Source organism: Mesocricetus auratus, unplaced genomic scaffold (genome assembly GCF_017639785.1).
Source record: "Mesocricetus auratus isolate SY011 unplaced genomic scaffold, BCM_Maur_2.0 Super-Scaffold_6723, whole genome shotgun sequence".
Classification (NCBI taxonomy): Eukaryota; Metazoa; Chordata; class Mammalia; order Rodentia; family Cricetidae; genus Mesocricetus; species Mesocricetus auratus.
The window spans coordinates 1132417-1334808 of NW_024429183.1; the positions used below are offsets into that span (position 1 = coordinate 1132417).

Below are 202392 nucleotides of genomic sequence, written 5' to 3' on the forward strand. Positions count from 1 at the left end.
ACACGGAGGTCCCCAGGAGAACAGTCTGATCCATAGAGACAGGTGGGACTGGGGTTCTGAATGCTCATGGTGTGCTTAATTTGAGATGGCAAGAAGGTTCTTAGAGGTGATGGATACACTGAGTGTGAATGGCTTAATATCACACTGAAGATTTATAATCCATTAAGACAGTATATTTTACATAATGTATGTTGTACCACAATTCTGTATTTTGGATCTAGAGTGTCCCACAAGTCCCATGTGTTAAAGGCTTGGTCCCCAATGTGGTACCATTGGCAGGTATGAAAGCTTTATGAGATGGAGTCTAGAGGGAGATCTTTGGGTCTTTGGTGATGTACCTGTGAAAGGGATAGTGGGGCCCATCCCTTCTTCTCTCTTGCTCCCTTCATAGTGATTCTGCCTCACTGCAGGCAAACCCATCACAATCAGGAACCTCCAAAAAGGCGACCCAAAATAAATCACTTATCCTTATCAGCGGGCTCTCCAACATTTGTTACGGTAACAAAAACCCACACGTAAGAAAACAATTAATGAATTCATGTCTATTTCTTTAATACTCATAATGAATTCTAATAATGGGATTGGCAGAGTTGCTACGCAGGTGGAAAGTTATAAAATAGCAGAGTTAGAGTGGCTGGTGTGCAGACGGAGGGAGACCTTCAGATAAACATAACAGAGGAAATGCTGGAAAAGAGGTCAAGCTCTTGTTCTACAGCAAAGAAAGAAGAAGATTCTGTCAGGAGGAAACATCAAACAGGTGATTCTGGACCATTCCTGCCTGGGTCAGGGGCCACTGCGATTAGAAACATTTGCAATGCAGACAAAAGTGAAACTGCCCTTGAGCCTGGGGATAACATGGGTGGGCCCTGCATTAGCTGAGACTGCAGCAGCTAAGGACAGTGACCGAGGACAGCACTGAAGCAAAGGCGCTGGTCTCCACCTGAGGCAACATAGTGGAGAAAATGAAAGAAATGGTTGCTTGTGTGATGGTGTTAATGCCTTAATGCCCAAGGAGTCCTCATAATCCAACAGCCTGACCTGATGCCTGGACATTAAGAAGCACCGAACTTACTAGAACTAGAAGTTAGCATTGCTAAACTCACACCTGTCTATTTTGCCTGTTGGGCAGGCACATGACAAATAAGTGACTGAGACAGGTAGACAGGGGAAAGGACGGCTGTTTGCATAAAGGAGCACTGTAGAAGGCATGCAGGCCACACGTATGGGTCACACATAGCTCATACATGTATATCACATGCATTAGTCACATGTGTGAGTTGCCAGGGCTGACCCACCATTTTAGAAAGATATCTTCAGGAAGTGTGGAGGACTTACCTCAAGACCTACCTAGGAGGTAGACCTGCCTTAAAGACCTACTTAAATAAACACAAATAAATGAACAAGGCCTTGGTCCCAGCCCAGACCATGTCAGACCTAAGGCTATTTGGTTATCCTGCAGTGTCCTAGTTAGCTTTAATTGTCAACTTGACGTGGTCTAGAGTCAGCTGAAAGTTGAAGCCTCAATTGAGAAATGGCCTGATCAAGCTGGCCTGTGGACACATCTTGCAGGGACTGAGGTAGGAAGGCCCACCCCATAGTAGGCAGGGCCAGCCCTGAGTAGGTGGTCCTGGGCTGTGTAAAAAGCTAGTCAAGCATGAGCCAGGGAAGAAGCCAGGAAGTGAGCCAATAAGCAGCATTTCTCTGTTTTCTGCCCTGATGTTCCTCAGTGACAGACCATAACCTGGGGTTGTAAAATAAAACAAGCCTTTCATAAGTTAGTTTCGGTCACAGTGTTTATAGCAGCAGCAGAAACTAGAATACCCACCAAGGTCATGGACAGGTCTGCTCTCCTCCTCTGTTCTGCACCAATGTCATCACCTGGGTCGCTTTCCGGAGAGCCATGCCGGTCCAGGCTTAGGTGCAACAATCCCCTTGAATGATCAGGATCACAGTACGGACACAGCCAGGACCCTTCATTCTCCTGGCCAAAAGAACATCCATCTACGGCAGGAAGCACCTTCAGAAGATGCTGAATGCAAACTCAAGATGCCGCGGGCTCTGCAGGCCATTGAGGCACCATATCAGTGATGGCAGGTCAGTCCGGGAATCTTGAACATGGGACCTCCAAAGGCAGAGAGATGGCCCCTGGAACCACAACCTGAGGTCTGGACCCTTATTCCTAAGACAGGAAGCCAGCCTTCCTTCTGTTTTCTGAGTTCCAGGCTCAGTGCTGCCACCTGTGATATAGTATCCTGGAGTTGGCTCTGAAGCATGGCGTACCCCAGTTTGTGTCCCATCCTCTCACAGTTAGGCTTTCTTGGGGTGATACCTGCCTGACCAGATCACCACCTCAAAAAGCTCAGCCTACGTCTGCTTACGTGTCTGCTGTTTCACTCTGACAGTGGGGTCCCCGACCCATGCCCAGGATATGCATATGCTCAGTCACAGGTTCAACTACAGTGGCTGCTTAGCCTTCTTCATGTTATTTGAAGGAATAGGGACTGTCAGCACACCACCACGAGGAGATCATGGGAAGCTTTTGCCATTTAGTTCTGAATGTGCACACCCATTCGTGCTGGTGGACAGACAAATAAGGGAGATGTACATGCTCTCTAGACTGCCCAGCTGGCTGTGGGCTCTTACTGCCCCACTGTCACAGGATAGGGAGAGCTCGAGAAGCTGGGGCTCTTGGGGAGTATTGGAGCACATACTGGAAGACCGAAGATTTCTATTTGGAACAGGGACCCCATTGCTAGACTTAGACTTGGGAGTATGGATATGAACCGTGCGGGGATGGTTCCCAGTCCTCATTTTGGGGATGATCCAAGGGTGTTCGAAGCTAAGGTTAGGTCAATTACTCCTGAATATAGTGAATGAAGGAAAAACTTAACCCACCTCCCCCAAAAAAGCTCAAAACAAAAAATCTACAATGCCTGAAAATGCAGTAGGCCAGACAATGGACTGGCCTCAAACAGCCTGGGACGACCTTTGACCCAGAGCCAGCCTGGTCAAACAGGCAAGCCTAGGATGGCCTAGGCTTGGGGGAAACAAGGGTAAGTGGAGTAGATCATGGGAAGTGGGTGCTCGTCAGCTAGCCTCGCACCGGGCACCTGGGCTGGTGCTCTGTGCGTTTCTTCCTGCCTTTGGTGTCCTTACTGCACAGGAGATCTGGCGAGCAGCAGTAAAGGGGAGAGGTGGTGGTCAAGCCTGGGTGGTCACTCGAGAGGGACAGAGCCCACTTCTTCACTCGGGAGGGACAGAGCCCACTTCTTCCCTCTCAGAGGGAGCAACTCTCATGACTGACCCCAATTGTGGGCTCAGATCAGTTCTAAGAAGGGGAAGGAGCAGGGAAGCAGTGACTCCCATGTGGCAGCAGTCTGCCTTTCATCATAGATGCCACACCTCTTCGGGGCCCCGCAGAGTCCCTGCCTCTTCTCTGAGGAGCGTGTTCTAGTGTGTGGGCAAAACTGAAGTCCTTTCCAACAACAGAGACAACAAACGCCATCAAGAAGGTGGATGGCACTGATGGCCTCACTGCTCTGGGGTAACCAGCAGGAGGTCCGACCACTCTTCTTCCCTCTTCTGTCCCCAGGCTGGGGTTGGCCTTGGCTCTCACTTCCCATAGGGACCTCTTCTGGCCTCAGACTTAGGTCAGGACCTGACAGTGTACCCAAAGCACCCAGGAATCACTGTCCTGTAGCTACTTGATTCTTGGCCAGCGAGCAGGTCACATCGGAGTTCCCAGCAAGTGTTCAGAATTGGCTTCAAAAGTCAATATCCTTCCAGGAATGGATGTGGTCACTACAGCACAGGCTGGTTGGGGGTGTCCAGCTGTATGGGACAATGATGAGGGATTCGAGTATTGAGGCAGGATTCAGGATGGCTGGAGCCAGAGCATGCTTGGAAAGATCAAACCAGTTTAAAGGTGTGCCCAATCAGGAGGCTCCAAAATGTGACATGGATTTGCATTTCCTTTTGATTCCTTCCTGGTGGTTTACGTAAGAGGCAGTGCATTGGGGCCAGGAAGGGAAGGAACCATGGAGCTGGGTTTACACCAGCTATGCGAAGCCCCTCCGCTCTGCCCCCGCCTGTGAGGGGCTTTCTTGGCTGGGTCTGTTCCTGACAGAAGGGATGCGTGTTGTTGGGGGTGGGGGGCTTGGCATGTGTGTGTGTGTGAGAGAGAGAGAGAGAGAGAGAGATGTGTGTGTGTGTGTGTGTGTGTGTGTGTGTGTGTGTGTGTGTGTAAAATACAGAAAAAAGCATGGCTTTCCTCAGCTGCAGAGGCGGGCCGGGCTCTGTCCGTGCCAAGTCCCTCAGAGCGGGCACCATGGGGACACAGGAGGCACAGGAAGACTGCAGAGGTGAGGGACGGGTGTAGAGAAAGATGGACGCTTGCCATCTCGAGTGCCAGCGGCTGCATGAGGCCAAACCCCATGAACAAAACCCACAGCAGATCGCTGGCAGCCCACGTTAGGAGGCAGAAGACAGTTGGCAGCGCTGCCGCAGAGGACAGCCTGGGAGCAGGCGGATGTAGGCAAGGCCAGCATGGAACAGGTAAGGACAGAGTGGGGCTCACTAAAGTATAGGCACCTGGTATCTGTGGTGGGGTGCAGGTGGGGGCTAAGTCTCACCTGGGTGTGGGTCCCATGGCATGGCAACTTTCAGAGAGGGCCGGATCAGAGGGAGTCTGACTGCCTCATATCCAGATCATCCGTGTAACCTCTGGACACTTTAAAATGCATGGTACCCACTGCTTGCCCATGTGTGCTTGACTGGTGTTCTGAAGATGCGGGGTGGGTTGGCCTGGGCGGGCCATCTGGAACTGTGACTACAGCAGCCGCGCCCCATGGTGGTCTCAACACTGCATCATCGCCACCATTGTCCGTACTCCCAGGGATGGTCCTCTCCCCTGGTTATGCAAGGCCCCTGACCATGAAGGGATAGATCTGTTTCTTTTGGCAGGTGGGTCAGGGTGGGCTGGGGCTATGCTAGAAGGTCCCGGAGCATCCAGAGACATGCACCCCACTCGCTCAGTCTTCCCAGAGCCCCCATCCTTGCCCACAGCCAGACTTGGCACCTCGGCGCCTGTGTGCAGATCGATGGGACTGAAGCCAAATATGCCGTCAAAGGGATCCGGGTGCCAGTGCCAAGGAGCCAGCTGCTGAGGGCACGGGTGGGGTGGGCTCCAGAGGGGAGGAGCATGTGGCTGAGCTTTCCTCGCGGCTCCAAGGACAAAGCCCATCCCCTTGCTTAGTGGTCACAGGCTGGTCAGAGAGGGTGGGGACAAGGAGGGAACATTCCATCTGGTATGGCATGGGTGGTCCCAAGCGGCCAGTGAGGATCAGGCAAGGATGTGGGTGCTGCCTTTGTGCCCAGGTACCTTTCCTTGAGTGGGGTTCCAGGCAAACACGGAAGCCAGCTTCCCTCCTTTCCCCGCCCATTCTTCCTTTCCCTTCTTTTACTTCCCCAGGAGAGGCTGGCTTGGGTTCTGGGATTCATATCTCAGACTGGTGGGATAGCAGAGGGACAGTGGGGCCACATTGGGACTTGGGCCACTCTGTTCCAGTATAATGCCCTAGGAAGTCACGCTAATCTCAGAAAGGTGTCATTCAAGGTCTGGGGCACTCAGGTAAGCGGAGACATTAGTTTTGGTGCGGGCTCTGTGGTGCTCAGCTTCCTCTGTTGGTCTAGGCTTTGGGACTGTGGAGAGTGGAGTCTAGAGCCCAGCTGAGCAGAGGAGACTCCCCAGAAGGATCAGGGAGGGGCCTGAAGATCAGGAGACTGAGAAGCATGGCTCAGAGACTGAGAGCACATTGTCTGGGGCAGGCAGTTGGGAAAAGGGGAGATTCCAGGGGAGGCTCAGAGTCCAGCAAAGGCTGAGCTATAGATGTCCCAGTTGGACAGGGCCACCCTACCTGACATCAGCACTGCTTAGCCAATCAGGGATCTCTTCTTACAGCCTGGGGAAGGCACCCCCACTGTGGGCTACAGCCTTTAGACACATGCTGGCTAAAACCTTGTAAGGAGAGAGTTCCTTTTGAAAATCCTGGCATGAGCCAGTTCCCTGGCTCTGCACAGGGTTGGGAATGAGTAGGCATGTGCCCACTAGGAATTTGAAAAAATTAAGGTGAGAATACACAAACCTGCTGTGGTCACTGCTGTATACAGGGCCAAAGGGTTGGTTCTCAGCTAGAAGGAAACGAGGTGACCAACTCAAGGGAAGGATTCAAGGGGGATCCCAGTCAGGTTTCCTGGCTCTGAAGCCCAGGCTCAGCATCGTCCATCCCCTTGAAGCCTGGGATTTTCAGAAGCAAACTTTGGGGCATTGGTGCTAGCCCAGTCTGACCTAGATCTGGGCTCAGTGGATGACTGAAGACTTATAGTCTCCAGGCCTGTTTGACTGGCCACAGTCTAAGTGGGCCCTCTGGCTGTCTGGATCTGAGGATCAGGTGTATACAGTGGGAAGGGTAGGAGTCAGAAAGAGCTAGAAATGGCTGTGTGGACTTTAGTCACTGTGCACACTTGTCCCTGTAGGGTCTGGGTTCACTCAGCCAGGCAAGCTGCCATTGGTCTGATGCTTCTCCTCCCCTCCCCCCACCCCCACCCCTGTCCTCAGCAAGGGAACATGCTGGCCTGATTCAAAGCCCTGGTCTGAGTGCCCAGGAGTCTTCAAGTGGTCCTAGATGAGTACTGTGACCCCATGGCCCTTGGCACAGCCTCAGTCTACAACACAAACATACCTATGAGGGGAGAGACTTTAGACACCCATTGGGCCTTCCACCTAGCTGCAGGCCAGAGTAAGTACTACACCTGTCTGTCACCACTGTCTGTGCGAGTATTAACTTGTCTCCAGTATGGAACTCCCTGGAGACCCTCCCATCCAGAGTTGCTGTGGCTGAGCCTGGGGGGTAGGTACTGGGGGTTGATTGCCCCATGCTGGGCAGGCCTTTGTTGATGTTGATAGAAGTAAAAGACAGCAGGGCTGGGGCCCCTGTGGATGTGGAAGAGCTGTGTACCCACCTGCCCTTTTGTCCTGGGCTCTACAGTGCCTGAGGATCAGGAGGCAGGCAGGGAGGTTGGCATCCCACCTGCCTCCCAGCTCCTTCCTCCCCCTCTGCCTCCCGAATTTCACAGTGCCTGCTTTCTGCACTGGCCCAGCTCCCTGGAGACTCCGCCAGATGTTCCTGGGCCGCACGTTGCTCCCTAATGAAATATTCATGCAGTTGCTCTGCCTCTTGACACGAAAACCTTCTGCAGCTTCCCCGCTACCAGGAGCTTGGCAGCTAGCTCCCCCAATGTTGAGTGCAAGCCAGCACCTACCAGGAACACCCCCAGGGACTCTGGACCGGATCTACCCCTTGTCCTGAGAAGGGTCAGGGTCCCCTGGAGCTTTATCATTCTCCCTGCCCTGGGACCACTGTGACACCTTTCTGGACTCCCAAGGTCAGTGTCTGAGCATACGGACATGGTCACTCTGAAGGGCTGGAGAGGCCACTCTGGATGGGACAAGCTACTCCACGGGGGACAGACACCCACAAAGAGCATCCCACTCTACCCAGCAAGTCCAGGGAGGGTGGGCTGCCCATGCTCTCCATTGTCCCACAGTAACACGCCACCCCTATGGTCCACCCATATTCATCTTGCTGGGAGTGGCTGACCAGTTTGATTACTGACTTCCATCCACTGGCTCCTCTGAGATAAAAAAAATCCCCAGATACCGGCTCTATAGCTGGAGGCTGAGTTTGCTAATGTGGAACAAAGGGCCTGGCTGTGCCTTCTGTATGTCACGCTCCCCAACAGCCCTCAAAAGCCCCCAGGAAAACCTAGCTACTGCATTCAACACAGGGTGAACTACCAGGCCTAGAAATACGGTGGACAGAAAGCAGCTCAAGGCCACTCCCAGCTACACAGGAGACCTAAGGCTCACATGCAAACTATTGGCATAGGTGGGCAAGACAGCCATACCAGCCTTAGATTGGGGCAGGTGCCTGTGGCCAGTGAGTGGCCCTTCTTTCAAAGTCAATGACAGGGCAGATGGCACAGCCTCTTGTCCCTCCACCTTTGTGTTGTGCTGCTCTGTCAGGACCTGGACCGGACACCTCCTGACTGCAAAGCCTCATCTTGCAGGGTTGGCCACATAGGAACTCTGCCTGGTGGAACTCTGGGTTGTCACTCTCCTGGTGGATTGGATTCTTAGTCTATCCCATGTTCTGGGTACATCTAAACAGCTCTGAGTGTGGCCTGCCTGGATCTCATGTCTCCCTCTCTCCTCCCATTGACCTTATCTCCACATTCCTGGGCCTGACCCTGGTACCTTTGCTGGGATATTGTGACACCCGAGTGCCATCCACTTACTCCAGCCTTGCTAATAGCATAAGACAGCTCATCAGTTACAGGGCTCCTGAGTCTATGTGGAGCATCCTTTCACAGGATGGTTCTCACCCAAGTGCTGTCAGGATGACCCTCAAGAAGCTCCAGGAGCCACTTTATCAAACATCACACTTAGGGGCTTCTCCCCTTTACCAAACATCACGTTTAGGGTCCAAACACCTTTACAAAACCAAACATTATGTTTAAGGTCCCACACTAAGTCAAGGTTCTGCCAGTTCCTACTCCTGGACTATTAAATGAGGGTGGGGCAGTGTGCCAATGTCCACTCATCATAGAGGTGAATGACTTGCTGAGTGTCTGTGAGCAGAGTCATGGAAGTGTTTCCATGCCTCCTGGCTCCAACATCATCACTAGTTCTCTCTGGTCATGTTCCTTGATGCCCTGTTCATAAGATGCTCTGATCATGGTTCTGGGTGGGAAGGCATGGTGGGACTGAGAGAGGCCACAGGGACGGTACGTGCTGAGAGCATGGCTGAGGATCAATATCCCTGGGTCAAGAGCTCCTATGTGTGTATTGATGATCCCAATCACAAACTTGGGAGGGAGCACTTGGCTCACTGCCTGCCCAAGTCTCACCCACCAGAATGGCAGCTGGTGGTGACCAGGCTCACTTTTCCATTGACATTGGCTTCTTGGGGTTTAGACATCCTCCATTCTTTCACCTCTTCCTTGGGGCCACCCTCATGAAGGGCCAGGAGATACTTGGGGCTGCAGGAGTTTCTGGTTCAGCTACTTTCACAGGGACCCAAGGGGCTGGTGTGCCATAGTAAGTAGACCTGGAGTCCCCGAGAGCGTGATTCCTGACTTTCAGTGTGTGGATCTTGGTCCCATGGTCCTTCTCTTGACAAGCTGTGAGGCTGTCTGCCTGTCCTGTGTGCTGAGTGCTGCCCTTAGACCCTCAGGACACTGCTGCACTTGGGGGCCTGCAATGTGTGTCAGAGGAGAAGGAAAGGGCTTCGGTGGACCTATGACAAAGACCTCCATACCATCCCGGTGAAATTGCCAAATCTCTGGTCAGCAGAGAGGCAAAGCCAAACCTAAATCTTTTACCAAGGAATAACAAATGCTATGAGTCACAACTGTAGGGGCTGTGAGACCCTGGAGCTCCTGTCTATGATTGGCAGCCACAACAGGTTGAATGAAAAGTCCTATCTTCTTCCTACCTGCCTGGGACCAAGGAGCCCTCTGCTCTGCCCAGACTTGGGGATTGCTCCCCAGGGGCGAGCCCAACAGGCTCTCTGAGGCACCAGGGTCATCCACTTCCAGTTGCCCTTGGGCCAGGTTTTGTCTCTGTCAGTTGCCTGACTAGGATGACTGTCACTGAGCACAGCTAAGAAGAAACTCAGCAGACTGTGGACCATAGAGCTGGGAGCTGTGCTGGTGAGCCTCCTAGTTCATCATCTCCACAGCTAAGGAAGGAAACAGCTCAGAGAAGTCACAATGCTCCCCTGAGACCACAGAGCTGCCTGTGGCCAGGGCCAGGGTTGAAGAGGCTAGCCCTGGCCCCCTTTTAGGGGCCAGCCACCAGAAAATGGGGTGACAACCTTCCTCACCCAGGAACTCCCCACAGGGATTCCCAGCTCTTCCAAGTTCACTGAATCCAGGCCTAGTGCCCTTCCCCCACACAGGCAGTGGGTTTGGAAAGAATAGGTTGGAATCAGGAAGGGTCTGGGCTATGTCTTCCCTCCCTTCCCTGGCCCCCGCTGCCTCTCCCCACGCTGCCAGCGAGGTAATAAGCTATGCGTGTCGTGTAGAAATGAAACATGTTCTGCAGAACAAATGGTGTTAATTTGCAGCAAGCTCCACAGCCCAGCATTACAGAGCGCCTGGAGGGCGGCTGCAGCAGCTGCACCAGAATTAACAGCCTCGTGCAGCGAGTTAGTGGAGCCATGCATCACCATCAGAGGGACAAAGCGCCCCGAACCCCAAGACTCCCACAGTTCTGTGCTCCAGGGAGGAAGCTGGTTCCTAGTGGTGAGAAAGGAAGTTGTGGGTCTCTTGCCTTCTGGAAGTTCTAGCCCACAGGAGCCAGTGGCTCCACCTAGGCTGCATGTAGTTGGCCTTCCAGAACTGAGGTCACTGCATGGTCGACTGCGGTCAAAATATACTTGGGGCCAGTCCAAGTTGGGAGCCTGAGCTCTTGGTGCCCAACTGTAGTGGCCTCACCACACAATACCTCCTCCTTTTACTTGCCCATAGATTGTGCTCCAGGCCTTTCTCTCACCCCTCCCCACAAGAGACCTAATTAATCTGCCTGTCTATTTACTTCTACTTATTGCTTGCCTATCGGGCTGCTGGGAGCTGCCGGTCTGTATTGATCGCTCTGAGATGCACCATCTCCCTGGCGATTCATCTTCCTCTGTGGCCTGCCATCCATCCCACTGACGAGTGTCTGCCCTGGGTGTTAGGAGAAAGCTGCAAATTGCACGTTACATCTTAATGGGCAATTCCAGTAACTTCATTGCATCTGATGAATATTTAACATCACCCATCCATCCCCATGTCGCTACCCAACACAGGGGGGAAGGGGGCCAGGACTTCCACTTGCTGCCTTCTGCCTCCTGAATTTGGAAATCTTGGCTGTTCTCCCTGGACAGGTGGGAAGATGGCAGGTGGGGGAGGGAGGGCATGTTCATTTGTCTGTGCTATGTAGAGCTTAGGGCACTGTCTCTTATTTTCCAGCATTGGTCTTGCTGTAGGTCCCTGCCTCCCTTCTCCTCTGTGAATTAGAGGGCCATTCTGGAATGCATGGGGACCCAAGGTATGATTCTGCTTTTGAGACCTGTGCTGAGCACTGGAGGCTTCCCATGAACGCTTCTAGAGTGATGGACCAAGGGGTAAACGAGCCAACACAGACCTTCAGGCAAGTCTCTAGAAAGTATCTTATCTAACACTTAGTATGATCGGGATACTGTGGGCAGCAAAGGGGAGATTTATTAGCTCAGTCATAGCCCTGGGTCTGAGACTGTGGCTTGTGGCAGTCCCCTAGCCACTAATGCCTCCTCACAGCTCTCAGGCAGGGGTGTTGATGGTAGGCCTACATTCCTCTCCAAGGTCTGGGGTAACTTGCAGATCCTGGGAGGTCCTGAGACCACAGCCTGCCTGCTGGAAAGGGTACTTGTGCCAGGTTGTATCATACTCTGTAGCTGGGTCTGACTCACTCCCCAGCCCAGCTGCCTCTGGCCCGCCACACACACTGACAGAGGTAAAGGCATCTGCAAAACTTATTCTTAGTTATCTCCATAACTAAGAAGACACACTGTTTCAAATCCCACAGACTGAATTTGGCCACCGCTGACTCTGCTGCTTTCACGTTTGGGATGCATGCTGCTTTCTTCCTCATCCCTAAATTGGAAGGCATGGCGCTGAGTGATGAGAAGAATCAAAATATGGAAACTTTAACCTGGGATGCAGGTGTGGGGAGATCTGGGTCAAACTCAGTCTCAGCCTTCAGCAATGCCAACTTCTTTATCTGTAGACAGAGATTTACCATTATTGTTATTCAGTGTGTATGTGTGAGGATTCAGTGTAAGAACGTAATTTGTACTTCTGGTACGAAGCCGGTACTGCGAAGATAATGGTGGTGATAATGGTGATGGTGTTGACAGTCATGTTGGTAGTGATAATAAAGGTGGTGATAATGGTGTTAGTGATGATGATAGAGATGGTGGTGATAATGATAGTAACTGGTGGTGATGCGGTGACAGCAGTGATGATGGTGATGGCAATGGCATCGATGGCGGTGGTGCCGCCTGGTAGTGATGGCGCTGACTAACATCACAGTGGCCACTATGGTTGTGACACTGAATCCTTTCAGAACTTCCCACACTGCTTCCTTTCTGCAGTCATACTGCGTTCCGTGTGTCCAGCCTCGTTAATCCTCCTACCAGCTTCCTGACTGGCAGATCTTATGTTGAGGTACAGGGCTGGGACCATGGTTGCTGCTAAGATTACAGGACAACACAGTTCTGTAGAAACTTAGAGGGGGAGAGAGACATCACACTCAGACTCTTGGAACAGCAAACATCTAGGTTCCATGTGAATCAAAGGGCTATCGTGAAGGCAGCTGGGAAACACAGGGAGGAGCCCACGCCCTAGGCTCATGTGGTCAGTCTTGCTGAGATCAGCAGTCAGCGCACTGAGATGGAGCTAGCGGAGAGGCCGTGCCGAGACAGGGCCCATGTTCATACAACCAGGGCAAGAAGGGACAGTTAGCCTCTATACAGCAGAAACACAGGTTGCGAGGCTGTGACTGACAGGCAAGGAGGGTAGGCTTCATCAGTAGATGTAAGTAATAGAGTTTCAGTTCTGGACCCACCTTCAGCCTTCAGAGGGCCGGAGCTCCTGAGCCCAGCTCTCCTAGCCTCCCTGTCCATCGCTGGCACCAGGCATCCTCTAGCTTATGTGTCTGCATGTTACCCAAACTTCCATTTTTCTGAGGAACTCCACTTCAGATGAATATTTACCTACAGTGGCAACGCAGAGCATCTGGATGGTGGATGCTATCTATGACTGAGCTGTGTTGGAGTGAGACCTTCGGGTTCTACCTGAAAGGGTTTGAGAGACACTTCACCCTTCCCTCTACAGTTATGGGCACTGCTGACAATGCTCTACACAGCATCACTGCTGTAGTGCTGGCTGTGGGTACCAGCAGTGTGGCAGGCCTGCGGGAGAGGATCTTGTATGTCAGGGCAGTAATAAAGGTGCTTAGCTGGGGAATTGGAGAGTAGATGGCTATTCATGGTCTCTGCTCTCCCCCTAGAGTAACAGCACAGAGCAGCCCCTGGCCTCTGAACCCACACCCAGACCAGCGGTGGCTGGCGGCCACTGCCTGGTTACATCTGCTGTGCACGCGAGAGCACTTCCAGATGTCCCAGAAGGACCCGCTCGAATGTCAATTCCATCTTCTCACAATCATTTTCCGCATCCTCTTAGCGCCGCAAGAACGCAGCCTGCTCGTTTGAATGCATAATTAGCCCAAGCATTCTACCTCGCTAATTTCAAGGCAGGGGACGCCAGTGGAGGGGGCTTAGGAATTTGCATATTAATTTAGCCGAGGGAGAGAAAAATTGTTTACCACTTTCTTTCTCGCAGTTGCTCACAGAGGACTTAACTCTTTGTACTCTCCATCTGGAGCCTCCAGGAGGGAGTGCATGGGGGTGCAGCTAACTCTCCCTGGAGACCCTGATTACCCAATTCAACCCACCTAGGCTCTACTGGACCACTCAGGGGTGCTCCTAAACACACGGTTGGGCTCAGTTAGCTGTCTCTGGCTTTGCAGAGACACATTTCTAGCCATTTCAGTGTTAGACAGTGTGGGGACCCTCAGATGACCCCAAGTACCTCTCCTTGGCTAATCTTTAGGAGTCAGGTGTCTGGGTCCTTTTGGCCACTCCATTGTCTTTATCTATTTGTTCGCTGGTTTATTCCATAATTTTTCACTGTGTTCCATGTCTTGGGCCAGTATAGTACTCGGTACATAACAAGAGGCCAGTTACTGATTGCAGTGGCCGATGATGAGAGAGATGTTGAGCATAGCTCCCAGCATTCTCTTGAGTGAGCATTCACTGGAGAGTCCAGTACCTGGAGGAGGCACCACCTGCCTTGGCTCTTACAGAATGTGATGCTTCTCAATTAATGGAGCCGGTGTGATGAGGGAGGCAAAGGGAACACTGAACATACTGAAATGGGCCAGTTGTCCCCATCATATTTAGGGGCTTGTGACATGTCAGGCCAGGACATGAGTGTATGTCTTAAAAACAGCCAGACCTCCCTGAGCCTCTATGCTGCCTGGTGTAGGGAGTTGTAGTGACTGCAGGTAACTCATCAGGACTGTGTGTTTCCACAGTGCAAAAATGATGGTGTATGCTGTGCCTGATGACTTCACGGAGGACTAAGCTGTGACAGCTCTAAGTACTGGAAGAATTTCATTCTACTTAGTTCTTTACCACAGACAAGCTGGCAGGTTTAGACCAGAAGGGCCAGGCAGAGGGCTGTTAGGGTCCTGAGCACGCAAGGGGGGGTGGGTAGTGGAAGGCTAAGAATCCAGGGTCCTGAGAAGCCATAGTTGAAGTCTTTTGACCCATGGAATGGATGAATATCAATATGTCCTCCAGCTGAGGCCCTCTCTAGACAAACACGGTCCCCATGCAAGTTCCCACAGAGCCCACATGGCCTTGGCATTGAGGGCCACTTCAAGCAAGGAGCCAAGTCAAGTCCTCTTTGCAATATCAGTGGGCCAGAGACCCAGAGGCAAGCTGCTCACCATCTGTGGCCTTCATGGGATTTTTCTCACTGCCCTCAGTCCACACATTTGCAAAGGCGCCCAGGATGAACGCCAGAGGGCCCTGTAGTGACTCTGACTCTTGGCACATGCCCAGTGAGACCAGTGCCCAGAAGTACTGATGCACATGGACAGCAGATGGGACTGATGACTAAAGTCCGCTCTCATTCAACTGCAGAGTCAGCATCTTGGTGACCAGACTGGAGGCCTAGCAATGCGAGGGACATGGCTAAGGTCCGAGAAACAAGGGTGACAGGAACACTCTGCAGTAGGACTGTGCCAGCTGTCCCAGAAGCCTATTTTGAGCAGGCCAGAATAGAGGCAGTAGAACTGAAGAGCAAAATGAGACCTAGAACCAGGGAATTGCTGGTCATGATGGAGAGGCTGTGGGTGACAGGCTGCTGGGAACCACACACTGACCATGCAGAAGGCAGGAACAGGTGCTGAAGACACACTTGGTCTCCATATAAGGAAGCAGAGCCCCCAACCCAGCTGGACTTCTGGGCCAACAGACTTAGAGGGCTAGAGAAAGGGTTGAGCCTTTTTGTGGCGTAGCCAATCTCAGCTAGGATGTGTACCTGTGACACAGGAAGAAGAGACACACAGAGTTCAGTGACCCATCCAAAGCTCCACAGCCACCAGCAGAACACTCTTCCAGTTCCTTAGGGGAACCATCAGGTGCAGGTTTAAAGGGGGAAGTTTCATAGGATGAGCATTTGATAGTGCTGGGAGACCCTGGGGACACATCCCAGAGCCCAGAGGGCACAGAGGGAAACTCCTGTTTCCTGGAGAGGAAGGCACAGCGGGGAATAGGTGTGAGGCTAGTTCCATCTGGGATGTCACAATTGCTATTCTGTTTGACAGACAGAAAGGATGGACACATACACACAATCCTGTATCTACCTTGCCTGTTCCCAGGGCCACATCTCTTCTCCCCTGTCTCCCTGGGGCCTCCTGCATAGGAAGAGGCAAGGCCCACGAATTAAAATGTCAGGCCTTGTTTGGGAGTGGAGAGCAGAGACTCAGGGATCCCAGACATGTGGACAATACAGGTTCCAGGGCCAATGTAGGCCCAGAATCCAGACTCCCTTTATGGGCCTCTCTACCAAAGTTCTCCCCCACATAGGGTCTCAGAGCTCCAGGAGAGGTAAAAGAGCTCTGCTCTTCACACCTAATCAAGCCCAGCTCCAAGAAACTTGGTACTGGCTATCCTCCCTGAGTTTCCTTCCCTCTATGGTCTCCCTCCCTCCTGAAGATCCCCTTCCTTGGCTTCCCTCCCCTCTGGAACTCCTTCTTTTTCTGAACCTCAACTCCCTGGGGGTTTATAGTGGCACAAGCCTTTCTTTCTCCTGCTCCAGCAGGTGTTTTCCGGGGACTTATGAGATGGATGGCTGATGGTGGGAAGCTGATCTTCGGGGAGGAGACATGGCTGTGGCTAGGAGAGGGTCGTGTGCATGTGAGCTCTGAAGGCCATCTCAGGAAAGCTGTAGTCAGGCATAGGAGGGCAGGCACTGCCCTGTAGCAGGGCAGGAGCCCTGGGGAAGCAGGAACAGCTTGCTCAGGCCCCCTGCTGTTCCTGCTCATCCAAGTGAGGCAGGCTGGCTTCCTTTGTGTGGATGTGTGGGCGTTGTGGGCTGGGTCTGGAGGTAATTTGTCTGCCTCCTGCAGCTGGCTGTCATCTCACATCTGTGAAGCAGCTTCATTTCACTGTCATTAAAAATCCCAGGTCTGACAGGTAGCAAAAATCCAATGTGAAAACAACATCCCTGGGACCAGTCTTGGCTCCAGTGGGAGTCCTACTCCTGACCAGTCTACTCCCTCAGAGAGTCCAGATGGGAGTTGGCCTTCTGCTCTGTCCTGGAGAGGGCTGGCTGGGTTGAACAGGTGTTCCCTGCTGCCCAATGCAGAAGGATCAGAGAGCGAAGGGGCAGAGGGGAAGCTGTGGGAAGGCAGAGACCCATCCCAGCCACCTGCTGCCTGGGCCATGCCACACAGAAATCTCGAGGGGCCAAGTCCACAGATAAAGCAAGGAGGTCCTGGAGATCCAGGCACACACCCAGATCCTACTACCTGAGCTTCAGTCTCTGCAGGAGCCTCCTGGGAGGGGACCCTGGCAGGGGTCAGGCTGGCTGTTCCTGACGGGTCCTTTTTTGCCTACTTGACACCTTTATTTTTCTGGGTAAGGGCGAGAACTGGGAAGGTCCGGCAGGGTCAAGGAAGTCCTAGCATTTCTCTGTCTTTCCTGGTGTCCCCAAGCCCTTCAGCATAGGGTCTGGACTCCAGGAGCTGGACTCCAGTCCCACCTCTAGAAACCTCTCCAGGAAGTGTCGCAGCTGCTGACTTCTCTGAACCTCCAGGGCTTGAGCTCTGAAGAGCACGAGTGGATGGATGCATTCATCCCTGGAACATGGAGTATATTGGACTTTAACCTCAAGGAGGACAGCAGCCTGCAGTGGGACCCCCACCCACAGCTCTGCCGTGGACTGTTGGAAAACCCCTGGACCCTGGGGGAATAGTAGTTGTTACAGTCCCTCCTCTTACAGGAGACCAAGCCCACAGTAGATACCAGGCCCTGCCATAGATCTGGCAACTTATCTATCCCCCAGGAGGCAGGCTCAGAGTTAGCTTGCACACTGCTACTGGGCCTGCCCCGGGCCACTGTAGACCTGTATGCACTTGTCCCCACCAGAACCCAGGGCCTGGTTTTGAGGTTTTGAGCTGGATACGGATTGGGCTGAGCCTGAAGTCTTGCCCCCAGGCCCAGTGCATAGGCAGTGTTACTGTCTAGAGATTTCCTAGGACTCTGAGCCTTGCGGTTCCTCCTGCTTGGGGGTAGGGAGGCTCTTCCAAGGCCTAGAGCCCCTCCCAGAGCTGAGAAGCCCAGCACGTGGAGGGTTAAGCGCTGATGATGGCTTTGTCTCTGCATCAGTGTACATAATGTGCTCTGCATTTGCATACTGCAGTGTGCGCTCAATTAAAATGAACTTTTAATTTCTTCTAAGTAAATTACTTCTTGCCGGTACGTGATGTGCACAAATGTCAGAATAATGGGAAAGCCTTAATGAGCTGGGGAGTGGATCTGGTGGGGGCTGCTTGGAACAAGCCCTGAAACACACATGTCTACATGCCACACCAACATGGGGCACACATTGTCCCTCAGGCAGGCCACATACTGACCTGAGACTGCTGGCTGTATCTTTTCTATACTCACCATGCACACCCTAGCTGGGCCATTACTAGTGTGAGACTTACACCGTCTCTCACTCAGTAGTGGTCTTCTCCCTGCGTGCCTCAGATGCTTGCACACTTACATATAGAGGGTTCCCCTGAGGAAGATGTGGGTCCATGCAGCCTCAGTGCCCCCATCTACTCCTTATTCCGGTTGTAAATGGCAATGTGTGTTACAAGGCCTTGAGGCAATAGGAACTGAAAGCAACCAGAAGGCAGCAGCAAATATGGCTCCCTCCACCTTCGTGGGGCCAGCGCCTGAGCACAGATCTGAAGCATGCAGGAGGCCAGGTGACACTGCATCTGGTTAGAGGAGGAATGGAAAATCAGGCCAAGACACAGCAAGCGCAGGGGTGAAGGCTATCACCCCAAGGCCTGACCTCACCCATTGGATCTCAAGTATCAGAAACTATGAGGAGCATCATCAGTTGGCGTGAACTGGGTGAAGGGAAGTCCAGCAGAGCTTCCAGGCCCCGGTCTCTGACACGAGGCATTAGCCTCACCCAGCACTCGTTTCAGCACCTTGGAGAGGTCCAGGAACAAGTGTGGCTGTGGACCTCCGACTCAGTCCCGTTACCTAGGCCCTACCCTTGTACACAGAGGCCACCACTGTGGTACCGGCTCCAACACCCACAGGACTCATGTCCCTGAACATGATTGCTTGGAACCTCTTAGCACCTTTTGTGTGTCTAGGCCTGAGGGTGCCCCAGGCCACTTTTAAATATCTGCCGTAGGGACCAGCAAGATGGGTCTGACAACATGAGTTTGGTCCCTGGGATCCACATAGGAGTAGAGAACTGACTCATACAAGTTTCCCCCTCACCTCTTAGTGTGTGTGTGTGTGTGTGTGTGTGTGTGTGCGCGCGCGCGTGTAAGAAGAATAAATAAGATAGCCGGGCGTTGGTAGCCCACGCCTTTAATCCCAGCACTCGGGAGGCAGAGGCAGGCAGATCTCTGTGAATTCGAGGCCAGCCTGGTCTACAGAGTGAGTTCCAGGACAGCCTCCAAAACAATACAGAGAAACCCTGCCTCGAAAAACAAACAAACAAACAAAAAGAATAAATAAGATATATAACTCTCCATTCCAAGGTATAGTGAAGCTACTCCTAAGTATCTCTGGGGCCCTAGACCACCTGCAGAATACAAATTGGTCTCACTGGGTCTGAGGCCACTGCCTGGTGCAGCAGAGGTGACAGTGCCTGCCACTACTCTCCTTAGGTGTGCAGCTGCTATGAGCCAGGCTTCTGGCAGTCCCAACTTGGCTGCTCATATCTCCCCGAGCCCCTTGGGTTTAGACTTGTCAACAGAACCTTCTGTGCCAGCAGCAACTGTGCCAGGAGGGGCTGATCCACAGACTGTGGCCTTTGTGGAGGAAGGTGGCGCCAGCTGCACAAACCTTGATGGGAAGGCATCACCGAGCAGTGTGGTTTTGTGCATCCTGCTCTGCAGAGGGAAATCAAGGAGGGGTTCCTGGAGGAGGGAGGCAGCAAGCTGATTATGGAGGGTGCACAAGGATGGATGGCCTTAGGGGGACACAGGGACAGAAACCACAGACCTGACTGGGCTGGAGGAGCGTGTCTGTTTTGAGCCTGCATCTGGGATACTAGAAGATTCAGTTAACTTGGAGGGGAGTCAGGGGCACACCCACGAAAGGTGCAGGCCCCATAGCCAACAAGGCTGAAGAGACAGCCATGTGGGGTTAGTCCTCATAGTTAGGACTTCTAAAGGACATAGGAGACGAACGGATGGGAAATGATGGGCATATTGGACAGATGAGTGAGGGAAGGGTTTTAGGAGAAGACTCATGGTGGAGCGGGAGGGGTAGGGAATGTGACTCAAGTCCAGCCCCAGGCTGACACACTGAGGTTTGAAAGATAACGCTGAGAGTGCGTAAGTGTAGGGTGAGCCGACATTGTCCCATCCAAGGAAGGTGACCCTGTGTGGAGGCCAATATTGAGAAGAAACCTTCAGAGATAGCTGCTGTGTCCAGCCCAGGGTGACAGATGGGGAGGCCAGCCACAGTCTGCACATGGGAAGGTAGAATGATTAAGCACCAGCAGGTCACTGAAACAGAAGAAAGGAGCCAGTCCCGGCCGGGCAGGGTTGCCTGTGTGTGGTCTCCATGAAGTAGGGAGTGGTGCCTCTGCATGTCCACCTGCCCAGGGACCCCTGCAGACTCACTGGACGTCCCTGGGACAACTGCTAGCAGCGCTGAGCAGGCAGTGCTGGGCAGGAGGCTGGCTACACGGGATGCCCCTCTCTGCTGCACCCACCTCGGATGGGCACCCACCCTCTAGGACTTCTGAGCAGCCAAGCTGTACATGTTGATCCTGGCACCACGGACTTACCAATTCCCTCACCCCACCTTTGCCACAAGGTCCTGCTGTTTCCCAGAATGCTCTCTTCATTCTTATCTGCCCATGAGCCGAAGACAGGCCCAGCACACCGTGAGGAAGAGTGTGTGGTGAGGCCTCAGCTCCCACTTTATTTGCATTGGATGTAGATAACTGTCACACTCCAGCTCTTGTGATACCTAAGGGCCCATCCAGCTCCACTAGCTGTGCTGTTCCCACCAGTCCCCACTCCCACAGCGGGGGAGGAACCATCTTCAGCAATCCCAGTGGCTGAACTTCTGACAGGGCAATCCACTCTCAGATCCCTTCCTTCCTATTTTTCATGCCCACCTTTCCCCTGAAGAGGCCTGACAATTGCCACTCCCCTAGAATTTGGGATCTACATGTTCAGGTGTGTGCATATGTGTATATGTGCTCATGTATGCGTGCGGGCATGTCAGGCATGTGTGCATGCCTGTGTGTGCACATGAGGTGACTAGAGCTCAGCTTTCCCCCCATTGGTGAAATTTACATTGAACCACAAATTAATTTCATAATTTTTTCCTCTCTAATTATGCCAACATCTGTTGCAAGGCAAGCTGTGCGTGTGCATTTTAATGTCCCTCCCCTGCTCGCCTGCTCGCAGCATCACTGCCTGTCTCTGACTGAACTTTTCAATAATTATCGCCAAGAGAAGATCTCGACTTCCATTTCTCTTGCCGCTCAAGAGGGGGAGAGGTGATGGAGGAGGGGAAGGAATAGCAGGGGGCAGGGAAAGGGAACGCAACGAAGGGTTAAAGGGAGTCACAGCACGTGGGCGGGCTGTGGGGACCTCTTTATTCCTTCAGGAAGACATGGCTGTGAGGAGAGTGTAGGGGCACAACAGGGAGGGAGAGCAGCTGGGAGCACATGTGTCATGGCCAGAGACACGGCTGCTTTCTCAAGGCCTGGAGGTGGAGGTGAGGCCTTTGATCTTCTGTGACAAAGCCACACTTACAGAGTTGCCGAGGGATCTTGGCTTTGTGCCATCTGGATTGGGAACCCTGGTGTCTCCTCTGTGGAGGGTTCCGCATAGGTCACTGAGACAGCCTCTGGTCCTGACAGGAGGCCTAGTCTGGCACCTGTATGTGGTACCCACACTTAAAAAGGTGCTTCTGAGTGTGCTGAGAAAGGGTTTTGGCATCCCTTCCCAACCTTTCCAGCAACACCCACCTGCTGGCCCAAGGAAGAGGGTGACCCCAGAAGCATCTTAGATGAAGGGCGCTCCAGAAACAATCCTCCATCCTACACTTTGACTGAGTGTACCCAGTCAGTGCCTGAATGTGTGAGAGTGTGTGTGAGCATGTTATGTGTGTACACTTGAGGGCCATGCACATGTATGTGCATTTGTGCTCAGGGACACACAGGTTAAGCATGAGTCGTTTGTGTGTTTATGTACATGTATGTGCCTGTGTAGGTCTGCACATACTAACTTCTGCTTAGGCCTGCTCTGCAAATGGACCCCAGAGCGATGGCCTGTATCAGGGCACGCACTTGCTGTCAAGCCTGACATCTGTCTCTGTATCTTGTGCATCTTGTGAGACGAGGCAGGCACAGGCTCTCTCCTACAAGCTTCAGTCTTCTCAGCATTTAACAAGAGCCAAACGTGCAGCACCCACAGAGAGGTCACTTGCACACAGCTGCTGTTCCCTGTAGCAGGTGAAGGTGTGTGCTCTCAGGTCTGGTCCTTTGGTGGAAACGAAGACTAGCACGTCCAGAGTGGGTCTGCACGCTCTGAGCCTGTCACTTTCTCCCTTCTCATCACTGGAAGAGTCCCCATTGGTCCCCTTGCTGCTCAGGTGCTCTTCTCAGCAGCCCATCCACCCAACAGTGGCCTCAGTGGCACTTTTAAGCATAATGGCTGACTTAAAGCTGCGTGCTACTCCTGGCTGACCTTGGATCACACCCACCATCCTGACAGCACTATGCGCCTGATCCCTCATCCTTAGTAGTTGTGAAGTGCACCTGAGCTCTGGTCTCTGGAGACTCCCAACCCTTCCACATGGCCTCCTTCCCAGCCCTCCTCCTGGTGACACACAATCTTGCTTGGTGTCTCCTAGGAGGACTTCCAAGCTTGTTCCCGGTGGGCTGAGGCTGCCCAAGCTCATGCCACACAGGCCTTCTGGTATACATCACTTGCCTGTTTCTCTGCCCCCCCTTATTCCAGGCTCTTAGCCTTTCCAGGGCAGAGTATTTTATCTCATCCCCAGAGCCTGAACCATGGTTGATGTTAAATACCAAACAAACTCCAAAGCAGAAGCACACTTCCCAGTTCCCCTGGACCCTTTTCTAGGATTGTGGCATCCAAAGATCCCCATCTTTGCATTCCAGACATCCACTCTGCCCAGTAGAAAGTAAGCAGGGGTGAGGAAGAGTGGCCACCACTCAAACCCATGTCTGTTGACACCGTGCTGACACCAAGGTACCTGTGGAGCTCCATGAAAGCCTGGGAACTTTCTTCAGGTGAGATGCCAGCCTTGGGCACCTGTGGAGCATCAGCAGGTTCAGAGTGAGACTCATCCCCTTGCAGAAACCTCCAAGTCTACCCAATAACATAGCATCTGAATGGCCCCGGGGGTGGAAAATGCTCTAGTGGGACTCGGGTATTGAAGGAATCCCATCACAGATGGAAGGACAGGAAGTTATGGAAGGAAGTGGATGGAGAGACTGCTTCTGGCCATGATTACAACCACAGACGTTGGATTTACACGTCTGCCAAAGACAGCTGCTTAGCTGCACAAACCGGTGCCTGGTGGTTTGGATGCAGAATGTCTTCTGAACGGCTCCTATGTGGAATGTTTGGTTCCCAGCAGTGGATCCAGTCCTTGAGAGTTGATGGAATCCTGAGGGTTCTGATGACTCAGAGGACAGATCATATTATGATGGCTCTACCAGGAGGTGGGGCCTCATGGGAGGAGGTGTGCACGGGGGACATCCCCTTCTTGAGCTGAGTTCTTCCTTTCTATTCTCTCCCCTTTCTCTTTCTTCTTTTCCTCCCCATGCCCTCCTTTACTTCTCTTCCCTCTCCTGCCCTCCCTCCTCCTCCGCTCTCCTCCTTTTCTCCCACCCTCATCTTCCGGCTGTGGTGAGGTGAGAAGTCTCTAGCACACTCTACTGCAGTGTGATGCTCTACCTGCCTCAGGCCCAAAGCAGTGGAGCCAGTTGACCTTGTGCTGAAGCTCATGAAACTGTGGGACAACATGACTCTGCCTCTGCCCTCCTTTTAAGTTGTCGGGTCTGACACAGCAACGAAATTGTGACCAACTGAATGGAACAAGCATTTTCAGGTGCTGCACAGACAGCTACAAACCACCCCCAGCTTTCCGCCTGGAGAAGGTCCTCGGGCCTCTGCTGAGTGATGTGGAGACCGGGACAGGGCACTGGTCATAATAGATAGCGGAAGCAGAGGTCGGTGTTCAAGGGTGCTGAGGTGTCTGCAATTAGTGGAGTGTAGAGAGAGGAAGCTATGCAAATAAGAGTCCCCAGAGCTGCACACAGGAGTTCCCTGGAGCCACATGTGACAAGAGTAGAAATGCAGAGGCCCTTCCAGACCTGCCACCAGGGGTAGAGAGGTGATGTGGCAACCGTGACCACGCAGACGGGTGGAGTGCAGATCCTGGCTGATGGCCCCTGGAGTGCAAATCCTGGCTGATGGCCCCGGAAGGCAGATCCTGGCTGATGGCCCCGGAAGGCAGATCCTGGCTGGTGGCCCCGGAAGGCAAGTCTTGAGAGCAGAATGGTTATGGCTCTAGCACAGGAAGTGCCAAGTAACCTCTTTTGTTAACAGGTTCAAAAACAGTTTTGCCAGGTCAGGCTTCATGGCTGGAACAAATATCACCCTCTCTATAGAAAAGATCTCAGAGGACAGACCCAGAGAGAGGTGACCCAGATGTTGAAATTAAAAGAGGAAGATTTGAAAGACAGGTGAGCAGTGGTTTGGAAAAAAAATGATGAGTAGACATGAAGATAGATCCATTTTTAAAAACACAAGTTTAAGCACAAATTTAAAAACTCAACAGAGCTTTAAGAAAAACTCAACAGGGCTATAGATATGTTTCAGCCTTTGTCTAACAGTCATGAAGCCCTGGATTCGATCCCCAGCACTATATAAACCAGACATGAACTCAGGATGTTTACAGGAGGATCAGATGTTCAAGGTCACCCTCAGCAACTGACTAAATTTGAGGTCATCCTGGGTTACATGAGACCCTGTCTTAAAAGCAGAGCAACAAAATCCTGTCACCTGTGGAAGAAGTCCAAGCAGTGTCCAATGCCTGTGATCAGGACCTGGGAGGACAGGACAGAGATTCTGAGCAAATGAAAAATATCAATCCACAAATAAATAAAGGTCATGTGACATAAAACTAAAAGGCAGGCACATCACGGACAAACTGCTAACACCCCAGAAGCAGGTAGAGAAAAACAGGTGTGTCACAGACAGGGGAGTGTGGAAAGGAATACCAACGACTTCTAATCAGAAGCCATGCAAACTAGAAGGCAGCAGGAGAATGTCTTTAAAATGTTGAAACAAACCTATGAACAAAGAAAAATGAAACACCCTTCAAGAGTTAAGCTGAAATAAAGCATTTTGGGGCAAATAAAATCCAAGGAAGCCCATCAGAGCAGACATGTGTGTAGGAACCACAGAGAAGTACTTCAAGACAGAGAGAAGATGGTGTATAGAGCCTCAGACCAACCCAGGAAGGAAATCATGGGAAATCTGGAATGTGACAACACAAAGTCCTCTTCAGATGACATCAAAATGGAAATAATGGCATCTGGTGGGTGGAGAACGGGGTATCGGCAGAAGGAATGTGTGTGATTCCAACACAAGACAGGAGAGTAGAGGCACTGTGGTAGCATTTCCTTTCATAGCATCAGATCAGTTCAGTAAGATGGGATATGAACCCAAAGCAAAGACATCATGAGCCTTAGAGCAGCTGTCAAAAGTAAGAGAAGCTAAGAGGTACAGCTCCTAAATAAAAGCAGTGTTACAGAATAACTAAATAATTCAAACAAATAGCAAGGTAGTTTAAACTCAATCATGCTAATAATTAAATTAAATATAAAATTAAAAAGCAGAGGTTGAAAGACTGGAGTGTATGGTTCAACCAGATTATCATGTTAGAAGCCCTGAGTTGGTTGGATACCCAAAACAAAAAAGAAAAGGAGAGCCAGTGAAATTGCTCAATGGGAAAACGGTGCTTGCCACTAAGCCTGATAACCTGAGTTCCATCCCTCAAACTCTCACAGTGGAGGGAGAGGACTGACCCATGAAAGTTGTCCACTGACTTCCACACACACGCTGTGACATTGTGGTGTGCATGCACCTGAGTGGCCACCTGCACACGAACACGCACGCACCTTTTTTCATATTTTTATTTAACTTTTTACACATGTCACTCTCAGTTCCCTCCCCTCCTCCCCCACCCCCCAATCCTCCCAACCCCTCATCCCCACTCCATCCCCCCTCCGATTCCCAGGGAGGGTAAGGGCTTCCATGAGGGATTTTCAGAGTCTGTCACATCATCCCGGAAAGGGCCTAGGTTCTTCCCCATGTGTCCAGGTTGAGAGAGCATCCCTCCACATGGTATGGGTTCCCAGAGTTCATCTGTATGCCAGGAATAAATACTGCTCTACTCTCCAAGGTCCCACAGATTGCCAAGACCTCCTCTCTATCACCCAGGTCAGTGGGAGGGATGTCTGGATCAGTCTAATGCTGGCCCCTCAGTCATCAGTATGGGGTCCATGTGTTCCCTCTTGTTTAGGTCAGCTGCCACTGTGGGTTTGCCAGCCTGATCTTGATTCCTTTGGTCATCACTCCTCTTTGCAACTGGGTTCCAGGAGTTCAATTCGGTTCACAGCTGTGGGTGTCTGCCTCTGCCTCCATCAGCCACTGGGTGAGAGTTCTAGGATGGCATATAAGGTAGTCATCATTTTCATTATCATGGGAGGGCATTTAAGGTAGCCTTAATGCCAGTTGGTGTCATTCTTATAGATCTGTGAAGATCTCACTAGTGTCAGATCTCTCCTCCAACTTATACTGGCTTCCTCTTTTATGGTATCTCCCATCCTTTTTCTATTCTTACCCTGGCTCAACCTTCCTGCTCTCCCATGTCCTCCTCTCTCCTCTTTTCTCCCTCTCTTTCTCCCATCTCCTTCTACCCTCCCATTCTCCCCACAATCCAATTAGGAGAGCTCATCCTGTAACCCTTCTCTGGGTTACCATGTATATCTCTCTTAGGGTCTTCCCTGCACCCCAGACTCTCTGGCAGTGGAATTGTGGGCTGGCAGTGCCCTGATCCATGTCTAAAATCCATGTATGAGTGAGTACATACCATACTTGTCTTTTTGTGACTGGGTTACCTCACTCAGGATGGTTTCTTCTAGTGCTATCTATTTGCCTGCAAATTTCAAGATTCCATTTTTTCTGCTGAGTAGTACTCCATTGTGTAAATGTACCACATTTTCTCTATCCACTCTTCAGTTGAGTGGCATCTAGGTTCTTTCTAGGTTCTAGCTATTACAAATAATGCTGCTATGAACATAGTTGAGCAGATGTCCTTATTGTATGAGGGTACATCTTTTGGGTATATGCCTAAGAGTGGAATTGCTGGATCTTGTGGTAGACTGATTTCCATTTTCCCGATTTTCCTGAGGAATCTCCATACCAATCTCCAAAGTGGCTGCACAAGTAGGCATTCCCACCAGCAGTGGAGGAGTGTACCCCTTTCTCCACATCCTCTCCAGCATAAACTGTCACTAGTGTTTTTGATTTTAGCAATTTTGATGGGAGTGAGATGGTATCTCAGAGTTGTTTTGATTTGCATTTTCCTAATGGCTAAGGATGTTGAGCACTTTCTCAGGTGTCTCTTGGCCATTTTGGACTCCTCTATTGAGAATTCTCTATTTAGTTCTGTACCCCACTTTTTAATTGGATCCTTTGGTGTTCTGGAGACTTGCTTCTTGAGTTCTTTGTAAATTTTGGAAATCAGCCCTCTGTCAGATGTGGGGTTTGTGAATATCTTTTCCCATTCTGTGGGCTGTCATTTTGTCTTGCTGACTGTGTCCTTTGCCCTACAGAAGCTCCTCAGTTTCAGAAGGTCCCATTTATTAATTGTCGATCTCAGTGTCTGTGCTACTGGTGTTATGTTCAGGAAGTGGTCTCCTGTATCAATTTGTTCAAGGATACTTCCCACTTTCACCTCTAAGAGATTCAGTGTGGGTGGATTGATATTGAGGTCTTTGTTCCTTTTGGACTTAAGTTGTTTTTTTTTTTTTTTTGGTTTTTTGTTTTTTTGGTTTTTACGAGACAGGGTTTCTCTGTATTGTTTTGGAGGCTATCGGTCCAGCCCGGCCTTGAACTCCCAGAGATCCGCCTGCCTCTGCCTCCCGAGTGCTGGGATTAAAGGCGTGCACCACCACCACCTGGCCAAAGATTTATTTATTTATTACATATACAGTGTTCTGTCTACACGCCAGAAGAGGGCACCAGATTGAATTGCAGATGGTTGTGAGCCATCATGTGGTTTCTGGGAATTGAACTCAGGACCTCTGGAAGAGCAGCCAGTGCTCTTAACCTCTGAGCCATCTCTCCAGCCCCCTGGACTTAAGTTTTGTGCATGGTGATAGATATGGTGTGCACACCTTTTAAACATTGTAAAGGAAAGGAAATCGGGAATGGTTATGCTAATAGTGGACAGAGCAGAGTCCAGACAAACACTGTTGGAGATGAAGAGGAACGCATCAGGTATGAATTCATAAGGAAGAAACACAGTTATAAATGAGTTTGCTCAGATTTCCAAAGCTGGGCAGTGGCGGCCCATGCCATTAATCCTAGCACTTGGGAGGCAGAGGCAGGCAGGTCTCTATGAGTTCAAAGTTAACCTGGACTATAAAGAGAATTCCAGGACAGCCAGGAATACACAGAGAAACCTTTCTTAAAAAACAAAACAAGAAAAAAAAAAACAAAACAAGAGGAGAGAGAGATTCAAAATACATGAAGCAAAACTAGGCAGATCTAAAGGGAAACAGACAAACTCAGAGTCACAGTTGGAGATTTCAGCATCCCCATCATATATATAGATGGAAAATCAGGAGGAGGGGGAGGATGAGGAGAAGAAAGAGCTAAAGACAATGTTTCAACCACCACGACTTACTTGATATTAATAGGGCCCTTCACCCAGCAGGAACAGAACACACAGGAATTTCCCCTAAATGCAAACAAAAGGAAAATGGCAATATCTTGAACAACTTTATTCCAATACATTTGACACTGAAGGCAGTTGGGTAATTCTGACACAGAGAGTAAGTCCTCATTTGAGGTTTTCACAGGTTACTTAATCTTTGTCTACCAAACTCCCACATCTCTAACCAAAGGAAAAAACAAAACCCTGAAAATCTGAACATACAACTCACAAGCCCCTCTTCCTTCCCTTGTTGCTTTAGGTGCCAGGATGTTCAGAGCAGGACCCTGGACTCAACACAGTACAGTAATCTATGATGTAGACAATCTGCTGTTTCTACAACTGCTATTTTGTTTCCTGACATTTCTCAAACTTGTGTTGGAAGCAGATGTACACACCTTATAAATAAAACTTCCAGAAGAACCAGTCTTTGTGCACAAGGAGCCTTGGCACCTGCTGGCCTGTCTGAGTTTGGCATTCTGCAGGCCATCTAACTGGAGTGCCCCCAGCTGTGGCTTCTTCTCTGGACACCTCTGGAATCTGCACCTGCAGAAGCCCCACCCTTGCTTGGCCTCTTAACCTGGTTCAGGTAGCCCATCCCCTATGGCTATAGTCATAACTGTGGCCAGCCTTCCTAAGCTCCAGCCCTGTAGCGTGGATGCTCTGGACCCTCCTGGAGCCACCGCTGCCAAGCCCAGAGTTAAGAGCAGTGGGGTCCACGGGACACCAGGCATGCTCTGCTTTGTCCTGCAGCCAGCACCACCTTTGCTTACAGCCCTGACAGGACACTGGAACATTGAGGGGGAAAGTCTATCAGCTTCTTCTACAACCAATCCATGGCTCACCTCTGCAGAGTCGCTGTGTGGGATCCTCGGTCTCTGCTCATGTGTCGCCCGACTGGACCCTGGGAACCACATACATGCTTATGATCTGGCTGGCTACATGGACACACATGTGGCAATTCTCAGCAGACACACATGGAAGGCTAAGTCGTGGCCTTCTGTAGCCTGAGTCCTCTCACCTTGAAGGGGGAAACTGGCTGCCTGCCCTGCACAGAGAAAGATATAGACACTAGGCTAAGGCCCACCATCCCCAGACCAGTGATGCCTTCCCTGGACTCAGAGGTGACAGTATGCATCTGAGGGCTGTCACAGAGGAAAAGGCAGAGGCTAGGATTCCCAGCCCCGTTCCCACCTCTAGAAGAAGCAGGAGGCCCCAACCTACCCCCTCCTCTGATGTTTGCTGTTTTGTTGTTGTTAATTCCTCACCAGGTGGAACCAGCACTGTGGGGCTTAATTAAGCTCAGCCAGCTGTTGCTGAACACGGGAATGCAGTGCGTGGCAGAGTCAGCCTGGAGCAGCCGAGTGGGGAGGGCTGGGGCCACAGATCCCAGGAATAGATGGAGTGTGGTCTGAGTTCCGTGCATAGGAAGCAGGGGCTGCCGGAGGGTGGGGGGAGAACTCTGTGGGGAGGTCCAAGGATGTTCAACTGCTGCTTTCTCTCCCCTCCCCTCCCCTCCCCCAAGCATTGAAAGAGCTTAGGTCCTTCAACAGACACCCACCCGCCCTCACAAAGGACAGAGGGAAACTTCAGAGATGAGAGTCCAGGGGAAGTCTTCAGGATATACTGCTCAACACTGGGGCAGGAGTTCTGGAACGAGGAGAGAGCGGGGGGGGGGAGTGAGAGACAGAGAGAGAGACGGAGGGAGGGAGGGGAGAGGTCGAGAGAAGAAAAGAGGGAATTAAGTGTAGTGGAGGGAGGGGTGCACGTGGTATTGGGGTGTGTAGGAGAGTGTATACATGTGTGTTGGAGGGGAAGTATGGACGTGGAGGGGATGTGTATGTGTATGCATTCATGCAGGGGTGGGTCAGGGTGTCTGCATAGAGGTTCTCTGCTCACACTAGTGTGGTTAGACGGGTTCTGCTTTCCCCTCTGGTGTTTCACAGAACTTTACTCACAGTTTCCATGAGACAGGAACAGACATTTTAATAAAGTGGGAGTATACAGCACTGGGTCAAACAAAGAGGAGCTGACTGCTGCTGTAGGGCCTCTCTGCCCCTCGCTGCCCATCCTTGCAAGGGATGGGCACCCGCGTCACCTTCTCTCAGGTGTCAGTAAGTTGAACACACACTAGCAAATGTCTGGATAGGGGAGTCATGTAGAAAGTGGATGGAGCTGGGAACTAACATGAGGGTCCATTCCTTTATCTCCAGAGCAAGCAAAGGTACCCAACCCTGAGTGGAACACAGCCGCACATCTATCTGCTCACATAACAATAGCAACAACAGCAAAACCATATAGCCAGGACCAGTGAGGACTAAGAGCGACAGGGACACTTGCTCGCAGGTCACAGAAGCTAAACTGTGTCCCTCCATTTGTCAGCTAGCAGCGTGACAACAACCCATGACAACTGCACTCTGCTTGTCATTCCTGCCTGACCAAGGACCTCTAAGAAAGCACGGACGAAGTGAGCTTACTTCTGTGGCTGGGCAGGGAGTAGAAGGGTAAACATAATACCATTCTGGGGGTATATTCCAGTTTTTAAGTCCCTCAACAAAACCGCACCCTGTGGGGACAGAGGCAGGCAGCATGACCCGAGGAATGAGAGGTCGGAAGGAGAGGAACAAGGCTTCAGACCCTGTGTGTTTGGATGTATGAAACTCCACACAGCATCTCTGGAAAGCGGAGGCATGCGCCTCGGGCATGGTTAGCTACATTTTCCCATGGTTGTGTACAGCAGTCAGCTGACTCCACTTTTGCTCATTGTGTTTTTCTGGTTGTCTTCCTCGGGACCAGATGAAGAGCAGGTGTCTCCAGAGCCCACACAGATGTCTTTGTTATAGCTAAGAACAGGACTCAGCCTGGGTTCCCAGGCCCATCTGAAGACCATGTGAACCCACTATTTCCCAGCTGCCTGTGGGGAAGAGAATGAAGGGCAGTGTGAGACCAGCCCCACAGTCCTCCTGGCTCTCACAGCTTGACTTCACCTGCTCTGGGCCTCACCTGAAACCACACTTGAGCAGGTGGCTCAGGCCCTTCCCACCAATATTGCTTGTCCCCCACCCCATATTGCTTGTCCACTATCTCACTCCCAGTGGATGTACAAGCTCCTTAGATGATTGACACACACCTCATCCAATGAGCCAGCAGGTCCATTTTGACTCCTGCCAAGGAAGTGCACCTGAGACTGAGGTGGTTTAGGGATGTGCTGCATGAAGCTGGGGTTCATGGCTACCTAGATTGGTCTGAGGGTGGATTTTTCTAGCCCTGGGAGCTTCGTGCTGGCCAGATGGGAAACAGGAGGGGTCTCAGATGCCTTCCATTTGCTCTCCTTTGTGTCTTCGTATTTTTTTATGGGTCTGTTCTTCTGGGATTGAATCCAGGGTTTTGTGCGTGCTAGACAAGCAATCCAGCACTGAGCTATGGCCAGCCCATCCAGACTTGCTCTGATTGAGTCTCCACCTTTAGGAAGATGCCCAAATTGTGGTCATTTTTGTGGGGTGACCCTGCAAGGAATAGCATCTTTGGTGAGGTCAGAGGGCAGAAAGCTAGTGTTCTGCCAAAATGCTGTGACACAGCCTCTGGGAGTTTAAGACACGAAGTTGACACCAGTTAAGAAAGAGGAGCCAGGAGGCCAGGATGCCTGGAGTAAACACAGCCCCCATTACCAGTCCCAAAGCTGGGGCCTCAGATTCCCCAGCTCCTGCCCAGCACCTGTGGGGCTGAAGTTCACTTAAAGCGGCAGGCCACGAGTTCAGAGCATCCCAGGCAGGCCTCATGTCAGCGTGTATGCTTCTGATAAATTGTCATTTGGGGAGAGCAGAACTTATTCTACAGGGATTGGGGATTCCCCTGGTGGGCGGGAAAGGGCAGCCAGAGGCACTTGGAGGGTGGATCCCACAGTACTGGCCCTGCCCAAGCTCCAGGAAGGGACTTCTACGCAGAAACAGTCAAGGCTATGCAAAACTCCCCACCACAACTTGATTCAACTATTTTTCATCTAACTCTATTTCCAAAGCTTTCCCTTTGGGTTTCTCGATCTGAGCTCTTCTCCTTTGGGACAGAAGGCCTGGCCACAGTGGCCACCAGATGGATCTGTCAAGGTCTGTGGTGACACCAGAATCTCCAGGAACCCTCAAAGGTAGTGGGTTTCTGCAGTGGGGGCCTGGAGCCTGGTGATGCTCCACCAGCCCAGCCACACCTGTAGCTGTTCCACCCACTCATCCCCCTGCCCTGTGCCTGCTATTCCCCCGGCCCCCGCAATAACATCTGACCACATCACTCTTCCAAGAGGTCATCCAGATCCTCACCTCTACCTGGCCCTTGTTCTGACTCAAGAAGAGCTGATCTCTGACTAAAGGAGCTAGGGATGGCTTTGCCCATTACCTGCTCAGCTGGCCTGGGTTACATTCCCCAGTCCCCTTCTCCATCAGTTTTGGGGTCAGCTGCCTGGGAAGTGCTATGGAGCTGGAGGGAGGTGGTCTCCTACGGCCCCTGCCGACTGTGCCGTTACTGCACCTCTGCCTTTTTGGCGTCTCAGAGTCGGGTTATCACCCTCATGAGGTCACAGGCACAACTATGAGGTGCCTTCCACCTGTGCTTTGGTGACAGCCCTCACTTCACAGATGTCTCTTTCATGCCCTTGGAGCATCTCCAGCATGGACCACAGAGCAGGACCTGGATACCCAAGAGCGAGTGTGAACAGTGCCTGTCACGAGCCCCGGAGCAGAGTTACAGTCTGGACATGAAGTGTCCCCCGAAAGACCCCTGTGTGGTAGGCGTGCCTTCTAACCCGGCAGCAATCAGAGCTGGAGCCTCTGGGAGGAGACTGGGCCACCCAGGCTGATGGTATAGCAGGAAGCAGGGGAAGGTAGGAGATAGGACCCGGCTGGAAGAAGCAGGGACCTGGAGGCAGGGAGGCCTTTGGAGGATGTATCTTCCTCCACTGCTTCCTGTCTGCCTGACTTCCTCTACTCTTGTGAGCCATGACGTGAGCAGCTTTGCTCTGCCACATGGTCCTACCAGGGTGCTGTCTCACCTCCAGCCCATGGGAGTATAGCTGGCTGACCACGCTGACCACAGCTGGAGCCTCAGAAATAAACCTTTGCAATTTGAAAACTCTTAGCACATTATTTGTTGTGTACGTGCATACCCACGCATACCGTGTCGTGAATGTGGGGCTCAAAGAGCAAGTTGTGGGAGTCATTTCTCTCCTTCTGCCTTGTAGGTCCTGGGGACTGAACTCACGTCATTGGACTTGGCAGCAAGCATCTTTAACTGCTGAGCCATCCGCCCCCAAATAGTTTTGTTGTTGTTGTTGTTCTGGCTTTGGTTTTTTGGTTTTTTTGAGACAGTGTTTCTCTGTGGCTTTGGAGGCTGTTCTGGAACTCGCTCTTATAGACTAGGCTGGTCTCGAACTCACAGAGATCCACCTGCCTCTACCTCCTGAGTGCTGGGATTAAAGGGGTGTGCCACAAACGCCCCACCAAATAGTTTTTTATAGCTTTTTTCGGATATTTGTCCTAGTGAAGAAAAGCAAACTAAATAAATAGTACACATATCCATTTGTATATTCATATATCCCCAATAACGTGAGTTGAATATTCTCAATTGTTTAAGTTGATACACCATAGTTATATGCCCCTATATCCTGATAATATGTCATATATATATGTAATATACATATATACACCACCAGGTATATCCTCAGATAGCCCAATTATATGCCCACATATCTCCAATCACATGTCACATACCCATGTATTTAAATGTGGTTCCACTTCTCTGAGTTTTAATGGGTATTCATGTCATGCTCCCTGCCAGTGACCTGAAAGGAGTCCTGGGAAACAGATAGTGGGAAATAATCAAAGGAAAAGTGCACTCCCTAGAAACATGACTGTTGGGAAATGATGTCAAAACAAAAGTCCCCCTCCCTCTTCCTTCCTCCTTCTTTTCCTTCCCCCCTGTCTCTCCCTGTCTCCCTCCCTCTCTGAGCCCTCTGTAGTGACTCCCATTCCCCTCCTGCATACCCAGGCCTCAGGTCTGCCATGGTTGTCATAGTGAAAACTGTAGGGTGGATGCCATGTTTCCCAGCTAATCTAAGGCCAGTGCCATGAGTAGAGCAGCCTCAGACTTCTTACACCTATATGGGGAGCCCTTGACACACCTTGCAGGACCCCTTGACATTTTCATTTATCGAAGGTGTGGATAAGCCTAGGAAGTCGGGTTTTGTCCCGGTGTCTAGAAGCAGAGCCTAGACACTCCTCTTTGTCCACCACGTATGTTGCCTCTTTTAGTTCCCATGTTGGCCTGCAGGTCTCACAGCCACAGTGAAAACCCCAACTTGGTCACCAGACCCCCATTTCCTGTGTCTTATTGCAAAGCTGAGGTAGCAGTGCTGGTGGCCAGCTCTGGAGGCCAGTGTGCTGGTCACCCAGTTTGCTGATCCCTGAGGTCACCTGTCATGGGAACCACACCTTTTGAGGACTATCCAGCCTCCAGAGGCAGCAGCCCAGCCAGGGTACAGTCTTTGGTTTAGTTTTGTTTCTTGTTGCTGTGCTAAAATATCCTATTAAAAGCCACTTAGGGAAGAAATGGTCTATTTTAGCTCGTAATTTCTGGTTATAGTCCATCATAGCAGGGAAGACACAGAGGCAGGCACTTGAGAGAGTGGCCACTTTACACTTGCAGTCAAGAGCTGAGAACAATGGATTAATGGGTACGTGCTAGTGCTCAGCTTGCTTTCTGCATGCCCTGGAGTACACCCGCAATGGACAATCTCCCCGTCTCAGTTAATGTAATCAAAACAATCCCCACGGGCCGCCTAATCTAGACAGGGCCTCGTTGAGAATCTTCACAGATGACTTGAGATCGTGTCACGTTGACAACTAAAACGGACCATCACAGCATCAGAGACTTTGCTGTGGACACGTAGGCAGGTCCCTGAGCCTCTGACCTCTCCATACTCCAATCTCAAGAGAGACCCTTCTGTTTCTATTCCCAGGCGTCTGTTAATTATTCTAATAAATGACAGCATGGCTGATATTTACCTGAGTCTTCTGGCCCTTGCTGTTCTGTCATTCAGTCAGCATGGAGTCAATCCTAGAATAGACCCACCCTGAGGGAGATAGGTGGTGGACTAGGAGTGGAGTTAAGATTGGGTCCAGCCACTAGAATGTGGCTGCATTCAGAGGCAGGACTGTATCCCTCCAAAAACTGGGAGGATCCTGTCAATCAAAGTGACACCTCAAAGATGAGGACCTCAGCATGTTCTTGCCCCTGATTGATAAGTCATTTCTCATTGTACTCAATATATTTTCCTGAGGCACAAAAAGGCCTAAACCCTGGTGCCATCTGCTCTCTGGGACTAAGAGGCAGCAAGGATAGCAGAGTGCGGAGCAAGGGGAGAGAGCGGTGCTGCGTCCTATTTGCACCCTCAATGTCCTTGTTGGGAGTTCCTGAGTCAAGCTCACTTACAGGTGTCAAGACAGGCTCAGAGGTGGAACCAGATGCCTGAAGCTACTCAAGCAGGGATAGCAGAGCCAGTGTGTGACCAAACTTTGTCCATTCCAAGGTCCAACGAAGTTCAGACAAAGTAGCCCTCCGTGCCTCAGTTTCCCCAGCTATGATAGGGTTGTGGGAAAAAGGCATGCAACTGTGCTCAGTGAGTTTGCCCATGCTCTACACACTGATGAAGTCTGGGGCTCATCTTCCACACTTCTTAAAAGACGTTTATGACTGTTGTGATGGTTTGAAAGAAAATGACCCCCAAAGGGAGTGGATCTAATAGGAGGTGTGGCCTTGTTGGAGTAGGTCTGGCCTTGTTAAAGGAAGTGTGTCACTGTGGAGATGGGCTTTGAGGTCTCATATATGCTCAAGCCATGCCCAGTGAGACAGACAACTTCCTGTTGCCTGTTGGTCAAGATGTAGAACCCTCAGCTACCTCTCCAGCACCACGTCCACCCGCACGCCACTGTGTCCCATCATAATGATAATGCACTAACCTAAACTGTGAGCCACCACAATGAAATGGTTTCCTCTATAAGAGCTGCCATGGTCGTGGTGTTTCTTCACAGCAATGGAAACCCTAACTAAGACAGTGAGTAATGGTAGCACCCTTCCTGGAGGGGAGGGAGGGGTCTGGGGCCTGGAAGGTGGCAAAGGTTTCTCTTCCCTGGAGCAACACCCTTGGTGGGCCTGCCTACTCAGCCTGGAAATACTTAAATGTAGCTAGAAAATGTTTGCAGCAGGAGGGTGAGACAGGGGCAGCAGGAGACTGACAGGGTCATGGCTTCCAAGGCAATGGTGAGGACAGGTCTTTCGCAGAAGCCTTATGGGCTCTGGGAGCTAAGCACCATGCCAGCTACTTGCTCTGCTGGGGACTGAACTCAGCCTGTGGATGTGACGCTGCTGCAGCTCTGCCTTGCTCAGCGGAAGACCTTGTCTCTGGTCATCCTCGCATCTCTTCTTCTGGCCCTTAAAGCCCCCTCATGAGTTTGCAGCAAACCGGGGAGAATACAACATCTGCCAGCCCAAGAAAAGCAGAGATGGGGGCCCTGGAGAAATGGTTCAGCCAATGGTTAAGAGCTCTGGCTGCTTTTCCAGAGGACCCTGGCTCGATTCCCAGCACTTAAATGCCGGCTCACAGCCATCTGTAGCTCCCGTCCCAGGGGATCCTATGCACTCTTCTGGCCTCCAAGCGCCTTGCTCAATGTGGTACAAAAAATACGTGCAGGCAAAACACTCACACATATAAAATAAAAATAAAACAAATCCTGAGGTGGGGATAGGGATCACTCGGACAAGGATGGGGACGTTGGAATCCTTGTTTCCCAAGTAGATGGTGTGTGTATGGCTTCTATACCTTGTGGCTTCCAACATCTCACCTGGAGTGCGCTCCAGTCTAAGCTCCCATTGGGTCTGCTCCCTTAGCTCTCCACCTTCCTGTCACCCCCCAAAGGGCTACTTGACACCAGATCCTGCCTCCAGCTAAGTAGCCCAACCAAGATATCCAAGCATGGGCTGTGGCCAGGATGGTACGTTAGGGTGCTGTGCCCAGAGGCAGGGGGCCTGCTGACCACATCTCTCTCCCTTTCAGCCATGGCACCAGCCAGTGCCTCTGTCTGAAGCATCTTTCCTTCCACCTGACACCTGACTGGCCGTAGGCTCCTCTGCCCGTCCATCCTGTATCCCAAACCCCTCCCAGAATCTAAGCCTTCCTCCTTTCTCTGCCAATGTGCCTAGGAGCACCCACAGCTCTGGGGCAGAGACACAGATGAGACGGTGTTTCCTGGTGTGCAGGGTGAGGGCTTCAGAATGAACAGTGACAAGCTGAAGAAGGCCTCTCTGGGGGGGGGGAGTGTCCAAACAGATGAGATGATGAGCTGCAGCTGCCTGGATATCTGGATCCTGCAAAGGCTACATGCAAAGAGAGGCTGGACCAAAGTCAAACAGACCACAGAAGACCAAGTCAGGAGGCCTACTGTACACCATGGCAGCCAGGAGCCTTGGGGTCTGAGCGGGAGAGCAGCCTCAGCTGGCTCAGTTTCAGCAGTAACCCCGCTGCTCGGGGCATGTCCCTGTTCTCCCTCCCTGTGATAAATGTACTTGTGTCATCCAGCATCCAGCCAGGCTCTGATGGCTGACAGCTTAAGGGAAGAGATGAGTGGGATGCCAACACATGCTTCTCAAGGCCTTGAGGATACATTCAGAGCGCTGGAGGACTCCAGGGACAGCTGTAACCCCCTGGCATCCCCTCCACCAGGTGTTTGGATTCTCCCCACCTGGTCCCTCCATCTGCATGCAAAAACCTCATCTCCAAGAGAAAGTTGAGACCCAAAGACAATGCAGAGGAGAGGAGAGCCGTAAGGAAAGCATTTGATGATGAGTCAAGCTATTGATGGTTGCACTCAAAGCCCCCATATTTTCCACGGCCTTTAAATGCCTGCAAGCGGATTAATAAGGTCTTGGTAATAGCTGGCAGTCTATATTTATTCTATCTGTGATGCCAGTTGGTCAGGCCGTGTGAATATTGATGATGGCCGGGATTGAGGGCAGCGGCGCCTGGCTTTATCTTGCCCATGCAGGCTGCCAGAGCTCTTATCAGCCAGGCCGGCTGCTGCAGCTGCGTCTCCCGCAGGCCCGCCCCGCCCCGCCCCCACTGCTCGCTTTATAATCAGAAGAGAAGTTGCTGCCTTGATATTTCCATTTTTATCTCTCCTATTTACTTCATTTAATGTCTTTCAGGGAATATTTTCTCTGCAAGAAGGCAAGTCTGTGGGTCGCCTACATCTTGCTGCCCCCCCCAGCCCCTTGCCTAAGCTGGAGAAAAGGGGGGGAGGTGGAGCCCCACTCTAGCCCTTTGGTTCCTGTCCTGCCTGAGGTGGAGGCTATGTTCCTCTCTGGCTCCACACTCAAGGCCTCTTCTCCATGCTTTCTGCTCCCTGCAGGCCTGTCTTTGCTCCTCACCCAGCTTCGGTTTCCACCCCGTCTGTTCCCCCTGGGTGACACATGGCTCTCCATCCCCTTGGCAGTTAAGGCTCTGACCCACAATCCCCTGAGGCTGCATCCCATGCTGGTTTACCATGCAGGCAGGGCTCAGAGGCTCCTCTAAGGGGTCCATACTGCCTGCCTGTGGTTCAGAGCTCCCCGCCTCTCTCCCCACACAGCCCCTGATTTCAGGAGACGTGGTTATCTTCCTTTCACAGATGAGGAAACCAAGGTTCTGGGAGGTTATCAGCTGTGGCCACTTGCTTTGGCTGGAAACTTGTGACAGAGAGGGAGGGCCAGCAGGCAGGCTGGGACAGGCCATGTGTGCAGCAGGCTTGGGAAGGAGTGGGTGCTGAGTCCAAGCCCTACCCACCTTTGGATTTTCTCTCCTTTGCAGAAGGACAGTGCTGCCCTTAGTGCCCCCTTCAGGCAGAACATAGGAGGTACACCCAGAGGCCCCACTTGAGGAAGGTTTCCTTGCCTGGCTGCCAACCCCATAGATCCCTGGCCCAAGACCTTCAGCTCCCCTATCACAGGCCAGTATCTTAAACTTTGTAATGGCAAACATTGACCTTATTATTATTTTTTTGCAAATGTCTTTGCTGGTGACATTAGGTTAAGAATCTTTGTAATGAGGAAACTTGAGTTGGGGCAGTCCTAAATCCACTGATAGTGTTCTTAGAAGAGAAAGATTCACACACACACATGGGCACCATATGAGGCAGTCACTTTAGGAGGGAGCCAGCCTGGCATGGCAGGGGGGCGTGCTGTGTGTGTGTGTGTGTGTGTGTGTAGATGTTGGGTGTCGACCTTGACCACTCTCCACCTTACTTTTTGAGAAAGGGTCTCTCACTGAACTTGAAACTCCCCATTTTGAGCCTCTTTCCCCACCTACCATACACTGTTCTGCCTGGCATTTCCATAAGTTCTGGGCTACAATTGCCGGCATACACTATCATACCTGGCACTTCCATGGGTGCTGGACTACTGTTACAGGCATACATTGTCATGCCTGGAGTTTTCATGGGTGCTGGGGATTTAAACTGAGATCTTTTTTTCTTTTACAGCAAATGCTCTTATGCACTGAGCTAGCTGCCCAAACCTGATTGCCATTTTAAGTCCCTAGTATGGAATCTTCTGTCCCAGAAATTCCAGGAAGTTCCCACCAGACGGGTCAATATCTGTGAGCCCCTCTCAGCTCCAGTGGAAGACCCCGCCAAGTGCCTCCTGCCCAAAGATGCCCAAGGGATGTTTGTTGAATGGATGGTTAACTTTGCAGAGAGGAGTTGGCCCATTGGCAGGAGCTTCCAGCACACCTGGAGCCAGCTAACAGGTTCAGTGGTGCCAAGCTCCTGAAACCTAGAACCATGGGGCAGTCACAGTTGTGGTTCTTCAAGCATGCACCCCCCCTCCTGGGCGCCAGAGTTAGATGCCCCTGCTTCTTCCTGGAAGTTCTGGGCCCCTGTTCAGAAATCTGAGCTGTGGCAATTCCCAGGTCACTCTTGGAGGAGCAAAGCTGCCCAGTTCATCCAGATGCTCCTACAAGGATCTGGTGAGTTCCATTGAGACCTGCCCTGAAATCTCCTGCCCTAGAATTGGAAAAGAAAGTTCTGAAGCCTAGCAGAACTCCATGTGATTTTTGTCACTATGAAGAAAAAAATCAGGAATTGGGGGAGAAAAGTCCCCCTCATCCTCTTTCTTTGGAGATGGTGAAACTTTGGTCACCCCTAACAGTAAGACACCTGGGGATCAGATCCCCCTTGAATGGTGGGTCATCTGCCCTATGGTCCCCCAATACACACATACTGATGATTGCATGTAGGGGTCTGGCCATTCCCCAATAGCTTAGAGAACACCCAGCTGCTCAGGCCAGAAGAAGCAGAGAAAAGGAGATTGGAGGAGGGAGAGGACACCAAGATAGCAAGGGGTAGGTATTGGAGGGGCCATACTAGATGCTGGGAAGGGACTCTGATGGTGGGGACTTTGGAGATAGTGGGTCTGGTAAAGTGGAGACATGATATGGTCAGAGAGGAGGGCTTCTTCCTGTGGCCCTATTAAGGAGAAGATGCTGGGAGATCCGCAATGTGGCCCCAGTCATAGGTCCAGGGAAGAAACCAGAGGAAGCAGAGAAACCAGGTTTCTGTCCCATATGCAGGTGGCCTGGCACAGATGGGACCTGGGTGTTGAGAGGAACAGATGTCAGAGTCAAGTTGAGCTAGGAGACCTGTAATGAAAGAGTCACAGTACTCTGGAGTGGGAGGACCTGAAAGAAACCAGAGACAGTGGTGAAGGTCAGCCAAGGTCACATAGATGATGTTGTCAAGGGCCCATTCTTTCTAGCAATAAAAAGAATAAACTATACACCCAAGAGGAATATACCTGGAACTGAGCAAGGAGGGCTGAAGAGCCAAATGGAAAAGCCCATGTTAAGACTCTATTTTCATGGGGTCCCCAGCTGGCAAGTGAGGTGGGACAATGATGAACCACATCTGAATGACTTGGGTAGTGGGTTCTGAGGAGGCCGTGTAAAGGGACGGTGCACACAACAGGACCCCGGTTTGCCCAAAGGGATTTAACTGTCAGCTTGTGATATGTTCACTTTGCTACATGTAAATTCTATTGGGTGACACTGATTACAGTAAGTGACTGTGTGGGGGAGGGGTGATGCAGCATAGACACTGACTGCTGGCTTGCTCAGTGTGTCTGTCAGCTGTGCCTCAGGGGCAAACGTCCTGCCGTGACGGCTCCCTGAACTTCCTGCACAGTTATTGGGACAGCCTTGGACTGGCCGAGTCTGTTCTTCTCATGAGGGATACAGGATCAACCCCTAGGGGCCGTTCAGGAGCTGGTGGTGGGACCTCACCATCCATAGCTGCTGCTCCTACATGTAGAGTGTAGACCCCACATTCCGCAGGCCCGAGGCTTAGGAGGCAGATCGCAGGTCTTTCCCAGAGAGATGTGGGTGGGGAGAGACCTCCTCAGGCAAGGCAAGGAAAGCTCGGAGTCCTGGTCAAGATGGCCCTGCCTAACACCTGGGAGGTACCACAGAGCTCCAGGCGAGGAAAGAGGATGGAGGCAGTGGGACAGAGGGACCCACCACAGAGCTCAGGGGAACAGACCCCCAGGGGGGCTGCAGTCATGGCAGGCACCGGCTACCCTGGGCCCTGGATGTGTTTTGGTTCCCTTGATCCCTACCTGCCACAGTGGATGGGACCATGAGGAAGAAAAAGAAGCACACACAGGTCCATAGCTCCCACAGGCATGTGGGAAGAGACAGGTCTGAAAAAACGCAGTTCTGCCCCCTCTGGTATCAGGGACATGGACAGTGGAGGGCAATCCAGGGCTGCCTGGGACCTAGGGCCTCTGCTGCGAGACCAGCCTCATCTTCAGCTTGCAGCCTCCTTTGCAGAACATGCTCCGTTTGCTCGTCATGCCAGCCGGGCGATCTGCCAGGCCGCGCAGCTGTGTGCCAGATGCAGAAGGCCAGGGGGCAGCTGTCCATCTGCCTGTTCTCTCAAGCAATGCTTATTTTTAGAGGCAAAGCCTTAAAGCTGGGATTCGGGCAAGGCTGCCAGCTGTGGGTGGGCTAGAGAGGGCTCGGCCAGGACCACTGAAGAGAGAGGCAAGCAGCTGTGGCAGTGTGTGGTCAAGATCTCAGCCTGGGGCCTTGAGGCCCGGGCGTCGGGGCCTTTTCAGTCTTCCTTCCTCCCTCCTCTCTGGGAACACCTATGCCCGCCTGGCCACTGGGTCCCAGCTTTCCCCATCTCTTGTCTATCATCTTCCAAAAGCTAGGTTCCACTTTGGCCTCTTCATTCTCCATTTCTATCACCCTCTGTCCTTCACAGTTCTGACGTCACATTGTGAGGTAGGGAACAACCATTGACCTCTGCCCCACCGAGCTCATATCCCCTAAGGGGCCACTCCAATTGCTCCTCCCTCCCAGGATCATCTGGATCCTGCTCCCACCTATCAGCAGATGCCTTGAGTTGTTCCCTCTGCACCACCCACCCTGGAAACATCGGTTCTCCATCTCTTCTACCTTGGTCTCCTCTGATGATGTCTACAACGCCAGCCACTTCTGATGGCAACTCCAGTCCAGCCACACTGGCACTGAACACCAAGACCTCACTACCTGGTACCTTTTTGTCTCCCATGACCCAGCTGGCTCCCTCCCTTCCAAGTCCTTGCTCCAGTTTCCACAGCTGGGGAATCCCTGACTAGCATTCACCTACCCCAGCCACCCCTGGGTGTGGTGTATTTTCTGTGTGGTCAGAGGTGTTTAGCTGTGTCCTTCAGATTGCACATGGCCGTCACCATCTTGAAGTGAAGCAGCTATTACACCCACACGAGACCCTCGCAAGAGTTGGCCTGTTGACAGTCTCTGGTGGAGGGAGGAGCTCATGAGGCTCATGGGACTCACCAGGCCCCTCCCCCAGGTTATATCAGAGATGGAAGGCTGACTGGGGCTGGGATCTTGCCCACAAATTGCCTGGAGAATTCCATAGATGTTCCATTCTGCATGTGTGTGTAAGTAACCCCAATAAACTAATTGATTCCCCATGCTGGACTCAGGTGAAATTCTTTAGTCTGTGGGTGTCCTCTCTATTTGTGGTGAATAACATTTCTTTACCTCTCGGGGGGGGGGTAGGGGGTCACTTAGCAATAAGATAAATGTCAGACAGTACTACCACCTCCCAAAGACTGGGAGAGATTGGTGCTGCCCTCAAAGGCAGAGAGGTAGGGCAGGTGACTTTGTCACATCCTCATTTAATTCATCCACTGGCCTGGGCCTTCTGAAAGTCAGATCATCGCTAGCAGATGAGAATGACTGGCACCAACATAACCAAATGCCCAAGCTGTAGGTGCTGTGCCATTCATGGGCTCCATGGTATAGCTCCAACATGGGGCCCATATCTGCCACCTTCTTTATCCAGTTCTCTATCTAGAAGTGTCTCAGAGGGCCCTCATGCATGGTCTGTATAGCAATGACACCAATTCAGTACATAAAGCCTGTATGTTAACAGAGTGTCACACATTCACATGTGATACCAGGTAAGCAGGCGGGGAGGTATGCTGGAGGGGTAGAGGGGCATGCCACCATGGTGCTGCAGCTATCAGAGAGTCAGTAGTCCACTGGAGTGTGGTTTCTGCCCTTCCTAGGCCCCTGGGACTCAGTCAGACTTTGAACACAGCTGTGCCCGTGTTCAAGGAAATTACAGGGGTGCAGAGCAAGGGTGGACCTATGGCTCTTGGTTAAGAGTTAGTAGGCACTGGCACAAAGAGATATACAAGGGTGGAGTAAAAGCCCACAGGGGCCTGGATGCCTTGTACCCATGACTGACCATGTACAAGCTTCCTGGACGTTAAGGTAGGTTGGGGATGATCTGGTGATATCCTGCTGAGCCCTGACATGTCCCAAGCAGGCCCATCCAGGCCCCATGAGAGCTCAGACATCATCCCAGTATAGAAAGTGGCCTTCTGCATTGTAGCCTTGGCCAGTCCAGCTCCTGGTCCCCCATGGTATCAGTTGAGGCAGAGGAAACTTGTCTCCAAGTGACCACATTGTCACAAAGCCCAGAACCTACAGTGTCAGCTTGTGCTGGGGGATCTCTACAGGCCACTGCTGGCTCTGAGGGGTTTTGTTTTAGGTTTTGTATGTCAGCTCAGCAGTGGTCCCAAGCCACAGATGTATTTTGAGTCAGTCTCAAGGCTCAGTTGAGAGTAACTCGGGAGTCTAGAGTCTAAGCCATTTAAGTGAGCAAATGTGTGTTCCTTTTTAGATCATGGAGAAAGGCTCAAACCAGGATAGGATGAGAAAGCTAAACAGGTTGGTTCCTTACAGAAGAGGCAGAACTGTGTCTGGTCCTGGACATGGGGAGAGTAAGGCTTGTATTAAGGGATACAGTCACCTGTCCATGTGTAAGGATAAGTTCACTCTGTGCCATGGTCAAGTGTAGACAAACTCTTTGTGGATGCATGTGCCAATCACACACATGCTATCTCCAAAACACACATGCCTGAGTGTCAGGCAAAAATATGGTTAATGACTCGACAGGGAGCTGAAGAACCCTCTGTAAAACACCCTGAAAATCACTTTTCTCCTGGCATGCATTTCACATATGAGCAAACAGGCTTGGCTTGGAGACAGCTAGAGTGCTGTTGGAAAAGGGAGTCAGGCCCAGCTAGAGTCCTGTAGTCCTTGCCATAGTCCTTTGTGGGGTGACAGGGAGTCCAGCATGGCTTGGAGACTGCTGGTTTAGGGGCCATGACTGTTTCTAGAATACCACAGCTACAGGACCACACGATCAGGACTGGCTGAGTCCACAGTTCAGCCATCTGGGAACTAGAGGACATTAGTGTCTGGTACTTGGTCTGGTGCTGTGTTGGAACACTAGCCCCACCTTGTCCTGAGGAGGCTCTGGGCCTTAGTATATACTCATATAACTTGGGGAACTGTAGAAGAAAATTTCTCAAAAGGAGACTGACCTACTCTACCCACCCACAGTCCCCATAGCCACCCACAGTCCCCAAGCCACAGTGCAAACCCAAGAGCTGAGGGAAGGAGGAAAATGTTGGCAGGTCTCCTTTGGTGTCTACACTGTTCTAGGTGCAATGTCCCCATCCCTGACCAAACCCACATGTCTCTAGTAATCTTGTTCCCCAGCCTCAGGGATCTGGTTCCCTCTAGGAAGTCTCTGGTTCTCATCCAGACATCAAGACTTCAGCTACCCCTAGAACTGAATCACAATAACTACAGAGACACCATGCACAAATGGGGCACCTGGCAAAGTAAGGCAGCAGCCCTGGCAAAGCCCAGAGGGTCCTAGGAAACTCTATGACCTCTGGGACATTGATCTCACAGCCAGGAAAATGCTGTCTTGATTCCTTCTACCATGTCTGGCATCATCTTCAAAGCACATCATCGTCTCCTGGTTGCTCTCCCTGCTTCTGCTATTGCCATCACTGGGGAATAATGCATCTACTTTGTTTCCTTTCTCTTCTTGAGAAGATGCTCTGTATGTGTGGACCTCTCTCAACATGAAACCCAAAGCAAAACACAGACCATCAGATTGGCTAAGCCCCAGCTATGCATCTGAGCGAAGGGCTAAAGGCAGCGGGGCAGGGGAGTGGGCCCCCGGGAAGGTGTTTCAGGCAGTATAAAGGCCCTGGGGTGGCCATGCCAGCGGGGCAGGGGAGTGGGCCCCCGGGAAGGTGTTTCAGGCAGTATAAAGGCCCTGGGGTGGCCATGCCCCACATGCCCACCTGCTGTCTGTCTCAATTCAGAACTACAGTCTCCATGCCAGGCTCAATGTAGGAGCTGAGGTCAAAGGGCCCCAGCTGGACCCCTGATCCCCTACCCTCCCAGATGGTAGGTGAAGCTTTTTGTAGGTTAGCCTCAGGATGCTCCCTTGGCCTCTCCCGGAAGCTCCTGGGGCTGGGGGTAGAGCAGAATGGGTAGCTGGGGCACAGGCAGCAGGTGCTGTTTCTAACAGCCTTGACTGTCTGCCAGTCGCCTCTGAAATCCACAGCACATCTGTGCTCATCAGTTGGCGGACAGATGGGCCCCAGCTTAGTATTTTTGGATTCGGTTAGACTTGGGGGCTGACGTAAGTAACACACAGCACAGGTGCCCTTGGCGGTCAGGCAGGGGAGAAGGGACAGGATGAGATGCCTATCTTGCTTGGGGTTGAGGACTGTACCCAGACCAGAGACATTGCTGGGTCTCAGGGGAGGACACTGCTTGTGCACCTTGGCTATGGATTTTGGTAGATATGCCTTGTAGAGAGGACAGTGCTGTGACCCCCACCCTCAGTTCATTCCTGTTGTGACAACTGCAGGATGAGCCCTGGGAGATAAACTCAGAGAAAGGCAACGCTGAGGCAGAGGGCGGGTGCCTTGGCTGATCTGCCATCAGTAACTGCTGTGTTCTTTAATCAAGTCGCAGCAGGAAAGCCCTGACCCACACCCAGTACCCCCCCCCACTGCCACCTTTGGGACTGGCCTGGGGAAGTTCTCAGGAAGGAGATAAGGCTACGGATGTGGGTGTGCCCAAGCTTCAGAGTTCCAACCAGATCATGTGAGACAATGACCCCGGGTGACCACGCAGGGTGGGAAGTGGGGAAGAGGATGCTTGGCTGTGAACCCTGGCACAAGAGAGTCGCCTGCTCCAGTGGCTAAAGCCTCCTGGCTGCCACACCAACCCCGGGGAGCTTTTGCACTCACATTTCCTCTCGAAACACCCTCCCGGGTTCACCTGACAGTGGGGAAACTGAGGCCTTTTACAGTAGGGAGCCTGGTCCAACTTACAGACACGGCTATGGAATACCAAGCTATTTGTTTTTCCCGTACACAGTGGCACTTCTGCCTCTTCCGGGGGGTACCTAGGAGACCTGCTGGCTGTATGCCTTTCCATAATCTGTGAGGAGCATAGAGTCTGCTGGCCCAGCCTATATCTTGAGCCCCATAAGTCACCAGCCATAGACTATCTCCCAGAGGGTACCACACTCCTTCCCTGGAGGTTTCCAGGAAGCTGGGGCTGTGTGGAAGACACTCCAGTAGTACAAAACCCCAAGCCATCAAGCAGGCTGGGCCCTGCATCTTGGAGCCCTTGCCCTGTGTGGTTGAATGTGCAGCATCGAGCTGGTCACACCTGGTCCTGGACTCAGATACAGAGCATCAGCTCTTTTCTTCATTACATGGAGATGAGATGAACACCAGCTACACGTCAGGCATGACCCAGGATCCTGTACACACAACAGCAAATAGAACACAATTGTGTTGTGCTTAAAGTGAGGATTGAGACGCAGGTTCAATGGCAAGAACAGCCTTCACCTGGCTCCTTGTATATTCAGAGAGAGACTTACAGTAAAGCCACATAGAAGACCTCGAGATTTTCAGAAGGGACAGTGGGGCTCTGGAAATGCTACCCGGCCCTGGTCCGTGGCCATAACATGCACACAGCCGGCAGCAGTGCGGTGTTTGATTGGTGGCCCAGATGGAGTGTGTATGAAGAGCACCCCAGGGATCCATGTGTTTGCAATTCTAGGCTTTTCCCAGGAGGGAAGCCCATAGTTCTATAGGCCTAAACTGTCCTCATCATCCAGACTTGGCAGGGCTGCCAAGGCAGCTGGAGCTAAAGTGTGGTTCACGTCCAGGTGAAACACTAGATGTCCCATGTTGACCCCAGTGAACAGTAAGACCTGGTAGAGGGTGTCACTGTGGCATGCTAGAGACTCCTAGATCACTTTGCTCACCCCACAGCACCCCACTATTGGGGATGGACAGTCAACACAGCTTAGGCTCTTTCCCAACCTCAATCTCTTCTTCCCTTTCTCAGACCAGCTTCCCACCCTCCTCCAAGTCTTGCTTTTATCCCTTCTCTCTTAGATTGCACATGGCACCTCTATGCACTGCCCAAAGCAAGGGCACTCAGGCCCAACCAACCTCCCTGGAAAGCAATGTACAGCCATGATAGAGCTGCCTGGGGGGGCTGGGAAGATCTGGGAATGACTTTTCTTCCTGAAAGTAGTGTAAGAAGTTGTGAACATTGAAGGCTTTAGTGGCCATCCTGAACCATGGGTTGGCGGGCAGGTTGACCAGGCACATTCAGAGTATGTGAATGGAAAGAGCTAGTATCCCTAAAGACACCATGGCCTCCACATACCTCATCCAAACTGTGGGCCAGCTACAGACATATGGGTCTGCTCCTGTTCTTTGTTTGTCCTGCTCAACATTAGAGAAGGCATCAGATCCCTTGACTGAGCTCCCACAGGAACCATTGCTGCCAGCCATTTCTGGGGGTTCTCCATCTCAAATCCCAGGACTCCATGTCTGTCTGGATAGACTTCAGACAGACCATGAGGAAAGGGGAGAGCCAGTATGTGTTATGGGCATTGAGGGGCCACTCTGCCTTCCACGCAGAGCTTGGGACTTGGCCTTGGTTAGAAGGGAGAAGGAGCAGGTGTGCTTTATTTTATTACTGTATTTCCTGCAGTTCTAGGCAGGAACTTAGGGTTCTGTGATGAGAGAGGAGTGCTCACCACTGGGCAGCACAACCCAGAGCACATTCTGAGTGAGGATGTGATAGGTACCATCTGTCCAAGTTTGGCCCTCAGCAGTGCTCCAGGTCTTCTGGAGGACACTCAATCCTCAGGGGGAACAAAAGGCAGTTCTGAGATGCCTCACATGGTCAGAAAGAACCCTGAGGGGATGGTCCTGCAAGAGTCATCTGGCCACTACACCAGGACACCAGTGGGCACCTATTTCTTCCTAACTGTTCCCACCAGGGTTGGAGAAAAAGTTAAGAAAAGAATGAGGTGGTGTCAAGGGATGTATACAGCACCCTAGCCAGGTTGCTGAGGCCCCTCCTTGATGCATGCTCACTTAGTCCTCACATCCAGGGCAGCAGGTGCAGCCTGTAATAGGTGAGGGAGGTGTGTGCATCCAACCACAGGCAGGCTGGAACCCAGGCCTGTTTACCAGGCTCTCAGCAGCCTGTGCACAGGGAGCTAACTCCACAGGCACAGCCTGGCCTCGCCACCCTGCCTCACAGCCTCCTGAGGATGGTGGTGCAGTTGGGAGGAAGCCATCTGGCCCTGACTCCAGGCTTCCACAGAGACGCTCCCGATGAGGCCCCATCTCCCAGCTGCTCTCTCTGCTGAAAATATTTACATCCAAATATGTCCCAGTGTGCCATGCTTCTGCCTCAAGCCAGCCTGGGCGTCTGTCCTCACCACCTGGGAGGCACAGTGCGACTTTAGCAGCAGCAGCAAATCCACAAAGCCCAGAATGAACAAGAACCCAGGGCTGGCTGGCTGCCACCTACCCTGCAAGGCACTCTGCCCCGGGGCCTTTGCACCTGCTCCTGGCATTGCTCCAAGCTGATTTCTACAGAGTATGTGTAGTTCACATGGGTCACATGGGGCTGCAGGTTCATGTCATCTCCCAAGAAGCCTTTCCTGCCTAATGCCATATCGAATCTCTCAGGCCATAGCCCAAGACATTTTCTCTGCAGCCATCCCGGGCCATGCTATTTCATCAATTGCTTCTTCTCTGTCTCTCTTGTGGTGATATCTGACCCCTGGGGCAAAGGTTATGCCCTCAGCTCCTTCCATTTTCCAGCTTCCAGACAGGACTTGAGAAATGCTGGTCTGAAGGGTGGAGTGGGCTGAGGGCACAGGGTGTAGAACCCTGGGTTCAGACACTTGCTAACCTCCAATGGTCAGTCATGCCTCTAGTGAACCCTGGGTTCAGACACTTGCTAACCTCCAATGGTCAGTCATGCCTCTAGTGAACCCTGGGTTCAGACACTTGCTAACCTCCAATGGTCAGTCATACCTCTAGTTTCCTTTTCAAAACAGGGACAAACAGTAACCACCACAGGGCCCAGTTGTGAAAATGTCCTGTGGCCACCGTCATGGAGGACCACAGCTTTGGGGGTGTGGGTAGACAGCCCAATCTGAAGTCATGTCTGAGATGAGGATGAGGGCCGTGTACTCACCGTCGATGGTTTAGAGAAGAGTAACACCTCAGTTGACCTGGGCTCCAAATTCATCTGCTGAAGTTGTCCCCAGGATCTTACAGGACCTCCTGTATATAGAAGAAGTGAGTGTGTGTGTGTGTGTGTGTGTGTGTGTGTGTGTGTGTGTGTGTGTAGGACCTCTAAATATACAGACAGAGCTTCTAAGTAATGAAGTTAAAATGAGGCCCACAGGGCTGGAAGGATTGTCCAATGGTTAAGACCTCATACTGCTCTTGCAGAGAACCTGAATTTGGTTCCCAGCACCTGCACTGGGTGACAAACAACCTCTTGGAACTCCAGCTTCAGAGGGATCCATTGCCTCTGGCTTCAGGCACTGCAATCATGTGTATACACATATCCACACACTTACACACAGTTTAAAATAGTAAAACAAAATGAGGCCCACAAGGCAGCGACTGGGTGCAGAGACAACATCTGCCTGTGAGAACACAGAGGAAGAACCTGGAGGAGAGCACAGAAGGTGGCCAGCAGCAAAGCTGAGAGACACCTCACAAGTAACCCAACCTGGCCACATCTTGATTTGAAACTCCAGCCTCCAGAATTGAGGAGCATGACTGTGGTTTTGTTACACAACCGAGCTGAATGATACACCTTCCTGCCCCTTCCAGGTCCCAGGAACTCCCGGCTGCCCTATCTTTGTCTCTGTCTTCTGAAACCCAGAATGCCTTGTTTCCTCCACTACGGGCTCCCTCCACTGCCAGGGTAGCCCAGGTGCCACCAGCAGCCCAGCAGGTGGTGTGCACACCATGCTGGGAGACACTCATGACACAGGTCATGTTCTGACCTGGGTTCTGCCCAGTGGGTGACAGGAGACCCACCCTACCTTCCTCCCAGCAAAGCACCTGTGTGTGGCCAGGACAGCCCTAGATGCTTACTGGCTTGTTTCCTTATTTCTTAAATGAGACGTGGGATAATCTCCATGAAGTTTGTAAAGCCTTTCCTTGAGGTTTGAAACCTCTGTCACCCTGTCTGTTGAGTAGTGGGATCAGTGTGCCCCAGCTTCTAAGACAGACCACAGCAAGGGTACAATGGGATTTCCTAGGCCAGAAAGCGCAATACAGGTCTAGAGAGACAGCTCGGTGGTTAAGAGTGCTTGCTGCTCCTCCAGAGGACATAAGTTCCGTTCCCAACACCCATGCTGGACAGCTCACAACCGTCCGTAACTCCAGCTTCAGTGAACCCAACGCCTTCTTCCATCTTCCTCAAACACTTGCATGCACATTTGCATACACATTTAGAAACACACACACACACACACAGATGGGAGGAATAAAAATAAATCTAGAAAGAATAGTACAGCATCTGGGACAATACAGCACCTGTTTTGTCACTTAAACACTCAGCCTCCCTGAGCTGCCAGGTGGAGTCCTGATGCTTTGGTCACATCAGAATGCCAGCTAGACTACAGAGACAGTGGAGGAAGGGCACAGTGAGGGTTGGCCATGAGGAGATGGTTGAGAACACTGACAGAAGGAATACTCAAGAGGAAAACCCTGACAAACCAGGGGGAATGCCCCAGCCCAGGGCCCTGTGTGTACAAAGGGCCTGAGGCATAGTATACCTGCCTGAGTCCTTAATAGCAGACAGTAAGTGAGATCAGGGTGAGACCAAGGGAGGTCTCAGACCCTCAGTTAGAAAGATCCCCAAGTCCTGCCCGCCCACACACCTGCAAGCTTCTAAAAACCCCACTGGAGTTGGTGCCCTGGGGACCTTACATGAGTGCCTGCTAGCACAGGCATACTAGACTAGGCACACACAGGGATAAGAGTGCTACAGAGGCCAGGGGAGGGTCCTTGGACAATGGGATTCCTGAGAAGAGTTGACTGACTGCCCTGCAAAACTAACATCCTGGTGGATGCCTGTCAGACAGGGAGTGGAAGTCTGTGGGATGAGAGGGGTCGTCTCCCTTCTCTTTCCTCTCTTCTGTCCCTTCCCCCATCCTTCCTCCCTTTAGCCAGTCATCAGGGGCCAAGCCTTGCTTCCCCCAAGCTCAGTACTCTAGCCCAGTGCTCTGAGTAGGTGGCCTCAGAAAAGTTCCTACCCACCATGAACAAAGACCCAGTACAATGGGCACACCTGCATCCCTCCATGGTGTGGCCAGTAGCCCTGAGGTGTGTCCGAGCTTGCCATAGGACAGATATAGGCTCCACTGCTTCAGGCTGGCCTGCCTGAGGGAGGCCAGGAGCAGGTGACAAGGTCAAGCCAAAGTCAGCCTGTCCACAAAGGCTGTGATACAAACAGTGGTTTCTAACCGCAGCACCTGTCCATCCACACTGTCCTGGCTGCAAGTGTTCACAGCATATACACACTGGTAACCCATGGGTGATCGTTCAGTGCTAGCACACTAACACCCAGGGGTGTTTCAGACACGATTATTTCCAGGGATTCAGCATTGGCTCTGGTCTCCATTGTTCCATAACAGCCTCCCCTGGAGCAGCGGCCAACTCACACCACTGCACTCCCTGAGGGAGGAAAAATAAACCTTCTCCAGACCAGACGGAAGGGCCACCCTGTGTCACTTGGGTGGAAAGGGTGGACAGAGCAATGAGCCACTCTGAATGGAGTTCTCAGAGGACAAAGGAGCTGGTGGGTCAGAGGCAGTCACTCAATACTGTGAGGAAGCAGGGGGAGGCCAAGAATGCAGGGGGAAGCCAAAGAGGAAGAGAAGCAGAGGAGGCAGGGGAAGCTTGGGGAGGAGTCACCCTGCCACCTGTTGCCACCCCCAGGTCAGGACTAGGAACTGCATGTATGGAACTGGCCCTACTCCCAAAAAACCTAGCCAGGAATGCCGAGGCCTCATTTCTCTGTCAAGCCGGAAGCTTAAACTACAATGGCGTCTGGCCTTCACAGTGACTTCACACTGGCAGGGACAGCAGGACAAGTCTCTCTCTCAGCCTCTGCTGTCCTCCTCTCTCAGAGTCCCAGCAACCCAGGACAGGGTCACAGGCCAGAACACTTTGCATCACACAGGGTGGACATCAACTTGCCATAGGCAGCCTGGCCAGCAGCCCAGGGAAGCTGGGGAATGCCCCTAGAAGAAATGAACAGTTACTTAGGAGGCTAAGGATGTGACTGCCAGCGTGGCCACCCGGGCTACAGGGAACATCACCTTCAGGGCAGGTTTGTGATGACTGATACAGTGGAGCTTAGGTTCCCAAGAGGGAAGAGGTGAATGCAGGTATGCTCGGTCCCTCTGGCACAGACATCCTCTCTTTCAAGATGACAAAATCCCGAATCACCAATATCTACAGGTGTGGCATGAGACACAGAGTGGTCATTTATAGGACACCACTTGACACAGAAGAATACAGACAAAAAGGGGTGTTCAGGGTAGGGCAACCCATTGGGCAGAGTGCTTGCACAAAGTCTGACTTATCCCCACAACTGCATAAGCCCGGCAAGATGGCACACAGCTATCATCTCAGCAGAAGGACCAAGAGTTCAAGGCCAGTCTAGGATATATGAGACTGCAAAGACAAGGAAGGGAGGGAGGGAAGGAGGAAAGGAGGGAGGGAGGGAGGGAGAGAGAGAGAGAGAGACAGAGAGAGACAGAGAGACAGAGAGAGAGAGAGACAGAGAGACTTGGTATTGATTCTGATCACAGAAAATTCTAGAAAATGCAAACAACACCACAGTAGCAGAGTCGGACCTCCCCGTCCCCCTATAGGGGGAGGAGAGACAATGGGGTTGTTGGGGATTATCCTAGCATAGTGTGATCTGTCACAACATCACCTGGTCTTTCCCCTCCAGATGGAGAGGAGTGCTGTGGTGGTTTGAGTAAGAATGTCCCCTATAGACATATTCAGTCGAATGCTTAGTCACCAGGGAGGTTAAACTCTTTGAAAGGACTAGAAGGATATTAGGAAGTGTGGTCTTGTTGGAGAAGTGTGTCACTGGGGGTGGACTTTGAGGCCCTTTAGCTCTGCCTAGGGATCAGGATGTAGCCACCATGATGAGACCAAACAAACCTGAAACTATAAACAAACCTCCAATAAAATGTTTTCATTGATAAGTTGCCTTGGCCATGGTGTCTCTTCACAGCAATAGAACACTGATTAAGACAGGTGCAAAATCTGGCTGCCTTCCACCCTCGTGATCTCCTAAGGAGAAGGACTAGGGCAGGAGAGACAAGAAACCCAGCAGTCAAGAGGAGCATCAAGCGTGACGTAGGATCAGAGAGCATGCGTCCTAAAAGACCCATGCCAAAGAGTCCTGAGGTCCCTCTCTGACACCTCCCTGTGTAGCCCTGCAGATCCATCCCTTGGCCCTCAGCCTCTGAGGGCTCATGGGAACAGATTCAAGTGCCCCTGCATGTCTGCCTCAGCAGAATTTCATGACAAATGCCCACGGTCAGGCACACCTTAGGGTGCCTGAACTTCCCCTTCTGGACCTCTGCCTTCATCCCCCTGAAGTGTCTGAACACGATGGAGTAAGACGGGGTGTGGGAACCCTCAGAATCTGAGACTCCAAGGTAGTATGAACCCAGGTGTGCCCCAGGCCCTGTGCAGGTGCGTGAACAGTAAATGAGCAAAACCTGGCTTGGCTGAGCCCCAAGAGGTTCAGAGAGTCACTTCTCTGGAGAACTCTGCAGCTGGAATCTGTGTGCTGACGAGAAAGCTTAAGCTGAAGAGAAAAAGGAAAGTAGCTTATTTGCAGCTTTGGGAAAGCAACCCTCCACAGCCACCCTAGGATGAACCCCAAGAGAAACCAGCAGCAGGCAGGGTACACAGTGCACTACCTTCATGAAACCAGATAATCAACAAGGAGGCCAGAGAGCAGCCAGCAGCCGGCTTGTGAACAGTGCATACTGGGCTTGGGGGCACAGACACAGGACACAGGTCACGATGGGTGAAGGGGAGACAGCGACACTGATCCTACATTTTTTATTATATTTTACTCTCTCTCCCTCTCTCCTCCCCGCCCCCCAGGTCAGAGGATGAAAAAGTACAGAACTGGTTCTCTCCTTCCACTGTGTGGGTCCTCGGTATTAAACACAAGTTGTCAAGTTTGGTGGCAAGTGTCTTTACCCACTGAGCAATTTCACCAGCCCCACCTGATATTTTAAGATGTTAAGTTAAAGGCCAGGCATGGTAGTGCATGCCTATAATTCCAATATTCAGGAGGCAGAGGCAAGAAAATCAGGAGTTTAAGGCCAGTCTCAGTTACGTAACAAGTTGGAGGTCAGCCTAGGCTACTTGTGGCCTTATCTAAAAATGGGTTTACAGGTTTGGTGAAAGTGAGGGCTGGCACACGCACATCACATCCTGTAACCTCGTATGTGTAGCACAGAAAAATGTTACTAGAAACCTCGTTTTTAAAAAAGCAATGCAAATTTGTTTTCTTGGCAGATACAGGTTAAGTTCCCTTCCATTTAATTCTGAGGTCATGTCAATGGTGGTGTCGTAGTCGGTAGTAGTGCTGATTGGCACCAAGGGGGCAGCTTCCAGAGAAAACCTGGCTAGCCATATCAGTGACTAATCAGATTGTAGGGGTAACTCTAAGAGTCCCTCCAGATCCTTCCAGGTGCCTAGAACACCAATCATCCCCTTGGCCAGGCCTGCTGGGCCCACTATGATCACAGCACACCTGCAAACAGCCCACCCACAGGAGGAAGGGCGGCACCCTTAGTGTGGCTGCGAAGGCAGAATTGGAGGCCCCAAGGGAAGTTGACCAGCAAACACCAGGTTCCACGGCTACTATTTCACTCCACATATCGGGCTATAGGCAACAGAGTATTCAGAACGTTCTAGAACATGAATACATTGTCCAGAACCAATCCACCCTTTTTTAAGCTGCTCCCAACACCAAAGAATGATAGAAGGAGTGAAAAAATGAAGAGGAAACAGTGTCCACACTTAAGGGAGGTTCTCAAGTTTCTGCCCCTGTGGTTCAGGCACCTGCTGCCCAGGCCAGCTGCACTTCTGGCTTCCTAGACTCAAAGGAAGTGAAATTAGAGCAGATTGCTGAGGAGAACAGCTACACAATAAGGGTGAGCCTCCAGCCCCGACCTCACAGTCATACAGAAACCAGGGGCCGCCCTACACACTGGCCCCTTAAAGGGAAAGTGGCTTCTGGAGGGGCTCCCCCACCGATGGGCAGGCAGCACCCGGCCTCTCAGGATGCCTGCCTCTTGAGGGTCACTGCGAGGTATGCTGGGTTGTAGAGAGCCTGACCTCTCCCCTGGGGAGCCCTGGTTTCCTGTTCTGTGGAGGGGCTGAGAGACCCAGACTTGAAATAGCAGTAGCGGAGGTAGACAGGACCTTGTCCTGGAAGCGAGGGTCACAGACACATCCAGACTCGAATCTCAGCCCTCTTACAGCAGCTGGGCAACCTCATGTGATGCCATGGTGACAGCAGTGCTGACAGTTGTGTCTCACCAGACGCTGAGTGGGTTCTACGAGGTCACAGGCAGGCCCAGCACATCCAGGTGCTCAGCAGATGTACTTCCTGTGTGGTTTGGTGGATTTATTTATGGTCTCTGAAACACCTTAAGAAGCGGCTGTGGAGTTTACCAGATAGCAAAGGTGTAAGCAAACCATTAAAAGATGAGGACCCAAATACTAGTCCAGTCCTCACTTGGGATTAATTCCAGACTACACTTAAGCCTAGAGACCAAGAAACAGGCTTGTCTTCTCCCGATGTCCATCTGATAAGCACAGTCCCTGTCCCGGATTTCCACGTGTCACCCAGCCATGTGCTGCATCACCTGCTCTGTGGTTCTGAGTTTGCTCAGCCACACCCTGTGCTGGGCATGGCTTGTGGCTAGCAATGGCCAGGCTCACCTGGCACCCAGGTAAATGGTTCCTGCTACGTACCCCAACCAGACACACCTCATTTGAGACCTTGAAGCAGAGGTTGATGGCCTGTTACTCCGTTCACATGAAGCTGCACATGTCACTGTCCTACTCTGGGGTGGCTGGGACTCTCAGCCCTCTTTCTAGGATTTAGTGACTGGAGACATCAACCTGCTGACCCTGTCCTTTCTGTGTAAAGGGAGTTGTTATGAGACTTGAATAGCCCCATGTGTTCATCCATCTGTCTGTCCACCCATCCATCTGCTATCTACCTACCTACCTACCGTCTGTCTGTCTGTCTGTCTGTCTACCCAGCAGTCATGGATTCTCATAAACTAGGAGAAGACAGTAAGTGGGGTGTCTCCTTACCCCCATCTCCACAGCCTCTGTACCCCTACTCCCAGCTCTCTGTCCAGACTGCAGATTCCTAAAGACCTGGAAGGAAGCCCACCTGCATTCCAACCTGGAATTACTCAGTCACATTATCTGGGGGCTTTGATGGTCAGCTGTCTCCCGAAGTGCAGAAGTGAAGCCATCTTAACATCTTGCTACCCTGGCATGGGAAGCATGTGAGGGTGCGGGAGGGAGCCCCCAAGCACTGGCAGAAGGCTAGGTGCAGACTACAGACAGCCATGGTTTCTGCAGGGAGCCACCACCCCCTCAAGCCCTCTGCAGCCACTTCCTTCCCCCTCCTTATCTATTGGACCACCCAGCTCAGAAAGCCACAGTCAACGTCTACTTCCCCACAAACATCAACTGCCCTCCTCGGGGCATAGTGAGCGGATGATCACCCCCAGGTGCTGGGGCAGCCCCCCACTTGTGGGCAACTTTCTTCTCTTTCAAACCCCACCTCTGTTAGACCTGCTGATTGGAAAAGCATGAGGACAGGGCAATAAGCAATTCAGAGCCTCCTCTTGAAAGCGGAAGTGTCCCATCTGTGGGCCCCACAGGTGCAAGCCAGGAACATCTGCCTTAGAGCTGAGGTGGAGCCACCGCTCCCACCAGCCGCACCCAGGGTCCAGCCCTGCTGCCTCTGGGGTGTGGGGCTGTCTACTCAAGCCCCTCACTGCTCCTAATCCAAAACCTCCCTTGGCACACTCATTTGAATATACTGGGGACAGTTGGCTCAAGTGTACTGGTGCTGTGGGCCATGGGCATACACACCTCTCTGCCTCCAAAAAGGTCCAGTAGCCTGGCCCAGCAGCACTGTTGGCACTGCAAATAAACAGACAAAATCCAATACCCTCTGTTGATCCCATACTCTACCCTCATCAGTATACAGCAAGCATGGTGACACTGGTGGACAATCCTCACTCACAGCAAGGTCCTCTCTCCCCAAACCCTGAAGAGAGCAGCCAGCTAGCACGGCAGAAAGGGCAAACAGATCCCATGTTCCAGAAGTCTCCAACTCAAGGCTTAAGCACGTAGCTTGTCTACCTTTATCTTCAAGATACCCAAATGCTAAGACAGTAACATCCAGGGAATCATAATGTTTAGGTTGTTTTAGCAACCAACTATGTACAGGAACAACCTAAACATTAAATCAAGACAAAGCATAGATATCCTAGTGGCATCCTAAGACCATATCTGAGAACCTCCACCAGGCTTAAGAGAACACTAGTCCTTTCTGTGAAGCCACCTGACAGTTGTCATCACCCTTTAGTAAGTGACTTTCTCTGGAACCTAAACCTATGATGGCTTTATTTCTGCTAGTAGTCAAGTGGGGAAGGGCCTGGGTTACTTGCAAGTAAACAGGTTTCCCAGCAAGTTCTGGGCTGCCAGGCAGAAGGGTCCACTGCCTACATGTGACTTATTTGGCTCAAGTTCCCCATGGGGAAGCTGGTATAGGATTGTGTTTCCACCAGTTGGGAGACTGTGACCCTAATCTTGCTCAAGGTCAGGCATAAGATGACAATGGAGATTCCTGGAGGGTACAGGTGGCCAGAGAACTCCTGACGGTGCAGAGAGCACATCTGAGCTCTGCGTGGGCAAGAGGCTGGTCACTCCTGACTCTGTCCCACAGCCTTTCATTGGGTGACAAATAGAAGGGGATTCTTGGGCAAAGTCTGGCTGAAGGCAGGCAAAGTGGGTGGAGTCTCTGGACCTCCCAGGCTACAGGAAGGGAAGACAGGAAGATGAGCCAGGGTCTCTCTCTGGCCAGGACGGACACTACCCCAGGGTGGAGGAAACACACTTCTAGAGCCACACCGCACTGGATCCAGTGAGAGGCTGCTGGGCTGCAGGCTGGATAGAAGGAAGTTGTTGGAAAGTCAACCCAGAATGGCATGGTGGAGGGAGAACCGGTAGCCGGGCAGATGGTTCCTGCAGAGGAAGCACGGGGCACAGCTGCAGTCCCCCGACCCCCACCGCATTATCACTGTGACACAGCTGGCTGCCTCACCCCTGAAGGCTGCAGGAGGACCTCCCCCACTCTGTCCCCAAGCCCGCCCCATGTCACATGAGGCCCTGCAACCTCCCACCCTCTGTCCAGGGCTTACAACCCAGCTCTGCCCGCGGGAGTGACTAGAAAGGCCCGGGGCCTCCGAGGAACAGAGGCAAGGGTGCCAAGACACCAGATCCGTCCCACCCCTCCAGTTCTTCCCAGACCCCAAGAAGTCAGAGGAGGCATTTCAGGGTGAGTTCTGGAAGCTGGCCATCTCACCCCAGCTCCAGGCACCCACCAGTCTCCTGCTCCATCTGCAGCTCCATGTCCCAGGCATCTACCACACCGGAGAGCGGGGCAGTACTCTCAGGACCCCGGGGTCTCCGACATGGCAGCCCAGGTAAGAGGCTGGGGTCAGGAACCGGGAGGATTGGAGAGACAGCAGCTGGGACAGGTGGGGCAGGTGACAGGAAGGCAGCATCTCCAAGCTGCCGTTCGTGTGCCCAACTTTGTTGACAACGTGGCTGTGTTGACCTACCTCAAATATCAACACACAGTCCCCCCACCAACAGGGAAGCGTCCCTCACATCTGGGGCAGGTGGCCCCAGAGGAGCATGGCAGGTGCCAAGCCTGAGTCCTGGCCCCACCCAGAGGCAGGTGTCTGGCTCTGTGTTAGAAGGAACGGGCTGTGTCTTCTACGGTGGGGGCTGAGGCTAGAAGCCAGGGGCTCAAAGATGTTTCCAGGCACGAAGCCTCAATGCAGGTTGGATGAGGAGGTCAAGGGCAGGGCTAGTGCAGGTCCAGCTACATGAGCATTTACTTCCAGCAGGACAGTGGGGGAAATGAGGACCTTTCTCATGCTCAGGAGTTGCTGGCTCTAGGCAGGGGACCCAGCAAGCTTCCAGGTTCCTCTACATCTCTGACCCACTCCAAGAACTCCAGGGACTCAGAGATACAAGCAGGTGGCTCCATCCCCAGATCCCATCCAGCCACGTGGTTACACTCCAGGCAACTTTGGAACTTTCCTGAACCCACAGTTCTGAGTCCCACAGTACACTTGCTGGGGCAGACTCTGGGCCTGGGGCACCCTTTTCTGTGGAGGGAATCACAGGGAGGCTAGTCCAAACCTGTAGTTGGCTCCAGGCTCCAACATCCAAGCCCCCATGTATCCAGAGACATACAGGACTCAAATGATGGTGCCCAGGTATACATGGCCCAACTTCCCAAGCAACATGTGTTAGTCTTGGCTTCTGCCGGGTGAGGAGATTCAGAGACACCTGTGAAGATGTGCTTATTCACAGGCCCACATATGAGTACCCTGCAGGGGGGTCCAAGGGAGCTGCCCGCCTCAGAGATGTCCTCACAGACCCACCACCCTGAGAACTGCAGTCAAATCTGTCCCTTTTGCTGCCTGCCCTGGGCCAGGTCCTTCCTCCCCATCAACCCCAGTTTCCCTCACGGCTCCTCTGGGATTGGAAAGGAGGCAAGAGGTGAGCTGTAGGTGGAAGAAAGATCGCTGTTGATTTGGATGAAGCAGTAGCCTAGGAGCTCGGGACCACAGGTGTATGTGAACGGCTGTGCCAGCAATGTGGATGTGGTGTTGGTGGGATGGCGATACCCAGAGCAGACAGTCTGTGTATGTCTCTGACAGAATGTCCATCCTCCAGCATACTGTCCCCAAGGCCACTTTGTGTATGCCACACTCCCTAAAAGCAACCTCCACCCAAGGGGACAAATGTGGGCCTCTGCAGTGCCAGGAAGCACCACCAGAGGCAGCGTGGAGCTGGGCCCCTTTGGCAGGTATAGGTGACTAAGAAGGTTTTGGGTCCTCTGGAAACCCCCAGGAATCTGTGAAAATCTTGGAGACAGAACATAGGTTAATTGGCTTTGCTCAAATCATTGCAAGAGTAGAGAGGTTTGAAACTAAGTGCCAAGAATCTGTTTCTCTACAAAGCCAGTGCATACAGAACACCCTAGGCTGTGGTCATGGTTTAATGGCAACCGGGGAGGTGTCTGCTGTGAGCTGGGACATGGAGGGCTGTGGGTGAAGTGTATGGCAAGGACAAGGACTGCCATTGTTCCTGTGACAGGAATGAGGAGTCAGCATTGCACAGGCAACCCCACCCCTCGGGATGATGGTGTGGCATCCCAGTCTGTCACTGACTTCAGAGGGCCAGAAGCAGACCAAATGCAGTGTTTACAGGCTCATGCTTGTTAGGTGCCTACTGTGTGCACCAGGAGAAGCATGAGCACTGCTAGTCTTGAAGGTTTGGATCAGATGGTGACTTTCTTCCCAGGAATGGGGCCGGGGGTGCCGTATACGGAGACCTTGAAATCCACCACAGACACTGTAGCTTGAAGATCCAGGTGGATTTAGCCCCCCCATAGGGGAGGCTCAGGCAGTGAAGCCCGGGGAGTAACTAAGTCAGGCTGGCTGGTGTGGCTTTAGAGAAACCACACGGGGCCTAGTTGAGCAGGAGGTAAGGAGTGTCACTGAGTGGATGAGCCCAAGCAGGGGCAGGAGGGCCTGAATGCAGAGGGACAATGGCCGCAAGGACACCTGGGCCTCTTGGTTCATATTGGAGTTCTGAGCCCAACCCTGGCCTGGCTGGATTCTACTATGCATTCCCTCCTCCTCCTCCTCCTTCCTCCCCTCCCCCTCCCCCTACTCTGCTGTCCTCCTCCTCCTTCCTCCCCTCCCCCTCCCCCTGCTCTGCTGTCCTCCTCCCCCTCCTCCCCCTCCTTCCAGACGATCACTGAGCTTGAATGCCCAGGGGTTCTTTCCTTATGCGTAGATTCTGCTAACCCTGGGTAGAAGTTATTCAAGAAAAGCAACCACATCCGAACTGGATCTCTTGTAATTGTTCTTGTAGGTCTGTCTACTGTGTCAGCTATCACACTATGCGGTACAGGCAGGACACACACGGGCCACTTTGTATGAGTGACTGGATACCTGGACACAGTTCCCTGTGATAACAAGGGGTGAAGGGGGCTTAGTTACAGGGTCACACCTCCACCAGATCATCTACCCTGCTGGATTCAGGCAGCCCTCATCTATGGCAGAGCTATGGCGTCTGTGCCCTCTGCCTGGGCTGCAATGATCCTAGTCCAGGTGCAGAATAAAGGGGGTGCTGGTCAGGGGGTCTGGTGTGCATCTCAGCTGCCCCCTTAAGGGAAAACCAGAGCTTTACTTTCATGGCAGATCCCACGGGCACCAGCTGCCAGGGGCACAGAGCACACCCCAGGGCAGCCGCAGTAAAGACCAACCCAGAAGCCCACCGCTGTTTCCACTGCACACTCAGCCTCCAAGGAGGCTGCTCAACCTCTGTGCTTGCTAGTGTGAACCAAGCTTTGTGGTGGGACCACGTGACCCACGCAGGAGGCAGGTTCCTGACAGATAAGAGATGCTAACATGGGAGCAACCTTCTGAGGTGACATGTCCCAAAAAGAGGGACTGCGGGGCCCATGGGAATCTGCAGAGAGTTAACGACGACCTTTGGCCCTCATCCGCTGATATGATGGTGACCTTTGACCTAAATCTATGTGAGTGACAGTGGTATCTCGCCCACATCTGCTTGAAATGGGGTGACATCTGACCAGCATCTGCAGAAGGTGACCCTGGAGATGACCTCTGACCCATGTTGTGCCAAAGCACCTTCACAGTGTCCTTCCTGTTAGGTTTCAGCTCCTGTCCCGTGCTGTGAGCTTGAGTTCCGCCCTCACTTTCCAGCCCTTCTTCCTTACCCGGGCCTGGCATGTTCAGAAGCCTGAAGCAAAGCTTTGTGGCCCGCCCGGACTCCACCTCTGCCTCTGCGTCGCTGGCCTCGTGGTTTCAGAAGCGTCGATGTGAGTTTGCACCCAGCCTTGAGAGATAGTAGAAGATGATACAGAGGCTCCATAGGGCATCCAGCGTGCTTTGCTGAGCCTGCAACCTAGACTCAGGAGCACACGGGTTCAGCTGCAAGGATGCATCTGTGGTGAGACAGCCCAAGGTCAGCTCCCGGGTGAAGGGGCCAGTCACAGGGCCAGAAACGCATGGGTTGAAAAGCGAATAAATCATGAGAGACGGCTTGCAAAAGTGAGACAGAGGAGGAAGGCAGAGCCCCAGGCTGAGCAGGCAGAGGATCGAGGGATAAGGAGGGTAAGTGTGGGTTCACACCCTGAATTCAGGACTTCCTCCTGCTGTCCCCGTGGACAGTGCACTCACCCACTCACACAACGCCCAGGTCTAGGTAAGGTAAAAGGCCTCTGCTCCAGTCCCTAATGTGGTCTCCTCCTGCCCTGAGGATGAGTAGCCAGCTCCTTCTGGGACACAGCCCTGTCATTCCCGAGACACATACCCTCTCCAACAGTAAGACTAATTGGAAGCTGGGAGGATGGTGCATGCAGAGACAGGGTGAAGGGTGGCGTCCATGACAGCTTCCAGAGAAGTGTCCCCGAGGGGACAGCTGGAGGCCACTCTTCAGGTAAGGGCAACTTTCAGTTCTCAATGCAAGTTGAGCAGAAAGCTTGTTGGGGGTGTGTGCTAACCTACATAGGCCTCTCTGGCCTCTGTTCCCCGAGGGGATGCCCGTCTTGTAGTCCATCTAGAACTGTCCACCTCAGAAGCCAAGGGAGGTGAGAGAGCGACCTCTCTGAAAGTATGGAGCAGTATGGGCTTGGAGGTGTTGTGAACATGGTGATGGACCCAAGGTCAGGCCACGTGGAAGCTGGTGAATTCTCCACGAAATTCCCAGGTGCATGTCTCCCCAGCACAGGATGGCCACTCAGAAGGACAGGAACCCTGTCCAGGGAGGCTCTTGCAGCTCTCCTAATGGAGCAGAACTGCTTGCTGTCTATTGGAAGAACGATGGATCTGATAGACACAGGCACCCTTAGGGTGCTCCCTGGGTCCATGGCCCTAAATGTCTAGACCCTCCCTCCCTCTTGTCCTGCAGGGGCCTCTGGCCATCGGCTGCCTTACAAACACCCGGGGCCTTTGTACCGTCTTTCCAGCTGCACTCCGTTCCTTGCAGCTCCTCCACGCCTGATGAGCCCCACAGTGTTTCCCAAGTTTATACGGGACATGTCGTCTGTCCCTCTCAGTTACAATTGGCTGCATAAGGTTGGGTCTCAGGCTGCCTAGACCAAGAGAAGGGTGTGCTCAGGAGTGCCTAGCACGGAAAGGGAAAGGAATGTCCATGGAGAGGTGCAGCCATGACAAGCTCACAAAGCGTAGGTTGGGCAGATATCTCCGGGACAAGCGAATGTTACTAGGGTCTACACAGCAGGGCAAGGGGGAGAACACAGTTTCTTGGTCATGGACACAGGGTCGAACCTGTTCCATTGTGTCCACTGATTGCCTCAAGCCTGGCAAGATCAGGGCAAGTTAGCCTGGATTCTAGGTGAGTGGGGATCCTGGAGACACACTGAACTCCTAGCAAGGAGGTCCCAACTTTCTCCAAGGCAGAAGGACAGGGTACACAGTAGGCATCTTCCAGTCAAGGGGCATCTTGACTGGAAGCAGTCGGTTTTAACTTGAGTTTGGTCCCTCAATTTCCTGTCTTCCTAACACTACATTGCTTAGAGAGGAGGACACAGAACCAGAGAGAGGAAGTACCTACACAGTAGTGAGCTGACATCAGGCCATCACCTACCAAACCCATGTTCCCTTCCTGCCACCAGCACACAGACTCAAACTGCAAGTCCTGGCAGGATGGATTCAGAGCCCTCTGTCTGGGGCTCATCTACAAGAGAAAACAAGAAGCGAGGAGGAATCTTATGAAAGGGACCCCTCAGCACCGGCTCCTCTGTGGGAGTTTGATCTCAGCAGTAGCATCCCTAAACTTGGCTACACAGGGGCTCTGCTTGCTTCTAGAAACCCAAGCATGCCTTGAAGCCCAGCTGATGGCAGTAACGGTCACAGGGCAAAGCTGCCCTGCTAGGACCCCAACAACAATGCCTTGACAGAAGTCCTCCCTCTGTTTGGGAACTTTGTCTAGGTCTTCACTCACTAACGAAGTTCGAGTTGGTTTTGCGGCTGAGGGTCAGTAGTGTGGAGCCCTGGGGGTGGGAGGCGGCAAGGACAGGAAACTTCCTTTCTTCCTGAGGGAGGAGATGCCCCAGAACCTTTCGGAAAGTCCTGTGAGGACAGAGACAGATGAACAGAGCTGGTACTAGATTAGCAGTTGAACTCAGGGAATCTTGACGCCAGGCTCATCCTGATACGGCCTGTGTCCTGGCTCCATGGGCCAGGTTTAGCCCATGTCCCTGCCCCTCCACCAAGCTACAGAGAGTCTGCCACATAGATCTGTATTCTGGTATGAAGGTGGGACCAAACGTTAAAGATGGGAAGGTCCCACTGGCTCCCACACTTGTCTGTGACACAGATAGAGAGCCTGGAATGGAACTGGACGAGGAAAGGCCCACCCTGGCACAGTGCCTGGCCCCTCATATCAGCCCTATCCCTCCCTCGTCACTTCCTAGGGTCCCAGCTCCCACCCCATCAGGACTGATCCTGAAACACATGGGGAGGAGCCACAGGGCCTTGCCAAAGCCAGAGGAACTGGGAGTCCACCCCACCCTCCAACCCAGGTGCACTCTGAGTATCTGGAAAGTCCCGGCCCTGGGGGAGGGGGGAGAGGAGTGCTGCTTGAGGGAGGGTCAGAAGGCCCCATGTTGTGTCTGCACAGTCCCTTGCTGCAGCCCCTGGCCCAGTGCACCTGTGTTCCAAGGACAGCAAGGCCCACTGGGTATGTGTGGTTCTACCAGAATCTGGGGTTTCCCAGAAAATGTCCCTTGGCACGTCCAGGGCCTCAGAGGCTGTTCCGCACTGTTCCGTCCTATGAAGAGAGAAGGAATAAGGTTTCCACACACACCTTTGGGTAATGAAGTAAGGTCCGAGTGAGGCTGCTGTGTTGGCTCTGGCCACACCTTGAGTCTTGTTTTCCCAGCTACATTGTGTATATCCATCTGTCCCACTTGCTCTATGGAACCCTTCTAACACTGTTGATACCAGGCAGACATCCCTGTGCGATAGCCAGTTTTCTCATTGTAGAATGGAGACAATAACTGCCTGGCCCTCCCCCAGATCCATGCAAGCTAGCCAAGTAGACATTGCCAGCACTCAGAGCTATGCTGGGTATAAGAACTGCCATTTCATCTGCAGAATTTCTCCCAGACACTATAGTGTTAAATTGTCACACTAAGCATTATGTCCTATGCTCTCTGCTGCTCCACGCTGTTTCCCATGGAGGCTGCTGGTCCCTGGGGTGGACATGCCACATAACCCACATGTTTACTTCTCCACCTCCCTGATGAGAATTGAGCCCCTGACTCCCTCAGATGAGGGTCCTCTCCCTTTCCTTGTGCCCACATCCAAACACAGGGGCAAGAGCAGACAGCAGACCATATCCTGGCATTTAGCAGAGGCCCAAGTCCGAAGTGCCTACGGCTATTGCTCTCAAGAGAAAGTGATTGGACTCAAAGAGTGGCAATGGGAACGGGGCATAGGTCCTGGTCTGTGTGGCCCCAGGTGCCAAGGTAAAGCGGAAATGCATGGTCACAGCCCACATTCAGAAAGGCTTTTTGTGCCATCCAAGTGCCCAATAACAGTTCTTGGTGGTCCTGCAGGCCCTGGCACAGTTCCTCAGGAGAGGGCACTAGGCACTAAGTAGGGATGGATACCTGCTAACGATGGGCAAGTTGAGCTACAGTCTGCCCGGCCCAGGTATGGGAGAGACATGGAAGATTCCCAGCTGTACTGCGTGGGTTGGAGAGGAGTCAAGAGTTCTAAAGGCACTCAGTCCTACTATCAGGCTCTGCACACTGGCAGGTTACTCCCAAATGTCCTCTGAGCCTGCATGGGGTGGCCTAGCCTGGCACCCTGCTTGTCAGCAGGTCCTGGCTGAGGCACTTCAGGGAGACTCAAAAGTTTGACGTGGATGGTTAACATGAGATTGTGCACACTGGTCCTGCAATCTTAGGGACCTGGGAAAGTCTACACAGTGGCTGCGGGAATCACCTCAGCCCTGTGCCTGAGGCGGAAGGAAGAGAGAGGGCTGCTCACTCTACTGCGTGGGTGGTCAAGGGGAATTCTGACCTTGTTTCTGTGGACTCTCTGTGCAGGCTCTGGCCTCCCCTCCACAGCTCGTGTTTAGCAGTTGGTCAATGGGGGAGGGGTTGCTCATTGCAGAAGCCAGTGGGCTCTGTGGTACCTTTTAACTTTTGACTTGTACAGTTTCCACAATTAATTCTTCACATAACTACAAATTGGCCTCACTTAGCTTGGTCACACAAGAACTTTGGCTGTTTCTCTTTCAGTGAATAACAGTAGTTCACTGGAGTTTTCACAGATTAATTATTAATTAATTATGCCTGGAACACCACCACTCAGTCATGCAGATCAAGGTCAGAGCATCTCACATGCCACACGAAGTCATGCATTGGCAAGTGCCACACACCCCTTAGCAGATATGACAGAATTATAGCAGCCACATCTCGTGGCAAGTATCTTTCTGAAGCAGTGGATGGACATAGGACCTTGGTGAGGGTTCCCAGTGAAGTATGGGCAGACGAGTGGACAGATGGATGACGTATGTTTGAATATTTATGATGATGGATAGATGGATGATGGATTGATGGACAGAGGATGATAGAGGATGGTGGTAGGTGGATGAATAGTTGACACATAAATGAAGTAATGATGAGTAGATGGATGGATGGTAAGTGACGAATGGGGTGGATGGATGATAGTAGACAGAGGGATGGATGAGTCGTGAATGGATGGGTAGGTGATGTTTGAATGGGTGGGTAGATGGATGGATGGATGATAAATAAAGCATCTTTTATTTTTATCTCCTGTCTGGAAACTCTATCCAGGAAAGATCTGACCCCTGATTTAAACAGGATGAATTGAACTGCTGCACAGTTTAAGAGATGCCACATAGCAGAAGCCCAAAGGCACATGGTCCAGCTGGAAGAGCAATAATACCCATCTGGGACCCAGGTGTCTTCATACTGTCTGCTTTACTAGACTCTTGCTTGAGGATTCCTAGATACAAGGTGGCTGTCCTACCTCCATGTCTTGTATCTGTGTTCCAGCAGAGAGAAAGGCAGAAGACAAAGACTGGGTTTGGGTATAAATCCCAGTCTTCAGACTTCTACCTACTCCCCACAACAGTGGTCCATTCTGTCTACAAAGAGTGCTTGACCCTCCATGTAGGCTATTTATGGTCCATTCAGCACCTGTTCACCAGAGTCACGGTTCTTTGTGCCAGTGTCCAGCACAGAAATCCCTTGCTCACTGTCCTGTGTGAGCTATGGAGAAATGTCCACTACAAAGAGACACACAGAAGCTGAAAGTGCCAGAACCCGAAGGTCTATCTATCCCTCCGTCTTGCCTCTGTCCACCCCCAGGCTCTACCACAGTCCCTCAGCACACACACACACCCCAAGACAACTTCTCCTTTCCTTCCTGGAACAGTTCTCCCCCTGGTAGCCACACTGCCCTCAGCTTCTCCCCAGAAGTTTCAGGCCCTGCTGTTATTTTAGATCCCAGCCACACCCAGAGACCCCCCTCAGACAGGCCACCCTGCCTTGAGGAGGCTGCACCCCGGATCACCCTTGAGCAATCAGAGAGCAGTGGTTCCAAGGCGCTTCCTGCAGCTCCACTAAAGGGGTATCACCCAGTTGCTTCTCACACCATGCCTCCTGCCTTCATTGCCACCACCAGGAAATAACCAGTGCCGTTCACACCTCTGCTCAGGTGCTCTCAGGACATTTGCAGCTCCCTAAAAAGAAGCTCTGCTCCCATGAGCATCACTCCCTGTCCCCTCCTTCCCTGGCAACCACTGACCAGTTATCTGTCTCTGTTAGAGTTTCCTGTTCTAGGCATCTCTTACCAAGGAGATTATATGTCATTCAGGCCTCTACTTCCTACTTCTTTCACCTAGTGCCACGTTTTCAGGGCCACTTGTGTGTAGTGGATCAGTGTTTCATTCCTTTGCAGATAATTAGCATTCAACCCGGTGGACTATGCGTCTTTTTTAAGTTTGCCTGCACTTTACCCGTGGTCTGAGGAGAACCCAGCCCCACCACGTACAGGCTGCATGTCTTCCTCAGTAAGCCTTTGTTTACCTGGTATGTGTAAGGAGGATAGAGACCATGGCGGTGTGAGGATGTGATGTGGTAGGAGGTAGCATTGTTACCTGGCTGTCACCTTTTCCTTCACTGCCCTGGACTTGGAGGGGCATCTCTGTCCTTACACATGCTCTGACTCAGTTTACACTCTGTAACTGTCACCCTGGGGCGGTGAGAGGCAAAGTGTGGTAGAGCTCGTTCTGGAGTAGTTCTGACCAGGATTCTCCTCCAAGAACACTGGCTAGGTCTCCAGACCTTCTCTGTGTAGGACAAAGGCAAGTGCCTATCACGGGTCCTCTAGGAGTGTTGATGGGCAGCTGGCCTTGGACACCCCTGGAGCATCAGAGCCCTAAGGGACCTCTATTCCAGGTTGACCTGGGTGCTCCAGGCCTCAGTTTGGGGGCATGGTTACATGTTGTGTGTCCCAGGCTAGGGTGAACTTGGATATGGAGGTAAATGCCAGCACTGAAAAGGCAGAGGCAAGAGGATGGTGTCAAGTTCCAGGCTAGCTGGGGTACATAGTGAGTTCCAGTGTTTGTTACTTACTTTCCCATCGCTGGGACAAAATACCTGACAGGAAGTCTTGGAGACAAACGGTGTGAGGCATCTGGTCACATTCAACCTGTGACCAGGAAACAGAGGGGTGAATGCTAATGTTCGTCTCACATCCTCCTTTATATTTAGTTCAGGACCCCTGTCCAAGCACCATTGTGACTGGGGGCATTGAAGCTGATTGCAGCAGGGGGCTTTTAGAGTACGGTATCAGATTCTAGGGTAGATGCTTCCTGTGGGAGACACCTAGAAATGGTTGTGTCACACCGAGGGTTACCTTATACATGTGCCATAAGCTAATGGTACCATGCAGCTCAGTATTCAGAAACAGACCCTCATCTTAAAATGCTAGACCTGGCACAGAGGGAGGGTTCCAGGTATTAGCCACACAGGGGTGGGACTGGGACAGTCCTCTCCTCTGCAGATTCTGGCTTTCCTAATCCTATCCTCCATATGCTCACCTGCCAACCAATACCGGCCCATATAGGCAGTACCCCTACAGCTGCAGATGGGACCCCAAACTTTACCAGACCCACAGACAGCTTCTCTTGCAACATAGGAAGGTATGACATCAGCTCTGGCCAGGGTGGTGGCATCCTTGAACTAACCCAACCCTCTGGCACCCTCAGCACACTAAAGGAAACTGAGGCTGTAGATAATATGGGATCCCTGGAGCAGCTGCAGAGGCTGGACTAAGCCCAGGCCAGGCGAGGGAGGGAAGTCAGCCCCTCAGCAAAACCCAGGGTTTGGGATTAACATTCATGGGATGTCGTCAGCCAAACAAACGCAAATGTTTATTTTCCCAGCGGTAAATTACAACTTCAATAGACAGAAATTACGGTCCTGGGCCTTGAAAAGCAGTGACAGGTGCCTTGTCCCTGGATGGTCACACGGCCTAAAACTGTTGAGTCTACGAGCCCCCAGCTCATTGACAGTTCCCTGCCACCCTCCCCCACCCTCAGACTGTGCTGTCCACCAGACACATTTCCAGGTCTGCAGCACATCCAGTGAGTGACATAGGAGCCCAGGGCCAGCTCTCCAGGCACATAATCACTCTCCATAGAGCGTCTGTTATCAGCCCACCACCACTGGCCTTGTCCCCAGCACACTTAGAAGCTCCAAGAAGGAACAGAAACAACACAATCAAGTGTGACCTCCCATGAGGTGACTGGCATGGTGATGCCCAGAACCTCAGCCCTTGCTTCTGGTCTTTTCTGCCCTCCCTCATTGAGATGGGGTACCTAGGCAGATCCAGAGAGGGACGTGGGGTCTTCTGCCATTATGTCTTGACCCTTTATCCTCAGGCAAATACCCTAGAGTCCCAGCTCTAGCCCCACAACCAGGCAAATGATAATCTCAGGTTCAAAGCACCCTGGGAAGGCAAGGATAAGCAGGTGGGGCAGCTCCCATACCCCTTTGGACAGTGTTTCCCTGAGTATATTGAGGCATTTGACACAAGAACCCTACAGAGGCTCCTGGCTACTCTGGCCACATGCCCTTCTGGCCTGCTGAAGACATGGTCTCATAAGTTTAAGGGGCATGGAAGTAGGGAGGAGCAGAGCCTGATCTGGAGAGCTGGGAAGTTTGGGGTGCAAGTTCCCACCCCCAGAGCCTTTCCCTCTCCAAGGTGCAAAGTCAGTGAATTGCTGGGGAGCTCTGAGGTCTCTTAACACTGTGATGAACATTCTTAACTCCTCTCCCTAGACACAGGGCAGTGCTTGTGACATGCCCCTTTTCTCTGGGCCCATGGCTACAAGTCCAGGAGTAGTCTGTGGACTCACTGGGGTTATGGGGGTACAGATCAAGCACTAAGGGAAACATAGGAAGTGACTCCCCAATCTGAGCACAGTTAACAATGTCCTCTCCTCTGTCATTGCTTGAGAAGATAGGGACGTGATTGACAGATAGATCAGGGCAGGCTGAATCCATGAATAGTTATTTATTCCATCATTTTTATTCTATGGAACCATTCTTGCAGAGTCCCAGTGTTGATGAGGTCCTGACATTTTGCATCTCAGCATCCAGTGGGGGAAAGGGAGCCACAAGTTCTGATGCTGGGGCCCTCCTTTGAACCAAGGAGAACCACAGATCTATGATCATGGGGACAGGACAGAGCAATGTTTCCCATGGGATATGTTGAGGCTGAACAGGACCTGCACTGAGAATGTATGCCTGCAAAATGCTCTAGATACAGTGTCTATGGAACTGGAGCTGGGAGGGGTGTGGAGGAGGCAACTCAGGAGCTGGACCTTATCTGGAGCTGGAGGGGACAGCACCAGCCTCCCCGTGTCACACTCTCCCATGTGGAGATGGATGGAGAGAGAAGCTCCCACCACCAGGCCTGGCTCCAGTGATAACAAACGGCCTGTCAGCAACAGACAGTGTGGGTCGGGAGATCATCGGCTGCCTGGGCTTGATGGATGAGCTGCGGTGGCTCCTATGTGCTCCCAGCAAGCCTGTTCCCATCACAGCAGGCGCTGGGTTACAGGAGCCACTCAGCTCTGAGTGTGCAATAGGACAGCCAGGTGTGGGTCATTCAGGCTTCTGGGGCTAAACCAGCTCCAGGGAGTCAGTCAAGTGCATATGTGACAGGAGGCTGGCTGTCCTTGCCCTTTCTTCTCCGCTCTGCATTCTGCTCTGTGTCCTTCAGATGGCCCTGGGCAATTCTTCCGTTACCTCCCATATAGAACCAGAGGCATGCCTTCCCTTCCTGTTAGTCAAAACATTCCCAGGGAGGACTATGAGTGGCCAGATGGTCACCAACCCCCCTTATCTGAATGAAGTGCTCACTTAAGGCCAAGAAACAGGGTCAGAGAAGCCACAGAGCTTGGGTGCTGAAATGGCATCAAGGGAGGTGGTCCCACTGATTATTACCACGGGCAATGCAAACTTGGATTTAGTGATGTTTTAAAAAGCAGAAATAGAGCCAATATAGAGGTACATACCTGTAATCCTATTATTCAGGAGGCTGAGACAGGAAGATGGCCTCTAAGTCCAAGGCCAGACAAGACTACATAGTAAGCACTAGGTCAGCCAAGACTAGCTATGTAGCAAGAATGTATGTATATTACTCACAAAAGCAAAAACAGGCCAGTAGAACAAAGCACATGTATAACATATTCTAAAGAGGAAAGAAGATGTAAAGTTAGAATGCTTCCTTGGGAGTGACATGAAATGAGATGAAGCCACTTGTGAGTGTATGCAATGATACTGCATTCCAGGAGCGGAAAAGCAGTGGAGCCCGGAGCACAGCAGGGAACAGATAAGCCACAGACAGATACAAACAAGAAAGGAAGGTGAGGACACAGGTTCAGGGGAGCCCCAGCTTAAGGCAGGGGAGTGGATAAGCAGCTGACCTTGGGAGGGGTCATCCCCATTTTATCTTCTCATGGGACTTACCTATGCACACACATTTCCGATTTGTATTTCTGTTTGCATTTGGATCTCTCTCCCCTCTCTCTCCTTTCTTCGTGTATGTATGGGAACATGTGGAGACCAGGGCACAACCTTGGGTGTCATCTTTCTTTTTGAGACAGGGTCTCTCACCGACCCAGAGTTTGCTCAGCAGCCTTCACTGGCTGGCCAGTGGGTCCCAGTAATCTGAAATGACAAGCACAGGCCACCACACCTGGCTCTTTGTACATGAGTCCTGGAGATCAAGCTCATGTCCTAATGTCTGTACGGCAAGGGCTTTACTAAGCACCACCCCAACCCGGCTGTTTTCTCTTCCTTCTTTGTGAATCGTAGCCTTCAGTCCTTTGGGCACATGTCCCAGCCTGTTTCTCATCTTTCAGGGTGACTCAGGGCCCTGGGGAGTGCAGAAACTATCACCATTACACAGTCAGATGTGTCATTCTTGAGATTCTACGCTGACTTATAAACCTTACAAATTTTATCTGCTAGTGTTTGTAGTGTCTTGTGTTTTACGCTGTATTCTTTAGCTATGGGAAGTTGATTTTTGCAAGTAAAGTGGGAAATACATAGTATATTTATTCACAGTGGGACCTGGCCCTTGATACAGTCTGCAAGACAACTGCACACCTCTAGGGACATGCCTGACTGCCCCCCCACTCCTTGGCTTGTATGTCAGTGGATTGCCTTAAGTATGCTTGACAATGTCTCATCTGAAGCTGAGCCAAGACAAGAGAACAAGACATGTCTTTGGTCCTCTTGACACCTGTATGGCTGTGGCTCCCACTGGTTCCAGAGCTTGAAGTCACACACACACCTCCAGCCTAGAGGAGCGTGAAAGAAAGGAGCAACAGCTTGGAGGCTCCCACAGTGCAGAAAGAGTTCCGAAATGAGAGAAGCAGAAAGAAGGGCACACAAGGGACATGCATAGTCATTCAGCCTCCTGGTGCTGCTGTGGCCCTTTTGTCCCTGGGCATCCCCTTAAGTCTTCCCTAATCTACAGCCTGTTCTCTCTTCTTCACTCAGTGACAGAACATGGACCCGGTTCTTCTCTGACCACTAGAGGGTCCACATAGCACAGTGAGGTTCTGGGTCATGTTTCACGGCCACTCAGGATGATGGGCCTTCCACCTTCTCATTGTTAGGCATTGTCAAGGACAGTAGAGACTTTGGTAGGTGAATCCTAATGTGTAACTTTCTGGATCAATCTTAAGTCTCTTCATAATGATGGCCACAGTGCCCCCTGAGTGAGCATCACCCTGAAGGAGCACTCCTGCAGAGCATGACTATGCCACTGTCAGCTCCTATGATTTTCCAAATCTTGTTTCTGCATACAGATGAGAAGCAGATCCAGCTAACTCATGCCCGGGGTCTTAGCAGACAAAAGAAGCTCAATGTTGCCCTGTAGTCAGAGGTCATCAGTGCTTCCAAGAGAGAGAGAAAAGTCTGTGGAAGTTTCCTCTCCTCTCTGACTTCAGGAGAATCCTACAGGAGGGTGTAGAAGGGGTGGCCCAAGGAGTTCTGAGTGCAGGATGGGAGTTGCTGGCATGGGAGTCTTATGCCGGAAGCTTCTGAGTATATGCAGTGTTGTCCCACTCACTGATGCCACTTCTGACCCACTCTGCCCCTCTCCACCTGGTCCCAACCCTTCTGATCTCTGTCTCCTTTCCAAAAGCTCAAGTTTGTTCCCTGCTGTCTGGAAGAGACAGAGGCAGCCATCTGTCCATCCCCCTTCCTTGAGACTGTCATACACTGTACAGTTGCCTGGTAGAAGGGTGGGTGAAGTCAAAGGGCCGAGACTGAACCAGGAAACTCAGAAGCCAGGTGGGGGAACAAAAAGGATGCAGGTTTCTGGGTGAAGCCATAACCCATCCCGGCCACCACCACAAGACTTGAGTCTCCCAGGACCAGCTTCCTCATCTGCAGAAATACATCATTCTCAAGGAGACATTTGAAAAGGACCAAGATCTCAACAGAGGAGGGAGGCAGTAGGTGACTCTTTCTAGAGCTGCTCTCCTTTAGGTAGCTTGGCCAGAGGCTGTTCTCTGTCCAACCTAGAGCTGGAATTTCAGCTACCTGGATTTGTACACACCATGACTCAGCATTTACCATAGAACTCCTTCATCTCAACCCTCCCTCTCTTCTTCTCCCTCTCCTCATTCTCTTCCTTCCCCTTCTCCCCCCCCCCATCTTCCCCCTCTATAGAGTCTCTCTATAGCCTAGGCTGACCTTGAACTCACTATCTTCCTGCTATGGTTCCCAAATGCTGGGATTATAAGCATTGGACATTGCATCTGGCTAAGCCTGTTGAATAGAATATTAATGTGCATTAAGGGAAAGAGGAGCTGTATAATAATCCAGGTGCTAGACATGAGCCCATTCCCCTATGCCTTTTCAATTGTGCATAACCTTTACTATTTACATGAGAGGCTTAAAATGGCATTGATATCTATATTTTTGTCTCCCAGGCTTTTAAAATAAACAAACCAAGCTTTTTAGAGCAGATTTGGATTTGCAGGGAGTCTGATCAGAGAACAGAGCTGCCTCTGGATCCCCATAACATCAGCAGTGGCACTGGTATCAGACACTTGTAGTGACTGAGGAGGGGACACAGACACGCTATTATTGACCAGAACTCACGTTTACAATGAGCTCCTTTCTGGGTTGGGTATTCTGTGTGTTTAGATAAATGTCTAATGATAGTGTCCACCATCAAAATGTCATCCAGAGTAGCTTCCTTGCCTTACTCCCACCTGCTTTCCAACCAGACCCAGGGCTACAGGGGTTGGGGAGGGCAAAGGGGTCAGTCATACTAAGCAGAAAAGTCAGAAGCTGGGCCCTTGAATCCTCCCATTGCCTGTTGTTGTTGTTGTTGTTGTTATTATTATTATTATTATTATTATTATTATTATTATTTTGGTTTCTTGAGACAGGGTTTCTCTGTATTGTTTTGGAGGCTGTCCTGGAACTTGCTTTGTAGACCAGGCTGGCTTCAAACTCACAGAGATCTGCCTGCCTCTGGCTCCCGAGTGCTGGGATTAAAGGGCCCTTTACTTCTTTACATCTGGAGGATGCTGTGCTAGAGTTGGGTCACACAGAACTGCGCTCTCCAATGGGTGCACTTGAGATTCCTCAGGGTTTTTTGTCTTCTTATGAATGAATAATATCCTCCATCTGATGTGTCCCAGGCGGTGAAGCCTATTCAGTGACTGACCCACTGCTTCTAACTTTGAGCAATTACAAATAAAATTTTCAATAAGCAGTTGCTGGCAGGCTTCTTTCTGGACAGACAGTTTCTGTTTGCTTTTGGTGGTGGTTGTGGTAGGACTATTTTGTTCTGAACTTTTGATCCTCCTGCTACCGCTAGGCATGCACCACAATACCTAGTTTATAAGGTTCTGGAGTTGTAGTTGGATCTTTGTGCCTAGTGGGCAAGTACTCTACCAACTGAATCTCCTCTGTCAACTAAACCTCATCTCCAGCCTGGAAGATTCTGTTTGCTTGTGTTTTGAGTTGCAGTGTGTGTGTAATCAGAGGACGACTGGCAATGGGATGCAAATGAAAGTCAGAGGACAACATATGAGAGTCAGTTCTCTCCTTCCACCAAGTGGGTCCTTGGATTGAACTCTGGTTGTCAGGTTTGGTGGTAAGCACTCGCATACCTTGAATCATCTCTTTCACTCAGTTTTTTTAACTCACTTAGAGAACACCAAGAGGCCAGCAGGTGGATTGGATGGCAGGAGTGCTTAATTTGTGAATAGTGCCAAACATGCTTCCAAAGTTCTCCTCTGCATCCCTCAGTGAAGGACCTAAGCTCTTGCTGCTGTGTTTGTATACCCTGACAACACATGAAGTGTGGGTCTTTCCAGGTACTCTGATACTTTGCCTTTATCTTCCTTGAGAGACGTCTCTTCAGGCATATGACTCACATTAATTGGGCTGTTTGTTTTCGTATCATTTAATCTTATGGACTCTTGGCTTATTTTGGGTGACAGTCCTTTTCCAGATCTGTGTTTTACACATGTTATCTAGATTGTGACATGTCTTATTCTTTTTTTTAAAGATTTATTTATTTATTACATATATACCAGATTGAATTGTAGATGGTTGTGAGCCACCATGTAGTTGCTGGGAATTGAACTCAGGACCTCTGGAAGAGCAGTCAGTGCTCTTAACCTCTGAGCCATCTCTCCAGCCCGACATGTCTTATTCTTTTAGCAATATCTTTTACACAGTGGAAGTTTTAAGTTTCAAAATTCTAATTCTTATGACTTTTCTTCTATAGATCATATATTGGCTATATATAAAATCTCTTTGTTTGGACCAGAGTAAGGTTCTTAAGGAGAGTTTATTTTGAAATAACAGCACCTATCAATCACTATAATTATCTATGACTTCAGATGCTATTTTCTCTCATTTTATTTTATTGGACAGTCTCACTGTTTATCTCTGGCTAGACTAAAACTCACTATATAGTGGATGCTGGCCTTGAACTCACAGAAATCTGCCTGCTTCTTCTTCTTCTTGAGTGCAGGGAGTAAAAGTGATGCCAATATGCTTGACCTGGATATTCTTTTACTTTAAAATATTGGTATTTTGTCAACTTTTGTTTTCTTGGCAGATATCTAAACTCCTGTTGAAGGGTTTTCAATATCTCAGAGACATGTTTAAGGGAGTCTGAAGCTATTCAGAATTATTATTGAAGGTCAACAGCAGGTGACAGCTGGGACTCGGGCTGGGCTGGCCTAGTGGAACACTCAGCTCTGCCAAACACTAGCTTGTGACATTCAGGTCCCCAGCATTCTCCTCAGGCAGGCACACTGGCAGAAACATCATCTCCCAGGGCTACAGAGAGCAAGGTAGGAAGGGGTAGGTGCCTGACACTTGGCATGGGCTCCATTGTAGGCTTTATAGGGGATCAGAAAAAAGTTTAGTCCTAATAGGGGGAATGTGAGTCAAGAATCCCTCCACAAATATTTTCAGGTCAGTTTTGTTTACATCAAAATCCTGAGCCGGGAGCGATGAGGAAAGGAGGTGCTACCCTTTTGGGGGTCAGGATGGCAGAAGGTACCCAAGTGTTGCTGGGAGGGTTGGCCCCTGAGACTGCTTTCCTCTGAGAAAAGGATATCCATTCCAAAGAGAGCTCCAGCTACATGTCAAAGCATGTGATTGTGGTGATAGCTCTGTCCTGTGCCCTTGGCCAGGCACAGCCCCCTCAGAGCCTCCATGGGAGGCAGAAACCAGACAAAGGTAGAGAGTTGACTTTACTGGCCATAAGCAAGGGTAAGTAGTTTCTTTGAGCTGAATTGAGCTTTGTCTCTATAGACAATAAACACAGTAAAAGCTTCAGGCAGCACCTGGTTTCCCGACCCCACTGTCTCTAGCATGTCCATTAGACCCTTCATGTTTGGTGATTATTTGTTGTTCTGAGTCGGTGTATATACATATCTTTTGCATGGTTGGGAGTTTCCTTAAGGTAACATGGCTAAGAACTGTGACCTGGTCATTTCCACAAGGAACTAGCCTTAGTGGTCTAATAGGGAGACCAAGAAAGCAAGAGACTTGGCCTCTCTACCTAACAAATGGATTCTGGAAACATCTTTCCAGCTAGTGGGAACAGCAGCTGTCAGAACCTATAGCGACTGTGTGTGGTAGGACCTGCCTACTCCACACAAAGGAGCCCTCATGGCCTCCATCATCCCTTTCCTATCCAGCAGCCATGGCTTTCTTTCTCAGGAGAGCTTTCTGAGTGGGAAGGTTCACTGTCACATTGGAATCTGAAGCTCCAGTAGAGTTGTGAGCATCTTTCTTAAGTCCAATGGTCACTTCACACAAAACAAACATGCCAGCAGCACCAGGTGGGAAAGCCTGCAGCCCAACCAGAGGGTCCAGCTCCTGCATCAGGCTGAGAGTCCGGGCTTAAGAGCTCTGCTGCGAAGCCGTTCCACCCAGGCAACGCTGCATGGCTGCATCTCCGAAGGGAACTGGGCATTCTTACTGCACATGGCAAAAGTCCCTTAATGCTAGCAGCTCACCCAGCTGGTGTCCATATGCCTGGCATATAAAGTCTGTGGTCTCAAGTCATTTATCCAACCCTGCTAGGTCCACATTTCCCTGTGAAATGGACTCAGGACCCTCTCCACTCTTCTACAGGATGGATACAGCCTGTCCAGGTACAACCATGAAGAGGGATCTGAAAATGTGGACATTGTAGGTGCCAGGCTAGGCTTAGATTCCATTCTCCACAGAGGGAGATTCAGAAGACCAAGGAGGCCAGGAGGATGGGGCAGGAACGCTGTTTTGTGTCTCAAGAATGCAGAAGTGGGTTCCTAAGAGGAACTCTAGAACTGGGGAAACGAGCCAGTATGGCAAGCGTGGAAAGACAAGGGTTTTTGTTTTTGTTTCTTGTTGGCATACTGCTAGATTTCTTTTCTTCACATGCAGATTTATGCTTAATGGGATGAAAATCAAAGCCCCGCTGATCTGAAGTTCTGGCCCCTTCTGTCTCCGCGGACCGTGACCCTGGGTCTCCCCCCTAGTCTCAAAGAAGCCAAGTGTGTGTGGAACTGCGAGAAGGGAAGGAAAGAAAGTGCAGCGAGTTTGCTCAAATGTACTAACCAGGGGAACGCATGGGACTTGTCGCAGGGCGCTTCCAGGCAAAGTGGGCAAAGCGGGCGGGGAGAAAGCTCAGAGGAAGGGGAGAAAGTAGGACGCGGACAGGCAGGAATAGCGGCTGGGGGCTTTTCCTCAGGTTGACATTAAAATGAATGATATGCAAACGAATGCAAAGCATATGCGAACGCCGGGCTCAAGGGCTGTGGGGGAGAGCCAGATCCTGAGCCCCTCTTGCCGCAGGTCGCCAGGCGCCTTGGGGACTAAGACTGTGCGCGGCGGGTGTAGCGCGCCCCCTGCAGGTCAAACGCGCAGGTGGCCCGGGTCCCGGGAGAGAATGCGGGGGGCGCGGCGGCCGAAGGAGGGGCGCCCGCCTCCCGTCCGGGAGTAGACGCCGCGGCTCCGGGAGCAGCGACGCCGTCCGGCTGCGACTGCTCCGAGGTGGGTGTGCGCGGTGCGCTCAGCTCGCCCGCCCTCCCGGGGCGCGGCCTGCGCGGGGCGGGGGCGCACAGCGAGGAGTCCACCCCGCACCGGGTGGCCCCGAGCCGCACGCACTCCGCGCACTGGCTAAGCGCTGGGGCTCCTCGGCCGGTCTCACTCAGCCCCGCGCTCCTGCACCCACACAGGGTCCCACGCGTGGCCTAGCGCTCTTGAGGTCCCCGAGTCCTGAGTCGGGCCCCAAAGCCAAGTCCGCCGGGCACGTCCCGGGGCAGGGCAGCCACTCGTGCGGTGGAGGCGGGAGCCGTTCTAGGCGTTGGGCGGCGCCGGGCGCACGGAACCGGGCCTCTCTCCCGCGGCCGGCGCCCCGGGGCGGAGCGAGCGCGATGGGCGCCGGGCTGGAGGCAGGTGGCGCAGCGGCGGCGGGGCGCGGGAGGCGGGGGCGGAGCGCGCGGGGCGGGGGCCGCTGGGCTCCGTGAGACGCGCGGGCGAGCGCGCGGCAGCAGAGCCGAAGGCACGGCGGGTGGACCCGGCGGCCGCCGAGGCCGAAACCGCCCGGGCGGCGTGCGCGCTTTGTTCCCGCGCTGGGGGCCGAGCGCACTCGGCATGGCCCAGGAGGCCGCCCCGCACTCCCCGACCCCGCCGCGCGCCTGAGCCCCGCGCGGCGCGAGAAGACAGCGTGCGAATCGCCCCCAAGTTATGGAGGTGGCGACCGAGTGAGAAGGAAAAGCCACTTCGGGAACCGGGTTGCGAGAGAGCGACGGTCCGCTGGAGCTCCAGACCGTAAGTGCCGCCTCTGCCCCGCTCAACGCCGATGCTGTCACCCTAGTCTACCAGTGGCTGCCCTCCCCGGGATCCGCACTTCACCCTCCGCCCCAGCCCGGCCACTTTACAAAGTTGGTGCCCAGGGCAGGGTGGAGCCAACTCTGCCCACTCATTCGACTGAGTGCACCCACCCTAGGTGAGCAGACGGCTTGACCTGCCCAGGGTGCATGTGGTTAACCTTTAGATAGGAGCTGAGTCGGTGGAGGAGTACGGGTGCCCTACCACCTCCGGCAGGCGCCCCCTGGGGTGCTGGGTTTCCTGACAAAGGCTGGTAGCCTGAATGACAGTGCTTGGGACTGACTGGAGAAGCAGAGGGCTACCCCCGGGGAGATGGGGCTGACAGGAGAGGGTCTGCTGCTTCCTCTAGCCCTTCCCCCTCTTATTTTAGTCCCTGTATCAACCATTAAGGCCTTGGGGCTGAGCATCCTTCCTGGTGATGGGGAGGGGATCATGACCACCCTCCCTGGGGTCCTGACAGCCAGGTGCAGGCACAGCCTCCGGCTCTGATCCTTCTCACAGCCTTTGGGAACGGTCCATCTGTGTGTAGGGCAGGCCCGGAGCCAGGCTGTGGGAACAGCGGGGAGGAGGTGTGAGCACCGTGGAGGGACAGATGGCTGGAGATTCAGCCCGAGTCGGGCTGACTAAGGTGGAGCAGAAGGCAGCCAGGCTGGCAGCTCCTGGCTTGGAGCCGCCAACTCTGAATGCATAGCCCCGAACTTAGTGTGTTTGGGCTTCTTGACCACAGTGCTGAACGGACTTAGAGTGTGGGGACCCCTACCCCATGAATAGAACTATCTGATCATGTGAGCTGAAGCTGACTTTCAGAGCCCAGTTCCTCTTAATAACAGAAAATCTCATGCTCCTGTTTGTGGGGTTGATCCCAGGAACTGTCACACCCGTCCCTCCTACCCTGAGGCCAGGATGTGGCTTCATTATGTCTGGCTGGGTGTGTGCTTCCTCCCTGCGATCAGAAACAGGAGGTTCCCAGGCAGCCACTCAGAGGATGGGGCTGGCTGAAGACAAAGGGAGCGGTCACTGTGCCCTGGCATTGCCCTTGCAAGTTGCTGGAAGGTTTCAGAAACTTCTCAAGGCTGGGATTCTCTCATCTCCCCAAAATCCCAGGCGCTGGCATGAGAGAGTTCAGCCATACCTGGCCAGAATGCACTTGACTCCCAGCCTGGGAAGAGGTAGGAAAGCCCTGGGAATGATTCCTGGCCTTATGCATGGAATGCTGCTGATGGGGTACACTGGGGTCACGCTGTCACCCCACCTCCATCCACTGAAGGGTGGAAGTCAGAAAATGTGGTTGTCCCCAGTTGGCACTGGGAGCCCGCTGTTCAGAGCACCAGGCTGATAAAATGATGCTATTTGGGACGATGTTTTGTGGGGCCACAGCCACTCTTGTGCATTGAGAGGGAAAAGCAGAAAGAGAAGCAAACCTGCTAGCAGAGGAACAGATGTGATGCTCGGCGCTGCCCGGGAGCCAGACAGACACAGGGAGGGAGAATATCACGTTAGGACTGATTTTCTGGCGGAATCCACCCTCATGGGAGGTGCTGTGATCTTGATGATTGGGGAGAGAGGGAGGGCCTTGTGTACCTGGCACACCACCATGTTGCTGCTGGGTGCCAAGCTCAGGCTGGCATATGGAAGACACCCCTGGACAGCTCCCTGCAGGACGCTCTGGGGCTGCTGTGGGCCACCCACCAGCCCTTGAGGTCCCTGTCAAGCTCTTCCCTCTGACACTGGGCTATCCATGTAATTGAGTTACCACCTCCAGGAAAGCTCTCTGATTGGACTCCACATATTTTCACTTCTGCATGACTGGAAGAAACTAATTTTCCTTCCTACACAAGGATCTGGAAATGCAAATGCTGGCAGGCTGGGTCACTGGGCCACAAGAGCTGAGCCAGTGAGGTTGCCAACCATGGAGGGCCAGGTTTAGCCGCAGTCTCCTCTGAGGCAGGCAGGAGGGTATGTCGAGAGGCATTTCCCACCGCCTTCTGGAATGGTCTTCCCTCCCCTGCTGTGCTGTAAGCAGGATGAGTTTGGGGGTTTCTGATTCATTCTGCCTCCCACATGCCAGGGCAGTGGGACGATGGTAAATTAAATGGATCTGGATTTCCTCCACCACCAGGAGGAAAGAGAACCCACCTAGCTCGTTCATGTCTGCACGAATATGCGTGCACACTCGAGTGTGCACAAAACACAGCACAGGACCAGTAGCGCACAGACGGCTGGGTTGGCTGTGCTTGAGGTGAGGGTGCCTCCGTGGAGCTTCCTTGCCTGGCCTTTGTTCCCTGCGCTTGCCCGACTCTGGGTCTGCTGCTACGCAGCAGGGTCATAGCATCTTCTTCAGCAGTCACTACCATCTTCAGAACTTTGCTCATTGTCTTGTCTAGATGAGAGCCCTGTGAGAGAGCCTTGGTGGGGTGAGTTTGATGACTACCTGGCCCCTCCCAGCTCTGTAGTCTCCCTCCCCTGCCTGAATCCTGGGATCCTTATGCCAGGCCTTCTCTTCAGCATCCTTGGAGCTCTGAGTATATCCCAAGGGCTGCATGCAAGGAGGGTTGATGCTATGGGTGGGGAGCCCTCTGCTGGGCTTCCTCCTGCAAGTGGGGTAGAGCTGTCTTAACAGTCTCTGCTCAGCCCCAACACTAACATTATTGGCCTTCAAGAAGCTGGGCAACCCCATCCCTGATTCAGACCTCACAGAACTGGGAGGTGGGGACAGGGTACGCTATCACTCAAACGCATCTGGAAACCAATGGAACAACATTTGGCTGTTACAGTGGACATGAACCTACTGTAGGAGAAACCCACATCCACTGGGTAATGTCATCCCCCGGAGCCCCTGAGGGTGGTCAACAGTGGGGCCGTGCTCAGGCTACTCTGCCTGTACGTAGCTGGCCCTGAAGAATGTTTCCCATTGTGAACTAAAAGTCTGCTCCATACCATGTAGAGGTAGATGACAGAAGTAACCCAGGGGGCAGTCCGCCTCACCTTTAGGACTTCAGGCTTGCCAGATCCAGCACTGGCCTGCCTCATCTCACTGGGTCCTCACAGGAACCCCAAAGTAGCAGCCAATGTCACTGCCCCACTTCACAAACCCAGAGGGATTCTTTGGACCCCAGAGGCTGATGGACACTTGGGATTCCCCTGAGTTCTGACCCGACGAATGAGTTGACTAACAGCCATGCAGATTCTGTGTGTATCTGGGTTGGCCAGTTGTATCCCTCAGAGGGGAGGGACTTGGGGGACCAGAGAGGTACAGGCCTGAGACTCCTTTTTCAAAGGATGCCCAGCCTCTAGATCAGATGAGGAGTGTGGGACTCTGCTTCTATCACAGTAAAGTGGTCACTTGCTATGTTCATACGCTGGTGGCTCTCAGTCTCTCCGGCAAAGGAGGTGAACCGACTCCTTTTCTGGTGGGCATGTCACCCAACTTTCCCAACAGTGAGCAGACCCAATTCTGTTTCTGAGCTCCCCAGACTAGAGCAGGGTGTGAACGCCTGGTTGCCAGGGCTTTCCTTGTATGGGAAATGGTTCTTGGTAGAAACGGCCATCAGCCTCAGTGGGAAAGGCTGGCATCCGGGTGTGCACCTGAGATGGTGGAAGTAATAAGCACTGGGCTCCTGTTTCTACCTCCTGGCTCAGCCTGACCAGGTAGAGAGTGGCTTGGCAGAGGCCACCCCTTCCCTTGGGTGACAGCACACTTCCTGAGGCAATAAAACAGAAGTTCAAGCTCCTGCTTTTTGTAATTTGTGAGGCCTCAGGGCAAGCCAGATGTCACTAGGAAGGAAAACAAAGATGAATTTGGCCATAATAAGGAAGATTTCTCCAGACCAAGACTCCTGTGGCACAGCCCGAAGCTCCTGGGCTCCCTATCCCTCCTTCTCCACCTCCCATTCAGCCTCTTGGGGCCAGTTTATCCCCATGCTCTAAGCCTCCCAGGTAGACCCTGGGGCTCCTCATGGGGGTGGCAGAACAGTCTTCTGTTTATCCAAAGGAGAGGAGACAGAGGGGATGAGGGAATGGGAACATGGGAACACTCCACGACACTCCTAGGGAACAGATCAAGAGGGACCTTCATATACCTCTATAGCCAAGGTTGACTGGTGGGAATCAGGAGTTCACCCCGCCCCATCCCACCCTGCCCCACCCCAGAACATCAAGGAGAGAGTGCAGAGAAAACCCCATTTGGATGTTGAGGGTTCCATATTACAGAAAAGGCAAGTGCCAAGAGATTTAGGGCCCCTATCCATCTGTGGAATCTCTCCTGTTCCTAGAAAGGAAAGGGACATCACTTTAGCTTTCAGAGCCTTATCCATAGCTGTGTGACATGCTGCAAATTACTTGCCCTCTCTGTGCCTCTGACTTCAAATATGTCTGTTGCGGGGTACAACTGTCCTATCCACTCTTCAGAACACCTAGTGCCATCTCTGGGTCTGGAGTGGCAGCAAGCATCAGGTAGCCATACCCAGGGTCTCCCTCCTTTCTTCCTGACCCAGTGATGAAGGCTTGCTCTCTTGTTCTAGCGAGAAAGATGGCCTTGTCCTCCTGCACAGCACCTCTCCTCTCATGGAGCAACAGTGAACATGGAGGCACACTTTGGGGAGATGTGTTCCATGCCCTTGGAACATCCATTTTGTGGAAAGGAAGCCAAAGCTGGTAGAGCATACCCGAAGCTGCTCAAATGGAAGAAGCTACCAGGTGTGCACACAGTGCCCTCACTGACTGCTGCGGCTCTAGGGATGTGCTGTGTACTGCACCCAGGGGCCCAGAGTGGCCTTGCAGAGGTGATGCCTCTACCAGGGAAGACTATAGCCTACATCCCCAGACTTTCCTCTGGGCTGTGAAGCACCTGGAGAGGCCCTGCAGCATCCAGGCAGAGGTCACAGGGTAGAGGGCAGGGGCCTGCGCTGATAGTTGGTGTGCCTAAGGGCATGGTCAGTGTGTGGCAGGCATCCAGCAGACAGGACATCTCCAACTCTCCCTCTGCCCTCATCATCTCTCAAAAGCCCATCAACCTGTCTGCAAGGCAGTGTGTGTGGCTTTATAGATGGTACTGGACAAGACACTGTGTGTGGCTTTATAGAAGGTACCAGACAAGACACTGTGTGTGGCTTTATAGAAGGTACCAGACAAGACACTGTGTGTGGCTTTATAGAAGGTACCTGGGCAGGGCTGCTGCACAGATAATGGACAACAGCTAAACTTTGAGGCAGGGCTATAGGGACCTAGGTGTACATGTATACAAGCAGGTACAGGTGTGCAGGGGGTGTCCAGGTGTATGTGTGTGCAGTGCAGACGTACTGCGTCATGTTAGTGACCACTTGGCATATTTTCAGGGTTCTTCCAGTTATAGCATGTCTGTCCCTCCCTAATGTCCCCCATCCAGGTAGGTTGTCACTATATGGCTTAACTGGCCCGAAACTCTCTATGTATAGACCAGGCTCCCTATATAGACCTTCCTCTGCTTCCTGGGTGCTGGGATTAAAAGTGTGCACCACCATGCCCAGTCTCTATAGCTCTGTGGACATGGTGGACATAGTATTTCTGAATTCCGTTGTCTCACATTTGAAATGTGTGTTGTTTCCATCTCTGACTACGGTGACTTGTGTTATTGTGGGCATCAGGCAGGTTCTGAGGGGTGGACTTTATGGGTCTGTGTTTGCTGGCTTTCAAAGGATAAACCAAAGAGAAACGCCACCTGCCTGGTGGCCATGGCGGTCAGTGTTGTAGGTTACCTGGTCCTCCCTGCCAGGGACAGGTGGGATAAGGAGTGCCGCCCAGGGTCCCCTGCTGGCTCAGGATGCCTGACCAGTGCCGGTAGGGGGTTGTTTGAACAGCAGCAATTCTGCCTGCAAGCTGTCATCATGTTTGATTCCACAAACAGCCACTGGGCTCCCCAGCACCTGCTCTGTGACCAGATGGTCTAAACCTAGTTTTGTCCCCAGCCTCTCTGCCTCTGCCCTTGTTCCCAAGTCCATCCTGTGTGAGCAGCCGGAGGGCCCCCACCAATGCCCATTGTATGCAGCACTCAGGAAGGAAGCTGAGCCACAGATTGTAAGAGCACATAACCTTAGTGTCCCACCGGCCACTCACTCTGTTCCGCCTCTTCCCTGTTGCCCTGATGTGCAAGACTCTCTGTCTCTGGGGCCTTTGCACTACCTGGTTCTCTCTCCCTCCCTAGATGTGCACAGCACCCACCTTCTCGCCTTTGTCCGAATGTTGCCTCTTTGGTGACACCTGCCTCACTTTCACCTCCTCCGTTCGATTTTCTTGGTGGTAGGACTCGCCCTACACTACAGGACCATCCAGCTGCCCTCCTGGTATCTCCTGGGGCAGGTTTTGTCTGTTCCAAGCCACCTCCTTTGGGGAGGGGAAAGGTGTTTCTGCAACAGATCTGTGTCTAGCTGCAGTGTCCCTGCTGGCTAAAGGGTTCCCTATGGGGCTGAGGGAGAGTCACTTGCTGAATCCTCTCTGTCTGTACCCTACCCCTGCCCACAAGATGGCAAGGTCTTGGGATCTTAGACCCATCAGCCCAGGAAGCAGCCTGGGGTCAGCCTGGATGTTACTGGAACTGTTGACCTCCCAGATAGACATTTCCTGCGGTACAGATGAAGGAGAGGTGCTGATAGGGAGAGCAGTAGCTCAGTGAGGACCCCAGAATTCACCCCTTTGCATAGATAGGACAGATAATCACAAGATGGCTGTTTTACTGTGCTCACAAGTTCTGGGGAAGGGAGGGAATGGGGCCCATGGGGACAGTATCCCTGCCCCATGCCCTCTGGGCATTCCCTGCCTTGCCTACCAGGGCCACCAGAGCATCAGAAGCAGTCTGAGTAGTGGGAGGTCACAGCTTTTCTAAGGTGACATTGGAGTCCTGAAGTGCTTTCATTGTGGCCTTGGGTGGAGGCCTGAGCAGCTGTGCTGTCTGTAGAATTGTGCTGCCTTCTGGAAGGGGGGGCTCAGGTCGAGCTGACCTCTGGGCACACATAGGAGGGTAATCCCAGTAGTATCTGCACCTTGTGTGCATGATGCCAGGAGGAAGTGGCATGGGGGGGCAAGCAGATTGTTCCTCACTTGCTTCTCAGTCTCTCCCAGAGGCTAGTCCATCTTGTGGTCACTGCCACACCCTGGAGCAGATGAGATCCATATCTGGCTGGTGTGCCACCTGTAGCCAAGGTTGCTGTCTCCCTGTCTCCCCGGCTCTGACCCTTACAGGACAGGGAGGCAGGTAGGGAAGGGCAAATGCCCCACCCCCCATGGCCCAGCCCCTCTTCCAACTCATGGACAGAGGGCAGAATCCCAGTACCAGATCCCCTGGGGGACACGGTGAGACTATTAGTTTTACTTCTCACCAAATCTGAAACCAGTGGCCTTCTCAATGTGCAGAGTGCTGTGGGAGTTCAATGCTCCCTGTATAACTGTCCATGCAGTAGGGGTGGGTGAGCTGCATGTGGAACCCTAGCCTGGCTGTGAAGTAGCTCCAAGAGTTGCAGGACTGCCCTTGACTCCCCTCATCTGAGATGTTGGCCTGGAGCTGCACCCACAGGATCACAGCTGAGCAAGGGCTCTACAGACAGATGGACAGCTATGGAAGCCTGTACTCCACGCCAAAGCTCTGAGACCCACCATCCATTGAAACAAAGTGCAATAGGTAGGGATTGTTCTTTTGACAATGATTGACACCTGCTACAGGCTAGTGCGGTCCAGCGCTCAGTAAATGCTTCCCTGGGTCTGGGAGAGACAGTGGATGGAGGGGATAAGTGATGGAGTCTCATCCTGGACCATGTGAGGTCCCAGGCTGGCTCTGGACTCCTGGTAAAGGGACTGTGCTGAAACCTGCAGGGGACAGCCAGTAACCACTCTTTTTGAGGTTGTGCAAAGGCACTGAGGCAGGAACGTGCCTGACACATGAGAGGAATAGCAAGGAGACTTAGGATGCAGAAGCACCCAGGGTGAACAAGGAAAGAAGAGTTTGGAAGTGCTTGAGAGGTTGCCGCATGATGCTGTGGGAATCTGGCCTCAACAGACATAAATCACAGGACATGAAAAGGCAATGGGTGTTTCTTGGCACTGAAGCACCCAAGGGCCTGATACAGTGATCCCACACCACCCCAACCCAGAAGGTAGTGTTGATATATTTTACGGATGGGAAAACTGAGGTTTATGAGTCTCTAATGAAGATTCCTACCTACTGGTCTCCCTGCAGTCACATGCTTGGTATGGTCAGTGCTCACTGCACTCTTGAGATAAAGGGCTGGCTGGGGACAGCCACAGGTCATAGTCTGACATAACACACGATAAACACATTCCCCCCAGACTTGGCCTGGTGATTGCCACCAATCAGAGGGACTCAAATGAGTGCCCATATCCTGAAAATTGTTCTGCAGAACAGGGTCAGACATCAATATTGGGGAGGTCAGGCTAGAATGTTGGGACCCATAGGCATCCTGAAGGCGGTGGCAGATTGAAATTTGTTGTGCTGGGCTGGGCTTTAGGAGACGCCTTGAGACCTTGGGCTATACCTGAGTGTTGAGCACTCTCCTGGTGTGTGCAAAAAGATGTCCAAAGATCATGTCATTGCTTTTAAGCACCAGAACCACCCTGTCCTGTGTAGCAGTGGCACCCTGAACCCCAGGGGACACAGGTACATTGCCTGCCACCAGTTCTAGGTTCCTTCTCTTGCTTGGATAAAACATCCTGACCAAAAACAGGGTTTAGTCATCTTAACAATTCCAAGTCATAGTTCATCATGGAGAGTAGAAACTCAGGGTAGACACTAAAGAGAGGCATGTTTACTATTCCACATAGTATAACCTCCAAGGACTACAGACAGCCAAAGAAGTACATCAGGGATGATGGAGAATGCTGCTTGCTAGCTGACTTGAGGCTGGCTTATATACAACTGGATTTCTTACATAGTTCAGTGTACCTGCCTACCTCAGTTAACAATCAGGCATACCCCAGAGATATGCCCATGTGTCAGTCTGATCTAAACAATTCTTCAGTTGAGACTTCTCTCAGATGTCTCTTAAGCTGTGTTGAATTGACAGTTAAAGCTAACCACAATACCCGAATGTCCTAGGAACAAGCTCCCTGACCCCAGCGTGGTGTCACTTCTTTCTCTGATGGGAAAAGTCAGTCTCCAGCATGGAGGTAGTGACCCTTAACCCCCAGTAGGCAGGAAAGAAGTGGGCAAGGTGAGAGCCTGCTGAAGAAAACACACACACACACACACACACACACACACACACACACACACGTATCTCTCCTGAGGACGTTTTCACAAGAATGGGCTGCAGAGAATAGACCACCCACACCAGCTCCTTATTCTACCTGCTTCTCTGCTTATAATAGCGCCCTGCTGGGTTCCCATGCATATTGGCGTTCCTTGCTGCTGTGCATGAATGAGCAGTTCCATGCTCTCCGTGAGACTCTGCTGTCCTCGGTTAATGGAAGTTATCCCAGAGCTGAGTACCTGGCAAGCACCTCTTCCCAGGAAAATTCCCCAAGGGCTCCACCCCCATGTCTCAAGGTCCCCTGAGACCATTTGGTGGGATGAGTCAAATAGCCACAAGGTTCCCACTAGAAAAGCAGGCAGCTTAGCCAGCCCCATAGCTCTCCCAGAGCAGCTGCACCAGCATCAGCACCAGCACCAGCCCATCTGCCTGCCTGGAACCTTCCCAGGGCCAGGAGAGCAGATCGACTGGGATAGGGCAGGAAACGGTTTCCACTCACTGTGGACCATCTCTTATGCTAAAGCTGGGAAGCGAGGGGTACAGCTGGGCTGTGTGACTCCAGTGTCTCTCTGTGTCCACCGTGACTTGGTATAGAGCTGAGATGATGTGGACACCCCTGCCCTCAGACGTGGCTAGTGGAAAATACCCACAGTGAATCTTGCAAATGTGTCTCTCTCCACATAGTCCAGGGTCTTTGCTTTATCTGTGTGGATCACTGTATGCTCCCCAGATCCAGGGCTGCACAGGTGAGTCGGAGCATGAGTTCTTTCACTGTAATGGTGGCGTATGCTTGTAATCCCAGCACCCAAGAGGCTGAAGCAGGAGGAATAATATGAGTTGAAGATTACCTTGACCTATATACTGGGTCTCAGACCAGCCTGAACTACTGAATGAGACCCTCTCAGAAAACAGAATTTGACATCAGTATGGCAGTGCACACCTGAAATTCCAGCACTTAAGAGGATGAGGCCTGGAGATTGAGGCCAACCTGAACTTCAGAGTGAGTTCCATGGTTGGTTGGGCTAGAATGAGACCTTGTTTTGAGTGGACAGGCAAATAAACAGACAAAAGCTGACTGGCATATGGACTCCTCCACCTCCCAGGTGTGTCCTAGTTCCCAGAACAGGCCTGATGATGGGCTGGGTAAAGATTCTATTCTCTGGTTGTCCTGGGACAGTGTCCTCAAAGGATATCCATGGTGGACTTTAGGGAGCCTGGCACCCATGTCCTAACACAGGACCTTATATCAGGGCTCTTTCCCACCCCATAGCCACTGCAGGTTGGGCTGAGATCAGAAGTGACTTGCTGAGCTGTGTTCAGAAGATGCAGCCTCCACTTCCTGTGATGCATGGAGTGAGAAGAAGCCTCTGCTCCTCCATGGTGTGGCTGCAGTTTCTGCTTCTGTGTAGGGTATGTGCCTTATTACTCAGACCAATCTTAGTTCAGAGGCCACACCATCGGTTGGTGTTTGCAGGAAGTATGTGTTATAGACACTCCAGAAGGTATTCCAGCTGCAGCTACTGTGTGATCCTGCAACAGGAGGCTGGCCTGGATCCCTAAAACAGCACTCAGCAGGCACTACCTACAAGAGGTTGTCCTAGAGCGAGGGCAGGAAGACCTGTATGCCCATGCTTCCGACACTCCCATTTCCCAGTAAGAATACTAAGGAGACCCCACACACACTCCAAAAAGTAGACACTAACTTCAGCCCTAAAACTGTGTCCTCCCTCACCTTCCTGATCTGTGGTCCATCTCAACCCTCTAGTCCTGCCAAGATGGGAAGGTGTGGGAAATTAGGTGGGCCCTGTGTTGGAGCTGGTAAGGCAGCCATGTAAATGAGGGTTGAGGGCGGATATGGAGCAGGTTGACCCTCTTTGCTGGGTGCATAGGCAGTCTCACCCTCCCTGGGCTTCTGCTGTCCTATCTGTGAAATGGAAATCGGAAAACCCTTTGCTTTCTCATCCTTATCGCCTACCAAGCACAGGCTGGGAGGGTGAGATAAGCTAACATCTCGATGCCTGGGGCACAAGCGGTGCTGCCAGAATGTGGTGTCCCCTCCGATACTGACCAGTCCTGGGAATTTGACCTCGGATGGGTCTCTGTACTTGGCAGCCCAGCTTGGAGGTCATGATGGCTAGCTGTGATGCTCCCCAAAGGAGGCAGACAAGGCTTCCTCCTTCCTGGAAAACAAGCAAATGGATGATGTTTGTTTGGTGATGAGGTTGGGGAGGAAGAAGGACCAGAGGAGTAGATCTGGAGCCACGGGCACCCGTCTCGGGTGTAGCAGAGGGTCAAGACACCCAGCATCCATGTGCTCAGTACACTGTGCTGGTACACCCATCCTTCCCAGGGGATCCCCTGACTCCCAGGCAAAGCACAACTGTCTAGGTGAAGCCCTGCGCCTCTGCCCTCCTGCCTTTGCCTTCAAGTGGGATCTGGGGAGCTGTGTGTGGACAGCACTCTGTCCCTGATGCCCAGGTATCAACAGGACCTGACAGCAGAGCCCTAGGGCAACAGAGTGGGAATGGTAGAGACAGCTCAGGACAGACCCCGCCCAAGAGACTCCGAGAAAAGGCGCCTGCTTGGCAGCTTTGGATCAGGAAATCCCGGCTGGCAGGATGCCACCACCTCCCTGCCACCCTGATCCGTCACCAGCCAGACATATTTCGGATCCTTGCCAGGCAGGGGGGGAGGGGTGTCGGGGGAGGGATGTACCCAGCCCCCCTGCTCCATGCCATCCTTGCTGCTGCCTGTGTGTAATTAACAGAGTAATTAAAAACAGGATGAGTTAATTGGTATTCATTTATGTGGCAGATGTTTTTAATTGAGGCAGGAAACAATTTACCTGTTTACATAAACAATGGCAAAGGCAGGCTTGTAAAACACATTTAAAAAATATTTCCTCCCCCTGCCTAAAAAGAAGAATTGAAACCCCTGGGTCTCCCCTGTGGAGTCCTGGCCTCACAGTAAGAGTGGGAGTCCTGCAGTGGGGAGGGCCGGTGGCTCCGGCCTGCCAGGAGGAAACATCTGCTTGCCGGTTGCTTCCAGCAAGGGCTGTTTCCTTAAATTCTGAGAAAAGATGTGTTGTTTCTAGGTTGTGGGAGCCTGCTTGGGGTGACAGCTGTCCAGGCCGCTGTGGTCATCGGGAGGCCTGGCAAAGCGAGGTCCAGACAGATCTGACTAACCCTTTGGGCTTGCACTGTTAGTGCACTGTTGCACATGGGTCTGCATAACGGGCTCCCATGCTTCTCCTGTGATGACTGAGATTTAGAGTGAAATAAAAATGTTAAATTCAGCTCCCCTTTCATAGTCACCTGTCAAATGCTCAGTGGCAACAAGGGCTCTTGGGCACTGTGATGTACATTCCTTCCTCACGGGGCCTTGGGGCAGGAGGACTCAGCGACACCTGCTGGGGAGGGCACAGAGAACTGGTACATGAGACAGCAGACACTTCAGAAGTTGCCTGATTACAGTGACACAAATTAAGTACTTACTGTATGTCTGGCCTGCTTTTCACTTTGTGGCATGCATGTTAATTGCTTTAATTCTATATGGTGTTCCCATGGTAATTCCTGAAAAAGAGGTAGGATGATCCCATTGCAGTGCAGGTCTGCATTGGAAAACACCTTGGCTTTGTTGGGTGGAGAGATGCCTATAATAGAGCAGTTAACTTGGAGACACTTGGTTTGGGGAGTTTGGTTGATTTTATTGTGTTTGAGACAGCTCTCCTACCTACTGTGGAACTCACTATGTAGACCAGGCTGGCCTCAAACTCATGAAGATCCACCTGCCTCTGCCTCCTGGTACTGGGATTAAAGGGTGCACCACCATACCCCTGCTTTGGTTTTCTTTTTTTTTAAGAGTATACAGGACTCAAAATGCACTTAGCTAGAAATACCAGAAACACCCACCAGAAGCATGCAGGAACTGTTAGCTGAGCAGAGCTTAGTGGACTGGACAGGCATGCTATCCTTGTGTTGAAACACCAACCATGGAGTCAACTGTAAGCAGATAAAGATTCAGAGGCAGTGTCTGAAGTGACACATCTACCCAAGCCCAAGCCAGGCAGCAAATCCTCAAGATGGTCTTTTCACAAATGTCAAGAGCAGAGGAACCGTGAAGCTCCCAGCATGCCTTTGTGGAGGATCTGGGCTTTTGGAGACCTTCAATTGGGATTTTGCAGATCTTTGGGGACAGCTCTTAGGGCAGGATAAAGGATAGAATGTTCTGGAACACATAAGGCATGAAGGCTTTAATCAGAGAAGGTGCCCCAGAGCTCTAGCTTGGGTGGCAGAGGGTGTGGTCATCCCTGGTCACCTTGACTCTAGGCTCCATAGATGGAGGCTTACCTGGAAAGCCAGCCACGGCTTTTATTTCTTGTTTGTTTGTTTGTTGGGGATGGGTGGTCATGAGTGTGGAAGTCAGAAGGCAGCTTGTTGGAGTCAGGCCTCTCCTCCTACTAGTTCTGGTACTGGAACTCAGAACATAAGACATGGGGGCAATTGTTTTTATCTACTGGGACATCCCACCAGTCCCACAGCCATAGATTTTTTTTTAGGTCATCCAGAGGACAGCACACTGGACAAACCGCCTGTGGGGGTTCTGGGTCGGTAGCTGAATGGCCTCAGAAGAATGCCAAACTTTCAGAGAACATGGCTGGGGCCTGCCCACGGCTATAAGGCCTGACCTCAGCAGCAGTGTCCTGATAAGACCCCAGCAAAGACCTAGACCCATATGACTTCTCTGGGGTCTTCTGACAGCCTGTGACCTCCTTTGCAAGAGCAGGAGAGTCACAAGTTCCCTTTTATGTGGGCCCAGACCTAGGCCTAGGCCTTGCTGGGCCTTCTCAGGGCAGCCCTGTGCTCTAGGTATGGAAGAAGAGAATGCTCCAAAGAGGAACTGGGTATGCTCTCACCTGGACAAGATAGGGGAGAGACAGCCATAGACCTGTGCCTTCCAGACTCTAAGGAGCTGCTGGGCTTCCCACAGTGAGCATTGGGTTGGTACCACGTGGGGCTGACTCTCCACCAGCCACAGCAGCTCACAGAGATGAGGCGGAGAAGCCCTGCAAGTGACACGCCCTGTCCACCCTCCTCTGCCCACCCCACCTTCCTGGGACCAGATGGATCATGTCACCCCCTCCTCCTCTGAGGGTGGAAGCCTCAGGTCTCCCTCTGTAGACTCTAAACCTCTGTCTTCCTTGCATGTAACCTGTGCATCACGATAGCACTGCAGTGGGTAAGGAAGAATGTTCTCCACGTGACTCATGTAGGACCACTAGTCCCTGGTTATTGGTTAGCATCCAGGTGAGCAGTGTTGTTGTCTTCACTTTGTAGCATGCCTGTGTGGGTTCGAGGTGGTGTGAAAACGCTGAGAATCAGTGGAACCCAGGGCTTCTTGCTCCGACAGCACAGGGAAGTCATGTTACTGGCTTGTGTTTCCAGACTCTTCGCTAGCCTCTTCTCAGGGTTTAGGTACTGCCCTGCCATGGGCTGTCTGTCACAGGACGGGCTGTTACCATTGATGCGAGGTTTATTCACTGGAGACTGAGTGGGACAGATCCTCACCTCAGCAATGACAAGGGAGTTCCTCAGGTTTGTGAGTTCCTCATTTTCTTGTGTTTTTCTTTAAAGAATCCACAGTGCGCCTTTAATCCCAGCACTCGGGAGGCAGAGGCAGGCGGATCTCTGTGAGTGAGTTCGAGGCCGGGCTGGAACGACAGCCTCCAAACAGTACAGAGAAACCCTGTCTCGTAAAACCAAAAAAAAAAAAAAAAAAAGAATCCACAGTGATGTTTCTGGTTTGTTTGTTGGTTGTGGTTTTGTTGTTGTTTATTTCTTTGTTTTGAAGTCCTGGTGATTGAACTCTCAGACTTGTGCATGCTAGTATGCTACCACTGTGCCTTGATTATTTATTTGAGACAAGCCTTCACTGTGTAGCCCTGACTGGACTGAAACTCCGCTATGTAGACTAAGCAGACTGTGAACTAACAGAAATCTTCCTGACTCTACCTTCTGAGTGCCAGGATTAGAGATATGCACCACCGTACCTGGCCTGTTTTTTAAATATTTGTTTATTTGTGTGTGTGTGTGTGAGAGAGAGAGAGAGAGAGACAGAGACAGAGAGACAGAGAGACAGAGAGACAGACACAGACACAGAGCGGGGGAGAGAGATAATTGTGTGTCCCATATGCAAGCAGGTGCCCAAAGAAACCAGAGGAGTGTCAGATCCGTGGGAGGTGGCTGTGAACTCTACAGTATAGGTGCTGGAAACTGCAAGAGCAGCAACTCTTAATCACTAAACAGTATCTTCAGCCCTCGGGGCTCTTTTTTGTTTTCTTTTAACTTTCTGTTTTGAGATAGGGTCTCACTAAGTTGCCCAGGCTGGCCTTTAGCTTGCAGTACTCCAACTCTAATATCCCAAATGACTTGGTTGCAAGACTGTACCACCAAGCTCAACTTCCAGTACTGTACCTATTTAGTGATTTAAAATTTTTATTTCATTTTTAAGATTTATTATGTGTGTGAATGTGATTACAGGCACCTACAGAGGACAGAGATATCTGAGCTTCCTGGAGCTGGAATTCTAGGCTATTCTCACATGGGTAGGAATCGAACTTGGGTCCCCTGCAAAGGAAGTATGTTCCCTTAAGTCATCTTCTATGTGAGCCATCTTTCAGCCCGTTCAGTGACTCTTGTGGTGACTTGCAGCTATCTGTTTTTGTTGTCACTGTCTCCCTACTGCCTCCAGCCCAGTAGGGTTCATTCTCCTCCACCACCCAGAGATGACCCAGGCTTGCACTGCTGGTGATTAGTGTGATTATAACAAGTCAAGGACTTGATCTAATATAGAGGCAGCAGGGAGGCAAAGAGAAGGTATACCCTTCTCCCTGTGTTTTTCAGCAGCAGCTTCTCCTTCCTTGCAGAAACATCAATGTACATGTGAGGTCACCTTGTGACTAACTAGAGTGTTGTCCTTCTCCCTAGGTCACATGCCCTTCACTAGAGAAGATGTACGTGTACACACAATCCCCCACAACCAATGCAAACATGACCACACACACACACACACACACACACACACGTAAGAGAACAATCTCAGATGACAGTGGTCCTCATCTTTCACTTTGCGAGGCAGGGCCTCTTGTCTGACAGGACATAATCAGGCCAGCTGGCCACAAGCTTCTGACGATATCTCACCCCCACCTCCCATCTTACCATCCGAACACCAAGGTCAAAAACAGGGTATTACCACTTCCAAATATGAACTCAGACCTTCATGCTTGTACATCAAGTACTTGACTCAATGAGCCATCTCCCCTGCCCCATGTTTTTCTTTACTGATGGTTTTTTGCATGTTCCCCTGCTGAAAGGCTTTGTCATGGTCTCTTTTAGGGACATGGTAAGGCAGACTCCCTAAGTGCCCCCAATCACAACTTAGCCAGGGGGCTGTCTATGCCAGTGAAGCAGGTGTGAAGTACCCAGGTAGTCAAAACCCAACCTTCTTTACCATTGCCATTTGTTCTTAATAAACTGTGCCAGGCTGCAAATGGTGACTTCTTGGCGTCATGGGGGGAGAGTTCAGATCCACCCATGCCCCTTGCATGCCAGGACCCATGCAGAGTTGAGGCGTCCCTTCCCCCTGTCCTTCCCCTAGTCTGGCAGCCTCCCCTGGCAGTGGGCGGCCCAGATGGTAGGACACCTCCCCCACGGCTCTCTGGGAGTTGTTGGCTGCTCAGCCCCAGCAGCTGGGAGAGGAATGTGTTTCCTTTGCGAGCCAGCCACAGGGTGAGCGGGCCTGGACATCTGGATCCCATTTGCAGCCCCGGGGACAGCATGGAAGGCTTTAATTCCAGTGCTCCCCATCCTCCCTGCCTTTTAACTCTGTTTGGCCCAGGGTGCTGTGAGGTCTGAGCATGCCAGGGTTCTGGGTGCTCTCATAGACTGGGACAAGGGCTCCAGCATCTTCTTTTGAAGATTCTGACCTCAGATTCTTATTCTGGAAGGGTTGCATTACTGTCTCCTGCCCAGGAGTGTCACCCCAGGTTGCTTGTACTCACTCTTCTCGTTTTTCACTGCAATGAAGGTACACACGCTGTCATCTGTATGAATTTTCACTCATGGCCCACTTCTCCATACCAGTGAATGGCATTTGTGACAAGTTTGTAAGTAAAGAGACCTTAGGGTATAGCCACACAAAGAAAAACACAGTTTGAAGGCAACTCAGAGTACACACATAGTCAACAGACATTACCTGATGGATCCCAGACATGTGCCCCTCCTGTCCTGGGAAAACACCTTCCTGACTGAACACCACACTATGCTGTTTGCAAACTCCATGCGCAGGGACCCTTAGGGTGTGTTCTTTGGAGTCGAGCTTCTTCACTCAGCTGTGCGCTTCTGACATGGAGCAATGCTGTGCTTAGCTGTATGTCCCTTCCACATTGTGGTGTAGTTTTCTGCTGTGGGGATATGTCACCTTTTTTCTTGGTTTTTCAAGATAGGTTTCTTTTTTATTTTTAAATTATTTAAATTAGAAACAAGGTTGCTTCACATGTCAATCCCAGGTCCCTCTCCCTTTCCCTCCCCTCCTCCCACGCCCTCCCACCAGCCCCCCCAATACTCCCTCATTTCCCCCGGGAGGTTGAGGCCCTCCATGGGGGTGTCCATAATCTGTCATTTCATCAAGATAGGTTTCTTTGTGTAGCCCTTGATGTCCTAGAACTAGCTTTGTAGACCAGACTGGTGTTGAAATCACAGAGATCTGCTTGTCTCTGCCTCCTGAGTTCCTGGGATGGATGGATGGATGGATGATGATGGATAGATAGATAGATAGATAGATAGATAGATAGATAGATAGATAGATAGATATCACAATTATAGATGGTCACTTGGGAGGTTTCTGTTTAGGCTTATTATGACCAACTGGCTAATGTCTTCATTGCTGATGAGAGACAAAGCTGTGGTGCCTTGGATATATTATTAAGATTGGCAAGCTGGGCGTTGGTGGCGCACGCCTTTAATCCCAGCACTCGGGAGGCAGAGGCAGGCGGATTTCTGTGAGTTTGAGGCCAGGCTGGACCGACAGCCTCCAAAACAGAGAAACCCGGTCTCGTAAAACCAAAAAAAAAAAAAAAAAAAAAAAAGATTGGCAGATGCTGACCGGTGTGTTTCCAATGTAAATAAACTCAGATGTCTCAGTCAGTTATTGGTGTGTAACAAACTACCCCAGACTGAATGTTGTGAAGCCACCATTGACCTCCAGCAGGGGGCACCTCAGGTGAGCTCCATGGGTAGCTGCTGGTGTGAGAATTTTCTCCTGGGCAAAATGAGCCATTGAATCTGTTAGGCTTACTTACAGAGCTTGCATGGGAGGTTACAGGCAGGAGCATAGCTGTACCAAAACAGCTGCAGTGGAATGTCTACACCCATCATGGATGAGAGCTCTCTGCAGCCACCTAGATCAAAGTTTCTTTCCCTAGTCTTCCCCAGTCTATATGCTTAGCACCCATCCTAGACCCAGGGGTACAATTAGGGCAGTACAGCATACAGATGGCTGGGAGGAGTGACTACACTATCAGATGAGGGGCTATGACCCTCCCACCCCCCTCCTCTGAGGAAATGTGAACAGTCCCCAGATCAGATCGTGATGGACTCTGGCAAGCAGGCACAGCTGATCTGGTAAAGATGGTGGCTATTTTCCTCAGAGGGTAGGTAGTACAGCAGCTGGTCCTGCCCTTGGCTGTATGGTCGGCCTGGCAAGGGCTGCAGCTCTGTTGAGTGTGAGGCACTCTGATGACTGTGTGTGCTGGAACAGCTCTACCCCTGTGTGTACCATGCCCCCAAGTGGCCTGAACCTGTTCACACACAGTCCCACAAGGAGCAGGTGGGGCTGGCAGCAGGTGACACCAAGCTGTACTCTCTCATATCTCTGTCACTACGTCCTGTTGGCCACAGCAGGTCTGGGGCTGGCCCTGTTGAACGGACAACTAGCGGACTCACTTCTCCAGAATGAGTGGGGCGGGGTCGAAGGAGGATGTGAATGTGTAAGGTGGGGCAGGAGAATCTGCAGTGGCCAATTCTGGCACACACTGAGCTCCGGACATAGGACCAACTCAGTGGCTCAACAGTCATGAGGAAGGAGGGAGTCTGTTCCCTACTTCAAACAAGAGAGGAGCTGTTTGCAGAGCTTACCCAGTGGAGAGACAGACTCCCCAGTCCAGCTTAGCCAGTGAGCAGGGCAGCAGATGGAGCCGGGGCTGCAGTAGGCCAGTCACTCAGTGTCAGGCTGTATGCTGGGCTCTGCCAAGGGATGGGAGAGGCCATCCACATAGGGACCAGCATCCATGATGGCGTGTACGCTGACAGGTGTTCTGAAGAAAGTGCAGCGAATGGGGCGGGCTGTGAGCCCACTCTGACCAGTGGGGCGACAGCTGGGGGTGGGGTGGGGTCCTGCAGATGTAAAGGTGACAGAGAAAGACTGTGATGTGATGTGGAGTGACCAGAGCAGGAGGTATCAGAGCTCTGTGCCTCAGTTTCCCCATATGTAAATGGAGTTCTGACACCCCACGGCTTTATCATGTATGGTGGGGGGAGGTCATTCCAAAGCCCAGGTTAGCACATTGGCTCTCTGTAAAGGGAGACCAGTCTGACATGGCAGGTTGCATGTGCATGCTGAGAACAGCCTTCCTCCGTGGCCCCCACGGCGCCCCCACATGTAGAACCATGCGCCTCACCCACATGTAGTAGGCACTCATGCTTCTCCTCACTTTCTCTTTCTTCAGTTCCAGTGGCAACTGCACCCAGGGCCTTGCACGTTCTAGGCAAGTGCTCTTCCACTGAGCTACCTCCAAGGTCATTTCTGTACCTTTTGCTTTTGAGACAGGGTCTTGTTGCTGAGTTCCCAGGTGGCCTAAAACTTGCAATCCTCCCCATGTGGTAGGCAAGAAAACTGAAAGTCGGTGTAGGAAGAGAAAAGGCCAGTAATGTTCCCACCATAAGCTGGAACTGAAGCCTGTCTCTTGTCCTCAGGGCTTTAAAGATAGGGAAGAGACCCAAACCCAGCCTCCCACTACAGGAACCATAGCAGACTTGGTTCATGAAACTCTTTACATTTTCTGCCTCAACTAGTCCCACCCTAAAATGTGCTTCCATTTTAGTGGTGGGTACCAAGGTTCAGAGTCATTTGAGATAACCCCATAGTTTTCACAGTTGGAGTAGGAACCAGGTCTCCTGTCTTTTAGCCCTCCACTGTTGCCATGGTAACCTTGGGACTTTCATGGTCACCATGGACCAGGGATCATGGGGTTCTTGGGTCCTTCTTGAGGTGACCCAGTGCTGAACTGCAGGAAAAGCAGTGGCAGGCAGAGTTAAAACCAGAGAAATGGCCCTGATTCAGACCTCTGAGAACAAGGCAGGGCCAACCCTGCCTGACTCGGGGTCCTGTCACCACCAGGGCAGGAGGGCTGCCTGGCCAATGGGGCATACAGCAGGAAACACTAATCCCTGTATTTTTGTATTATTACTTATTCATGGTGGTGGAGACTGATGGAGACCAGATGTGGGGAGCCACTGAAGCAGACACCTGGGACTCATTAGGACTGCATCCCACCCACTCCCAAGTTCCCTGCCTGAGGGATCAAAGCTGAGTGCCTCTGATTCTAGCCTTGGACAGGATAGGATCGCGCTCCACCCCATAGACTTGGAATCACCCAGAGGAAGCCCTCAGCTCTTCGTTGTGCCTTGGGCCTAGCAGCCTATGTCTAACCCAGGCCTTTGCTGGAAAAAACATCCTTTTGCTGGAGATCAGGGCCCAAGTTCCCTCTGTGTGTACCACAGGGGAGTCCAGAAGAGGCCTGTGTCCCCTGAAGTTTGTCCTAGGTTGCTTGTTTTAAAGGACCCATTTGAATGTTAGGCATCTGGAAAACCCTCAGGGCCAGGACAGTCACAATGCATACCCTGTGGCTCTCAGCATTCAAGGAAGGCAACCCTGTCAGCATGGACCTTTGGTTCTCTAGTGTTTCCCTTTGTCCCCAGCCTGTGCTCAGAGGTGGCCATGGGGATCTCTACATCTTCCCTCACATTGTCATGATGGTCCTATGAGGCTTCCTGAAGTGAATCTTTGCTGTGTTGCTGTACTCTCTGTCACTTTCACACATATTTAGGCTCACTATTCACTGCTTTGCTCGTGTGTGCAAAGGATAAGAGATGTTGGGAGGTGGAAGCAGGTAAATCTCTGAGTTCAAGGTCAGGCTGGTCTACAGAGTGTGTTCCAAGGTGGCCAAGGCTCTATAGAGAAACCCTGTCTGGTGTTAGGGAGGATAAGAGATACCTGAGTTTGTTGTTTAGCTTTGTTTTTTTGTGATTAGACAGGGCTGTAGGGTTGAGAGGCGTTATATTTTATTACATTATTTATGTAGTGTATGTGTGTGGAGACACATTCTAGGATCCATGTGTGAGGTCAGAGGACAACTTGTAGGAGTTGATTCACTAACTTCCATGTGGGTTCTGGGATTCAGTCGAACTCAAGTTGTCAGGTTTGGTGGCAAGCACCTTTACCCACTGAGCCATCTTGCCAACCTCGCCATTGTAAATGGAGATCTCTAAATGGGTGGGTCAGTGAGTGAGTAGATGGATAATAAGTAGATGGATGAATGGATGGCGTGTGTATGGTGCATGCACGCATTCATGAATGGGTACTGAGTAGGTTAACGAGACGTGGGTGGATGGAAAAGTGGATGGGCGGATAGTGGGGATGCGTGGGTGGATGAATGATGTATGAGTGGATGATGGACAGGTGGTGATGGATGGATGGGTGGATGGATGGATGGAAACTGCTGGAGACACTCCAGTAGTCTATGTGGAAGCATCAAGATGCTGAAGCATTCCAAAGAGCTTCACAGTCTGTGGCCTCTGACAGCCATGTTAACTCCCCACCACTGTTTATTCCATCTTTCCCCTGGGAATGGTGTTGCCCAACTTTCAGGAACCTCTGGGGAGCGGATTCTTTAAAACAAAACAAAACTGCAGCCGTCAAGACAAAGATATGATGGATGACAGGGTTGACGATGAAGGCCTGGCTAAGGCCTTCCACAGAGGGACACTAGCCAGTGCAAAGGCCCTGGGGCAGGAGCATCTGAGACTAGAGAGTGAGACTGGCCAGTAAGGGCAGAGGGTCAGCTTTAAGTGGCATGCAGGGAACATGTCCTGGAAGGTTAGCTGACCCTGCTGAATATGAGGAAATCCAGTCATTTGGGTGTACTTGGCCTTGGTGGCATAGTGTTGGACCACTGCCCAGCCACATGTAGAGGCTGGAATCCAGAGATAAAGGCTCTGTGCTCCTTACCCACTGTGTGGCATTGCAGTGACCTCAAGTGATCTGGAGAATTGGGACAGTCTGAGCAGGTTATGAAGATACAGTGATTTCAGCTTTACAGGGTGTTAAGAGAAGCTTTCCTTGAGAGGAGCCTTCCCGCCCGCCTGGTTCCAGAGCCGCATTAGTCCCAAATAAACACACAGGAGGCTATATTAATTATGAAGCTGTTGGCCTTGCTTGTCCCTTACTGGCTAGCTCTGCCTTAAGTAATTACCCCATAATTGTTAATCTAAGTATGTTTCTTACTGGAGAATAGTTTCCGGCGTCCTACCCCCATGGCGTCACATGTTGACTCTCTTGTGTTTCTCCTACCCAGAATCCTCCTGGATTCCTAGCCCCTCCTATCTAGGTTTTTTATTGGCCAGACAGTACTTTATTGACAAATGCACAGGCAAATAACAGGACTTCCCCAAGAACAGGGTTTCCCCTTATTGCCCATTTCATGTTTCCTATGGGATGGAATATAGTATCTCTCTGTCTCTGTCTCACTCTTTCTCTCCATGGGTGGATGCGTGGAGGGAGTTTACATGTACATGTTTGTGGAGGCCAAAGGACAGCCCTGACTGTCATACTTGAGGTACCTTCCACCACCACTCTGTTTTGTTTTGTCTTGTTTTGAGACAGGGCCTTTCATTGGCCTGAAACTTGCTGAGTAGAGTAGACGATACTGACTAGCCAGCAAGCCCCAGAAACCTGTTCCACCTCCTCAGTGCTGGAGTTACAAGAACATGCCACTATGCCCAGTTTTTTTACATAGGTGCTAGGGATCGAACTCTGGTCCTATGTTTGATCCCCAGCACCAGCTTAGCCATATCCTCAGCCCTAAAACATGGTAGTTTCATGGCTGAAAGAGAAAATCACCATCATTAGCACACATCTCTCATCTGATGACATGCCACACACCTTTGATTTTCACTGTGGTCCCCAAATGACAGATGTGGAAACAGACTGCCCACCTGGGTCAATGTCCTGAGTCTGAGCCCATCTTCTCCAAGTGTCCTTTGTTCTTCTGCCTTCGATTGAGGACTTGCTGCTTTTGGGGACACTGGGCCCTCTCAGTATGTGAGGGGTTGGCTGCACTTGCAGAGTAGATGCCTAGGTACCTTTCCGGCCCCTCCCTGATATCCATGTGCCTTTGAGCCTCCCCCTGCCTGTGGTCAGCCCAGAAATAGAGACAGCCTGGCCCTTTCAGCGGCCCTGTCCAGTCCCCACGTGTGAGTGTGTTTCAAGACTCCATAGAGAAGAAACCTTACATTTGATCTCCCGGAGTGGAGGCCCAGCCCCTACCTTATCTGCTGACCTCATGGATTCATGGTGGGGACAGCAGGAGGTGATGAACACAGAGCACTCAGGTCAGGGTCAGAGTCCTGACTTTGTGATCACACTGTTACCTCCAAGACCTGTTGTTACACACAGTGACCAGGGTCATTGCAGAGGTCATTCTGGCTATGCCGGCAAGCCAGGCTCAGAATTTGTTAGGAATACAAAAGTCTGAAGAGACATAGCCAGAAAGATGGTCAGTTCCATGCTGGGCCTAGGCCAGTTCCCAGCTGGGAGGGCAGGCTGGGAACCACAGCCGATGGGGACAGTGATGGATGGAGTGGCCTGTTCCGGCACATTCCATGTTCTTTCCCACAGGCTCCGCCTGGCCTTAGAGAGCTGCTTCCTCTGTGGATACTCAGCGGTATTCAGCTGGGAACTGGGTAACGCCGTGGAGGACACAGGAGCTCCCCTGGGCCCACAAGCAGTCATGGAGCCTGGGAATTTTCTGGAGAGTGGGAACAGGGAAGTGACAGAGACTGGGATGGGCTGGGGGAAGGAGCCAGGCCTCCCTCACTCTCTTCCTTCCCAGGGACCATCCTAGATTCTGCCAACTTCAGGCACCATGGGATGGTGTATGGGTGCCACTGCCTCAGAGTTCCCTACTCATTCAAGTCCCTTGGGACTCCAAACCTCTGTCAGGCCCTATATGCAGTTTCTAGGATTCAGAATAGGGAGCCCATAAACTCTCTTTCCTGGGGAGGTCTGGAAGGAAGATACCATCAGTCCTAAAAAAAAAAATAGCATGGGACACTGGACATGCTTTAGAGACCTTAGAAGCTGGCTGAGGTCACCTGAATGCAGGGGCCCCTGAGACCAGCAGGGTCGGGCTACCCAAATCCAGTGTTATTGCTGGCTTCTCAGCTGGGTATCCAGGACACAGGATAGACCACTCTGTGCCTTGGTTTTTCCACCCGTAAGGTGGAGCAGGGTTGTATGGATGAGGGCTGCCGAGACCCTCATAAAGCAGGTGCCCCTCACCACACAGAAGACAGTGATTTGTTGGACTGCATGATGCCATGGGCCCCTTACCTCATTTCCTTGGAATGATGTATCTGGGCACTCCCACAGCATCCCCCCACATGCCACAGCACAAAAACTACAATATTGTCCTAAGCCAAACAGCAAGCAGGAAACATAGGATGCGTAGAGCACTATCAAGCTGACGACAGAAGTTCCCCAGCGACCACTCCAGATTGGGTGGCCACACAGCCCTGTGTCCTTTCTGCAGGTGTGAAGGTTGACCCTAGGGGCATAGGCATGGATCTGGCTCCCTGTGTATCTCCATGCTTCTTCTTCGTGGTTCCCACTGTGGCTGCAAACAGCCACCATGTCAATTGCCTGTACTAAAAGAGTTCACAGCAGTGGCTTGGCCTGGAGCTGATGCACACTTCCGATCCTGGCTGCCCCAGCCACAAAGCCATGAACTTTGGTGGGTCCCTGAGGGGGCTCTGAGGTCAGTAGCTGTCATCTGGAATAGTCAACAGTGCTGCCCCGGGACAGCTGTGATTTTTAATCCCACCTGCTTACCTTACAACACGTAAAGCCCAACTAAGCAGGTGAAAGAACCTCTGTCCAACTGCCTGGAAGCAACTCAGAACCTGGGGCACACACACCTAGGTAGGTGGGTATAGAAAGGCTTGGGACTGATGGACAAGACCCAAATCTGTACTTCACAGCTAAGTGACTCTGAAGAAATAACTTCTTAGACCTCAATTTCCCCTTTATGAGATGGAGCTGCAACAGTACCTCTAGGAGACTGTGACGGCTTAAGATCTAGCAGGAGTGTGGTTGAGGTAGTGGGGTTGACACTGGTGGGGCAATGGGAAAAGAAAGGGCTCCGAGCAACCCCAATTTCAGGGTGGTCTGACCTCTCCAGAAACTGCTCTGGAGGGACTAGCACTTGCAGGCTTGCTGGGAAGCAAGAACTGCCTCTCAGTGACTTCCCAGAAGTGGAGCCTCATACCTGGCCAGTCCCTGCTCAGGCAGGCTGTTTATGGTATGTGCCTGGAGGGTTCCCCAGGGAAGCAGGGCAGGAAGATTCAGTCTGGGAAGGACAAATCCACTGGCCTAGTTCCTGCCATTGGCTTTTCTGAGCCTGTGGCACCCAGAAGGCCTTCCCAGCCACTTCAGTGTGGGGAAGAAATTTAATGAAAATTACCTTCTTGGCCTAGAGATGTAGCGCAGTTGGTAGAGCACTTTTGTAGCATGCACAAAGCCCTGGGTTCCATCCCTAGCACCCATAAACTGGGCATGGTGACACACACATGCAATCTCAGCATTCAGAAGTGGAGGCAGAAGTACCAGACATTCAGCACCATCTTTGGCTACACAGTAAATCTCTAAATGCATAAGTAAATACGTAAATAAATAAATAAATAGCTGTGGTACGGGTTCTATAAATGACATCCCTCACCTCCTTTGATACCACCACACAGATCCACACCTCAGGGAAGTGGACAGTTTACATACTTTGGAACTGAGAAGGGGGCTCAGGCCCCTGGGGACAGCCTCTCCCAGCAGCCAGCCCCACCCACCTGACCTAGACCATCTGTCAATTGGCCAGTCAGCACTGGCCTCCATGCTCCCTATACCCTTTTCCTGAGGCTCCTGGCAAGGTTCTCCAGAAAAATACTTCCTCTTGGGGGTGCCACAGCGACCTCTACCCTGAGTCCTCACCTTTTGGGGACTGCAATCTCATGAGGAAACCTTGCAGAACCAGGGAGCAAGGTGTCTGCAGTGGGGTGGCAGTCCAGAGGAAATGCCAGGAGGGAAACAACATCCTCAGGGCATGCTGGGAAGTGGACACCCTTAGGCTGCTGGAGGGAAGGCAGGGAAAGGGTAAAGGCAGAGCAGAGCAGCAACCCCAGGTCTAGGAGGCTGTATACGGGTCCGAAGCAGGAGACCAGGGGACTCCAAGTCCCCACACTCACTGCTCTTCATGTGTGATTTGGGGCAGATCATGGCACCGCTGTGTCCTTGGGCCTCTCTTTGAAATGGGCTTTGAGTGGAATCAGGACTACAGGATTTCTATGGGGACAGAAGAGATCCATGAAGCACTGGGAACCATCTTCATCAATGAGCATTTAAGGCTCTGAGGCAATAGATGACCTCTGGCCTCTGTGAGTCTGGTCCTATTAAAAAGAAAGTTAAGTGTTACCAGGCACCAGCAGGATGCCTTTGATACCATGGTCATGCAAGTGGCGGCCACCGCAACGTACCGTGGCTTGCGGCATCAGTGTGTCTACCAATGAGTGGTCCAGCATTGATCAAGTGAGCTGAGAGGTAGCAACTAGTGCCTAGCCCAGCTGCCAATCATGCCTTCACTCAATTGGTTATACTTTGTTTAGTGCTTGAAGCTCAGGTGGAACCACTTCTCCTCTGGGAAAGGCTTCAGAGACACAGAGTGTCCCCAGTGTCCTGGGCCTGTGACCAGGGCCAGCCTGGCACTTGAGACATTTGGCCCTGGCAATACCATCCCAAGCTGCCCCAGTTGCCCGAGGGCCCAAGGGCAGACTGGACAGGTGAAGGGCTGATGAGGACGGGCTGCTCCATGCTGAAGCAGCCAGCCACATTTGCCTTCTTTGGTTGTTGTCACCGGAGACTGGCCATCAGTTCCACAGCCAGGCATGGTGTTGATAGGTCCCCACAGCTGCGGCCACATATGTGCCCAGCCATCAGCCTTTGGACAGTTGGGGGAAGGGAGGAGCTGAGTGCCGGCAGGAGGGGGGGCAGAGGCCACAGCTGGGGGACAGCAGGTGCTGCAGCCTGGGTGGCTGCTGTGTACCATCTGCTCCCATTCTGCCCCTCCTCGTGGGCCCAAAAAGATGGGGGCCTCTTGCTTCTTCCTTGCAGACCCAGACACAAGCCATCATGAGCCACGGGCTTGTCTAAAATATCTCTGAGCTTCTCTCCCCTCTGCAGACCAGGAAAGGGGTTAGATGAGGGCTTCACTGTTTCTGGTCTGCCACCTGCTAGATGTCATTTACTGATCACCAGCCACAGAGGCTGGGTCACCTAGATTCATATGTGTCTGCCAGTGATGGGACCCTGAAATGAGGTGCAGGATGTGAAAGGCTGAGGGGTGATGCCCACTGTTGCCATGATGACGGCTAAGAGACAGGGAGTTATGAACTGTGCGACTCAGTCTCTGTCTCCACCCTCCCCCCATGGGAGACTCTGTGGGTATGATGGGAATGTGGCCGCCAGGCAGTCACTGGGGCAGAAAGGTCTGCCCTCTGCCCATCGCAAGCAGGAGTCTCCCCTTGCTGGCTCTGGAGAGCTGGCCACATGACGAAGAAGCAGCTTCCACAGGTCCACCTACCCTACCTGACCATACCTTAAGATGAAAGGGAAGCCCCAGGACTTAACCATCCCCTGCAAAGTGTGCCCTAAGCAGTGCTGCCCCTTGGACTTAGGCTGACCCCATGCCTTTGCTTCATAGTCCTGTTCTGGAGCCCTTGGCTCTCCAGGATCCACCTGACATTCACCATCTTAGCTTCCTATTCATCTGACCCTGAGCCGGGCAACTTGATGAGAGTTGGGTCACTGGGATGTTGTTGAGCCTGTGGGTCACATTTCAGGGACCAGGCCCTAAGCACCCTGAAACTCACAAGTCTCTCATAGGGGTCACAAGGACCATAGGGCAGGAGATGGTTAAAACAGTGGTTCCATGCCCTAAAGCCAGTTTACCTGTGCCCCCCACTCCGCACAAGTCCTAGAGGAGAATTTCAGTTCTGGAAATCTGGGGTCATCACTCCCCACATATCTTATAAATGTAGATATTCAGCATAGGTCAGGAGAATTGAGATTGTGTGCTCCCACACAGACACTAGTCCTGACGAGCCCACCTGTGGCCTTCTCTGTGTTTCACCTGTGCATGGATGCTAGCCACCTGTGAGAACACTTGGGGTATCCACTGCATGGGTGGAGTCAGGAGTCCACCTGGCCAGGGGAAGCCTCGGGCCGCTGCCCACGTGCTGGCTGGCCAGCTCTTTCCTCAGCTGCTTGATCTTTCTGTCTCTCTCTCTCTCTTTCCTTAGCTGACAGGAAGGAGAAGGCTGCAGCTATGCCAGACTCTCCGGCTGAAGTGAAGACGCAGCCCCGGTCCACACCCCCCAGCATGCCACCCCCACCTCCCACCGCATCCCAGGGAGCCACACGACCACCCTCCTTCACACCTCACACACGTGAGTTCCCCTCATATCTCCCACAGCAGACCAGGACAGGGAGTATAGAGTAAGTGGAGCCATCTGAAATTCTGTACTCTACATTTGACATCATGGGACCTGTGATCCATTTGCAGCCTATGCTTAGGCTCAGATCCCCCCTCCTCCTGCTTACTTAGCAACTTTGGGTTAGCTACCTTAACCTTTCTGGCCTGGCTTCCTCATTTATAAAGTAGGGGCCTGCTGTGGTTCCTGTCTTACAGCCATGTGGAAATGAAATAAGTTAACAGACATTAGTACCAACCTACAAGCACTGATATCTGAAGGCCCCAGGTACTTGGGCTCATCTCAGTAGCCCAGAGCAGAGGCTGGAGTACACAGCACTCTGGGGTCAGGGCTGGGGGACTCCAGACAGCCTAGAGCAAGCATGGCAGCTCTCCTCTATAGCCACCTCTTTTCTTTGAAAGATTGTGACTTAGACATTGGGTTGCTGAGCAGTTGTGAAGACAGAAACTCCCAGGGTTGGGCCATTAAAAGGGACAATGTCTCATGCCTTTACCCCAAGATAAAGGCTTAGGAGTGTATCTTATGTGTTCTGGCAGGGAAAAAGAAGCCATGTGCCACCCCCACCCCAACCTCAAAGACACATACTTAAGGGGCCCTGCTCAGATCTCAAACTGAAGCAAGACCCCTCTTTGAGGGCAGAGTCTCAGTACCTCATCCTGGTGTCACCTAGTTTCCAGGGCATGGGCGCTTCCTCTGGTCTCTCCATCCCTGGACATGGAGCATGAACTCTGCCCTTCAAAGATAGGGCTCTAAACAAAGCTCTGCTGCCTAGAGAAAGGCAACCAGCTCAACCAGAGGCCAGCCTTGTCCTGTAGACAGGGTGTCAGGCTCCAGGTACAGCGGCATAGAGCCGGGACGGTCTGAGAACATGCCCAGCACATGGCAGGTTGCCTCCTGGCTGAATGCCCATATACACCTTCCAGTCTTCTGAGAGGTCTGAGAGCTAGGGGACTCCTAGCTCTGCCTCTTGTGGCTGAGACTCTACCCTTAGCAACCTGTTGCTTTCAGAGGACAGATGGGCCTGCCAGGCCCTGGTCTGCCTCCTGGTCATGCTCCTCCTGGCCAGAGATACCTGTGCCTTTTCTCACATTCTTCCTTCCATAGTGCCGTGACTGGCAGTCAGCTTTCCCTCTTTCCCAACCGTCCTTCCCTCTGGGCTGAACTGCAGGTAGACTCTGACTGCTGGGCAGAATCAAGGCTCATCCAGTGGGTGAGAGGGGGCTCTGTGGGACTGTACCGATGTCACCAACCAAAGCCTTAACTTAGGGACAGGAATTGCTTGTTTGGGGGTCTGTGCCACCTCTACCAGTGACACACTTCCTGAAACAATGGTCCTCCAGATGTTTGGAGGCCCCAAGCAGGAAGGAAGAGCTGCCGACAGGCTGATCTTGGACTCTAAGCTGTCACCAACCCTCAGGGTGCGCCTCCCCCAGCCTGCATTTCCCCATGGACCAGCTTATCCCAAAAGCTGGCCTGGACACCAGATGTTCCTGGTTAGGAGTGAGGATGGGATCAGCTGGGACCTATGGGGCTTTGCTTTCATGGGGCCTGTAAACAGATGTGAGGGTGGCCAGAGCATGTGTGGTACATGGGGAGGAGTTGAGTCCCTCCAGCCCCCCAGTCCCACCCTGGGGGTTGCATCTCTGTCTATAGAGCACAAGGCTTTCATTTTTCTTCCAGTCTGTGGGGTGACTAGTCGGTGCATAAGTCTGAGGCTCAGGCCTCCTGAGGTCACCTCAGGTTTTTTCCTAATCCACATGGTTAACCACACCCCTGCACCTGGTTGGTGGCAGTCCTGGTAAAGCCTCTGCAGCCAGCTGCAGATTCCTGCCCAGTGCTTCAAGCCAAATGAAGAGACTGACCTTGAACCTCTACTTGAGGGCTGTGGTTTTCCTGGCCCAGTGACAACCCTGGGCACAGATTGGTCTCCAGCTGGGGAAATGGGCAGGAGGATGAGTGTGGAGACCTGGGACAGAGCAAGAAGCATTGACCATACTACACTCCTCTTAGGCAGAGAGCCCCTAGGTGGGTTGAGCTCCCATCTGCCCTTGTCTGCTTCTGAGACAGGGGGCTCACTACTCCTAGAGCTACTGCCTGTCTCTGCTGACAACCCCATTCAGGTACCTCAGACCTGAGTCTCAGCAACTGAAAACACAAAGCTTGGGCACCAAGTCCCTTAAGGACAGTGCTAAAGGGGTAGGCAGGCACTTCCTGGGAGGGGGTAGCTTTTAGGAGGTAGGTGCCCTGCTCGTGCTGACAGATGCCCAGTGCAACCGTTATTTTTGCAGAGGAGGAAACTGAGGCCCAGAGGAGTGGACTGATCCCCCAATGGCAACAGCATGATCTCTAGGACTGCCGCTAAACAGCAGAGGGGACGGGCCGCTGCGGCGCCCTCCTGACAGCGTGTTCTTCTTATTTTGCTTACAGATGGCGAGGATGGACCTGCGACGTCTCTGCCCCACGGCCGTTTCCACGGCTGCTTAAAGTGGTCCATGGTCTGTCTCTGTAAGTAAAATAACAAGAACCATGGGCTTTAAGGAGGCCACCTGGGTCCTTCTCTCTGCCTCTACACTCCCTTTGTTGGATCTCTAGCCAACTTAAAGACAAGAGAGGCCCAGGGGCCTAAGGGCTAGAGACTGAGACCCTCAGACATTGTGTTGGAGCTGTGGGACCTTTGCCTGTGAATGCCCATTGAGCTTGATCCCCAACAGCCAAACAGGCTGACTGGAGCAGGTGCCAGGCCTGTGACGGGACAGTGGGACATGTGTCAGTGTCAACAAGTCAAGCTTCACTGTTTCAACAGAATCTGGCTCCCCCTGTTGGCAGAGTAACGATGGGCAGGTATGGTTGCCTGTGCCTCAGTTTCCCCACCTGTAAAGAGATGCTGCCACAGTATGGAGTACTGAAGGTGATTCATGCACCACGCTGGCAAAGCCTTGTTGCCATGTCTGACCCCCACCACATGCCCTGTGGGTATCAGTCACTAGTGGATGATTCCACCAAAGCTCTGGGTGACATTCAGAGTATTTGTCCCCCATCATCAGGTGTTACTATGCCTCAGCAGTCTTAACTGGGCCAATTAGCTGTATCTCCCAGGTGTGTGCAGCTGCCATGTAACTTCTGGGCTCTAAGATTAAGGAGGAGGTTACATGTGTTATTTATGCCCTATGTTGTCCTTCTTGCTGCCATCATTCTGTGCCATGCTTGGCCACACACTAGGGCCTGGCAGACAGCCTGACTAGCCATCAACTGTTGACTGATTCTTGTTGTGGTGATTATGGTGTTCCCTTTGTCAGGGAGAAAGAGTGGAAGAGATGTTAACTGGGTCCATGCACCCCAGGGCAACTCCCACCCAAGCATCAAGGCTAGGGGAGCTGTGGGGTGCTAGTTTGTGCCCCCAAACATCAGCCAAGGACACGTGTGCAGTCTAACTTAGTAACACACCTGTTGTGGTAATGAAAACACTTGTGCTGGGGGCTATTTTTGGCGTCTCTTTAGCTGCTGAGACTGCCCGGCAGCCGCGGGAGGGAACTCAGACAGGCAGTGAGGCGAACAGGCCACCGGGGACCCAGGAGCTCAGAGCAAGGCTGGTAAGCGGGCCTCAGGGAGGACAGGACCAGACCAGGCTGGGTCTGGTGGGTGGTGGACTAGATAATGTGGACATTGGCATGTCTTAGAAACTGCTAAAAGAGCCCTTGTGATAAAACGCTTGATCTTAAGACACAAGTCCACCTCTATTAGTGAGGTCTCCGTGGCAACAAGCCATCTCCTGGTCTGGCTGAGGTGACAGCAAGTGGCTGTCATTAGGTTTGACTGGGGCATGTGTGTCAGTGGCTGTCAGAACTTACTAGCGAGAGGGAAGTCCACCCAGTGGGGTCCTCTGGGCATGGTCTTAGAGAGGCTAGGACCCAGAGCTGTTGCTATGCTATGTGCAGACATCACTGACCACCCCAGAGCAAGAAGGGTGCTCCCATGCACAGACTTACCCTGGCCTTCTTCTGCTAGCATACAGTCATTGTGGAACTGGAATGGACTCTTGAGATCATTTGGGGAAACAGTGGAAAGACTTCAGCTTCCATGTGCATGTTCCCCACTAGGACAGAGGAGCTGCTTAGAACTGAATGCAGAGGGTTCCATGCCTAGTGGAAGCATAAAAACACCAAGGTAGCATGTGAGCTTGCATTTCTCTCCCCACATGCTCTGAAACTTCTGTCCCTTGGGAGCAGCTGTTGAGGGGTACCTCACATAACACCCAACATGTAGAGTCTGTCAGGGTTGTGATCTCGTGAGGGCCAGCTCCCAGGTCAGTTGGAGGCATATGCAGGCTCCATAAGCCATGGGTTGGGAAATAAGGAAGATGACTATGCTGTGATCCTAGAGCCCACCTCAGAACTTCAGAGTGGCTTGGGACCATTGGCAGAGAGACCTAGGTTTGGCCTGCATTGTATATCTAGACTGGCGCTGCTCCCCCAACCCTCAAGGGTTTGTGATATGGGGTTGTCTGAGGACCTGTGAGAGTCCTGTATCCGGTGACTGTCAGGCTGGAGGTGAAGACAGAGGAATGGGGAGATGCGCTCTCCAAGGGGCTGGGTACTGTCTTATGCTCATGTGGAAGGATCAGAAAGTTGGGGGGGCAGGCAGGTCTACCCATGAACTGTTTATCCCAGGACCTTAGTGACCCTGTCTACTTATGTGGATCTAGAACATGCTTGTGTGGAACCACCAACCCTAGCCCCAGGAGGTTTATCTGGGAGGAAGCCTCAGGCAGTATCTGGGCAAGATAGAGCTGGTCACTGCACTAGTTAGCAAGAGAGGGCTATGGAGGGCTCATAGGGGAGACAGAAGCTCCAAGACTGGCCGAGTAGGATTAGGTCCCAAGCCCTGTAGTGTGAGAAGTGGTGCAGCAGGATTCTGCAAGAGCCATAGAAGCCACAGCGATTTGAGGGCTAGGAAGGAGGGACTTAGATAAAGGCCCACCTCACCTTTCCATGCCCAGCCCTTAGGCCACCTCCTAGTGCTTGGGTCAAGATGTCCAGGCAGGTGCAGTCTAGAATGACGTGCTAAGGTACTCATTGCCTGAAGCAAGAGGATACCCAGGGGAACTCAGCTAGAGTCTCTGAACTGGACAAGCTGGGGGGATCTTCAGTCTAGAAAAAGGGCTCCCTCTCTCCCTTGGCACTTAGAGCGCCATCAGGCCTCACCACAAGTGGAATGAGACAGCTGGAACTTGAAGGACTGTAGTCTCGAGGACACCCCAGATCTATACTCTCAGCATAGTTCTGAGAACCCGGCTCCTGCACACTTGGTCAATTCAGGAGACAGTGGGGCACCCTAAGGTTAGGGGGCATAAGACAAGAACAAAAGCAACAGTTAAGTGAGCCAGAGGTGTGTGGACATATGGCCATATATAGAGGTAGCATTCATGACCTATGAACTCTGACCTATCTGCAGACTCCGCTAATCATACCTTTGTCACTCAGGGCTGAGAGGCAAAGGACTCTGTGGCAACCCCTGGCCTTGGCCCTGATACTCAGAGTTGATGGCAGGGTCATCTAGTCAGCCATGGCACAGTGACTGGCAGCCATGATCCTGTAGCATGCTTATCAGATGTCTTCTTAGTCACCTGATTGTCCTCAGCATGAACTATCCCCTGGACACAACCTTCTGTGTCAAAATCTCCTGAAGAACCCAACCAGCTCCTCCTGGGGAGTCACAGTCGCTCTGCCTGATCTTGTGTCCCATCACCTCAAACGTTGGGCTGCTTGCTGGCAATGGCATTACTGAGGCTTAGAGAGGCTCAGGGTCCTCAGGGTTGGAGAGGCTCCCAGGACAGTGCTCAGGGCTAAGGAGAGTTGGGGCATTGCTCAGAGGCGGAAAAGAGATCAGGTAGAAGGTATTGCTTAAGGCTGTTACAGCAAAGGCAGCGTTGCTGGCCTTTTCTTGGGGTGATTGGGGTGACTTCTCGTTTCCCCTACCATGGGTGAAGAGGCCCCATGCTTGCTCATAGTGGAAACCTGAGTCAGTCTGGTTGGATGGACTGGGCATCTGCTGCATGTGGAGGACCTAGATTATCAGCTGGTATGAAGGTATTGACCTCAGGCCCAGGGTAAGCACCCAGGGACACTGTAAGCCAGTCTCACAATGTCTGTCTCTGCAGCTACTTCCAGGGTGTGAGCCCTACCACCCTCCTGGTGGTACCTGAGGTGAAGGGAGTCACCGCCCCAGTACCAGTTTGCATATCTGTAAGAGAATAACACCCGTGAGCGCAGTATGGTTGCAAGGATAAAACAGCAGCTGTGTAGTATACTGGCCATGGCCACTCTGGACTCTACTGTCTTCATCATTGTCATTTGGGTCATAGTTACCATTGTCACCATGTATAATCGTAAAGTGCAGTTATTATGCCCTAACAGTCATCATTCTCCTGCAGTGATGAACGGCAGCAGCCACTCACCTACGGCCATCCACGGTGCCCCATCTACACCCAATGGCTTCAGCAACGGCCCAGCCACCTCATCTACCGCCTCGCTGTCCACACAGCACCTGCCCCCGGCATGTGGGGCACGGCAGCTCAGCAAGCTCAAGCGCTTCCTCACTACCCTGCAGCAGTTTGGCAGTGACATCTCGCCTGAGATTGGGGAGCGTGTGCGCACGCTGGTGCTGGGGCTGGTGGTGAGTCTCTGGGCTATCAGGCATCCGTGTTGCCCAGGACAACCTCTCTGCCATGGGCTCCATCATTATTCTACAGCTCCATTATGCTCTCCTCATCCCTCAGGCCAGGCCCTGAGTCTCCTCCTTGCCGGGGTGGAGGTGGGGCAGCTGGCTCAGTTAGTACATAGGAGCCTTTAAGTGGGGTGTTCTCTCCTGCAGAACTCAACCCTGACGATCGAAGAATTTCATTCCAAGCTCCAAGAAGCCACCAACTTCCCACTGCGGCCATTTGTCATCCCCTTTCTGAAGGTAACCAAATCCATCCTACCTGGGGGCTCCCTGAGAGGCCCCAATCCCCAATCCCCCTCCCTACCAGGCATCATTCTCAGCTGCCCAGGAAAATGGTGCTGGCCACCAGATCTGACTAGTTACGCCTGTAAACTAGTTGCTAGCCATCATGAGTCAGCCACAAAAACAACAACAACAAAGACAGTGTATTCTCATCCCTCAGCAGAGTTTTTAGTTGCCCACTCCATGCCATGGGCAGTGCAAGGCTCAGGGGATCGCATGAACAGCTAGACAAAGTTCCCTAAAGAAACAACCTTGTGGGAAGAGAGTGCTGTCAACCAGGTAGAATTTGGAAATGTGTACAGTAAGGAAATATTTCCAAATCCATCAAGGATGGGCACTTCATGGTGACTGAGAATGCTGGAGAAGGCTTCACAGCGCCTTCTAAGAGACAGGACTAGTACATGCAAAGGCCCTGGGGATGGAGGAACAGCACCTGTCCGTGTGGCTGGAGTAGAGTGAAGGAATGGGTGCCGAGGGCAGTGACCAGGTGATGGACAGGCAGGCATGTGGCTAGACAGCAGGGTAACAAGATGCTGTGCTAAACACGGACGCAAATTTGGGACTAGGTCTGCATGAATGAGTGATGACATTGCACTGGGTCCCTTTGGCCCCCAAGCAAGGCAGATTCCTCACCCCAGCCCAAACCCTCAGATTCTGAGAAGCTGCATTTGTTTGGGAACGAGGGTTGGGTTGGTTTTTGTGGTTTTGTGGGTTTGTTTTCAGTGCTGGGGTTGAACACAGTCTTTTTTTTTTTTCTCAAGATAGGGTTTCTCTGTGGCTTTGGAGGCTGTCCTGGAACTGACTGTTGTAGACCAGGCTGGCCTCGCCTCCCAAGTGCTGGGATTAAAGGCGTGAGCCACACTGCCCTGCCTGAACACAGTCTTGTGCATGCAAGTGTTCTACTGCTGAGCTACAGCTCTAGCCCTTTCTAAGTTTCCCAGGATGGCCTTGAACTCTTTATCCTCCTGCCTCAGCATCCAGTAGTTGGGGTTGCAGATGTGCACCACCAGGCTTAGTGAGATGTTGGATTGTAAAATATGATAATCTGTGCATGCACACACACACACACACACACACACACACACACGGAATGAGCCAGGTCCTCATATAGGGCCTGTGATGCACTGCAGCCCTCCACGCTGAGAGGCATGAGGGTGGCATGCTTCCCAATGTGTTAGGCCATGTGATCTCTTTCCATTGAGACCTCTCAGAGAGATGCTAGCATGCCCATACCCTCGGGCACCCACCTCCACTTACAGCTACAGCCCCAGGTTATGTTTCCTGCTCTCCTTTAGTCAGAGTTCAAGGTCAGACCATACAAGGGGTAAGCTCCAAGATGTGAGCAGTCCCTAGGCCGGCCCCACCCCTCTGTATTCTGGAGTCCTCCATTCTCTCAGGGTAGTTACATCAGCAAGTTTTTTAACTGCCCAGTTAAAACAGACCAAGAGTGGATTATAAACATCTCTGCACAGATGCCCTGTTGACCCCGTGGAGGGCACAAACAGGACCTGACACTGTCAAGTTACTAGGCAGAAGAACTGAAACCCTCACTTTTCCATCTGGTAGAGACCCAAGGCTGGGTTTGGGCTTGGGTCTTTTATAGTTCAGAGTTCCCACAAAATTCACAGTTCATGTCCTACCATCCCCATTCCTTCTGGCACTTCACAGGTGGACCCCACAGACACCCCATCCCACTCCCCTCCTCCCTCACACCCACACCTTGCTGGGCTCACACTGGAGCTAGTGACAACAGAGAAGCCACGGCGCCAGCACGTGGGCCATCTGCCAGTTGTTTGCAGTGCGTTGGAGGCCCTCATTCTCCTCACCCTCCACATACTGCTGACTCTGCCACCGTGTCTTTGGGATGCCATGCGCCTGCTTATTTTGTCATTAGAGCAGATGCTTGGTAGCGTTGGCCACCCTGTTTATGCCTGGAATATCCCAGCTTCCACTGCCCATAGTTCTTACCAACAACATCCCTCCTACCCTAACCTAGTATGGCATCACCCAAGGCAAGTACTGGGTAGAACGTCTTGCCCAGCACTGCTTTGTCCAGGGACCCTCTCCATGTTCATTTCTCACTGCCCACCTCATAGCTCACCCAAGATCTCTGTGCCTCATGGTGGTGGTGATACAGAGCTCCTAGGGTGGAGGGACAGTAAGAGCCAAAGGTAAACCTAAAAGTGAGAGGTTCCAGCGAGTCCTTCTAACCTTGTTGCCAAGACACGAGCCAGAGCACTGGCCCACTCTGCCCTTTCAGAGGGTATGACTACTTTGCTGATACAGCAGGGTAGGAGCCCAGCACCAATGGTCTAGAAACAGAGGAAGAGCTCAGGCAGCTCCAGGTGCCTCCTTGCCCTCACTGGATAGGGCCCCCTCTTGGCTGATCAGAGAGCCAGCATAGCACCTTCGGGAATAGTCATGGACCTCCTGGCTTCTGCGGTGCTTCTCGTGGCCACCTCTTGGGATGCCATTCTGAGAAGAAACTGTTCTGAAGGTGTGGCTCAACAGAGCTTGGCTCCAACTGCAGGCCCTCTTGGGTCCTTTCCTAGGCAAGATAAAATTGCCTGCCACACAGGTGATAGGAAGAACTGAGTTAATTCCCATGGGGTTCACTGGAGCCTATCACACCAGGGCTTCCAGAGCTCTGGTTCACAGATGAGGCAGGAGGCAGTTGTGTGACTTCCCAAGGTCATAAAACTCCTCAGTAGCCCAACCAGGGTGAGTGGCTCGCCACATCTTCAGCCTGTGGTGAAAGGGCTCTGCAGAGCAAAGGGAAGCATAAGACTCATGGCTTAGCTGTCACTATGGTGGTTCTCTGTGTACCATGTATCCTCTCCCAGGGTCCCACTGAGGAGAAAGATAGTTTAGGTTTTTCTGGACATCAAAGTCTCCACGACAAGTGAAGTTGGGGCCCAGGGTACCAGTTCGGTGTGTCCTCTGAATGATGTCTGGGACTTTTGAAGAAGAATGGGGACTTGTTCTTTCTGGGTGAACAGTGCTCCTGTACCCCCAGCCAAGAGCTGCTGTGTATCTGGACTGTTCGACTAGCCTACCTGATACCTAGGTCTCCCTCCACTCTGTCCCGCACCCGCCCTCATGGAACTGGACAGTGGGGCTTTTCAGAAGCTGCCCCACCCGAGGCTCCAGCTCCCAGATGGCCCCAGCTGGCCAGAACCCCAGATGTTTCCCCACCCTAACAGCAACCAGATGGTGCTCATGCCCAGCCCCCGCCCCTCCATGCTAGCCAAGGAGAGGACAGGGTGGGTGGGGGCCTGGTGAGGGAAGAGACTCTGGGCTACTGAGACCTCCCAGGACCTCATCCCAGCTCATGCTTCTGACGTGGTCGGCAGATGGTGAGCTGGCCACCGTTCAGCTATCCAAACAGAAAAACAGGCTTGGCAGCCACACAGCTCAACAAAAATGCATCGGCTGCCTGATGGGCCGGTTGAATGCGCCAACAGGGACTGAGGAGGCAGAGGCTGGAGAAGGCTGCCCTGGCAGCTTTGAAGCGCATGGGAAAGTTGTGGAGCATGTTTATTTACAAGTACTTAGAACTTCTGGCTCTCCCAAGAGCCCTCCACTGGACCCCTGCCCAGCATGCTCAGGGCCAGCCTGCCACCCTACCCACAGCAGCTCTGGAAAGGCTGACCACCAGCATTGCCTGGAGACCCTGGCCCAGCACTAGGGTGAAGTTCAGAGGTTTAAAGATAGAGTCTGTGAGCTCTGGTGGCCTCATCTTCTAATGCAGAATCGAGTTGTGATGTCATGACTGAGTCTGGGGTTCATGCAGGTCATATTCCCCATGTGCTCAGAGCTGCATGGCTGCAGAAGGCATGCACTAATGTCTGAGGGCCTGCTGTGAGCTTTATTCTAGACTGAGGCTAGAAAGTAGGAGGCAGTGGGAAGAGGGGATGGTTCTGTGGGGCTCCTGGCCAGTGCATTTTGGGGGCCATGGGAAGGAACAAGGAACCTGAGGGATCCAGAACCCTGAGTCACACAGAGGCAGCCCTGGGCTGTGGGCTGGTCTGAACAAGTTATGTAGGTTTGCATACCAGCTGACAGTCAACTGTGGCTAAAGCCCGTCCTGCCCACAGGCTAATCTTCCACTGCTGCAACGAGAGCTCCTGCACTGTGCCCGCCTAGCCAAGCAGACACCTGCCCAGTACCTGGCCCAGCATGAACAACTGCTTCTGGATGCCAGTGCCACCTCCCCTGTCGACTCTTCTGAGCTCCTGCTGGAAGTCAATGAGAACGGCAAGAGGAGAACACCTGACAGGTAGCAGCCTTTCACAAATTCACAGGACGGGGAGATGACCCAAGGCAGCCTCTTTCTGCCATAGCTCTGCCAGACAGCTGCTTCAGTCTATTATCTACGGCAGAACTGATCAAGTGCTGCTAATACTGCTGTGTGCTTCGGGGGCAGCTTGGTGACACTGGGTTCTGCAGCATATACTGCCCTATTTGAGCAATGGACCCAGGGTCTCTGGGATCCCTGGAGGACAGCAGCTCAGGAAGAGGTCTATCCACCAGAACTCATTTTTTGTGTTATTTGTAGACCCTGAGTGACCTAGAGCCTAGGGCCTATGGTAGCTGGGTTGGACTGGACCCCTTGACTGGCCACAGAGGTACTGGTCCTACCACTGTACTACAGTGGGGACCACGCCTGGCCATGGGACCCTGGATGTCTCCCTCTCCCCATTCTCCACCAGGAGTACCAGAGTGGGGGACCACAACCCAGTGGGGCTCCTCTGAGTTTCTGCCTCCACTCTATCTGCTCCCCTCACCTCTGTTATTACCATCTGTGCAAGACTGAGACTGATATCCATTGGCCATTTGTTTTTTTGATCAGGACCAAAGAGAATGGGTCAGACCGGGACCCTCTGCACCCCGACCACCTCAGTAAGCGGTCCTGCACCCTGAGCCCTGCCCAGCGCTGCAGTCCCAGCAATGGGTTACCCCACCCTACACCACCCCCACCCCCACACTATCGCCTTGAGGACATGGCCATGGCCCACCACTTCCGGGACTCCTACCGACATCCTGATCCCCGAGAGCTGCGGGAGCGCCATCGGCCCCTTGGTAAGTAGTGTGAGAATGCCATTGACCCCTTGAGGTATGGATACAGAGAGTGTGTGAACCCACATGTATAAGCCTGCATGTGCTTGTATTAGAGTTAAGTGTATTTATTTAGGGGCTCAGTCAGCAGCTGCTGTACCTATGCTCTAGTGGAAGATACTGGAGCTGTAACCAATGCCACATTTGTCCAGGAAGGAAATAGGTGGAAGGAACCAGTAGCCACCCCAGTGGCCAGGTAACCTGACATGCACCCTCAGAGCGAATTTGCCCCTTCTCACACACAGAATAGCACTAGGGCATAGAACACTATCCTGGGGACCAGCCTTTACCACCCTCCTGGGCTGGGCAGCCTAAGGCCAGAGTAGGGCAAGGCTACCAGCAGGGCTGCCTAGCTTTCCTTGAATCCAGAAATGGGCCATGTGACTATCCTGTGCCTCAGTTTCTCTCTCTGTCAAAATGGCTGTGTGAGAGCAGGAGCATTGACAGAACACCTGGCCCCGTTGTTGATGACAGGGACAGCAGCTGACACTGAGCACATGCACTCTCATTTCTCAGCCTGTACTCACACCTCCAAGGAAACCGAGGCACAAAGAATAAATACAAGTGGGGGCAGTCACGGATGGTTACAGCAACACCTGCCTAGCCCAACCAGGCTATACCCCACTGTGTTGGAAAGGAATGCTAGAAATGGCCATCCAGGGTCACTCAGGACACCTATAGGGTCCCAGAACCAGGTCAGCAGAGGCCTCTCCCTACCCCCTCACACTGTGGAAGCTTCCAGGGCCTGGGCCTAGGCAGCAGGTGACAGTGTCTGGCTCACCACAGCCGGGTCAGGCAGGTGCTAATTCCCACCCGCTTCTGCTAATGCAAAAATAAACGCCAGCTGTCGCACAGATCTCAGCCTCTATTTTAGTTGGGGCGTTGGCACAGGCCCCTCGTGGGCAACCAGAGAGGCTGCTGGATGACGGCTGTGGCCACTCCCTGCCCTTCTGCCACTCGAGGAAGGCATTTCAGGTTAGGGTACTAGGAGATCCGTAGGCACTGGTGGCAGGTTTAAAGAGAGGCTTTGCCCCCAGGAAGCCTGGATTGGCACCAGGTCACCTACACAGCCTCAGTTACTACACTGGGAGTATTTGACATTGCAGGAAAACCAAGAGATCCATCATGCCCCTCATGTCCCAGCCAGTAACAACCCACACCCCACCACACCCCATTTGGCCATCCCCAAGGTCGCAGATCCAGGCTGGCTTACACCATACACTGCCTCCCCCACTTCCTGCCTATGGACAGACATGCCCCTTCACCAGCCTCAGTCTCCTCATCTGTAATATGGGAAAGATGGACCTTCTCACCAACATCAGAGCAGAAAGAAAGGAACAGTGCTTAGCACCAAGCCCTGCTTGGGGACACCCCTCCCCCACCAAGCTTACCAGATTATCTTGGGATCTTTTTAACTACTCACTATGTTAAGAACTAGGCAGAGTCAGGAAACTGAGGTAGAGAATGGCAAGATAAGGGCCCCAGAATCTCATGGGGAATGAGCCATCCTGGCTTGCTACTTTGTCTGATCCTGCTGCCAGCAGATCTGATCCCAAGATCACACTCAGGGCTGGTAAGCACCCATGCCACAGTTCAGCCTGGGGACCCAGAGGTAAACACAACATACCATCTTTCTTCATGGAGCTGACAGTCTGGGAGGTTAGAATAAACAGGGAAGCCTTGTACCTAGGGACCAGAGACACACATGGCCTGAGGAATTCCAAAGACTCTGCAGCTGTAGAGGGGCCCTGTGGCCTGGACTTTGAGGAATGCATAGGAGTACAGATATTTGAGAGGAAGTCATAAACACACACAAGTTGAGCAGCTGCACAGAGGCCCTGAGGTTTCTGGACCATGATAAGACAGACCCTTAAAGTGGATCTAGAGCTGCCTATCAGGAATAGGCATAGAAAAAGCAAGAGGAGCTGGATTAGAAGGCTAGTAGGAAGGGAATGAATGGCCAAGGCAGAACCAGGGATGACAAATGTTTTATCCTATTCCTGGTGCCCTGAGGTAGGAATGGTACTTAGGAAGTAGGAGGCACCTGGGAGTGGGGGGCAGGACCTGAGATCCATGTCAGGGCTTAGTTATGAGTAAGTATGGGGCATGGCACCTGCATGGGGGCCTAAATGTGTATTGCCCTTTCTTCAGCCATGCCTGGGTCTCGACAAGAAGAAGTGATTGACCATAGGCTCACAGAACGTGAGTGGGCAGAAGAGTGGAAACACCTCAACAGTGTGAGTGTCCAGGTGGGGTTACTGGGCCCCTGTGATTTCCAGAATGTCTTCCCATCTCTGGATCCTAAGGCTGGGGTGGGTAACAACACTGAGTCTGGGCTCTTCTGGGTTCAGCATCTCCTGGCAAGACCTGTCTAGGGCCTGCTGTCTGCCTGTCCCTGTATGGAGCATCATTGTCTATTGTTGACCTATCAGGGTGCTGTGAGAGATCAGAGACAAGGATGCTGAACCTTGCAGACAGGTCCTTCCTCCTCCACTATTTCCTGTTCAGAGACCTGCAGAATAGAGCCCCAGTGGTGTAGGACATCTTATGGTAGGTGCCTGAGCCCCTGGCCAGGCCAAGCGGACCGTGTCTCCATTCCTCTGACCACCATGCACCCTGACGTGTATATCCCCTACCTGCTTCTTTCTTGGGAATGTTCCCAAGGCATATTGCTCTCAGAGTTTCGAAGGAATGCCCCCAAGCCTCTACCCTACATCCAAAGATGTTCCCATTCAAGTTGGGTGCCCACAGGCACTAGGAGCCATTCACTGTGGGGAGCCAAGGTAGATTTCTGTGCCCTGCCTTCAGGGATGGTGAGCTGGCTCCCTGACCACCCCCTCCATGTTGGATGGCCACATCTGGCCACAGCCCCGGTTCCAACGTACTGAAGGCCCTGCCACCCACCTGCAGCTCCTGAACTGCATTATGGATATGGTGGAGAAGACACGACGATCCCTCACTGTGCTGCGCCGGTGCCAGGAGGCTGACCGTGAAGAACTCAACCATTGGATCCGGTGCTACAGTGACTCCGAGGAAGGGAAGAAGGGCCCCAGTCCCTCCTCAGCCCGGCCCCTCAACAGCTGCAGTGGCCCTGAGGGGTCTCAGCTAGGTATGTACCAAGGAAGAACATGGAAGACCTATAGTGAGGGGTTGCTAGCCCTACACAGTCTCTGTAGGATGCCTTTAATTCCCCAGAAAGCTGGCCAACAGTCAGGCCTTACTTAAACAGACAGCATCACTTGGAAAAGGGGGCCTTTTTCACTTGCAGAAATATGTCCCAGGTTCTAGTAGGCCAAGCTTAGGAGGTGGTACTTAGGGGCTTCTATTTACCCGTGCACCACAGTGGTGACCACAGAGACTAGGAGAGGTCTAGGACATTCCCAGTTCCCAGCCTGGATCCATGTTCGCTGGCTATAGAGCATTGCCACCCCAATCTACCCTTTCCCCTGGTGGCATGTGAAGCCCTCTTTCCCAGGAACAAATGTCCCTTGCCTTCAAGTCCTGGCCAGAGTGGAAAGTAATCTAGTGTGGAACAAGGCAACTGAAGTCCCCATCTTGTATATGACACTGTATCCCTGTCCCTTTGTTTCAGATGTGCACCGGGATTTCATGCCCAGGACCCTCTCTGCCTATATGCCTGAGGAGATCTGGAGGAAGGCTGGTGAGTAAAGCTATAGGAATAGACCTAGGGACAACCATAAAAGTGTCTGTGACTCAGATGGACTCCACATGCAGCAAGTTCGTAGATTTATACAAGTTTGGGCTACACACACACACACACACACACACACACATATAGAAATGCAGAGAGAGAGAGAGGAGGGAGGGAGGGAGAGAGAGAGGGAGGGAGGGAGGGAGGGAGGGAGGGAGGGAGGAGAGAGAGAGAGAGAGAGAGAGAGAGAGAGAGAGAGAGAGAGAGAGAGAGAGAGAGAGAGAGAGAGAGAGAATATGAATATGAATCAGGTACTTACAATCAAAGTTCACACAGTCCCCTTCTGGCTTCCCATGGATAGGCCCAAGCCAAGGAGCAGACCTGTTGTCCTTAAAGCAGGTCCTTCACAGCAGCAGTTTGCCTGAGCCTGTTAGAACAGAATCCTGAACACCAGAACCTGGGGTGGGAACTATCCCTCACCCTCTGAAGATGCACACCGTTGTGAGGACCATGACGCTAGCAGGTGCAGGTTGAGCTTTGGAAGCTTACCCATAGCTCTGTTCCTCTTGACCAGGGTTTGCCTACATGCCCAGGACTCGCACATTCATCCACATGCTGTGGGATATTTTGATTGTACTCTGACACTCCCGAGACTGCCAGTAAACTTCACCTGGAATCAGATGACAGAGCTAGCTCCTAGCTGACCAAAATTAGCCATAGAGATTTTGGAAGACTCAGGACATTTAGAGAGACACAGGAAGTGGTAGAGAGAGGCTTAGGGACATCGGCCTTTTGGCTTGAGGAAAGAGAAAAAGAGGTTACTGTTCGCTTCTCTGCCACTTCTCTACTCCTATATCTGACTCCCAAGTTTTTATTGATAAAGAACAATTAGATAAACACTTCATCCACAAACCTGTTAGCAAAGGTATGGGATCACTGACTTGTGCCTTTGTGTGTACACATACAATGTACAGTAGGCATGTGTGCATACAACTGCATCTAGGCTCCTACCCAAGTTGTGAGTGTAGAGGGTCCAGAACCCCAGGTAAGTTAGCCTGGGTGACTGCTAGCCAGTGTGACCACAAGCCCACCTCTGTGCTTCACAGAAGAAGCCGTGAATGAGGTGAAGCGCCAGGCGATGTCAGAACTACAGAAAGCTGTGTCTGATGCAGAGCGCAAAGCCCATGAACTCATCACCACAGAGCGTGCCAAGATGGAACGAGCCCTGGCTGAGGCCAAGCGACAGGCCTCAGAGGATGCCCTGACTGTCATCAACCAACAAGAGGACTCCAGTGAGGTAAGGTCACTGGCCACCTCCATACACCATTTCTGCTGAGGGCTGACCAAACCCGGGTTAGAACACTACACCCGTGCAACCTCTAGCCCAGTGGCATAAACAAGCATGCAGTCTGTTCAGCACTGCTTGTCAGTAAATACAGAGACCCAGGAGGCCTGGTGGGGCCTTCCCAACCTGCAAGTAGCAGTAATTGAAGGTCCAATGAGTAATGGTTTGTCTGGGGGCCTGGCACATGTTGGGGCCCATATCACAATAAAGCCTGTTGATACAAACCCTCTCTTGTTTAATATGTGAAAGCAAGAGGTTTAAGGAGACTTCAGGACCCTAGGGCCTCCCTCAGCTTCTGGCTCACAGGTAGATGCTCTATGAACAGGAAGGAGAAAGCCATGAGAGCTATGCCCTTGTGTGTGTGAATGTCTGAGCACTGTGCTCCATTCAACAGGGTAGGTGAAGGAGGACTTTCTGAAGACTGTTTCCTGTGCACCAGGAGTTTGGTTGGTAGGACATCAGGAACAAAGGAATAGCCGTTCTGGGAAAGTCATTCATGCGCTGCCCTGTAGGAAGGGTCAGGTCTCCAACACTAGAGAGACAAAACCAGGTAGATCCCAGGCTCATTGGTTCACCATGTTAGCCTAACTGATAAGCTCTAAGTCAGTGATTCTCAACCTTCCTAATGCTGTGACCCTTTAATACAGTTCCTCATGTTGTGCTGACTCCCAACCATAAAATTATTTTCATTGTTATTTCATAGCTGTAATTTTGCTACTGTTATGAATCATAATGTAAATATATGTGTTTTCCAATGGTCTTAGGCAACCCCTGTGAAAGGGCCATTCAACTTCCTAAGAGGTCAAGACCCACAGGTTGAGAACCACTGCTCTTAGCCAGTGAGAGACCCTATCTTAAAATAATGTCAACAGTATCCGGGAATGATACCAGAGATTGTCCTCAAGCCTCCACATGCACACACATACGTATGTACCCACACACTCATGTGCTCATGCACACATGCATACACACACCAGATCTCAGAGCTCATGAGATGGGCAAAGAGCCAGCCACCAGAGTGTTGGGTATTTGGAGGTGAAGATAGTTTGGGAAGTACATCACTAGATGTGACATATGAGCAGACCTGGGGAAAGGGAACAAAGAGTCCTCAAGTATCACGGCCATCCTGATGAAGAGGCCAGCAAGGCCCTCATGGGCAGAGCAGTATAAGCCAGAGAATAGCAGGCAGGGGTGAAGCCAAGGACTTTAGAAACCAAATAGAGACAAGAAGTAGGCTTTGATTCCTGAAGCAGGGACAGCCTCCCAGTCCCACAGCCCAGCCACCATACAAGGGATCTCCAGCCATCCCCTGAAGGAAATATAACCAGAAAAGGGAATCCTGGTCAATGACCACCTCCCCTCCCAAAAGGGGTCAGTGAATGCTTGACAGCTTAGTTGCTTCTTCCCTTTTCCTGGGTAAAACCTAACTGGGTTTTAGCAGCTGTGAGTGGACACACACACACACACACACTCACACTCACACACACACACACACACTCACACACACACACCACACACACACACGCACACACTCACACACACACACTCACACTCACACACACACACACACACACACACACACTCACTGTTTCAGCAGTGGCAGGTTATCTGGGCATGTGCCATCTGTCCCATCCTGACCATCTCCTTTGCCCTTCTCCATATCCAGAGCTGCTGGAACTGTGGGCGCAAGGCCAGTGAGACTTGTAGTGGCTGTAACGCAGCACGCTACTGTGGGTCCTTTTGTCAGCACAAGGACTGGGAGAAGCACCATCATGTATGCGGCCAGAGTCTGCAGGGCCCCGCAGCTGCAGTGGCTGACCCTCTGCCTGGACAGCCTGATGCTACTGCCAGTCCCAGTGAAGCCGGCTCGGCAGGGCCCTCCCGCCCCTGCTCTCCGGGCCCACCAGGCCCACTGGACGCTGCTGTGCCCCGCTGACCTCCAGATCCAACGCCCAGCCCATGGACGCCATGCCCTGCCAATCTCCTGGCCCCACCTTGGCCCACTAGATGCCTGGAGCTGGCCAGGTGGAGTCACTGCTGCTACTGCTTCTCTCCAAAAGAAAACACAGATCCAACGAAACTGCATTCATGCAGCCTCAGCTACCTGACAAGGTCTTGCCAGGACCTCCTACAGCCTCTCTTCACAAGCATCCTCAGATATCACTGCGGAGCTGCAGACAGTGGCTCTGACAGAGTACGGCCAGCTCTGCCACTGTCTGTCCCCTCTGTGTCTGTCTCTGTTACTGTCTATCTTTCATGTCTGCCTCTGTGTTTCTTGATGTCTTGGTCTCCTTCTGTTTCCAAGCCCTGACTCTCCCTATGTCTCTGATCCTCTGTCTTTGTCTCTGAAGACCACATGCTTTCTCTGTAATCAGAGAAACCTAATTGGTGGCTTTTATTTTCAGTGAAGAACTTTTGGAGATTTTGTTTTGTTTTGTTGGCAAACAAGCTACTTAGAAATGGACAAAGAACTGTGGGGTTCTCCCCATTCCTTATTAGAAAGGGAAGAAACTGTGATTTTTCTATCCAGAACTGCTGCCTCACCCAGCCAACCCCAGAGGGATCGGCACATGCAGCAGAGATGGTGAGAACAATTTCAATTTCCAACTCAAGAAGCATTTTTTTGTTTCAGGTTTTATTTCTTTTTTTAATGACAAAGTCTTTGGCTTTAAGTAAAAAAAAAATCCAAAAAGTTTTTTTTAAGCAAAGGAAACATACCTGTAAACTACCTTGCCAGCTAGCCAGCCAAGGATGCCAGACACACCTCGCTCCAAAGGAAATCCAAAAAGCAAACTCAAGAAATCAAAATCCAAAATTTATTTTTATCACTGCCAAAGTATTTTTTCATGGTGTTTCCATTCCTGGGTTTGTTTAGATGTTGGTCTTTTATTTTGGCTTTGATTTTGTCAGGGGGTGTTGGGTCACTGGGATTTGGTGGGCTGGGTCAAGAAGAAACCTTTTGTTCCTTTTTGACTAGTGGGCAGCATCCTTGCTGGGCAAAGGGGTCAGCAGCAAGACATGACCCTCAGCACCATATCCAGAAGCCCCAGTCAGCATGAGCCCGAGTGTTGTGTGCCCTAGGGCCATGTCTGTGTGTCCCTGTATGCAAGGAAGGCACCTCCACCTGTCCTCACACCTTCTGCGACTTCTCATAATTCATTTTCCACCTGTGAAAAAAAGTGCTAAAGTGTTCTTCCCAGAGAGAGCACAATTCCTAAATGAAACTGTGACAATCTTTTGGGTTGATTCTTGACTGCTTTTGAAAGCATAAGGAGACAGCGAATCACGCTTTCTTGGTTTTCCCTCCTCTACCTCTCTGCTCTCCCAGTCCCATCCGCCCTCACTGCAGCCCTCTCTCCCCACCCCAGTGTCTTGCTGTGGCTACCGTCATTTCTTTCAAACTTTTACAGAAAAAAAAGGAAAAAAAAACACAAAAGCCAGCAGCCACCACCTCCCCTGGAAGACTCAAGCCCAGCTGTACATATCCCTGTGTTGCAACCCCAGTGTTCGTCTCCAGCCGTGGGAGTGATGGTGATGCTTGTCCACCGGCACTCCAGTCCTTGCCCACCCTGCCCTTCACCCGCTCAGCTCCCTCAAGGATTCAAGGAGGAAATGAAGGAAGGAGGCTCATGCCTGTACCAAACAGAAAGACAGCAGACACAGTCCGGGTCTGCACCTGTGTGTGGCTGCAGCAAGCTACAGGCCTAGCGTGCAATATGGGGGAGTTACTCCTGAACCCTGGGCCCAAGGGGGCCCTGCCCAGAGCAAGGTGTGCAGCGTGTGTTAATGTGAATGTAAATAGTCTCCACAGAGGTCCCAACCACAGCGTCAGTACTGAGGAGATGTTTGCCAAATAAAAAGAAATTAAGACAAACCACAGAAGTATGTGAAATTTAGGAAACACTTTGAAAGGAATCTGAGCTGTGGTCCTGTGGGCTTGTTTGGTGGCTGGTATTTCTTCACAACTGTAAAATTCATTCTTTATGAGAACATTATATGGAAGGATCCTGTTAGGCACCATCAACCTGGTGCTACCCTGAATGGAGCCTGACAGCAACCCTCGCTCTGAAGGCCAAGGTAGATCTCATCCTCTGGAAGTTTCCTGAGGCACAGCCCTCCAAGTCCACAGAGATGTATTTTTGTGGGTTTCAGAGAAGCCAGGACACATGGCGACCTCCTGCCCTTCCTTCTAGTGGACCAGTTGCCCTGAGCGTCTGCCTGTGAACACGGAGTCTGTGTGCTGGTAGAGACCTACCTCCTGTCCTGTCACAGGAAGCATCACTGGATTCCATTCCCAGATGCACCTCATGCAATGCTTCTTGTCTCTGTTACAGCATGCAGCATCCTTGGTCCTTCCAGGAGGGCCAGCCAGTGACCCTTCATAGGAAAAGCTCTGGGTGGCAGTAGGTGGTGAGCACCATGTGTGTGGGGAAATAAAGCTAGGTCCTCAGGCTGTGCTTAAGAGCTGTATAGTCTCTAGAGGTCTGGGCCAGGAGTCCTGAGGTGGCTTCCCTGATGACCCTGCTGTCAGGACTTGAGAGGGCCTGCACATATGTGGTGCAGCCATTCTGAGGTAGGTCACAGAGGGTCCCTTACCTGAAGGCCCACCAGTTTACTTTAGCTTCTTGTACCTCCTTCCCTACCCACACCACCCTTATCTCCCTTTTAGGGACAAGAAGGCCCACCAGGGACAACAAAATGCTGCCCAGCCAAATTAGCCTCCAGGAACCAGGTTCCATATTTAGGTTCAGCAGAGCCCCCACCTACCCTACACTATCAGATGAGAGTTGGCCAGCAGCAGCTGTAGACACCCAGGATGAGGGACTGGCTAGCTGATAGGAAGAGCTCAGCAGTCAAGGGGCAACTGCAGAATCAGGTGGCAGTAAGGTGGGGGTGGGGAGGGCTAAGTGAGGAAACTGGGACCGGAAACAGCAGGAGGGAATCCCAGGCATACTGCTAAGTTCTGACTGGATGTCTGGAGGAGTCCTGAATCAGGTGTGAAGGCCCTGGAAAAGCTGTGGGCGCTGTGATCAGGCTTTAGCTACCAAAAGACCTCATAGGAGAACCAAACAACCTCAAAGCTTTGGAAAGAACAGGGTTCATGGGTGTTCTTTGTTGGGAGGTATACCCTGGGTGGCCATAATCACAGCATGCTCTTGGTTTCAGCCTACGGTCTACCTGGGGCTCTCCACAGAGCAGGGAGAGAGTCATACTCCATCCCCGACTCCTGCTGAGAGCCCCTCCTGCTATCTTCTCCAAGAACAATTGCCAGGTCCTGCCTCCTAGTAGCCACAAACATGAACCAAACCCCTACGGGATGTGGCTTTTGACAGAGTCTTGCTCCCCGAAACCCCAAATCAAAATGCAACTTTATTTCCTGTTCTGAGGCCAAAGCTAAACCAGGAAGGCTGAGTGCGGATGGCAGGTGGCAGACGGAACTCTCCAACCCCAAGGCCCAACCCAGATCCTGTCTCATGACCTTATGACTTCTTGTCATGTGTCCTTCGGCCTCTCCCATCCCTCCTCTCATCTCCTTGTCTAACCCTGCCCTAAACTCAGACTGGCCTTTCTCCAGTCTGCTGCCTAAGGGCTGCCCAGGAGGATTCTTTCCAGCTCAGTCCTCACACCTGCACAGGAACAGAGGCCAATGGCTCTCGCTCCACATATGGTCACAGGTGTATAGGAGCAGGCTGGAGTATACTACAGCTTATGTCCTACTGCCTGATGAGGTCCTACTGCCAAGGTGAGAAGTCTCAGCCCTCCTCCCCCCAAAGGAGTCAGTCAACAGGGACATCTGTCAGAAGACCTGAGAAGGTCATTGATGGTGGAGAAGGACAGAATAGGAGGCATGGCTATGGGCAATGCTATCTCAAAGCCACAGTGGACAGAGATCAGGATGGGTCCCAATGTTCTCTTTTAGTTTCTCCAAATAAATCATTAGGCTGACACCAAAGTATCATCTCTGGCATCTGTCCATTACTGTGCTCCTCAGCCTAACCACACTGATAGATTGACACTTTCCTGAGTCCATCCTTCTGACTTATCCAGCCCTCTTTCCATGAACCCATTAACTTCCCCATTATCTACGTTGGCCCACCTGCTCTCCATCTATCATCCATGCGTCCGCTCATCTACCTGCCCACACCACCCAAACTGTCTTTACCTCACCATCCCAACATGCCATTCTTGTGTCTGTGTTTTCCAGTCCCACACACAGCCATCTGTAGATCCATCTTTCCTATCATCTCCCTACCCACTATACTCAGAGTAGTATCAGCTTCCTCAGTGTACCAAAGACACTAGGCCCTCCCCTGCCCTCCACTCTGTTTGCCCTGAGCTGGCCAGGGGTACCCTAAGAATATCCACCCATGAGTCAACAGCCCTCGGTGCTCTGCCCCACCATGGTCTGTTTTAGACAACTCCAGAAATGAGTTCCAACCGCAGGCATTGTGAACAGATTGGACAAGTTCTTATGGCAACTGTGACACATCTGGACCTGCTCGGGAAGAGGAGCCAGCAACTGCTCAGGAGCTCTGTAATGCTATGCTAGGCAACCATATTGCCTGAAAGTAGAGGCAGTCCTTGACTCCAGGAGTCTGCCAAGAAGAGGGATCTCTAAAGAGGAAAGCAAGCCAATGCTGGCCTCCTCTGAGACAGTAGCACTCTTAGGACCCTGTTCCTCGGAGCACTTGGGTACCATTCCCATCTTGTCAGGATCCCAAGTAGCTTAAAGTTGAACCTGTCCAGCCCATTCCTACTGGATCCACTGATGGTAGGGGGAATTTGCCAGGTGTTTGGGACCATCCACAGGCTCCCCTGATAACTCATTACTCTTCCTGAAGCTCCTACCATGTAGGGAAGTCTCTAAAATGAGCCTGGGGAGAGACCCCTGGGTTACCATCGTGTTGGCAAGAGGAAGAGAAGATAGAGAAACTGGAGGTGAGCTGGGTTCAGGGGAGCTATCTACTCCTGTAGACAGCTTACAGACAAAGCTCAGAACAGTCTGTCAACAATGTGCACAAGTCCCCAAATTCTAGGATACTCTATCTTGTTTTCTGTTCCTTTTCTTTCAATTCAGTTGGCTCTTAGAGTAGCAACCCAGACTGGGAAACAGGAATGCGGCATCTGACTCAAAAGTGCAGCCTACTCACAACATCCTCAAAGGAACAGCACCGGCTCCCACCCAGACAAGGCCCAGCAGCCCTCAGCTCACACCATATCTGGGGTGGGCCACGGGTTAGGCCAGAGCACAGCCACGCACAGCCTGCCCGTGAACCATTGCTTTTCCATTTCTTTTCCTCCTGTGGGAGTTGGGAGGAAAATACTGGATGTTTTCTTCATGAAAAGCTGTGGCCCACAACCCTCCATGTCTGGGTGCTGTGTCATACTGCCCACTGCTATCTTCTGCTGTTCTGTGTGTTTGCCCTGTGGGCCATGGACACGATCAGGTTAATCACATCTGTGTAATAAAGTGAACGTTTGCTATGAAGGCTTGCTGCTCCTCCAGACCATTGCATACATGCGATCACCATGTTGGAAGACCTGATGCACAGACAGGGGTAGATGTGGTATTCAGTTGTACCAGACAAAACTTGGGGTGGACAAAGGAGGGAAACTTCTGCTCCATGTGCTGCTGCTATATCCTTGGTAAATGGAATCCATCTTGCAAGGCTGGGCCTTAGGGAGTTCTGGAAAATCCTAGACCCTAACCTGACTTATATCTGACTGGCTCACTATTGGGACCAAGTTCATTGAACTGTCCACATGAGGAAAACAGTGGACCTGGCTGAGGTAAACACTGAAGGTTTGAGGGACACTGAGGACCTGAAGGGGACACTGAATCTGAGGAAACACTAAAGGGATACTTAAGACCTGAAGGGAAACTCAGCACCTGAGAAGACACTGAGGGAATTCTGAAGGGCATCCTGAGGGAAACTCAAGCCGTAGGGACACTGGCTCTGAGAAAACACTGAAAGGGTACTTAAAACCTCGGAGAATACTGAGGACCTACGAGGGGCACACAGAAAGAGCCATCTCTCTGTGCTCCTGTGGCCGCTGTGTCCTGGCTAACTGGAATCCCTCTGGAACCAGATACTGGCCATAGTGCTTCAGGCTGCACTGGTAGCTGCCTGGAGGAAGCGACTATCACTAATACTGACCTAACTTGGAACATGGTGTATTTTTGAAGGCATTGTTGGGAAGGCCAGCATGGGGGTAAGCTGTTCCTAGGCCAGGCGCCTGGCTGGAGCCCTACTGGGCCTGGTGTGTCAGCAATCTCAGGATAGCACAAGGGGGAGGAGGGTGACAAGGTTTTTCCACTGCCGACACTGAGCTCAGAGGGGAGACTGGCCAGGAACTGGGCTCCATCCAGATGGTCTTGGCTTGGACACAGCCTGCCATGTCCTATCTCCCACATGGAAGTACAGGAAAGACTCAGACAGAACCCCAACAGAGCTTCACACGAGGAGGTGGCGGACATGTAGGAGGACAACAGTGGCCACTTGTCTATCCCTGTTCAGCTCGTCCTGTATGACCAGCTTGTTCTCTGTGTAGACGTGGATGCTGCCTCTGAGTAGCCCTGGCCTGCCAGGAAAGACCTAGGGAAGTAACTGAAGCAGGACTGGGAAGAGGCCAGTAGTCGCTCAGTCTCTGGTCAGGACTACTTTATCTCAGGTCATGTGACTATCTCTCACAGTCCTTCCCTTATGAGGCATGGAGGTATGGCAGTTATTATTGTTATTGAGTTGTTTATGACAGGGCCTCACTCTAGAGCCCAAGATGGCCTTGAACTTGTGATCCAAGTGCTCAGTATAGGTATGAGCCATCACATGAGGCATGACAGTTTTTCAGCCACTTTGTAGAATAGAATGAGCACATAAGTCGGGCTAGGGGTCAGAAGCCCAGTCTCCTGGGGCTGCAAGTGCCACAGCTACCCCCACCTCTGCCTCTCAACCCCTCTGCCCACCCCAGAATGTGGGAGGTGTCAGCCACCAAGCTCCACATATACAGTGTAGCTCACTAAACCTATCTTCTACCCCAGCCCAGATTCTAAGAAAGACTCTCTTGGCTAGCCTGGGGGCAGGGTCACAGAAGTGTGACTGTGGATCTGAGGACGTGGAGTCACCTGAAGGTCCCTGTGGAAACCTCAGGGCTACAGTAGCATGCAGAGCATGAGGCTCAGCAGAATAGCCTCAAGGAGCGTTGGTGCCTATGTCTAGCTAAAAGTCAGCAATGTGCTCGGAGATCTGCCCCTCTGCCAGAAGTCCCAGGAAGGAGTCAATGGATGCAGGCCGGCAGCAGTCCTGTAGGGTGAGGGCAGAGAGGCAACAACCGATGAGCAGGGCTGGGTACCCACCACCCAATTTGTACAGTTCAGCTTGAGCCTCTCTTGTGGCAAAAGGAATTATCTAAATAGTGACTGAGTTTAATAGGCTCCCATCTAAAGGTGTCCTGCACAGTGGGGAGGGAAGTCTTTGAGGAACTGATAGAGCAGAATATGGAACCCTACTCTGGATGAGCCCAGACCTGAGCTCTTATCTCTCCGGGGGACCTTGCTCCAACTGACCCAGTGTAGCCAGGCACCCACAGTGCCACCTCTCCCTGAAATCAGTCCTTTTCGTGACTATAATTGGGTAACTTGACCCAGATCTGATTAATTAGGGCCTATTGTCAGAAGTGTGGCTATGGCATGCTGCATACACCAAGGGAGACTGAACCCAGCTCATGTGAGTACCACCCTGCCCCACCCACTTTGGACTCATCTACTCTTTTGAGGGTTTTTTTTGGGGGGGTTGAGACAAGGATTCTTTGTGTAGTCTTGGCTGTCCTGGAACCTGCTCTGTAGACCAGGCTGACCTCAAACTCACAGAGATCCGCCTGCCTCTGCCTCCTGAGTGCTGGGATTAAAGGTGTATGCTGCCACCACCCACCCTCTTCCAAGTTTTGGGAGTGCGGCTGGTGAGAAAAACAGAGAGGAGATCTACAACCTTTGACCCTCTGGGAGGCCTTCCCATGTCCTTTAGTGGAAGCAGCTGGTCAGAATGAGGACTTAAAAGGGAGGGCCCCAAGGCAGATGCAGCTGCGGAGGCCAGCGAGCAGTCCTGAAGAACCAAGGTCTGCCCAGCCCACCCTTTTTGCATACCCATGTGGCCCTTGCTGAGCAATGATCTCTTCCCACCCCCCACTGAAGCCTGGCTCCAGAAAGTCTCCTCAGATCCTGAAGCCCAAGGTTGGGGGGCCTGGGGCAGGACTGAAAAGACACCTTTGGGGTCAGGGGCTGGGAGTGGAACAGAGAGTGATGAGGAAGTTGAGGAACATGAGGAAGATGCAGGCTTCCTGCTGTCCACGCTGGAGCAAGAAAACCTGGCCAAGTCTCCAGGATACAACCAGGTAGCACCCTGTCATGATCCATGGAGGCAGGCGTGGACCTGGGCATGGGGTGAGGGGCACAGCTGACTGGGAGGTGAAAGGGCCAGTGCTCCCATCTGCAATGGAGTCAATGCTGCAGACCACAGGGGCCTCTGACTAAGGGGTTGTGTCCTGGGGTGGAGGTGTCAGGGGCTTCTGGGGCCTGAGTCCCTAATCCTGGACTATGGCTACAAGAAGAACAGGGTGACCTAGGTCATCCCTTAGTAGCCATGACTCTTCTGAGGCTGGCTGGCCACACCTGCCCTCCATCCTAAAGGAGCTTGCAGGTCACCTCCCCCATGTTTACTGTGGGATGACCAGCAGGAGTTGGAGGCCATCAAGCTGAAGCTGTGGGCCATGGAGCATGCTGAGGTCCTGCCGGAGCCACCCTATGTACAGAGAAAGGCCACAGAGGAAAAGGGGGCTGAGGTCAGACAGCTGCTGAGCCCTGAGATCATGGGTAGGAACCTGGGACCCTTGCTGCCCCTGTCCCCAGATGGGTGGACAACTATCCTCCCAAGTCCTTGACCACTCAGCTAAGATTCTACATCCCACCTGCTCTCAATGGAGAAGTACTCAGCATGGACTCTGAGAGGACTATTGAGGGGGCATTCTGGATCACTCCACAGTATCAGGCCTTGCTAACCCACAATGTGACCCTGGAAGCCTGGGGTGACCTTCCCTGGGGACATGAGGAATGGGCTCCTCAATGAGGGCCTCCTGCTGGTCCTGAGGTTCTCTCTCTACAGGCTGCTTCTTCCCTGAGACCCCCAAGGAAAAGGTGGAGGCTGACCACAGATCTGTCTATGTGGGCAACGTGAGTAGCAGATAGGGGACATCTGGCTGGCTCCAATTAGGGCATTCAGCTGGGCAGACACATCAACATCCACCCTGGATGGGGCTGGCTAAGAGCTTGGGGCAGGAAGCTGTAAGGTTGTAAACTCAAGTGTCTCCCAGGCCAGAAAGAAGGAGCAGGTCTGCAGCAGAGGAAAGGGTGGGCTGTAGCTCCTGGGCAAAACCATGGAGGCGAGTAGTGGCCAGTCCTTGACCATTCAGCTGAAGCTGAGGTCAAGAATTCTGGTTTCTCAACGTGCTGAAACTGGGAGTTCCATGAGATTTATTGGTCCACACAGCTGGCATGAGCCAATACCAGGGGCACAACCAGCTGTCCACATAAGAAGCCCTTGACTGGCTCTCGGCAATCAATCCAGGGAAGGAGTGGGTAAAGCCTCAGCCCATCCCAAGCCAGGGGCCAAGTAACCTTGGGGGAGGATCCTCTGCCACAACCGCCTCAGCAGAAGGGACACAGGGAGCGCCCAGCACTTAAAGCGGGTGTCCTTTCTGAGAGCAGGTGGACTATGGAGGCTCGGCTGCTGAGCTGGGGGCCTACTTCAGCCCCTGCGGGGAGATTCACCGCGTCACCATCCTGTGCGACAAGTACTCTGGACACCCAAAGGGGTCAGTGTGGGGCTATAGTAGGCTGGGCAGTGAGGGTGGGGCTGGCCCTCACTTCTGCCCCATCATCCCCCATCTCTGTCCTCTCCCAGCTATGCCTATATAGAGTTTGCTTCCCAGAAATCTGTCCAGGCTGCTGTGGAGCTGGATGAGAGCACCTTCCGAGGTCGGGTCATCAAGGTACGTTTCCCCAGCTGTCTCCATGCCCCTGGGAACCACCACTGAGCCTCGCTAGCACATTAACTCACAAATTCTTCAACAGGCTCACCTGCCCCAGGACACATAACTACCCCGCCTAACCCTTTGGGTATCTTAGTTGGCTGAGCACTGGTCAGAGTTAGGGCATGATGAAAACCCTCAGACCCAGGGTGGGGCTTGCTTGGTGTGGGTGTGGCTTGGGGAGATGAGCCAGACTCCTCTGTCGGAGGATGCTGGCCATGACCAGGCATGCCATGTGATCACAGCTGCATCCAAGTGAAAGTGGAGGGATAGTTTCTGCCTAAATGGTACCTCCGGGTCAGGAACCCCAAGCCTTGGTCTCAGCCTGGACTCTGACTTCAGGCCACCACAGCAAGAAGGGTACAGAACAGTGTCTTGGACCATGGCATGGCTTCCTTCTGTCCAGGTACTTCCCAAAAGGACGAACTTCCCAGGAATCAGCTCCACAGACCGTGGAGGGCTGCGGACACGCTTGAGCAGCAGGGCCCAGCCCTTCCTACACAACAACCTTCATCGAAGACCTCGGTTCAGATCCCATGGACAGAGCCGGTAAGTGGGCCCAAGTGGGGTCTGAGTCTGGATCTGAGTGGTGACAGGGTTTCTAGAGCCTGATCCTGATGCTGGCTATAGCCAATCTGCACAGCATCATGTTAAGAGAGGACCGCTGTCCCCTCACATGAGCCTTAACTGGCCAGGGCACTTGGGAAGGTGTTCAGTTCAGGGTTCATGGTTTCTACCAGCCTGAACAGGCCCTGTGCAACTACCCTACCTGGTGGAGATACTCCTTCCCAGTCACTAGGACTCTGCAGGTGACATGCATCCCTGCCATGGAGGGTGGGAACCACAGCAGGTTCCTCTGGCCTGAAGTTCAGGTAAGGCTAGAGCTGAGCCCCAGAGCTCCCTCCTCCCCTGGGAGCACCCCCTCAAGAGAGCAAGAAGCCTGAGAAGGTGCCTCCCATAGTCCCCGAGCAGCTTTGATGGTGACTTTAACCCTTACCTAGGTGTCCTCCAGGCCTGTCCCCTCTGAAGGCAACTTAGCTGCCTTTGACCCCATCCCTCTCTGCAGGGGCTGTGGACGGTTCTCACCATGGTTCTCACCATACTGAAAGATGGCCCAGTTTTTAAGTGACCCCAGGAGCTGGGTCAGGAGAAAACAGCAGCTTCCCCACCTACTCCAAACTGGTCTTCAAGCCTGGCAGTTCACAAGGGTCTTTAAAGGTGGCCTAGACACCCATGTCACAATAGGAAGGCACAGGGCAGGGAGATACAGAGGGCAGGAGTGGGAAGAGAAGTCCAGGAGAAGCTGAGATTGGCGTACTGAAGCATTTTTAAAGAAAATAGACACGTGTGTTAATAGTAAAGCATAAATTATTAAACTTGACTATTTTAAGAGCATGTAACAAGTCTCATTTCTTGATCCTCCCTCAGACACAGATTTACTTTGTACCTTTCTCCATGGAGTTCCAGAGAGGGTAGTAATGGGGATATGATCATGAGTCCAGAAAATAGGCCCCTCGCCCTGGCTCTGTCTTATGATTCAATAGACAGTGAGCAGAATTTCACCCCAATTCTGCCTCCATGCCCCCAAGTTGGCTCTCTAGACATACCTGGACTTCACCCCCATACTGCCCTGGAAGGAGTCTTAACTGGCCAATTCAGGAAGCAGAGGTGGAGGCTCTGTTCTAAACAGAGAAAGTGTGTGTGTGCATTTGAGTGTGACAGAGAGAGAGAGAGAGAGAGAGAGAGAGAGTGTGTGTGTGTGTGTGTGTGTGTGTGTGTGTGTGTGTCTGTGTCTGTGTGTCTGTGTGTGTGTCTGTGTGTAGCAAAGACTGGCTGCCCTGAGCTACCACTGTGTACTCAGCAGGAAGAGAACTGGTCAGGCCCAGGTTTGCCCAGTGCAAACACTCTGTGCACTCACCACCATTCCTTGCCTGTGCTCACCTCATTAATTCTTTAAGCCCCAGCAGAGCTGCCAAGTAAACCACCCCAGCACCAGGAGACTGCTCTGGGGACAGGCTGCTGCCCTTCTCTAGACTCCATCAACGCTTGACCTCCCGAAGCCACATTCACATGCCCCTTGCCCTTAATGGAGTGGGTAATGCCCACAAAATGGGACCACATCTTCACCTCCAAAGTCTGAAGGCAGCCGGTGACCTTATTTGAAAAAGGGTCTCTGAAGACATAAGAATTAACTCCAGAACCAGGAATACTTTAATCCCAGCACTTGGGAGGAAGAAACAGGCAGGTCTCGGAGTTCAGGGCCAGCCTGGTCTACAGAGTGAATTCCAGGACAACCAGAGCTACACAGTATGGCCCCATCTCAAATAAATAAATAAATAAATCGGTGTATCCCAGACTGCCACTGGACCACAAATCCAACAGTGGATGAGGCACGAGACAAAGATATGAAGGCAAAGAAGAAAGGCAGTGCCTGAGACAAAACTTACAATGAGGCTTGAAAGTCAAAGGTCTGAGTTGCTGCCACTCCAGGAGCTGGCTAAGGCCTGAAGTAGATTCTCTCTGGGCCTGCAGGAAGCAGCCCTGCCTCCAGTCACTGTGTTAACGCCAAGTCTGTTTGTGGCAGCTTTAGGGTAGCCCCATGAGCCTAAACCACCTTATTCACCTCTGGAAGTGACTGGTTCTGTCCTGACCAGCCAGGGGTGAATGCCACCCAGTGGGCAAATGGTGAGCAGCAAATCTGCCCTAGGGTGGCCTTGAGGGACTTCCCAGTATCAGTGACCTGGCAGGGTTTCACCAAGGATGAAGCCAGTTCCTCATACATTCCAGCCTCAGGATGCCCAAGTCGCTGGATATTTGCTCCTGCTTTCCCTGAACTTTAGACATCTCCCACCAAGGGGATGGCTTTAGTCTTGACATGTTGCTGACACCTCAGTTTGGTGGCTCCTGGTCCTCTTCTGATATATACAGTAAGTTCTCTTCAGAGAGGCCCAGGGGATCTTCCTTTCTGATGAACTCTGGCCTGTCTGGGTCAAGGAGGACAGAATGCTGAGGTACAAACACCCCTCAGCATGGCATCTACATGGTGGTGAGGACCCCCCCAGCACCACACCCCCTGCCATGTGCACGGCCAGTGTCAGTTCACAGCTTCCTCTCCCAGTGTACGGGGGTCAGGCTGCCCTGGCCCCAGGTCTGCAGAAGGATGGTACCAGAAGGTACCAGAAAGGAAGACAAGCAGCTGAGGGCCCCAGACTACCTACAGTAAGTCACTAGCTAACCAGAGGGGAAAGCCTGCTTCATAAAAGGCAGGTAGTAACTATGGTCTCCAATGCCAGCCTAAGGATGAAACCTACCTGCAAGTCTGAAGGCCACATCAAGGCAAGCAGATGACACTGTAAGCTATTTGCCAGAACTTGAGAGTGAGAAGACTCCTAGTGCATACACATAGTGTACACACATAGCACACTTACAATCTGACTATAACTGTCAGAAAACCCAAACAGCAGCAGCTTAAACAGAGAGCTATATTTTATTCTCACATAGTTAAAGCTGATGTGAACATTCCTGGGTGCCCATCAGCCCAGACTCAAGCTCCTTTCTGCTCCAGCCCATCAGCCCAGACTCAAGCTCCTTTCTGCTCTGTCCTCATGTCCTCATCTTACCTCTATTACACTCAAGTTCCAGGCAGGAAAGAAGCAGAAAGTCTTGGGTGCTCTAAGAATCAGCTGAGTCACTTTTAAAGGGTTTGTCCTGCAGGTCTCTCCCTTTACATGCCTTACTCACCTGCCCTGGTGTGATTTAGCCAAGTTTCTCCAGTAAACCTGAGGCTGGCTGTCAGGAGGGAAGGGAGGAGTACTGGGGAACAAGATGCAAACCCCAGTGCAGCTAACAGGTAGGCGACCTCCCTTAAATACTAAGATCCCAAGATTCCACCTTACTGGTGTGCCTGCCTTCTCTTGCCAAACTCAACCTCCTGCTAAAGCCTTTAGCCAAGTACATCTGGGTTCAGTCAGCTGCTTGGTGAACTTCTCAATCCAACTTCACCTGCCACTTATATCGATCAGTAGGCAAGTCTGGCTTCTTTTCTTAATGCATTTTTCAATGGCCCTGTGCTCACTGGGCTGTCTCCTCTTCTACCAACCCAACTCATGAGGACAAGTCACAGCCTGATGGGCCTAGGTAGGAGACACTCTACAGGGAAGGGGGAGGTCCTTGGCTGACGACTTGGGGAAGCCAGAGCCTCTGAAGACAGCATGGAGCAGCAACATCCGAAAGGTCCTCTAGGCCTCTGCCATCTCCCAGGACACCACACTTTAGCCACACTGCCCAGTGACACAAAGGAGCCAGCTTCAGTCACCACCTCCATACAGCCATGGACTTTTATCTGGGGAGAGCCTGGCTGTCCTTGGGGCTGTGTGGTCTAGGAGCAGCACTGAGGAGTCTACTGACCTCCATGCTCACTGACAGTGGAAAAGGCTCCTGGGGTTTCTCATTTTGCATGGGAAGCAGCAGCTGCTTTAATACTATGTTCCATGAAGTGTTACAGATTTGAGCACCTCCTGAGGCTGGGGTTGGGTGCAAGTGCTGGGTCAAATGAACGGTGGGTCCAGAACATTGAGGGTTGTTGCCCAAGAAGAAATGTGTGTGGCTGTTCACCTTGGGTTGCCTCCACCCTCTGGAGCTGGCGCTGGGCTCCCCATGCCCTGCACCTTCTGGACCACCCCCATACTCAGATAATGGAGGCCCACAGCCTCCTGTACTCAGTGTCCTCTGCCACACCACCAGGCTATGTCCACAGCTCCTACACGGCTCCACAGTCTCTGAGACCAACAGACAGACCCTCAGCTGAGCCCTCTCTGCTGACACAGGACAAAGCAGACCTCATGTGTGAGCCCTTTAGTAGAAAGGCACAGGGCACACGACCCTGCCCACGGCTTACATTCAGGGGGACGAAAGGGAATAAATAGTCATCAAACAGGGGTGAATACAGGCTTCTCTCTTCCAGGTGCCTGGGGGAGAGGTCCGGCTCAGCAGACCTGGATCATCATCGAAGTTACCATGTTATCAAAGGCCCTGAGAAAAGAACCCAGATTTAGAGCAGAACAGGCTATGACCCTGCCCTCTGCTGGTAGACACTGGCACTGTCGCATCAGGTACTCAGGACTCTGGGGCTTCTCTAGGGTTTAGGGAAGCAGAGGGCATATCCACCATACTGGGCTGTGACACCCACCTTCTGACTCCACAATCCCTGCACAGCCTCCACAGGCCTACTATGTCACAGACTTCCTCAGCATACTTCCCTGAGGGTGCAGGCAGGGGTAAGCAATGAGCCCCATTAGCAGGCAGTACTATCTTTGCCCTGGACAGCTTTAGGGACACCAGTGTGCTCTCTCCTAGGATCTAGGTGGATGCAAGACTCTTGATATCTCAGTCAAAGCAAGGTGCCACCAGAAAGGTCTAGCTTGGGTCACCTGTCAATTGCAAGAAGCTTCTTAGGTACAGTCCCAGAAAAAGAATCTGGAAGCAGGTTTGTAGTGCATGCAATATGAAGTCCATGCCTCCTGATGAAGCATCTATGTGAGGTCTATCCAGGCTACAACACGTTGCCACCATAAAAGCTATGGTCACAGCATAAGCTGTGAGCTTGATGAGCTCTCTGGAGGTCCTCAGGTACCCACAGACACATCTGGGAGACCAGATGAGTGAACCTTGGCCCAATCTGTCTGTGTACACTAAAGGTCTGTGTCAGCACTAATTTAGAAAAACAGAACTGGCTGCTTTGAAATAGTGGCCTTAGAACAGTACTCCTAGCTCCTTCACTTTCCCAATGACCATGCTATCACAGAGCAGGACCTACTTAGAGACACAAACACACAGGACCCACCTTGACTGGATGCGGTCTCCCGGGTTGTAAAAGGGGTTGCACATCACATCCGTGTAGGAGTTATGCAGCTTCCGGAACATCTGAAAGAACAGAAAGTGCTTTAAATGAGTGCGTGCACAGGGCCGTTGCAGACTTTTGCATTCTTGGTGAGGAAAGGGAAGCAGCAGACACCAACCTTAACCCCCTGCACTTACACTGCGGATCTCGTTGTCTCGAAGGGCTGTATTGGAGGAATCCACCACCATGACAAATTTCACCTTGGAATTGGTCACATAGCCGTATCTGTACAGCTGGTTAAGGAGCATGCTTTGGCACAGGGGCTGTATGACTGCGTATGGCATACATAACATCACAATCAAGGGCCTGCAAGCCTGGAGAACTTTGTGAACCCTCACTTCAGAGAAGCCTGACAAACTTGAATCATAGGAAGCGCCCAGGCTAGAGCAACTATGTAGGTGTGCCCCTGAACTAGGAACAGTTCAGCCTCCTTTTGAATTGATACAACCCTGGGATGTTAGTTGCAAACCAAATTTTTGCATCAGTGTTGTCAATGTTCCCATGGATAGCCTACAACTAGCCCCCATGGGGATGTTCTTGGATTCTGTGGTCTCAACAACTTGTCCAAAGAAATAGCCAAGAGTTTACAGTGCCACATGAGGCTGAGCTTTACCACAGTATCATGAAACAATTACCCTTGATTCAAAGTTGAGTGGCCTTTGACAAGCACAGAGAAGCCCAGATTCCTGCTGTGTCAATCTGCACTCTCCTGGAAGCTCAGCCTCGCTTTCCCAGTGATTCTTCTAATTAAGGGGGGGTTGTTTAGAGGCTTTTGTTAGCTTCAGGTCGCTGCCTGCTTGACCAGCTGAAACCCCTTACAATTTCCTTTTCTTATGTTTCCTCCCACATCCCACTCTGCGAGCACGAGAGCACTGATGGATACACCTTGTAGTCCTCAGTTGGGTAGAGCAGGCCCAGGTACAGCTCCCTCTGGTCCACCAGTGCTTTCCCCATGGCAGAGATCTTCTCATCTACCACATCCAGGGACGTGTGCACCATGTAGTGGAACTTGAGCTCATTCTCTGTGGGAGTGCTTCGGATGTACAGAGGGTAATTCTGCAGAAAGGGTGGTGGTTCACCCAGTGAGTTCCAGCTCTGAAGACAATGTCAAAGCCCCCCTAAGGTGGGCTCTCAGCCTGCCCGCCACTCACATTCTCTAAAATCAACTGTGGTGGACACTGTCTTCAGGGGCGTAACCTAAGGGGGGCCGCATGCCATATGCAGAGAGGGGACTAGGGATATAACTCAGTGGCATAGCACTTGCCTGACATGCAGAGTCCTAAGTTCAATTCCCAGTGCTGAAAAGAAAAAAGACACTGAACTAGGGATGTGGCTCAGCGGTGGGGTGCCTGAGGAGCAGCTTTAAGCCATAGTTCAATCATCTGTCAGAGACAAGGAGGGAAGAGGAGGTGGCAGCAGGAGAGGCAACTGCGCAGGGGCAGGAAGGCGCAGAAATGGCCCAGGAATGCCAACCTGGGCACAGCCTAGCAACACACCCTGACACTAGGGTGGGTCATTCCTCTTACTAGAATCATCTCTGCCTCAACCACCACCACGCTGAAGTGCCAGCCCAACAGCAGGCGCACTGGCTATTTCTTAACCTGCCACACAAGGGCAGTGGTCCGTTGCTCAGTCCTTCAAGACTCAGCTCAAATCTCCATCTCTACACTTCCCTCTCCATCTCTAAGTTTCCCTCCTGGCCTCCCACACCCACTGTTCACTATGTCCAGAAATCGTCTGGTCTACTGTCGTTGAACGAATCTCCAAATCGGGACACCTCAGCATAGATACTGGACTTTATCATGGGTTTAATCAAAGCAGCCGCTGCATTTTTTAACTGAGTTTTGATTTTGGTGGGCTTATGGGGGCATAACTCCCTCTTTCATACTGACAGCTTCACAGCAGCTCAATCCCTAATGGCAGGTCTCAGGGAAGACCTGGTAGGATACAGGCTCCATGCAGCAGGATCTTGTGGGCCTCTGGGGCTGTTTTAACATTCATAAACGGCTTTTCAGAGGAAACAAATGCGTATGTTGGCCAGCGAGGAGATGAGAGTTGGGAAGAGAAGATGGAAAGGGGAGAGGGAAGCCGTCTAGAGGTTTCCAGGCCTTCTCTGTGGCTGCAGTAGGAGGGTGCAAGTGGTAGGAAGGGGACTATCCTACGGCAAAGAAAACACTTGAATTCTGGGCTGACGCGCCAGGTTTGTGTTTAAATAGCACGGGGGTGGGCGGCAGCCAGGGGACAGTCTGAAGGCGGGGCAGAAAAGACCGGACGCGGAAGGCAGCAGAAGCCGAGAAAAGAAGAACGCGTAGAGCGAAGGGTGGAGGAGGGCTGCAGCGGCCCGCCAAGCTTCCCGGTGGGTCTCAAAACCCGGAGGCCGCGGCCTGCAGGGTGGCAGCGGGCGGGTGGCTGGCAGCGAGAGAGGGCAGGAGGGATCCTGATTACAGGGCTTGGCTGAGGCTTGGGAGTCTAGAGCTGAGAAGATGAAGGGCATGGCTGGAAAGAGGCCCGCCGCCCGCCGCCCGCCGCCCGCCGCCCGCCGCTTCTCACGCACCTCCTTGGCGATCACCGCGATGCACACCGCCATATTGGCAGGCCGTGCGCCGCATCATGTGACCCGGTGGGGTCAGGCCCCGCCCATTCCCCCTCCCTCTGTGGCTTAGACCCCGCCTTTCTCTACAGTGGCCGTGCCCGGCCTTTCAACTCAGGCCTTGATTCCGACCTCTTTCCTCTCAAGCACGAGTCCCACCTCTCCGGTTAGGACGCTGGCAGCGCCCCTCTTCTGTCGCTCCGTCCCATTTTTCCTGTCAGGTCCCGCCTGTCGTGTCACTCAGCCTGACTGACCCGGTTCCCACGCTTCAGCTTGGTGGGGTCCCGGCTTCTCTGTCCTGCGGCATCCCAGACCCCACGTCCTTTCTCGCCAGGCCGAACCCACTCTTTTTGTCACTAAGGCGGCCTTGGCCCCGCCTCTCCTGTCACTCAGTCACCAGGGCCCGCCCCGCAGTCCAAAAGGAAACGCCGCGAATTTGGGACTGGGTCTTGGCTCCGCTGCGGGAGCTTGGTTGCCATGGCGGCATGTGCCACAGCGACCAGAGGGCTGCAGCAGCTGCTGGTTCTGAGCGCCTTAGGATTCTTGGCCACAAGTGCTCCACAGCCTCCCAACATCGTGCTGCTGCTCATGGACGATGTGAGTGGGGTCACGCGGCGGTGACCCGAGGGAGGCCCAGCCCCGGGGGTCACTTCTCTCTCTTACTGTTTCCGCAGTGGGGGTCGGTGTTCAGGGAGGTTCTCCCCCTATCTCCCCGGGGGCGAGGCCTGGAGTCCCCCTCCCCTCATACGTGATTCTGCCCTCGGTGCCCACCTCCAGCCTGGGCCTCTGGGGAACTCTGACCAAAGTCGAGCATGGAAGAACTGAAAGGTAAGAAGGTCACCCGAGGGGTCAGGTGTGTAGCCCGCAGTCAGTCATCTCTGAACTCAGCCTCGGGGCTGATCTGCCTCGGTGTCCCTGTCTGGGGAATCTGACTCTCTGGAGTGACATGAAAGCTTAGAAATCAGCACTGGGTCAGAAACTACACAAGCTGAATCATCCCTGTCTTCCTCTGAGCCTCAGCCGCCTGCCCCCCACCCCACCCCAGACTCACACTACAGAGTGGCACCTGTCAGCTATTGTTAGAACCGGCGTCGGATCCACTTCAGGTTGATTTGGAACAGTGATGGGCATCCCAGAGGCTAATAGCCAGTGCAGCCCTCCCCACAGAGCCTTCAGTCCTGTGCTGATCCACACTTAACTCCTCAAAGTGGCACCCATCAACATAGAGAGGGGCCATGTATGTAAAATAAGTTGGATTTTAGAAACTTAGTAGGAGAAAAAGAAAATAAACATCCCACTTGATAGTCTTTGGGTTAGTGGTTCTTTATCATGAAGAAAAATATACACCTGAAAAGTCCTGTGCATAATCCCACTACCCAGAATCCACTGCAGGGAACCTAGAATGCTTCTTTCCAGCTTCCCATCTTGTGTAGACGATGGCTAATTCACACTCTGGGTGCCTGGCTCCTTTGGCTCCTGTTCTGGTGGCTGTAGCAGGCTTTCCACAGTAATAAGCAGTGCAGAAGATATATATCACATCCATATGTAGTGCCTTTCAGTATTCGGTCCTTTTAGAGTCAAATCACACTGAGTTGGTTTGTTGGTTTATTGGCTTCTTTGATCAGAAGTACTGACTACTGTCTACGGCCATACCACCCTGAACACGCCTGATCTCGTCTGATCTGGGAAGCTAAGCAGGGTCGGGCCTGGTTAGTACTTAGATGGGAGAAGTACTGACTACAGATGCTTGTCTGTCAGTTTTCTGCTCTCTCCTTTCCAAATAACAGCCTGTGAGAAGTGAGAGGTCCTTTCTAACACTCCATTAGGCTACTGAAGAGTGTTGAAATAATAGACTTTGGATGATTGAGTTAAGTAAATGTACTGTTAGCCTTCATCTTGCCTACTTGCTTTTATTTTTTGGTTTGTGTACTTGCTTAGTTGGTTGGTTTTTTTGAGAGATGGTCTTGCTATGTAGTTTTGGCTGGCCTGAAACTCACTCTGTAGCCCAAGCTGGCCTCAGACTCAAGGCCTTAGCCTCCCCAGTGCTAGGATTACAAGCACAAGCCACTGCATCCAGTAACCTAACTGCTTTTCTAACATGGTGACTAGAAAATATAAAGTTATATGTAAGGCTCAGCGTGCACTTTCATTGGGCAGCCGCAGATGAGTAGAGAGGTTTTGTGTAATGGGATGTAATTAGCATCAGACCGGTTTACCTGAAGGTGGTTGATTGGGAACCCCCACCACCTACCTTCTAAATATCCTGGGGCTGTCCCAGAACATTCTGCAACACTTGTATCTTATTAGGTAGGGACTTTTGATACATATAACTGAAAATGAACTCAACTTCAGCAAAACTGGGAATCCCTGACTTTACCAACTAGATCACTCTGACTTAAAGCAGGTAGGTTCCAGGCTTCCCCTTTCATAAAGCTGCTTCTGTAAGCTGGTCCCTGGTGGCCCTGTGACAGCCTCATGACAGCCCTAGGCAACTCCCAGCTCACTTACCCTACTGTGAGCATTCCTAGTAGGACAATGACTTTTGCTGACTCAGATCCACTCCTGACCCAAGCATAAGTTGAGAAGAATATGCTGGACTGTCCAACAGGGAAGCTGAGCCCACCTCTGGAAAGGACACCCTGGGTGAGGAGGCCTCCTGGGTTCATGCTTGACCTATTTCAGGGTGCCAGTGCCAGAAGAGGCAAGGGGAGAAAGATCCTGAGGTGCCCCCTAGGTGGCAGATAAAGACAGCCTCAGTGGCACAGGGGCCTCCATACTTGTCCCTTCTCCTCTGCAAACCCCTGCTTTTATTCTCTATAGCTGACTTTGTCATGCTGATCGAATCTGACATGGCTCACAGCTCCAGGCTTGGCACTTTCTGATTGTCTAAGAGTGTCTCTAGTTTAAATTCTTCACTGACTTTGGACTGGTTGACCATGGTCCTATCCTGCCCTGGTCACATCATGAGTGTCCAGAGGGCATGTTCTAGATAAGTCCCTTATCCCTGAGAGGTTACCATTATAGAACAGGAGATAGGTTCCCAAAACTAGCATAGTGAACCATACAAGACCTATTCACCTGCCAGTCACATTAACTTGTAAAAGACTGTATACCCACTCCTGTCCTAAGGGTTACAACCAGCACAAGAGACCAATTTGTATAAAATGACAGCACAATTAGAGTATATGTGCAACTCCTTATCTCACTCACAAACTCACATTGCAGGCCCTGCCTTGCAGCATTGTATGTGACTGGCTATTCCTCAAGGCATACTTGGATCCACCTGCCTCTGCCTCCCAATTGCTGACATTAAAAGTGTATACCACTGCTACCCAGTGATATATCTTGTTCTTAATTGTGATAAAATTCACAGAATACCTCTCTTATACTGTGTGTTGCATAGGTTAATTCCTTAACCCGTGATAACTGAAGGGTAAAGGTAGCATACTTATCTTCACAGAAAGAGCTGAAGTGGTGAGGAATAGGTTAAACAGGGAATGGAAACATACAACTGGACTGCTGTCCTCAGGAAGGCCATTGTGGGATGTTGCCTTTAATGGGCACTGGAATCTGGGTATCTCTACCCTAAGAAAAGTGATTTCCTGCATCTGAGCAGTGTGTATAGCTATCTTGATTTGTATAGGACACCACCTCCCCCTTTCACCACAATCTTGCTCTGAATTCTCCTTGACTCCTCAGTCCTTTTAATCTCTGTGGAAAGAATTTAGATAAGACATACAGACCATAGAGTAAGAGATAGGTATAGTTTATTACAAATCTATAAACTGCTGCTCTTGAGGGTGAGAGTAGACAGTGCTCAAGGAATGAGAGTGGACAATGACCAAAAAGAACCATTGCAGAGCAAAATACTCATGGTCATTGAAGGTAGGTATGGGCTAAAAGTATGGGCAGGTTTGTTGGCCTAGTGCCTAGGATGGCTTTCCACATAACCCTCTAACATGAGCTGAATAGAACAAAGAAGGACAAACACAGCCCAAGGTAAAATAAGCTTTGGTCCTAGCTGCAATGGTGTCACATACCTTTAGTCCCAGCACTCAGGAGACAGAGCCAGGCAGATCTCTGAGTTCAAGGCCAGCCTAGTCTACAGAGTAAGTTCCAGGACAGCCAAGGCTACACAGAGAAACCTGACTCAAAATTGAGAGAGAGAGAGACAGAGAGACAGAGGCTTTCAACTCTTCTAGGTATGTCTAACTTGCAGCCACATGCCCAACATAAGAATCATAAAACATATTTTTGTGATTTTTTGTAACTGATTGCAGTTCTCAAACATGAAATTTGTAGAAGACAACAATATATCACAAAACAAAAATTGTACATGCCTATATCTATTAATGTCATGGCTCCACCCAGGGTCATAAATATAACTGGTCACATTCTATGAACCAGGGATCAGTCCAACAATTTCAGGTCTTGGTTTTGCAAGCTCATCATTAAGGATTCATCCCCAATAATTTCCAAGCCTACTAATATCCAATTAGTTATCTAATACCCCTGTGCATCTGGTCATCTTGCTGTGTGGAAATGATGTACAAAGTGCCTTCATGACCAACCCAAAGAGAGAACTCTAGATTCTAATCCTCTCACAAGTTCTCTGGTTGATTCCACCCACTGTGCTGTCACAGCTTGACCTTGGGGGAAGCAGGCTTGTAGTATAGCCATGGGAGCAAGACGCTGGACGCTGCCTGGTCGAGACCTCCCTGTGCCACCCTGTGCATCCTGGCCCTTGTCTGGTTTTACTGCCTGCCATCCCTTCACTGTGATGAGCCATGGCTGGGAATTGACTGCATGTCCTTCCTCTAATGAGAGTTTTCCACAGTTGATTCAACGCACAGGTTACATATCAAAGGGAGTAAGAGTTTATTCTGAGCCAGATCTGAGGGATCACAGCCTAGAAACATGGGTTCGGGTTTCCTTGCATAACATTCCAATGTGGAAGTGAAATAAGGTCATACTTATGAGCTCCAGATGGTCATGGATATGGAGAAATACAATTCCATCCAGACAGTATAGCCTTCAACTTGTTCATCCATCGTCTGGTGGTCACTTGGACTGGTCCTACCCCTTGATGGTTGGAATCAGACTGCCATGGGCATACATGTAGTCTTGGAGCAAGAGTTTTCAGTTCTGTGAGGTACACTGAGCCAGGCTGCCAGGCCATGTGGTAACTCTAGGCTCGGCTTTCAGAGGAACCTCACCACTTGCTTTTGAAATCTAAATTTGCATAACAGCTTTATGCTGAAAATAGATGTGTATTCTTAGACACCAAGACTCTAGGAGCATACAGAGGTTGATCTCATCTGGGGAGGAAGACAAACAGATATATTCCTGATGGTGGTCAAACTGATATAGAGGTGAGAGCCAGCAAATTCCTAGTGACCGCTGGAACAACGCATGAAGCTGCCAGAGTTTGGACGAATTTGATGGCTCTTCCTTGTAGCAAAAGAACCATTGTTGGAAGGGTTCATTCCTCATCTCTTTGATCTTCCCTGCAGATGGGCTGGGGTGACCTGGGTGTGTATGGAGAGCCTTCCAGAGAGACCCCAAATTTGGACAAGATGGCTCTAGAAGGGATGCTTTTCCCAAACTTCTATTCTGCCAACCCTTTGTGCTCACCATGTAAGTTGCTGCTGTCCTCTGCCTCCTGCCCCGTTAGCCAGCAGTCTGCCATGTGTGCCCCTGCAACCCTAATCTAGATAAATCAACCTTTTCTCAGGTGTCAGGAAGGCTGCAGGTGAATGAGGGACTTTGTTGCTGGTCATGCTGGTCCCTGATTCTGAGCCCTCTGGCCACCATAAGTTTGGAGCTTATTAGGTCCCTTTAAGGGCAATAGCCTGATAGCTAGATAGCTATTGCCATCTGCCTCCCAGAAGACAGGGATCACTCTGCCCCAAGGGAGGGCTGCTGTCTGCCCTCAGAGTACTGTCTGTACTTCCTGGTCACAGGACATGGGTGTTGTGGGGAGGCAGTGAGGCCGTGTCCTCTTCCCAAAGAATGTCACTCCTACTCCATTGGTGCTCACAGAAGTGCTGAAGAACAGTAGATGGGGTGAGGGGTCAGTAGGAGGCAGGTCATATAGTCCTACAATCTGATAGCTGTCCCAGAGTCTCAAGACTGAGCACAGGAACAGAGCTGAGTAGCAGAGCCTGCTATATAAACCTCTATCCATCAGCAGGCAATTGGGACATCTCCCAGTGCCCAACTTCTGTGAGACAGAGGCTAGAGGGGATTGAAACACAACAGTTCAGTGTCAGCCTGATGCATTTGTGACAGACACATCCCAGAAGCTGTGCACATGGGAGGCACTGATGAGGGCCTACTAGATTTGTGTCATGGTGTCTGTTTTTATCCTTTTATGTAGCCAGGGCAGCCCTGCTCACAGGACGGCTGCCCATCCGCAATGGCTTCTACACATCCAACGGGCATGCAAGGAATGGTATGCGCCCCTGCCAACTCCCACCCTCATAGCCCTCATAGCCCTGCAGGTACCTCAGTCTAGATTAGGGAAAGCTGGTGTCCTAGGCCTTAGTGTGAGAGGTTTGGGATCTGGAAGGGTAAGTAAAGGCAACCTAAGGCAGAACTGAGTACCACAGTGCAGACCCCATGTCTCCCTGAATTGGCCCAGTGAAAGGACACTGGGGTTGAGGCACCTCAGGTACACCACACAGCATCCTCTCACCACCTTTGACCTGCTCCTGGGATACTGCCTGGCATGGCTCCTATTCTGCTGGGAAAGCCATGAAGTTTCAGGTCAGAGCAGGGAATGTTCTAGAAATAAGCTCAGGAGCTTGGATAGGTTCCGTAAGGATAGGGTCCCAGATGAGATGGGATTTCAAGTGACCTTGAAGAAAAGGAATATGGGAAGAACCTGGATCACAGCTTATAGGGAACAGCATGGTGTCAAATGGCAAACCAGGCTGGAGAGTTGAGAGACATATGGAGACTGAAGGCAGCATTACAAAATCCCCACCATGTTGGTACTAACTTGGAGAGTACCTGGGAATATCAAGAGACACGTCCCTACCCTGACCCCATTTCTGCCTGTCCACCTGGATGGAGCAGTGTGTATTCATTACATAGATGTGGTATTTCTAATTCAGTATTGTTCTTCTAGCTTATACACCTCAGGAGATCATGGGTGGCATCCCTAACTCAGAGCATCTCCTGCCCGAACTCCTGAAGAAGGCAGGCTATACCAACAAGATCGTGGGCAAATGGTGAGTCTAGACCTACCTCTGGGCAGGTCTTTCCAAATGAGGACTTCTTAGGAGGGGTAGAAAGTAGATTTCAGGTTCATTCAGATTTTTGAAGGGAATTTTTTTGTTTTCTGAGGCAAGGTCTCACTATGTAGTTCAAATGATTTTGCTTTCATGATCCATCGCCTCAGCATTCCACATGCTGAGATTATAGTTATACACCATCTATAATCTCTGCAGGGAGCTTTTAAGAACTTGGTGTTTCAGGCATACACATAGTAGTACACATACCTGCATGCAGGTAAAACACCCATGCACATAAAATAAAAATAAATGCATCTTTTTTAATTAAAAAAAAAAGAACTTGGTGTTTAAAGTCAAGAACTCGATGAGTATGGTGAACACCTTTAATCCCAGCAGTCAGGAGGCAGAGACAGTCAGATCTCTGTGAGTTTGAGGTTAGCCTGGTCTACATAGCAAGCTTCAGGCCAGTCAAGACTACATAGTGAGATCCTGTCTCAAATAAATAAAATTAAATTAAAAGGTCAGACGCCTGCCTCCAGCAAAGCTGTCTCAGCATGACATTCAGTCTTCATCCCCATCCTCCCTCCTTCCCACCATACTTTCTGCCATCTCTGCCCCACCCATGCCTGTAGCCACAGTAAAATATCGCTAAATGAGCCAACCACTGTGTTGCATACAGATGAGGCAGTTTGCCAGTTGCCAGAGGGCTTCTGTCTAGTGACAAACTTTGTCATAAGCCACAAAGAAAAGCAGGGAAGCAGCAGGTGTCTGAGTCTGTGAGAGGAAATGATCACATCTATAACTGCTTCTGTTGCTTCACTGTTGCTGGTCTCTGCACTGACATTCATCTCTTTTACTCCTGCAACATCCCATGATTCCCCCATGGATCGCTCCCCAGCCTGAGGCCAAGCAGCCCCTTCCCTCAGGAAGCCTCCCCAGTTTTCTGTTCTTTGTGATCTTCCTGCTCATGGCCTTGCTCATGGCTCCCATTGGGCACAGTTTCTGAGTCTATTACTAGTCACAGATAATAGGAAATCAAGGAAACCTAAAGCTGCTTAAGAAATGTTTGTCACCTTTCAAGCAAAAAATGAAACCTAGCCCTAACGGGGGGGGGGGGGTGGCGGGGGTGGCAAAGAAGAACTGATAGGCATCAGGTCCCTCCTCATCAGCACAATCCCAAAGCAGGTGGCAAGGAAGTCCAAGGAACAATGGCAGAGACAAGCAAGAAAGAGCTGGAGGCCCCACGATGACCAGAGATGCCTGTGTCTTACCTGACAGTTCTGCCAGGTCCACAGCTTCCTGGTGTCAGAGACTGAAGTGGCCAGAGCTGAACAGGTAGCAAGTTTCCACAGAGCTATTGATCTTCCTGGATGACTTCTGTTAGGAAGAGATGACCAAGAAGAACAAGTCTGCTAGACTCTGAAAGAGGCACAGTGAGCAGAGGCCATTGGTGGGACCAGGCTCTCAGAGACTGGAGGTAGATCTTCAGTTGCTCTTCTATGAGCCGGGTTTAGTCAGTGCTATCAGCTGCAGGCAGTACTGCCCTGTGTCCTTTATGCAGACGTCATCACTGAGGGTTGAGATTTCATCTCCCTGACCAAGTCCTGCATGGGCAGAACCTAGACTCCTTCACGTAGACTGCATAATCTGCCAGCAGCCAAATGTGTGTGAATGAACTGGAACACAAATCTCAGGAGACCTCCAGCCCACTCTCCAATCCTGCTCACCTTCTGGGTAGTACCAACCACAGTTACAACCAAGTGCACAGAATTATAGCTGTGTCCAGGCAGGGCACTGGTCATGCTTCTCTTACACCAAGGCTATAGAGTGCTGGACATGGACTCAAGGGTTCTCCCATCTGCCCTGAGATGTTCAGAAATGACAAGTGTCTTGTAATGGGCCTGAGAGCATGTCCAACATAGAGGAAGTAGTGCAGGCTGGCTTAAGGATCCAAGATGTCATTGTACCATAGTGGTGCACTGGTCCCTAAAGGGTTGGTTATAGACTGAGTGTGTGAAGGTCAGAGAATAGCTCTAAAGGTTCACTGTGTGCAGCCACTAGGCAGACCAAGCATTGCAGAGCCAGCCATGCTGTGCCAATCTCCCCTGCAAGTGAGGAAACTGAGTTCTAGACAGCTGTTCTCTGAAGAGCAGGTAGAGTAGTTGCTGAACAGCCAGTTATTTCCAACTTCTCTGCTGCCCCTTAACCCTACCCATGGAATGGTAACGTTGGATCTACACACTCTGTACTTGGAAGAAAGGACAAGGTGGAACCTCCCTGAAGAGAGCCCGTGTCAAGTACAGCTGGGAAAAGGACACTCTACCTCAGAGATGCTGTGTTGAAAGCTGTATCTGAAAAAGGCTTTCTGCAGGTGTGCATGCACAAAGCAGATAAAACAGGTCTGCATCCCAGGCTGGATGGTAATGGCACACATATCTTGGCTTGGAGTCAGTAGTAGTCTAACGTGTGCTCTGAAGAGCAGGTAGAAGCTGCAGTCCCCAAGAAGAACAAGCTCTGCTTCAGAGATAACTTGGAACTGACCCACGGATGCTTGGAGTTGGAGTTGGTATAGTGGCACCTCTCCGCAGCCTTCCTGTTGTTACTAGTAGATGGAGGGAATACAATTAAGTGTCCCTAAAAGAAAAGGAGGAAGGATGGGAGAGCATGGGGTAATACCTGGCATGCGGGGAGGAGGGCTCACCAAGGGACCCTGCAGCTTTGACTAAAGCCCTTTACCCTGTGAAGCTTTACTCTGTGGACCCCTCTCATCTCTAGGTCTCCTCAAAGCTCGCACCATCACCAGAGTAGGCGTACTGCCACATTCTTTCATGTCCTAGGCTCTGAGGATGCGGGGACAGTACTAAGCACTACATTATCTTCCCACCCAGTCACCTTCCTTGTGATTTCCCTTAGCTGGGATAATACTCTGACTTTTGTGTTAACAGATAGCGCAATAAACTGCTAGAAATCCAAGGGAGAAACACAGTCCTTGGAGTGTTCCTGAGGGTAAAGAAAGGCAGGAGGAAGCTACTGGAATCTAGAGATAGTGGAAATGGGCATTTGCATCCAGCTGCTTTCAAAGCATTTGGGAGATTTCTTTCCAGATCCTGAAGAACCCCTAAACCCTCTTTTGTGTGACAGTGTGCCCAGATACTGTGCTGGAACACTTTCAGCTGTGCCTGGAAACCCTTGACTTTGTCAGAACACTCTACTCTGCTGAAATGACCTTTGATATGCCTAGAGCTCTGGATGCTAGCATTGTCTGGGGAGGGCAGATGGATTCCTGTGCTCCTTCATGAAGTGAGGTCTTGACCTTTTGTATCTTAGTGTGTCTAAACCATTGAGTGCTGGGATACTGGCAGGCTGCTTATATGTGATGGTGATGGATTGTTGTTGATGGAAACATTGGAGTATCCCCAGTGAGGGGGGTCTCTGAAGTGTCTTGGTTCCTGTTTCTAGGCATCTAGGTCACAGACCCCAGTTCCACCCCCTGAAACATGGATTTGATGAGTGGTTTGGATCCCCCAACTGTCACTTTGGACCTTACGACAACAAGGTCAAGCCCAACATCCCTGTGTACAGGGACTGGGAGATGGTCGGCAGGTAACAGACAGATCCCCTTCCTTCCCTCCTGCTCCATCACTGTGTCCTTCACTCCTGCCCTTTGCCTCTAGTGCATGCCCAGGACCAGGGCTGATGTTCTTGACCTACCAGTATCCTATGTGCTGAGAGTGACAGCTCTGCTTCTGAGTCTCACCTGAGGCCTTTTCTAATCTTTCCAGAGTCATAGATTCCTTTCAGACATGTGACTCAAAGATCCCCCTGCGTCCAAAGTATGTTCATAGCTTGTATTTGGGGGCGGATCTAGGACCCATGTACCCTCTTGGTGAGGTAACTGTCATCTTCAGACACTAAGTTGGCCTATTAGCTGCACACAAGAAAGGAGACTGTGGGGCTAACTTGATGTAAGAGTCACTCCAGGGACTGCCCATTGTCACCACAGAAAGAGGTCTACTCTGGAGGGGAGACCACTTGGGTCGGGTCTTGCAGGGATGCCTCCTACTTGTAGCTCTGATGTCAAGGACCTGACTCATCTTTCTTGAATTTTGGTTGCTTAATTTTCCTGTTCCTTCCTCCTTTGTTCCTTGGGTGGAAGTTCTTATATCAGCAGACCTAAAGGTTGAGCCAAACATTGCCCTTTTATGTGTTTTATATCTACAGTAGGTAATTCAAGGGCCCTTGGTGTACTCAGTGACAGAATATCTTCACCTCTCAAAAAGAAGCCTCTGGGAACTGGATGAATGGCTCAGTCAATAACATGTTGACTTCACAAACACAAGGACCTGAGTCCAGTCCTTGGTGCTAGTGTAAAAAGCTAGGCAGGACAGCATGCCTTTGTAATCCCAGTGCTGGGGAGGCTGAGACAGGAGGATCTCTGGGGCTCACTCGCCCACCAGTCTAATTGGTGACTTCAGAGCCAATCAGAGACTCTGGCCCAGCGTGGTAGTACACCTCTTTAATCCTAGCATTTGGGACACAAAAAGCAGACAGATCTCTGTGAGTTTGAGGCCAGTCTGGTCCACTCACTGCATACACACCTGCAAGTACATGTGTACCTATACACACATATACACATGCATTTATTTTTAAAGCTTATGTCCTCAGCTACACCTTCAGACCTTGTCTTATCTCTACAACACAACATCTTATATGCTGGGGCCATCAGAGCCTTGTCGCCTCAGACAAAATCTTCACCTAAGAGCTGTGCAAGTTTTACATGGAACATTCCTGACTTCACAGTAAAATTGAGGAAGGGGTTTTCTTGACTAAATCCTGGGTTTTGTTTTTTGTTTTCAGATTTTATGAAGAATTCCCAATTAACCTGAGGACTGGGGAAGCAAACCTTACCCAACTCTACTTACAGGTAAGGCTGAGTGGGCTGGTCCAAGGCAAGGAGGTAGGAGGAAGCTGGGTAGGCAGGGGGATGAATTGGCCTGAAGCGGAGGAGAATGGAGGCCTTTCCCACAGGAAGCTCTGGACTTCATCAAGACACAGCATGCAAGGCAGAGCCCCTTCTTCCTCTACTGGGCCATTGACGCCACTCATGCACCGGTTTATGCCTCAAGACCTTTCTTGGGTACCAGTCATCGAGGGCGGTGAGTCATAAGCCCCACTGGGACCTTCAGTTATGCTCAGTATCGTTGGGTGGGTGCTCTAGGCTATTATGGGTAATCCAAAGCAGCTGGGATGCTTTTCAGTTGTGAAGATTGCTTAACATACATGAGGCTATTGAACACTCCAGGGGGTTCAATCCCCAGCACCATAAAAGAAAGAAAGATACAAAACATCCATGCCTCTTTTACCTCCTCCAGCCCAGGATGAGTGATGAAAGGAAAGTTGTGGTGGTTATATCTGCTTTGTCTGTAATGAGCCCTTTGAACCTGAGCCAGAACTTTCCTTTGAGAAACAGCTAGCAGCCCCACTGGTCATCTCTGAAGTGATAAGATTAGTGTTGGGGTCACACTAATGCTCTTGGCTGCCTAATAGAATATCATCTTCCCCTGAAGCTATGGTGATGCTGTACGGGAAATAGATGACAGTGTTGGAAAAATCCTGAGCCTTCTGCAAAACTTGGGCATCAGTAAGAACACATTTGTCTTCTTCACATCTGATAATGGCGCAGCCCTCATTTCTGCTCCCAAAGAAGGCAAGTTCTGTTTCCTGTCCTCTGGCCTTCGGTCAGTGACTAACTAGAAGGTGGTTCGCAGGCCAAAGCTTTCCAGAATAGAGTACCTAGCAGCAAGGTCTCGACCCTGCTGACTCAGACCTGGTCTGGGTTCACAGGAATTTGAATCTTCTGAGAGAGGGGAACAGGCAAGTGTCAGGGGGAGGAGATGCTGCCTCAGGAAGGTCCTTACCAGAAATAAGTTAGTTTCCAGCAGCCTCAGGCTACAAGAGACTTTGGCAGCCAGGGCTTTGTCAGAATATCAGGGTGCTAGGGTAGAGCTTGTTTGGCTGCTACAGAGGTGGCAGGAAAAACATCCTCAGTCTTGGGAGCTGTCCAATGGGTGAACCTGGAACAGTCACCCATGGTGCTACAGGGACTCAACTATTAACATGAAGTTCCCTGTCAAGGCTGAGAGCCCAACGATCTCCACAGCCTGTACTGCCCTTAGGCCATTTGGGCTCTGATACCTCAGGTGGCTCAGTCAGTCCTACTGCCCAGTGTCCTGTGGGCTTCCTGGTTACAGGTGAAGAAACACAGTACAGCCATCATAAACCAAAGAAAAGCTGGGTTGGCAATAGAAAAGACAATCAAGTCTAGCCAGACTGATCTCGAGGCTCTCAATGCCAACTCTCAGGGTGGAAGGTGCTAGGCAGAGGAAAATGGTATCGTTTCTAACAATTACCCTAAGATCTTGGCAGCTGTTCTTGTGTGTGGTAGGATGGAGGGCAAGGGCCACCCTGCACCTGAGGTAGAAGTTGTAGCCATAAAGAAGATAACTCTGTGAAGGCTAGGCTCCAACTTGTTATAAAAAGTGGGAATTACATGCTGGGATACAGCAGACTCTGACAATAACTAGACAAAGCAAAACAAAACTAGTTATCCTTGCCAACAACTGCCCAGCTTCGAAGAAATCTGAAATAGAATGCTATGTCCAAAACCAGTATCTATCACTATAGTGGCAATAATATTGAATTAGGAAAAGCATGTAGAAAATACTACAGAGTGTGCATGCTGGCTGTCATTCACCCAGGTAAATTGTAATATTATAGAATCATTCCTGAACAGACTGATGAAAATGAAACAGGAAAGTTCTTCTTGAATAAAACTTGTCAAAACTTTTTTTGTTGTTTTTTGTTTTTGTTTTTGTTTTTATTTGTTTTTTGAAACAGGGTTTCTCTGTGGCTTTGGAGGCTGTCCTGGAACTAGATCTTGTAGACCAGGCTGCAGAGCTTGTTTTTAAAACATAAAAAATACCTTAAAATAGAAACCCATGCCTCCAAAACAATACAGAGAAACCCTGTCTCGTAAAAACAACAACAACAACAAAAAAATAGAAACCCACATTCCCATGCCTAACTTAAAACTAGAAATAGATCTGGGCAGTGGTAGAGTACCCCTTTAATTCTAGCACTCAGGAAGCCGAGGCAGGGGAATCTCTGTGAGTTCAAGGCCAGCCTGGTCTACAGAGTGAGTTCCAGAGCAGCCAGGACTATACAGTGAAACCCTGTCTCAAAAACTAAAAAAGTGGGGGGGTAGAAATAGAACAACAGAATATGGTCACCTTCAGGCCACAGGCACAGCTTTTCTGCTGCCTCACGTCTCTTCCTACTGGTACCCATGCCTGTTTCTTATCAGTGCTATTAGCCTGGTGAGGGGGTAGAGCTGCTGCTGTTGAGGCTTCTGTTTGAGTTCTGTTCACACTGGTATGTTGGCTACATGTGGAGAAGAAGCGGGAGTCCTTGGAACTGCAGAGCGCAGCGACTGCCTTTCCCACAGATAACAGTCCTGTTTGACTTTTCACCGGGAAAACGCTTTGTTTCTCCCCACCTCTGTGTTTTGGGGCCTGAGGTAGAGTCTCAGCAGCTCATGCTATGGCATCTATCCTTCTGGGACAGGCCCACCTCGCTCCAAGACCCTTGGATTTCTTCCTTGTGTCTAGGATAAAGATGTAAAGGGGCTTTGTCCCTACCCGCTTCCCACAGGCTTGTTCAGGGACTTGTTCAAAATCTAGCTGTGTGCCCTCTCCCTACAGACTGTGCAAAGACCAGAGAGAATCTGGGGCAGGCTGCATTTTAAGTCAGACCTTCCCCAATACATGATGCCTGTGGATATTAGCATCTAAAAGCACTAACTTAAAATATCAGTGTTTGTGGACTGTGATAGGGACAGCTTCTGTGGCTGTTTCCTATTTCTGCGCAGTGACTACTAGTAGGCTGGTGGCTCCTAGTGAAGCAAGAATTTTCTGTTCTCTCTGGAAAGCTGTGTCCAGAGCATTTTAGCTGTCTGGGTTAGAGCCACCCAGGTTTGCTGACTTGTGTCTGCAGCCTGACCTCCTCCTCCTGGTCCTTTGTCCCTGTGATGACCTGAATACTCAAATGTGCCTAGCCAGGAGTTCAGAGTCAGGATAAGCCACTTGCCAGCCAGGGGTGCTGTGTGTCCCTGATTCCCCAGAGGATCTGAGCCCTGAGATCTTGAGGCTGATAGGTGGTAACTCTCACCCCCAGGTGGCAGCAATGGTCCCTTCCTGTGTGGGAAGCAGACTACATTTGAAGGTGGGATGAGGGAACCTGCAATCGCATGGTGGCCGGGGCACATTGCTGCAGGCCAGGTGAGTCAGCGTTCCACACTGAAGCTCCGTCTCCTGCGAGGTCTCTCGGGGACATTGGTGCCCAGGTGATAAGGGGGTTTCTGTAGTCAATTGACTGCTCATGTTCTGTGATCTTACCATAAGGGACAGCTGCAGCCCTACATGGGACCCTCATATCTTTGTGGCAAAGACCAGAGGTGGGACCTCAGGTGGCTGAGTGTGTATCTTGTCCCAGTCTGGACACCGTCATATCAGGCAGCACTCTCACCCCCAAGTTCTAGCCCCAGGCAGGCCACCCCTTGTCTAAGAATCCACCCTGGAACTTATAGTCACCACACTAAGTGCTTGATGCTGAGATTAACACTCGTGTCACTATTCCTCAGCTGGCCTCTTTCTTCATTGATCTTGGAGACACTGTCTCTCTCTGGGTTCCTCAATTCACCCTGCAGTGGTAGCTTCCATATGCTTAGGGGTGGACAGAATAGCTGACTCTAACAAATACAGGCTTGCATGGACAGTACAGACTAGTCTCCTGCTAGAGGCCAGATGATACACACCCTTAATTCCACCTACTATTTTATGTACCTATTGCTGTGTGGAATCCTTAGCCACAGAGACCAGGGATTGCAGTTCATGTGTCCCTGGTGGCTGTCATTGTGTCAGACACAAATAGTCTTTACCCTTCCCTCTAATTACACATATTAGGAAAGTGAAGTCCAGGGAGGTCTCCTGTCCAGTCTGCCAGCTACTGTGGCAGAACTGGCAACAATCCCCAGGTATCCAGCTGTGGGACCTATATTCCTACTCACCAGCTTTGGATAGTCTCCATGTGTGCCAAGGAACAATTGGGACTTACCCTCAGTATCTAGCTTCTAAACCTAGACCTGCTTGAGCCTCTGCCCCTCACTACCCTTTGCCTAGGGCCTCCTGACATAGGACCTCCGGGTCACACTAATCACCAGAGGTTTGCAGGTTGATGGATCTCAGTTTGTAGAATAAGCCTGCCTGTCATCTGACCAGCTCCCTCGGTAGAACAGAGTGCCCATGGCAGTAAACTCATTACATGTAGAAGAAACATGGCTACTGGGATACTAATGGACACTCAGACTGGCCATGACCATCTGACCCTTTTGAAAGGGACCTGGCCCACGGCTGCACTTGTGGAAAAGAAGAAAACTCATTTCCTAGTGCCACCACTCCCAGCTGTCAGGGAGCTGTGAAAGCCCTGCTTCCATCAACCCTGCAACAGACACTTAGCCTTCCTGTTGCTGCACCTGGCAACGGTGGTCTAATTGCAGCCCTTAATACAGTTTCATTTTGAAGAAACAGACAGCAACCTCCTGCTGGTGGGTACAGTATCACAAACAGCTGGGGTGTGTGCTCGGCTGCATGCCATGGCAGAGCCATCAGATCCCCTCTTTCTCTTACTTTTTTCTTTTTCTTTTTCTTTTTTTTTTTTTTTTTTGGCTTTTTGTGACAGGGTTTCTCTGTGTTGTTTTGGAAGCTGTCCTGGAACTCACCCTGTAGACCAGGCTGGCCTCGAACTCACAGAGATCCGCCTGCCTCTGCCTCCCAAGTGCTGGGATTAAAGGCGTGCGCCACCAACGCCCGGCTTCTTACTTTTTTCTAGATGATGAAAGTTTCTGGATCTGCACCCCCACTCCAATTCCTTCTTTTTTTGGAAGGAAATACTTAGAAGGGACCATGAACCACTCAGAAGACTCTCTGTTTCCTGCAAAGATTTCCTTGCTGCCATAGGTAGGGAGACCCTGGCACCCATAAGAATGTCCTATTCCCAAACAGGCTCTGTAGAAGAGTGTCCATGTCACACAAGGACCTTGTTGCATGGTTAAGAGTCATGTCTGTTAGATTTCAGGCCACAGAGTAAAGAGACAAAAGACAGGAAAGAGATGAGAGTCTGACAAACCTCAACAGATGGGACTTTTATTTCAAGCAGTGAAGGGCAGACACTTTCTTGTGGGAAGGAGAGTATGCAGGGGCTGGGGGAAACTGGTTGGGATCTTTTATAGGGGAGGTTGTAGGGTTTGGGAATGAAGAATTTGGTGCTACAGCGGAGAGTGCATGCACATTGCAGGATCTGTTCTGGAATTGTTTGTCCAAATAAGGTCATTTTTTGCTTTAGAAACTGCCCCCGCCCCCACACTATCAGGATGTGGTGATGTGTGACTGAGTTAGGCAATGGCAGTAAGGAGCTGGGGTTTCAACACAGGCAGAGGATTTCAGCAAGCCTTTAGGGGAACAGAGGTTCCTTGGTCAGAGTCTGGCCGAGTTTATTCAAGGTTTATTCAACAGTGTCTCCAACTGGCACAATTGAATGAGGGTCAAGCAAGGAGTGATAAGAGGAGTGCTGTCTAAACTGAACTTGGGCTGAGGTCCTGACTGGCTGCTATGGAGTCATGTCTTCTTAAAGGACCACAGACACCCTTCTCCATTGTACACTGACCTTCCCAAGCCACAGAGGTCAAGAAAAAGAGATAAGCACACTGCCTGTCTCCAGTACAGCAGCACTTAGAGAGTGTTGGGGGTAGGTGAGCCTGTGAAGCAGCTTGATATTAACAAGGAGACAGAGCCACAAAAGACCCCGACTACTTACTGACTGGGGCCCTTGAACATGAGCAGAAAACTGTCAAGAACTCTTTCCACGGGGCTAATACATCCATGGATGAATAGTAATGGTCCTAGCAAGTGCCCCTGGCTCTCGTGGAACTTCTTCTGACTGGGTAGAGCAGCAGGCAGCACCAATTGGGTTGGTTCCTCTCCACTGTCTTCCTTGCTGCTTCTGGGACTTTCCTGACTTTTTCTCTTTTGATGTACTAAGCTCACAGTAGCTTTCAGGTGTCAAGTGTTAAAATGAATATTGTGGACAGTTGAGCCTTGAAAGGTGAGACCCTTGTGGTGCTCTCTCTGTAAAGAGCCGGGAGAAAGGGGATGAAGATAAGGCTCAGCAGTTAAGAGCACTGACTGCTCTTCCAGAGGACCCAGGTTCAATTCCCAGCACCCACATGGCAGCTCCTGTCTGTAACTCCAGCTTCAGACCTGACACCTTCAAACAGATATACATGACACCTTCACACAGACATACATGCAGGAAAAACACAAATACACATGAAATAAAAATATTTTTTAAAAAAATAGCTAGGAGGAACTTCTAGCATTCCAGGTCTAGCTGTGACAACCAATCATGTATAGCAGAAGTGGGGCGTGAATATGGCCTAACTCTGGGGTCAGATGTACAGTCTAAGTCCCATCTGCCACCCACCAGCTCTATAACTCCACTCAACCCTAGCTGTGACCCCCCTGACATGTGGCAAATAAGTATGTGTTGGAACATGTGTGCACATCTGCAGACCCAGAGGAGAATCGGGTGCTCATCACCCCAGGCTCCAGCCTTCAAACACCATCTGCTCAGGATGCCTCAAAGGAGTACTATATCCATTTCAGGTCAGCCATCAGCTGGGAAGCATCATGGACCTCTTTACTACCAGCCTGTCCGTTGCAGGCCTGAAACCACCCAGTGACAGGATAATCGATGGACTTGACCTACTCCCCACCCTGCTTCAGGGACACATGATGGACAGGTTGGTGCTAGACATCTGTTTCAGCCCCAGTCCCCAGTCCTGCCTCCCTCACTCCTACTCTTCATGGTGGATCCCAGAGCTGCTCACAGGCTTCCTCATTGGCTGTCTATGACCCATATGGAAGGACACAGGAGTATAGATGTGGGAACCATGTAGCTAGACCTGGGATATGTACCTGGGAAGGAGACCAGCCTGGGCTCGTTGGGACACTAGGAAGCCCTGCCTCTTAGGAAAGCATATTAAGGTTTGCAGGGAAGGGGTGGGGAGGAGGTATCCTTCCAGCATGTGTAGGCTTCTCCCAGTCCCAGACCCATATGATTTCCAAGAAGGAGGATCTCATTGTCACCAACTCAACTCCTAGAGTCTGACTTTGCCTCACCAAAGACCAAAATAAGCAGGGAATGACTTGGGCCATTCCCTATAGCCTTGTTGGCTACCACATACACAGTGCCAAGTGGGACCCCAGGACCTCAGGCATGCTAGGAAAGCATTCTACTGAGCCACACGCCCCTATCCCCTCTGACTTTTTGTACTATGAGACCTTAGTGCATCTTTAAAGTGTTAGCTGACACCTGCATGGGCAGCTCACCACTCCCCAGTCAGAATTCCCACACATGAATACATAGACTTGGTCATGATTCTTTCTCTTCTCAACACAACAGGCCCATATTTTATTACCGTGGAAACACACTGATGGCAGTCACTCTTGGCCAGTACAAGGCCCACTTCTGGACTTGGACCAACTCCTGGGAAGAGTTCAGACAGGTACAGGCCCCTGAGTACAAGCCCTGGGAGGAGCATCACTGGGAGACCCTGGAGAATCGTGATCTTTTTACTTCAAAACCTCCCTCCTTCATGTGGTCTGTGGGCCCTGCCCATTCTCAGTTTTCATGTGCAGATGTCCAAAGGTAGAGGCTAGGCACAGTTCTTTCTTCCTGGAAAATGCTACGGGCATATGAGAAGCTAGGGGACAAATACTCTCTCCTGGGACATCCTGCCTTCATAGGAGGTCTTCAGAGAACACAAGGTCCAGGTTCAGGCAAGCCTCACTGTCTACCATGTCCCTAAGCCTCTCCTTAGCACCTCTTCTCTTGCTCCTTCCAAGGCTGGCAGCATCAGCAGTGGCCTGCCCAGGTTCAGATGCCAATGCCCACAAATGGAGGCATCAGTGTCTACAGCCTAGTGCCTGCTCAAGGTCTGAAGATGAAGTGCCACACCACATAAGCCTAGGCTCCTGCTGGCCCCTCGGCCCACATGGGGCTGTCATAGGCCTGTGTCCTGCAAGCTGTTGGTCCTGTCTCCTCCATCCCCTCAGGCTCTGCAAGATCTTTAAACACAAGAAAACCTACTAATGTGCCTTAATAGGGAAGAAAATTACTTACTGAAAAACCCAAACACTAGAACATTCTGAACCAACTAGGAAGCAAACTACAAATGTCTCCACTCAGGAGGCTCCAGCTACACAGGGCTTTGGGCTGGGCAGGATGCCAGACTGGGCTGGGTATGTGTGGGCAGGTGAACAGCATATACCCAGGTGGACATGTGGCCATAACTCAAAGGCACAACTCCCCAGTGCCTTGTTTGGAAGCTTGGGGCAGCCTAGAACAGTGTCCAAAACCCATGTTCACTCATCCTCTTTCTGACCCACACTGCCTGAGGGCCATCCTAAATACTGGCCTGCCATGCCATCAAAGACTGTGTTCTATTTAGGGTTTCTGTTGCTGTGACGAAACACCATGACCAAAAAGCAAGTTAGGGGAGAGTGGGGGGAGGTTTATTTGATTTACATCCTCATTGTCATCCATTATTGCAGGAAGTCAGGACAGGAATCAAACAGGGCACCTGAGGCAGGAGCTGATGCAGAGGCCATGGAAGGATTATTGCTTACTGACTTGCTCCCCATGGCTTGCTCTGCCTGCTTTCTTATAGAACCCAGGACCACCACCACCCACAATGGGCTGGGTCCTCCCACATTAATCACTAAGAAAATGCCCTACAGGTTTACCTACAGCCCATCTTTTTTTTTTTCCCCCCAAGGCAGGGTTTCTCTCTGGCTTTGGAGGCTGTCCTGGAACTCACACTTGTAGCCCAGGCTGGCCTCGAACTCACAGAGATCCGCCTGCCTTTGCCAGTGCTGGGATTAAAGGCATGCGCCACCAACGCCCGGCACCGACAGCCAATCTTATGGAAGCATTTTCTCAATTGAGATTCCCTCCTCTCAGATGATTTTAGTTTGTGTCAAGCTGACAAAACTCTCCAGGACAGGCAGTCAGTATCCTAGAGACACCTGTGTCCTGGGTGCTTGTGGATGCTCCTGGTGCCTGTAACCCAGAAGTGCCTTTGGAATTCCTTCAAGGGATCTGAGGCTACAGTGAATAGACCCTTTGGGTTGTCACACAAGTCCTTGTACTCTCCTCAGGGTTTTTTCTAGGATACCTATTTCTGCCTCCTCAAGAGTCTGAGTAGTTTAAAAGTCAGAAGGAAGAAATTCCCTCATGACTATGGACCTCTCTCTGGACCCCTGCAGGGCCACATGGGGATAGGGTGGCTGCTCTGCCCTTTTGGACTCCTTAAGGCAGGGTCCAAAGAAACCCATCTTTGCTTCTACCAGACTAGCTCCCATCCAAGAAGGCATACACCAAATCCTGTCAACACCTTTGAATGTCTGGAAGTTTCTTCAGGCTGAATTCAGATCTACATGGCATGGTGGGTATGAGTTAGTCCTGACTTGAACATGTTTTCACAAGGGACTAGACGATACCAGGAAAAGCCCAAAGTGCCACCAGCGATGCCTTGCTCTGTGTTCCAATAAGAGGAATGAGACCCACACTCCCCCTCCTTGGTTGTCAAAGGAACATACCTCTTCCATGTTCTGGGTCTCCTGTGAGGGAGCCTGTGTTGGCATAGGTTTTCTTAGCTTCTAGATTCTGAGACTATGCAACATTTGAAATGTGCATAGCCCTTGCTGTTAACAGAATATCTCCCCATTGTGGACAATGATTCCAAAGAGCCAGGTCTCAGGGCATCATCTCTCATGGTTCAGGGTTAGATAGTTGAAAGTTGGTCTCTTACTGGAATCAGGTCTAGAGAAAAGCATCCTGGAGCCTGGATGGGACAGCCTAGGCCATGGCTACTCCAACCACATCAGGAGACCACTATCCATCAATCCCACCCCCAATCTTAAACTGAGAGGCCTATGTTACAGAGAGGCCTGAGATCTATACAGTGGGTTAAAGGTCACAGCCAGGTCCAGAAGTGCCAGTATCAACCTTGGGTTTACCTGATAGACCCAGGCACTGGCCCTGTGTTACTGGCATAGGCCTGGTTTCTTGGCCTTATGTCACCTGCAAGATTTTGCCAGTCAGCCTGTGGAGTCTCCATGCCTTTACAAGCTCCATTATATCCTGTACATGGTGCTCTTATTTCAAATGCTAGGGTCTCCACAAAGCTGTTTTGAAGCGGAGGAGGAATCCCACAAAAGATGACAAATTCATGTCATCTGAGCTGCCCCTGGGCACAGATCACACAAGTCCAAGGGCTGGGATTATGTATCTGTTCACTGTCCCATCCTGATGGCAAACACATTGGGAGGTTTATTTAGAGGCTGCATGGTTTTCCCACTAGGGTCACTCTGTGCTTTAGACCCACTCTTGCTCTAAAGGCCAGGCCTGAGAGTATTATAGCCAGCATACCCTACTCCAGGGCACTTGAGTTCTATTTCCTGTTCTACTTCCTACTTGAGCCTGGAACCAATGGAACCCAGGATTCCTTGGTGTGACTGATCCATATAGACTGATAGGCAGGTCCTCAGTGCAGTGCCAAGTAAGCCCCGCCCTTTGGTGGGGGCCTTAATATCCCTTCCTTGAAACCCAGTGCTAGAAACCAACCAGGCCTGGTGAGAGGTGAGGAAAAAATACAGAGATGGACAGGGTGCTATACTCATTAGGAGCAGGGATTTTGTTGTCTTTTGGGTTTTGTTTTTGTTTTTCTGAGACAGGGTTTCTCTGTGTAGCCCTAGCTGTCCTGGAACTCACTCTATAGACTGGGCTGTCCTCAAACTCACAGAGATCTGCCTGCCTCTGCCTCCTGAGTGCTGGGATTGAAGATATGCACCACCATGCCCTGGCTCTTTTTTTTTTAAATTAGCTGAATTTTTTTTATTCAAACTACAACTGTCCTGAGTTCCCATGGTCTGATTTAGAGCTGAAGCCCAGCTAAAAGGGGAGGGCTGCTTTTAAAGACAAAAGGCTACAATCTGTCCCTGCTTCTGCAGGTGTGAGAACACCCCAGGTCTTTTGCATTCATTTCTGGAATTCCTAGCATTGTCTTTACAGCCTCAGGTTGCTCACTGGACTAGCTTCAGACTGTAAATGGAGTCCTCGGCTGCTACAACACCTGAACTTTGACCATCCCAGGAGAATGCATCAACCAGGTGGTGTCCCTCACCACCTCTACAAAATCAGTGTTTGATTTCTAGGAGCCTGCCTGTCTCCATCCCCTGTGCCTCCAGAGCCAGGCCAGAGTTCAGCTCTATGGGGAGATAAAGCATAATGTACAACAGGCTGACTTCCTTGACAGTGCCCTCAGGGTGAGGTGCTCAGAAGACTGCAGCTGTAAGAAATCCTAGGCCAATTAGCAGGATCTTAATTAAATAGCTTATTTGATTTGCATCCAAATTATAATTTATGTGTTCTATCTAGACTTGGGTGCTTCTCCACTGTTTAGCATTTTCAAGCTAACTGCTGTGCACTGTTTGTTTGTCCCCTGGCAGGGCACTCCAGGAGACCCAGATTCTGGAACCCACTTTGATTGGAAGGTAGCCCCCAACTTGTCTGCAGCTCACTGCAAATGGAACTTCATAGTCTGCTTTAAAAACTGTAAACTGCTACACCATCACAGGGGTTTATACAAGGTGTTAGAGACATCTGCTTAGGGAACTTCACTGCATTGCACCTTCCAGCCCAGCCATCATTTAAAATGTAAACAAAACCTACAATGTTGTCTCCCACTGGCAATATGGCTGACACCAGGGCACCTGAGTCATGATACTTAGAGTAAGCTCTTGCCTCACAGTTCTCTGGGACTGTTGATTGAGGGTATTCCCCATTCCCCACCAGTGCACCCTAAGGAGTAACCAGGGAGATCTGGGAGGGAAGGTCAAATGCAATGAGCAAGTTTGCACACAGGAACCATTGTAGTGGAATCAGGTTGGACCTAGGAGAGAGAGCCACAGCAGACAAGCTACCTGAGAAGCTGCAGGGGTTGACTCCATGCTGCCTGAGTATATGTTCAGTCTTCCCTCTGTACTTCTGAATGCAGAAATCATGGTTATTTATAGTCTGTGCTCTTCTCTTGAATCTGTTGGTCATAGCTGCTTTTGTCCCTTGCCTTGAGCTGCCATGTTCAACTCTGGGTCTGTTCAACTCTCTCAGCTATCAAGCAAAAGATCCTTCTTCCTCCCTGGTCTAGTGACTCATCCTTACTTACCCCCTTCTGAGCGGTCCACTGTTCTCCCTGGCCACACAATGAGGGACTTTTATGGAACTCTCAGGAGCTCTTCTCTGAGGCACTGATCAAAGTCAAGATGTGGAACTGCCCAGACTGTTTCATTTTGTTTTGAGACAGGGTCTCATGGAGCCGAGGCTGACTTCATGATATTCCTGCTTCTACTTCCTAAGTCCTGGGATTACAGCCTAACTGCCCAGACTACTACAAAGAGCTTTTTTCCCATAAAGGGGTACAGGAAAACTTGGGGAGACACCCAGAGTGAGCTGCTGAGCAGCTCTGAGCCTGAAGCTTTTCCCTTCAGCCAGGCGGCCATACTCTATTTGACTCATGTCCACTCATCAATGAACACTGCAGCACCGGGTATAGAGGATGTGTGAGGAAAAGGACTAGTAGGGCATCTCTTGCAGCTTGGGCTCTGGCTCTGGGATGCTCACTTGGTCTCTCTGACTCTTGTTACAGGGCATTGACTTCTGCCCTGGTCAGAATGTCTCAGGAGTCACAACCCATACCCAAGAAGAACACACAGAGCTACCCCTGATCTTCCACCTGGGACGTGACCCAGGGGAGAGATTCCCACTCAGGTAAGACAGCAGTAGCGTCTCCATGCTCCAGACACTGGCCAGACAGGCCAAAGTTGAGAACCACATCTAGGTGGTATCTTCCATGGTGTTACTCCTCTGGTCTCAGAGGGAATGTATGCTTTTTTGAAGACATGAACTACACAGAGGGATCCCAGAAACCTACACCTACACCTTGGACCATGGTTGCCTTACTCTCAGGGAGCTCTCTTCTTGCTTTCCTTTCCTGGTTACTTCTCATCTCTGCCCCTTCTAGAACCAGTCCACTGACACCCCCACCCCCAACAAGGGGTCCTATACCCTGAACTATCTTCAGGGTATGAGTGAGGCATCCAGGCTTAGGATGCATCTGCACTAACCATCCCTGGAACTGACAGGAGGGAAAGATTGAGAGTAAGGATATGTTCAGGGACATAATCCTAGATTCTAAAGTGCTTCAGGTGACAGCCAGTATCCTGGAGCTGAGGGTTGCCTAGTAGTTCCCACTGGGCAGGAGTCCTTGAATTCAGGAGTCATTATCCCTGCCTACTCACAGTGAAAAATCCTGGTGAGTTAAATGGCCACTGTATGGTTCAAAGACACCCCTCCTACCTTCCCCTATTCACAGTGAAGCTCACAAGTCACTGTGCACATCCACCACACTCCAAATCTGCTTACAGCTCCTTAGCCAACTCTGGCCCAGTTCACTCTGGCTCTCCCCAGGAGGCTAACACAGCTCCCTTAGCAGGATGGTAGGTGCTTTAGGTCCTTTGTCCTACAGCATTCCTGCCAGGTTGGAAAGCACAGCCTTCTGCTCAGTGACAGGCCATGACTTGCTAATCAGAGATTATAAAGCAGAGGACTTTGAGACACCAGAAGGATCACTATGGCTGCTCCTACATCCTGTGTGAGTAACTGTATGTCTCCAGCTCCTCAGAAAGCAACCTTTTAGAAATCATGTCTTGTAGATATTGTTAAGGTCAAGATAACAATGAGGTTATCCTGGTTAGTAGGTGGGACATTATTCTGAGAGAAGAGGGGGCAGAGACATCAAGGGGGAAAGACTGCTTAAGGACAAGGCAGAGGTAAGCCAAGGGGTTGGACCAGGCAGAAAGGTGTCTCTCAGCTCCTCTAGAGGGAGTGTGGCCCTGTAGTTCCCCAACTTCAGCCCTCTAGCCTCCAAACTGTGGCTGTGTAGAGCCTCTTTTCCTTTCTCTCAAGCAGAGACTGGTATTTCCTCAAGGCCCACTAGGACATAAATGCCACAAACCACAGGAACTCTTTTGCTAAGGGATGGTGGGGCTGCAGGGTTGTTTGGTTGTTCTAAAAGATATGTGCCTTGTGATTGACCACCACTGTCCTCATGCCCTCAAGATCAACCCAGAGGTCACAGTGTCTTTTAGTGATGCCCCTGCTTAATTTTCCCACATTTGGCTTATGCTCAGTTTGGGTCCTAGGAATTTCTCATCCTGAGATGCCTCTTCCCAAGGCCTGTTCACCTCCTACCTGCCAAACTCAGTGAAGGCTTGCACAATTCCACCCCCCTGCAGCAGCTACACAGCCGCTGCCCTAAAGCCACCTCCTGTCCTAAGGATATGACTCTCTCAAGACAGGGCATAAGGAAAGCCAAAGGTGAATTTTGGAAAGAATGTCCCCATGACAGACTCTCTATGACTTTACCTGCCTTGCTGTTTTTCTGCCTCTTGAGCTTCTTGAATAGCAAGATGACAGTCACAGATTGGGAGACTTGGCACACAGTCCTTAGTACTAGCTGGCCATGAGACAACAGATATATTTGACAGGGATTTTGGAATGTCCGGGACTTGTCTTGGAATTAATAACAAGCTATGAACATAGCACACAAGGAGAAGGGCTTACAGAGAGCATAGTATAGGGAGGTACCACACAAGGGCTGGAGGGTATGGGTATAGGCAAGCCTCTGAAGACCCAGACCCATAAGGCATTCACCCTGTGACCCTGTCATGTTGTATATCTCAAGGTATTCCATCTGTGGACAGAAAACTCTGGTACTAGAAGCTGGACTAGGACATAACTGAGCCCCAGGAGCCTAAGTCCTCTTCCTAGGTGGCTGCTGTGATAGAAGAGGCCCTACTATCATTAGGGAGCAGCTAACACTGGAGTACAGCATAAGCCTTGGGGTCACAGTGATGGTTGGGGTACCTGCAGGGTAGGGAGCATATGGTCATCTTCTCACCAGTCATCCTGAGACATGAAAAAATCTGAGGATTTGGCTCACGTGCAGAATTCTCTCTGCCCACAGCTTGTCAGAGCTTGAGTTACAGATATCTGAGATTTGTCTGCAGTCTGAGCTTGGCTGTACCTATATGCACACAGCCCTAAGCTCTGCCCGCTTTACTCCATGTGGGCATATCAGTGATGTGTGTTGTGTGGAGCCATGCATCACACAGTGAGTGTGCTATGCTTGCTTTGCACTCAGCTAAAGGCTCCCTGACAGTCCAGCAGATGGCTGTGGCACAGGTGAATGGATGGACCTTGTTTGAAAGGTCAGGTGAGGTGGGGAAATGTACAGAAGGGATAGGACAGGACACAGACTGGGTAGATAGTTCAGGGTAGAGTCCTTGCCTAATGCTTCCATCTCTAACACCTCCCAGAAGAAAAATAAATGTAATTGATCCTATCTGGGAGGGAAATTTAGCATTAAATTTTTATTTATTTGAGACAGGTTGGTTATGTGCCATCTGCATGGTGTATCCTGTCTTCTCAGTGAAAAGTGAATCAAACCCTGGAGGTGCCTATGCTGGAACTTTGGGGCTGTGTGTGCTGTTTTCTTTCCATCTGTACCTGACCCCTTCTCAACATAAGATAGTCCCTTCTAAGGAAAAAGTATGTGTCATATGTGTGCGTGTTTCAAAATAATACCAACTGCTGTGGCAGTTCCTGTGGAGAGGCCCCAGTCCTCAGGACCCAGGCTCTGACCCATACCCCTGGGTTCTCATCCCACAGGTCATGTTGGCAGTCAACAGAGGACTCCCTGCCATGGCTCAGATTCCTAGGCCCTTAAATTTCCCTCCTTTGATGGGGTCTGACAATAGGAGAGCACTCACAGTACAGACAGCTATCCAGAGAGGGTCATGAGTCACCAGGTGGGAGCCCATAGCCCACTCTGACTTAGGACTGCCATCTTTGCTCTTCCCACCTCTGGAGACCAACTCAAGGTCTCAGGCTTTCCAGGCTAGACCACTGCATGTCCTAGAATGTAGGTGAACCTCCTGAGCTGCCTGCCAGGAGCTGATTGGCCTTAGACACAATAGCCCTGTAACCAGAGACACCTTCTCTACAGCTTTGCCAGTGCTGAATACCAGGATACCCTCAGCAGGATCACCCAGGTTGTCCAGCAGCATCAGAAGTCCTTGATCCCTGGACAGCCCCAGCTCAATGTGTGTAACCAGGCTGTCATGGTGAGTGGTCCGAGCATGCATGCTGGGGTTTGCCTGTGCTTGGCTACTGTTACCCAAGCCAGATGCTGGTCTCATCCAACTTTGAGGACACTTTGGCTCCCTGTACTTAAGGAGCTCACCAAAGTTAAAATCATGGTTGTGGGAGGAAAATGAACAACATCCCACTAATGCTGAGGATTGTTGGAGGGTGAGCAGCCTTGTTCAGGACTGGGCTGGGCACAGCCTCCTCTGAGAGTTCCACAGGGAATAGCTTCTTCACTGCATTCACAGACTAGTGTCTGTGTTGCTGGTTATTGCTAAATTACTTCTCAGGGGGAGATGTAAACATTTACCCCTCCTCCTAAAGACCCAGTAACAAACGGAGATACATTCCACTCTGGGGAACCAAAGACTGTATAGGCTTCCTTATAGGACAATAGATGAAGAGTTACAGGCAGGAACATGGAAGAGGAGGGGGGGTTACTTAAAGTAGCCATGCTGGAAGGACTGTACCCAGCAAGGATGACTCCACCATTGCTGTGTGTAAATAGGAGTCCCTCCTGTATATTCTAGCCCATCCCCAGGCCCCAAAGGCTGCCTGCAATTAGAGCAAAATTGCATGCAACTGAACAGAAGGAATGGCTGATTACTTAGATGAGAGTCCTATGCTTCTCCTGGTAGTCCTTAAGGAAAGTCAATAGTCAACAAACCAACCTGTCATGATCTTTTGCAAGCAAGCCCACTCAGGAGATAGTCCCGACCATACTAATGTTCTGACCTCCAAATGGCAGTGGTAGATCGGGGAGTTTCTTAGGACTACCAGGTTTCTAGGGCCTCAAGAACTTGGTTATCCTTACGATGGGGTATCGCTGTTCCCATCTAGTCTACAGCTGCTCAGTGGTGTTTTCCTAACAAGTTGTTGTGACACTGTTTAGAAGTTCTGATCAGGTTCATTTTCTACACCAGTCAGTAATTAATAGTCTGGAGGAAAACTCTGGAGTGCAACAAGCAGCAGAGAAATCTCAAGCACCACACAGAATCAGCAGTTGAAGAAAAGTGTTTATTGGGGGTGAGGAAATACACATATGTAGCAGACACACAGAAAACAAACTCTCTGTGAAACAGGAAAATCCAGTCTATTCCTAGGACTTGGGTTTTCCTCCTCTAATTTAGGGCTGGTCAGTTGAAGAAAGCTAGGATGTATGATTGGCCCAGAACTGATATGTGGCATGTTCTGAGCAGGCCTTGAACTGGTCGAGCCAGTCCATAAGCAGGGGCCTGCTGGTGGGAGACAGAAGTCTACAATGTGGGCTGGAGAGATGGCTCAGAGGTTAAGAACACTGGCTACTCTTCCAGAGGTCCTGAGTTCAATTCCCAGCAACCACATGGTGGCTCACAACCATCTATCTTCTGGCTTGCAAGCATATATGCAGACAGAACACTGTATACAAATAAAGACTACAAAGTTTTTGCCTTAAGCTGTCAGGCTTTTGTGACAAGTCAGGAAAGTGAGGGAAAAGATGGTCACCTTGGAAAGTCACCATCTATATCACCTAGCCATGGCCCCTCTCCTGTCTGTCTGTCTACCAAGGAGTCGCTCAATGGTTTGGCAGCCTCCTCTTCCTGGCTTCTCCCACTTGGAAGCTGCCCGAGATGTAGGCAGTTGGGTGATGTTCTCTCCTGAGGCTTCCCTTGCTGGACTTCACTTTCCTTGCTACTAGCTTTCCAGTTGGAATCCCACCCACCCCCTTTTCTGCAGAGCCAGAGCTGCTGCTTGAAGAAGGTCCTGGGGCTCCACATTCCTAGATTCTGGAAGGCATAGAGATAGCGGTATCTCTGCATCACAGCCAAGTGGGTAGGTGAGGCAAGAGGTCCACATCTTGTTGATTGTGCCCAGACAAGTCTGAATAACTGCAATTTTTTTCTTAAATTTCATTTTCTAGAATTGGGCACCCCCAGGCTGTGAAAAGTTAGGGAAGTGTTTGACACCTCCTGAGTCTGTCCCAGAGAAGTGTTCCTGGGCCCATTAGCCAAGACCAGAATCTCCAGCCAGCCCTGCAAGTGCCTAGAAGACTTTGGCCTTGGGATGACAGAGACCAGCTGCCCTCTGCCCACCTACCACTGGTTGGATGGCCTCTACAACCAGTAGCAAGGTTCCAAGACTGACATACTGGAGACCTAACCCTGAAATCCACTTTCTAGCAATGCAGCCCATCTTCCCAGCTGGCTATTGAAAAAGAAGCAGTTCATGGTCTTGACCATGACCTACTGCTCCAGCCCAGGGTCTGAAGGGGTGTCACTTTGCCTTCTCACTATCCCTGCATATATTTCAACCTTGGTGTTATAGACAAAGGTGAAGATTCCAGTGCTATGCCAAGGAGCCATCATCTACCCTGCCATCAATCCCTCATCCCCATGTCAACTCCCTTGAATTACCCTCCCTGTTTTCCCACTGACTACAAACAAAAGGTAAAGAAACAACATTGTACCAGGCAGTGGTGGCATATGCCTTTAATCCCAGTGCTTGGGAGGAAGAGGCAAGCAGATCTCTTCAAGTTCAATGCCATTCTGGTCTACAAGAGCTAATTCCAGGACAGCTAGGTCTATACAGAGAAACCCTGTCTCGAAAAAACAAACTAAAATAAATACATAAATGATACCACATTGTTCAGCCCAAGGGGAAACCTGTCACTGCCCCCATGGAAACCAGAAGATGACACCCTAAATTTCTAGCTCAGCACACTATGGAAGCACATCTGCTGTACCTGCCACCTGTCATGTGCAGGCTCTGAGATATAATCTCCAAAACCCCTTCCCTGAAGGCTCATGGGAATTGTCCATCATGAACAAGTTTTCACATCTGTGCAATGATCGTAATGCCAAAGCTGAACTGTAAAGGTTGGAAAATGATAATGAAGAGAAATTGAGAGATCAAGAATAAAGGAACAGGAAGCGTATTAGCTCTTTTATACTGGCTTTTTTTTTTTTTTTTTTTTTTGTGAGACAAGGTTTCCCCATGTAGACCACGCTGGCCTCAGACCCAGAAATCCACCTGCCTCTGCCTCCTACGTGCTGGGATTAAAGGCATGTGCCACCAAGTCCACATATCCTGGTTTTTAAAATAGAGATGATTGATACATTACATGGCCCACGTACCTTTTGCATGAACTTCCCCTGGGGAGATATAAACATCTATATGCCTCAGACAAAATACCAATGACAGACCAAAGTAACTATTGCAGTCCAGTGAGTTCATTGCCTACAGGAGCATGGATGACCCCAAAGCAGCTCCATCACCCTAACTGAAAAGTCTCAACCCAGAATGGGTGACAGCTTCCCTATAGATGCATAGATGGAGCCATCCTTCAGTTAACCTTCCACCCGAAATAGATACATAGATACATAGATACATAGATATTCTAGTACCTCCAAAGGCCACTGTAGATAGAGTTACAGCAGGTGGGGAGTGAGGGAAGGAATGGTTGGAATCTATTAGACCCTCCTCACACCCTCTCCTTGAGGGAACATAGGTCCAATCTGGAGGATTTCTTTTGAGTAATTATAACCGCACTTAATATGCTAATGGCCATAGGACAGACAGTCTTCCACATCACTACCTGTAGGCCCAGGTACTGTGCTGGGCAAGTAGATCCCACTCCTCTGTCCCTGGCCCTCCCCAAAACGAAGAGGGTACACCTTGTTGCAGATGCATAGGAGGGTCTGTGGCCTCAAGGTAGGCACCCCCTACCCCAACGTGCTACCCTGCTTTTCCCCTCCATTTTAGGTTATATGCAATGTACTTGTACCTCTGAACTGAAACTATCCGCCAGTTCCCTTCCTGGCTAATTCCGGGAAAGCAGGGTTGAATCTCAGTCCTCGCACTGCACGTTCGGAGAGCAGAACACAGCAGAGCAAAGAACGTAAGGCGAAACCACGCCAAGGGATTGCGGCAATACCCACACCGGCCCCTCCAGGTCCAGAAGGCTGGCCCTGGGAGAAGCGGGACTGAAAAGGCGTGCGGGAGCGAGAACTCCAAAAGGATATCAAGGCATGTATCCTTTTCCTACCCAGGAATAACCCCAGACTTTCAATTTAAGGTCATTTTAATTTCGAGCAAATGAGCTACTTCCTGCCAAAGCCTCCGCGCAACCCACTCAACCAGAGGCCCCGCCCCCTCCCGACCGCCCCTCGTGCTGGACCACTCCCTAAGGACGCCCCGCCCCCATGAGCCCCGCCCACCAGGACGCCCCACCCTTGTTCCCGGACTGGTATGACCCCAGCCTGCTGACACCCCTCCCCTCTTTCTCGTGCACGCGGCTATGGCGGAATCTGAGTTGCAGCTGGTGGCGCAGCGCATCCGCACTTTCCCCGACTTCCCCATCCCCGGCGTGCTGTTTAGGTGAGATCACGAGACCACAAGGCGTTGGCGCCCTGTTCTCGGCACCCGGCGCAGGCGCATGGGCCGTCTCAGGGATCTTGTGGGGTCTCCGCCCCACTTTTCCCGGCCACCAGCCTCTCCTTGTTCCCAGGGATATCTCGCCTCTCCTGAAGGACCCCGTCTCCTTCCGAGCTTCCATCCGCCTCCTGGCCAGTCACCTTAAATCCACGCATGGCGGCAAGATCGACTACATCGCAGGTGAGTGGCCACGCCAGGCCGTGCTGGTCCTCCACTGTCCAGGCTCCCCTCCCTGGTCACCCTCAGTCTATCCCACACCCACCCCTTCTTTCTTCAACCCCTGACCCTCTTTTAGTACCCTGATTCTCTCTGCCTTGGTCCCTCGTTGACCCTGGATGAGTACTATGTCTCCCACCCCTGCTAGGTCTCTGACCTCCGCTCTCAGTGCCTGTTCTGGAGATGAACTCTGCTCTGTCCTTGTTCAGAGCCAGCCATTCTCTTAGGTGCGAGGTTGGACAGCAGGACTGTAAGCATACATGTACTTTGAGAACTTTGCTGAAGGCCCTGGAACCTCCTTGCTAGGGGTAGCTCCTAAGATGAATTAGATGCTAAAAAATGCTGTTATCGCTTGGCGGGGGAGGGGCATGCCTGGGCAGGCCTAGAGCCTGGTAACCTCAGGGACTGTTTGTCTCTCAGGACTACAAGAGAGTAAAACTCTCCTCCTGGACAGTCTTGTGCTAAACACCTCTCACCAGGCCCCATGCTGGGGCTTCAGAAACATCCTAGGGTCGCTAAATATCCACCAGGGAAGTCAGACATGTCCCAGAGGGTGAGAACCCCAGAGAATTCGGTAGCGCTGACAAGTACTCAGGGGCCACAATTACTGATGCCCACGTCACTTCCTACTGGTTCCCCTGACCATACTCCAGGAATTAGGGCATGCTTCCTGCCTGCTACAGTAGTAGCTCAGCCTCCCCGGAGGTGACCCCAGTCATGTACCCCGTACTTTAATGTATAGTGCTCCTGGGCCGATGTTGTATTTGAGAGGTGGCAAAAGCAAGCCATGGGTGTCCCTGAGATAGATAGATAGATAGATAGATAGATAGATAGATAGATAGATAGATAGATAGATAGATAGATAGATACAAGGCTAAGAAGCTGCCCAGTAGTCATCAGCCTTCTAGCTATAGCTAGCAAGACCTACTATTCCTGGCCAATGCTATTCTGTCAATCCTTAGCCTCTTGGAAATCCAACACCTCAACTCCAACACTGCCCCTCTCTTACCCTAACAGGCCTAGACTCCAGGGGCTTCTTGTTTGGCCCCTCTCTAGCTCAGGAGCTGGGCCTGGGCTGTGTGCTCATCCGGAAGCGCGGGAAGCTGCCAGGCCCTACAGTGTCAGCCTCCTATGCTCTGGAATATGGCAAGGTAAGCGGGCAGTGAGTAGCTATCTAGGAATAAATGTGGGAGCTCAGAGAGGTTGAGTCATCAGCCCAGGTTTATACCAGGAAACACAGAAAGGCTAGGGGTGGTGGTCATTTGTTAGCTACTAGACTCATACTCTACTTCCTGTCTGCAGGCTGAGCTGGAAATCCAGAAAGATGCCTTAGAACCTGGGCAGAAAGTGGTTGTTGTAGATGATCTCCTGGCCACTGGAGGTAAGAGCCACTCTGTGGCATAAAGGTCTCAAAGGAACAAGCCCTATCCAGGGTGCTGACTAAGCAAGAGCCTTACTACCTTATCTTTCCTTGTCTCTTCACCCCAGGAACCATGCGCGCTGCCTGTGAGCTGCTGGGCCGGCTACAGGCTGAGGTGGTGGAGTGTGTGAGCCTGGTGGAGCTGACCTCCCTTAAGGGTAGAGAGAAGCTAGGATCTGTTCCATTCTTCTCTCTCCTGCAATATGAGTGACTAAGGGACTGGAATGGTTGCTGTACCCCTGCCCCCAGCATCTGTGACTCAGCCCTACCACCTAAGTGACCTTTGTGAGCCACCAGCTGTACTTTCTGTAATCAGTGACTGTTCACTCATTTCATTGGTCAGCTGATCACCATGCCTGTGGACCACCTGGGTCCTTGCATTTTCTCTATGTGCGGAGTCCGGAGCAGAGCAGAGCTGCTGGTTATGACAGCAAAATCAATAAACAGATTGGTACATACGGTGCTTCCTGTTGTCTTGTTGCATGGATCATATTCCATAGCTGCCCCAGGGTTCCCCTGTGCAAGAAATGCCCCCCAGAGTCAATCCCACACACTGCTCCTGGCCGTAGGGTCTTACAGAACCGGAATCAATTTAAGCAAAAGGCTTTTATCAGTAGCCTCCAGAGTGAAATGATGGGGACAGGGGCTTAGTGTCACCTTGCAGACCTCTTCAAAACAGGTGGAAACCAGTAGGCTCAGCTCTGTATAAGTTCTCTGGGTCATTCCTTTAGAACCAAAAATGGTGAGTAGTCCAAGGGCATATATAGTCCAATCACTACCTTATTCCTATTTTGTTGAGCATCAATACCAGGTTGTTTGTAAGGACGCTGAGCCACACCCCCATCAAGATTGTTCACATTTAGATTTTACTAGCCTGGTCTTGCTAACCATAGAAGAAAATATTACAAAACAGCAGGGCATCATTTACAAGTATTTTATAGTGACTCATTCATTTAATTTCCATATTACTTTTATTTAAATCTTATGTGACTTTATTAAAAGCCAAGATTAACAGTCACATTCAAGGCCATAGGTACAGAAGGTTAAATAAAAATTTTGATCTTACAACCTATAAAGTTATTTACATTATATACAGAAGGCCCAATTTTGCTCTGCCATTTAGAACTCTGAAAGCTGGCCAGAAGTCCAAATTCTCTGTGTGGGTCAAAAGGTTCTAAGCTAAGCAGCTTCCATGAGCATGGAGAACAGGCTAGGCTGGCCTAGGGCTCCCAACATGAGTAGTCTGTGGGATGGACATCTAACATACTCTGCTTTCCAAGTCTACCTCCCCAACACCCACACAAGTGCTGGGTCTGGGGCACCCCAAAACCTTAGAAACCAATTTAGCACCAACCCTTTATGGGCACAATTGCTGCCCATACTGGTGGTAAGCCTTGGGCCTGTGACACTGAGCGGGATGCTCAAGTGCATTGTACTCATAAATGGGACAGACCATCAGGTGAATAACTGAGTCACAGCCCTTCGGTGTGGAGCTGGTGGGCCAGCCTTGCAGTGAGGCCAGCTAAGTCAGCAGCTTTGTCCAGCTTGATGTAGGTATCAGTACGAATGTGATGCAGGCTGAGCCAGTCTGGTAGCAACTCAGATAGGAGCAACACGTGCTTCTCCATCTCCCCTGTGGAAGTGCAGCGTGGGTTTAAGCACAGTGCCTGGATGACTTGCTTAGCTCACTTACCCAGCCTGGTGCCTTACATCCCTCAAGGCTTAACCTGTGTGCAGTGGACCCAAGCAAAGGCCTGGGCACTGCTCTCAAACACCAGAGGAATGAGCAGCAAGGGCAAGACACTGCAAGACACACATACTCCAAGCCTGGTGAGCAGGCCTGACAGCAGAGATGAGGCCCTAAGTGGCAGAATTGGGATTCCTACAAGTCCATGGCAAGCAAACTGTCCCTGGTCAGAAATAGACCCAGCTCCTTGCCAAGGACACATTGAGCATGACCATGTCCACCCTCACCACTATCCTTTTTTTTTTAATCTATTATATGTGTGCAGTGTTCTGCCTCCATGAATGCTATACACCTGCAGACCACAAGAGGGCACCAGATCTCATTACAGATGGCTGTGAGCCACCATGTGATTGCTGAGAATTGAACTCAGGACCTCTGCCAGTGCTCTTAACCTCTGAAGCCACCTCTCCAGCCCCCCTCACCATTTTCTTGCTTTGTACAAACCTGGGCTCAGGGCAGCTCGGCTACTGTCCACCATCCTTGCACAGACCACCTCCATAGTGAGTGCTGGCTTGCGCTCAGACACAAAGACACCACGCAACACACGGGCCAGTTCTGGCAAGCGCTCTAACCGCTGCAGCCGAAGCTCCTGTTCTGGACACCGTGTCATCTGTGCCAGCTGCTTTTGGACTTCCTTGGCCCTTATCTGTATGGAGTGGGTCAACAGCAAATGGTTACCAAGGCCCCCTCTTGTTACCAAGGCCCTCTACCCATTAACCAGGACTTACCCGCTCCAGCAAGGCTTGGGATACACCCTTCAGGGCACTGGGAGAGGCAGCTGGTGGGGTGGCTGGTGGGGTGGCTGGGAGTGCTGGACTAGAGGACCCAGAGCTACTAGACTCAGCTGAGCGCAGGACCAGGTTACTCAAGGCCTTCTCCATCTGCAGTGTAGGGGAGATGTCTCAAATGGTAACTAACTGCCCAACCCTGTGAGGGGAAGCCCTTTGCCCTGCATGGGTCCCACCCAGAAATCCCTCTCTTTCCAGGCCAAGTCCCCTAGTCTGGGAGGCCCAGCAGATAAACACAGCCAGCTGAGCTGGTACAGTGAGTTGTGAGTGAGAAGGTTTAGGGCACATCTTACTTCTGTGTCCTTAGCTGATAAAGTCATCAGATAAACCACCCAGAGGCACTCAGCTGTTACCTCCACCCACTGGGGTCAGGCTGCCCATACTCCCTAAGAAAGGGATGAAATTAAATTAAATGAAATGAAATTAAAGGCTACAAAGCCTCACCTTGGGTGACATGAAGCTGCGGGCTCGGGCCAACACCTCCTGGGCAGTGGTGAGCTTCTCCGTGACAGGGGGCTGGGGCAATTCAGCTGGTTCAATATCAGGCACCTCGTCCACATTGAAGCGTGGGTGCCAGCGTGTCAGCTGGTCTTCAGGCACGGTCATGGGGGGGTTCAAAGAAGCAAGGAAAGCCTGGAGGAAAGGAGTGTTGGACTACTCAATTCATTTCCAGCTGGAAAACCCTGGGCAAACTTAGCCTTTCTGTGCCTGGGTACACAGCTAGGTATACAGAGGCATGTTCCTAGCATATAGGCATTGTTGACAATGACATGAGAGCCTCCTCAGGGTCTCAAGGTAATCCTGAGGTTCCCAGCTTTTGGGGTCCAGGCAGCTCTGCCCCAGCTCCAGCCTGTAGTGTATAAGGTATCAGTAGTGGAATTGACCCTCCTCGAATTTTAAGATATCCATAGCAAGGGATTAATTAAAAGAACCTTTGTATTTGCAGTCAGTACAGTCACTCAAAGGGGAGAAGGCACTTAAGGTCTTACAGCAGGAATTGAACTGCTCAATGGCCTCCACAAACTCCAGCACTCACCTTGTGATGCTCCTTGACTCGATCCACCAGGTTCTGTCGGAAAACCTGCCTACGCTGCAAGAGGCACGTGGCTGTGAGCTGGGTGGCACCACCAGCCTCTGAAAGAGGAAAGCAAGGTGAGCCTGGGCCTGTCTAGCTGCTCACCTTACGCTCCCCCGCAAGTCCAAGGTGAGTGAGCACACCCACAGCCTCGCCAGACTCACCCTGGCCCAGCAAGGGTTCTATGGTGAGTTGGTAATCAGATCTCCTGATGCTGTCCTTGAAAGTGGGGACATTGCATTCCTGGCGGAAGCAATACGATGTGGGGTACACGGTTTTGATCTGGCCCACATTGCGCTCTTCAAAGCGTCTACAGAAGAAAGAGGGCTAGGTCAGAAGGAACACGCAGGCTGGCATGAGACTTCAAGGGCCACTAAACCCACTCTCCCACAACACTCACTTGCGCATCATGTCCTGGACACCTTGTTTGACTTTAGCAAAGGTCACAGTCTCAGATCGATTGTGAAGCATGCTCACGATGGTGTCCATGCTACGGAACATCTCGGCCAGCACTTGATACTTGTAGGGCAGGACAAGGCCAGGGGGACCCGGCTGGGCCAGGGCATGGAAGCGCTGGTAGGCAGGGACTTTCTCGACACTGTCAACGGGAAGCAGTCTCATTAGACCATCAAGCCACACAATGTGACCACCACCAGGTAGAGGAGCCCTTCACAAGCAGAGCCTTGTCCTTGCAGATCTACTGCTTCCTGGGAGGACCACCAGAAAGGAACACAAAGCCGCCCGCTCCATATACCAGCTCTGCCTCACCTGCCTGCTCAGCACCCTCAGCTCAGAGAGACACAGACAGGCCCAGCATCCGCAGCTACCCATAGTACCAAGAACAAGCCAAAGGCAGAAGCCACCGTGTCCTTTCCAGTTGGGGGCCAAGGGCACAGTGCTGGTGAAGAGTAGACTAGTGGATATATGTCTAGGCAATCTGGCTCCCAGCCCCATGGTCACACTAATTGTCTCCCGGAAGTCATGGCCACCTATCCACTCAGGCCCTACAGTGCCTCCCAACAGCCTGTCCTTCCCTGGACCTTGTGGTCCACTAGGACTCACCATGGCTGCTCTGTGGGCACTGTGGCATCTGAGGTACAAGACTCCACAGCATTCTCCTGGACTCTGACCTTCAGGGCCCGAGCCTGGGCTCCCAACTCACGTGCTCGCCTCAGGCAGGACTGGAGCTCCGAGATAGAGTCCTTTGAGGGGACCTAGGGACACAGATGCTGTTAGTTCTACCAGTTATTCATGACCCGGCCCACAGCCCACCCTCGGTCCAGCCTCCTTACCTTGTGCCGCTGCTGAGCTGTGGCAGGAAGGACTGGACCTTCTGAAACAGTGGTGCTCTTTATTTTCTTGACAGGGGATGGGCTTACTGGGGAGCCAGGGTCAGCTGGAGAGCTGGGATCAGCTGGGGAACTGGAGCAGGAGTCCTGGTAATGAAGAAGCCACAGATTAACACACTGGGGTGGAGAGGGGGGGTACCCGCTCTGCAGGAAGAGCACTGGCCTGCAGAGCCAGAACCAGGCTGTCAGTTCACTAGACCCTAGGCTCCAGGGGGTGTCTGCCGATGCCACAGTTAAGATCCACCTGGTCTGTTGGGCCTCCTCCTCCTTGAAGCAGCTCCCAGGCCTGACTCTCTTATGTTTTCGCTCCATTTCAGGTGCTCCAGCACAATTTTTTGCGGAACAGCCACCCCCAACCCTTGCCTGCTGCATCCTCCCAGCAAACCCTGGTCCCCTCTGTAGGACCGCTGCTGGTTCCCCTGGGGAGAGAGACAGCAGTACCCAGCCTGCCCCAGACTCTACTCTCCCTCAGTCTTTGCGCCCAGTTCCCTGCCTCAGCGCCCGATGGCCAGGGATTCCTCTCCTAACCAGGGGTCCTCTGGGGTCTCAAGTGCGTCTCACCAGTCCAGGAAGTCGCAGCCTCCGGCGAGCGGGCGGCGCGGGCTGGTCGCTCCTGGGTTCGGTGGAGGGACGGGCGCGCTTGCGGCTGCTGCTCCGGGTGAACTGAGGGGTCACAAGCCCACTGGGGCTCGGGGTGAGACAGGCCGACTTAGCCCGTGGAGCAGCAAGGCCCGGACGACGGCGCGCATAGAAATCGGTAACACGACTTTGCGCCATGGCGCCAAAAAGCTAGTTCCCGCGGATTTCGCGCGATTTTCGCGGTTTCAGCCTTGCCCCGCCCAGGCTGTACCATCACGTGCAGCTCTTGGAGGGGGAAATGTGCATACTCCAGAGCATGCGCGCCAGTATGCACCAAGATGCGCATGCGTCACGCCGGGCCACCTCCCTGCCGCTTTCGGTTTGAGTGACCGCGAATGGGAGCGGCCAGGGGTGGGTGGACAGGGATGGGTTGGACTCCTGACCACTGGCGCGCTGACGTGTGGCATAGCACGTGCGCTGTCCGTCATTTACGCGCACTAGCTAGGCTGTGTGGCGCGTACCGGTCTCAAATCCACGTCGAGCGCCGCACGAAGTGGAGCGGCTACTAGCCAATGGCTCCTGGCCCGGCAAAGAGGCAATCGGATGAAAGACGCTTTTGCTCTTGTTCACATTTGCAGAATAATCGCCTGGTCTCGCACGCCAGCAAAGTAGCTGGATCTGAGTCACAAGCACCTGCTGAATATCTGGTCCCATACGCTCAACGCAGCCGAACGGGCTCCAAAAGCATCTCGAGGCTTTTTTGCTACATCCGGGCTATGGAGTGCAGAGGTCGGTTCTGGGAGGGGCTCCAGGGCAGGAAGCGGCCTAGAGGCTGGGAAATCAGGAAGGCCACGCAGAAGGACTGATATCACCCGATATCCTCAGTCACTGCCACCCAACGCTCCAAACACTCCTGGGGGGAATGGCCATGTACATAGTACTATCATTTTGGGCAAAGGTGACGCCCAAGGAGGAGGGAGGACATAAGGGGAGGAGGACACAACGCGGAAGCAGGACCTGGGAGACCTGGATAGCTGTAAGGACAAGCTACACCGAAGGAGAGTTCCGAGGAGGTGGGAGCTTGTACAGTTCAGAGCATCAATCTAAAATGTATCTGTGGCTGTGGGGTGAAGGACGAGGATTTAGAAGTGGTGAGTTTCCAGACTTAGTGCTCGCACCGCTTGGGTATGTTATGCCCTAGAGCCTCACAGCCAGCGTCCCTTCTGGATGCTTCGAGCAGCCTTAGTAACCATTACACATTTGTAAGGCCACCCCTAGAAAGTAGGCCTTTGGATGACACAGCATTGGAGCCCCTCAGGAAATCTTGATTTGCCTCAGTGACAGAACAAAGCCAGCTGCCTCCTGGTCACAGCTGATTAGATAAGTGATGCATGGCTGAGCCAATCAGATGTTTTTCCTAGGCCTAGAGCATGCTCTGGGGCAGGAACTACCTACCACCCTGTGTGCTGGTGGCCTCTCTTAAGGTAAGGTAAGAAAGCAAGGAAACAAGTGTAACTCCAGAGGAATCCAGCCGCACAGCAACTCGGGTGTTTTGAAATAGATCCCCTTTGTTTTTTGGTTTTGTTTTTGTTTGCAATGATGAGGAATGGAACCCATTACACATACAAGGCAATGGCACTGTACCATCAGAACTGTGTTTGCCTAACTGTGATGGTTAATCTTCTTCATCAGCTTGCCGGGGATTTAGAGTCACCATGCCTCTGGGCATGGGCATGTCCATGAGGGATTTCCTTCCTTCCTTCCTTCCTTTTGAGACAGGGTTTCTCTGTATAACAGCCCTAGAACTTGCTCTGTAGACCAAACTCACAGAGATCTGCCTGCTACACACTCCTGCCATGCCCTCCCCCAAACTGGGAGGCAAAACAACTCCTTAAGTTACTTTTATTAGGTATTTTGTCAAGGCCTCTTCCAATTCATAGTTAAAACATGGTCACAAAAATCAAAGTAGCCTGGCGGTGGTGGCACTGGTGTTCAATCCCAGGCAGAGGCAGGCAGATCTCTGTGAGTTCAAGGCCAGCCTGGTCTACAAGGCGAGTTCCAGAACATCAGGGCTATTACACAGAGAAACTGTCTCAAAAAAACAAAACAAAACAAAACAAAAAAAAAACAGTCCACATGAAGCTTGATTAAAGCCACTTGCGGAGGGAGAGTTTGTTTTTTAGCCCATGGTTTGATGGTACAGCTCATCATGGCAGGGAAAGCATAGCAGCAGGAACAAGAGGCAGCTGGGCACAGTGAAGCACAGTCAAGAGAGAGAAATGCTGATGCTCAGCTTTCTTCCTTTCATGTAGTCCATACAATGGTACCACCCACACGCAGGATGGGTCTTCCCTCCTCAGTTAAACCATTTGGGAAACATCGACAGAGACACACCCAAAGGCGTGTATCCACGGTGATCCTAAATCCTGTTACATTGCTTTAGTTTTGTATTTTGTTGTAACAATAGAAAAAATAACGGTCATCACCACTTTCACCATCATCATTTAAGACCATCATTTTCTCACCACCTGAGGATTAGAGTTGCCATAGGTCCTCAGTACTGATGATAGCCACATTCTGACCTTGCCTGACTTCCCTAGAAGCCACTCTGATTCCATGAGACTTGCTCCCTGCCAAGCTACAACCTCAGTACAGGTACAGAATGAATGGTTGCAGGCTCTGCCCTGCTGTTGCATCATGGTGTCGTCTGCAAGAAACAATGACAAGGAAGCGTGGCTGCGCAGCACTTCATCGGCTTCAAGTTCATTTAATGAAAGAGAATGGCTTCTGCCCAGGTTTGCTGGACAGACAGCCCTGCTTCCTGTTACTGGAATGGCTTCTGTGTCTCACTCACACTACTTCTCTAGGTCAAACGACACGCAGGTGAAGAAGCTGAGACTCCAGGCATGCGTACAGCTGCTGAGCCAGCGAGCTGGACCGTCACTCCCCCTACCTCCAGCTCTCCATCTCCTGCTCCCTTTCACACTCCCAGACACGAAACTGTAACTGATGCTGGAACAACATGAAATCCCTCGGGCCTGCTGAGGGTCTGTGAGTCACCTGCAGCCACGGAGGAGCTTTTTGTGTCTTGGCTTTCAACTCGAGGTTTGTGGCCAAATATAGAGAGGCAGCTTTCACCTTCAATGAAGGCATTTGGGTCTCAGCCAGGATTGATCTGTGCTTGGCTGCCTGTCTACCAGACAACCTTGGAATCCGATATGGATGGGCTAGGGCAGGATTCCTGGAGAAGATGCTACCGCTTGCCACAGGTTGAGTGACACTGGCAGTTTCTCTCTCCAAGGTGGGGAGCTGAGAGCCTCATTTTATCTCAGTGATGACAAAGGTCCTCACACTTGGTTCAGAAAGCATCAGATGGGGAGAGGCTAACTCTGCCTTTAGCCCTCTTAGCTCCTTTCCTGTTGCTGTGATCAAATACCCTGACAAAAGCAACTTCAGAGAGAATTGATTCAGCTCACAACTTCAGATTGCAGTCTGTCATGACAAGGAAGTCACAACAGTGGGGAGCCTGGGAAGGAGCTGGTCACATTACCTCCATAGTCAAGTGCTGAGAGCAAAGAACTAATGCATGCTAATGCTTACCTTGCTTCCTCTATTTCTACAGCCCAGGATTCCTGCCGAGGGAATGATGTTGCCCATAGTGGGCGGGTCTTCCAATTACTTAACGTAATCAAGATTGTTCTTCATAGGCATGCCTAGTGGCCTGCCTCTCAGGTGGTTCTGCATTCTGTCAAGTTGACAAGTAACCACTGCGTTCCTTGTGTGGGCATCTAACATTGCTCTGTTCAATAGAAATGCAGTATGAGCTGTGTGGTTCCAAGTTTTCTACTAATACATTACAAAAAGTAGTAAGAATCAGGTAGCAATAATTTTACCAAAGTTTTGTCTGTTTTTGTATGGGTCTTTTGCCTGCTTGTATGTCTGTGTACCACTTTCGTGCATTTGGGTGCAGGAAATCAAAACTGGGCCCCTGAAAGAGTAACCAGCACTCCTAACCACTGAGCCATCTCTCTAGCACCAGGTTGCAATACTTGTAATAGCCTGGTGGTGGTGGTACACACCTTTAGTCCCAGCAAAGACAGATGGATCTCTGAGTTCCAGGCCAGCCTGGAGTACAGAGTGCTTTCTAGACAGAGAGAAACCCCTTGAAGCCTCCCCCAAAAAAGCAATATGTATAATAATTAAATTGTATCAGTTATGCCCCAACTGTCTCTCAAAATAAATAATTTATTGTTTTGTTTGTTTGAGACATGGTCTCTCTTCATAACCCTGGCTGTCCTGGAACTCACACAGATTGAGCTGCCTGTGTAGACCAGGCTGACCTTGAACTCATACAGATTGAGCTGCCTTTGCCTCCGTCTCCAGAATGCTGGGATTAAAGGTGTACACCACCACTCCCAGCCTCTATATTTTCAAGAGAGGGTCTCACTATGTAGCCTTCGCTGTTCTGGAACTCAATTGTAGTCCAGACTGGCCTCAAATTCACAAGAGATCTGCCTAGCTCTGCCATCCAAGTGCTAAGGTTAAAGGCTTTCCATACCATACCTGAATAATAGATTTTTTTTTTGGTTTTTACGAGACAGGGTTTCTCTGTATTGTTTTGGAGGCTGTTGGTCCAGCCTAGCGAATAATAGATTTTTTAATGAGACATTTGACATTTTCTTTCATGATTGACCACCAAAATCATCTTGAGTATCATCACCATCACTACCATTACCACACTCACCATCAGCACCACTACCATCACCACTGCCATTATCATCCTGGTTGGGTTTATGGCTCCATCTCTATTGGTTGAATAGCCTTAGATAGAATGCTGAACCTCTCAGCATTCAATCCCTCTCTTGTACCTCCTATTTCAAATGGAGCTGCAAAGCTTGATGGAAGTAGGGTTTAATGAGAAACCTAGCCTAGACTCTGTCAGCAGGAAATGACATATGGGTCATAGACAGCAACCCTCCCTGACCACAGCTGAGCTGTAAAAGTCCCATGGGCACAGAATCCCCACTAACTGCACAGTCAGCTAATAGGACCAACTATGACACAAGGCCCTGAAAGCACAGTCCAGTCAATTAGGTGGAGGGTCACACAGTTATGGACTTGGTGCCGCAATTGGATCTCAGGGCTCTGGGTGCAAGTGCCCTTCTTTAGAACAGCTGGTCAGCTGGGCTAAGGTACCCACTGCCTCTTATCTGCCTACTACCCCCAGTGCCCACTGAGGGACACATACTTAGCCACTCTTTCATGGCGAAGGGTCTTTGAATTATTTATGAGAACTCAAGAGAAAATGCCTAGAACTATCTGAATAACTCAATAAAGCCCTGGCAGTGCCTCCAACATTCTCCCAAACTACAGAGTTTCTAAGAGGAAGCCAGGGCCTGATCATGGTGAGACAAACAGGCTCATCCCAAGGTCCCTTCCCCTGCACCCTTCCCAGCAGGCATTTCTGGGCTACCGATGCTTTGCTGCTCCTCTGCCCAAGCCTCCATTGTCGCTGGAGGAAGAGCAGAAGCTCTCGGAGGCCTAGAAGACCTCACAGAGCGCCTCCCTAGAGTACCACTTTGAGTGCCCCTGCAAGCCTAATTGGCCAACTCCTATGTGTCTGCAGCCTCTGGGAGTCTGGCTGTTTAAGGTCTATTACATTATGGAAAGCTCCCATGATTCCCTAGCTCCTAGAACATTCCAGTCTATATGAAGTGCTTAATTTCTTGTTTCTAGCAGGGAGTCTGTATAGATCTGAGACCTGGAGAGGAGCTGAAGTAGTTATCTGGAAAAGTCCACAGCATTTGTATCACAGGTGGATGGCATTTAAGTTAAAGTCACTCAGGAGGCTGAGGCAGGAAGATTGCCTCAAGTGTGAGCTACAGTTTGAGACTCTTATCTCAAAAACAAACAAACAAACAAACAAAAGCTGGGCATTGGTGGTACATGCCTTTAATCCCAGCACTCGGGAGGCAGAGGCAGGTGGATCTCTGAGTTCAAGGCCAGCCTGGTCTACAGAGCACGTTCCAGGACAGCTAGGACTACACAAAAAGCCCTGTCTCAAAAACAAAACAAAACAGAACAAACAGGAAAAAAAAAAAAAAAAACCTGAGGTCAGATGCAGCATTACAGAGCCTGCATGTGAAACTCAACCCCTCTTAGAGAAAGTGCTCACCCACTGGTCTCACCATGTGAAGTATAAGCCAGTGTAGACCTGCCTCGTGGGCAGTGCTGAAGAACAGAACCCACCCACAGTTAGGATTGGTGACAAATGTTTCCTGCCACCGTTACAGGCAAGGCAGCTCTGTCCCTGGCATTTGGGGAAAGAGAACAATTTCTGGGCTGGGCATTTGAGCTTTGAAATCTTGGAGCTGGACCTGTGACCTTTAGCAGCCTTTGATGAAGTCCTGTCTGTGGTAAGGAGGAAGAGACAGACACACTTCAGGGAAAGAGGAAGGTCCCAGGTTCTGGGAGGGACATAAACAGATAGGTGGCAGACTGCGGAAGGAGCCAGTCATAGGCCCCACCCCCAAGAATACATCCTGGTCTTCCAGGCAGTCCATCCCAGACCTGGCATCTTGTAGGGAATTCTCAGCATTCCTGCACCAAGCTGTGCCTGAGAGATTTCTAAGAGGGTATCTACATTTCTCCTTGACTTGGTCCAGCCTTCAGCTGTGCCCCTGCACAGAGGTGAGGAAGGAGTCTGCAGGGGACGTTACCTCTCAGTGACCTGTCTAAAAGGTCAGCTCAGGGCTGAGGTAATGGGTGTTCACTGAGCCAGTCTTTCTTTAGTAGGAAAATCTTCACAGCCAGCAGGAGTGAGGCATGCCGGGTGCTGGCCTGTTGACTGATGGCCCTGTCTCCTGTCCCACCCTCCCACTCCCATAGTACCAAACCCACCATAATTAAAGACCAGCTCAGGGAAGGGCTCAAAGAATCCAGAGGTGAGAGGGAGGTCCTAAGGGGGAGTGAGAGGCCTCAGACAGCTGCAGTGGAGGTTGCTATGTGAGGTGTTGAGCCTGCAGGGACCCTAGCGTTGAAGTCTATTTTTTCTTTTCTTAACAACTGCTGAAGTAGGTGAATGAAAAAGATGAGGTCATGACTGTTCCTACGTATGGTTGGGGAGGTTTATTGTAGAATAAGAGAGAAAACAGCCAGAGGCATCTGCAGGGGTCCAGACTGAACCAGGACAGCAGACTGAACAGGCCATGAGAGGAGAGGGAGCCGGAGTGAAAGAGGTAGAGAAGGAGACCAAGAGAGCGTGTAACCAAAATGGCTGAGGTTGTACGGGGTCAGAAGGCTGGGGAGGTGGTGGAGCCCAGCCCCTAGGAGGGAGATTAGGGTAGGGAGTCAGGTGAGAAGTGCTGAGAGAAGCCACAGGTACTGAGTGAGACTTGTCTTGGGTTTCTCTGACACCTAACCATAGACTGGGTCAGGATAGTGTACATACATACCAATAGAAGTCAGTGCTACACACGTGGCAGGCAGACGCTCTACCACTGAGCCACACCCAAACCAATGGTTGGGGACTCTTGGCCTGGAACACAGGGAAGCAGAGATGGAGCTAAAGGCTCTAGCAAGGATTCTTCTGAGCTTGGTCTTTCAGGGCACAGCAAGTGGCAAGAGGGACCAAGGAGGACCAAGCAGGACAGACAGGGCCTGAGAGGCTGGTCTTGGCTGGCCTATCTCCATGAAAACTGGGCACTCAGTCACACTTAAAGGTACTATAGCCGGGCGTTGGTGGCGCACGCCTTTAATCCCAGCACTCGGGAGGCAGAGGCAGGCGGATCTCTGTGAGTTCGAGGCCAGCCTGGTCTACAAAGTGAGTTCCAGGATAGCCACCAAAGCTAGAGAGAAACCCTGTCTCGAAAAAACAAAAAACAAAAAAAAAACAAAAACAAAAAAAAATAAAGGTACTATAAAGACCTGGCCATACCTCAGGACTTGGGTATTTACTCACAGCTGTCAAATGGCAGAAATGGACATATGTGGGTACTGGTGTGTCCCAGCCATCTTATCCTCCCTGCCAACAAAGAAACTATAGCAGAAAGTAGGTATGGGAGGGGCACAATTAAGGTTGGGGTTGGTATGAACTCACTACTGTCCTTGGATACAAGGTATGCAACTTGCTGGTTGGGGTTGGTAGTTAGCACTTGCTGTGATGTCAAGGGCCCCGATCCTGTGATTCTCTGTGCTGGCCTTGGGCATGCCAAGTCACTGAGATAGCCCAGGAGCTCTCAGATCTACAGTCATCATGATTACACCAGGAGGTAGGGCTATCACAAGGTTCATCCACCTTAGATGTCCAGACATGCTGACCAGGGCAGCTAAGGGGCTCATAAGTCATTCAGAAGAATTAGGAGTTTGGGGATGGCATCCAGGTGACTGTATGACAGAGGGAAACACTCTGGGTGCTCTCTGAGGTGCTACTGTGCAGGTGCCAGTAGTTAAACAGTAAAGATTGGTTAACCTGAGATCATTGTCACCTGTGACATAATCAGCATTTAGGCCCCAGATGCCCAAGTCCTGTCTCTGCTCCTGACCTGGGTGGGCCCTTGGGGCATGAGAGGAGGGCTATCCTCACTGTGGCCAGCATGGGTGTGCTTTCTGCCCCTCCCTGAAAAGCAGGTAACTTTTCTTCCCCAGGGACTGGGAAACACCTAGGACTCTCAGCCTGAAGAAAGCCAGATCACGAAGGGATAAGACAAGCTTCCAGAGTGGGGACCTTCCTTTGTAACCCCTCCTGGAGCTTCCGGGAAAGGAGGAAGGGACTGGATTCTTGAGCAGTTCCACCCCTGCACAGGGCCCCGCCTCCACACGCAGCTGTGGGCGGGGAAAGGCTGAGTGGCAAGAATCACCAAGCTTGCATGCAGGCCTGTGTCTCCCCTCCTGGCTCTGATCAGGTCCTGGAAGAGGCCAAGCTGTGCTTCCCTGCCTCCAAGGGGCAGGATGAGGGAGCCAGACCTGGGGGAAGGGGAGACCAAGGAGCACTTACCAGGACTGGAGAGCAGGTGATAGAGTTAATAGCAGCACTGTTTCTTGCTCACTTTGTTCCAAAGTTGGCTTCAATTGGAAAGCCTGCTCCCTCCCTGAGAGAGCCACTCAGCTACGGTTGCTCCTTAGACATAGTGCAATGGCTCAGGGCCATGGAAGGCTGGACAGAGGTCATCAGTTATAATTCCTCTACGGCCTGTCTAGAAACAACCTCACTGGGACATTTGTGTGGTTCAGTGCAGCTCTGGGCTTGGGTCTGCGCCATCAACCTCTGGTTGGTTTGGGCTTGTCCCTCCAAAATCTCCACTCCAGTCCTGATCTGGTTTCACTGCCTAGATGGGCTAGTATAACCACAGACATCCTTCTGATGCTAAACTCATTTGGAAAATGCCGATGACTAATCTGGCTTCCTTCCCCCATCTTCCTCACATGAGTGTGGGCTGAACACTCGTCCCTGCCCCCACCCCATTCCTGTTAGTAATTTGCCAAAGGTTCCTGGCCACAAGCCCCACTTGGCATGCTTCCCGGAGGGGTCTCCACTACCAAGCTTATTTTTCTCTGTGTTTTGTAAAACATCTATTTGGTGTGTGTGTGTGTGTGTGTGTGTGTGTGTGTGTCTGCATGTGTGCGTGTTTGTGCCACAGCATGTGTGTTGAAGTCAGAAGACAACTTTTTTTTTGTTTGTTTTGTTTTGTTTTCGAGGCAGGGTTTCTCTGTTTTTGTTTTGGAGACTGTCCTGGAACTCACTCTGTAGACCAGGCTGGCCTTGAACTCACAGAGATCCGCCTGCCTCTGCCTCCTGAGTGCTGTGATTAAAGACGTGCGCCACCAACACCTGGCCAGAAGACAGCTTTTAGGAGCCAGTTCTCTCCTTTCCCCATGTGCGTTCTGAGAGATCCAAGTTGGGTCATCAGACTTAGCTGCAAGCATCTTTATCTTTACCCACTGAGCTCAGCCATCTTTCTGGCCTTTAGACCCTTAACTATTTGTTTGTTTGTTTGTTTGTTTGTTTTGAGACTGAGTTTCAGGTAGCTAAGTTTGGCCTTGAATTCCTGATCCTCCTACCTCAATTCTAAGTGTTGGGTTAAGGGTTTCTCTTGTAGTCCTAGATGTCCTGGAACTCACTCTGTGGACCAGATTGGCCTCGAACTCACAGAGATCCACCTGCATCTGCCTCCCAAGTGCTAGAATTAAAGACATGAGCCACTGCCTGACCATACTCGGCTTTTTTATTTGTTTTAAGACATGGTCTTACTTTGTATCCCAGACTGGCCTTGAGTTTTCTGTGATGCTCCTGCCTCTGTCATCTGAATGTTGGGCTCACAATGTGTCCCACTGGGCCCAACTTCAATGGTCAACCCTTTAATTCCACCTGACATTTAGGCAACAGGCCAAATAACAGATATGGAGTTGAGGTCCTCAAGACTATTGTCCAGTGTTATCACAAGCAGGGATAGGTCTTCAAATGGGAAAGAGTGGGGAAAGGCCAGTCCTCTGGAACTGCCAGGCTCTGGAAGGTGAGGGTGTCTATAACCATGTGTGGTGGCTGGCTTGTGTAAAGGTAGGAGGGCAAGTCATAGCTGTGGGGACACCAGACCTTGAGCAGAAACCCACTTCCCCTTCGGCCTGGGAGCAGGCATCTATGTAATGTTTACTGAAAACAATTCAGTGCTTTAAAGCTTGATAGGGCTCAGATAGGGCTGGCTCACTGAAATACCATGCCTTCCACACCTCCTATGGCTAGATGCCTCTTCCTGCCCCCTGTGGTGTCTCCCCGATTCTGGGGCGGAGATTAAACCACCAGCCAGGAGGGTGAGAAGTGGAAAGAATGGTATGTAAATGGATGGCAAAAGTCCTTAAAAAGGGAAGCTCCTTTTTCTTAGAGAGACTTCTCCTGAGATTTCTTCTGAGAGCTCTCTCCTAAGCTGACTTGGGAAGATAAAGTTTTCTTAAAGCAACCGACCGGTCTCTGTGTCATCTATCCCGACCACCTCGCTACATTCTCGGATGCAGGCCGCACAGCAGGTGCGACAATAGCTCCAAGCATGTTTCCCAACATGAGTGTCCCAGGTCCTCTCAATCTGGAGAGACCTTCTGAGGCTACCAGCTGCTGACCCTAGATGGAGTTAGGAAGGAGATGGGAATGCCATCTGCTGGGGTGGCATCTTGATAGAGTCTGTTTCTGTGCCTAGGCCAAAACAGCCCTTTGGAAGAGTCCTCAATCTGCAAGCAAAGGCAGGTACAAGCCAGCTTTCTAGTGACTGATGAATTTCTCTGTTTCCAAGAATGGGAACGGGTGTTTGACAGAAACATACTCAGGGAGTTGAAATAATAGCTCCCCAAATATCACAGTTGTTATCCAGGAGTCAAAGAAGCAAGATGCTAGAGAATTCAGCAACATGGTCTGCCTGGGGGGGGGGCTTGGGATGTACTATTTGAAAATCGTGTCACATGTTTGTAGTTCTTAAAACTGTTTGCTATATTAAATCACACAGCATCAACTTGGCATTAGTTTTTCAACTTGGCTTTTTTTTTTTTTTTTTTTGGTTTTTCGAGACAGGGTTTCTCTGTGGCTTTGGAGGCTGTCCTGGAACTCGCTTGGTAGTCCAGGCTGGTCTCGAACTTACAGAGATCCGCCTGCCTCTGCCTCCCGAGTGCTCAACTTGGCATTTTAACCACTTTTCTTTTTCGTTTTTTGAGATAGGGTTTCTCTGTGTAGCCGTGGATGTCCTGGAACTTGCTTTGTAGACCAGGGTGATCTTGAACTCAGATATCTGCTTGTCTCTGATTCCTGAGTCCTGGAGCTAAAGACATTACCACCATCCACCAACATTTTAACCATTTTAAGTGTTCCATCTAGAGGCTTTCAAAATCCTTTTTCTCTTCCTTCTTCATTGTTGGAGATAAGGAGGATCAGGTCATCCGTGCAATTCTTCTGCCTCCTGAGAGCCAGGATGATGGGTTTGTGCTACCATGCCTAGTTCCAGAACCTTTTAAGTTCCCATTAACAATCTCTTTCCTCTTCGAGGCCAGCCTGGTCTACAAGAGCTAGTTCCAGGATAGCCTCCAAAGCCACAGGGAAACCCTGTCTCGAAAAACCAAAAAACAACAAAAAAACAATCTCTTTCCTCCCCACACTCTACTCTGGTCTTCTATTCTCTGTGTCTGAACTGACTTAATCTAGGTACTTTTTATAAATTCAGGCATGAACTCAGCACTCAGAGGCAGAGACAGGCTGGTCTCTCTGAGTTGGAGGCCAGCCTGGTCTACACAGCAAGTTCCAGGCCAGACAAAGCTACACAGTGAAACCCTATCTCAAAAAATAAAATAAAAAATGGCCAGATGGTACTGGATAGATATAGTTTGTCTAGCAGTCCTTGACTGATGGGCCTTTGTCTGTTTCTACCTTTTGTTCTCAACACTCAAATTCCAAGCTCTGCTTGAAAATGGGTTTTCAAGCTTTCAAAAACCAACCAAACAATCAAAAACACACAAACAAAACCCCCTGGATCACACACTATTTGTGGCAGACATTCACATTTGGTTCAGTATTTTCCAGATGTTTAATGTGCAGTGGTGCCATAACTTGGTTTTCTTCTAAAACCAGGTACTACTCAACAGCATGATGGTTCATGTTTACCCACCCATTCAACCACTAATAGACACATGGGTGTTTCTGCATAGAATTAACATTCCAGTATAGACAAGTAGAGATCCGCTCTCAGAAAAAGTGGGAACCCTAGTGGCAGAGCCCGATCTCTCTGTCTACTCTGGCCCTGTTCCCTCCTCCCCACCTAGGGAAAGATTCCTAGCACTGCATTACCTCAGTGTGGAGGTGCACACGGGCAATCCTACACACCTCCTGGTGACTGTAGGAAGATGAGAGGCTCGTTATCCTTGGCTACCTAGCAAGGTGGAAGCCATGTCTAAAGAAAGAGGTGCCAGAGCTCTGGGCCAGGCAGGCTCTTCCTGGCCCTGCCTGCGCCACCTCTCCCTGCTTAGCAAGCAACAAGTAGGAAAGTTCTGATATTAAGTTTCTGGTCCATTCTATTTGACCTCGGTAACACATGTATGTGACTGACCATGACACCAAAGAGTAGGAGACTTGCATGCAGGCTGAGGCAGCGTGCTTGCTCTGTTGAATGTGAGGGTGGCATGTAAGGGTGCCACCTTTTTTTCCCAATGGTAACACTGTATCTTACAATGCAGGGAGCCTTCAGATATTCCCTAACTGTTACAGAGAACAACACAATAGGATACATTTTAGTTTCTCTGACAGTTTGTGCACTTAGCTTTGGCCTTTATGTTTTTACCTTTTGCTACTTCGACAGTCGTGGGACACAAACATTTCAGTTCTACAGAGGTTCTCGACCTTTGTAATGCTGCATCCCTTTAATACAGTTCCTCATGTGGTGACCTCCAACCACAAAATGATTTCATTGCTACTTCATAACTAACTTTGCTACTGTTATGAATCGTAATGTAAATATCTGATATTCAGAATATATGATATGCAACTCCTGTGAAAAGGTCCTCCCCCCCCCCCAGGGGTCGAGACCCACAGGTTGAGAACCTCTGCTCCAGAAGAAGGTCTGACTGGATTTCAGAACCTTCCCCATTTCTTGGCAGCACCCCCTCAGAG

The 202392-nt window shown here is 51.3% G+C and overlaps 6 protein-coding genes and 4 long non-coding RNA genes across 28 annotated transcripts; 6 read left to right on the top strand and 4 right to left on the bottom strand.

Annotated features, from left to right (window-relative positions):
- The first annotated feature begins 4000 nt into the window (after window positions 1–4000).
- Window positions 4001–28886, top strand: LOC121135944. Its single transcript, XR_005873060.1, has 2 exons — window positions 4001–4554; window positions 28723–28886. It is a non-coding gene; the product is annotated as an uncharacterized LOC121135944 (long non-coding RNA).
- Window positions 28887–59797: 30911 nt separating this feature from the next.
- Window positions 59798–135409, top strand: Cbfa2t3 (CBFA2/RUNX1 partner transcriptional co-repressor 3). 8 transcript variants are annotated; one of them, XM_021229005.2, is made up of 12 exons: window positions 59798–60067; window positions 110612–110758; window positions 113231–113308; window positions 117234–117475; window positions 117674–117763; window positions 121903–122084; window positions 122658–122887; window positions 125075–125160; window positions 125834–126032; window positions 126516–126584; window positions 127682–127872; window positions 129587–135409. In XM_021229005.2, exons 1-12 carry the CDS (start codon window positions 59992–59994, stop codon window positions 129854–129856), a joined length of 1860 nt encoding a protein of 619 aa, XP_021084664.2. In that variant the 5' UTR covers window positions 59798–59991; the 3' UTR covers window positions 129857–135409. The 8 variants fall into 8 exon arrangements, with proteins under 8 accessions (XP_021084664.2, XP_021084666.2, XP_040591322.1 ...); XM_040735388.1 differs by lacking the exon at window positions 59798–60067 and adding an exon at window positions 80785–80802; XM_040735376.1 differs by lacking the exon at window positions 59798–60067 and adding an exon at window positions 81325–81582.
- On the bottom strand, window positions 90161–96597 carry LOC121135985. 3 transcript variants are annotated; one of them, XR_005873102.1, is made up of 3 exons: window positions 94787–96597; window positions 94190–94447; window positions 90161–93055 (listed from the first exon to the last, which is right to left on the bottom strand). It is a non-coding gene; the product is annotated as an uncharacterized LOC121135985 (long non-coding RNA). The 3 variants fall into 3 exon arrangements; XR_005873100.1 differs by having other exon boundaries at window positions 94190–94284; window positions 94370–96597; XR_005873098.1 differs by having other exon boundaries at window positions 90161–91688; window positions 92944–93055; window positions 94190–96597.
- Window positions 110823–114956, bottom strand: LOC121135993. Its single transcript, XR_005873106.1, has 2 exons — window positions 114790–114956; window positions 110823–113306 (listed from the first exon to the last, which is right to left on the bottom strand). It is a non-coding gene; the product is annotated as an uncharacterized LOC121135993 (long non-coding RNA).
- Window positions 135410–135545: 136 nt separating the features above from the next.
- Window positions 135546–142236, top strand: Pabpn1l (PABPN1 like, cytoplasmic). Of its 3 annotated transcripts, none has more exons than XM_040735451.1 (7): window positions 135546–138309; window positions 138649–138787; window positions 139077–139144; window positions 139679–139785; window positions 139875–139962; window positions 140408–140550; window positions 141960–142236. In XM_040735451.1, exons 1-7 carry the CDS (start codon window positions 138064–138066, stop codon window positions 141979–141981), a joined length of 813 nt encoding a protein of 270 aa, XP_040591385.1. In that variant the 5' UTR covers window positions 135546–138063; the 3' UTR covers window positions 141982–142236. The 3 variants fall into 3 exon arrangements, with proteins under 3 accessions (XP_040591385.1, XP_021084671.2, XP_005073192.2); XM_021229012.2 differs by lacking the exon at window positions 141960–142236 and adding an exon at window positions 141068–141396; XM_005073135.4 differs by lacking the exon at window positions 141960–142236 and adding an exon at window positions 141068–141396 and having other exon boundaries at window positions 138652–138787.
- Window positions 142237–144840: 2604 nt separating this feature from the next.
- On the bottom strand, window positions 144841–148789 carry Trappc2l (trafficking protein particle complex subunit 2L). Of its 3 annotated transcripts, none has more exons than XM_040735466.1 (5): window positions 148650–148789; window positions 146784–146956; window positions 146038–146125; window positions 145844–145923; window positions 144841–145032 (listed from the first exon to the last, which is right to left on the bottom strand). In XM_040735466.1, exons 2-5 carry the CDS (start codon window positions 146897–146899, stop codon window positions 144987–144989), a joined length of 330 nt encoding a protein of 109 aa, XP_040591400.1. In that variant the 5' UTR covers window positions 146900–146956; window positions 148650–148789; the 3' UTR covers window positions 144841–144986. The 3 variants fall into 3 exon arrangements, with proteins under 3 accessions (XP_040591400.1, XP_005073191.1, XP_040591404.1); XM_005073134.4 differs by lacking the exon at window positions 148650–148789 and adding an exon at window positions 148455–148561; XM_040735470.1 differs by lacking the exon at window positions 148650–148789 and adding an exon at window positions 147165–147187.
- Window positions 148131–181347, top strand: Galns (galactosamine (N-acetyl)-6-sulfatase). Of its 6 annotated transcripts, none has more exons than XM_040735402.1 (16): window positions 148131–148256; window positions 148884–149087; window positions 154004–154127; window positions 154870–154944; window positions 155623–155725; window positions 159188–159331; window positions 160586–160652; window positions 160757–160884; window positions 161296–161435; window positions 163961–164064; window positions 167506–167642; window positions 168305–168407; window positions 172414–172458; window positions 173610–173731; window positions 177030–177147; window positions 179070–180083. In XM_040735402.1, the coding sequence occupies exons 2-16, from the start codon at window positions 148968–148970 to the stop codon at window positions 179154–179156; spliced, it is 1617 nt and encodes a 538-aa protein (XP_040591336.1). In that variant the 5' UTR covers window positions 148131–148256; window positions 148884–148967; the 3' UTR covers window positions 179157–180083. The 6 variants fall into 6 exon arrangements, with proteins under 6 accessions (XP_040591336.1, XP_040591339.1, XP_040591355.1 ...); XM_040735405.1 differs by lacking the exon at window positions 148131–148256 and adding an exon at window positions 178886–178981 and having other exon boundaries at window positions 148947–149087; XM_040735421.1 differs by lacking the exons at window positions 148131–148256; window positions 179070–180083 and adding an exon at window positions 180911–181347 and having other exon boundaries at window positions 148947–149087.
- A 17-nt stretch (window positions 181348–181364) lies between these two features.
- On the top strand, window positions 181365–183676 carry Aprt (adenine phosphoribosyltransferase). Its single transcript, XM_021229013.2, has 5 exons — window positions 181365–181525; window positions 181656–181762; window positions 182816–182949; window positions 183101–183179; window positions 183287–183676. The coding sequence occupies exons 1-5, from the start codon at window positions 181446–181448 to the stop codon at window positions 183427–183429; spliced, it is 543 nt and encodes a 180-aa protein (XP_021084672.1). The 5' UTR covers window positions 181365–181445; the 3' UTR covers window positions 183430–183676.
- A 494-nt stretch (window positions 183677–184170) lies between these two features.
- Cdt1 (chromatin licensing and DNA replication factor 1) lies at window positions 184171–189148 on the bottom strand. The gene is made up of 10 exons (XM_005073132.4): window positions 188739–189148; window positions 188121–188264; window positions 187891–188042; window positions 187229–187426; window positions 186993–187138; window positions 186790–186887; window positions 186198–186386; window positions 185694–185846; window positions 185410–185611; window positions 184171–184851 (listed from the first exon to the last, which is right to left on the bottom strand). Exons 1-10 carry the CDS (start codon window positions 188952–188954, stop codon window positions 184691–184693), a joined length of 1659 nt encoding a protein of 552 aa, XP_005073189.1. The 5' UTR covers window positions 188955–189148; the 3' UTR covers window positions 184171–184690.
- A 13-nt stretch (window positions 189149–189161) lies between these two features.
- On the top strand, window positions 189162–193021 carry LOC121135988. Its single transcript, XR_005873104.1, has 2 exons — window positions 189162–189545; window positions 191624–193021. It is a non-coding gene; the product is annotated as an uncharacterized LOC121135988 (long non-coding RNA).
- Window positions 193022–202392: the final 9371 nt, after the last annotated feature.

What these genes read in the sequence shown, in the direction of transcription:
- Cbfa2t3 (XM_021229005.2), top strand. Translation starts at nt 59,992, where the DNA reads ATGTCCCAGGCATCTACCACACCGGAGAGCGGGGCAGTACTCTCAGGA. An exon ending in CTCCTTCACACCTCACACAC is followed by an intron (nt 110,759 to 113,230) that starts GTGAGTTCCCCT and finishes TTTTGCTTACAG; the next exon opens with ATGGCGAGGATGGACCTGCG. An exon ending in GTGGTCCATGGTCTGTCTCT is followed by an intron (nt 113,309 to 117,233) that starts GTAAGTAAAATA and finishes ATTCTCCTGCAG; the next exon opens with TGATGAACGGCAGCAGCCAC.
- Pabpn1l (XM_021229012.2), top strand. Translation starts at nt 138,064, where the DNA reads ATGTGGCCCTTGCTGAGCAATGATCTCTTCCCACCCCCCACTGAAGCC. An exon ending in AGTCTCCAGGATACAACCAG is followed by an intron (nt 138,310 to 138,648) that starts GTAGCACCCTGT and finishes TGGGATGACCAG; the next exon opens with CAGGAGTTGGAGGCCATCAA. An exon ending in TACTCTGGACACCCAAAGGG is followed by an intron (nt 139,786 to 139,874) that starts GTCAGTGTGGGG and finishes GTCCTCTCCCAG; the next exon opens with CTATGCCTATATAGAGTTTG.
- Trappc2l (XM_005073134.4), bottom strand. Translation starts at nt 148,487, where the DNA reads ATGGCGGTGTGCATCGCGGTGATCGCCAAGGAG. An exon ending in CCAACTGAGGACTACAAGGT is followed by an intron (nt 146,126 to 146,783) that starts GTATCCATCAGT and finishes CCAGCTGTACAG; the next exon opens with ATACGGCTATGTGACCAATT. An exon ending in GAGACAACGAGATCCGCAGT is followed by an intron (nt 145,924 to 146,037) that starts GTAAGTGCAGGG and finishes CTGTTCTTTCAG; the next exon opens with ATGTTCCGGAAGCTGCATAA.
- Galns (XM_040735402.1), top strand. Translation starts at nt 148,968, where the DNA reads ATGGCGGCATGTGCCACAGCGACCAGAGGGCTGCAGCAGCTGCTGGTT. An exon ending in CAACCCTTTGTGCTCACCAT is followed by an intron (nt 154,128 to 154,869) that starts GTAAGTTGCTGC and finishes CCTTTTATGTAG; the next exon opens with CCAGGGCAGCCCTGCTCACA. An exon ending in GACTGGGAGATGGTCGGCAG is followed by an intron (nt 159,332 to 160,585) that starts GTAACAGACAGA and finishes TTTTGTTTTCAG; the next exon opens with ATTTTATGAAGAATTCCCAA.
- Aprt (XM_021229013.2), top strand. Translation starts at nt 181,446, where the DNA reads ATGGCGGAATCTGAGTTGCAGCTGGTGGCGCAGCGCATCCGCACTTTC. An exon ending in ATGCTCTGGAATATGGCAAG is followed by an intron (nt 182,950 to 183,100) that starts GTAAGCGGGCAG and finishes TCCTGTCTGCAG; the next exon opens with GCTGAGCTGGAAATCCAGAA. An exon ending in TGATCTCCTGGCCACTGGAG is followed by an intron (nt 183,180 to 183,286) that starts GTAAGAGCCACT and finishes TCTTCACCCCAG; the next exon opens with GAACCATGCGCGCTGCCTGT.
- Cdt1 (XM_005073132.4), bottom strand. Translation starts at nt 188,954, where the DNA reads ATGGCGCAAAGTCGTGTTACCGATTTCTATGCGCGCCGTCGTCCGGGC. An exon ending in AGAACCCTTGCTGGGCCAGG is followed by an intron (nt 186,888 to 186,992) that starts GTGAGTCTGGCG and finishes TTCCTCTTTCAG; the next exon opens with AGGCTGGTGGTGCCACCCAG. An exon ending in CCCAAGCCTTGCTGGAGCGG is followed by an intron (nt 185,612 to 185,693) that starts GTAAGTCCTGGT and finishes CACTCCATACAG; the next exon opens with ATAAGGGCCAAGGAAGTCCA.